The 247,296-nt window shown below is 37.5% G+C and overlaps 3 protein-coding genes and 1 pseudogene across 5 annotated transcripts; 2 read left to right on the top strand and 2 right to left on the bottom strand.

Annotated features, from left to right (window-relative positions):
* The first annotated feature begins 28,917 nt into the window (after nucleotides 1–28,917).
* Nucleotides 28,918–63,758, top strand: mus81 (mus81 structure-specific endonuclease subunit). Its single transcript, XM_083122870.1, has 14 exons — nucleotides 28,918–28,971; nucleotides 31,699–31,872; nucleotides 44,266–44,404; nucleotides 46,117–46,235; nucleotides 49,074–49,182; nucleotides 50,551–50,704; nucleotides 54,308–54,507; nucleotides 55,378–55,524; nucleotides 55,588–55,732; nucleotides 56,475–56,697; nucleotides 57,430–57,639; nucleotides 58,077–58,190; nucleotides 61,940–62,143; nucleotides 63,615–63,758. The coding sequence occupies exons 2-14, from the start codon at nucleotides 31,723–31,725 to the stop codon at nucleotides 63,741–63,743; spliced, it is 2,043 nt and encodes a 680-aa protein (XP_082978996.1). The 5' UTR covers nucleotides 28,918–28,971; nucleotides 31,699–31,722; the 3' UTR covers nucleotides 63,744–63,758.
* Nucleotides 43,100–43,756, bottom strand: LOC145987828 (endothelial differentiation-related factor 1 homolog pseudogene; annotated as a pseudogene).
* Nucleotides 63,759–76,552: 12,794 nt separating the features above from the next.
* Nucleotides 76,553–147,468, bottom strand: TBC1D23 (TBC1 domain family member 23). The gene is made up of 13 exons (XM_083122565.1): nucleotides 147,361–147,468; nucleotides 133,636–133,856; nucleotides 121,022–121,226; nucleotides 117,927–118,050; nucleotides 113,485–113,609; nucleotides 101,692–101,842; nucleotides 95,771–96,010; nucleotides 86,318–86,531; nucleotides 84,543–84,693; nucleotides 83,324–83,490; nucleotides 81,145–81,280; nucleotides 80,317–80,511; nucleotides 76,553–77,610 (listed from the first exon to the last, which is right to left on the bottom strand). The coding sequence occupies exons 1-13, from the start codon at nucleotides 147,387–147,389 to the stop codon at nucleotides 77,529–77,531; spliced, it is 2,040 nt and encodes a 679-aa protein (XP_082978691.1). The 5' UTR covers nucleotides 147,390–147,468; the 3' UTR covers nucleotides 76,553–77,528.
* A 481-nt stretch (nucleotides 147,469–147,949) lies between these two features.
* On the top strand, nucleotides 147,950–203,941 carry LOC145987830 (mitochondrial import receptor subunit TOM70-like). 3 transcript variants are annotated; one of them, XM_083122566.1, is made up of 12 exons: nucleotides 147,950–148,427; nucleotides 160,572–160,745; nucleotides 178,851–179,058; nucleotides 180,559–180,727; nucleotides 187,714–187,827; nucleotides 190,946–191,032; nucleotides 192,550–192,757; nucleotides 195,998–196,132; nucleotides 197,795–198,019; nucleotides 199,336–199,432; nucleotides 201,357–201,480; nucleotides 203,447–203,941. In XM_083122566.1, exons 1-12 carry the CDS (start codon nucleotides 148,119–148,121, stop codon nucleotides 203,607–203,609), a joined length of 2,013 nt encoding a protein of 670 aa, XP_082978692.1. In that variant the 5' UTR covers nucleotides 147,950–148,118; the 3' UTR covers nucleotides 203,610–203,941. The 3 variants fall into 3 exon arrangements, with proteins under 3 accessions (XP_082978692.1, XP_082978693.1, XP_082978694.1); XM_083122567.1 differs by lacking the exon at nucleotides 187,714–187,827 and having other exon boundaries at nucleotides 147,951–148,427; XM_083122568.1 differs by lacking the exons at nucleotides 187,714–187,827; nucleotides 190,946–191,032 and having other exon boundaries at nucleotides 148,093–148,427.
* Nucleotides 203,942–247,296: the final 43,355 nt, after the last annotated feature.

Here is a 247,296-nt window from a genome sequence, read left to right on the forward strand (position 1 = left end):
CCGGACATGTCCTCCTTCTTAGTTGTCTGTCCGGCGTCCGGGCGATTTTTTTTAGAAATCACTAAATGTCCTCCTTTTTTGGAAAGAGTATAGAATTGACCATAGCAAATGTGCTGCATAGAGAATACTTCCACACATAAATCATCATTTAAGGCATATCAATTGGGGCGCGTGAAGTATTCGAACAATGCTCACCTAGCATCTGGGAACTGAACACTATCACTTTCCCGACTGAGTCATTGGTAAGGGCGGATTTCTAGGGACTAAAAACCTCTGAAATAGGCAGTCAAATAGGCACTTAAAACGGCACTATAAAATAAGAAAAGGCACCGTAAAATTTTTAAAAAAGACATTAAAATAGGCACTGAATGTGAACTTATTTCATTTTTCGTCTTACATTGCACAGTTATACTGTATTATCACTTCAATTTATACATAAAAGTGCGCTAACGGTTAACAAATTATTAATACTCTTCTGATCGAAATTCACATTTGCTTGAATGTAATTTATTCTCACAAAGAGAGCTTGTGCTAACGACTGTGCGAATTTGAACAAGTAATGAAAAAAATACCATTTGTACCATTTTAACAAAATAATAATAATAATTAAAACAATGTTCCAATTGAGACCCTCAAATCTGGCGAATACCAGATTTCAGTCAGTACAACATCAACAAAGCCTTACATCTTTCAATATAGGGAAAGCCAAAGGCACGTAAGAATAGATGAAGTATGCGAAAATTGCAGAATAGACATTTTTGACACCGTTAAGCAAAACAGGCATTTATAGGCACTATAAAAATGTGTTTTCGGACTAGAAACACCATGAAACGAACCTTACTACAAAGGCATAAAAAAGGCAAATAGCCAAAATTTCGCATCCTAGTCATTAGTATTATTCTAACTCGTTGCTTCGCATGTAGTCTGTGCAGTTCCTTTCCGATTAATTGATTGATTTGGTTTATTTTACTTCGATTTTCTGCCACTTTTGGCTAATCGTGAAGATGGGTATATGCGATGATATGATGATTTTGATGAATGGACACTCAGAAAGAACATCCATGTCCAGGCCGGGATCGCTGGCGTTATGGCGCGGCATGCTAACCACTCCGCCACGGAAGTCGGCCAGTTCCTTTTCGAGTTATACATAAACGACACAGAAACGCGTAGTGAAAATTTTGATTGTTAAGTAATATTTACTTTCATGAAATAACAAAGGAAAAGTGTAAATTCAACAATGATCTTTTAAGAAAATATCCAGCTATAAAGGATGGAAGAAACGAATATGGGCTATGATATGGGGTAAAGTGTAAGGTGGCTGTCACTTTCCCCTGCTGTTGAAAGAGTAAGAATGTCCGTGGCATTAAAATCATATTTCTCTACCCAATCTAAATTACCTAAAATTTTAATTTGGTTTTTGGAAATAAATTAATGCGAATCTTACTTGTTACATTTGCATTCACTTGTGGGGATATTTCATTTTAATACCCAAGAATTAGAAAAGGAGTAATATTCTGTGTTTCAAAATCAAATTGTAGATATTCTTTGTCGTTTGTTAATAACAGCTTAGGAGATTGCTTTCTTTACTTAAATGAAGTTATTGAAAGAGATCACTTGAAAAGTTTCTATGGCAAAATATTGATAAGATTTTTTTTATATTGATTAAATTATGAGTAATGGCAAACGTGTTGCCATTTTTTGCGGTGTCCAATCTTTCATGACTTTGTCTTCCTTTTTCGCCATGCTATGTCCTCTTTTTTGAATGTGTGTGTCTGGTCACCCTAATTGTGCGTTTTTTGTCCACTTTTGGCTAATCGTGACGATGAGGAATCAGGGGCAAGGCAGCTCTCTTATTTCATTCTCTCCTGCCTATATTTTTCTGAACTCACATACGAACTGGAAAACACGGACATGTATATCGTAATTGTATCTTACACACACACACACACAAACACACACACACACACACACATATATATATATCTGTTATTTTACGTCGGTTCTTAACTTCAAATTAATAGAAACTATGCAGATGGACGGAAAATGTATATAGATGACGCGATTAGCTGAAAGAGGCGATAAAGCGAGGTGAAATAGGTAAATTAACAAGGGCGTTAGGGGGGCTGGAGATTGGAGATGTCATGAAATACAGCTGATTAAGTGCTCTCCGTTCAGTTTCTGTGCATCGTGAAAATGTACAAATTGACAAAGAACTGTACATCAACCAAGTTATAGATGTTTATGGAAAATAAGAAAGTTTATGTTGAAATAGTGAAGTCAAGACTGAACTTGACAACAACGCCATATAGTATAGCTAACATGAGGTAAAGTATGATTTTTTATAACTGATGAGCAAGATATGAAATCTTGCTCCATTGCTCAAAGTGGAAATTCATAGCTTCGTGGAGGTTCTTTGTCCAATTTGGGGAAAGGTGGGGAATGCTCATATAAATCAACATGAAGAAAATGGACTGGGTGGGGGTGCCTATGAAAATTATCCTAGTGAATGGATGGTTTATGAGAATATTCTTAACTTGGGATAACACCCCAGGCGTTCCTCAACCACTTTGAGTACTGCTGCCTCCCCTCAGAAAAAATCCTTCGGGCGCCCTTGTCGGAACTTATGTCCATTTTGCAACTTTCAAACTATACGACGAAAAATCCCCTTATTTTACAATACTTAACTGAAACTTTACAAAAATATTGTAAACAAGGCCGCCTGCAGGAGTTTTTCTCAGGGGGGCAACAGCAGGGGTGTAGTCGAGGGTATACGGCGGTGTACTCCGTATACACTAGTTAACCATACCCATTAGCGTATACCTTCTGCTGCAATGTGTATGCCTTCTACTTTCGTCTTGTTGATTTCATTTGTGTAATTTGTCCATTACTCCAATTCTTATTACGGTCAAGTACTTCTGGCTTCGCGTGATCGGGAACATAATGTTGATAGGGTATGAATACATGATGCGCGGCAGAACTGTTCTAGGTTGACTGGTCTCTTTGCGAAGGTCTTGAGTAGAGTTGTCTTTATTTTCAGAACCAATGTAGAAGTATGATGGTATGACTTAATATAACTTGAGATTTCGATGTATCGAGTAATCTGTATACAATCTTCTAGTTTATCTTTCCCGCAACAATTAGTGACGGATTATTAAGACCTTTTTATGCCAATAATACTAATAATCATCATCATCAGCATTCTACCATCAATTATTCTTTCTTTGTAAATCAAAGAAATTCATCCATGTTTAATGTAAACATACTTCAAAGTTAATGGAGACATGATCTCCGCTTAACTCTTCACGAATCTTATCGTATACCCTGTGGCAGTGTGCGAATTAACGGAGGGATGCCAGGGACCCCCCCCCCCCCAACAAAAAAAATATCGCCGGCAAAAGATCATTATTTTTATCCCTGCCAGGAATGTTTTATCCCCCTCAAGAAAATTAAATTGAAAGCATATAGTATACCATTTTTAAACAATGTAACAAACACAATTGAAAAATCATTCGTGTCCCTTAATGGTTCAGTTATGAAAGATTTTCTTGTTGAAGAGTATACAGCCTTGTGAGTTAAAAGAACACCATATTTTTGCAACCCAACAACTCACCGAGCCAACAGCAGGCTGTTTACCACTAAAGTTTTCATGGCATAGTGATGATGTATTAAAGTTCACATGAAGCTTGTAGGTAGTTTGGCAATAGAAATTTGATCAAGTTTTCGTTGTTACTATAGTGCAGGAGGCCTTAGAAAGAGCGTTTAGCGGGCTAACAGCAGACGTCGCTCGCACACTATTGCCGGTACAGACGGGATCACATAAAATGTACTCCCCTTTTCCTACCAACACAGAAGCGAGTTGGAAACTCTTCATTGTATAGATAAGAAAGTGGGGGAGGGCAGTAGCAGACAAGGCCAGCATGCAAACTTGTTTCCGGCAAGCTTTCTGTTAGAGTCTTGGCAGTTTGTAGAAGGATTTTGTGCTCCTACTCCCAGCCTCTTTCTCTCCCTCTCTCTCCCCTTGCGTTTGTGTGTGTATGCGTGTGTGCGCGCGCACGCCGACACCTGTTTCATTTTAAGTTTGACGTATTTTATTGCATTGACTAATTGCTGTTGTGACTGGGTATGAACCAGGTTAGCAATGGAGACATAATGAAGGATCAAAAATACAAAAATTCCTGTCATGAGTAGTTACTAGTAGTAAAGGTAAGGTAAAGTTCGTTGTCCGTATAGAACCGTGCCATGAAGGCACATTTAGGGGATGTGGCAGTAGGGCGCCGCATATTCTCGAGTTCGGCCATTTTGGAGGTTAATGATCAGCATCACGCTCCAGCCGTTTTTACTCCCCAGGGATGTAGTAGAAACGAGAAAATAAAAATGTTTTACATTTCGCGTATGTGACAGTATTCTTTGGATATTTTCTTGGAAGTGTCTGTTAACAGCCTAACCCGCAATTTTGTTTAAGGATAAAACTGGCTGAATGCCGCAAGTGTTCCTGAGAATTAATGACCATATCACATAATGCGCAATAGTCTGGCTCGCGTTTTTCGAAATAATAATAATAATAATAATAATAAAAACAAAATATACAAATCAATTCTACGAATGCTTACTTCATTGTGATCATGGAGTGCATTTTGAACACCAACGAGGATCTGGCGTCTAGACATAAGGTCAGTATAATGGTCTGTGGGGTTTGGGCTGTGACCTATCCATCTTCGTTTGTAGTTGTCCTTTCACAAATTTCATCTTAACACATTTTTCATCCTTATCTTTGTGATTACCCAAAAGTGGAAAAAAGCGAAATAAAATAAATAAATCGGTTATTGTGTCCCTGCGTTTTTGAGTTTATCACCATGACCGAAGATTAATGTTTCACTGATGTAATGCATCACTATAATCATGGGAATTATTTTCCGTCATCATCGTGTGCTTAATAATTCCTTAAAGCATAGACTCTAACGCTGTTGTCCTTAGTGTAATTGATCTTATTGTGTGGAAGATTTTATGTAGGCAAAAGAATGGTTAAGAATAAATCTCAATTGATTGTTCGAAATTTAAAATATAATAATTCCGAGGTGACGCATATTAACTGTTCTTAGTTCGATGTCAAAGAACGTTTTTTCTATACATTAAAAAGAATTCCGGCCTCCGTGGTAGAGTGGTTAGCACAGCTTGCTTAATGACCGGTGTTAATGTTCATTCGGTGCTCATTGTGAGGGTCGCTTCATTAATTTCATCCTTTCATCGACCATCTTCATCGTCGCGTTTAGCCAAAAGTGGCACCAGAAGCGAATTAAAATAAAGCAAATCAATCAATCAATAGAACATAGGGTCTCTGGTTTCATAGAGCAGTATGCAAAGCACTCAGTCAAGGAGGCCCTCAAAATTGAAATAATAATTGCAACAGAAAACCTGATATTAGAGTATTTTAAGAGTTTAGGCATATTAACAATTCACGTCAACCAACACCAATTTCACCTGTATTGTTTGATATATGGTTCTGCCCTAACAATTGATTGATTGATTTGCTTTTATTTTACTTCGCTTTTTGTGCCACTTTTGGCTAATTTGCGAAGATGGGGAAGAGTGATGATATAATGAAATTGATGAATGGACACTCAGAAACATCCCTGCCCAGGCCGGGATTCAAACCCGGGACACCTGGTCTTGTGTATGGGACCGGTGGCCATCCACAGTCGTGAGGAAATTGGGGAGCTACAAATGAGTAGCGTGACGCGGTGACGGAAACCTACAACTGAAGGCTTGTCTTGCTGACCACGCGTCACCCCATAATGGACATTTCCACTTTGACATGAAAAACGTTTTAAATCCATTCATTTTACAGATAATGACACAAACATGAGACGTGCAAAATATCTCGGCGATATTTGTTTCGGTTCTCGAGAAACACGCCTTCAAACACCGCTGAAATTCACCTCCTACGTCACGGATTTGAAAACGTCCTCTCCACAGACAGGAGGTCCTCTGACGTCATCACTTAGAAATGCGTGCAGGCGGGGCTTCTGCTCGTCCCGTCAACTTAGCATGAGCCACGGAAGCGACGGAAAATTCCCTTGTTACTGTGTAAACAAGTATCTTACAAATTCCAGTGCAAAAATCTGTGCTCCATTTCTTGGAGATGAATTATGCCCTAGCAGTATAGTAGTATTTACTATAATTCAGCCACTCGGTAGAGAGTTTTCCCATTAGGGTGACAAAGCAAACCTTGTAACAGTCAATGGCTGAACACGTGAACAGCCTTGTTCATTGCGAATACATAGGTTAGTTCTGACTGGCAAGAACTTAATGTTATAGGAATGTCTTTTCTGGAATTATAATTATTTTCGTCATAATATTTTCTTCACAAATTTTAAGATAATACTTTTAGAACACACTGGTTTACACGCCAATTTCTGCAATATAAGAGGTGATACGGTATAAAAAGATACGGTGAGCTTTTAAATTTCCTGTAGTAAGTGACAGTTTTCTTCAGTTAATATATATATATATATTGCAAATTTTTGTATTTAGCCTACTTTTACGTCGCTTTTCCGTTCACTTTGTTTAACCGCAACGATGAGAACGCATGGTTAATTTATTATGTAACATCACATTTCTTCCCACTTTTGGCTAATCGCTACAATGAAGATGAATAACTACAAGCAGTATTCAAAGTCGGGGTGCAGGAGTACAGCCCCCCCCCCACACACACACACTACCACCAACTGCACAATCTAAGTATCACCCAAGCTGTGATAAGAGACGAACTTTTTCTTCTGTCCCATCTCATTTCGAAAACATTCACTTGTCTCATCTCCTTTTATGAGACGAGACGGAACATGCCTCGTCTCGTGAGCAACACTAACATTAACAATAGAAGCATCCCCCTAGCTGTCCCCAAAGTCTCGAGCAAACATCCTCCCATGTAACAATTTCCAGTTCAATGAAATGTCACTCACAAGGAAACAGTCATGCCCAGGTCGAGAGTCAAACCTGGAACATGCGACTTCCTCAGATACATCATGAATTTTCTATATAATAACTACAACGCCAGTTCATTCCTGGTAATTCTGAATCTGCAGTTTGGTTTGCATATATAAGCAGGATAATATTTAGTTTTCGAGGGCTGTACCGTCGAAACGAGGAGTCAAAATAAAAATAATAAAAAAAATATTAAGAAAGTTTTTTTTTGTATTTATAATGATAAGCTTTTGCATACGTTGTTAATTCTATATTTTTCTAGACTTGAGACGAGAACGAGAATTGCCCTCCCAAACCGAGACGGATGTTTATAAATTGAGACGAGACTGTCAATGAGACATTTACAAATAAACACGAGACAGACATTTACAACTCTCAACGAGAACGAGACCAAGGCTGCCATGTCTCGTCTCGATAAGATCCTTAGTGGTGAAGTTGTGAACCAAAAAATTAATGAGTTCGGGGTAACGAGATGAGGCGGCTTTTTTCGCAGTACAAAATTCAAAATAATTATATCGTACCATTTCAGTATGGGATATTGTTATACACATGGGCGTATATATAGTTCACGGGTTGAGGGGGGGGGTGGATCAACTTTTGGCATGATTAGGGTTGCTTTATTTCGTAAGTGAAAATCCAGGACACTGCTGGTCGGAAGCTTGTTGGGGAGCATGTGGGGAGGGGATGTTGGACCCGACAAAGTTGTGTGTTTGTAGTCACGCTACTTAGTATTGATACTTTTCTGTTCATCTTGTGTCACTACGTTTTTAAGAACCAAATTTCTTTAACATGATTCGAGGGGGAAAAAATAACTGATTTGACAGTCTCAATGCAGTTTCTTATCGCAGAAATTCCGAAACTATCAGGAAATTGCAGATATTGGTCTGCAGTCCCATCTGGTGTGTGGAATTATGAAATTTCCTTCCCATCCGTATAACGTCCTATACGTCTCTAATTTAAGAGAATGAAATAAGTCCGAAGGAATTTTTTTATGAACAAGCGGATAGAACAAGGAAACTGGTAATTTTAGTGAACCAAAAAAAGAGGGGGTTGGACCCATTGAATCCCCCTTAAATACGCCCATGGTTATACACATTATTTCCTTGTATTGATTATACATAAACTAAGTATAGATATGTACTGTGCAACTAATGTAATCTTCTCAATGTATTTTCTCTTATCTGCACAAAAATATTTGATCATAATTTGCGCAACAAAAATGGAACACACACTGAAATTGCTTTATGGAAAAGAAAGTTAAATAGGCTTTATAAATAAAGTGAAGAATGTGAAAATTCCTATTTTACACTACATAGGTTACGGTAAATATCGATAAATATAAGTTTAAAAAATATTTTTGAGTGTCTGGTCAGCAACCAATTTTATAAGCAATATTTTTCGCATGGCCTGAGAACACACACGCAGCTGAACCCTTTCATTTATCTTGCACGTGAGCAGCACGGATATTTCATAGAAGAATGATCATTACAAAGCATAGCTTTCCTTTCTCCTACAGCTCCTTCTTCCATTATTTAAATCGGTACAAATTTGTAAAACAGCTGCACGTGTTCGCTCACCGTGGGCTACACAATACGCTCGAAGCAGACGACAAACGAGCTCTCCCTAAGGAGTGACGTAGTAACATGGCGGCGGCGTGTTTTCAGCGCAACGCTAGCCTCGCAACTTTGGAAGTCTCGTTTCTGCTTAAACTGGACGCAGAGAAACGCGAGAACTTGCAGAGGTCATTTTTCCAAGGTGTACTTTTTAAAATTGTTGTAAAAAAAATTGAGTGGAAATGTCCATTCCCATCTCGGCAGGTGGAAGTGAGGCCGGCAGTCGGTAGGTAGGACCTGGCCCTCACGGACTGTTGCGCCACGGGTTATTATTATTATTATTACCATCTTCATATAAAGCTTTATCGTTATTACCGTATTTCATCGCATAATCGTTGCACCCTGTTATTCAATCCAGAGGGAGAGAGAGAGAGAGAGAGAGAGAGAGAGAGAGAGAAAGAGAAGCGGGGGGAGGGGTAGGAACACAAAATCCTTCCACAAACTGACAGGACTCCAACAGAAAGCTTGCCGGAAACAAGTTTGCGTGATGGCCTTGTCTGCTACTGCCCTCCCCCACTTTCTTATCTATACAGGAGCAATGAAGAGTTTCCAACTCGCTTCTGAGTTGGTAGGAAAAGGGAAGTACATTTCATTTGATTCCGTCTGTACTCTCGTGTCGTCTGCTCCTCAGCCGAACAAACAGGCCGAGGTAGCAAGAGGCAGAGGTCACTCACCCTTCCAGAAGGGTGCAGCGAGCTGGCTATGGCTGGCAACCGGTCTCGCTCATTCGCGGACCTGATTGGTTCTCGCAGAAATACCCCCATATTGTCGTCTGCTGTAAGCCCGCGCAGCGATCTTTCGAAGGCCTCCTGCACTATACTCTTCTATAGCAGTGTGTATGGGTTTGGGTTTTCCTAGACGAGTGTTTCTAAATTACGTTTAAATTTTATTGACCTAGGTTAGAACTAATGTTCTAAGGTACTTAGAAAAAGGTGTAAAAGTAAAAAGAAACCAGGCAAGATAGAAAATTAATGGTAATTATCTTTTGCAGCCTAAACAATATGGTTTGCCGCCCCCTTTACATCAGCCTACCGAAATAATTAAAATTAACAATAAAGGCACTAATCACATTTTTGTGTGAGGGATCGTTTCCTCCACTGTTTGATTCAGTAGAAGTGCCTAAAGCTCGAGTGGACGCACAATGTTTCCATTGTACTTGTATGTTTTTAATGCTTGTGATTTTAAATAACAATTGCAAACCATTTCGAAATGGAACACATTTTCTTTTCACGGAACCTAGTTGCTCGTACGGCTTTCCAATTAAGGGATCACTCCCAGAGGCATTTAAAACTAAACATAAACCTTCAATTAGCGCTTGACGGATGGAGGCACAGAGGGATGCTATCCCTCCAGTTAAGAAAATTTTCATATAGCATCCTCCAGCTAGGATAATTTGAATAGGCACACCCGACCTAATGAATTGTCTACGTACTGAACCATACAAGCATCCCTCGCCTAATGCCCAAATTTGACAAAGCTGGGAAATTTTACTCCCGAGCACTTCATCCGCCATTATTTATTTATTTAGAACCTTGGACCACAGACTTTATCGTACACCATGCTTCGACTTTCTGAATAATATGAATAGAAACGTGGACCTTCCCGCTGGCGTAGTGATAAGTAACGCTGATGCTTTGCAATTAGAGGGTCCCGAGTTTGATCCTCGGTAGAAATATATTGATCAATGGTTGGAATCTCACTTTAAACTATTGATTCAGTTAGTGCTTGAAGTGAGGGGGATGCGGGAGGATGGCAAAATTTACGCAAAGCATCCCCCTCCCCGCTAGCCTCAAAGGCTCTACCAAACATCCCCCAGTTAAGAATTTCCACTTCAAGCGTTGGATTCAGTCCCGATTAATCTATCTGATAATAAAGTAGATTTAAAACAAACTTAGATGGATAGGAATGTCAGCCATAAGTGAAAAAATTGCCTAAAACAGAAAACTTGCAAAAATAATCATACACACACAGCGAGATAAACAAGACTTCAGATCTATAAGAGCTTCTTTGGTAGCTCTTAAGTGTTGCTAATTTGGCCTGTAAGCGCAAGAAGTGAATCACAATGTGTGCATAAGGAAAGATATACAGTACATGTTCTTCGTTGTTTGCTAATGATATTGCTAACACCTCATAGGATGATGCTAATTCAGGTCTAATTTTACACAACAGGTTGAGTCCACACTCCATAGACATCTAGTATCAAACTGAGAAAGTCTATTCTTTTACCCGCCAGATAATTATTGAGTAGGGGCTAGTAGTGGGTGGTCAATGGTTAAAGTTGGCCCACCCCTCTGCGATCACAAATGACGAGAGATTTTTAAAATACGCATAAAACGATAAATAGCTTTTTAACACAACAATTAATTATAACTATTAATTAATTAACTATAATTATAGTAGTGTAGTAGAGAGAAAAATGGAAAAGAATGTTGGAAGAGAGACAGAGAGTGAGATAGTCTCTATCATCTCTATACAGGGAGGTCACAAAGTTGGCGTAGCCCCCTTTATTTTCGACACTTCGATGGTTATGGGTGAATGCTTGATATGAACACATACCTGATGGTTTAAGTGTCCGGAACATCGGTATGGAGACCGTCTTTTTCGTAGCACGGCCGAACTCTGCGCCATATTGTGGCACACATTGCGATGCAAGTGTGAATAAGACCTTTTTCCGGGCCGTGACGTTCTGAAGGGCCTCCAAGAAGTCCCAGAAGTGGTTAATCAATGACACAGGTATGTGTTCATATCAAGTAATCCAACAATTACCACCGTAGTGTCGAAAATAAAGGGGAGGGGTACGCCCACTTTGTGACTACCCTGTAGCCTGAGATGAAAAATAAAATACAGACAAAGAGAGCAGAAAGAGAGAGAGAAAAAAGTGTAGATAGCGACAGAGAAATAGAGAGAGAGAAATAGGAAAGAAAGAGAAAAATGGAGATAGTGAGAGAGGCAGAGAGAAATATAAGAATAAAAAGAAAATGGAAGAAAGAGAAATTAAGACCTTGAGAGAGAGAGGTAGATAAAGAGAGAGGAAAGATAAAAAGTGTGGGAACAAAGAGAGAGAAATGAAGATAGTGAGAAAGAAAGAAATAGAGAAAAGTGTGAGGAGCGCAGAGAAAGAAATAATGAAAGAGAAAGAAAGGTTGAAGGCAAGAGATAGAGATTGGGGGGGGGGGGACTATCGAACTACCGTAGTAGAGACACAATGAAAATGTCTCGTCTACCAATCCAGGTGACTGCCAAAACAAAATCGTACAGAGATGCCACTTAACCCTTCAAAATAATTATACTTATTACCAAAAGTATGAATTCATACGAGTTAGGAATATCAAAATGAGAAATGTGTTCTTCAAATTCCAAAATATTCAGAAAAATTTGGAAATTTTGTCCTAAATGTCCTTAACTGTGTACTAAAAAATTATTTACTTACAACGATAACCAGATTTTAACAAGGGACTTTTAAAATATCACAGAATGGTTATTTAAGCAAACTTACTGTGTGTTTTGTCCTGTCTGGAAAGCCAGAAAACAGTGGCGATGGGACTCGATGTGCTGACCGCACGTCACCCGATAAAAGTTGTGGTCTGTCTGTGGAGACTTCCATGGTTGGTGGAGATCAGGATATAGCTGCAATGCTATGTGCGAACCAGCGGCGTAGCGCAGTTCTCTGCCCCCCCTGCAAGTATAATATTGTGGCCCCTTTGTGCAGTGGCGTCGCTAGGCCATCTGCTTTGGGGGGGCTGCAACCAGATACATGACTTACTACTATTGTAAATATTTTTAATGTTTGAAAATAGCAAAGTGATTAATAAGTCAATAATATATAACAAGCATAAGGAATTAAAACTAACATAGACTTACTGCATTAATTTTTATGAAAACAGATGGATATTCTTGTCCTGTTTTTCTAATGCTGGTGAACTATGTCTTTTTGTATCAGCTGTACTCTGCGGTTCGAATTTCTTGCAAAATTATCAATAACACAATCCACATACAATTCATGACACTCTTCCTTTTCTATGGCCAGTATTGTAAGTGAGGAAAGTCTGTCTTGGCCCATACTATTACGCAAAAATGTCTTGATTCTCTTCAAACAGCAAAACTCCTCTCACACGATGCTGATGTCACTGCAATTTGCAACATTCTGCATAAGTTCGGAAACATGGCTTTTGGAATGGCGTTCATTAAATGTACTATGGATGTGATGGTGTATGTCAAGTTCTTCAGGTAATTTTTTGTATCTATAGGTATGTTCCTGCATTAACAATTGTTCAAATATGTTTTCTCGAAATACTGTATGTAATAATAGCTAAAGGTTGGGGGGGCTTACCAAGGGATTGGGGGGGCTGAAGCCCCCCCAAAAAGGGCCTAGCGACGCCACTGCCTTTGTGGAAAAAAAATGTATCGAGACCCCCCACCCCTTCGAACCAGTTTAAATAAAAATAAACTTTTACCGTAAATACCCTGCCTTCCAATTTTTTTCATCGACATAGGCTATATATCAGTGTAGTAGTTTCTTGAAACTAAATCAGAATGGTCTGAATCTCTGATCAATAACTGGAAGAAGAAATTAGAAATATTTGCTCTTGCTTCATCGCAGTAGCACAGACAGGTTCTTTTTTTGTGGAGGGGAGAGGCTTCACACAGTCAAATATTTTGTTAGTGATCATTCGTGTTTTTTGCTCGAAATATTATACACATGTATAAATACTGTTTGGGGAAATTTATTAAAGTGTAGTAAACACTCCTCTTTTGGACTTTGAGGTGGATGCGCCTTCAGCCCCCAAAGCCTGGCCATGCCAGGCTAATATTCTAGGTGAGAGCCTCTCACATTACGCTTCTTATACTAATAGTGAGTTATGTACTCAAGCAAACTTATCATTTCAGTTTTGGGGACTGAACCGGACCTCTAGATTGTCTATGGTGACCTAGCATCACAGGGTCAATTGCAGTCTGCTACGAGAAAATAGCAACAGGTTGTTGCCGCAAGGGCACGGTGTTTAATCTCGATGTTAATGGACCTCAATATTATTAACCATAGTTTTAAAGATGCCATTTCTTTTCAATAGACCACTCATATTTCTTTGAGACTTTTTCATGAAACAAGAACCATTTTGTTAATAGATCATCGTTCTATCCCCCTAACTCGAACAAGCAAATTCGCAGCTAGGAATTTTCACTTCGAGCATTGTATACGCTCATGGCAGAATAAGGGCAGCTGGGCCTAAGGGCAAAAGGGATAATTGCTCCTGGGCTCCACTTCCTGAGTTTTTGGACCCCTTTGAAGTAAAACATAAGAAGTGTGGCAATGTGGAATATTTATCTCTGATCTTATTTCAATTTCATATTGAGGCTACGTTTACGATAAACTGCGTAGCTATAAAGGCATGAGATGAGAGAATTTTCCTATCGATTGCCATCTGTGAGTAAGTTAATTCTGTACTTCGGAGGAGGCCCATATGTCAAGTTGCCCGGGCCCCTCTGGCTGAAACAATACGCCACTGCTTATTATCGCAGACGTCGTCATATATTACTGGGAAACAGATTTCTGTTTCGTAAGTCCATTTTCTTTTAAATAAGCGACACTATCTGTTGAATTTCTAGGATTATATAAAATTTCAGAAGCACAGAGAGAGAACATAGCGGGGCCCCTACACCCCCCCCCCCCGCATCGCGGGTTTGCGGGGGCGGCCACTACGCCACTGGTGCGAGCACTGCAACAGGCTTTCCTGCCACAATTCTCTAGTGTTTGCTCAAGAAAATGAACTACATTTCCATCATTAGTTGTAGAACATCATAGACCCCTCTAAATAGCGTACGTATGTGTACAAACGCACATAAAATGAAGAATATTTTCAAACAGGACTAGATATGTTACACTCTGTCCCGGGAAACTCTGGAGCAAGAAAACCAAAAACAAGTCCTTTGCGCAAGTAGGACTCGAGAGCGAGCAATGAGTGTGTGAGTGCATGGAGGGGAAACGCGGTTGCAGCTACCAGCTGTTTCCAGCAGCGTACACTGTTTTTTATGTCCGCTCGCTTTCTCTCCTTCTCTATCGTTGTGCGCGGCGGTGCTTCGCAGATTCCCGCTAGAGAGTGTAACTAGGCTACAAAGAAAGCACTTGAAACAATCATGTGTAGAGTTCAACAATATGAGAATGACAGAAGAATGATATTTTTCTGAGGTAAGTAATGCAATTACATAGCATGCAGGTCATTTTAACATTTTCAAAATAAGACAATTGAAATGGTATATTATATCCATCTACAGCATATGAGCTACTTTAAAATGTTACAAAATATTAAAAACATTGTTTAAATGTAACACATATGAACAAAAAATGTCAAAATGTGTGGATCTTAGTGAAACGCAGCGAGAGTAGGGGAGCGCACAAAGTGAGTGAAAGCGCGCGCGCATTCAAACTTTACTCGCTACAGGGCAAATTTTAGTAGCAAGCTTATTATTATTGGTATCAAATGAAATATATTTTTATACTCTACAACTTTTGTTCGAATAATTTTCCAATATTATCATTCGTAACGATAATACACTTCCAAAAAGAAAATAGTAAGTATCAAAGCTTACATTTTTTTCATTTCGTCTTAAAATTACTCAAAAACCATTGGGAATATTTAAAACATGAAGAGAACCAAATTTGTAGAGAGTAATGTTGGCACTGAAATGAAAGAGAGAACGTCCCGATATGTCGACTAGTTTCAGAGATATGGACGTTTTCCTAAAACACTGCATATTGAATGTTCAGGGGGGGCGTAGGGGGAAAGCTACGGGTGGAGGGGTGGGGACTTTTGGGAAATACATCTCTTATGATGGTCTAACAATACACCAAAATTCAGCTTTCCACTAATTATTTCCGACAACCCCTCATTTTTTGCCTTCGTTTCCTGGACTAAACAGAGAAGTCGCTAACAACACACCTAAATTGTAAAATTGACGGTAAGCTCTGCAGTTTACAATCAAGTAGGCTAATTATCATCATTATGCTTCTTACTGTTTGTTAAAAAGAGAATAGGATGTTAATAAATTTAAGCAAGGAATTTAACACACACAGGACAATCTGAAAAGCTCTTTATTTCGTCGTTATCGCATCAAATCCTTGAACAAAAGGCGGAATTGTTGAATTCTTCTCAGTAACTCATACACGAGGGGGATTCAAATGAAAACCTTAATTATTTATTATGAGGTAAATGAGGAAATACAGAAAAATTATACATCCATCATTTTTCAACGTAGTCCCCATGACGTGCAATGCACCTATTCTAGCGCTTTGGAGGCCTCCCCGATGGCGCAGTGGTAGCGTCGTTGCTTTGTATTCAAGGTGTCCCGGGTTCGATACCCGGTGGAGGCTCATAGTGGTTCGGATCCCACTTTAAACTGTAGGTCCAGTCCCGGTTAGCCTTACTGTGCATAAAGTGGACTTAAAATACCAAATCAATCAATCAATCAATCAATCAAATCCAGCGCTTTGGAAGGGAATGGATACCTTGTGAGTACCTTTGGTTGTGACTGCCCCGTGGTTTTCACCTCTTCATCGCTTCGGAAATGCTTGCCTCCCATCGCCTCTTTGAGCCGTCCGAACACATGAAAGTCACTGGGGGCGAGGTCTGGTAAATAAGGTGTGTGTGTGAGACATTCAAATTTCATATCCTGGATTGTCGCAACCGTTAAACGGGCGTATGCGGTCGGGCATTATCATACAGTAACAATACACCTGAAGTCAGAAGTCCTCGTCGTTTACTGTTGATTCCAGGAGTAAAATTAAGATCTAAAACTGTTACTTTAATTTAAATATTGTATATAAAAAAATCGTTAAAGAACAAGTAAATGACTACTAGGATTGAATAAGCGTTTCTTTAAAATCCACCTTATGCACAGACACAAAGAAAGGTGACCTTTTGTTTGTTTAAGTCCACTTTATGCACAGAAAGGTTAATCTGGACTGGACCTACAGTATAAAGTGGGATCCGAACACAGTGCAATCATTGTGCCTCCATCGGGTATCGAACCCATGACCCCTTGTTTATGAAGCGACAACGTTACCACTGCGCCATCGCGGAGGCCAAATGACTATTAAAAATTGCAAAATGCATTATTAATTCATGAGAAATAATAATAATAATAATAATAAGTAGAAAGAAACCAATAGTGGAACAGATAACTCTCGGTTTAAAATACTTTTTGTAAATAAATTAATGGAGTCACCAGATCAGCGGGAGAGAATAATAATAAATTAATTAATAAGAAATCTTGGTACACATGAATAAGAAACCATCTACTGTTCGATGTTGCAGCCCGTATCCAGGATTTTTTTTAAAGGGGGGAGGATCAGAAATTGTTTAAAAAAATAGAACGGGTATGCTATTGGAATATTACATGTGACCAGGGTGTGAAATCATTCCATATTGGTGGGAGGAAAAAGATCTTCAAGGACAGGGACGGCGACAGGGGTGGGCACGGGTGGTTAAGCGCCCACCCAAAAATACCTGTGCCCACCCAATCAAATTCAATACATATATACAATTAGGGAAATGAAAATGGTTATGTAAATAGGCTATAGGCTGGTCCTCACTCAATACAGATACTAGAAAGTTCACAATTCATCCCATAACAAGCTTTGCTGTCATTTGACGAAGCTTTTCTCTAATAAGCAAGTTTACGAAGATTAGAGCAAATATCTTGTTGAATGAAATTAATTTAAGCTTTTCTTTCTACTTCCTTAATTTTGTCATTGAAAAGCTAAAGGAACTCTTTAAAATGTAATCTAATTAACACTGCTATGATTAGAAGCAATCAACAGGCTTTGTAAGTTTTATGGGATACTCACAATTATGAGGTATGTGCATATGATCAAGAGTTCACCAGGATTTAGGAGGATTTGGAGGGTTGAAACTCCCAGCTTTCAATGGAGAAAAATTGCTTTGAAATCAGCCATATATTGAAGAAAAAATGATATTATAAAAAGTGTAACTAACCATCTCGCATGACTTGGGCTAAAGGTTATAGACTAACTGAAACTGTGCATAGATGGGAGTGAGTTCTTGATGTCAGCACCGGCTCTCCACATAAATCTCGGCCTGATCAAAGTAATAAACAATAAATAAAAAAATCTTCTTTGCCTTAATCGCAATGATGAGTATGAATGATGATGATGATGAAGGGACACTCACAAAAACACTCATGCTCAGACCGGAATTCGAACCCGGAACCCCTGGCGTCATAACGCACTGCGATAACCACTCTGCGGGTAATTTGATGTGTAACTTTCTTTTTTTCTATCACAGCTTTTTTTTTTTTTCAAATAATGCAATGATTCTAAAATTGCAATTTCTAATTTGTTCTAATTAATAACGAGTAATCACAATCACTAGCATACCGAGGTGGACACATTTTAATGTAACAGTTTTGTAGGTTTGGAAAAATCTATAGTATTACTGAACTGATGTAATTAGTAGCTAGCACTATAGTTATACAAGTTCTCTTCCAACATATACATTTTCACTATCAGTTATGCAGTCCTTATGATTAACTTGCATGAATTTCAAAGAAGATGAAGGAAGGGGTGGAAAGAAACCTCGATTCGAGGGTGTCAGAGACCTATAATAAGGCAGCCAAATTAAATAAAAAAATAAATAATCAGGACAAGAATCGAGGAGTGATTTTTGTTAAAGTCCACATGCTCAAATAGGCTAATTGTCACTAGATCATCATTTTAAACTGTAACCCTAACGAGTGTGCATTGGCTTCCAATGGGGATTGAACCCAGGACCCCTTAATTATAAGACGAGAGTGTTATGCGATCGGAGAGACGATATACAGAAAGAACTCCGTCAACCGTATCATTTTATCATAAAAGTAGCTGATTACCCGGCGTCGCCCAGGGGTGTCTTATCCCTACAATATTTATTTCCAGATTGTAAGTCATATGTGTACCAGGTTTGGTTGAAATTGATCCAGACGTTCGAGAGTTATGTCGGAACAAACATACATATATACACACAAACATCAATTTTTATATACAGGGTTATCCATGTGGGTATGGATAAAATAAAACATTAATAGAAACGTAAATGTGATAGTATGAATATTTTCGTGCTGGTGTTTTCGTGCGTGAAACATGGGAGTTTTGCTGTAGTGTGTTGGCAACAATGAAGTTTGAACTAAACTTAATTCGTTATTGTTAAAATGGCGTTTACGAACTAGCAACGGACTAAATGTGTGGCGACAAATTGCTTGTCCTCCCAACTCCCCAGATTTAACCCCTCCAGAATTCTTCGTCTGGGGTTTCGTTAAAGACATTGTCTACACACATACATTGATGATTTGAAACTCAAAATCACACAGGCTTTCGACAGAAACACCCCAGTGATGTTACACCAGACGTGGAATGAATTGAATCACCATTATGAAATTCGCAATGGATGCCATGTAGAAAACTGAATACTATACCAAACTGTTAGTAGTGTATAAAAATAAAAACTCCCACCTTTCAGTCATTTGTATACAACATTTCAGATAATTACATTTGACCAAACAAAAAGCACATCCATTTTGTTTTATCCATAGTCAAACGAATCACCCTGTATATAGAAGATAAGATACGTCCAATTAAGAGGTGGACACTATTACACTATTATTATGATTGGCCCATGGACGTCCGCAGCATTTTTCCAGGAAGGGACAAGCATGGTAACTTGTTCCAGGGGAGGCAAACGAGACATATTCGCCTTGATAATAGTGCTGCCCCCTCAAAATAAAACACTTATTAAAATTGAAGCTATCATGTTCCTGCAGCACTCTTCCAATAATTAACATAAATTACTGTGAATGAAATGAAATATATGTGTGCAATATATAAGTTTATGGTAAGTCCCATTTTCCAGGAGGGCGTGCCTCCCTTGCACCCCTCCTACCGGACACCCATGGATTGGCCTGAGGTTTAAACTATTTCATTCACGTACAGACAAAAATATTTGAGACTTAGATAAAACCACGTCGTTGTTCACGGAGTTATCTGTTTTAATAAAAAATGAAGCCTTGTGGAATTCAAATCACCACATTAAGTGATTGTGCTATAAACTGTTGGTACTCTATTTGTGGAAAGTAATCAAGACTGATTTGACTCATTGTTATATTCCAAGTCGATTTTCTGCTAGTTTTGACAATTGGTGACGGTGAGGTTGAATGGTAATTAGATGAACGTCATGAAGGGACGAACACAATCAAGCACGGAGGCATAAAACACCAAAAGGAATATCTTGACTGCGGTTATAGGTACCAGAGACCAGCGGCGTATACTCTGGGTCATCTAGGTAATCGCAGATGACCCGACTATATTTCTTTTTTAAAAAAATATACATTTCTTCGCAATATTCTTCCAAATAATTTCCATGCATCAGGGTTGGCATGTTTAAAACAAAAGTGTTTAAAACACTTTGTTTTAAACGTTTAAAACACACGGCTTTGTTTTTTTAAAAATTTTTTAAACGTTTAAAACAATGTGTTTTAAACATGTTTTTTTTACAAGTGTTTAAAACACATTTTGGTGGTGGATATTTTATAGTCTGTGATAATTTTTTGTTTGGCAACCCTGTTTTTCATTGAATCTGTGCAACCTTATGTTCTGACGTCACGGGAGAAAGCTTTTTAATTTTAGGCTAAATGCCTATGTTGTTAGGTTAGGCAGGCTAGCTATGTATGCACAAGGTAGCAAAATTGTTGTGCAACAAGAAAGACCCGTGCTTTACTGTAGAAATTGAAACCTCTCAGTTACTTGTTTCGTATCGTCCTGTAAAGCCCCTATCACACGGAACTAGATTTCTAGTTAGAATGCCCTAGTTGGCGATGAACTGACTTTCTGGGTAGTAATCATGGTTGCCTGGCTGACTGCTTGACTGGTTTTGAGGAATAGGACATGTTCTAATTGCTACTAACTTCTTCGAGTAGATTGTGTGGAACAGCCAATCAGAGCAAAGTTTGGCCATGTGAAGATATTCTGTGAGTTTGTAAAGTAGCCCTTTTTTGTCTGTGGCTTCCGAGTGCATACAACACGAAAGGCATGTTTACAATTGAAAAAGCTAAAATATTCTTCCATACGTGTATAGTAAACGTTGTAAAGTATGTATTTTATCAGCGCCGTTCTTCTCTACCTAAAACCATTTAATGCGATGCGATATTCCTCTCGGTTGGATAGTTATCGTATTTTAAAAGTGTGAAGTGATACGTTGTTTACATCTCGCGCGGCCGCCATTATGGGAACGAAAGACTATCGACAAGTACGGTATAACAAGTACCGTGTGAGGCGAAAACTAGCAAGTGGGTAGCCAGTCCAGCGTCAACTAGAGCATTCCAACTAGAAATCCAGTTCCGTGTGATAGGGGCTTAAGTTTGAGACTGGTGGAAGCTGGAAATGGAATCTAATATCTAAATACACAATTCGTGATTTTGATCATGACGTAATTTTTTTTCTTTTGCGATACGATTCATTGGTCTGTATAACTGAATGAAGCGCAGATGCTTACTTTTGGTAACATAATTTTGTACTTTGAAAGATAAATAAATTCATCTGGAGAATCTATTATGACACTAGGTTGTTTTCTGCTATATAAACTGTTCAGGCAGCAGGAGATATTTCACCGTGATTTTTTTCAGGACGAGGATAGTAATTCTATAATATTTAGTTTCTTGAAATTTAGATGAATATAAATCCTAACCTACTTAAGTATTGGCGGAAAAAGGGGGGCTATTACCCACAACTTTTGTCCCTGCAGTCACGGGCGCCGACTTGTCAAAATTATTGGGGGGGCTCTGATCATTGAAATAAATTAATGAATGACTCACTCTCTCTCTTTTTTAAGTTTTGGCCTCAGTGTTTGGAATCTCATAAAAGTTAGGGGTGTGCGGGATCCCGAAAAGTCAGGACCGGGATCGGGAAAAAAATTTCCCGTTCCGATCCGGACTTCGGGAAATGATTTCCCAAATTTTCGGGATCCCGTGCAGTCGGGAAATACCGAATTGTCATTTGAAAATGTCGTTATTTCTCGACGTTTTCTGCATTGTCAATTTCTGGAACTTACCGTAAATTGTTATTTTTTAATCCAGAAATCACTTAAAGTGAAAATGACGTGTATAATTCGAGATTTTCAGAGCTTCGGGAAATTTTGAACATTTCCCGACTCAGTAGGGAAATTGAAAATTTTTCCCGTCCCTATCCCGTCCCGCACACCCCTAATAAAAGCCCATGAATTCCTCAAAAATATCATTTTTTATTCACAATTCGAATGCAGAATATTAATTGTCCACGGATGGATATGTCACAAGTTTCGTCAACCATAATAGCAAAATATTCCCAACTTTTATTATCTGCTACCACGGAGCGCGAAACAGATCTCCCTAATATATCAATGATCTCGTTCTGAATGTGATGGGAGAGCCATTTGTAGCCCGAACGTCCCATCCACTACCCTAGTTCATGCACATCGTCTTTTGAAACTTTTTTTTAGTAAAAATTTTAACAATACTCATAATTACATACGTAGTATATACTAGTAATAAATCATGCGTTTTGCTGTCTCTGGTCATAGCCTCCCCAAAGTTGATGGTTTAGCGGTTTCATGGCCGTGTGCACGAACGAAGATCAAATTTTAAACTCGGATTGGGAAAGGATCACTGGAAAATTCCATTGCACGAAAACGGTTCAACACTTGATCGCGATCTAGGAACATCAAAACGAGTTTATCTTCTGAACGGCCATTCGAGACCGTTTTGGTGGCCGATCCTGGTTCACGATACTGACGCTTCGACTGCAGGCAGTTGTTTTTGAATATAAACAAAGCGGAAAGTGATATCGAGGGCGTGCAAACGCTAGAGATGTTGGATGTACAATGCTGACAATTCGAGAGTTGTGTAAAGTAAACTAAAAACTGCCAAAATAATAATAATAATTTGTGGTTCTGTGGTGCAAAGTCGAAATTTTTCTAAATACTGTACTTTCTATCCCAGAACACAAAACATGTGCAAGTGCAAGGTAAATTAGAACAGAGCAATGTTACGATATTGCTACATGGTGTTGCTACACGACATGACAATATAAATATATAAGAATTAAGAAATGAAAAATTCAAATACTTACCACAATACAGTAATAATAATAATAAAATATCTTTATTGAGCGGGCGAGTTTCAGCGTACGCTGTTCTCTCGCGAATGTATTTCGTAAGGCATTGAAGTCCCGTAGAAGAAGGTTCCATGCTTTCTCCTTATTCTCTTGTCTTATGCCGTCAGTTCTTTTTTAAGATTATTATTTCTTTACACCCTACTACATCCTTGTACTCGTCGACAAGGTTCATCAGTACATTTCTCAAATTCAGATAAGTTTGCAGCCCGAATTACTTTCTTCTCCTACACGTTGATACTTTAACACATCACACTATTCGGTGGGGTTCTTGATTGTCATTTGTTTTAGCCAACCAATCAGGTATAGCCTTACAAATTAATCTCGGATCATTTGAACGGAATCTCTTGAACGTCGTTTTTCGTTGGTGCAATGCAAATCTTTAAACCAAGTTCATTTAGAGTGGATCAAAATTGATCCCGCTCATCTGAACTTCGAAATAATCGGCGTTGGTGCACTCGGCCATCAGTCCCCCAAAGTTGATGGTCTAGAAAATTTTAAGTGTGTATTAAAAGTTAAGTTCATGTGGCACAATTCATGGCCGCGTGCACCAACGCCGATTATTTCGAAGTTCAGATGAACGAGATCAATTTTAATCCATTCTAAATGAACTTGGTTTAAAGATTTGCATTGCACCAACGAAAAACGACGTTCACGAGATTCCGTTCAAATGATCCGAGATTAATTTGTAAGGCTATACCGGATTGGTTGGCTAAAACAAATGACAATCAAGAACTCCACCGAGTAGTGTGATGTGTTAAAGTATCAACGTGTAGGAGAAGAAAGTACTTCGGGCCGCAAATTTATCTGAATTTGAGAAATGTACTGATCAACCTTGTCAACGAGTACAAGGATGTAGTAGGGTGTAAAGAAATAATAATCTTAAAAAAGAACTGACGGCACAAGACAAAAGGATAAGGAGAAAGCATGGAACCTTCTTCTACGGGACTTCAATGCCTTACAAAATGCACTCGCGAGAGAACAGCGTACGCTGAACTTCGCCCGCTCAATAAAGATATTTTATTATTATTATTACTGTATTATGGTAAGTATTTGAATTTTTCATTTCTTAATTCTTATATATTTATATTGTCGTGTCGTGTAAATAGCCAGTAACATGTATTTTCGTAAATTTATACAATCATATTTCCAACACCATGCTATGCACCATGTAGCAATATCGTAACAATGCTCTGTTCTAATTTACCTTGCACTTGCACATGTTTTGTGTCTGTGATAGAAAGTACAGTATTTAGAAACATTTCGACTTTGCACCACAGAACCACAAATTATTATTATTATTTTGGCAGTTTTTAGTTTACTTTAGACATTTCTCGAATTATCAGCATTGTACATCCAACATTACTAGCGTTTGAACGCCCTTGATATCACTTTCCGCTCAAAAACAACTGCCTGCAGTCGAAGCGTCAGTATCGTGAACCAGGATCAGACACCAAAACGGTCGCGAATGGCCGATCAGAAGATAAACTCGTTTTGATGTTCCTAGATCGCGATCAAGTGTTGAACCGTCTTCGTGCAATGGAATTTTCCAGTGATCCTTTCCCGATCCGAGTTTAAAATTTGATCTTCGTTCGTGCACACGGCCATCAGAGTAAACTTTACAAGAGAAGCAAAATAATACATTAGATCCTCTTAAGCAAAATTATTTGGGGGGCTCTGCCCCCACATTGTTAATATTGGAGGGCTCGAGCCCCCCCCCCCCCAAGCCCCATGGAGTCGGCTCCTATGCCTGCAGTAGAGATGTGCGGGATCCCGAAAAGTCGGGACCGGGATCGGGAAAGAAAATTTCCGTCCCGATTCCGACTTCCGGAAATGACTTCCCGACTTTTTGGGATCCCAAGCAGTCTGGAAATTCCGAATGGTCATTTTAAAACGTCGTCAATTGTAGACGTTCTCTGCATTATGGTTTTGTACCACAAGTGCAAAAACAAGCACTTAAGATGGAAATTACGGGTAGAATTCGAGATTTCAAGAGCTTTGGGAAATTTCGAACACATCCCGTCCCGAAAATTTTCCGACTTTTTCGGGAAATTGAGAATTTTCCCCGTCCCGAATGTCGGGATTTCCCGTCCCGACCCAAAAAATTCCGTCCCGCACACCCCTACCCTGCAGTATGGTAAACCTTATCTCCAAAGGTAAATAAACTGTCCTTGTCGCCAATGTACGCATAAAAATGAGTATTTTTTCTCTTTAACAACTTTAACTATAATTTACTGGGAAAAGGTTGAATTTGTTTTTTTTTAAAACATGTTTAAAACATGTTTTTTTTAATTCATGTTTAAAACTATGTTTAAAACAAAAAAAACATGTTTTAAACAAAAAAAAGTTTGTTTTGTTCTTTTTTAAAAAAACACAAATTTTGCCAAACCTGCCATGCATACATTTCTTTACCTCCAGCGCGCGAATGCTTCCAACTGTTTACCGCTGAATGTCCGGGAACCTTTCTCCAGCCGGTGGAATGACGTTAGGGAATCTCACCCTGACGACATTCCACCCGCTTCCTTTACAACCCTTGGCGAGGAGAGAGGAAAGAGGGGGAGGAAACACTGCTTCTCAGGAGCGGTGATTCCTTGGCCAGGGTAACCTCCTTCTGGTGAGAGTCACCGGTCCCAACCCCCAGAGCCTTTACCTTTCCCTCCGCTGGCGACCATTGAGACCTCCTACAACCCTCCTCCACAATTCCCTCCCGAAGGCTTTTGTGAACACAGCTTCTAAACATAGAAGCTGTGTTTTTTATGGCAGGGACATTTCTCAGGAACGGGAATTTTGGGTTCACAAATTGCCTTCTGTAAGGGAAATAGGGAAAACATACCCGGTAGGGTGCGAAGAACAGGAAAATATGAATAACATGGGCAAACAAATTCAATTTACATTTGCTTCTGTCTTGCTGATTTCTGTTACTTGAACATAAATTTATCAAAAGTAAAAAGCTTAAATATTGAAGATGAAGCAAATTAAATTAAAATTCAAAGCTTAAGCAATTAAAGCACCTATATGGTGACACCCCCCATTCTTGTATTTACAAAAATAGTGATTGTTTCTTCTCTCTAATCTTCAAAAGCAGCGAGAGTACTTCTTTCACGGAACTGAATATTTTTTAAAGGGAAAGATATCAGAAATAAATTATATATATATTAGTTAATTTAAGTTGCTATTCCGCCTCTTCAGATTAATAGTGATGAAGATGAACGAATTAAACATATAAGGAACAAAACACATGATGCACGTAGCCAGGTGGAGAACTCGGGGGCTGAAACCCCTTCCCCGAAATCCTACATACATCTAATTTAAAAAGTGTTTAGTGGTAATAATATGAGCCTCCCCGATGGCGCAGTGGTAGCGTCTTCGCCTTGTAATCAAGGGGTCCTGGGTTCGATAACCGGTGGAGGCTCATAGTGGTTCGGTCCTGGAGTAAGTTGAATTTGGCACTTAAATTAATATTGAGGGCTTTCATTTCACTAGTGCACGTCATTCATTTTATATTTCACAGCCTGTTTTTTTATAGCTTTATAATACTGTCTTGTTTTATTATTTGAAATTCTACACGTATATTAAACTGCAATAACGAGAATTAATTGATGGTGGTCGCAGCAATAAGACAAACATTCCTACGCAATATTCATAAATCCGATATGGATCCTGACATAAATTGCACAGAAACGTTTGGGGTTTGAAGATCAAGGGTCGGAGATTACCCACTCGTTAGAACCAGCATACGCCACTGCCAGAGACTCATTTGCCTACAAGAATACAGTTTCCAGGGTGTGCTATTCAGGAGGGAGGTTGACCTTAGAGTGTGTTCGAAAAGGTCACACAGCCCAAGTGATCTGTAAGAAAGATACGATGATTAGGTTTGATGAATTCCTTGTGTCCAAATCGCTTTCTACACAAAGTAAGAGAGTGAGAGAGAGGGGGGGATATGTGTTAATCAAACTCACCTAATACCTTACGTTTGTACTGCCCACCTTAATTTATCAGTATGCAGCTTCTGCCCACCCGGTTGAAAAATTCTGGCGCCGCCCCTGTTCAAGGACAAAAATAGTAATCATGTCATGGGTATGTGCACAGGGGAGCACTTTATTTGTTTACTTTAAAGGGTGCGTTCCGAAAGTCTTAACGAAACAAACGCATTCAACGAAAATAACTGGGCTCGTCAATCTGGTGAAACCAGTTACTTTACAGACTTATGGGACACTCTAGGCGAAAGCGCAGGCGCAGCGTTTTGCTAGAGTCGTTTTCACGTTCAGAAGACACAATGGGCTCTTATGGGCAATGCTTTTCTTATGGGAAATACGAGCGCGCTGTTGTGAAATTTCTGGATTTACAAATTTAGCTTAAGTAAAATCGGTACCTGCAGTTTTGCAGGAAATTTTGTAGAGAATACGATGGTGAACACAAAAAACTGGTAACTTGCTTACATAATTTTAGATAAATTAAAAACGCAAATTTTCTGTGAAAACACAATTTTTACATTGCTTTCATTCCTAACGCTGAAACATGCCGTAAAATTGAAGCATTCATTATTAAGAAAATTGACACTGTTTTTTTTAATTGTTATAGGTGACGGTGGTACTCAGAATTTATCAATACTTTAAAGCATATTTGCATTAAAAAATATTCAAATAAAGTATGTGGTAATTTTTTATATTCGTGCAGTAGAAAATGTCGTCGCTGGCCATTTTTTGTTCTGTAATTCCAAGTAAAAACTTCCAGCGACAAAGTTGTGGAGAAAATAATGAAATTATTTTTTATAACCACTCAAAGGTTCCCAGAAATATTACTTCCATGCATTTGGAGTTTCTTTTTAACCCGAACCGCGCGCGAAGTAAGGAGACGTTGTCTGGCCATGATGAGCTGGCTCACCGCAGCATTCCGGCTAATCACCACCAAGTTTTCGAGTTGTTATTTTATTTCCATTCAGTAAAAATATTAACTTCCTGCAGTTTGTTATAATAGAATTGAAATTACTTAAATTTAATAATTGACAATTATTTCCAATGCAGCTGTTGTGAGCAACATTAGTGCTGTCGCAAATACACGTTGTTTTTGTTTACATTACTGTCGACATTAATAGTGAAATGAAGATCACCTTTCAGTTTCCAACGTACACATAAATTCATAGACACCATATTAACCTTTGAAAGGCTTTCCAACACGTGACAAAATATGGGGCTTCAAGATAGAAATATGACATGCCTTGCTTGAGTCATTCACGTCTTATCAGTTCACGTGGGCCATAACTCATTTGTTTGTTTGGGTTGCAACTTGAATCTAACCCATGTGCCAGGTTCCCCTTACTTGAGTGAGAGATCTGCTTTGGTCTGTTTAGACTTTCTTCCTCTCTCGAAAAAGTGTTTTCAGTTGTGTGAGCGCTCAGTGATTTTTACTTGATTTTTGAAGTGTCATATTCGTGCATTACACTCGCGTGTGTAGTGATCGCAATGGATCATAGTAAAAAGGGTAACTGTAACGTTCACAGTATAATATTAATATTTACATATAATTATCATTATATATACAAAATACGTAACACCTTCATTGTGAAGGAAGGTCATCATTTCCCGGCGACATGAACTAGCGCTGTATTGGCAACACTGTGCGGTTTCTCCATAAGCGCCGTTGTGTCTTCTGAACGTGAAAACGACTTTAGAAAGTTTCCGCATGGCGTCGAGAATGTCCTTATGGCAAAAGAAACTCTACTGTTGACACTGTTACTCATATTAATCACATTCTAAGAACGGTCAAGGCATACTCATCTTGTGCATGTTGCTCATATCGGTCTCTGTTAGAATTATAATACATTTTCCGAACTAGTGCAGTTTGAATCCATCAGCACGCGCTTTGTCTGCAAGGAGCAGACGATTCTCACGGAACAAAACAGCCTCCTCTGGCCCGTGCGTTTGGTGAATCTCGTTCTTGCACGAAACGCATGGAATGCGACTTTTGGGACAGCATAATGAAACTCACGAAACGCACGGAAGCACTTACGGGACAGCCAGTTACCATAACTCGTTTAACACGTTAAACTCGTGCGACTTTCGGAACGGGCCCTTTCTACTGCTTTGGTTCTGCGATGACGTAAGAACGTAAGGTAGATAGGGCGTTGTGCGATAAGTGAGACCCGCGTACAGCAACAGCCAGCAGAGAGGAGTGGCAACAGTAAATATGGTAAATAATCTGTGAGTTTATGTTATGTTGAAGAGTATTCTGTGATTTGCACAGGAGGCATTTATAAAAAAGTGCCTCAAAAATGTGAAATATAAAGAAATTATATATTTATATATATAATCGGAGGTAAAATTTTCGTATCCCCAAAACGTATTTCTTCAATTTTACAGGAGAAAGATCTTACCGAAATGGGTTTATTTATACTTTAGGAAGGTCTTGGAAGTTTGTTTTCGCCTCGTTGAATTTTTTTGCCGGTAAATCATGTAATTTTCGACATTAATGACACTCCGATGTACGAAAGCTGTTCCCTTGATGTCCGTCTACTACGTGAACCAAATATTTGCGAGCATTTCATGACGTAACAAGCGGTCAGTGTTTCCAAATATGCTGTTTTGTAACTGTGTAACAGTTCTAGAACGTAAATGAACGTGAGTTACTGTTCATCATTTCTGACTACGAATTTGCGACAACATGACGTGCACAGGATCAGTGGCGTGCACAATGTGAGGTTGATGGGGGTTATAACCCCCCCTTTTTGCCCAGTATCTCTAAGGCTATTTATGAATGGTTTGTGGGGCTATTTATGAATGGTTTGTGGGGCTATTTATGAATGGTTTGTGGGGCTATTTATGAATGGTTCGTGGGGCTATTCGTGCATGGTTTCTTGGGGTTTTCGAACCCGAAAAAAATTCTAATTTTGAAAAACAAATTTAACTAGGTTTCCTAACCTAACAGAACCTAACCTAACCTTGCCGTGCATGGTTCGTGGGGCTATTTAAGAATGGTTTGTGGGGTTTTCGAACCCGAAAAAAAAATTCTAATTTTGAAAAACAAATTTAACTATATTTCCTAACCTAACCTTGCCGTGCATGGTTCGTGGGGCTATTTATGAATGGTTCGTGGGTCTATCCGTGCATGGTTCGTGGAGTTTTCGAACCTGGAAAAATAATACAAAATCAGTAACACGAAAGTAGGTATTTTTCTATGAAGAAGGTTGCAACACTGCATAACCACTGATCATGGACTACGCTAGTCAAGATTTCTCCGCCATATCGCGTGTAACGCAAGCGAAAGCGAACAAAATAAAAATACTCGATATTTCGAAAATTGAGATTATTTGTGTGCAAAACACGAAACGCGAACTTGAAGAACCCTTAGGAATGCAGAATACGCAAGTATCAATGTGAAAAATACAAAAATAAGGGAATTAGAGACGTTTGGTGGTTACTGAAATTTTAATGTCATATCTACTAGTAAATACTTGTGGGTACTATTATAGTATGGGGGAGACACCTATAAATCATATATTTCGCACTTTTTTACATTGCTAACGTACTATTTTGGAATGCGGAACATTACCTAAGGTGAAATAATGCATTTGTAACTAAGATAATGTCTATTTCTTACATTTATGAGTACTTACTGTTACTTGTTATTTCGATTATGTAACACATTATGGCGGGCGATAGCGTACTGGTTCAGGGCACGTTGTGCGAGCGTTTTGTCGATTTATGCAGTGGTGCAACCTTGTTCACCGGAAAATACCTACCTTCATGCCCGGATTTGAAATTATGCTAATATCTCACAAACTAATGACGTTAGCCTCACAAACCATTGACGTTAGCTCCACAAACCATTGACGTTAGCCCCACAAACCATTGATGTTAGCCCCAAAAACCATTCATGCTCCGGTATAGTAAAGTGTTACCCCATTCACGTTAGCCCCAAAAACCATTTTCCGTAAGGTTAGGTTAGGTTAGGCAAGCATAGTTAAAAAAAAATTAAAAACAATTAAAAATACTCTACACATCATGTTCTAGTGAAAACACTGACTATGGGGTTACGTCATCTTAACACACGGAGCATTGTGCTCTCGTGCAGAAAGCAAATGGCGGCAGCAGAAACAGCGTGTCGGACAGAGATTTTTGCAGAAAACAACATGTATTCGCATTAAAATGGATCAAAACTACATTCACGAACTTCCACAATGCTACAGAAAATGATTTCCGTAAGTACTTTCTCCTGTAAATTTGAAGAACTCTGTCTCCCCTATACTATAATGTTACGTAGAGGTTATTCGTTAAGAAAAATTGGACAAACAGTCAATAAATCACACTCCACGTTCAATACTTAGTAAACAAATTTAGAGAGGAAGGTTCAACACAGAATGAGCCGAGAGAACCAAAAGAGAGACAGTTGAATAAATGTGATGAACGCTTTATTTTAAAACGAGTGCGAGAAAACCCCCGACTTAGTGTTCCTCAGTTACGACAGTTAGTAGAGAATGTTGCTGGCAAGATGATGTTCGATGAAACTGTTGCACGTGCCTTGTGGAAGCATGGATATCATGGCAAAATACCATGAAAGTGGCCGTATGTAAATAAGGTGAATCGCAGGAATAGACTTTCATTCGCGAAAGAGCACATATACAAGGACAAGGAATTTTGGGATAGTGTCATATGGTCAGACGAGTCCAAGCTATCAGTTTTGATGTTTATTTGAAAATTACACCAAATGCATTTTACTGATATATTTGTTGTGGTCTATCACCAATTTAATTAGACGTAAGCGAGTTACTAATTTTTATCAACCACATCTTTTATTCCCAAAACATGAACCAAGTTTTTATTTCTAAGTTTCTGCATGTATTCATAGGATACAATTTGCATTAGACATAGTGAGACATTGCATGAGAGTGTATGTTTGCATTATATCTTTTCATTTTAGATATGAGCATATTATGATAAGGAAATGGGAGATGAACATAGAGTACCAGATCATAATAGAAGAAAGAGGAAACCTATTAAAAAGTGTCCAAACCCCTTGTTTGAATCATGGTTGATTGAATGGAAGAATCAATCTGCGGAAAGGAACTCAAATATGCAATATGTATTTGGAAAGGTACTGTATGAAATTTAACTGATCACAACTGTGAAGCAAAATTCAAGAAATCCTTCTTTTGTTTCAAATCATTATTCATTGAACTAAACACCCAAATAAGCATGTTAACAATAGCTGCCTTGAAGTTTTTGACCCACCACTCTTTTATTCATAATAATTTTTCTCTGAAGATTATGTTCCTCTTCTTTAACCTAATATTTTATGCTCAGGATGAGTGAAAGAAGCCCCCTTCTCACCTTTTTCTGAATTTAATGTAAGTCATGTTGAAATTCTGTACTCCTCAGGAATTTTTTGCAATCAAAAAATTGTAATGTTCTTTGTGTGTTCTTTTCTATGTTCCTAACATTTTGATGCTACAAGCGTGCATCTTTTTGAAAAGTTACATTGGTTATGGATTTAAACAGTATATACAAGGCCTAAAAGAATGGTGATAACAATAACGCTTTTTTGTAATTTCTTAACGAACACAATTCCGTGAATAATTGATTTGATTTATTTTACTTTGCATTTCTGCCACTTTTGGCTAATCATGAAGATTAGGATGAGTGATGATATGATGAAATTGGTGAAGGGGCACTCACAAAGATCACCCATGCCCAGGCTGGCATTTGAACCCTGGACCCCTGGCATCGTAGCATACTGTGCTAACCACTCTGCCATCGTGGCCAGCAAATTTATTTAAAGAACAGCTATGTTGTTTAATTTATTTTTAATTTCATTTTAAATGTCTTTTCCGTAATTTCTTTCCCTCTTTTATTTACCCTATTCTCATATGAATATGGGAAGTCACCAGAATTGTCCGGAAACGGATCGCCTCATAGTAACAGATTTTAACAAGCTTTTGTGCATGTTTAGAGTTAGTAAGGAAATATCATTGTTTGAAATATCTCGTTTCAAAACGTAATACATATTGTACAGGGTGCCTCTAAAGAATGTGATCCTTAAAAAAAAATACAAGACACCGACATTTTCACATAATTGTTAAGAAACAACAAACTAAGATAGAAAGTTTATTTTTGCTTTATTGTACAAAGTAAAGTATACTTAGTTGTAAGGCAATGTAGATTTTGCCTTACCTTTATATGTGTATGCCCAGGTAGTGGTTGAAATTCACTGTCGTTAAGATGTGCGGCTTAAAATTAGACAAGTTTATTGATTTCCCTCATACTGAGGAAATCAGCCAAAGTCTTTATATTCGTCACAGTATGACTTCTATGTATGGTTCATCAGCACACAACCTCATATTGCTGTTTAATGTTTCTGGTTATAAATTACAGACACTTTTTACAGTATGTTTGGAGAAGAAAGTGCAAAATGAGGCTATTTCAAGAGTTAAAATCTTGTAATGGGAAAGGTGGCAACACTATGCAGGTGGTATAATTGGAAACACCTGAACTTTGGTATTATTTACAGGAAATATGAAAATTGCACTCTGCCTCATTTGGTATCTATTGCGGACATACGAAATACGTGCAGTGCAGAATGTCCGTAATACGGAAGTTTCCAATAATCATATCCCAAGTCAACTGGAAGTTGTAAGTGGAAAGTAATCTCAAGGGATCAATCAGAGTTGCAATGTGGAATATAATTTTACATTGACAGTGATGATTGTCAATTTAGTTCACTGAAAACAGCTCATTTGTATGTCGCAAATGCAGTGTGAATACGTTGCACAGTTGCTGAATCCTGAGTGTAGGTTCTCCCAGTAAATGTGCCAGGTGGTGAAATCCTGAGCAAAATGTCAGTGTGTGGAGGCCAACATGAATCTTCCTTGCTCGGCCATTTAAAACTCTGTGCACGTCCATGAGGGTGCATAAATTTGACACGATATTCACTGTTATCATGAGACACTTCTGTAATGATCCCCAACCACCACTCCGAATTGTACACACAAGCAACGTATGATGAACTGTGTAGCATTATTTTACCTTGTGTTACCGGCACGTTGGAAACTTCTTTAGATATCACACTAACTTCAGTTCTTGTAGTCATGCTGGATATGTGAGATGTAAGCATGCGTGTTTTGGTCAGTGGTATGAAACAATGAAGACTTCTTGTTCCTTCAATGCAAGTTGCTTGAGCAAATCGTGGCTTTAACTTGTCTGTTTGCTGTACAATTTCCTTAGAGCTGACATAGAAAACCTGAATGTTCTTGATTGTAGATGCAAATTCACATAGTTGCATAGGAGTTAGAATATGATTGTTGTATGGTCTTTGTATGCTTGCCCTAGTTGCCAACTGTTTCACTGTGGCACCTACACCATCAGAAGGTCCCTTCCCATGACAACTAGCAAAAAAGTGCCACTCTGCTTTCAAACCGAAATCCTCCTCATGATGACAGACATTTATAAAATTTTTCCTGTTCTTGTATTGTGCAGAAGATCCATCACTGAAATACACATTTTTCCGTATAGCTGGGAATCTGTTTCTGAGAATTGAGAGAACTTCTTGTTGAAAGGAATAAAAAGATGCTGTGTCATGAATCAGGTGATCACTTACAGCATACAGAGAAACTGTACTAACAGATAATTCATTCTGCACATAGGCAACAAAAGGATGAAGTGTGGCTTGAGAATTTTCCCAGTGAAATCCTTGCACAGCATCTTGCGCTACAAAAGCATAATTCTCTGAGAAATCTACTAGAAGGATGCACTCATCATCTGCAAGCGATGATTTCCTTGTTGATAGAAAGTGGCTTTGTGCAGAGAAAATAAAATGGTGTCTGGTTAAGGCTGGAATTCTTTCAAGGAAAGTAGCAATTAATTCTTCTATTGTTTGTACGACTGATGTGAGTGTGCTCCTGTCTGTAGTGACCCACTATTTGTATGTTATTTCCTCATGTTCTGCACACACATTTTCTAGGTACTCCTGCACTCCTCCCTGAGCAGTTTGTACATTCACCAAACATACACTCCATATTTGATATATCACAAACACATTTTTCCATTATAGTAAGAAGTTTGACATGGGGTTGAACAGAGTGCAGCATGAGCTTCATATTCTGGTGTATGATGCACACACACACACACTATGAGTTCCACCTGCTCCTGGAAGAACACACCATTTTGGACGTAATTCGGCAAATTTTGAGAACCCCACTTGCAAGTTTGGATGTTCATTTTTAAACAATGCATACAACTCTTTTAAATTGCACATTACCAGACGCTTTTGTTTATGCACCCTGCCTCCGTCAACCTTCACAGAAATGATATCTTTCTTTCCTGCACATATTCGGCTGTTTTCATCATTCTCATAAAACTTGCGGCAAGCATCAATGGTATCCCCATTCAGAGCAATGCCAGTCTTTGGTGAAGGCAGTGCCAGTATTCCTTTCTCAGCTTTCAGTTTTATGGCTGTTCGTACCATGTACTCAGTAGTGTCGAAATATTTGTTAACCTTTGTTGTTTGCCAACTATGAGGGGCAAGTGTGAGTATTTGAAATTGTTCAGCTCTTGAAGCCTTGATGAATTTCTGCTGAAGTTCTGACATGAGAAGGTTTAGGTCGCGTTCAGCATGAGTTTTTGTAGCCTCAGCAGATTCTTCTGACTCTTCAGGGATATGTAAAACTGCTGCAACATGCGTTGTAACACAAGATTGTATTTGTTTCATTTTTGCTTTTCCATACCTTTTCCTCTTCTCTTTGTTCACATGAGTAAGTGTCTTCATGGGAGATACTTGTATTTCATGCAGACTTGAATTCAGTCTCTTCAATGGACTAGCACTGCTGTCTGGGACATAATCACTGTCATTTATCTCATCAACATTACCCAAATCTTCAGGCTGGTATGGTGTTTCTTTCATGCGTGTCTCACATTTTCCACACAATTTTTGCCCAGGAATCAGTTTACCACCATATATCCTTGCTGTTTCTACAGTAATTGTCCTTAGTGACTTCTTACAAGGACCCTTGTGATAGGAAAGTGGGTCGCAGCAATGAGAACCAAATATGTGAGAACATTTTTGCAAGTAAACCTTTGCATGATGGAAACAAATATTATCTACGCTACCTACTCTAAATTTCAACAGTTCTTGATCTAAACCTGGCAGGGTGCTTACCAATACAGTTCCTGTTTTTGGTGTGTAGTGATGTAGGTAACAAGCACTGTCTATGTCTTCAAGCCTACACTGCACTGCACTGAGGGTTCATGTGGCACACAGCCCTGAGGCAATGCCATGTCTGTGTTTATTTCACTTTGAGTTATCACACACAGAATGAATGTCTTCCTGTCTCTAAGTACAGTTTGTTAACAAGTCTTACTGTTATTCACACTAAATAATTGAAAAACACCACTGCTCTCACCAAAATATTACGGTACACCACCAGAAGCCAGCCTCATATCACACAATAGATTTGGCGGGAAAACAAAAGAGTCCTGAAATTCACATGAAACAAATGAGTATCAAAATGCACAATTGTTTCACAATTAACTTTTTTGTTTTGGAATATACTCTTTTTACAGGTGTGAGTGCATGAGTCGAGGTACAGCAACCTGAAATATTTGAAAGGAAAACTCATTTACGCATTATATGTGAAAGCAGATATTAGCAGAACGGCAGTACACATAATTCAGTATTCTATGAAAATGGTTCAGAGTGCAATCATGAAATTTCTCCTGAGGAACATGTTAGAATATTACAATATTTTACTGCCACTCATTTCTTCTTGATATCTTTCCCTCATATGGAACTTTGCACCCAAAAAGAGTGCTTTTTTTTAGCTTTTTCATATTTTTAACATACATGACACACTTTTTAAGCAAGAAGGAAATATATTGCAGTGTTCCTTTTTAGTGTGGAGACCCCACACTTTGGGAACTGTTCTTGTGAGAACTATGAAGATTGCATTTTATTTCCTTCCACTTTAAAATATGACATAGATTTCCACATATATGTGTGGGAAGTTGCTTTTTCAGTTATGAAAAAGACAACCACAAATTAATATAGTTGTCACCAAACTGAACTTTTTTCATTGGATATATTTCCTTTACATGATACAACTAGAAATCATATGTCATTTATTTTAGTTACGCTACAAGCATTTATCTTGTACCTTCGCACTGTACGTTACCACGTCACTACACACTGAGACGGTAACTTTAATCAGTCATGTAGACCAAACTAATGACCGTAGACATAAATAATTTTAGTTTTCCATAATACCCTCAGACATACATTTGTGCAAAATTTTATTAAAATTGGAGATGTAGTGGCGACTACCATTTCGGTGATTTGCCATGGAATGACCACATTTCATGTGTGTGCCTGCCTCCATGGCGGAGTGGTGAGCTCAGCAAGCTATGATGGTCAGGGGTCCTGGGTTCAAATGGGTGTTTTTTGTGACTCTCCCTTTATCAATTCATGATATCATCACTCACCCTCATCTTTGCAATTAAAGTGGCAGAATAGAGAAGTAAAATAAACTAAATCAATCACTCAATTCATGGGACAAAGACTAAGGTAGGTAAAGTTCCCCTGCATATTGGGCAGACTTCTGCACAGAGTGATTAGCACAGCATGCTACGAAGCCATTGTTTCAGGTTTAAATCCCAGCCTGGGCATGGGTGTTCTTTGTGAATGTCCCTTCATCAATGTCATCATGTCATCACTCATCCTTATTTTCGTAATTAGTCAAAAGTGGCAGAAAGAAGCAAATTAAATTAAACCAAGTCATTCAGTGAATCAACTATGGACATTTCACCATGCCTTGAAGTCACTTAGCCTGGATGTGGAGATAGGGCCCCACACAATATTTATTTCCTTATTTCTGGAGGTGATGTGATTGACACCATGCTCCACTACCTTTACCCCCAGTTACCCGTTTATTTGGGGCTGTTGGAACCCCCAGAGCAGGTTTATGCAGGGACAAGGTCAGAAAAGTTCCAATTTTATCACCCACCCCAGGAATCAAGCTGCATCTCCATGTGGCAGATGATGCCATACTGACTGTACCACCACAGTTCCAAGGAACAGAATGTCATATTTGCAACAATGTTTTGAAATTTGGTAACAGTATATGTGTAATCAACACATACCAAACTGTTGGCAACACCAGCTTTGATTGTGATAATTCTGTTTACCAAGATGGTAGCCTAAGAAATATGCCTCCAGAAAAGCTCGTAGTTTTAGCAAAAGTTTTATGTACCTGTGCAATTATTTGTAACTTCTCTGTGTGGATTTTAGCTTACATAACGTAAAATATGTCATACACATGGAATAATCTTTAAAAATAAATAACCGCCAGTAATTGCAGACCTGTCTGCTACTGAGTATTGCACCATTTTATTTGTTCCTTCACACACGTAATGTAAGTGACCAGAAAGTGCAACTGTTACTATCTTTAGCAGGTTTACTATTTTTTTCACATAAGAATTTGCAGTTTCTTACTAGTCAGTTGCATCATAAGCTTGGGATATTTTTGCATTCATATTTTCATTGTGGAAAGTATTGTAATAATGTCCAAAAATGTGTAACGTAACTGACTGTTTAGACAACATTCTTTCCTGTAAGTGTAAAAAATTTAGTTTAAGCTTAGATGTTAACTTTCAAAACTTGTTAACTAGCCTGACAGTCACTGCTAGATCCAGAGAAGGGGGAATGTATAGGTTCACGAGTTCTTCTTACACCACCTCCAGCACTACCAAACTGATATTAATAAATATAAGACAGTGTGGTATTAAATCAAAAAATATGTCATGATGTGATAAGTTTAGGTTAGCAATTTCTTATTTTCCCATATTTAATTAAAGATTGTAGATACTGGTAAATGTTTTGAGACGAAATATTCTGCTAGATAAGATTTTTTAATTTATTTTTTTATTCTTGCCATTTTTACCTAACCATTTTCATGGTATGAGATTCTGAATGCCGAAATATTTTTAGTTACCTTTTGAAAGTTGGTAGATACAGGCTGTGGGACAACCCCCCACCCCCTCCTAGCTGTATTCTGATGTAGTAGCTGCTGTTCAAAATACATATTATCTGGCCACTGTAATGGAGAATGGTGGAAACTATTGGAAGTGGCAGGGTCTTCTGGATGAAATACTTTATGACCTAAATAATGTTCTTCATAATACAGGGTAAGTCAAAATGATGGACCCGATTTCAGACATTTATTCTGTGAAATATAATAAACAAATGTTATTGTGAGATATGTGCTAAGAAAGGTAAACTGTCAAAGTTTTTTTCAAACAAATCACAAGTGTTCTCTGTGAGCACCTCGCGTAACACGGCACACATCAAGACGATAGTCTATCTCCTGCCAAACCTTGTGGAGCATGTTCCGGTCAATATCAGCAATGGCTGCTGTGATACGGTCACGCAGCTCATCCAATGTTGTTGGAAGTGGTGGTACGTAAACATGATCCTTGACAAAACCCCACATGAAGGAATCACATGGGGTCATGTCGGGGAACGAGGTGGCCAATGAAGGAGAGGTCGATCCTCCGGAGATGCACGGCCTATCCAACGTTGTTCCAATGCCCCATTGAGATGGTCCCGAACACTGCCATGGTAATGCGCAGGGGCACCATCCAATTGGAGAATGAAATCTGCGCTATCCTCTGCAAGCTGTGGAAGGAGCCATACTTGCAGCATATCAAGGAAAACAAGTCCTGTCACAGTACGTTCATGGAAGAATAAGGGCCCATAAATCTTTTCATCGAAAATGGCACAAAAGGCATTCACTTCTGTAGTTAAAAAAGACAAAATTGCTAATATTTTAGTATCTCGTAAGTGATATCCTCCAGTGTTCCACAAATTCATGGGGGTTAGCAGTTTCTCAAATCCTTACGTTGTGTCTATTCACTTTCCCTGAAAGGTGAAAAGTTGCTTCATCACTGTAAATTAACCTCTCAGAGAATTCGAGGAAATCAGCACAGAAGGATGCGTGCAAAGCATAATCAGTGTCTTTTAAGGCTTGAACTAGTTGCAAGCGGTAGGGTTTCATTTGTAAACGTTTCCGCAGAACCCGCCAGACAGTTTTCTGTGGAAGTTGAAGTTCTCTTGCTGCCCGGGAGGTGGACTCTGCACGAAATGTGTGCACTCGTTACACTGTCTCTTCCGAATCTCTGAAATGTTCATACCACTTACGAATGGCCTTTCCCGTAGGTGGTTCTCTCCGATTTTTGGTACGGAAATGCCGTTGCACACTAATCACAGACTTGTTCACATGATAATCAAGCACACAAAAAAGATCTCTGTTCTCCAGTCAACGCCATTTTCCTGCTCGCTGCTGACTCCTAGCGGTAGAAAGTGGAAACACTGCATGGAAACTAAACTTTGAAAGTTAACCTTTTGAAGCGCATGTCTCTCAATAACATATGTTTATTAGATTTCACAGAATAAATTTCTGTAATCTGGTCCATCATTTTGACTTACCCTGCATATAAGGTCCCATCAAATGAAAAGGTCCAATGGAAAATATCCCGAAATACGTGGTACCTGTGACAGTGCTTTTGGTTGCTGTGTATACCCATAGGTGTATGTGACATGTCAGTGGCAGGGGATCAGCGCATATGCAATGTTGACTCTGGTAGCGTTGGCTAATCACTTCTCTTTCTCCCCTCCAAGGTGTTTGTCCGAGGAACAACACATGTGCAGAATGGGACTGTCGTTGACCCATTTGTTGCGATACAAGAATGAGGGTGAGGATTTCGTGTCCATGATCATTGCGGGAGATGAATCCTTAAGTCTGCATTACCAACCAGAATCAAAACGTGACAGTATGCAGTGGAAGCACCCAGGGTCACCCAAACATGTTGGGCAACATCAGCCAGCAAGATCATGATGACCATGGTCCCCTGCTAGTGGAGTTCCTTCCAAAAGGACACACCATTAATGCCAACACGTACTGCGAAATACTGCATCGTCTGCAGACAGCAATAAAGCATACACGGCAAGTTCAGCGCAGGCATCATTTTACAGCACGATACTGCTCGTCCCCATTCAAACAGGACCAGTTGAATTCCTTCTGTTGGGAAGTGCTCGACCACCCTGCTTACAGTCCTGACTTCAGTCCATGCGATTTCCACATTTTCAGCCCAATGAAGAAACACCTCAGAGGATGCCGCTATGCTTCAGATGCAGATCTGCAGGCTGCAGTGACAGAATGGTTTGCCTCACAACCCAAGGACTTCTTCTACCAAGGCATTCATCAGTTTGTACCCAAGTGGGATAAGTGCCTTACCTCATGTAGAGAATATGTGTAGTCAGTGTCAGTAATAACCTCTGACACACCATTAATGCCAACACGTACTGCGAAATATTGCATCGTCTGCAGACAGCAATAAAGCATACACGGCAAGTTCAGCACAGGCATCATTTTACTGCACGATACTGCTCGTCCCCATTCAAACAGAACCAGTTGAATTCCTTCGGTTGGGAAGTGCTCGACCACCCTGCTTACAGTCCTGACTTCAGTCCATGCGATTTCCACATTTTCAGCCCAATGAAGAAACATCTCAGAGGACGCCGCTATGCTTCGGATGCAGATCTGCAGGCTGCAGTGACAGAATGGTTTGCCTCACAACCCAAGGACTTCTTCTACCAAGGCATTCATCAGTTGGTACCCAAGTGGGATAAGTGCCTTATCTCATGTAGAGAATATGTGTAGTCAGTGGCAGTAATAACCTCTGTACATGGAAATGGACCTTTTCATTTGATGGCACCTTATACCTTGTAAATTCTATTGATGTTCCATATTGCCCAACCTATGCACACTGGTAATGTATAGACTATCGCTATGTAATGTAAGTGATCAACACTTAATTTTAGGAAAACTAATGAGCTTGCAATCTTAGTGTCTACATTTCTGTATGAGCTATTCCATGTTATTTCTACAACATATAAAATTGCCACTTTGGAAATGGAAAGACAGAACAGAAATTTTTTGCTCTATTGGGGAGCTATCAGACCAAAATATTAGTATGTATATTCTCTATATAATGATAGAATATTTATATCATTATAACAATTAGGGCTGAAACAATTTTGATGCAGATGCTATTGAATGATTCTTGCTGATACCTGAACATTGTAGCCTATCATGCCGAAGGCATGACTCGAATCCGGGACCCCGGGCGCCATAGTCCGATAGTCTAATCATTTCATAAAAAGGGCCCAAGTATGAAAGAAGCTGGAAAGAGCTTCTTTCAAGCAAACGCCACCTGCGATCTTCAGCGGATGTACAAATCCTCTGATACGAATTCTTCCGGAATCGCAGGAAAGATACTGCAAACACAGCTTTACGCTGAAAGCACCGTTATTGAGAGACGCGGTCTCTCAACGGCCGAAGTTCGAATTTCGTTTAAATAGCTTGAGAGAATATTTCCCCGCCCAGTCGGTATCTGAAATCTGTCGTGTACACAGTTAGTGCCTCGGAATTATACAAGTTGTTGAACTAAGAAAGTTATGGCGTGAATAGTTATTACCGAACGTTACAAAAGGAGTTACAGCGAGGAGTAGTACAATATCGGAAAGGAGTTTTATTTCAGGAGAGTTCATCAGAGTTTCATCAACGAACCAGCGAGTCGATCGTCACTTCGAGATCTACAGGTAACGAACGTTCCTCTATCCTTGTCTTTCAATCACTCACACCCTTGCCAGACCAGTCAATTGTAGTGTTTAAAGTTAATCGTGCGTGTAGTTCTTATTTCACAAGGCTAGCCCCCTTGCTTGGTTAAGTTTAGACATAGCTTTTCAGAGCTATACCCCCTCTTACGATACACCTCTCGCAGCCAAATAACTTCGAATATCAGGCTCCCTTAATATAAACGATTGGGTGATTGTACGATAGGTACCCAACATGTGTATCAATTTTCACACAAAGTTTCCAAATGTTCCTCGTTCACATAACCTTTCTACAGCAGAGGAGGCATTAATTTCTGGATTACCTTTGTAGAATAAAACAAAAGGATATAGCTGTGGACAATTTACCCACTTTTCATTGATTGATTTGCTTTATTTTACTTCGCTTTTTGTGCCACTTCTGGCTAATTTGCGAAGATGAGGATAAGTGATGACACTCACAAACATCCATGCCCAGGCTGGGATTCGAACCCGGGACCCCTGGTGTCGTACCCAGATCTGCCCCGCACCTCCACCACGTACAATCACCCGATCGTTTATATTAAGGGATCATAGATAGGCTATGTGAAGCCTGATATATATATATATATATATATATATATATATATATATATATATATATATATATATATATATATATATATTTTTAGCATACTAATCAAGTTTTATTCAGATTTAAAAGATAGCATTTTTGAATAAAAATGCTAATAGCTACAACCAAAAAAAAATAATAATAGTAATAAACAGAGAACCCATGTTCCTATATTTTGGTGTGGATGAAGCAAGTAATCTCGAGTTATTTGCTGTTCACTCTGACGCGTCTCCCGATGGCTCTTTCTATTTTTCCGAGGATATTTTGATTTGGTATGGCTCTGCCTGCTTCGTAGTCATTGATGACCTGTTGCTTCTCATTGACTCTTGTGGCCAGATCCTTCTGACTCCATCCCTTCGAATGCCGTCCCTGCTGAATGAGCTTCCCTACGTCAAGGGGAACCTTGTCGTGCCTCAGCTCCTCCGTCTCACGATCCAACTTAGCCATGTTCTTTGTGGTCTGATGTTGTTTGTTTTGCCCTGCATCCCACTTTTGCTGCGTTTCTACAGCAATTCGTTGGCAACGAGCTGCATTAACTGCCTGCTCAGTCTTCATCGCAGAAGCCTTTGGTGGCTTTTTGCGCAGAATTGTAACAGTTTCCCAGTCTGTTTGAGACATAATTTCGTACGTATGTATGAAATGTGACACAAAATTTCCTTCCGTCTAAGCAAAACAATTTTTTTTTACGCGATTTCGGGAATGGACATGTTTTTATTGTAAAATTGCTAAGAAAAACTAGTTATTGATGAAAAGAATCAAAGTATTACTTGAAAACTACACCATTTTAGTTTACCACAATTTTGCAGTACAAGATTGTGCAATATTTTTGATTGAAATCTTGATCTGGCACACACTGATGGTGGGTATTAGCTTGTACTGATACAGTGGTATTTGCATAGCCTACTAATGCATGTTAGTTAATTCAAATTTTTGTTAATAAACTGGTGTGCTTCATGCGAGATTATGAAGTTAAATAAGGGGGATGTGAAGGTAGAGCTTTGTATCCTTTCTATTGGCTGAAGATGGTTGTGCGATGCACCATGCTCTGGCAACTTTTACTCTCACAGAGTATTTTTTCATGTGTGTGTGTTGTGACATTGTTGAAAATAATATCTGCAAAATACAGTCATAATATTTTAAATATCCGAAGCCCATTCTTTGAGATTCAGAACTAAATTGAATTCAATATTACAGTATTTGTTTATTTTCTCCCATAGGCTTTGGAATCGCTAAGAAAATATCCATTACCGTTGAAGAGTGGAAGAGATTGTAAAATTTTAGAATACTTTGGTGACAGAATATGTTTACTGCTAGATAGGAGGCTAGCTGAGTATAAAGCACAGAATGGAGGTGAAGGTTTGTAGAATATGTATTATTAAATAGGATGGGTCGGGGTAATTTGGGGCAATTTTCATCACTTTTTTTAAAAAAAACTGAAATACCTTTGAGACTGATAGTAACATTTCTCAGTTCTATTTATACATTGGAATATCAGACAGTACATTCTGACTGTTTTTCTTTTTAAACGCCTCATAGTAAATGTTCTGTACACTGTTTTATACCCTGCCCCAAATTACCCCAGGGTTGGGGGAATTTGAGGCACTTCTCACTTTTGTACTTTTCACCTCTGTAGTTCAGTCCCTGCACAAAATTACCCCATCTTGAGGGTATTGTGGGCAAAAAGACAGTAAAAGAGGTCTCATCATACGTTTTATTCACTTTTTTCACATACGTTCGTGGCATGATGACACTGCCCCAAATTACCCCAGTTTTTAACTTTTCTTCACTGCACAAAATGTAATGGGCCTAACACAGGGAAACAAACACTATCTTGAAGGTTAACCCTCAAATGTAAAAAGTGTGTAAGCTAAATTGTTCTGGGTGTTGTCTGTATGGTTGTGAGCACAGTTCAACACTGACCCTTGAAACTGCACTGTCCAGTTTTACCTGAGAAACATTTTTTTTAGGTTCGATGGGTTAGCCTAGAAAATAGTTTACAAATGAGGGTCTTCAAAATATTAGAACCAACAAACTGTAAAAATTTCATTACATTCTGCAAAGTAGGTTTTGTATAATTCAAACTTTTCTAAAAATGCCCCATATTACCCCACTGCCCCAAATTACCCCAACCTACCCTATCTAATCAAGGAATATGAACACAAGCTCTATGTATGTGGATGTGACCAAAAAGTATAAATTTCACAAAGTAAATTTGATTGTCAAGAACCTTTTATGGATTTTACCTTTTCCCACATTTTAAGTTTTTTGTTCACAGACACCTGAAAAATGCAAACTTGAGATTTCATCATATATATGTGATAAAATTAAATTGAAGATATAAGGAGAGTAGATTTTATACTCACTACATTTTAGTTTAAAATTATCGTGAAGTGAAAGTTAAAATGTAACATGACACTCTGGAGTCTTTCACTAAAGACACACACAACATATAAATTTTTCACACTAAAACTGTAAGGGAGCTTTTAGACCAAAGTGACTGGTGACAAATGATGAGTGATACTTGTTACTTGGAACCTACAGGCATAAATGCAACGTTTCATACCAAAGTGACATGAGAAGCTGCACTTGTTACTTATCGTTTCATGTCACTTGAACTGGTGACCTGCAAACAAGTGTGTATTTTGTCACCTTTATCGATTGGTTGTGCATGCACAGTGAAGGCTTCTTTAGAGACTTTAGAGAGCTTTGATACTTCTGTGCGAAATATCCCCCCCCTTCCCCCGTCATATGTCACTTGTTACTTCGGTCTGAAAGCTCCCTAAAGTTCTTCCTGATTCAGTAATATTCTTCCGTAGGGTTCTTGATCGATATAATGCAATTTTGAACATATTTATACCTTTCATGACATGTGAAGCAGTATACATGGTTTATGTAATTTGGAAAGCAATAAATAATTAAGATTCAGTGTGACTTCATAATAATTCAAGCACAGTATTACTATACATGGTTTAAATTTATGTATTCTAGTAATGGAGTGTTTTGTTTTACACACTGTGCATATCACCACTGATGGTTTCATTAAAATAAGTATTGGTTATCTTTATAAGTAGTGCCCTGTGAAGTTCCAGTGGAAAAGAAGACCGCAAGAAAATCCAGAAATTTACAGAATAAGACACCAAAGAAGAAACCGAGGAAAGATGAAGAAAGTGGTTCATCAACTGTGAAGGTAATTAATTATTCACTTCTTTGCATGAAACCATATAATTCCATGTTACAGGCACACAAATATTGCTGATTGCTTGTGGTGATTCCAGGTTCTTTGACTCTCAACAAACATTGACAGTAGGGATGAACCCATATGAAATTTTTGCTGATATTAAATTTACTGACTGTAATAACCAATGTGATATATAATTGCAAATGTTCCTTGAAGAACATGAATGGTTCATTCATTATCCTTCATAATTAATGTATGTAACCAGGTGACTACAATGGGTTTTGGTTTCAAAAACAAACCGTGTATTTAGACATTCACTTTAAAAAGCTGTTGCATATTACGAGGTGTGTCTGGAAAGTAAATATGGATCTAATGTAGGCCAAAGGGAAATTTTGCTATGCACATGTCACTACACTTTGACTTCGATCCTTACACTTTCTTCTCACATTCGGTAGTGCTACACCGAGCTTTCTTTGAGAAACATGTGTGTGAATTGGCAGCACTGATTCATAATCCTGCCAAATACAAGGTGTGTTCTGTCAAATGATGTCTCAATGCAAAAGGTGAATGTTCAGCAGAAATTCACAAATTATTGTTGTGTATGGGTACATTATGAATCAACAAAATGTGACAGGACAAAATAATTGCATTGTAATTAGAGATGAAACGTGAGTATACATGGACGTCCGCAGGATTCTTTCCAGGGAGGGGCAAGGAAGGTATTTTTTTCCAAGGGGGGCAATCAAGGCTCATTCTCTCCAAGAATAGTGTTGTTCCCTAAAAAAACATTGCTTAAATTTGAATGTATGATGTTCATGCAATAATTAACACATATTTTTGTGGCTAAAATGAAATTATATGTGTGAAATACATAATTTATGGTTGACTTTAATTTTCCAGCCCCCCCCCCCCCCTTGCCCCTCCTTCCGGATGCCCATGTGAGTATACCACTACGTGTCTTGAATCCAAGCAATGATACCATATGCATTCACCCAAACTAAAATATTCAAAACTTCAATTTCAGCCAAAACAAAATCATGACTTCAGTTTTCTGGGACAGACACATCATTTGCCTGGTTGAATTCATATTGTCAGACCCTGGAATGGCTTTGATGGGCCATTCAAAACAAAGAGGATGGGGAATGTTGATGCATAGGATCTACCTGATTCATGACAATGCTTAAGTCCACACTGCAAATGTCATCAAATGGGATATTTTTGACTATCCACCATGTAGTCTGGACCTTCCACCCAGTAACTTTAACTTGTTTCTTCACCTAAAGAAATTTCTGTGGGAAACAGTTCATCGATGATTAGAAATATGAAAGAAGTCATGGTGTGGTTCAGCAAGGATTCAGCAGACTATGATTCTAGGATACAGAAATCGGTTCCTAGACTTAACAAATGTTTGGATAATGGTAACAACTATGTTGACAAGTAGAGTATGTAAGTTGTTTGTAGTGGAAGTTTTGTAAAGTAAAATTGTGTTAATGTTTATTGGCCTTTGTATCTGTACTTTCTGGGCATGTCTCATAGTTTAATGTTCATAAACGTAAAACTAATCACAAAATTACAGAATTTTGCACTAAAAATTCAGGCTATTCTTAGATACACCAGATTGGTAAAATTATTTGTAATTTTACAGAGAAATACTGTAGATACACTGACGTACATATTTTGGCTGATGCCGATTAATCTGTCTCATTTCTATGAAATAATTTGAAATTTGCAGTCATTTACTAATTTTCTCTTCAAGTCTCTGAATAGTGTGATGTTTAATAGATTTCAAAGCTATTATTGTACATATTTTTTTGTACATAATTCCCAGGATAACTTGTGATGTGACTGTTTAATTTCCTTAATTACAATCAAAGACCCATCTTAATTTGGTAACAACAGTAAAAAAAAAAAAAAAAAAAAAAAAAAAGGTAAAGTGCTCCCCTGTGCTTAGCACAACACCATGAAGGCGTATAGGGGGTGTGGGGGGTAACGCCCCACACTTTCTTGATCCGGTCGTGAGTGGGGTGATGTGATCAGCATCACGCCCCTGACCGCCTTTACCCCCCAGGGTTTCCCCCAGGTACCCATGTTATTCGATGCTGGGTGGGCGCCGGGGCCGCTTAAAGTACTGATATAAAATTTACCGACACCGATAACCAATATTCTACCGATCCGATATAAAATTCCAAATGGTCCTTGAAGAACCTGAATAGTTCATTGACCAACTTAATAAATATGTGAAATATGTGTTTCCAGGTGACTGAAGTGCAAAGGAAGTTGCATATTTAGACATTTACTTTTTTGGCATGGAAATTAGTCATAAAAATTATAACAGTATGGATGAATTTTTCACTAAATTACAAGATATTTATAGATATATCAGATCAGTAAAATAATCGGTAATTTTACCGATAAACTGATATGCCTATGTCGGCCAATACCGATAGAGTACCGATTAATCTGTCCCATCCCCAGTTTATTGCATATTCTGTGGAATAGTTGGGAGTATGGAAAATCATCAGCTCTGCCTCCTCGTGTCCACTCCAAGGCAGATCAGCATCGAGATTAACTGTTCACTTCTTTACATGTCTCCACCATTATATTTGATTCCACCTTTACCCACTCTGTTGTCTTCTTTCATAATTTGTTCTTCTATTTGTCCATGATCTTCCTCTAAATCTCTTTCCTTCCATTTTCATTTTGTAAACCTTCCCTGTAAACCTCTCTTTCTCTAACCTTCTCATATGCCCATATCACCTCATTCTTGGCTTTGTTGGTATAATTTGCAGTACTATGTATATATTTCTCAGTATATGTAGTGAGATGACATGTAACTTTTTTTTTTAGTCCCCAAAGTCACCAGGAAATAGGAAAGCTTATGTTCCTGGGTGGAGAACTGGCGCCTATGCCCTGCTTGTGACTCTTTTTGATAAGGAGCAAGAAGTTGGATATAAAGGTGATGTATTAAGGTACTTATGCTCACACATACTGTGTTTGCATCTTATGTGCACTTATTACCATGGTACTTTCCATGCATGTTATTCTTGACTGAACTGCAGAACCTGGTGGATACTGATTCCACCACTTTAAAGTGGAAGATGTATATACAGGGTGTCACTACACAATAACCGCAGCATGCAAGGGCTCTAAGTTGAACAAATTATTTTAGTAATGTTTTGCTCATTGCCTTGTTTCAAAAAATGGAATTTTCTATTCTGTGTATGCAGCACAGACTCACAGTTGCCAGTGACATTTATTTTTCTGTCAAGAAACGACAAACTTATTCATATGCTACTGATGAATTGTGTAGCAAATCAATGTAAGGGCCATACACTTGAGTGTGAATATCTTCACACAAAGCATCAAAAATACATATTACATGATATCCAACAGACGTGTGAACTGTGATACTTGTATGCTTTAAGAGGCATTAAACCTTGACACTTCAACATGTCAATATCTTTGTTGACATAATAATGTATCTACAGTGTTCAACTACTTTAGTATGTTTTCTCATAGAAACAATGACACTAGCAACTATGAATCTGTCTTCATGGCTGCATACAAACAGGATTAAAAAAAATGAAATTTGTCATAGCCTTATAGCATCAAAATGAGGCTTCAACAAACACAACATTACAATAAAAGTTTTTCATCTTGGTGCCCTCTACATGCTGTATATTGGTGTTGCATGACAACATCCTGTATATAAAAGTATATCTGATTTGTACTGGAAAATTATTGAAGCTTTTGCTCTTTGCATTTCCATGCACATTGTGAGGTAGCAATTTTAGAGATGATTCGAGAGATAAGTGCCACATGCTGCGCTAAAGTCTGTCAAACATGTAAATGCATCATACAGTATGTCATACCCAAGAAAATGGAAATCTGTTTATACTAATGGATTGTGTTTTGTTTTTATATACATGGAATTTGTTATAAAAGTTCAGTGGCACTTTATGTTGAAGAATAAATAATGTACAATTAATGTGGCACAATTATCTTTTGAAGTAAACTCAACACCTTAGATACAATCTCTGTGTGTTTTGAATACACAACGATAAGTACAAGTGAATCAGATTAATTGGTGCTATATTGATATTGGTCTATATGGGCATTTTATTTATGGTAAATTGCCAATAACTTTACAAGTCTAATATATCTGCAAGTAGCATGTAATTAAGTAAGTAATTATGCTGTTTTATTATTCTTATGAATATAGAAGTATATTCATGGAAGCATCCTTACTTTCTATATTAGCTCAGCCTCAATACTTATTTTTGGCAGTAGTACTAATTTTAGTTGTGTTTGTTTTTTTGTGCAGGTTACATGCTGAAAAGCGAGCTCTTAGTAGAAGCCCAGCCCTTAAGCGATTCATCCTTCGAGCACCCTGATGCTGGGTCATATTATACGGCTTGGTCTTCCATGACTACATTAATAAAGAAAGGGCTTGTGGAAAAACAGGGATGTCCAGCAAAGTAAGTTGTGATTTACAGCGGAAAAATGTAACTGGATGAAGGCAATCAGTCATCATCATTACAATTAATTATATTCGTCACTATAATTAGGCTTGATTAATGTACCCTGTTTTTATAATATATAGTTTTAATAAGCAGCTTTTTTTTAAAAGAAAAGTCCATGTGACTTAAAATTTTTGTTAATATGCCCTAACAATGTAAATTTCAAATTAATAAATATAATTTACTTCATGGGTGAAGTATTGATGTGAAACTAAAAAAAAAGAAAATAAAATTTGAAAATATATAAGCCTATTTTTACTGATCTATCTATAAATATATTACAATTTAGTGGAACATTGTGCAATCTTGTTATAATTTTTATGTATAGAAATTTATATGAGAGTGAATCAAATATGAACGAGCCTTGTGCGGAATAAAAAAAATTAATGAAAGAAACAGAGACATTGCCACATCCTATTTTTCTACATAGTCTCCGCCCTTAGTGATACATTTTTCCCAACGTTGTGGTAGGTTCTTGATGCCGTTCTCGTAGAATGAAGCTGGGCAGCTAGTCAACCAGTTGCGCACAAAGGTTTCCACCTGATCGTTGGTCGCAAATCGCTCGCCCCCAAGTGCTTCTTTGAGGGGCCCGAACAGGTGAAAATCACATGGTGAAAGGTCTGGGCTGTATGGTGGATGCGGAAGCGGTTCCCAGTGCATTTCCACCAGTTTCTGCTGCGTAACACCTGCTGTATGGGGTCTGGCATTGTCGTGGAGGAACAAGACCTGGCGGATGGGGCAGCCTCGTCGTTTGCGTCGATACTGCACCTTAACTTGATCCAGGAGGCTGCAGTAGTAGGGTGCATTGATGGCCCGACGTTCGTGTAAGAAATCCACCAGTAGGATCCCCTCCAGTCCCAAAACACTGTGGCTAACACCTTCCCGCAGACAACCGAACTTTGGCCTTCACGAGTGTGAAGCTGGCAAGCAATGCGAACTCGGTCATCTTTTTGAGCAACATTCAGCAGCTTGGGAACCCACCGAGCTGTAATTTTGCGGAAGCCCAAGTGCTTTGTGATGATTGATTTGACACTTCCATAGCTCACACCAAGTTCTGCCGCAATTTGCTTCACAGTGACTCGGCAATCCTGTTCGACAAGCTCACGAACACGAGCCATGTTGTCATTCGTCACACTGGTGCGAGGATGACGGCGGTGCACTTCATTTGCAACACGTTCACGGCCTTGCTGGAATTCCTTACACCACACCTTCACTCTTGCCCAAGAGAGGGTACCATTCCCAAACTGGGCCTGCAGTCTCCGGTAAATTTCGGCTGGTTTGACGTTTTCCTGGGTGAGGAACTTGATGATTATGCGTTGCGCAACAGACACTGGCACAGTCTGCTCACTCATCGCGAGAGCTACTACACGAAGCATGCGACATGCTGGCTGTTCTGGTTCCTGACTCACGACAGCCCCACCTACCGGCCGCACATGCCCAATCACACCCTGCTACCCATTCCGACGCTTAGCCAATCAAGGTTCGTTCATATTTGATTCACCCTCGTAATTTCCATTCTGTACTTTTTTTTTTTTTAAGTAAATGTCTAAATATGCAGCTTCTATTGCATTGCAAAAGCTTGATTCATCTGGTAACATGCTCTATGTGATCAGAAGTATCCGGACACCCACCTGAAAATGAAGTACAAGTTTGGGCCACCCTCTATCGGGAACACTGGTAGTCAATACGGTGTTGGCCCATCTTTAACCTTGATGACAGCCTTTACTGTCTCAGGCATACTTTCAATCAGGTGGCGGAAGGTTTTTTTGGGAATGGTAGCCCATTCCTTGAAGAGTGCCGAAATGAGAAGAGTGATGTGGGTCGGTGTGGTTTAGCACAAAGTCTGCATTCCAAAACATCCCAGAGATGTACTGTGGGATTCAAATCACGACTTTGTGCAGGCCAGTCCATTAGTGGGACGTTGTTGTCATCAAACCATTCCCCCACAAGTTCTGCAGTATGGACAGGTGCTCGGTCTTGTTGAAAGACACAATGGTCTTCCCTGAACTAGTCTTTGATGGTAAGCAGCATGAAAGCAGTTGAAATGTCAACGTAAGCTTGTGCCGTGACATTGCCACTTAATGCAACAAGGGGGCCAAGCCCCTCCAGGAGAAACATGATAACACTGTAACCCCGCCACCCCCAAATTTCACTGTCGCCGCTATACAGGCTGGTAGATGTCGTTCACCAGGCATTCGCCACACCCACACCCTACCATCGGATCGTCACATTGTGTACCGTGATTCATCACTCCACACAACGGCTTTCCACTGTTCTATGGTCCAGTTTCGACGCTCCTTGCACCACACGAGGTGGCGTTTGGCATTTGCCTGTATGATGTTTGGCTTATGGGTAGTTGCTCGGCCATGGAAACAAAGTTGCTGCACCTCGCACCGAACAGTCATGGTGCTTGGAGTAGATCCTGATGCAGTTCGGAATTCCTGTGTGATGGCGGGGATGGATGATTGACGATTACGCTGTACGGTCCTCTTCAACACTTGACGTCTCTGGAGGTCAACATGGTAGGTTGGCTTGCACGCTTTTGGGTTGAACACATCCCTTCACGTTTCCACTTCACTATAACATCAGAAACAGTGGACCTAGGGATGTTTGGGAGGGTGGAAATCTCGCGCACAGACTTCTTACACAAGTGGCACTCAACCACCTGACCACGTTGAAAGTCGGCGAGTTCCTCAGACCATCTCATACTGTTGTCATGTGCTGTCTGCAGACTACTGAGCTCACTGACCATGTGTTCCGTTCCAAGTGGTAGATGGCAGTACTGTGTCGCCCTTTATGATAAACACACGTTTTGCGGTGTGTCCGGATACTTTTGATCATATAGAATACATTTTAGTCATAAGTCACTTTCATTAACCATGCAGATGAATGAATTATTCATAGTCTTTGTTAAGTGCTTGCCATTTAATTTTCAATCAGAATACTTTTAGTATCAATAAATTTTATATTTGAATTTTATTGTTCATTATTATGCTCCCACTAGGTGAATTGAGTGAAGACTATACTAGCATCTGTGTCTTCTCTGGTCAAATTAGGATAAGAAATGTGATATGAAAGAGAAGATCAGAAAATTTTCAAAGGAAAAAGGGGATTAATTAAAGAGCTTTGTGAGAAAATTAGAATAATTGTAATTTGTGCTTGTGCTATTTTGTATGATAATTATATAGTGACATGCTAGTATTTATTTTTCTTGTTATTTTAAGTTGGTTTCCTGCCACTTTTTGGCTAATCACAATGAGGATGAGCAATGATTAGATGACATTGATGAAAGGAACACTCTCTATGCCCAGGAGGGACTTTAACCTGGAAACGTCAGTGATGAGATCGATCTAAAGTTGATGACTTTAATGTGCTTGGCGATTGAGCTGGCATGAAGAATTATCATAAACACTACTTACATTCAAAGTTCTGGGTTTTGAGTCCCAGCCTTTGTGTATTTTCTTTTATCTATTTCATCTATTCATTCTTACTCATAGAGGTGAACTAGTTAGTGTTAAATAATCAGGAATACAATGTGCATATTGTATTTGTCTTCCATAGGTTCAAATTGACAGAAGAAGGCACTGTCTTAGCTAGAAAGTTGAAGACAATGGATGATGATGATACCTCAGCAGGAACTGTGAGTGTAGCAGACTTTTTCAACAAAGACCATTCCACAAAATTAAATGCAACTTCCAGTACTGAGTATAATAATAGAGTGAAAGATACAGTTCATAAAGATATTTCGTCAAAACAAGGAGGTAACTAATTAATGATATCTTGACATTAACTATAAGAATGAAGTACAGTGATGCCTTGATTTTACGTTTGACATTTAATCTGCATGCCCCCAATAAAGCTATATATTATAAAGTTTTTCCACATTTTAAGTTTTTGCATGATCCCATGAAAATGTACAATTGGGACCCTAGTGCATACTTTCAAATTAGACCAGCTTTGTAAATGTTTTATGATAATTCAAAGTAAATTCACTAACACTTCCAGTAAATGTGTTCAATCAAGTGAACCAAAGTATAGTTTTACCTTCTTCTATGAATAGATCGATTTTTGATTAAGACCTATTTTTCTAGCAAGACAAGTACATTTCCCTAATTTTGCAGTTTGCAAGAGAGTTTCTGGATCAGAAATTCTGCCCAAAAGGGAATCGGTCGCTGAGGTCCAGTTGAGTGGTCTCCCAAGATCCACAAGTTTTGTCTCTATGGACTTCTTGTGTGAGGAGGGAGGGGAGGGAGCATTGTAATGGCGAAAGTACTTTCTTATCAATCTCCGGATATCAGCATTTTGCACTTAACTTTTTGTTGAATCCCTTTCCTGATGAAGAGCTAAGTTTAGCTTGAAATTTGGATTATGAATACACATGTGTTAAGCATTTCATTTATGGTAACAACAAGTGGCATGAAATATTATTTATGTTTTAGTATTATAAAATGAAGTTCATGAATTCATAATGTTTTGAGAAAGAAAAAAATCAATATCTGTTTTGGCTAATGCAATCAGATTTGTATTATGCTTTTAAACAGTAAATGAAATATATCTCTCAGGGCAAGGTGTAAGATAGTAGCTTAAATGTGAATTCTTTATAATTCATGGTTCTTATATTTTTATTATAGACATACCTAGAGATGAGATTAGAGATGTATTTACTTCTGAATTGACAAGTGAAAGTGAAGCTGGGGACAGCCAGAAAGAAGAAATAATCTTTCTTCCAGGAACTTTCCGAGTGAAGCTCGGAAATGAAATATATCTCTCAGGGCAAGGTGTAAGATAGTAGCTTAAATGTGAATTCTTTATAATTCATGGTTCTTATATTTTTATTATAGACATACCTAGAGATGAGATTAGAGATGTATTTACTTCTGAATTGACAAGTGAAAGTGAAGCTGGGGACAGCCAGAAAGAAGAAATAATCTTTCTTCCAGGAACTTTCCGAGTGAAGCTCCTTGTTGATTGTGCTGAAACATCTGGGTATGTGTTATTTCATTGTAATGTATTTAATATCTTTATTTTGTTTTGTACTACAAGTGAACATAGGGAGTAATAATTTCCCCATACATGGTGGTTGATACCCTGTGGCCGAGTAGTTAGCTCATTGTGCTGCAACACCAAGGGTCCCGGGTTCGAATCCCGCTCAGGCTTGGTTGTTTGTAAATGTCCATTCATCAATTTCATCATTTCATCAATCATCCCCATCTTTGCAAATTAGCCAAGAGGCACAAAACGGGAAGGAAAATAAACTAAATCAATCAATCTATGTTGGTTGATAATGACATCAATAAAATTACTTTTTCTGTAAATAGTATGTAACTTCCTTCTACGATTGTAATATTTTTCATTGCTCTTATGAATCTAAAGGCATAATGGATTTTCTAAAATAAATTTGTAATCCACTGCTTCTTTTCTCGGTCACAACCCATGGAAATCATGGCCACAAGCCCAAGCATTATTTAATTGATTGAGTTGGTGTTTTAAGTCCACTTTATGCACAGTAAGATTATTTGGAACTGGACCTACAGTTTAAAGTGGGATCCAAACCACTATGTGCCTCCACCGGGTATCGAACAAGCATTATTTAAGGAGTCAAGTAAGTCATTCAAGTAATGTGTGTCATTTTATATCACATGTTTTTATTATTATCATTATTAGTAATTTTTTACTTCCTTACATTTCTACCAAAATAATAATGGAAATATTTACTTGTTACTTTCAGCCACATGGGAGCACACAACACTGATGATGCAACTTTAAGGGAGTTGACAGCCTGCGGAATACCATTTGAGACCCGGCGCCTCACTATCGGAGACTTCATGTGGGTGTGTGAACACACAGGCAGTGTTACACGGGCGGAGTTAGCACTGCCATACCTTGTGGAGCGGAAAAGAGGTGATGATCTTGCCAAGAGTATCAAAGATGGTCGATTTCACGAACAAAAGGTAGTGTTTTGGTTTTTAAAAATTGACTGAACTAGTTTATAAAATAGCCTTTGCACACATATTAAAACTTATTGAAAAGTTATATGAACCAACCAGGTATTGAACCAACAATTGTAGCTCAACAAAGCTATTGAACCAACACATTTTATCTTGCGACTCTCATTTGTCGCTGTTTAGGTCCAAACAAGGAAATACTTTTGTATGTAGCAGCTTTTGTTTTTGTACATTATAAGTTATCTAACTATACTTTTTAGTAGGATTGGAACAGATTAAGCAGTACTTAGCAGCTATAGGTTTTATTAATATATTCGATTGATTGATTGAATTGCTTTATTTTACTTTGTTTTTGTGCCTTTTGGCTAATTTGTGAAGATGTGGATAAGTGATGAAGTGGTGAAATTGATGAATGGACACTCGCAAACATCCATGCCCTGGCTGGGATTCGAACCCGAGACCTACTAATATATTTGTATATAGCTGTAATTTTGTGTAAAATACCACCATTTTGTTAGTATTTTTATGATTATAAACATATAAATTATATGCCCAAGTTTTGTAAACTATAGATTTTTTCTTAGAAAAACTCTTTGCAGTCGCATTAATTAAGGAGGTTAAGGATGTAAAATACTACATCGCTACTATTTGTCCCCCACTTCCAATTCAATTTTACTTTCAAGTGATGTTTGAATTTTTTTCTTAATAGACTTAAGCATTTTTGTTTTTCTATTACAGTTCCGTATGAAACAGTGTGGGCTTCAGAATTTGATATACTTAATGGAAGGAACTGGCACACAGCATGCTAGCCTTCCTGTTAGTACATTGAACCAAGCAGTAGTTAACACACAAATTGTTGATGGATTTATTGTAAAGGTTGTGAGAAATAACAAGGAATCTGTTGGGTATTTATCTATCATGACAAGGTTGCTGCAAAATATCTATGAGGTAAGAAACATTTTATTTCTTCACATTAATTTTTTTTGTCCAAACCCCTTTTATATAATGACAGAATAGTGTGATTGATTTTTTTTTTTTTGAACAAAGGATGAACATTTATGCTTTAATAATATCTAGTGTATTTTGTGGCTGATACCATCCGTACTATCTATTACATCTCCCACGGCAGTTTCATGTCAGTATGTGCATAATTTTAATCAGTGTATATTATTTTTTCTAAGTTTTTGTGTTAAGTTTCTTACACTAATGACTTTTTAATGAATAGTTAAATTAACTGCTTCCTTGCTGGCTGAGGATAATCTAATCATTATTGTAATTAGCCTAAAGAAGCTCCAAAGTGACATAAAATAAGACAAAATACAAGTAAAAATAAGTAATTAAATTAAAATGTATAAATTGTGGATTGTAAATTTTCTTCATTATAGAAAAGGACACTGGTTGCTTGCAATTCAAGAGATCACATCAGCTACAGAAGTCATGGAGATTGCATTTCACTATTAACTTTCAAAGACTTATATTCATCATCATTCAAAAACAAGGTATGACAACTTTTTAAAATTATAATATAAGGCAGTAATGAAGTCAATTTCAGACTTACAGTTACAAATTATATTTAATAAGCACATTTCATACTGCATGTTTCATGTTATCAACATGGATTGTACCTTAAATACTCAGGTTGTGGAAACAGTCAGTCCTTAAAGACTAAATTGGAAATCCTGGAAAATTGAGGGAAATATGACTTGGTTATGTGGAAAATCATGGAAATGAATACAGGAAAACCTCGTTAATACGGAGTTCAAGGGACCAAAAAATGTCAACTTCGTATTAAACGACTTCGAGTTATCCAAACTTTTCAAGATGGCGCCTGTTTTCAGGTGTAAATAAAGTAGAGTATAAATTACCCCCACAAAGGATGTTTTATACTTGGTGGTAGCTCAGAAAATAAGCTTTATATGTACTATATAATAATATTGTACGTTTTAAAGAAAGTGTAAAAAATGTTACACAAAATGAGAACATGGAGCTTAACGCGGACACAAAGATTCCAAGGAGACTGTTAACACCATTTATCCTGCCTAGTTATACAACCGGTTATGCACGGGATGCATGTCGTGGCAAAAAGTCTTATAAGAACGGTATTTTCTTTTAATTGTGCATAGTCGTTGCTCTTCCAGGAAATTCTTACAATTTTAGTTCATAAGAAACCCGTTTGCACGGAGACCTATGGAAAGGAAAACACTCTCGTTTATTGCAAGAAGTGAAACTCGGAAGAATCTTGACAGTAGTCACACTGGCGCGAGCAAGAGACGGGAGATAATCGGACAGAATGAATATTGGATTTTATGTGCGTTCACTAGAACAATGTCCGTTACTGGATTAACTGGTAAGAGAAGATTCTTTTGGGAGAGAACACAACCTTTCCGTTAACTTCACATTCACCCCCCTCCCACACACAACTTGCGATCTGTTTGCACCGAATGTGTATCCTAGGACACATTAAACAGTGCTGCACTCGATAATGACTCTGGTTTGGATCCCACTTTAAACTGTATATTTAGCCCCGCTTAGCTCATCAGCATAAAATTAACTAAAAACAAGCTTTACGAAACTTGCGTATTTTCAGATTAATCGACAATTTATTGTTATTGTAGGTTTCAGGAGTATTCTGGAGGTCAAACACTCGCTCTGCCAAAACTTTTCCTCTCGTATTCCTACATTGAGCATTGCGTGTTTTTTTTTTTTTTTTTTTAACAGCAGCACGCTAATGGTTCTGGGGGATTATATGGCTTTGCGAGGTTCAAAACAATGAAGCTTATTCCTTCGCACTGGATGAGTCATTGCAGTATCGGCAAGCGAGAGCTTTCCAGACGCTAGACTAAACACTGGCGCCAGCTGCAGCGTAAACACAATGAGACTGGCTGGAAGTTAGAGCAGCAGGTGGCAGAAGGGAAATCATCGGCATTTTAAAGATAACGCAGTTGTGGAAGACCGAACTGTTATCAGCAGTGTGAAAAAAAAATATCCTTGCATTACCTTTTACCATGCAACAGACAATAATACGGGCCATATTTCCTATCCAGACAGCTGCATTCAAACAAGAAAGAGGGACCTGAATTCTACAATTATCACATTACCATGCACACCAGTGGCGGATAATGAGCTGTTGTAGGAGAAGGAAGGGGGTCACTTTTCTTTTACTTATCATGCGGTTATTGTTCGTTTTCAAGAAGGTATTCAGAACTGTTCGATTTTTTTTAGACGCCAAAGGAAAGGAGCCCGTGTGCGCACACGAGCAACGGACCCCCCCCCCCCCCCCCCGTTTGCTGATAGATAAAGGGGAGAAGTCACTCGGACAACAAAACACTGTTTTGGCAAATTTTATGACCAGCACAGTTGGGAAACGTATGAAGCGGGAAACTGGAGTTGCAACATACGTAAGATCGACGTCAACTTTTGCGGGAAACCTAGATGACAACGCATTAAGCGGGTTGACGATCTTTAGTTGGCCTATGCGGCTTTGATTATCTGTAACAGTTTCCCTTTTTTTATGAAGTTCTACAGGGCACAAAAAACATGCTTTTAATTAAAGTGGTTACCGGAAGTTGTGGGCTACCAGGCCAAACGTTGCTCGCTCACGGGAAATTGCTGTATCTCGAGCTCAGAGCTAGACAGATGGGTGAGACTTCCAGGCGCCACGCGTCTTGTATTTTGGAACATTCGTGCGATCTTATTCGCATTTCTCATCTAGCACTGGTGAATATTTCAAGGTGGCGCATTCAACGGGGAAAGAGCTTGACCTCCCATGCACAATGACAAAGAATGTCAATGTCCAGCGGGCATTTCGGGCTGCTTCCCTCGAGTTGTCAGCAGCTTAGAACAAGGAAACATGTCAAGGTAAAGTTAAAATAACGTCCAAGCTCCCTCCACATTCGATCTTCTCTTGTCGACTTACGCAGGTGTCTACTTTGAATTAAGCGAAACCAGTTTTGCGGAAGGGTCTTGTAAACAACTTCGTATTAAAAATTATCCGTATTTCGATTTAACTGTACTGAAATACATTATAAATCCTATGTTATCGGCTGGGGAATGGGAAGAACTTCGGATTAAAGGGTACTTCGTATTAACCAATATCGTATTAACGAGGTTTTCCTGTATGTTACTTTTTATCTGCCAGGACTAGAGATAGGGCTCCTGCATAACCAAATGCGAGAAGTCCCAGATTCAAACCATGGTGGGAGTATCAAAATTTTGGCGTTAATTGATCACAGGGCACACTCTGAAAGAAGTAGTGAGCTCTAGGCTAGAAAGTCTGATAACATCACTGGTGGGCTCAATGTGCTGACCATGTCATTTGGATGAAAAAACTGCTTGGCAGGAGTGTGGCACAGAGTTTAGATTTTAGGATTAGAGACTGACAACAGATTGTACCTTTTCTCCAGCTGGCTTCTTATTAGATATTTCTTACTGGATTGGTTAACTCAGCATGCCAGGAGTCCCAGGTTCAAATCACAGCCTGGGCATGGGTGTTCTTTGTGAGCGTTCCTTCATCAGCTTCATGTCATCATCTCGCCACCATTCCTCATCTCCAAGATTAGCCAAAAGTGGCAGACGTGAAGTAAAACCGAAACAACCAATCAATATTTCTTATTGAAATGTTCTTACATGACAGATTTGTTCTTTTATTTTGAATAGGAATGGAAATAATCAGTACTCTTATCAGAAGGGCCTGGATAGTTATGCACTTAAAAACATATATTTATTCTTTTTTCAGCTCATATGATTTAGCATGCAATAAACGTAAAAGTTGTCATTCTGAATTCTTCCACACACTTTTGTTTACTTTGCACTACTATTATATAAATGAAAGAAAATTTACATTCCTTACAGACCATGAGTGCATTTGATTACAACATGATACCTCAAATTTTCAACCTTAAAACGCCTTCTGTTTTCAGCAGGAATATCTTTGTACTCAGAAAAAAAAATGTTCTAGTTCACAAGATACAATTTTATTTTAATTTTATTTTCCTGTTTTCAGTACTGGTAAGTTAACTCCAGAAGATGATTTCTTAATTTGATTTAAAGTGACTGAGAGAAGAGTTACTTGTGTCATGAACAAATCATGTTTTAAAGGAACATTTACTTGTACAACTTTATATTGGTTGTCGCTACATTTTTACCAGTATGTTCATTACATAGTGATCTCGAAAGTTTAAAAAAAAGTTATATAGTGATCTGAAAACTTATAACTATACATGCTCATTTCTTAACAAATTCTTTACAGAACTTCTCTGTGCAAGAAATGTTTGCCCGTCATCTACTTCAATTGTATGGAATGTCTGTGGAGAAAGTGCAAGCAGTTATTAAAAAATACCCTACACCTGCCACACTGATATCTTCATATCAAAAGTGTGGTTCGGAAAAAGATAAGGAAAACCTCTTGGCAGAATTAACATATGGACAATCTAGTCGCCTTGTGGGCCCTACTGTGAGTAAAGCAGTATACTTATTGTATAATGTGGAATTTTCGTGATATAGTAATTTGTATCAATAATGGTTCAACCACTGGTATCGGCCAATACTGATAAACTTCAGCATCAGTATTAGCTCAGCCCTAGTTTCTTTATAGATTTTATTATTGTATCTAACATGATATTATATTTTTTGTTTACTTCATACAAATATATGTATTTTCCTTCTCATTGAAATACTCAACTTGCAAAACTTGTCCATGTATCTAAGAAAATTTAAGTGCAAAATTTTGGTGGAGTGACCATGTAATTTTACAGTGTAGCATCGGTAATTGTTCATAATAGTTTTAAACTGAAGATATGCCAAGTGCCTAGTATCAATACAAAGAAATTGAAGCTTGTTTTACCATACATATTAGTGATATTATGTAATTAGAGAAGTATGGTAAATAATATATGTATTTGAGACATATACTACTGTTATGCTTTACTTGTGCAGTTATAGAAATTGCATGGAAAATTTAATTGTATGAGAAAATATAAATTTATCAGTAAATGTTATAAATGCCTAATATGAGGGCTATCCGAAAAGTAGTACCGTTTTTGAATTTTAAAAAAACTAACAAATATTTTTTGAAAAAACTTTGTAATTGTTAACAACAAACTTTAAACTACTTGTCTACATAGTCTCCATGTACATTTAAGCATTTGTAATAATGTGTGACGAGATTTTGTAACCCAGCTTCATATTCCTCTGCCGTCAGTCCATTGAGAAAAGTAGTCACCCCTTCTTTCAGTTCCTCATCACTATGAAATGTAAGGAAGCGAGGGACCCACCTTGCACAAATTTTCCCATACTTCAGATGATCTTGGACAATTTCATGAAGAATTGTTCATGGAACATCAGTGAACTGTTCACTGATTTCATCCAGTTTGACGCACCGATTGTTCTTGATGAATTCGTCAACTGCACTCAACAGTTTGTCCGTAATGACAGACGGGCACCCGTTACGTTTGTCATCATGGACGTTCTCCCTCCCCGAGTTAAAGTTTCGACACCAGCGCCGAACAGACGACTCATCAATAACATTTTCTCCATAAACCTCCTTTAATTGACGGCAAATATCACAAGGTCGCACATTCCTGGCGTTGAGAAATCTGATCACAGCCTTAATTTCACAAGTGGTGGAGTTTTCAATTCTTTTGAACATTGTAAACACTTACAGAAACAATAGCTACGACAGCGGTACGAAACTTTGCACACACCGAGCAGACAGTCAACTGAAGTCGTCACTAGCGCTCCACACGGCACGAACGGGTACTACTTTCCGGATGGCCCTCGTAATTTGGAACAAGGTTCTGAATTGAATTTAGTATTTCAGGGATACAGTACACTTCATATCACTTTTGTTAAGTATAAGTAGATTATTCTTGTGAAGCAGCTGTCTTTGCTGACATGTGTGGTTTTTACAATTTTACAATTTTCAGGGAACCAAAGTGAAAAACATGTGGAGAAATGTAAAAATGGGGTTCCACTATGAAGAACAACATTTGCAGTGCAATGACACTCAATGTACCTGTATTCATATTGGTGATGTTTTCAGTATTAAAGTCTGATTTTGTAACAAATTAGTGTAGGTAAGCTGTATTTTCTTGTAACATTTTCATAATTAGATATGGAAGATATTGGCTTCTAAAATTATGGGTAAAAATAAAGTGAAAAGAAAGTGCAGCTTGCAATTCATATTTCTAGAATCTTCATGAATTACCATATTTGCCGGTGTATAAGATGCACATTTTCTCTGAAAAACAGGGTGCATCTTACATGCAGATAGTCAGTTTTTGGTTACATTCATTTCTGGAAATTTTCTCTGTTCTGAGTTAGACGATTCCTTGCGGTGTGTGACGAAGAAGATTAAAATGTATTTTTTCCCTAGTTAGATTTGGTAAGTTATTTGTTGAAAGTATACTTACATATTACATACTTATATTTGAAATACTGTAAATTATTTATAAATTCAGTGATAAAGATTTCTCCTCAAAAATGTGTACAAAAAAGGGAATGTGCATCTTATACACCGGCAAATATGGTGCATCAATGTTGGGATAAATGACCAATGTGAAGAGTTTTTTCAAGTATGCTACAGCTATTGAAAGGAAATATGAGGGCCATTTTTCTTGAAGTGACAACATATCTGGTATATAAAAAATGTGAAAGTGACTGACCTGGAAGTGATTATAATCCCTGGATGTAACCTCCTGCTGCTGAAAGAACATGGTTCCAAACATCAGGCAGGTGGTGTATACCTTGAGTCAATATGCAGAGAGCAAGCACCCTATGGCAGAAATAATGGTGGGGTGTCATGGAAGCATAGTGGTTCTTTCATATTCAGAAACAAAATAGAAGTCATGTGGACTCATGTCTGGTTTATATGTCCATCGGCAGTCATTTTCAGCATTTTCCATGTGTGAAGTGCATCCAGGTAATGTTGATCTGTTGTGGTACAAGAGTGCCCTCTGCCATGTTGTTTGTCGGTTGATTCACAGCCATCTTGCAAATTTGCACTGAATTTTGTCCATGTGAAACCTGAGACTTTACTCGCTGTTCCTAGCATGTAAACATTATCAGGGTGAATGATGAAAAGATTCTATCAGGCTATTGACCAGGTGAGTTTGAAAAGGATTCCAAGCTTTCGAGAGCTAACATCATCTTCAGGGTAGAAGTGCAGTGCTGAGCGTCAACCCAGTGCACATGCGTTCATGGATGTGAAGATCGTAGACCAATCGGGAGGTGTGTCTGCTGCATATGGACTGCTGGTTGGACCAAATTTGGAGGGGGACAAAATAAAATACAATTCTATGAGGATATGTAATGCTTGTGTCGCAACTTTTTTTTTTTTAAAAAAAAACAAATTACGGCGTTTGATAATTTTTGCGTAATTACGGAATTTCGCTTCTAGCGCCGGCCCTACGGACGCTGGGTGGACTAAATTTTGAGGGACACACAATAAAATACCACTCTATGAGGACATATAATGCTCGTGTCGCAATTATGAAGAAAAAAAAATGAAATTACGGCATTCGGAAATTTTGCATAATTAAGGAATTTCAGTTCTAGCGTCGACCCTATGGATGCTGGATGGACTAAATTTTGAGGGACACGCTATAAAATACCACTCTATAAGGATATGTAATGCTCATGTTGCAACTTTGAAAATAAATAATAATAAAATGGAAATCACGGCATTTGGAAATTTTGCATAATTACGGAATTTCGCTTCTAGCATCGGCCTTTTGGACACTGGATGGACCAAATTTTGAGGGAGAGACAATAAAATACCACTCTATGAGGATATGTAATGATTGTGTCGCATCTTTGAAAAAAAACCTGATATTACTGCGTTCAGAAATTTTGCGATTACGGAAAAATTCGAACTTTGGGATTTTGCCCCCACTTAACTCCTGGACTCTTTAATTGTCGGAAGTTACTTAAAATGTTGCTTTTTGTTCATTCTTACATTTAGAATTTAAGTTTTTTTAAAAAGATGCAGTGGCTGAGCAGTTATAGCCTTTTATCTTCAATTTATGCCATAGTAACAAAAGTGCTTATTTCAAATGGCGCTTGCAGAAAGAAAAAGGCACACACTGTATGATTGTTGCTTTACTTCAAAGACATTCACACGTTAAAAATAAGTCGCAGTGTTCAATAATTCATTTATCTGTGATTTTGTTTTGCATAATAAAAAGTACTGCAACTTCTGTCTTCAACAACCGTAAAAAGGTAAAAAAGGTAAAGGGTTCCCCTGTGCTTAGCACCACGCCATGAAGGCGTATAGGGGGTGTGGGGGTAATGCCCCACACTTTCTTGATCTGGTCGTGAGAAGGGGTGATGTGACCAGCATCACGCCCCTGACCACCTTTACCCCCCAAGGTTTCCCCCAGGTATCCATGTTATTCGACGCTGGGTGGGCACCAGGGCCATTTCCAACATTAGAAAAGTTCCCGTATTTGAACCGGCCAGGGATCGAACCCGGGACCTTGAGCATGGTAGTCAGAAAAGTTCCCGGATTTGAACCGGCCGGGGATCGAACCCGGGACCTTGACAGGGTGGCTACAAACAAGCAGAAATGAAATTCCCTGACTTTTCCAGGTTTTCCAGGACAAAATTTACACTTTTCCCTGACAATTACAAACTAAACTAAATCGATGTTTTTGCAAATGGAAATAATAAACTCATACAGATCCACGTATGGTTTTGTTAAGTACCAATATTATCTTCTATGAAATTGACTTAATTTCTCTATTCTCTATGATTTGAATTCAAACTGCAAAATAGTGAATTTGGAAAATTATTACAATTCACAAGCTAGGGAAGGATTACGGAATTTTGTCATACGCAGTAAGTTTAAAATAAAATACTTGATTATTTCTAAAGTTACGACTAAATGAGACAAGAGTGAAGAGTAACTGATTAAGAAATACAATTTGTAATTTATCAGTCTCTTTATACATTCTCGGTATTATATGTTGATATTTCCACTGAGGTTTGGAACCTTCGGCTTGCAAGAATGAGTGCGGACTCATTTTTCAATGCATAAAGCTACTTCTCTTCTCTGTAAAGCAAACAACTTAACTCTTTTATATAAGTGAAACAATTGAATCAAACAAAATAAAGTGTCATATTTCCTTACATTATCAATGGGATTTCTGCTTCAGTACAGTATATCCAAGTGAAGTACTGTGAAACTGACAACATGCAGTTATACCATTAATGCTGACTGAAAGGGTATGTAGGTATTAGAAATTTAACGCAAGGAATTTATAAAAAACTAAATATGCTGACCAAGGCAGTAATTTATTTTATTAAAAAACATAAACTAACGTAACGTTTCAACCTTCTAGCAAGGTCTTCTTCAGACTCTGTATCAAGTACAAAAGTAACCAGATACAACAAGAAGGGTAATATATATACACAAACATTACTCCCTCCAGACTATTTAGAAAGTTGTTTGGAACTTTCTAGCAGATGACTTTCACTTTCCAACTTTACTTTCACCTAAAAGGCTAAACACTTCCATATAGAATGTGGTTGGACTTTTTAATCTCATGCTCTTTTCCCTTCATTTTTCTTCCTTCTCCTCTCCTCTTTTTCTCTTGTCCTTTCCACTCTTTCCAACATCTTCTTCCATTCCTTGTTTAACTTCAGTCCCCCATTCCAGTTCATTGTGTCTTCTTCGCCTTTCTTCTCTATTTCCTTGGCTTCCTTCCATTTTCTCACTAGCATTCTCTTCTCCCTTCCTATCTGCTTAGCCTCATCCCACTCTATGTCATGTCCTGTTTCTCTCGTGTGTTTAAATATTGCATTTCTCTCTCTCTTAAGTCGTACATCATCCCTATGTTGTTTCAACCTGTCTTTCAGCCTTTTTTTCGTTTCTCCTATGTACACACTCTGACATTCTTTACATTTTACTTCGTAGATAATCCCTTCTTCTTCCTCTTCTCTGTTTTCCTTTTTCTTGTTAGCATTCCTCGCTATTCCTAAGACGCTTCTTCCTCCCTTCCTGTAAGTTTTAATTCCTGCTTTCCTAAGCACTTTGCATATCTTTTCTGTGGTCTTCCCCATACTCCTTATTCCAAACCTTCTCTCCTCTTTTTCTTTCTCTTCCAATTCTCCCCTGCCCGTTTTCTTACTTCTTCTGTTTATGTCCAGTCTATCCTGCTTCTCATAGCCATTCTTTTCCAGCTGTTTCCATAGGCTATTTATTTTGCCTTCTTTTTCACATTCTTTCATGCATATTTTCTTGATTCTGTCCTCCATATTCTTTATAAAATTTATTTTTGTCACCTCACTTACATCACTTCTTTTGTGGCAGAATACCCCTGCTGCACACTTCTTCTGATGCCAAGCGGTTTCAATTTCTTGTCCTCTTTTCCTTTTCATCAATATATCTAGATAGCTTAACTTGTCTTCTTCTTCTATTTCAAGTTCCAATAATATCCCTCTTTCTTCATCTTGAATTTCTTTGGCAAAAATGTCAAGCTGCCTCTTCGTTCCCTTCCATATGCCAAAACAGTCGTCCACATATCTGCAAAACAGAATCATTTTGTCACCTCCCTTTTCTATCACTTTCTTTTCCCATTCATTCATAACCAATTCAGCCAATGCTGGGCTTAGACTGGAACCTATATTTAGTCCTTCACTCATTAACATTATTTTATCTCCCATTATACTGTAACCGTTATTCCAAATGGTTTCCAGCGCCTTCACTACCCTTTCACTATCCCATTCTCCTATAATTTCTTGTCCCATTCTCTTTTTAATAATGTCCAAAACGTGTCCCCTCTTGATGCTCGGGAACATACTTTTCACGTCTAAGCTAAACATTGTCGTCTTCATCTCATTTAACTTAAGTCCTTTTATGAGGTCTACTACTTGTTCACTGGAGCAACTACTTGTTCATAAAGGTGGAGCAATTGTGGTGATGGAAAGAGAATGGTACGAGAGGAAGTTTGAAGACCTAAAAGAAAATGGATATGAGGAGATTTGTGGAACAGGTGAAGAACAAACTATAAAAGAAAGAATCATTAAAGACTGTAGGAGGAGTGGATTCAAGAAATGCATAAAGGAGACAGGAAGACTACCAAGTTTGAAAGGCTTTCCAAAGATACACAAAGAGGAGATAAAGTTAAGACCAGTAATGAACTGCAGAAACAATATTTTGGAACCCTTAGAAAAGAAATTAAAGAAAGTTATTGACGTGTTAGTAACACAGCAAGAAAGCAGAGCAGTTAAGAACAGTGAACAAGTAGTAGACCTCATAAAAGGACTTAAGTTAAATGAGATGAAGACGACAATGTTTAGCTTAGACGTGAAAAGTATGTTCCCGAGCATCAAGAGGGGACACGTTTTGGACATTATTAAAAAGAGAATGGGACAAGAAATTATAGGAGAATGGGATAGTGAAAGGGTAGTGAAGGCGCTGGAAACCATTTGGAATAACGGTTACAGTATAATGGGAGATAAAATAATGTTAATGAGTGAAGGACTAAATATAGGTTCCAGTCTAAGCCCAGCATTGGCTGAATTGGTTATGAATGAATGGGAAAAGAAAGTGATAGAAAAGGGAGGTGACAAAATGATTCTGTTTTGCAGATATGTGGACGACTGTTTTGGCATATGGAAGGGAACGAAGAGGCAGCTTGACATTTTTGCCAAAGAAATTCAAGATGAAGAAAGAGGGATATTATTGGAACTTGAAATAGAAGAAGAAGACAAGTTAAGCTATCTAGATATATTGATGAAAAGGAAAAGAGGACAAGAAATTGAAACCGCTTGGCATCAGAAGAAGTGTGCAGCAGGGGTATTCTGCCACAAAAGAAGTGATGTAAGTGAGGTGACAAAAATAAATTTTATAAAGAATATGGAGGACAGAATCAAGAAAATATGCATGAAAGAATGTGAAAAAGAAGGCAAAATAAATAGCCTATGGAAACAGCTGGAAAAGAATGGCTATGAGAAGCAGGATAGACGGGACATAAACAGAAGAAGTAAGAAAACGGGCAGGGGAGAATTGGAAGAGAAAGAAAAAGAGGAGAGAAGGTTTGGAATAAGGAGTATGGGGAAGACCACAGAAAAGATATGCAAAGTGCTTAGGAAAGCAGGAATTAAAACTTACAGGAAGGGAGGAAGAAGCGTCTTAGGAATAGCGAGGAATGCTAACAAGAAAAAGGAAAACAGAGAAGAGGAAGAAGAAGGGATTATCTACGAAGTAAAATGTAAAGAATGTCAGAGTGTGTACATACGAGAAACGAAAAAAAGGCTGAAAGACAGGTTGAAACAACATAGGGATGATGTACGACTTAAGAGAGAGAGAAATGCAATATTTAAACACACGAGAGAAACAGGACATGACATAGAGTGGGATGAGGCTAAGCAGATAGGAAGGGAGAAGAGAATGCTAGTGAGAAAATGGAAGGAAGCCAAGGAAATAGAGAAGAAAGGCGAAGAAGACACAATGAACTGGAATGGGGGACTGAAGTTAAACAAGGAATGGAAGAAGATGTTGGAAAGAGTGGAAAGGACAAGAGAAAAAGAGGAAAGGAGAAGGAAGAAAAATGAAGGGAAAAGAGCGTGAGATTAAAAAGTCCAACCACATTCTATATGGAAGTGTTTAGCCTTTTAGGTGAAAGTAAAGTTGGAAAGTGAAAGTCATCTGCTAGAAAGTTCCAAACAACTTTCTAAATAGTCTGGAGGGAGTAATGTTTGTGTATATATATTACCCTTCTTGTTGTATCTGGTTACTTTTGTACTTGATACAGAGTCTGAAGAAGACCTTGCTAGAAGGTTGAAACGTTACGTTAGTTTATGTTTTTTAATAAAATAAATTACTGCCTTGGTCAGCATATTTAGTTTTTCATAATCATGGAAACAAGGCTTAATGGAGTTATAAAAGGAATTTATAGAATTGCATTGTATAGGTACCTGATTTAGCTAACCACACATTAAAACAGGAAAACACTATTAATAAAAGCATCTGAAAGTTCATATACGAGTGGCATCCTGAAAAAAGCTCCAATGGTGCCTACATGCAGCACTAGTGGTCCGAGAGTGACACACACACAAGCAGGCAGGAAGAAGTGGCATGTAGCTGTAATCTGGTACAGTTGCAATGCAGCCGTTTTAGGACAGTTCTAGGTTAAAGATTGCAGTTCTCATACAGTCTCCCACCGACTGCGATGTAGCCTACATTTCACGCTCAGAATTTGGCACAGAGCCACCAGCAATCGTGTGAGGTTTGCAGACTGGACGTCATGAGTGATAGTATGGTGTGTGGACAGACGATGGTGTAGACAATTCACGGAAGGTCAATTGAATGTGCACAACCCCATACAGCTGAGTACACATGAGATATCTTTGTTTAACTGAAGAGGTTTCTGGCAGGGCAAGGATTTGACAGCTACACTGTGATAGAGGTAGTTCCAGACACATATACCCTGGGCATACAAAATTTAGTGCCATGCTACGACAAATGCCAGAACAACGGTGGTGATTATGCCAAAAATTAGGTTAGGACTCACTGTTACTAATGCAATTAATTACGACTGATATTATTGTTTTATTTATGCCTAATCAGTAGGGACCTTGATATTTTGGTATTTTTTTTTTCAAATTCTTTATTTTTACTATACGGTGTTATTTTTCCCAATATTCACATTTTCATTTTAGCGCATTTTCTGACAAATATCTCAAATTATACCTTCATGGTGTTTATAAACTACTGTTTCAAATTGTAAGTCACATGGCTCACGCCTCTTCGTGAGAGTTTGATATCTTGAAAGTTATTTTGGGAAAGTTATTTTCCATACCCCTTTTTTTAAAATTTTAATGTAAGGATTTTAGATAATGGAATTTTCCCCATATACAGGGTGATTGGTAATTCGACCTATTCCTGGAAAGGGATAATACTAGAGCACATTTGCAACAAATTTAACCTTATGCACCTGGAGTCGGAAATCAATGGGTTTCGAGTCAGTTTGTAGATTTTCATGACATATTCCGACTTACGACCAAAAAACTACTAATTGTGAAAAAACTACTACACCCTGGACACTTAATCGACACATTGCTAACAGCTGACGAATGAGTGACTACTGGGGAAAAAATTCATGCCCAAAATTCCCATACCCACAGAAAGAAACAGTCATTGGTGCACACTTCATGAAGAAATTTGGAAATTATCGTTTAAATCGAAGAGGATTACTCAAAAAATTGGTAACACACTTAGCGTAAAAATTAAGGAAAAAACTTCCTCATTTCATAAGTTCTCCAAAAAGATACAAATGTTGTCAATTGGCACACGGGTTGGAGGAAAAATCTTAGGGCCCCACACTTTCTTGATCACGGCTGAAGGTGGGGGTGATGTGATCAGCACCATGCTCCGGGCTACATTTATCCCTCAAAGTTTCCTCAAGGTACCAGCTTCATATGATGCTGGGTGGGCGCCGGAGCAGTTTGAATAGGTGGAAAAGATATCAGTTCTCCGCCGTAGGGGATCGACCCCGGGTCTCTCGCATAGTAGTCAGATGCCCTAACGACTGAGCTCCATTATTACTCGCTCGACAAACGCTGATGGTGCGCACTTAGCTTGGTTAATTCAAAACATATCTCATGCGACAAATACGAAGATGTGGCTCCCGTGTGACGGTAGATACGCACTCGATCTCCTGTTAGAACCCTACCACTTTGCTCTGTGATGCAAATGGTTTTGATAGAAGTTGAAAAAATCGTGGGAAATACATGTTTTATGTGGCTGTCGGAATTTTTCTATGTACGTATAACTCTATAGTTTACTCTTGAGTAAAATGTTGGAAAACTTGCATGTTCTATGTACACAAACATGGCCTAGAAAATACAAGAATGTTGGATTTCATGAAATTTTTCGTTGTTTCTTTAAAAAAAAAATCGCTAAAAATGCCAACAATTCGCATTTTATGCCAAATTCGCATTATTTCGATATTTAGAACGGCCAAAAATGTGTCCGGACATCACTGCACATTCCTAAACATAACTTCGCAGCAATTACCATTTTTCACGGTTTTCGCGTTTGCGAAAAATCAATGTCCCTACTAATTGGAAATTACTTTCTGGCCACCCCTCGTATAAATCAGATGGAAAGTGAAAATTTAGCAGCGCTGGCAGAGAAAAGTCAATTCTTGAAGAAAGTGATTTGCTTTTATGATTGAATGATTCGAGTAAATATGATATTAAAATATTTACGTATTTATTATTAGTATTTTATTTCATAATATTGGACATTAACCTTACTCGGTGAGATATTAATGACCATCTCTCACGAGTTTAAACAGACAGGACAGAGAGTGGCGTTAATTTCATTGCAATACTAGTGTTGCAGTAAATTTGAGGTTGGGAGCATGCACTTGCCAATTTTTATAACGTTCACCAATGCAGATTTATGTTTCACAATCCCGTTTGGTTGGATTCTTCTTGATATCTAAGAATAGTGCAATGTCATTGTAAACGTATGTTAACTTGTGCGAAACCAGTAATACGTCAGGATAATGAAAGAAGGCCTTTGTAAGCACTGCTACATTATATAAGGTGAAGTGAGCCAGAAGAGTAATAAAATTCCAGCACCATATTTGCAGTCTAAAGCTCTTCTTGTTTATGCATGCGATTTTTGTTGGATGTTGCAGTCCATGCAATTTCTGTCGCATGTTGTAGTGAGATACTTTGTCGGGTGGCGATATTCGACAAAAATCGTATGTATCAATGGAACCTATTTGTTTCCATCATGTTTCTTCAGTTTGCCCAACAAAATGCCTTATTACGACGTCCGACGGCGCTACCCGCTCTAATCCCCTCCATTTGTTGACAAGTCCCCTTACTACTTCCATGCGGACAAGGAAAAATTATAATTAAATGCATTTTCCACGTAATATTTAGAGGTTTAACCTTTACTCCCCCGATGATACCATATGGTATCATCAGAGTAAGGTTGTACTGGCCCGATGATACTATATGGTATTATGGTGCTGATTACGAAATGAATGTGCTTTTTGGACCTTCATACTCTCATGTTTGGGTGGAAACTCTCACACAGGTCTGGAGCAAGCCTGGGAAATTCATATTGATGACCAACCTTCCCCCTCTCCGCAACATATCCATGCCACATTTCCGAACAGAGTTTCACATTTTGGCTCATTATTCAACTTGTATGGCACCCAAGAACATGAAACATGTTTCATTCTCTTGAGAAATGTCCATTCTTTGAAAACAATAATAAAGTTCGTGCCTTCTCTCCAAAATAGCGGGAGAAGAGCGTGCAAACTCCAGATTTTTGTTTTTCTCCATTGAAATTCGGGGGGCGTGCCCCTCCCCCCCCCAAGACCCCTTCCTCGGTCCAGTGTTCTGAATTGTACACGGTTGCATGCGCTGATGTTTTAGCTGCAAAACTTATCCGAAGTAGATTACTCCCATAGTGCCCGAGTTATAACAATTTTCTGAGCAATATGCAAATTACCTATTTTTAGTAAAAAACAGAGTTTCACATTTTGGCTTATTATTCAACTTGTATGGCACCAAAGAACGTGAAACATGTTTCACTCTCTCTGGAAATGTTCATTCTTTGAAGAGAATACTAAGGTTTGCGCCTTGTTCCCAAAATAGCGGGAGAAGAGGGGGCAAACTCCAAATTTTTACGTTTTTTTTCTCATTGAAATTCGGGGCTCGCGCCCCCCTTCCTCGGTCCGGCGTTCTGAATTGTACACGGTTGCATGCTCTGATGTTCTATCTGAAAAACAAAACTTATCCGAAGTAGATTGCTCCCATAGTGCCCGAGTTATAACAACTTACCTCCAAAAATGCAAATTACATATATTTCGTAAAAAATAATAATCACATTTTGGCTTATTATTCAACTTGTATAGCACCCAAGAACATGAAACATGTTACGTTCTCTTGAGAAATGTCCATTCTTTGCAAATAATACTAGAGTTTGCACCCTCTCCCCAAAATAGGGAGGAAGAAGGGGCAAACTCCTAATTTTTGTTTTTCCATTGAAATTCGGGGGTCGTGCCTCCAAGCCCCCTTCCTCGGTTCGGCGTTCTGAATTGTACACGGTTGTATGCTATGATGTTTTAGCTGCAAAACAAAACTTATCCGAAGTAGATTGCTCCCATAGTGCCCGAGTTATAACAATTTTTCTCCAAAAGTGCAAATTTCCTATTTTTCGTAAAAAAATAATAATCACATTTTGGCTTATTATTCAACTTGTATGGCACCCAAGAACATGAAACACGTTTCATTCTCTTGAGAAATGTCCATTCTTTGAAAAGAATACTCACGTTCGCGCCTTCTCCCCGAAATAGCGGGAGAAGAGGGTGCAAACTCCAGATTTTTGTTTTTTTCCATTGAAATTCGGGTACGTGCCTCTCCCCCCAAGCCCCCTTCCTCGGTCCGGTGTTCTGAATTGTACACGGTTGCATGCGCTGATGTTTTAACTGCAAAACAAAAGTTATCCGAAGTAGATTGCTCCCATAGTGCCCGAGATATAACAATTTTCCTCCATAGAATGTTGGAATTTAAAATTCCCGCCGAGAAGCCCGCGCGAGAGGAATTTCTCTCTTTCTCCTCCTGCCATCACTGGTTTCTGGCGCCGTTGTTGTGTTGCGCATAAAAGGGGCCTAAAAGTTGAGGCCGAAACTTACGAACGAGATTTACTGTTCCCGTGCAGAGTTCCATAACGAACGAAAAAAAAATCAAACAATACGAAATTCCCTGACTTTTTTTCACACCTCCAATTCCCTGACTTTTCCCGGTATGTCGCCACCCTGCTTGAGCATGGTAGTCAACAACCATATTATCTTTAAATATGAAGGTAATAAGACCCAACGGAACTCCCCCTCCCTTTCTTGAGCTTGTTTGTAATGTTTAGGACAGGCTGGGAAGTGTGGTGCCAGTGACCTGTCTGACAGCTTGAAAGATATCAATCTCCGATCTGCTTCAAGCAGATATGACTTGCCGAAGGCAATGCAAAGTACAAAAGCATAATTATTAAGCACAGGCCAATCTTGTTGAACAGTGCATATCACCTCCTCTTCTCTCCCATGCAAGGGACAAAAATAGAATTCCAAGTCGAGAGTCTGGTCCCATGGTTGCAGCTGATGAGAAAACCTGTATGAGAACGGGTGGCAGATGTTATCATCATGGAAATCTTGAACTCCAAGAGCAGCAGTCTTTCGAGCAAGTTGAGTTAAAATCGTATAACTGAAGTCTCTTCCTTGTTGGGACTTATAACTCGTCGAAGGTATAAGTGGAAAAATCGTATATCTGAAAATCGCATAACTGAAATATAATAGTACGCAGCCTTATAGGAATTGACAGGGACCACCAGAAAAAATGTATTATCGCGAAATTTGCCTGTTATACGTATATACCTACTAACATTTATTTTGAATTGTATCTAAAGATATCTGTTTGGTGGTTACGTGGAGATAGGTAATTTACTTTGATAAGCTTACTTTTAACTTTTCCATGCAAATTTTCTTTGAAGAATGAAAAATGAAAAGTAAATTTATCAAATTTCTTTTGAAATTTTGTTTTTAACGATTGTAGCTATTTTTCAGGAATTTTGAACCACTAAGTTTTTTGTTACCTACTTGAGGATTTTTAGAGCCTATTTTAGGAACCTAAAAGCACACTTTTTAGGACCTAAAAATCCGGTCTAATAATAATGCAGGTAGTTCCACAAAATTGTGGACTTACCTTTGCATAGAGAATATTCCTTACAGTATTATTTTAACCATGGGCAAGTTTCCAAAACATTACCATGTAAAGAGTGTTCACATACACAGATTAGGAGAATATTTTTATGTTGTATCTCAGTAAAAAAATACAGGTATACATATTATTCATGATGGTAGATTTTTAATAAATCAATGAATGTAATCTACAATAGTGTTTTCAAATAAAAATTGTTCATAGTTGTATCTGGTGTAAGAACAGGTATGCTGATTTTTTGAGCATTACTTTTAATTTCATTGTCAGTTTTTTTTTTTTTGCTCAATCACTTTTACTATTTTTACATTCCACAGACACAGTAAATCATAAAATGACACAAAGTTTTCATCTAATTCATTATCTTGCTCTCATAATAATTACTAACACTAAAAAAAAGATAAATATTCAAAATAAATAAAGATTGTACAATTAAAGTCTTAGTACCTGCAGTATATATTTACATCTACATCTCAGTAAGAAGTTTTTCATAACTGCAAAGTAAGATCAACATAATAAGCTAGAGAAATGGAAGCCAGTTCAAAATGAACTGTAATTAATTACAGAACATGATTGCACATCATCAAGAATATATATTATATACATAACACAATATGCATACCAGAAATATACAATGCTTTTTACAATTATTCACAATGGAGCTGCACACCAGTGATGACGATCATTCAAATGTGAGTAAAATTCTTCAGAAAACCTGCTCACTACTAGAGAGTTGTATAAATCTTAGAAAGGAAACCAATTCTTTCATTGTTTATGCAGAAATTCTCACAGACATCAATTTACCATCACAGGTTCACTAAGCACCACATCCAAATCAAAATTTGTCTGAAAGGTTCCCACGCCAGCTTTGCAACTACGGTAACACAATTCTTTTGGAGTTTTATTTTTCTTATTATTTACATATCAATCTAATCTGTTGTCAAAATCAACTCATTCATTTTTTAATTGTTTGCTCTGGATGACGTCAATAGATATCTTCTTAAGTACAATCACTGAATAGGTAAGTAATGTTCATATGAGTGTTTGTTCTGAATCCACTGATCTTTGAGTCTGGTAGATTATTCAATTTCTGATGACATGCAGCATCATCCTTCTTTGGTCTTTAACTGCTTTAAGATTTGTTGTGAAACCACTTTTGTTGCTTCACTTGCATTTGGTATGAGAAACCTGAAATTCAAAAAAAGTTACAAAAAATTTGCTTTGTCTCCTATGTGTACAGATGGGCTAATTGGGACTAATGGAAAAATGGGGCTTAGCTGATACCAGTAATTATGGGAATCTATTCACTGATATCAGTTCATACTTTTCCCGAATTTGGATATTTCAAGGTATCAGCAAAAATGCAATGTAAAGAGAGTAATTATCCACAAAATTTTGCAAAATTGAAAGTTTTCATTGTATTTTGCGAAAAATGCCTTTTGTAATTAAAGACAACTATTTTAACATTCTGATGTAATTCTTAAATATTTTAAAGTACAATTTGAGTAAAATGATTCATATCCATTGCAGTTCCGACACTTATATGCTAATTTTGAACAATTTTTACTTGTTACAGTTTTCAAGCATCAGTATCGCTTCAAAGTGGTATCAGCTCAGCCCTAGAAAAAAATGAAATTGTTTTATTAACCCCAACTTACCAGGTACCAGGCCCACAACTTCTTTTGTCCAACTGTGAATGTTTTTATAAGAAATTGAAAATTAATTACATTGTTCCCTCGGGTGTTCCCAATGTTTCCATTACTTTTGTTGATAAAATCATAAAGCCCCCCTCCCCAATCTGTCATTTTTTTTAACCTTCTTGGTTAAATCTTTAATGTTTTAATTCCTGGGATTTCCTGATCAGAGGCCAGCATAATGTGCATTTTACCTACCCACTGCCCGCTTGCCGCGAGGACAGGTATACCTGCTCGCCTGCCCACGGCAACGAGTCGACTTGCGTCTTTACCCGGGTTCTTCGTCTTCCAGGCGCTCTGCGCTTACAAGGTAACTGGGCATTCAACAAGACCCGGGCGCCTGCAAAACCTGCTGGAAGGAAACAGCCCTCCGGCAGCGTGTCGCTCCAGGTGTTTCATCACCACGTGGACAGCTTCAGCCAGTGTTGCCTACTTACGTAGGTCGTAAATCCTACGAGGTCCTAGGAAGAGCTCTCTCCTCCAAGGAGAATTTATATACTTAGCGATTTCAGTTCAGCGTAAGCAGTTTTTATCTTATTGCCAGGAAATGCACGCAGTATTACAGCTTCATTTATTTAAATGAATGATCGAGCAAACAAAAATCTCCTCACTGAAAACTAATTGCTTTTCATTGCATGGTGCCTTAACCAGGCACGCAGTGGCGCAACCAGAGGGGGTAGGGTGCATTGCTCACAAGCTTGGACGGAAATTAAGTCTAGCGGAAGGGTCAGGGTGGGGGTCAAACATTAAAGTACAAGAAAAAACAGACTAGCAGAATTTAAGAGTAGCAGGGCTAAAGGGTACTCAAGATGGAATTAATTTTCATATTTTTCTTGCATTTTCCTTCCAGACGGCCAAGGGCACCTGCAGAGGGGGAATGGAGGGGTAATTGCAACCCCTTGATTTCAAATTTTATGAAAGTAGAAATATATTATAAAATATTATCCAGTCTCATCAAGTTCAATGCCGTAGCAAAGGGGTAGCGGGAGTCGGCCCTGAGCGCCGAACGATCTAAGTGAGAAAAGTTTTAAAACAGAGAATGCTATGGCTGCCCGTGATATTATTTGCTATTAATGTTGGTTTGTTACGAGTTGGATGAATTGATTATGTAATACGTCGCTCCATGTGAAAAGAAAATATTGTAGATGGAAATTTTACATGCCATATGTCTGTACATTCGGAATGCATTTATCATGCACTTTCTTTCTTTCAAAAACAGTTTGTGTGCTTGTTTTCCATTATTAGCTAATGTGAAATTGACGTGTTGAAAAAAAATATTTCTAATCCTCTGTTTCAACACAAATGCGCGTGAGAACCGACTTCTACCCCCTTTTTGCGTGATTTATGAGGATTATAATGCCTTTCATGCTACTTTATTACTATTATTGTGATTGTTCTTGTTGGCACGTTTATCCAAGTACTTGGCCCTACCCCCCAAACGAGGGTAACGGCAATGGCCCTGGCTGGCTACGGCCCTGGTGTTCGCAGTAGAACAGTGTGTTGTTCGACTCGCGACCTCAGCGTCGAACGTGACATGTTTCAGTCCTGTCCTATATCACTATATATACGTATATTGGTTGTTTACGACATATACTTATGGATCCTGTGCCACGGAAAACCTATTTCAATGTGTGTGTGTGTGTGGGGGGGGGGGGGGGGTAGCAACATTCGTAAATCTCATTTCATTGGTGATGTGGCTTACGAAGCTTCGAGTTCCCTTTTTTAAGTAGTGAAAATCTATTGCAGTTGGCAACACTGCAGAACGGTGTGGGCCAGGTGCAGTTTCTACTCGAAGCAACTACGTCATGCAGAGGGAGGGGTCTGCAGTTGATGGAAAGAACGAACTGAGACCTACTAGGTATCGTAAGACTGCGGGTACTCGGCGGGTCTACAATGCCTGCCAGGAACGATCTGTGCAGGTGGGCATACAAGCTGCTCAAGCGAGGGTGTTGCGCAGGTTGCATGGCATTTCAGGAGCGATGTCTCGCGAACGGGTCTGCTCCAGGTCTTGTGCAGGCCTTTGTTCCTGATGAAGAATCCAGAAACAGATTGGGGACAATAGACAGCTTCTTATAAGTAGGATACCTTTTTTTTTTTCCTCGTCCACATTTTGAAGTGGTTCCATGCACATTCATGAAAGTGATATCAAACTGGCATTGCTGACATGGGTGTAGAAGATAATGTAACAAATGCAACTCACCTATCCAAATCCTTCATGAGCAAGTTGTCTCCATCTACAATACCATACTTGAAGGTGATAAGCTCTGGATGTCTTTTCTTGGAGGTGATTTTCACAATGGCTGACAAGGGTCTCCGAACAACAATATGAGCAAAGCCTTTCCTGTCTGGTATATCACGTAATACATATATATGGCTATCTGTGATAAGAAGGTGGCTGCAAAAAAAAAAAAAAATTCGAAAGTTACAACTTACATTCCTATGACTTCCTGATATGTGCATAAAAACAAAAAAAAGATTTTATTCCAATTTTTTTATGTAAATAATGATTCAGCATTGCCTTTGATATTAAAACAATAAAAATATTGTTTTTTTCACAAGTAACAAGGAATTAATACAGGGTATCTCATAAGTCTAGTAGACCCATAGGAGAAGGACACATAGAATTACAAATTTTGTTCAGTGTTCCTCATTGTATTGCATACACAGTTGCAGAAATGTACTGACATGCCTCCACCGTGTGTTCTTTAAGGAGAATGCTCTGAATTTTGTCCTTGTGCAACACAGCTTATAGGTGGCCCCACAAAATCAAACAGTGGAGTGAGATCTGGGTTCCTTGCAGACCATTTCATTTATCCTTGGTGTGCAGTCCAACATGTGGAAGCGGTATGTCAAGGTAATGTCACACTGTAAGCAAGTAATGCAGAGGGGTGTCATCCTGCTGAAAACTCCCAACTTACAACAACTTACAGGACAGCCTGTATTATAAATCAAAATATAATAAATTGAACTGAATACAATAACTTCTTTTTAAATCGAACTTTGATAAAGTTATGAAAGGTTCCAATACCTTTGATACATGTAGCCACTAACTTTCACTTCATGGCATTTGAAGGAACTGATGACTTCAGGTTTTTTAAGCCATGTTTGTATTGATACAATCTCTTGCCCTTCATCCTCATCAATGCTCATTATGCTTGGGATATCTGAAATTACATACAAACAATGCATACTGAAAAACACATCTTTTACAGTTTTATTCTCTTAAAAATACCCATTTTATTATGAAAAGTTCACTGTATGAATAAAATCCAAGCTATCTTTGAATCCTTTTCGTATTAATTAACTTTTCTGTAAGAACAAAATAGTGAAACATATTCCCTATTATTTATTTCTATACCAATAAACAAATTGTAGTTAAATAAATTTTTCTAAGTTATTTGACAATTAATTGGTAGGGAACACTGATAGGGTTGCTACGAGGGTCACTATTTATATTTTGAGCCTAACAATGAAAAAACAGGAATTTGGCATTGAAAACTGCTTTATTGTTTTTCGAAGTATTCTCCTTTATGGTCAATACATTTTTGCATTCCTTCGAACCATTTGTCAAAGCAGTTTTTCCAATCTTCTTGAGACACCTCCATAATATGGTTTTTGAACGCATCAACGGCGTCTTCCGCCGACGAAAATCGTTGTCCACGCAATTTATTCTTGACATTCGGGAACAAGAAGAAGTCATTGGGTGCCAAATCAGGACTGTACGGCAGATGACCCATCAATTCGATTTTTTGACTGTTCATAAAGTCGGTTGTTAGACGAGATGTGTGACAGCTGGCATTGTCTTGATGAAGAATGATCCGATGGCGTTTGTTTGTTTTCCGTATATGACCGAAGACCTCTGGCAAACAAATTGTTGTGTACCATTCAGAGTTGACCATTCTACGTTCCTAGGCACAGTTGCCACATGACCAGTTTTCCAGAAAAAACAGGCGACCATTTGTTTCGATGTGTTTCGAGCGCGAACAACTTTTGTTGGATTGGGTTCATCTTGAAACATTCATACAGTCGACTGCTGTTTACGTTCCGGCTCGTATGCATATATCCATGATTCGTCACCTGTTACAATCTTATATATGTCTTTTGAAGCACCACGATTGTATTTATTGAGCATCTGTTTGCACCAATTGACGCGAGCGTCTTTTTGAGTTTTTGTCAAATTGTGTGGGATCCAACGAGAACATACCTTTCTCACAGCTAAATGATCATGTAATATTTTATATATGCTGGTGGAACTAATGCCTATGGTTGCCTCAATCTCACAGTATGTCACATGACGATCTTGCAGTATTAGGTTTCGACAGCATCAATGTTTTCTTGAACAACAACTGATTTTGGACGACCTTCGCGAATCTCGTCGGTGAGCGAATGGCGGCCACGATTAAATTCATTATACCAGCGTTTCACAGTGGCAAAGGATGGGGCTTCATCGCCAAATGTGGAAGTAAGTTGATCGATGCACTCTTGTCTTGATAATCCACGTCGAAAATCGTAAAAAATCATCGCACGAAAATGTTCACGAGTTAATTGCATTTTATTGTTGTTGCGCAATCTCCAAGGCAACATAAACAACACAAATAAAGCTATTGACAAAACATTTGAAGTACGTTATGGTCAATAATGCCAGACGATTCCGTGCAAACGTCAAATCGCGCCTAACTTCAATCAGTGTTGCCAAGGCTCAAAATATAAATAGTGACCGTCGTACGATTTTTTGATTATGAAATTCCCTATTTTTAGTTTTTCCAGTCCAAACATGAATTTTATCCAGAAATGTTTATTATCATGATTTTTGGTTTTGAACCTTGCATTTTTTTCAATTAAGTATACAGGTCCATGAATTGTTATATTCACTTTTTAAAGCAAATTTCATTCTACATGCTTTAAAATATTCATAATGATGTAAAAATTATGACAATCATGCATGCTGCATACATTCCAGAATATTTTGATTCCATGAAAGTGTTGATTGATTGAATTGTTTTAAGTCCACTTTATGCAAAGAAAGGCTAATCGGGACTAGACCTACAGTTTAAAGTGGGATCCGAACCTCTGTGCCATGTGCCTCCACCGGGTATCAAACCTGGGACACTTTGATTACAAGGCAACGATGCCATCGGGGAGGCCCTCCATGAAAATGTTACATGTCATTTTTTTGCAGTGTAACCAAGCCCTCATGATAATATTACCTTCATTTTCTTCATTAATGCTGAACACAGGGGCCATGTTCCGATACCTCTTCCCCACTTTGTCACTACTGCTTACGTGCCGTTCCACTGCCTGACTTCCAGTAGGATTAACAATGTACTCAAAGAGCTTCTCTTTCACTTCCGCAGATTTTGTCTTCATGGCCGCACTAAAAGTTTAAAGCAAAAATATCAAGGAATAAATAAATAAACGAACAGCTATTAGAAATAGCAGCAAAATATAGAGTGAAATTAAAACACAAGTTGTTCAAATACTAGCTTAAATTAGGGATCAAATCCTGGTTCCTGCCAACATGCAGAACCTTTATTAAATGAAGGGCTCGGGTGTAAAACATGGTAAGTGACATTTTGTTCATTTCTGAGTTCATTAAGAAAAAAGGTTACTTGAAGCTATACTGTATATTAATTATTTTCGTGTTGTGCTTACCAATTTTACAAGGTTTCACAGAGTCCAATTCACTCAAAAATTGAAGGATGGCACTTTTTAGTTTGTAACTAAAAAATACCGAAATGTCACTAACCATGTTTTACACCTAAGCCCTTCAAATGATTTAAGCATTTATCACTGCAAATCCTTATATTTTGCAAAATTGTTTCAAATTCAAAAGGAATTCATTCTTACATTGAAGTCACAACATGCACCTGAATATTTTTTTGTTGAAGTTTTCTGACCAATGCTAGTTTACATTATACTAAGATAGGCTAATCAGGATGGACCTACAGTTTAAAGAGGAATCTGCCTCCACCAGGGAGTGAACCTGAGAGTCCTTCATTACAAGATAACAACATTAGCCAATGCTGGTTTCTTGAGGAAAGGAAAGAAATAAAACTTATACTTTGTAGGAAGGAATTATAAGCTTGTTAAAACTCAGAAATTATTACTAAAATTAAGTGTTTAACCCTTTTCAGCAGTTTCCACTCCTTTTCTATGCAGTATAATTCATTCTTTTCTGTTCCCAAGGACTGACAGGTTTGTTTGCAAATATATACACAATACATGTTCAGGTACTTATTGGGAAACCCAGTTATATTTCTTAATCATTATTATTAACATGTGGCATCAACTGAGTTTTTTTTCTTTCTTGATTCAATACATTTAGTTGAAACATGCTCACTTCAGGTCACAGCAACTTAATTAAATATCTGGAGTGTGGTTCTGTAGAACAGCTGCAATAACTTGTTAATACTGAATAAGTCTCACCTGATTTTCCCAAAAATGTCATGAGAGCTAGAATTAGGCCGTAAGCTATCAGATTCCTCACTTGCAGTGTCAGGTGTACACACTAAGCAGCTCATAGAATTATGATCTTCAATATTGCCATTCACTTCATCTCCAAAGAAGTCATGAATAGCTGTAAAGAAAAAATATGCTGGAATAATATGTTTGAATTGACGTTTTAAGTCCACTTTATGCACAGATAGGCTAATCGGGACTGGACCTACAGTTTAAAGTGGGATCCGAACCACTGTGCAATGTGCCTCCACCAGGTCTGGAATAATATGTGGCAATCCTAATTGAAAGCATGAAAAATTCAGACACCACATTCACAAACCTGTTCATAATTTATCATCCAAGAAAAAATATGCAGCACAACAAAAACTTAGAAGTCATGTTTTGCTGATTAGTAGGATGCAGGTTTTTGCCTGTTTTATTCCTTTGTAGTAAAGCAGGTGCTTTAATATTTAAAATAATGTTTGAGATTTTGAGGTCCATTGCCTATAAATTCCTTTTTTGGTATTTTTTGCTTACTTCTTTTTTCTTTCGATACTTTTGCTCTCTCAACAGTACATTGTTTTGCAATTGTCGTTTCAACAAATTCACCTAATCACCATTAGCCACCTAAAAAAATTAATAAGTTCATGTTCACAATCTATTTCATTTTATAGTGCTTTTTAAGTGTCCATTTTCATAATTGTTGGTGCTTATTTTAGAAGTTTTTTATTGTCTATAAATCTGCACCTACTGACTGGTATTGCAAAGATCAGAGTTGGAGGGGGCAGATGGTGTATGTGTGTGTGTATGGAGGGGGGGTATTTAGAACAAAACTCATAAAAAAAAAGTATTTCATCAAGTTATGAGGTATGTCCAAGAATACTTGTTAGTAGGGATGGGACCGATTAATCAGTATTCTATCGGTATCAGCCGATATAGGCATATCGGTGTATCGGTAAAATTACCAATTATTTTACCGATTCGATATATGGATAAATATCTGATAGTTTAGTGCAAAATTCTGCCATTTTTGTTGTAATTTTTATGGATAATCTCCATGCCCTACTTTTTTAAAAAGTAAATGTCTAAATATACAATATCTCTTGCACTGCAGTCACTTTTGAAACACACATTTTTTAAGGAGGTCAATGAACCTTTCAGGTTCTTCCAGGACCATTTCGAATTTTATATCGGATTGGTAGAATATCGGTTATCGGTAAATTTTATATCGGTACTTTATCGGTATCGGCCAAAATTTCATATCGTCCATCCCTACTTGTTAGGCATCAATCAGGTAAATGATTATCTTCACAAATATAATATTTTTCTATTTCTTATTAAAATGATGAATTTTTCTTCTGCTATTAAGCACAGATGTTCTGCACATGTTTCTGTACTTTCTTGTATTTCACACACGTGAATGCTATGAATGTGCTATTAGAATGGAAATATGTTTTTTAAAATCAAATTTGCAATTTTATTCACTACTGTAAAACAAACATGTTGTTTTGAATACTGCTTTTTGGAACTGAAATTATTTTTAAGCATGTTTTATTCTTCTGATGTTCTAGTTCCCCAGAACATTTTCAACTTTACACTTTCAACACACACACAAAACCTTACATAGCTGGTCACCATACACTCATGGAACATCAAAACATCACCATAAGAATAACCACTTAATCAGCTACCAGTATAAATACTTTAAAGACACTCACACAACACAACAGTGCTGAATAAGCAAGTAGAACACTTGTACATACCTTGATACCCTCCTACAACCATACTGACATAATGGGTGTGCTTTTGTAGAAAGCTCGCAACCACCATATGGGTGTACTGGTCTTCCTCTTCTCGCCCCGATCCAAGAAAACACAGATGTTCACCACCAGCAGCTGATCTTGCAGCCAATGCCTGTTTTTGAGCTGAAAGAAGTCCCTGCACAGCTGTGGCAAATGCTGATGGTTCCTGAAGCATCTGTGGAGAAATGTAAAATAATGGTTGTTTTTCTGAACACAGGAATGTTCATGACAATCCTGCAAAGCAAGGATTCCTTCAATATGTATATGATGAGTAGGGAATGGATTTTACGGTGCAGCTCCTTTCATACTGATCGTTTGAGATATGTATTTTAAGACATGATATCACCCACTTTGTTGCACCTTTTCGTGAGATTAGCACATTCATCCTCTTTTTACCCCCTCTTTGATGCTTCAGTACAGACAGAAAAATAAATGATTTTCACTCTTCTTGAGCAGGTACATAAAATCTTATAGTCTCACTTTGTAGAGCAGAACAAGAGCTACAAAATGGAATAATATAATCATTGCAGCACCAATAGTTCCCAAGATAATGTAGCAAAACCTGTAGCAAATTTCAAAGAAAACTATTCGGCAGAACCTCAGTTCTCTATGCAGTCCGTGCACATTATATACAGAAGGCGCACCATTTTTAAAACATTTTCAGAACATTTTTTCCCTTTTCCCAACCATAATTTTGCAACTTAAAAACCTTTCCCTAATGATGAGCAGTCAAAATGTTCCCAGAATTTCCCTTGACTGAGAATTAGAGATAAAATGGCACACACATTGTTGTAGTGCGTAGCTTAGCATGTCTGGATAGGTTTTGGCATGCAGTGTCTTTACTGTTCCATTTCAGCTTTCAGTTAGACATGAGTGTTGGTCATTCTGTGAAATGTCACAATTTGAACAGTGTGCATGTGATAAACAGTGAACCACACATTGCTTGTTGTGCAGAAATACTTCACCGAGAAATGTATTCTTGTTCTTACCCAACCACCATACTCTTTGGATCTCATTCTGAGTGGCTCATGGCTGTTCCCTACTCTGAAAATGGACCTCAAGGGGACACTTTCCACAGCCACTTGAATGTGACAGCCAAACTCGGGAATATTCCAAAAGAAGCCTTCTGCTGGTACTTCCAACAATGGCAGGATTGATGGAGTAAGTGTGTGAGTGTGTGTACGTGTGTGTGCATGTAAGGGTACTACAATGAAGATGAGGAGGTTAGCATTGCCATATGACTTACCTACACCCCAATTCTGGGAACTTTTTGAACCTCTTTTGTATAATTATCTCTATTACATAAGTTTACTGAAATACAGTTTTATGAACTTTACTTCTTTCTAGTTTTTTAAGTAACTCATTCTATTATTAGTATGATTATATTCATGCCATGGTAGGACAATAGAGAAAATTTTCAAAACTTTATATAAAAATTAGGTTTATTGAATAAAGTATCTATATCAGTTGAGACTATTGCCCTCATTGTTAGAAAATATTTGATGGAATTTAATCACCAATACTGGACAATATTTTTCAGAAGTTCAGATGTCTTGCAGAGTACGCAAAAATGCCATTTCACACTTTCATTGAGTTTCAATATCTGGAAATTAAGCAAAATGCATAATTTTCACTATTTTCAACATTGAGGGGAGAGATATATTTTGTGATTAAAATATTACATCATGTGAAATTATAAATGTTTTAATACTTTAAAGCAAAACTTCTATTACTACTATTGTATAGTCCCAATGGTAAACTTATACAATGGGACTTCATTTTCAGTTTTCTGGGGACTGGATAAGAAAGCTTAAAATGTGGGAAAATGTATAAACTCCAAGAAAATTTTCTAAATTGGAATAATGGGGACCAAATGCATAATGTAAGAAAATGTAAAATCAGGGTTCCACTGTATATTAAAATTTATAAATATTCTGAACTATTTTGAAATGCTACAACTTCTAAAGACTGGTATGGGAATTGGTGTAAGTATCAGCTCAGTCCTAGTAAAGATACCCAGTCTGTTACATAAAATGTGACATATATATCTGCAAGGTGAAGATTACCATTGATATTTTTTATGGGTTTCAGTTAAATATATTTGACACATATGATAGAGACTGCTCTTACCGGTTGATATCCCGAATACAGAATAAAAACAATACAATTACACATTAAAACTTTTTGACATTTTGTTGTTTTCCCATCTGCATTGCCAAGGATGAAACGGAAGTGGGACAAAAACAGGTAAAGGTGTTAAAAGAGGTTGTTATACTGAGGGACAGCTACTCAATACTTTCCAGTGAAAAATATTGCACAGAATCATATATGTGAAAGTTTGTAATGTATTGATATGGGCTGATATACTACTGATAATTTTACTGATCTGATATATCTATAAATAGTGCAAAATTCTACCACTTTTGCTAACTAGGTTTGTAGAGCAAAATTCTAAATATATAGATTCTTTTCAAAGGAAAAATCCATTACAGTTACCTAGTTACAAAGATTAATTAAGGAAGTTAATGAATTATTCAGGTTCTTCAATGAACATTTGCAATGTTACATCAATGGAATTCTTATCAATAATGGGTACCTTGGTGCCCATTTATTAGAGATTGGGTAAATCTCAGAACCTCTTCATTGAAGGACACTGCTTGAAAAATTTCCACCTCAAATCACCCACCATAATCGACCAATCAACAAAGGGAATCAAACTTGGCTTGGCAATCAGACACCCTACCGACTGGCAAGCAAGGCCCCAAATGATTAAATGAAGGACCAGAGGAAAAAAACAACAGGAAAGTCAACTTGCCAAACTCCAGAAAAATGAAATTTTACTTGCAAAAACGTTACTTGAATGCAAATGAAAAGGTAGAAAAAACATATGCTTGGATGAATGGAAGTATCAAATGTTATGAAATGAAAGAAAGCACATTGTAAAGTCTAGTACAGCATCCACACAGCAGGATATGACACCACTACTTCGCTTACAACAGAAAATCGACTTACCTGTTTTTCCCCTAGCCCTTCAAATCAGGAAGCATACAAGTTAAATAAAAAAACCAACTGTGATTGGAACGATTAAAGCAGCTACACTGAGATGGGTGGGGCATGTAATCTAATATTCTAAGAGAATATTACTTGATAATCCACGCGAACAGACTTCAGTGTGGAAACTGAAGAATGGTAGCACACAATCAAGAACAATGACAACATACCACAGAGTTGGACATGGTTAAGCAATGGACTTTTAGTGCCATGATAATAATAAAAAAGTAAAAAATGAATATGTAAGAATTAGCGATGTGCCAATGAAAACTGCTCATATTGATATAACACTAATATAACCCAGTACTCTGGTTTTTCTAGATAAACACTACTGATGTGCAGAAACATAGGACCTATGTGGAATACGGGTAATTTCATGTCAAATCAACCAAGTAAAAATAAATTTTAGAATTTGATGTCATGGATTTGACTAATTTTTGGTATACACATTTCTTATCATCTGAAATATAGAATTTCTTTTGTTTTTAAATTTTTCATGTTGCCGGTTTTTTGAGTTATTGAATTTAGAAAATTGACAAAATTGCCCAAAAACTGCTCACTGCTGAAACTTGAAATACAATTTGCAAGAGACCTGTTCCAACCACAGGGCTGCACATGGTCTCATTTTAAAGCTTATGAAGAGGGCTTTCATTTAATATACAACATGCTTGATTTTTTGCGGAAAACAAATTTTGAAAGTTGTTTCAAAATTTTATTTTACAATTTCCAAAAATTTTACACATATTGGTACACATCTACTGAAGGTTGAGTCAAAATTTCAAGGTGGTATCTCTTTGGTATCATATGAAAAGTGAATTCCTTTCAAGACCATACGATGATTTAAGTTAACAAATTTTACATACCTAACCACATTATAAATACAGAAGCATACATACCAACTTCATCACTCCAGCTATCATTAGTTTAACATTTTGATAAGTGGTACAAACACATACAGTGCGGGTACCACTGGCACCTGCTATTATGCAACTCTCTGGTCTCAATTCTACAAATTTTAAAAACCCAATCTTAAGTAGCGGGTATTTAGATTTAAAAAGTCTGAATATTTCTCTCAGATTTCCCAGAATCAATCTTTTTTGAATGTGGATACGTTTACCATCTGTGTCCCTCATGGAAAAATAGTCTTTCTTGCCAGGCATTTGCCTGCTAAAGTTTTTCCAGGTCTGGAGTCAGGTGAGGATAAAATTCCCTTCTCTTCGACAACTTCTTTTTGCTTTCCTTGCTATGTAATTACTAGACCTTGGATTTTTAGGAACAAAAAAATGTATTTTTAGGTTCCTAAAATAGGTTCTAAAAATATTAAATTAGACTAATAAAAGCCTGAAGTAGGTTCCAAAAAACTTAAAATGTTCAAAGATCCTGAAAAATACTAATTAGGTAAAATTGTTAAAAACAAAATTTCAAAGGAACCATGAGAAATTTTAATAACATATATGTAACCATGAAAAATACAAATTTTCTAACACTATGCTTTGGATTCCGACTGTGGGACGGCATGGGTTCGAGTCTGCCTGTGTATAGGACCGGTGGTCACCCACCATCGTGAGGAAATTGGGGAGCTATGAGTGAGTAGCATAATCCGGTCCAGGAAATCTCCTATAACGACTGCGAGTTTGATGTGCTGACCCCACATCATCCCATCTCCACACGTCCTGACTCGACATCACCCCATCTCCACACCTCTAGGTAGGATTATGGGAGGGAGACTGGCAGTCGGGAGATAGGCCAAGGCCCTTCCAGGTGTGTCTTGTCACGGATTGTTATTATTATTATTAACCAAATTTTCATTTCTATGCATCCTCTTCAAAATGATCCACTAATTACACTGAGGAACAATGAAATTTGCCGCGACCGGAAAACAACCTATTTCCATGTTTTTAGACTTGCTGAACACGAAAATGATGTTCTTTTTTCTCCACCACATCTAGTTTTTAAAAAAACACGAAATTGAAGTAAATGTGACAAAGCTTTTTTTCGCCATAAGATATACAAGGATTCTTCAAGAGATCACGTTTGGCTGTTTTTCCTGCGTAATATGAAGAAAGCATTGTAACGACAACAAAAGGGCAAAAATTGTTTTTTTATTTTGTTACCCGATATTATGATACGAGTAAAGAAAAGTCTTTGTTAAAGAGGCAAGGTGACTTATTCTACTGTGTCTTTATCAGTTGCGTTCTGTTCGCTGGAAATGTAAGTTGTGTGCTTCATCGAGATTGTTTTGTGTATTATTTGAAAATAGTGCAGTGATACCTCTTAACTGTGTAAATTCACCCAATCTGTTTTACTATGTGTGCAGCGAGTTCACGACAAAATCCCAACGAAACTCAATTACACCAATAGTGAAGAAAGCTTACTAGCTATATTTCGGATGTAAGATAAAGGGTGGGCGCTTCATGTCTGTTGCAGTAGATGCTCGTGATATTTACGAGGTTGGGTACATGGTACCCATTTATCCATTCCCTTCATTGTTCCCATGGTATGGCGCGAACCTCAAGATCACGTTACTGATTCTTACTTCTGTTTAACTAATGTAACGGGATTTTCAAGAAAATACAAAAAATCCTACAGTATCCAAATTTACATTCTGCGATAAGACCAGTGCAACATGATAAGACATTACCTGTTCAAAAGCCACCATTGGAATGGTCTTTGGAAGAGGAAACAAACTTCCTCACATGAACCGATATCTTCTCTCGGACATGATCCTGACTTTCAAGAGTCACGGAAGACACCGCATCTTATCACCCAGCCAGAATTAAATGATTTAATACGTGATTTGAAACTTACATAGAAGCGGAACTGCTGGGTTCAAGACTGCAAGGGTGGAACCTGCTGGAACCAGGGACAAGTATTACATTCAGAAAACGTCAACTAATATTTTCTTCCTTTTTTGATATGAATGGGTCCCTGGTATACTGCAACAATGTCACTGGATTAATGCAGGAGTTAGGAGAAAACTATAAATCAGGCGAATGGAGGTTGTTCATCGATGCGTCAAAAACTAGCTTGAAGGCGGTCCTTCTGCATAATGGAAATGAGAAACCTTCAGTGCCAGTTGCTCATGCTAGTGAATTGAAGGAACCATGAAAACATTGCTTTGATTCTGACAAGTGTTAGCTACGACAAACACCAGCGGAAAATCTGTGCTGATCTGAAGCTACTGGGAATTATTTTGGGGATGCAATCAGGTTTCACGAAATTCTGTTGTTTCCTCCGCCTATGGGACAGCAGAGGAAAGGACATGCATTACAAAACTAAACACTGGCCTCCCAGAAAGTGTTGCACACCTGGAGGAAAAAGTGTCTCTCACAAACCTCTTATCGACGCCAACAATGTGTTACTCCCCCCCACTACACATCAACTTGGGGTTAATGAAGACCTTTGTGAAGGCCATGAACAAAGACAGAAAGGGTTTGAGTACTTACGAAGCAAATTTCCTGGTGTAAGCGATGCTAAAATAAAGATGGCATATTTGTTGGCCCTCAAATCCGGGAGGTAATGAACGATCCCAATTTTGAAAAACTGTGAAGTGAATGTGAGAAAGCAGCATTGGGTGCGTTCAAGGGTGTGTGTCGCAATTTCCTTAGCAACCACAGGGCTCACAATTACTCTGAACTTGTAGAACGTATTCTGGCAACATACAAAAAATGAGGTGCAATATGTCTCTCAAGATACACTTTCTATGTTCCCATTTACACTTTTCCCCCTCTAATCTGGGGTGCAGTGAGTGACGAGCAGGTCGAACTCTTTCACCAACAAATCGCAGAAATGGAAAAACGTTATAAAGGCAGATGGTCTCCCAGTTTACTACCAGATTACTGCTGGAACACAGTCTCAGATGTTCAACACGCCTGCTACAAGCGGAAATCATACAGAAATACGTTTTGAAGCTGCATTACTTTTACTGTTTTCTTTAATGATTACTATTTTACTGCAACTGCAAATTTGAGTGCATGTCATAACTACATCATTTACAATCATATTTGGTATTCTATGAACCCAATGTATTACTAAAATTCACATTAAGGTTTGGAGCAATATGCTATATTTTACCCTTCTTTTAATGTGCAGTGAAAATTTTTCAAAATGGTTTCTGCCAGAAATGGTACGTGATACAGCATTTTTGTTATGATTTTTGAAATCAGCGCACACGATTTATTAAAGATCACCTATTTTCATGAAGTGGCAAAACAAAAAGTTTTAATTTGTTCCTCAGTGTTATTGTAATCCTAATACTTGTACTGTTAGCAAACGTTACTTACCGACATGATAAATGAATTATGTATAATTTCTTGCACAATACATAACAATATTTTTCATATTATTCTCAGACAAACCCCAGCCTTTTATCTGCGAGGATCATCTTATATGCTGAAAATGATCTTTAAACAGTTGCTTAGTCAATGGTACAAATTTGAATGCTGGAAAGCACCAAAACTAAGTGGATCAGAAGTTTGCACTTTGGTCTGTGTAGGCAACAGTAGCACCCGACATTTTGTTTTGTTTAGAGCTTCAAAAGACATTATGGACTTAGAGGGAGGGAAATCGACAGAGAGTATGTTTCAAACAAGTTAGTCATTCAATTTTTTCATTACCAAACAGAACAAATACCTCGGTGTGATGTAAAAATAATGCAAAACCTTAAAAAACCTAAAAAAATGTTTGATTTAGGGGCAAAAATCTAAAATAGGTTCTAACAATCAGAATAGGTTATTTTAGGCACTATAAAACTTCATCAGTTCTTGAGTTTTGTAATGAAATGCTGATGTAATTTTTTTTTTACTTCATTTACCTGCAAAGGAAAAAAATAGGTTAAAAACCTAAAATGTGAGGTTTAGTAATTACTAACATCATTCCACATGACCAATTTTTGGGCAAAATAGACACAATCATGTACCTTTCACTTTTATTTGCAGTTTTAAATCTCCAAGTTCCTAAAAGATTCCTGATTCTGAATTCCTACAGTGGCATTCTTCATCATCTTTATCACCTTCTACATTAAAAGGGATTGGGTATACGTATTTCTTATTTTCTTTATTTCTCTGCAATACCTTTTCGAACTCTTCAGTTTCTTCTTACTCACTGGAGACTCCCCAAGAGAGATCAAAGAGGCATTCAAGTAGCTGAACCCTGTATCAACATCCATATATTCTGAATCTTGGTTACTGCACCTAGAACCAGCATTATCATCTGGCCCTGAAGGATTTTCTTTTCCTTCCCTAACTGCAGTCTACACAAAGTGCAAATTTTCATGTTTTCTTAAAATTCCGTAATTTAAAGAAATCATCCAAGTTGCCACATTCCTCAGATCTTCACTACACCAGCATCCTGTTTCTTCAAAGGATTACAACAGTAAATGGACCACTTCTTGTCATCCATATCAAGATTTTTTTTTAAAAAAAATGAAGACACTAATAAAGCAAGTTTCAAACAATTCCCAGCACAGAAGTTAACTGAGATGTAAACACACTGACAGGTACACCACAACTGATCCAGTTGGGCAAAGAAGCATAGGAGAGCAGGAATAAACAAGTTACTGCAGGAAAGGGATGACTCACACTTGAGCTTTAACTGTCTCTCACTCATGATAACAGATAGCACCTTGAAATTTTCACTGAACTTTCAGTAGATATGTACCAATATGTGTAAAATTTTTGAAAATTTCATTTTTTTGAAATTGTAAAATAAAATTTTGAAACAACTTTCAAAATTTGTTTGTAACAAAAAACCAAGCATGTTGTATATCAAATGAGAGCCCTCTTCATAAGCTTTAAAATGAAACCAAGCCCAGCCCTGTAGTTGAAACGAAGTATCTTGCAAATTGTATTTAAAGTTTCCGCGGTGAGCAGTTTTTGGGCAATTTTGTCAATTTTCAAATTTGAATAACTCACTAACCAGCAACATGAAAAAAAAAAAAAAATCTATTTCAGATGATAAGAAACATGTATACCAAAATTTAGCCAAATCCATGACATCAAAGGTTTATGCACTGGTTGATTTGACATGAAATTACCCATATGCTAGAAATCTCTCATACTTGCGGTATGCGAAAATATTTCCATGGCATCATCAACAAAATAGCAATAATTTTGGAAACAACTGTAGCAGGTAGCACTATCTTCTTCTATTTCTTTGACACAAACACTATATGATACAACACTTGTCAATTAAGATACAATTCATCAAATCTGAAATTTGTCATCAAGTAAGAAAAAGAAATGTAAAAAATCAGAATTTTCTTATGTGCGATGCTTAGAGATGGGCCAATATAAAACTTCTGCCAATACGAAGTGCTTACTATATACTTACCAAGTATATAGTAAGCACTTATATAGTACTTACCAAGTTGCAATCCAAATGAAATGCTGTTGGCAAGTGGCCAGCATTGTATTGTTCTGCAGGCCTACAATCCACCAGGAAAAACCTAACAGATTCAACATTATTCAAACTTTCACTTGATTCTGCATTTTCAATCAGCTCTTCAGCCAAAACAGGAAGACACAAGGCCTGTGAAATGCTCAATGTATCACTCACTTTGCTGCTGGCACTTCTGCTTATTTCAAACACACTATCTGCCAGCTCCTGAAAGAAGGAAAACAAAGTGTTTATGCATCCATTATGTTCATCTGAAATAAAACAGGTATCTTTTCTACAGGAGAAAAATAGGCTAACAACCTCATGATGTACTCAGGTGTGTTTTGTTTAATAATAATTCAGAATTCAAGGTTAAGTAAAATCACTGAATATTTTCAAAAATTAAGTTTAATTTGCATGTATATTGCTACACGACAATGGTTGATTTATGGTGCCAGTAACCCCACTTCACCTCCATTTCTTGGAACCAGCAACCATCATGATGAAATTTGTGTTTGCATTTCTCCCTCTTTATGGCATGACCCATCCGAGGAAATTTTTCAATTTGCTCAAATGCAACTCTAATATCTAGTTACAACATAGGGTTGTTCATATCTAAAATACTAATATTTGATGCAATAAATGCTAAAAATATAAAAATGAACTTAAAAGTAGGACGACTATGACCCCTAAATACAAGAGGCAATACACAATCAGGATTCCCATTCATCTTGCAAAATTAAATTCCTTAAACTTTCCAGAGTGATTTTAAGACTTTTAACATAGTAATATGAAAGTATTAGACATTCAACTTTGCACACCAAACACAAAATCAAACAGATTAAGATTTAAATGCAGTAGAATCGATTGATCATTACAAGGGAATTTATTGATAGCCTAGTCTCCTGACAAAATGAGGTTGACTTGGAATTTGTAGTGGCAACACTGCATGGTTTTATAGGAAGAAGAAGAGCTTAGACCAAACAACTGTTGATGTCCAAATAAGACTTCTGTAGAGTGAACATTCATATTTTTTATAATAATTTTAAAATCTGCAGTGATATGGTAGAGTCGGCCATATATTAGAATGTATTGTATACTGTGGAACCCTGGTTTTTACATTTTTCTGCATTATACACTATAGTCTCGTTTAACCGAATTTGATGGGACCGATGGTGCTTCGGTTGAACGAAAATTCGGTTCAACCGGAATAAAGGTTTTTTGATATACGTACAGCACGTATATTTTATTACGTACAGTATTTTGATATACAGTACATATGTATTTCAGCATGTAGGCATAAACAAAAAGCTTACAATAATAACTCAAGAACTCCCGCGTAAAACACGGTCGCGCACGAGTAACGGCTTTCTTTTAGCGATTTGGTTAACTCGGAAATTCGGTTAATCGACATTTGGTTAAACGGGACTGTAGTGTATATTCAATCTTCATGGTCCAACTAATTTTCCTGCATTTCAAGTTCTTTCACAATGGTCCCCTGAGAAAATTGAGGTTCCACTGTAGTTATTTATGCTGGTACCAGTAGAGCCATTTTTAAGATCAGAAGGTCACATAAAATCTGCTATTTTAGTAGGATTCATGGCTTTGTTAGACCATATTTGCCTCCCCTCCCACTCTGGCTCCTGAGAAAAGGGGCTGGTGCCTCAATTATTCTGTTTTGTCTCCCCCTGAATATGACACTTCGGTAGATACGCACACCAAACAAGATAAAAGAAAATATGCTTTAAGTATACTTATAAACAAATAGTTTGATGTGGGATATGTAATGTACCACCATAAAAAAAACACGAGAAAAAAAATTGATAATGTACCAAATATGTATTTGAAAGATAGTTTGAACACAGTTTTTGGCACATGAAATGTATATTGTGTTTCTAAAGTAAAATTTTACGCTGAATTCAAATATGTACTATCACCCACAGTTTATGTGCAATGACATTTTTTAAGTATTCAATTTTCGGAATTTTAGGTATTTTTTTGCGATAATACAATATTTTAAATGATTTTGAACAGAAGGTGAGCACAAACAATTTAACCTTTTAAAAAGCACAATTACGCACGCAGGATTTTATTTCGGGGAAGGGATGAATCACATTGAGGGGGGGGGGGGGGGGCAACCTGGATTTGATGCGACTTCAATGGAAATGGAATGGTATGGCTTGAACCACGAGATCATTCATCATTTCTGTATTACAAAGAAAAGAGGAATGACTAATAAATACAAATACACAGTAAAGTACCCAAATTTGTCATCTGCTATGAGGACAGTACCTCACACTGAAGACTTGCCTGTACCACATCAATCCTACATGTAATCTGTAGAAGATGAATGGGAACATGAGGCAGCTATCAAAGTTCAAAACAAGGAGCAAGATCATTCTACTTTCAAAGCCTCTTCCTGTGAACCACATCTGTTGACACAAGGTGAATTAAACAACCTTGTTCAGGATTTGAAATTGGGAAACAGGTAGAACTTTTCAATTTAAAAGAAACTGCGTTGTTAAAGGGTTTGCAGCTCGGCAATACTAAATGTTTCTGTTTCTTGTGCAAATGGAACAGAAGGGACAAGAATAATAACTACATCAAGAATGACCAAAGCACGAATCACATACGCTTGAACAGAAGAAGATATGTATATCCCTCACTAGTCAAGTCATATATGATTCTTCTTCCTTCACTTCATTCAAGTTAGAGCTTTTCAAAAACTTCGTTAAGACGATGGACAAAAAATGGTGCAGGGCTTCATTATTTGAAGGAAAATTATCCTCGTATTAGGACACTAAAATCAAGGAAAGAATTTTTGTGTGCTCCCAAATTAGATCTTTGATAAGAAATTTGAAGGTCTTTTAAGCCAAGTTTGAAAGATCAGCATGGGGTTAATTTAAAAGCGCTGTGTATAAATACTTAAGGAAATCGTAAAGCTCCAAACTAAAATCCATAAAACTCCGATTGTTGTTGAACTGTTACAGTAATGCAAAGACAAGGGGTGTAATATGTCCCTGAAAATACATTTCTTGGACCCTCACCTGGATTTCTTCTCCTACAATCTTGGTGCCGTCAGTGACAAACACTGGGAGCATTTCCACCGAGAAATCTGTCATGGAAAAGAGCTACCAGGGACAGTGGAGTGTAAAAATGCTTGCTGATTATTCTTGGATGATGAAGAGGGATGTTCCAGATGCAAAGCACAGAAGGAAATCAACAACTCTCACATTTTAGTTAACTTGTATAGTGCCATGTATGTAAAGACACACAGAAATATTTCACACTTAACCCGGGCATCACAAAAAAAACTGTGGGTGATGGAGAAAAACTACTTACATATTTGAATTCAGTGCAAAACGTTCTATTACGATCAGCTATTTTCCTTTGTGTGCCAAAAAAAAAAGTTCAATTTTGTTCCCCAGTGTTATCATAGCTATGTTTTAGGGATGATTTTAAAATACACTAAATAAACAATTTTATGCACAAAAATAGTAAAATAAGGTGCTAAATGCCAAAATAAATGTTATATGAAACAAAGGTATTAACATCACTTGTAGTTAACAATGGAAATAAACTAGCCATTTGCCTTAATTTTGAGGTCTACTACAGGGTGTCCCACGAACGGAGCAACTGGAAATTAAGAGTGGCGTTACTTTGTAACCGAAACCTGTACATACATAAGTCATACACCAAATGTTAGCCCTGTCCAAGTAGATATTTTTGAACATAGAAACAACAAACGGGGTGCAGTGTTGTTCATGCAGTGTTGCCAAATGTAAGTGAAAGTGTAAATTTATTTTTCCACAAAGCATGGAAAATTGCATGTCAAACATTCGTACGGAAATTTGGACGTCAATTTCCACCTTGGGTAGGTGGACTATTTCGCCATCTATAGTTCAGAGAAGAAAACCGATCGTTTTCGCGTATAGCCAATCCTGAAATGCCTCGTAAAGGCGTACCGGTCCAAATGGGTGTTTTAAAAAAATGATGAGGTACAGTGGCAACACTGTTGATGTTTGAAGGCAACAAAAGGTGTGTTTAGTGATGGTCTATGACATGGAAATACTGGAAACAGGAAAAAAAGAAAATGAAAATTATGGTGAAAAAAGTGTTACTTACCTACTCCTGGCAACCTTGCAAAGCGATAAGAGCGCCCACCGAACGAGAACAAAAGAATCAGTTAGTTGTGTACTCAGAACTGTTTGAGCCGTGCATTTTGCATTGTTCGTAGGGGAAGATTAGAATTGTTCTGTGAAATGAAGTACTCTTTGGAAGAGAGGGTGTTCATTGTGGAACATTATTTTTGTTCAAAATCGTACGCTAGTGTAAAAACTGTGTTTCGCGAGAAATATCCGAATAACAGTGTTCCAGAAAATTCGACGACATATCGACTTGTTTCCAGATTTCGTGAAACAGGATCAGTTAATGACAAACCCTACCACAGACAACCACCAGTTTTGACACAAGGTGTGCTGCAGGATGTGGAGCAGAGAATATCACAATCTCCCAGGAAACCTGTTCGTAAACTTGCTGTACAGTCAGGTGTATCAAAAACAACAACTCACCGAGCGTTAAAACAATTGCACCTACATGCATATAAGGTACAGGCTGTGCAAGAACTGAAGGAAGCAGACAAAGGTGCACGTGTAAGATACTGCCAGTGGTTTAGAAATTTTATTAGAGACAATGGTGTGAATATTTTGGATAACGTTTTTTTCACGGATGAAGCATGGTTCAACTTAAATGGATATGTCAACAGTCAAAATTCTCGACACTGGTCAAGTAACAATCCCCATTTCTTACATGAACAATCACTTCATCCACAAAAGATCGGTGTGTGGTGTGCGATTTCGTGGAGAAAAATAATCGGTCCATTCTTTTTCAACACAACAGTTGACGGAATAGTTTATCGTGACCTTATCACACAGTTTATTTCTCTGTTGGAACGTGATGAACGTGATTGTTGGTTTCAACAAGACTCCGCAACATGTCACACGTCTAATGAATGAGTTTTTTGGCGATCACATTATAAGCAAAAACTTATGGCCCAGTCGCTCCCCACATCTGACGTCTCCAGATTTCTTTCTGTGGGGTTATTTGAAACAAACAGTTTACATTAATAACCCAAGAACACTTGATGATCTAAAAATAAACATTTGCACAGCCATTAACAATATAAACCAATCAACCTTGCATAAAGTTGCTTCCAAAATGATAAAACGTGTTGATGAATGCCTCAGGGAAAATGGTTGTCATTTTCAAAATCTTTTGTAAAGCTACACTGCCTGTTACGCGCATTGCATGGTTGCCAGGAGTAGGTAAGTAACACTTTTTTCACCATAATTTTCATTTTCTTTTTTTTCCTGTTTCCAGTATTTCCATGTCATAGACCATCACTAAACACACCTTTTGTTGCCTTCCAACATCAACAGTGTTGCCACTGTACCTCATCATTTTTTTAAAACACCCATTTGGACCGGTATGCCTTTACGAGGCATTTCAGGATTGGCTATACGTGAAAACGACCAGTTTTCTTCTCTGAACTATAGATGGCGAAATAGTCCACCTACCCAAGGTGGAAATTGACGTCCAAATTTCCGTACGAATGTTTGACATGCAATTTTCCATGCTTTGTGGAAAAATAAATTTACACTTTCACTTACATTTGGCAACACTGCACCCCGTTTGTTGTTTCTATGTTTAAAAATATCTACTTGGACAGGGCTAACATTTGGTGTATGACTTATGTATGTACAGGTTTCGGTTACAAAGTAACGCCACTCTTAATTTGCAGTTGCGCCGTTCGTGGGACACCCTGTAATTAAGTACGCAAAACTTCACTTAGTCTTATTATCATTTTACACACATGGAGGTAAGAATTTATAGTCATACTGGATACTTACTTTTCTAAATGATACTGATGTTTTAAGTGCGTAATATTGAGCTAATGAACAGAAATCAGAAACATCACCAGCTTCGAGTGCACAAGGCATGGAAGATAAAGTTTCTATTATGCTTTGTTTACTCTCATCTTTCATCTTCAGGATCTGCTCCCTGTAAGTAAATCAACACCTATTTGACTACATACAGTACAACGACAATATTCCACAAAATGAGGAGAATTGCATCTCTTGCAAGAAAAGGCATCAAATGATATACAGTATGTAACATTGTTATTCGTACACACAGAATTTCCGAGGAAAAAATGTCATATCTACTAGTAAATATAATCATTTTCATATGTACCTGGAAATTAATATTCATGAAGGTTTCACCAACAAATGTCAATAAAAATGTATGTTCAAAGTGCATAAACAGAGCATATAATTTGTGTGAAAAGAGAAAAACACACTGTTTCATGCAACATTGTTATTCGTAGAGGCAAGAGTTTCAATCTTCCTCGCATACAGCACCACCGCTATTCGGGCAATTTTGTGGAGTTTGCAACTTCGTAACAAGTTTGAACATGCAGGTGCGCTCCCCGTCAAGTGGAATGCTGGCGTATGTATTGTTGTAGGCCTATCATATATCTATCAGCATGTTCAAAATGGGCAAGGTGAAGGAACTTAGTTCCGATCTGAAGGATGTTATTATAATTTAGGCCTTTAGAGGTTATTCATTATGAAAAATTGGACAAACAGTCAATAAATCGCACTCCACAGTTCAATACATAGTAAACAAATTTAGAGAGAAAGGTTCAACACAGAATGTGCCGATAAAACCAAAAGAGAGACGGTTGAATAAACGTGATGAACGCTTTAATTTAAAAAGAGTGCAAGAAAACCCCCGACTAAGTGTTCCTCAGTTACGACCCTTAGTAGAAAATGTTGCTGGCAAGATGATGTCCGATCAAACTGTCAGACGTTCTTTGTGGAAGCATGGATATCATGGCAGAATACCACGAAAGAGGCCGTATGTAAATAAGGTGAATTGCAGGATGCTACGCCCCTTGGGGGTACGTACTTAAATGTTATTTACCACGGCTACAGATATCTTAATCTCAGGGGGATAGGTTCTTTGTTTGAGAATTCCAAATAAGAAAGCGTTTTATAGACAAGAGGATATAGTAAAATGCGGATCTATATTCTGAGAACTTGACAAAATACAGAGAAAATATATATATATATATGTTTAATCGAAAAGGCTTCTTCTTCTTTTATTATGGAAACAGCTTCTTCTTCTTTTAAAAGGCTTCTTCTTCTTTTAATATGGAAAAAGCTTCTTCTTCTTCTAAAAGGCTTCTTCTTTTAATATGGAAAAAGCTTCTTCTTTTATTATGGAAACGGCTTCTTCTTCTTTTGTTATCAAAAGGCTTCTTCTTCTTTGATAATCGAAAAGGCTTCTTCTTGTTTTCTTCGTTTAATTTATTATCTTCCTTTAAAGCGTAATCTTATTTATGTGCTCGCTTTCCCCCCGCTTCTTTGTCAAACAATACAAGCTATACTTGTAGAAAGAGTAGGGTCGACTAAACTGACAATAGCGCCACCTCCTATTTGACGACCAAAGGGGAATAACCAGGATCGCTAATAACAAGGGCTGCCAATGGCCCAGTGCGACTAATAAAGAGCGCAACCGAAAAGTGCTTCGGGGCGTCTAATTTTACACAGCGCCACCGGGGACAAACAACCAAAACACTGACGATGTTCTCCTCGTCAGGAAAATAAAGAGATAGATTTCTGAATTCGTTCGCTTACTTAATAACTTTCCTAAACGTTTCATATGCGGCCATATTCTTAATTCTTTTAATTTACTATATACAACATTCTACTTATTTCTTTTATAATATTTGAACTCTTCTTTTATATATTTCTCAATTTACTATAATATATATAATCCCTCTTCTCCACTCCAAGTTTGTACAATGAGCTGTGCTCTTCTTTATATGGCGTGCTGCCATCTATCATCGATTCCAAGAAACCATTCCTCCTTGTAACTTTCATTGTGTCATCGAAACTGGCACGTGACACAATATCCCCCTCCTTGAGGATGAAAAATTTATATATTGTAAAGTTCATTTGTAAATTTATAAATTTTTCCCTCGTTCTATGTGACTTCTCCTACTGTTTCTATTATTCATTAACCAAGCTCTTTTTTACTTCCTCCGTGCAGTTGTACCTCCGGATATTCTCCAGGTTCTCCCTTCTCTCTATCTTTGTTTCTGTATGCTTTACTACCGCTGTGTTCCGAAACAAATTCATGACTTCGTATGGACCTTCATATACGAAGAACAATTTCTTGATTGCTTTCTCTGATGCTTTGCTCATTGGGTGTGTTTTGCAAAATACTAAGTCTCCCCTTTTTAATTTTATTTTCGTACCATTCTCTGCTTTCTTGTCCATTTTCTTCATTCTCTTAATGTATATGTCTAGTAATACTTCCTTAGTCTCTTCTTTGGATATTACTTCCCTCGACCAATCAAATTCCTTGAAGATTCCGGGTTCTTCCATATATCCCAGAAACAATTCAGCTGCACTCTTCTTTGTTTCCTCCGATATAGAGTTATTTATCCATCTTATGGCTCTGTTAATTGCTGTAGACCACTTCGTATGATTATCATGACATACCATTCTTAGAATTCTTACTATTTCCCCGTTATATCTCTCTATCGGATTCGAACTTGGATGATACCTAGTAACGTTTATCATCTTAATTCCTTTAAACTTCATGTAATCCTTAAAGTATTCCGATACAAATTGTGTACCATTATCCGTTAGAATTTTTAATGGAACTCCATAGTGTTTGACAAATCCTTCTTCTAAATATTTTACTATTTCCTTTGCTGTAGCCTTCTTGAGGTTATAACATATTACAAACTTACTGCACACGTCGACACATGTGAGAATATATGTAAATTCTCGCGATCTTGAGAGAGGTCCAATCAGATCAATAGATATCATATCTAGAGGATTTTTTGCAGTTACGTGTAACTCTTCTCTTTCCATTTTTAATTTTGAAGGTTTAGTTTTTATACATAACATACAGTTTCTTACATGATCCACCACGTCTCTCTTCATACACTTCCAGAAGAAAAATCTCCGGGCAAGTCTCAATGTTTTATCGATCCCGAAATGTCCAGCACTTCTGCGAGTACTTTTTTAATTAGTGCTCCAGGTACGCAGAGTTGCACTTGATTAGATTTCTCTATGCTTACTCTAAAAATCATTCCTTCCTTAATTACATATTTTCCTTCTATCTTCGCTCTTCTCATTTTCTTTTCGTTTTCATTTCTATCTCCATTCAAAACATTTAGGATGCCGCTTAATTCTTCGTCTTTCTTCATGCTTTCTATCCATTCTGGTCTGGATATGTTCCCGAGTTCTTCATCCATGATGGCGTTTATGGATAACTTCAACACTTCTTCTGGTTCCTGCATCATATGTAAAGGAGATCTACTTAAGGCATCTGCAATTTTATTGTCCTTTCCTTTAATGTCCACTATTTCAAAACTGTATTCCTGGAGAAGTAATGCCCATCTTGTCAAGCGAGGATTCCATTGCCTAGCAGAGTTTAACCATATAAGACTCTTATGGTCGCAAAGAATTTTAAATTTTCTTCCTTTCAAGTAAACCGCAAACTTTTCAATACCGAATATAATGGCCAAACATTCCAGTTCGCTAATGGTATACGCCCTTTCGAACGCCTTCAGTGCACGGCTCGCATATTGAATTACCACATCTTCTCCATCCTCGGTTTTCTGGAAGAGATAGGCCCCTAGACCTATATTCGATGCGTCTGTTCCTATGATGAAAAGTTTTTCAAAATGTGGCTGGCCTATAGCTGGACTAGATGTCAGATCTTCTTTTAGTACATTAAAAGCCGTTTCCTCCTCTTGTGCCCATTTCCATTTCATATCCTTTCTCAAAAGATCGTATAAAGGCTTGGCTTTTGAAGCGAAATTCCTAATAAATTTGCTCCTCCAATTGCATATCCCTAGGAATCTTTGCAATTGCTTCCTGGTTGTAGGCTTTGGAAAACATTTTATAGCCTCATTTTTATCGCTGCAAAGTCTTACGTTTCCTCCAGACACTATATGCCCTCTTTGCAAAAGAACATTTCTCTAACTTAACTGTAAGTCCTGCTTCTTTCAATTTACATAAAACCCAGTCTATTTTGCTTATATGATCCATCCAATCCTTTGAATGTATATACATATCATCTACGTATATTGCTAACCATGACTTTGTTTCTAGACCAAATATTCTGTTTAGTGCCGTTGTAAACGCCGACACCGATGAATTTAGTCCGTAAGGAATAACCTGGACCCATACCTAAATGCTGTGTATTTTCTAGATATTTCTTCAATCTCTACCTGGAAGTATCCTAACGTTAAATCAAAAGATGTGAAGTACTTACTTCCCGCAAATGAATGCAACAGCTCATTGATTTTTTCTACTTGATTTCGTGGTAGTAATACATGCTTATTTAGCTCTCTCAGGTCCAAAACAGGTCTCACACCTCCGTTTCGCTTATCCACTACGTGCATGGGGCTTATGTGAATACTATTTGAATCTTCTATGATATCCCAGTCTAGCCATTTCTATAGTTCTTCTTCAACAGCTTTCCTCTTGGTTAACGGTATAGCATATTGCCTAGATACTATGGGCTGATTTGTGTCGACCTCTATTTCATATGAATACACATTCGTAAGTCCAGGTCGCTGGCTAAATAAATTCCTATGCTTGACAAGTACATTTCTCAATTCTCTTCTCTCGTTTTCCGAGATTTCTATGCATTCGCTCACTTTATCTTGTATTTCTTTAACGGACGCCACATACTCATTTTCTTTATTTCTCTATGTTTATCTCCGTCGTATTCACTTTCTTTATACATAACATCCCTTTTGTTAACCACAAGACCTTGTTTTCGAACACACATTTCTTTTGTTGACTCGTCACACATTGTCTCCATAGGAATATCAAGTCTACACGACTCTTCCAATTCAACATTTAGCCTTCTCTCTTTGATATGAATGTGCCCATCATACTTTTCTAGGAAAGACACTCCTAAAATAATCTCACACCGTAATCCTTTCACCACTAGGAAATTTACTGAGAAATTTTCACCTTGAATATTCATCATGATTTTTATCGATCCCTGTATCTTGTATTCATCCTTGCCGGCTGCCATGACCAATCTAATCCTGTCTTTCTCACATGTATCTAATCTAGCTTGCGGGTACTTCTCTCTTATTTTCTTCCAGCATTCGTAACTCATGACTTCCACAATCTACCAAACATTTAACTTCCAGTTCTATTATTTTAGCGTTAACATAAAACGTCCTTCCAGGTTTTAGTCTTCCAAAGTCTGGTTCTCCTACTAAACATAATTCTAGACTATCGCTGGGTTTCTCTATTGTTTCTCCCCTCATTTCATGTTCCTTTTCATTAGCTCACACACCTGGGGATTGCTGCAAGAGCATTACATGTTTGACGCTCGATTACTTTGGGCGTTCTCCAAATGTTCCCCTCCGTGCGATCTTTCTTGGAACCTTCTTCCATCATTACAATAGCTTCTTGTTAGCTCCATTGCCTCGTTTCTCTCTTCGTCCTGAGATATATTTCTTCTCTCAGTTTCATCATTGGATGCTTATCCATTCTGCTGTCTTTCTTCTTTTTCCTCTCTCCATCTAGGACTTCCCCTTGTGCCATATCTTTGGAACCTATTTCGACCTCTATATGTCCTATCATATCCCTGGTACCGTCCATCTCCAACAAACTCTTGATTCCCTGACGTGATTGTTCCTATTTCTCAAGTTGGTTCCTCTTCCTCTATCCTGGTCCTGGCCTCTCAAATCCAGATTTCTAACCTCGAGCTCTTGTCTTCGGAACTTTTGCCTGTTGCTATTATCTTCGTCATCATAATGCCTCTTTAAATAAGGTCGACCATCCATGTCATTCCTCTCTCTATCCCAAGAGTTTTGAGTTTTCTTCAACATATCTTCTGTCCTTAGGTATTCTATTAAATCATCCACTTTCTTTATTTTCACCGCTGCTATGGCTCTTTGGATTCTTACTGGTAGCGTTTGGATTACTTGTTTCACTAATTCCTCTTCACTGCATCCTTCTTTCAAATTCTTAAAGCTTCTCAAGGTTTCCCACGTACGTTCCTCCAGACATTCAATTTTCGACCAGTCGATATGTTTTCTTTTTAGGGCTTCCAATTGCCTTTCCTTGATGTCCTTGCTACAATAGTAATCTAAAAACTTTCTACTGAATTCTCGAAAGTCTTTGAATTTGTGTTGGTTTAATTGGTACCACCCAGCTGCTGACTGTTCGAAACACGTGTCAATGAGACTAAGAGTCATGTGATATGGGATTCTCATTAAACGTATGTTCGTGGTAAGCTCCTTCAGGAATTTCCTTGGGCATTTCTCTGATATATTTCCATTAAATTTAGGCATACGCTGTAATTCCTGTGGTCTAGGTATCCTTGATTTATATCTTTCACAGCCTTTGTATTCTTCTTCTAGCGTGTCTAAAAATTTCTCATTGTTGCTACTTTCTTCACTACTCTTCCATTTTCTCTTTCTCCTTTGGTGAGATCTTTTTCCATAATCTTTTTCCTTTCTTCTTCTGTTGTAGACTCATCGCTAGAGCTTTCTTCTTTTATCTCTTTTTTGATATAAGTATCTTCCTCGCTGCATCGAAAGCTGGATCTATCGTTCCTTTCTTTTACTGATATATTCCCTAATCTTCTTTCCACTTCTTCCATTCTCTTCTCTGTTTTATCCATCCTGGACACTGTTCCGTTTATTTTTCTATCAATTTCCTTTCCTCTCTTATCTGCTGCATTCATTTTGGCTAGATTTTCCACAATCTCCTTTTCTATACTTAGAGTTTTTTCTTGAGCTTCTTGAAGTCCATGCGAGTTTTCTTCTCTGAGTTTTATAACTTCCCTTTCGATTCTATTATTCACTTCCAAACTTCTATCTTTTATCAGGAGCTTAGCTTCCTCTATCTTGCTTTCGTTTTCTTTTATTCTTGAAACAGCTAATTCTATTTGAGATTTACTTTCAACCAGCTTTCTCTCCAAATTTTCGTTTCTTTGTTTATTTTCCTCTCTGAGATTCGAAACCTCCTCTTCTATTCATATCTAAACTTGTACTCTCGATTAACAACGTTGTTTCTTCTATCTTGCTTTCCAGAGACTTTCTATTTCCTTCACACGTTTCATTCAATCTCAAGAACATCTCATAGGTTTCAGATCTCGAGGCTTCCAATTTCCTGCTGTTTTCCTCGAGCCTTTCTTCCATCTTTTTATTACTTTCTTCTAACTTTCTACTATTCTCTTTTAATTCTCTACTATTTTCATCTATCTTTCTACTATTCTCCTTTAATTCTCTACTATTTCCATCTATCTTTTCTTCGAGTTTTCTATTGTTATCATCAGACTTTCTGTTACTTTCTTCTATCTGCATCGATAACTTCTGGAACATTTCTATCATGTTCACCTCTTCTGTCTTCTTTGGTTTTTTCTTCATTTTCTCTTCTTCTTTTTCCCCTTTCTTCTCTTCTTTTTCTTTTATCCTTTCTTCCTTGCAATTTTTGCATACGTAATCTCCTCTTTCACTTATTCCTATGTACTTTTCTCTTCTTATCTTCTCACATAGCCAATGTTTCATTTCCTTGCATGAGCTGCATAGGGTAGTTTCTTCCTTATTTCCCTCTTTTCCACAGCAGTTTAATATTTCCTTTCTTTCTTCCATTTCCTCCATTATAGTTTCTCTGTTCTCGCCTTCAATTTTAATTTCTTCCTCCATTTTGGCTTTCTTCCTTTTTTGCTTTCTTAGTCACAATTCTGCTAGCTGCAACGTTGGTCGCCACTAATGCTACGCCCCTTGGGGGTACGTACTTAAATGTTATTTACCACGGCTACAGATATCTTAATCTCAGGGGGATAGGTTCTTTGTTTGAGAATTCCAAATAAGAAAGCGTTTTATAGCCAAGAGGATATAGTAAAATGCGGATCTATATTCTGAGAACTTGACAAAATACAGAGAATATATATATATATATATATATATATATATATATATATATATATATATATATATATATATATATATATATATGTTTAATCGAAAAGGCTTCTTCTTCTTTTATTATGGAAACAGCTTCTTCTTCTTTTAAAAGGCTTCTTCTTCTTCTAAAAGGCTTCTTCTTCTTTTAATATGGAAAAAGCTTTTTCTTCTTCTAAAAGGCTTCTTCTTCTTTTAATATGGAAAAAGCTTCTTCTTTTATTATGGAAACGGCTTCTTCTTCTTTTGTTATCAAAAGGCTTCTTCTTCTTTGATAATCGAAAGGCTTCTTCTTGTTTTCTTCGTTTAATTTATTATATTCCTTTAAAGCGTAATCTTATTTATGTGCTCGCTTTCCCCCCGCTTCTTTGTCAAACAATACAAGCTATACTTGTAGAAAGAGTAGGGTCGACTAAACTGACAATAGCGCCACCTCCTATTTGACGACCAAAGGGGAATAACCAGGATCGCTAATAACAAGCGCTGCCAATGGCCCAGTGTGACTAATAAAGAGCGCAACCGAAAAGTGCTTCGGGGCGTCTAATTTTACACAGCGCCACCGGGGACAAACAACCAAAACACTGACGATGTTCTCCTCATCAGGAAAATAAAGAGATAGATTTCTGAATTCGTTCGCTTACTTAATAACTTTCCTAAACATTTCATATGCGGCCATATTCTTAATTCTTTTAGTTTACTATATACAACATTCTACTTATTTCTTTTATAATATTTGAACTCTTCTTTTATATATTTCTCAATTTACTATAATATATATAATCCCTCTTCTCCGCTCCAAGTTTGTACAATGAGCTGTGCTCTTCTTTATATGGCATGCTGCCATCTATCGTCGATTCCGAGAAACCATTCCTCCTTGTAACTTTCATTGTGTCATCGAAACTGGCACGTGACAAGGAATAGACTTAAATTCGCGAAATAGCACATCCACAAGGACCAGGAATTTTGGGATAGTGTCATATGGTCAGACGAGTCGAAGGTTAATATATACGGGTCAGATGGGATAAATAGGGTCTGGATAAAATCAAATAAAGACAATGATGACAACAGTTAAACACGGTGGTGGGTCATTAATTATTTGGGGCTGTATGTCGTCCAAAGGTGTTGGTACCATCCAGTTTATTGATGGTATCATGGATGCATATGTCTATTTGGACATATTGAAGAACAATGTAAAGCAGAGTGCCCAAAAAATGGACATGCCGCCTATCTACAGATTCCAACAAGACAATGACAGTAAACATAAGACGCGAGTTAACATGAATTGGCTAATATGGAATGTGCCCAAACTACTACAAACACCAGCTCAAAGTCCAGACTTAAATCCCATTGAGCATTTATGGGCAATGTTGAAGAAGAGAGTCCATAAAGCAGGTGTCAAGTCCAAACAAGAGTTGAAAACTGTTGTGCAAGCCAAGTGAAATAAAATAAGCTCTGAAACATATTGGAAACTGGTTAATTCTATGAAGAACAGGTGTCAAGCAGTAATTAAAGCCAAAGGATACGCATCAAAGTAGTAGAACTGTCAGTCAATTTGCTCTGACTATACTTTTTTCTTTTATATTATTAGGTGTACGAATAGAAAAGTTGTACAAAAAATGGCATGTTTATCTTTCAGTTTTATTTAATTTATTATTGTCATTGGTTATACAGAATTTGGGTAAGATTGTATGTTCCTAATGATATTAGTTATTGAATTGTAAAGAAACAATTTCAAAAGAGTGTGTTTCCTTTCAGATATTAAAGCATTTTCTTTGAAAATTTCTTTGAAAATCCGTGTGTACGAATAAGAATGTTACATACTGTATACGAGGTTGGATCAAATGAAAATGGAACAGGAGCCACTGAATGAAATCAACAAGGTTTATTTCAAACGTAATGTTACACAAGCACTTGTTCCACTGTTTCACCAAGTGGTGAATACCTTGCTCGTAGAACTCATTTGGCTGAGATCGGAACCAGTTGCGAACATTGTCCATGACTTCATTGTCCGAGTGGAAGCACCGACCGTTCAATAGCCTTTTCAAGGACCAAAGATATGAAAGTCGCATGGCGATAGATCAGGGATATGTGGGTAGTTCAACACTGTCCACCCAAACGTTGCCAACGTGTTCCTTGTAACAGCTGAAATGTGGCCGCACATTGTCATGCAGCAAAACCACTCCAGAGGACAACAAACCAAGCCGTTTGGCCTTGATTGCTGCAAGCAAACAGTGGAGAGTACTGTAGTAACAAGCAGCGTTGATCATTTGACCATGGTCCAGGAACTCAAGGAGAAGGGGTCCTTCATGATCAAAAAAACATGTCAGTATCACTTTGCCACTACTCTGCACCATCTTGGACTTCTTCAGCAGTGGAGAGCTCGGATGCTTCCACTGTTGGCTTTCGGGTTGGAAGTGGTGGCACCAAGATTCATCACCTGCCACAACCTGTTCCAGGAATTTGTTCTCTGCGTGATATCTCAGAATATGCAGCATAGACAATCCCATACGGAGGCTCTTCTGATCATCTGTGAGATGGTATGGCACTCACTGTGCACTCTCTTTCCTGTACTGCAGTCTGTGTGTAATCACGGTACGTATGGAACCGAAATACACTCCCACATGCATGTAGATGTCCATGATTCTCATTCTCATGAGACTCATCTGTTTGCACAGATTATCTGTTCGACTTGTACCAATAGAGTGCCCGTGATGACGACATGAGCTTTACCAAGTCGCTCATCATCCTTCAAAGATTCCCGTCCCTCGTGGAAATGCTTGTGCCAGTTCTGCACACGGGTCAATGACAGAGCATGTTCTCCATAGACTGCCTTTATTTGCTGCTGCACTTCGCTAACCGAACCTCAACTCCCTCTGCCACTAAAAAACGAACAACACCACGTTGCTCTTCTTTGCTGGCAAACATTCTGCCGCCGCAGACTGACTACCTGCCTGCTCGCCTTCTCAGATGATACTGCTGCCTGACAGCCTATGCATATCACGTGTGAGGGCGAGTCCATTATGCAGTAAGGGTTTCGTTCCTTATCTACCACTCTACCTCTACACAAGGTTGTCGACACACACATACATAAATATAACCCAATACATCCACTGTTCAGTTTTCATTTGATCCACCCTAATGAATCTAGAAAAGTTTATGACTATTTATAGCACAGCATTGTTTAGTGTGCTGCCAATCTCCAATGTTCCTATTTTTTAACTTTTTAAAATATTTCACCTTTTCCTTTATTTTTAACCCATTTGTTGAGCCATTTTTAGCATCTGAAAATGGTGGGAAAATTTGAGGAAGGTACAAATTGGGTGAAAATCTTGGGATTTTGGAACAAGAACCACACATTACGTACCCCTTTTCTATTTCCTTGTTGTGGAATGGTGGTTATGCAAACTGTATTTCTAAAAGAAACAGTCTTTCAGTCCAGCTCATACATTCCTGTTCACATGAAGTGGCACTCTTTATCAGACTGAAGTTTGAATTATGTGCCACTTTATCTGAACAGAAGTGTACATGCTTAATATCATGTTAATATGGGGAAACTGAACAGAAAACAACAAACCTGATCTGAATGCTAATTATTCCATTTTTACAGTTACTTTTTTTTAAAGCTCAAATCAGAGTTTATTAAACTGATCTTGTAGTTGCAGACACAATAAATTCTTACCTTGCATTGACTATCATGACTAACCCCAAGAAGAACACGAAGAAAGGGTCTGCTTGCTGGAAATACAGATCCCACATTGCAAAGATTACTTGCAAATTGCATGTTGCAGCAAACAGAGACTGGAACTGGAAAAAAAAAAGTTCATATAAGGACACAGCAAGATGTACAAGGGAGAGTAAAAAAAAACAACCTTAAAATATTTTTTATCTTCTCTAAAAAAATCTTTATCTTCTCTAAAATTTTTCAATGCAATCTCTGTAGTCTGTAAACAAGTATTACAGTGCTTGCAAGTACAGGATACCTTCAGAAAAAAACAAAAAAACAATCTACTTTGGCTGTGGGCGTAGCCACATGTGCACCAGCTGCTTCACCTCTTTATCGGACTTGAAAGATTTGCCTCCCAGTATCTCTGGTCCAAAGACATGAAAATCACTGGGGGCGAGGGCAGGCACAGTAGTTGTGGAAGACACTCAAAAGTGATCTTTGATGGTTGCAACAGTCAAACGCACAGTATGGATTGAGGCATTGCCATGTTGCAACAAAATACCTGTATTCCGAAGTTCACAGCATTTGGACCAGTTTGCATGATGCAAGATCTGCATGTGTTGCACTGGTCACTGTTTCCACTCTGAGTATGTATTGTTCCAAAATGACCCCTCGTTCATCCCAAATGAGACTCAGCATAATCTTTCCTGTCAATAGTTGTGTGCAGAAATTTTTCATTTTGGCAAGGAGATATGGTGCCATTCCTGGCTTGCTTTTTTGGTTTCCGGTCGGTGATAGTTGACCCAGGTTTCAATTCTTCCTAGGAGGTCATTACCTTTAGCTGCAAAGAACCACATAACTTCCTCGCAGGTTTTCCTCGAGCTTTCAATTCTGCAGTCAACTGCCAAGGTACCCATGAAGCAACTTTATGGAACTGCAGAACATCATGAACAATACGGCATGCTGATCCATGACTCATACTCATACAAGCAGCGATTTCATCTGCAACTATGCATTAATTTGCCTTCATCATACCTTCAACTGCTGCAATGGCCTCTGGCATCACTACTTCATGTTCCTGACCCATTCGAGGAGAGTCTGTCACATAAGTAACGAGTTTAGAAACTTCCGAGTCGATTGGTACATTGGTACACTCGTTGCAGTGACAGATATGCAGCACCATATTTCACCTTCATTCTTTGGTGAATTTCAATGGGTTTCATCCCTTCACTACTCAAAAAGCATGTAATGGAATGCTGTTTTGCCTTGGTTCATGTTGCACGAGTAGCTACCATTTTTACACTACTACCGCCTAAGCCTGTCACGTTCAGACATGGTGAATCAACCTGTCAGCCACTCTTCAAACCATGAGTATCACTGTTGCCAAGTTGCAGGACAATCAAGCATGGTTTGGAATTTTTAGAGCACTTGTAAGGTTTTCATTTGAAGGGTCAGGGGGAAAAAACAGGAAAGTCAACTTGCCAAACTCCAGAAAAATGAACATTTAATTGCAAAACGTTACTCAATATGTAAATTAAAAGGTAACAAAACAAAAAAAAAACTGATGAATGGAAGTGTCAAATGTAGGAAAAGAAAGAAATTGCGTCGTAAAGTCCAGCTCGGCATCAACAGGGCATGATTTTGTAGTGCATAATATTGCACTACATTGTTGAATTATTTTCTTATTGTTTCATAAATGTAAATAAATATATTTTAAATTTATTACATTCCATGCATTTTGTTGTAAGAAATGTTGTTTACTGGATCATTATCTTGAAAAAGAATCATACAAGGTTTGCACACCAAGTCATGGCAAATATTTTTTTTTTCGCTATGTGCGACATGCACAAATATTTGAAATATACAAATGGAAGGGGGCGAAAGGAGAAGAAAAAGATGAGACAGCTGTAAATTAAGGGATGAAAGGGGAAACGTTGTAGAAGAGGATGAAGAAATAAGTTGAATGTGGAGAAATCATTTCGAGAAATTGCTGAAAGTGAAAAAAGGAAATGAACATGAAATGAAGGGGAAAAAAAGGAAAAATGAATCTCACATGGAAAAAAGTGGAGGAAGCACCGAAGAGAATGAAGAGAGATAGAGCACCTGAAATAGATGAAGTGCCAGTGGAAATGATATTAGGAGTAGGAGTAATTGGTGTGCAGTGGTTGTACAGAGTGATGAAAACAGTGTGGCAAGAGATTGGACAAAGGGACTGATAGTTCCCATATTCGAGAAGGGGAACAAAAAGGAATATAAAAACTACAGAGGACACTAATGTGCAACTCAGCAAAGGTGTATGAGAAAATATTAGAGTAGAATAAGAGTAGAACTGATATTCACCATACGGCAATTACAGAAAAGGCACTACGAGTATGAAAATGATTTGATTATTACATTCCTAGATATAGAAAAGGCATACAATAGCATGGACAGAACAAAGATTTGGAAGGCTCTAAGATAGAAACGAGTTGAGGAGAGATAGTGTGTAGAGTGCAGAGCACATACAAGGCCAACCAGAGCTGTGCAAAGACACCAGTGGGAAGTGCTCTTTTCCCACTGCTCTTCATAATTACAATGGATGCAATTAATGAAGAGGCGGGGAAGAAGATAGGAGAGGAAGAGATGAAGGCCCTGTGGTTCGCTGATGACTTAGTAATATGGGGAAACAGGGAAGAAGAAGTAGAGACAGCTTGATAGTTGGAATGATGAAATCAGAAGAGCAGGAATGTAATTCACTTCAGAAAAGAGTGAGGTGCTAATAACAACAAGAAAGAGAGTCAGAAATGAACCAAGAATAAAGATGGACATGGAAGAGTTGATGGTAGTGGAGAGCTTCAAATATCTAGGAAGCATAATTGAGAGAAGTGGAAGAATTGATGAGGTAAACAGAAGAGGACAAACGGGTGGTGGACTCTATCAATGGGTTCAAAGATTAATATGGAACAGGGATGTATCTAGGAAATGCAAGAAGGTAATATATAACACATACTATGTGCCAATAATTACGCACAGAGCAGAGACAGTGAAGATGAAATTTTTAAGGAGTATATAGGGGAAGACTAGAACGGATAGAATAAGGAATGATAATATCCATGGGGCTGGTGAAGCTGTCCTGAAGACATATCCATGGGGCTGGTGAAGCTGTCCTGAAGACAGAATAGATCAGGCACAGATAAGATGGTTCAGACACATGAAGAGGATGGATGCAGAAAGACTACCAGTAAGAGCTTACAATGCACAAGGAGTGGGAATAAGGCCAATGGGGAGACCAAGCTGTCCGTGGAAAGAGCAGATAGTGGGGAATGTTAGAAGAGGACAAGATTGGAAAACTGTGGAAACAGAGGAGTGGCAGAAGACCAGAGACAAATGCAGAGGCTTGACTTCTATGCCGACCAAGCCAGAGGCAGGAAACAGCAAAGGAGAATGATGATGATGATGATGATGACAAATGGAAGGGGGCAGTGTATTGCAATGTGGATGTATGAACAATGCACATCATGTACCAGGTGTAGGATAGGGAAGCAAGCAAATCATCCTCAAAGGTAGCACTGTGCCACATGTGAAAGTATACATTAGCATTACAAGAACAAAAGATGCAAATTCTATGGTAGGACACTATTCCACACAATTTCCACCAGCTCCCTGTGACATTCTCTGGAATTTATCTCCCAAAGAACAGCTATTTTGATACACGAATACTGTTCACACCATGGAACAGCAGTTGACTCAAAGAATTAAAACTGCCCTCTGTACAACAACTGTTCACCACACTGATAACTATATATGATCATATTGCAGTACTAACTTTCAACTTTGAGAAAAAATATAGTTGGCATGACTTATGTCCCAGTCCTCATATTACTGTATTTGGTTACTGACATTGCCTTTTTAACCTCTTTTATGTTAATTGCAATAATGAAGATGAATGGTGATTAGGTGGAATAGAACAAACCAATGATGCATACATGAACCTGGTTGAACCTGGTAGGAACTCTAACCCGAATGTTATTGAGAACTAAAAGTGTATTAATTTAATTTCTCTGATTTGACTTACAATCTCACTCTAACGATATGATACTATGTGACAGGTATAACAACCCCCCCCCCCCATTAACTTACAACCAACCCCCTCAGAATTTATCATTCAATCACTGAAATTTCACATAAAAATTCAACTTGAACCCCCACCCCATTGTTCTCTCCGAAAATAACATCTAGTTAGGGGTGAAATTCTGTGACCAAGTAATTGGTCAGAACATAGGCAATGCTTGAGTCTGTTTCATCATCTATTTAGCTAATTGTCACTCAACCAGATTGTTGGTATTAACCTAAAGATAATAAACATAGCACACATAAGAATCTTCAAAAGTAATGTAGAATAACAAAATAAAACAATATACAATCCTCTGCAAAGAATATGGCAAAAAATTATTATCCAGATTAAATAAATGACTTACCCAGTTCAGACAATATAAATCTGGTCCAATCCTTTTTGTATCAAGAAATGAGCAGAGTTCAGGATCATGATATAATAGAAGAAGACGGAAAAGATGGAAAGGGCTGCCATTTTTATGGCACTCTCTGAAATGACAAGCACATAAAATATTTTCATAAAACTTGAAACATGACGTTTTCCATTTCAGAAACGTCCTATTTGTTCTAAAAGGCTATTTGCATAATTGATATTAATAATTTTGTCAATGGCTAAAATTCTTTAACGTGCTATTTTTTCAATATTCTTTCTATTTACCAAGAAATGAACATGTTCCTTTCTTATATGAATTCTTCATTTTCTGTTGATACAAACATTAATGAAACAGAAATACTGTATTTTGTTTCAAAGTTTGTGCTGTACATATTAATATTACACGTGCAAACAAGGTGTTTCATAATGCTCTTTGTGGTCACAAAGATGAATTACATGTATATCAAGGTATAGCCTATAAGTGTAGGATGAAATAAAAACTAGTCCAAAGCCTATAAGTGTAGGATGAAAGAAAAACTAACACTGTTTTACATGCAAGTTTCATTCTGCTGTATTGGGTGGGTGAGAAGTAACTAGGCATTGAAAATTTGCTGTAGTTTTTGTAACATTTAAGCAATCAATCTCAATGAATTTTTCTCTACATATACATTATGGAATCGGATTATACCAGGTGTTTATAATTAAAGTGACGGTGTTCAGAGTGGTACAGCACGGGCTGTAATGAGAGTAGCAGTCTGAAACTTCAAAGATATGCTAATGAAACAATGCGCTCGCGAATTATGAAAAAAAAAAAAAAATAGTTCCAATTCTCGCCACCAGGGTAAAAAATGGCGCTGTAAGCAGTCAAAACGTGGAATTTTCCGTAACTCTGACGTCAAAGTCTGTGACATTGCCTAACCATTGTGTGAGCTCCCTGGTTGTGGTTGGTGACGCTTGTTGCTTTTTCCTTTAGTAATGTTCATGTAATTCAAATAGTGAAATTGTAGCGATATTTTATTACAAAGAATATTGTTTTCTGCGATTTGTAGTGTTTTTCCTGTAACTATATCAAGTTTTGACTGCTTACAGCGCCATTTTTTACCCTGGTGGCGAGAATTGGAACTATTTTTTTTTTTTTGCATAATTCGCGAGCGCATTGCTTCATTAGCATATCTACGAAGTTTCAGACTGCTACTCTCATTACAGCCCGTGCTGTACCACTCTGAACACCGTCACTTTAATTATAACCACCCGATATATGTGCATACGAATTTCACAAAATGATGATGTTTGGGTTGTAGGTCCATATTTTCTGCATGGTACCATGAATGGCGAACTCTACCTGACAATGTTGCAAGGGCATGTTTGGATCATCGTACCTCGCTGGGGAAACATTGGTGAGCTTGTTTTCATGCACTTACTGTACGGGTCTGGTTGAACCACAATTTTCTGGGATGATGAGGACCACACAAATAGTCTGCCAGCAGTCCAGACCTCACGCCCTGTGACTTTGTTTACCTGTAGGGCTGGGAAAAGGAGGATGTGTACGAGACAAAACCTTGCACAGTGGAACAATTGGAGGCATGGATTCGGGATGTTTCCAAAAATTGCTACAGAAGACTGTGGATTCCATGCCCGTTCAGTGGAGGAAGTTGGTGGATGCCACCAGTGCCTGCATTGAATTCTGAGCTGGCACATACACTATGTTGCCATTCGTCACCGGACACCCCTCAAAAAGTGCTCGGGATCCACTGTACACGTCATACAACTTATAAAAGGTGTTGCCGGTTGAGAATACACTCATACCAGCTACAGCAGTCAATATGGACAGACGATGTGAACTGAGTGAGGCAGAAAGAGGGATGATCATTGGAGCCCACAGGTTTGGGCATTCGACCCATGAGATTTCCAACAAATTTCAGATACGCCGGGTGACAGTGAGTAATGTTATCGTGAAGTGGAAGCGAGAGGGGGTCATGACATGCCGACCCAGACCCAGTAAACTGAAAATATTAACAGATTGTGACTGTCGATGCTTGAAACGTGTGGTGAAGTCAAACCGGAAGGTGTCGTTACAGATGGTGGCACAGGAATTTCGATCGGCTTCCAGTAGTGCTGCAAGTGATCGTACTGTACGCCGGGAGATCATCGCACTTGGTTTTCATGGTCGTGCAGCAGTTCACAAGCCACATATCACAGCCTGCAATGCGACCCGTCGGTTACAGTGGTGCAAGAAACGCCGCCATTGGACTCTCGAACAATGGAAATCCAGCCTATAGTGTGATGAATCATGCTACCAGATGTGGCGGTCCGATGGATGTGTGTGGGTGTGGCGTATGCCCGGTGAATGCTGTTTATAGGATTGTATCGTACCCACAGTGAAATTCGGCGGAGGTGGCATTATGGTGTGGTCCTGCTTTTCGTGGGATGGTCTTGGTCCTCTTGTTTTAGTTCAGGGAAACATGAATGCCGATGCATACCAAAAAGTTCTGGATAATTCTGCGCTACCAACATTGTGGGAACAATTCGGTATTGGCCCATACCTGTTTCAGCACGACAATGCTCCATGTCATACAGCAGGCATTATCAACACGTGGTTCGAGGACATGGGTGTGCAAAACCTTGATTGGCCAGCCCGAAGTCCAGATATCAATCCCATTGAACACCTTTGGGACGAGTTGGAGCGCCGCTTGAGAGCCAGGCCATGCCGCCCAAAAAACACCACTGAGCTGTTTGCCGCTTTGCATGAGGAATGAGGCAAGATTCCCGTCAACACGTATCGCAAATTGGTGGAAAGTCTTCCTCGAAGGGTTGCGGACCTCATTGCAGCGAAAGATGGCCCTACACGATACTGATGTGGTGCAGCGACCAGATTAACGTACTGGTATGGGGTGTCAGGTGACGAATGGCAACAAAGTGTATGTAATCCTATTTCATAATGTACATGTACAGAAAATTTCATTGAGATTACTTAAATATTACAAAAACTACAGCAAATTTTTAGTTCCTAGTTACTTCTCACCCACCCTGTAGTTCACAGCCATGCTATAGTTATTGAAAATAATATAGCACAAATGTTGAACTTACCTTGGGATATAATGATTTATAATTCCTTCAAATAAATTATATGTTTCTCCCTTTTGGAGTTTAAGTGCAATTAATGGTAGTAATATTTCTATCCAGCCATTGTTCTTTTGGTATTGCAAACTATTAGATTTACAATAATATGTAAGAATTGACTCAAGATCAGATATCACAGAAACTTTATCTTCTTCTTCATTTCCTAGATTATCTGCAATGTACAAAAGGACAGAGTATAAACATCAATTTTCTAAGAATTAAAGTGTACATACAGGTAACAGGGTGGCTAGAGATATCCCTTAATTTATCCAGGTTTCAAAGTGAATTTGCTTTTAGAATATTTTTTCCAAGATATAATGTGGACTTTCCCCGATCTTCATAAAAATAAATGGGCACTTTCAAGATAATCTTGCGACCATCACAGATAGTTTTCACTTTTATCATAAAATCAATAACAATATAAATTCAATGGAACACCATGCACAATGAGTATTATTATAGTTAAACATGGAATCCACCTTGGCACCATTGGTAATTAACATTGACAAAATACCATAACATTAGGAAGGTTAAAGACTACAATAACAACATTTTGAAGTTGTGAGAACAATCATAAAATTATAAATATTTCCCTGTACACAATGAGAAATGATGGTTTAGGGTGCCATTAAAATGGCATATGTGAACCACAAAAATGTATCGAGGATATCAAATCAAACAGTACAATTTTTATCATTGGTGCATCTTTTGATGCTACAAATGTTAAAAAAAAGCCCACTTTGCTGCCTGTATGGTTGCATCTGTGACATTTCTTTCTGGCATGAAATAGTATATGCCAGTGTTGCAAGCAACACACACATTCGAAAGAAAACGACAAACCACCAACCATATTATGTGTTGTAAAACATAGTGAGGAATACATCCAGTAACCCAACCGCAAGTAAAACCAATAATATGAAAAATGATGGAAAACAAATAACGCATCCAAAAGAAAGTGGTGAAAACAGGCAGAAAGTAAAGAAATGAAATCTTGCCATATCCCTAAAATTTGCAATGTTGGATTTTGTTTCTTTACCTACATTTCATTTATTTGCAAATTAAACTCGCATTTATTAAGGTTTTAGCTTTTTTCCCCAGAAATATGTAAAGTTACTTTTCTTGGGGATGGGGGACCTCCCTGTATCTGTGCCTATGTCAAAAAGCAGGTGCAGACAGGAAATGGATGCTGTGAAAATGCAGATGATGGAGAGGGATGTGAAGGAAGATGATGGAAATGCATGCATTCAGTTGAAGTTGTAGTTCAGTGGTAGAGGGTGGGCAAAGGAATCTAGAGAGACAAGTTCGAGTCCTAGTTGTTGTACCTTTTGTACCAACCTTTCCTAGTGTGTTTGTAGAGTGAGGAAGTTTGTGACAGCGTAGTTCACGAAATAGCAAACTATGCATCACATACCTAGGGACTCTACATAGCTGAATTGTTACGGCTGTTAACTGATCGGCAGAAATATCATGTGGTATTCTAAGAGGTTTATCCAATAAAAGTGTGCCGATTAATGTCTGTGCATAAATTGGACTTTAAACACGTAACATTTCAGTTCTGCTACCGGAAGGCAGAATGACCTGGTGACCTAATCTTCTACCATGAAGCAACAATTTCAACTCAATACATGCATTTCCATAACCTTCCTTCCGGTCTCCACTATTCACACATTTCACAACTTCCAATCCTTCCATTTCCATGGGCTGGCTGTATACACATCACTAACTGGAGATCAAATTTAATCTACGATCCGGAAATGAACTAAGTTTAAGCTTCTACCATGTTGTATAAAGCTAACTAGCCCAGTCAATGAAGGACAAAAAAAGGGGCCAATGTCGGGAATAATTCCGTAAAAGCTGAATTTTGGTCAGTTGTTAGAACACTACAAATAGAGCAAAATCCCCGCCCCTCCTCACGGTGCTTCCCCCAGCACCCCCCCCCCAAACATCAATTTTGCAGACTCTCAGTTATTGACCTATATCTCCGTAACCAATGGTCGTAGGCAGGTAATCTTTTTTATAGTCTTAATCCTCATTAGATGGGCTACAAAAAAGATTCTGTTTAAGTTTTCGATAATGTTGGTGGTTTTGCCGTAATTTAAAAAATAATATTCAAAAAGTGAATTTTTTCTAGTACTTGCTGAAGTTTTTGCCTTGTAACTTTTGAACAAATTAAATGACAAAAAAATTGTTTCCAATAAAAGTTGTAGCCTAATTTATAAGCTTTGAAACAATATCAGTTCAAATATAGTTTAATGAAAGATGCGCCATAAAATGTGTCTCCAAATGGAGGAGAGTACCAAAAAAGTAAGTCTCTCTTTATCACTGTCCGGTGGTTAAGTCCGGAATCATTGACTTTTCGATAAAAGCATAAGACTTGGTAGAATCAATTGTTATACCACTTAAGATATGTTCAGTCGAGTAGCCAATCAGCATCTGCGTGCTGATGGCTGCCATCTTGAAAAGGGTCCACCATATTGGATATTTTTGATTTGATATATCTCGGGAACAGTGGCACCTGTCAACTTCAGGATTTTTCAGAAATGCTCCAAATAATGTAAACTTTCATAACATATCAATAAATCTATTTTTGAAACATGAAAATAGTGGTTTTCTAGAAAAACTCATTATAATACTTTATGTGAATAACTCAGAGTTAAAAAAAAAGTCTTAATAATTCTCGAACCATACAATAGTATTGTATATTTGGTAACGTTACGAAATGTTTGTTAGATGACTTTAGACGAACTTTATTGTATTTATAAATTTACCTCAAATAACATTTTTAAGAGAAATACAAGATATATATAACCCAAATTGATTTCTGAAAGTATGAATGAAAGAAAAACACATTTTTATTGTAACTGATGATATGAAAATAGCGAAAATTATTTAGAAAATATTTTGCTATGAATTTTTCATAAGTTCGTTTCCCTTCTTTGATCAGATCTCAAAATCCTATCCTTCACATTCGCATAATGCAGTGGAGGCAAGATTTTCCATTGAACACTTGGAACGTCCAGTTCATTGTTCAGTTGCTGCGTATTTTATGACTTCTCTCTAATTATCACCAGCAATATTTACATACATTGTCAGCCATTGACATATCCAAGGACCTCTGTCGCTCTGTACTCCTCCATCAGAATTCAGCAGAGCTGGGTTGACAACAATGGCACTTACAAAGATACCAACCCTATGGCTATAAGTGCTGGAGGTTCTTTCATGATACAGAAATTTTATTATTCTAACATTCTCATGTTGACAAAAGTGGATCAGAATATCCCATTCTAACCATATCAAAATGAATAAAAATGACTGGCATATTTTCCAATAACTACAAAACCCATTTCTCTTCGTAAACTTTTATACTCTTCACAAAATATCTATGAAACAAAGTTAAAATTAAAAATAAAACAGTAATTTTGCCTGTAGTATTGTATGGATGTGAAACTTGGCCCATTGCATTAAAAGAGGAACATAAATGAAGAGTATTTGAACATAAAATCCTTAGAAAAATATTTGGACCTAAAAGGGATGAGGAGACAGGTGAGTGGAGATGGTTAGATATTTCAGAATTGTATAATTTGTATTCATGTCCAGATATGTATTATTAGAATAATTAAATCAAAAAGACTTAGGTGGGCAGGCCATGTGGCACAAATGGGAGAGGAAAGAAGAGTTTACAGGATTCTTGTTGTGAAACCTGATGATAAGAGACCTGTAGGAAGACCAAGACGACGATGCAGGGATAACGTTGAGATGGACCTAAAGGAAATCAGTCAGGATGGAAAAGATTGGATTGATTTTGCCCAGGATAGGGACAGATGGAAGGCTTGTGTTGCTGCAGCCATAAATCTTCGGGTTTAGAAATGCTAGAAAGTGAGTGAGTTACTTAAGCTGAGTACCTTTCAGCTTTCAACATCTGATGAATTAAGAACTGGCAAGTAAAGAAACCACCTGTTGCTTACATGTTATGAACTAGATGAGTTCATAGCAATGAGTGGATACCCAAACTTCAACCCATTCACGTGATGTAACAGCACTGTTGTTTTTGTTTCTTAATGACTAAATAAGTCATAATGATGTGATATGGGTTTGACATCACTCAAAAAGCCGTAAATCTTCTGAAAACACTACAGTTCCAACTTTTGCATATTGATATTGAATATACGTACCGTACATATACATGTATTCAAAATATCGAACTGGGTTTAGTGGTTCCCGGCTAGCCACAACTATATATGAAGACGATAAGAGAATCATCATGTTGGGAGGCTTCACCTTAAAATGACTGCCTTAAAATGCATGGCGATGTTCTTACTGGAGGAGCCTAGATATAAACTCTGGAGAAAACCAAGATTCCTTCTTATCAGGTACAAGGGATTCATTTAGTAAAGCTTGACATGTGAGGAAAACAGCACATGCCCATCAGACTACAATGTATGTACTCTACAAACTGCATAAGGATGTATACCTTGTCAATTGTAACACAGAATCTGACTCAAGATATCACAATTTGGAAGACTAGTGCATGCAAGGAACTAAAAAATCCCAAAACTCTCACAGTAACAACTTAAATTGAGAGAGAACTTCACATTGTTCACCTGGGAAAGAGCCTTCATGAAATAAACTTCTTTTTATACATCAAAACTTTGTGCAATCTGCAGTGGGTATTTCATGCTCAAGACCATTACAACCAAGCACAGAGTACTATACTCTGTTCTGGGAATCTATGGAGCAAGAGAACGAAAGGAAGTCTCTGCCCAAGAGGGCTCGAACAATGAAATTTTCCGAGGAAACAGGATTGCGTGAACGGGCAAAAGGGGACTGCAGTTACCAGCTGTTTGCATCAGCATGTACTGCTTTGCTCGCTTTCTCCCCTTCTCTTCCGTTATGCACAGGATTGCTCCAGAGATTCCCAGGATTGAGTATAGGTGTTTGGTGTTGAATGGGAAATCTTGCCTGAATTATATTATCCAAATGTGAAGGATTTGAATTTAAAACAAATGTCAGTATTTTCGTATCATCAATTACAATGAATACTTTTTTCTTTAAAATAATAAAACAATTTAATAAAATTTCAATTATTTCTACTTTCAGAAATAAAATTGGGTTGTACATAAATTGAATTTCTCTTAAAAATGTTATTTATGGTAAATTTATAAATACAAAAAATAGTATTTTAAGGGTTCAGTTCATCTAAAGTCTTCTAACACACATTTCGTAACGTTACCAAATATACAATACTATTGTATGGTTCCAGAAATATTAAGACCTTTTTTTAACTCTGAGTTATTCACATAAAGTATTATCACAGATATTATCACTTTTTCTGTGGTATTATAGTGAGTTTTTCTACAAAACCACTATTCTCATTTTTCAAAAATAGATTTATTGATAGGTTATGAAAGTTTACACTATTTGGAACATTTCTGAAAAATCCTGATCTTGACAGATGCCACCTCTCTCTCTCTCTCTCTCTGGCTCTACAGCCCTTGGTGGGCCTTGGCCTCCTCCACAATCAGCCTCCATTCCAATCTATCATCAATTCTTCTCCTCCATCCTTTAATTTTCATTGTCCGCAAGTTTGCAGCGACGTCGTCTATCCATCGAAGTCGGGGCCTGCCCTTTCTTCTTGCATGGTGAAGCTTTTCTTTCAACATTCTTCTTGGCATCCGGTATTCCATCATTCTCTCCCCATGCCCCAACCACTTTATTCTCTGGGCTTTGACAAATCTCACTATATCTTGGCCTTTTATTAAATCATCTAGCTCTGCATTATATCTTATTCTCCAGTCGTCATCTTCCTTCACAGGTCCATATATCTTTCTTAATATTCTTCTCTCAAATATTCTGAGGGCATTTTCATCTGACAGTTTCAAAGTCCAATTATCTGATCCATAAGTTACAACTGGTCGTACCAGTGTCTTATAAATTTTAAGCTTTGTATTTCTTGTGATCAGTCTATTTCTAAACAACTGCATATTTGCAAAATATGCACGATTGCCTGCCTGTATTCTTTCCTTTATTACTTTACTCATATCATTATCACTATATACCATTGTCCCCAGAAATTTAAAACAAGGAACTCCCTCAAACTTATTATCTCCAATTGTCAGATCTTGAGGTGCTCTTCTGATCTCAGAGTTAGACATTCTCATATACTTTGTCTTTTTTTCATTTACAATGAGTCCTATTTTTTTTTGCTTCTCTCTCCATTTGCTCATAGATTTGTTTAAGTGTTCTTATGTTCTAGAAATGATTGTAACATCGTCTGCATATGCGCATATTTAACTGGACTTTCCAAATATGGTTCCCTTTTGGTCAACTACATTCATTACTTTGTGTAATGCTAGATTAAATAATACTGCCGAAAGGCCATCCCCTTGTTTCACTCCTGTATTGAATTTAAACTCTTCGCTCAGTTTACTACAAACTTTCACTCGTGCCTTAGTACCACTCATAGTCATTCTTATTAGTCTTATTATTTTGAGGGGAATATTATACTCTTCAAGTACCTTAAACAATTCATTTCGATTAACACTGTCAAAAGCCTGCCTGAAGTCAACAAATAAAATTGTAGAAGTAATTGTAGAAGATAATCAGATACTCAATAGATGGGCAGAGCACTTTAAAGAGATTTTGAATAAAGTGGAAGACCAAGAAGAAGAGCAGTATAATAGGAATATACGAAATAGGGATGGTCATGAGGTACAAGTACCTAGTATTGAAGAAGTTGAATCTGTAATGAAGAAAATGAGTAATAATAGAGTTCCAGGCGAGGATGAAGTGATAATTGAACTTATCAAACTTGGTGGTAAGGCATTGTTGGTAGCAATACATAGATTGATTGTAATGATATGGGAAAATGAAACAATGCCCCATAAATGGAAATCTGGAATAATATGTCCAATTTATAAGAAAGGTGATAAATTAATATGTGGAAATTACAGAGGCATCACACTTCTTAGTGTGGTCTATAAGATCCTGTCAGGATTGATCAGTGAGAGAATAAAATGTTACACAGAAGATATACTGGGAGAGTACCAATGTGGATTTTGCACTGGCAGAAGCACTACTGATCAGATATTTATAGACAGATGATGGAAAAGTTTTATGAACATGATGTGGATTTGCATTTTTTATTTGTTGACAGATGCCACCATTCCCGAGATATGTCAAATCAAAAATATCCAATATGGCGAACTCTTTTCAAGATGCATCAGCAAGCAGATGGTGATTGGCTACTCGACTGAACATGTCTTAAGTGGTATAACAATTGATTCTACCAAGTCTCAAGCTTTTATCGAAAAGTCAATGATTCCGGACTTAACCACCGGACTGTGATAAAGCTACACTGATATGTTTGATATGTTTGTTGCATTTATTTTGTGATTGCACGATAACGAGTAACAGGTGGACCATTCGTTCCTGTAAGTAACTTGCAAAATTTTCCTTGCACTTAATTGAATAACTTAAGTTTTCAAATGAAAAATGTGTGTGCACTGCAGTTTCCAAAATGGAAAAAAATATTGAAACAACAATGGCGTTTATCCTCTTGGATGTAAATTACGCCCAAAATGTTATTTCATTATGACACAACAAATAACTATTTTAAATAAAATATGTGTAGTTTACACATCAGAAGGAGAAGAAGCTTTACCAACTAAAATTCATCGGGCTCAGTTCATAAAACAGTAGATACATGCTCTGTTTTAGTCTGCTGACAAAACTGAACTGCAATGACACTAGGCTGAGTATAGTAAAGCGAAATGGTAATATTTTTATACCCCCTCTTCACCCAACGCAAGTTTCACAATAATATCAACAAAAATAAATGTAATCGGCTAATATTTTCTTATCAACACTTGATTGCTCTCAAGTCATCTCTTGCTGATCGTGAAATTTAAAAATATGCTCTAGCAGTCATTTAAGGTAAATTTCAAGGAAAAAAATACACAATTTTTCAAACAGAAAATAACAATGATATATGATATATGGAAAGAAAGAAAAATGGAAGAAATATTTATCATTGTTCATCTCATTGTGCATGCTTGGTGCTTCTTTATTATTATTATTATGGAAACAGGATTTATGAATATGAATTGATTCTCCTGCCTTTGAAACTTCCAGCATACGTTCACTTGCAACACTTTTTTAAAGCAAATATTCGTTAATACAACCATGGTAAAAGAGCTGAACTACAGCCAAAGTCTACTGATCGGAGAAAATTTCCAGATTAACTTTGACCTCAGATCGCTGGGACTTAATCTCAGTTCAACTTTTATACAACACAAAATCAGAGTTCAGCGTGACTGCAGATCAATTTTACTGGCTAATCAAGGATCAACTGCTTTATACAATCGGCCCCATGTGTACTGCCTTGAACACCCTCACACACAGATACAGGGGATGCCCCCATCTGAGAAAAGTAAGTTTACATTGTATGAAATGTACATATCTCAGAATAAAAGCAGAGAATTGAAAGTTTAATACAATTAAATTAAATGTAGGTTAAGAGAATATAACAAATTTTAGGTGTGTGAGAAAAAAACACTAACCAAAATGCACACACCCAACAATTTCTGGTTCTGCTCCTAGACATGCTTGCAGAGAGGTTTAATTTCTTTCCTATCTGCCTGTTTCCACCATTTCCTTTTGGATATATTATTTGTTTTCCACCATTTTTCATACTGTTGGTTTACTTACAGTTGCGTTACCGGACTTGCTCCTTGCTACATTTTACAACACACAATGTGGTTATGTGCAGTGCTCGAAAAATTTTCTTCAAAGCTAGGTGCCAGCTCTGAAAATCAGGCACCAGGAAACCACCTACTAGCAATTGTGCATACTACAGTATGTTTCAAAAGTCGCGCAATCCAAACTTTGAAAATGTACGATCATGAAAATTGTAAGGGATATTTACACCGGGTTTTCTGCACTAAACTAATCCTGTAGGTAGGCTATCACTGGATTCATAAATATATGTTAGCATTTATCTAAATAAATGCAATTACATTATTTAAAAAAAAAAAATGTTCATTTTCTGAAAACTTCTGAGAATTTATTTTCAACAATAAATACCAACTCTTAAACAATTTGTGGGATCATTTGTTGGTGTTTGACTGGTTGTAAAACAGTTGCTTTGTGAGGTACAGCAGAAGCAGGGCATTTTTATTGGAAAACCTCTTGCACATGAGTGTAAGAATGAGTAGTAAAATACTCTTCAGCAATGTACACGCACTGCTCCAATGAATACGCCATGCTGAATCAATTTTAAAAGAAACAAACACGTTAGCAGCAAAAGTGAGATAAGAGAATTCTATGTAACTCAAGAGTCATATTTTGGCACAAAATCTTGATTTACGATTTACACATTTTGCATGCGACTGTTGGGTTGCCATATACGGAGATATGTCCCAAAAATGACACTTTTCACTCAACCCATAAAATCGCCAGTCAAAAAATTAATCAAATGTTGCACGTGACCAATATTTATCGCAAATGACAGACTGACATGGCATCAGTCATCAAATGTCTAATTATGACCCTTCGATCATTTCTTACATATTTTTCTTACTCAGAAGTTCACTTCTGAAAAAAATTGAGTGCTGCTTTCAGTCAGTTATTAATTTATATAATTTTCTGTAAGGAGTGAACTGAATTTTAAGCATTGAAAAATATCTCTCTCAATGGATGAGGCTTTATAATGCAGAAAACCCAGTGTATATATCTCTTACGGTTTTCATATTGGGTTTGGTGTGTATTACTCACAATATTAAATATTATAAAATATTTCTATGTAGAACACAATAAAAATATCATATAAAAGTTATTTTACTTACATATTTGTGAGTCTACTCCTTGAGTTAGCTACGTTTCGGGAAAGCCACTGCACCCTTCTTCAGGCGTTCTTCAAGCATGCAATACTGCCATGCCGCGTCGTTATATCATACAAGGAAAGGTTGGACGGGTAGGATTCGGAAAAATATATCAGATGTTCCACGCGGAACATCAGCTGATAAAATGCAGATGGGAGTGAGCTCAGTCCTTGGATTTTTAACTTGTTTTTACTGCTTTTAATAAATTTTAAGGGAATGTATAGAGAACATGACAAGTTTTAAGGCAATGCAGGATGAAAGGGACGTAGTTTTTCTGATATTTTTCCCCAATCCTACCCGTTCAACCTTTCCATGTATGATATAACGACGTGGCATGGCAGTATTGCATGCTTGAAGAACGCCTGAAGAAGGGTGCAGTCGCTTCCCCGAAACGTAGCTAACTTAAGGAGTAGACTCACAAATACAAAAGTAGAGTAACTTTTATATGATATTTTTATTGTGTTCTACATAGATTTTTTTTTGATACTCTTACGGTTTTCATGATATATATTTCCAAAGTTTGGGTTGTGTGACTTTTGAAACACTCTGTATAAGATGCTGAGCATCACGGTATTCAAAACATTGCTAAATTATTTGAGAGAGCAGGAAATGGAGTGTTGGGGGACAAAGGGTAAGAAATTGTTACTGACTCTATGGAATGTTCACAACGTTGATAAAAGAAAAAAAATCATTTCCTAACTTACGCTCTACTGCAATTTGAACTTAGATTTTGATTTGATTTGCTTTATTTTACTTCGCCTTTTGTGCCACTTTTGGCTAATTTGCGAAGATGGGGATGAGTGATGATATGATGAATCAACACTCACAAACATCCATGTCCAGGCCAGGATTCGAACCCAGGACCCCTCATTTGAACTTAGAATCATCAAAATTTAGTACATATTACAGCAAAAGATCACAGTTGCCAGCCTGAAATTTTTAGTTGCCATGTCGACCGGGATTTTTCGAGCCCTGGTTATGTGGTTGATAGTTTGTCATTTATTGCAGGATATATGTGTTCCTTTCAACACTGGCACATGTCAGTTCATAAGAAGAAACACCACAGATGTGATTAAATGTTATGTTGGGTTGCAAGCATATAGAAAGCAAAATGAAGTCCTTTTAAAAGTTTGTAGTGGCGAAACAACACATCAATGAAGGGTGTAAGGGGTGACCTTCCACGTAGTACACCCTGGACTGCATTTTGCAGACTAACGAGGCTCTGGTGTCTGGCTTCATGGCCAGTATAATTCTGTGTGTTGTCCTGTTTTTTGTCCTTGTGTGTGCTGAGTGCCCCTTTACAGCCTCAGGTTTTAACAAAAGTCAGAATATTTTAGTAACACGACATTACAATTATGCTATTTTAGTTATGGTAAGGGGCTGGGCCCCGTATAATGTGACAACTGCAAAATAGCCTAAATGCTGATGCTCCCAAAAATTTAAATTCAAAATCAAAACACATCACAGTGAAACAAGTCTGTCACTAGGCTTTCCCTTAAACAGTGCTCTCTGTCCCACAGGCTGCCTCAGTTCTATAATAAGCTGCCTGCAAACATTGATATTTTCTCCCCAGAAAATACATTCTGATCATCACTAACAATGAATTCTTGACGTATTTTTGTTAATTTATTACAGTTTTCAGTGTAAAATGGCCATTACAAGTGCTGTATCTGAAACTTGGAATAAATAAACAAAAATAGTATTGAGGCAACTTGCTTCTTTTCATGTCCTCTATATATTTCTGTGGTCCGCAGGTGTCATTTTAATTAGGGCTGAGCCAATACCAAAACTCTTACCGATTCCCACTGATACAGATACTTTGAAAATTGCAATAAATAAAAGTTGTTCAAAATATTGATCAATATTAGTGTCTAAATATTCTTCTTGTATGCATCAATTTACCAAGAAATTTGCTTTAGAATATTCAAGAATTGCATCAAAATATGAAAATAGATGTTATATAACCACATCCAGTTTTTCATGCAAAATTGATGCAAAATAAATAGAAAGTTTAAATTTTGCATAATTTCTAGGATAATTAGACTTTATGGACGGCATTTTTGCAGACCCCGTGAAAGACCAAAATGCCAGGAAAGGGCCCAAGTTTCTTTTGTTTTATTGTGATTTCATCATGCTACGAATGCAATTTTAACATGGTTCGATTTCGATTTACTTCTGTTAACACATACTGCAGAGTTTTAGCGATTACTTAAGATTTTGTTCAAAATATGCTTTCGAAGTTAGGTTAGGCAGGCCAGGTTTGGTTCTCTTAGCATTAAAATAAAGTCCTTAAATGCATTCTAATAAGGTTCCAATTTACTTCTACATTAATTCCCACTAGTCTACGATACTTACAGTTGCTTGTCAACAAAAAATACATTGTCCATGGGAAGTGCGCATACTTGTGTAAGGTAATTTTTAAGTTGATTTTTTCAACATAACTTTTTTCAAAATCCAAACAGTGCTCATTATTCTATGGATGGTTCAAATTTTGTGTGACAATTATTGCCAAAATTTTACGATAATTAGCCTTCCTGCTAGGAGAATTTGAAGAAATTCATAAAACAATCTGAACCGTTAACTGGGAAAGTATTGGCAGGTATTGGAAAATGAATTCCAACTGATATATTGGCATCGGCTCAGCCCTAATTTTAATGCCACCCTATCTGTACATACATGCTTTTGTGTTTGTTTTCTACTTACCTACAAACTGTTGGCAATCATCTCTTAGCACATTTTGCTCAGGTAGATCATATATTTCATTGAACAGAACTAGTTGATTTCCTTTATCTTGAACTCCTAGGCAAACCTGCCACACATCTGCACGCAAAACATCAGGTATGCTCTTTCCCTTACATATGTCGTGGACAGCCGATGCACAACAGTTTTGCTCATCCAGAAGTGCAGTCTCTAGCTCTAATATCCTAAAAATATTGGGAAAAGAAGATATACTCAATACAGGTTAATGTTCAGAATTAACAGATTTGCAAGTTGCAAAATGTCAGACTATACTTTTTTATGCCTCTAGTTAAACTGCAATAACTTTTGTACACAACTGCTTCCTGTGAAAAACACATTCGCTTTTACACAAAACCCCATACATTGTACACTTCTGTTCACACAAACTGGCACACTCGTTTGAGTTAAAGATCAGTTTCGGAGCTGATCATGTGTGGCAGTACAGCCGAAGTAAAGGTTCGGGAAAACAGCACACTGCAGTGTTGCTTACCACTAAAGTTTTTCACAGGATGCAGGGAATTTTCTCACTTGCAACAGCTTTGTTACATAAATGTCACACATTTATATCGAAAAATACATGATTTACCGGCAAAATTCAATGAACGATGTGAGAAAACACTTCTTCGAACTTCCGCAAGTCTAAAGAAACTGCATTTGGTACGTAATTTCTCCTGTAAATTTTAAGAAATCCGTTTTCCGGATACGGAAAGTTTACCAATTATTATTTTATTGCTACAAAGTTGGATCCCATCTCAAATGTGTATACTTAAATAAAAACGGTGGGTATGACTTGAGATGACCGGACCCCTCTCCGATTTTCTTCATATTTGACATACTCACTAATTGAGGCCTCCTAATCACGAATCTAAAGTTAAAATTTGTTGGAAACGTCTAGAAATTGCAAAATAAGCAAATCAATTTTTGCGACCGGATCGCTCTCCGAATTTTATAGTATTGCTCATACTTACTGAACCATTGGCACGTGGTTAGGATATTTTCGGTTAGGTTAGGCAAACATAGTTAAAATTTGGTGTCGTGGTAGTATCAGGATCTAGAAATTGCAAATAATTGCGAACCATTGACGCTTGCCCCACGAACCATTGGCACGTGGTTAGGTTAGGCAAACAGTTAAAATTTGGTGTCGTGGTAGTATCAGGAATATATATACTTGGTTGTGAAACAAAAAATTTCGCGAAAATCGACAGTTTCCATTCCGAAAACTAACGCCTTATTTTCGCAATTTCTAGAAGTTTCCGGCAAATTTTAACTTCAGATTCGTGATTAGGAGGCCTCAATTAGTACGTATGTCAAATATGAAGAAAATCGGAGAGGGGTCCGGTCATCTCAGGTCGTTCCAAACGGTGGTGTATGCTGTTGTTTGGCACAGAGATAAGCACATTGGATAAACTTTATTTCTTAACTCCTTTTTAAATTTAGCTGTCGTTAATTTCAAAATGCAAAAGCAATTTTGAGTTTGGCGCCTATCTGAACTCACCAAGTTTGCCATATTCATTTAATTCAGACCATTAAAACCATGATATAAATTTGCATACCATCTTGCCTCCTTTCTATGCAGCAACATGGGCTATTTCACTTTTTCAGTATTGAACTATGTTTTTTATGTTTCATGAATATATTTAGAGAATCAATTTTATACTTCCCTAGCTGAATCGTGCCTACAAACATTATAGAAGCAAAGGCCTCCCCGATGGCATAGTGGTAAAGTTGTCCTCTTGCAATTGAGTGGTCCGGGTTTCGATACCCAGTGAGGAGTGGTTGTTCGGATTCACATCAAACTTTTTTGTGTATTTTCCTCTAAAAACGAAAAAATATATGTTCCTCTTTGGCACTACTTTTTCACATCTGAATGTTTGCTAATGAATTGAAAGTTGGCGGCCTTCGCAATTATGTCATGCATTAACCATACTTGTAAATGACAAATTGAGCCATAATAATGGAGTCTAATTTCGAAACCTGTCACATGTAACTTTTCACCTTGGAAAAAAAAATAAAGATCTCACCAGGTTTCGAACTCACGTCATGAAGTTTCGGACTTCTAATTTAAAGGGTAAAACGAGACGTGTCAGCCCCACGATACATGCATTCTATGCACTCATTGTGTGTGAAGGGTTCTGCAAGCAATCTCACTCTTGCTTCCTGGTGAGGAGCCAGGTGTGACTGAAACACTGGATTCCTTTCCTTTGTCTAGCCCTGTGGCTAATTACAGTGCGAGAAGAAGGTTCAATTAGATAATTTGTTGGCAGATTTATTTTAGTTTATTATACTTCAACTTTCTGTTACTTTTGGCTAATCGCGAACATGAGGATGAATGACGATAAGGTGAATGATTCAATCACAAACACAAAAGAACAGCATACACATGTTAGTCCGGAAGGGGAGCTAGGGTGGTGTGCCTCCCCTCTTATGTCAACATAAAACATAGGATGCAAGGAAAAATGGGTTGGAAATTAAAAAATGGAGAAGATTAGAAAAAATGTCGATTCATTCTTGTTGGAGCAAGGAGCGGCTACCAAAGGTAAGAGGGATGAGAAAATGTGTCATGAAAAATATGACAAATAATGATAGTAAATTCCTCCTCTCATTCAGGAATTACTGATATAGAATCGAGCGTGAAACCAGTCTGTCAGTGTTTTTGTGTGTGCAATGTGTGTGTGTATGTGTGTGAGGGGTGGGGAAGCGGCAAATGAATGATCGAAAACATTAATATTTAATTACCGATGTAACAAAGTTTTGAACATAAATTCTGTGATTTCCTTTCACAGTGGAATAACGTTTGATCTTCTGGTGGGATTTGTTACCAGAAAAAAACATCAGAAGTGGTTGTTATATGCAAGGAGTTTCAGTAACAACACAATAAAGAAAAATACGTTCCAAACTCAAAATTATGCCACATGCATAGTCCTTTCAATAATTATTTTCTCCTTGCCACATGAACAACAACAAAGTATAAAGCTGTGACTCGGTGAAATACTTTTCGTGGCACTCGTTTGGCAGAAAAAGAAAAGCTTTGACCACACAAGGAATCGAACCTAGGATTTCAGCTTACAAAGCTCGCATTTTACCGACATGGACACAAGCCGCAGCGTGAACAAGCATGCTATTAAGGTGAATTCTCATGAAGATTGCACTTTTACCTGTCTGGTTCCAAACTTTCAATGTCCCTTCTCTCTAATTACATTAATTTGAAAGCAATACCCTTCATGGTATAGTGTCTCTATGGTGTGGTCACATTGCTCTTAGACTATAAGTTAATGTTGTGTGTGTATATTAAGACTATCCAAGACTTGCTTTTGTGCAAGATTAGTGTTTCCAACCCTTAATAATCTCCGTGCTCTAGCTTCTGTCAACATAGCAGATTCTGATATGTGGTGATGAATCTTATAAGTTTATGGCACATACATAATTACATTTTTAAATTAGCTCTTTGACGAAGAGGGATTTTTCAGGAAAATATGAAGACATTCATCCAGTCTGTACTGATTTTCGGAGTTCCATTATCCTACTTTCGTGTTTAAATTACAAGGTAGAAAAGCAGTTTGCATGTAAGAGAAAGTAACGAAAGTGATCCTGAAGTCACATCATTCGGGCTGTGATAGATATTCTTATTGCCTTGGATTGTTTATTTTCTCCCATCCGCATCTTGAATGTCAATGTGATTTATTTTTTGTTAGCGTCGCTTTTCTTCCACTTTTAGTTCATCACAACGAAGAAGATAAATGATGATATGGAAAAATTGATGAAGGGACACTCACAAAGAACACCCATGCTCAGGTCGGAATTCGAACCCGGGTACTCTTGGTGAACCTCGACGTTGCTGTTACGTTAAGCTAGGTAAAAAGGTAATAAAACCATCATCCACTCCCCTCTGGGATACTGAGTATCCCAAACATATTTTCCTGAATTTTTTTCTGCCATTCTCTAGTAATAAGCAACACTGCAGAGTGCTGTTTTCCCAAACCTTTACTTCGGCTGTACTGCCACACTCAATCGGCTCCAAAGCTGATCTTTAACTCAAATGAGTGTGCCAGTTTCTGTGAACAGAAGTGTACTATGCCATGAAGCCATACAAGAGCTGCCTCGATCTTCGTGATAGATCAGCAAAATGCTCAAGCGATCTTTACCCCCCCCACCCACGGTTTGCCCCAGCTACTTTATGCAGGAACATTTTCAGAAAAAAATTCACCTGAGATCTTGGGGCTCCTGCATGGTAGTCAGATGGCCTACTGACTGGACCACTGTAGCTCATTTTAAGATTTCAATTAATTCACAGTGATCTCCACACTTTCAAACATTTTTCATATTCTTCTGTTGGCAGTGAGAAAATCATCCAGCATACAGAGGTCAGATTCATTATGTCCCTGTAGCATGGAAATTTAGAGATGTAACAAATTCATATAATGTGAAAATGTAATAGTATGTATAATAACAAGATTAGATTCCAGCAATTGGAATTTGGGTAGTTAAAACATACCCATTTATTTTATATAAGAATGGTTCAATTATATTGTAATCATCCAATAAGATGGTACAGGGAGTGCCGGATCTACAAATCTTGCCCCTCCCCTCGCAAAATATTACCAAAAGGCCCCCATCTACATGTAACACATATACCAGGTGGTTATAATTAAAGTGACGGTGTTCAGAGTGGTACAGCATGGGCTGTAATGAGAGTAGCAGTCTGAAACTTCGTAGATATACTAATGAAGCAATGTGCTCGCGAATTATGGAAAAAAAAAAAAAGTTCCAATTCTCGCCATTAGGGTAAAAAATGGTGCTGTAAGCAGTCAAAACGTGGAATTTTCCGTAACTCTGACATCAAAGTCGGTGACATTACCTACCTATTGTGTGATCTCCCTGGTTGTTGTTGGTGACGCTTGTTGCTTTGTTTCCTTTAGTGATGTGAATGTTCGCCGAACATTAAAAGTTTGAATTTTTCCGTGTAAAAAGCAATGGCTATTGCAAAGAAAGACCGTGCACTGCTAGTGAAGTTGTTTTACCAGAATGGGAGCAATAGCAACGTTGCACTGCAGAAATATCGCCAACAGAAAGGGCTGAGAAGAGGGGCCATGTCAATTAATGGGCTGAAGAAGATGAAGAAATTCGAGGAAACAGGTGAATTGGGTGTTGCACCAGGGAGAGGAAGGTGGTCCATCCCCGTGGAAGTTGTGGACGAAGTTGCTGTAGCTGTAGCTGACCGTGCAGCACATGCCTCAACTTCTGCAACCAGTGCTAGAGCTGTGGCACGTGAATTGTCACTCCCCTGGTCAACAGTTCGCAAGGTTTTGCGGTGCATTTTACACTGGTATCCCTACGAGATTCAAACTGTGCACCAATTGAAACCCCAAGATATTCCACAACGGCGTGAGTTTGCCCATCGGTTTTTGGCACGCATGGAAGTGGATGACATGTGGCCAGGGCATATTCTGTGGACTGACAAGGTGCATTTTACTCTGGACGGTGCAGTGAATACTCAGAACTGTCACATATGGGGTTCCACTCATCCACATGTTGTGCAGGAACAACCATTGCACTCAGTTTACGTGACTGCTTGGTGTGGGTTCAATAGCTCCTTCATTCTTGGTCCATTTTTCTTTGAGGAGATGACACCTCCAGGGGCTGTTAGGTGTACATCTGCATGTTATAGGGACCTCCTTGTGCAACACGTGATTCCAGCTTTGCAAGAACGGAACTGTGAACACACCACCATTTTCATGCAAGATGGGGCAACACCACATGTCGCTTGCCACGTGAAAGATTTGCTGCGAGAAACCTTCACTAATGACCGCATCATCTCTAGGCAGTTTCCAGATGCATGGCCTTCCAGATCCCCCCCACCTTAATTCATGTGACTTCTGGCTGTGGGAATATTTAAAAGATCGTGTCTATCAGGGACATGTGCGGTCTCTGCCTGATCTGAAGGCTAGCGTACAACGACATGTTGCTCAGATTTCACCAGACATGCTGCGAGCAACCGTTGACCAAGCAGTGTTACGAATGCAGCATGTTGCTGAATTGAGAGGCCATATTGAGCAGTTCTTGTAACCATAGTTCCTAATAAACATGCCAGAACCATTGTTCTCATGCGTTTGATCTTTCCTGCCTTTTTCCTGTAACTATACCACGTTTTGACTCCTTACAGTGCCATTTTTTACCATGGTGGCGAGAATTGGAACATTTTTTTTTTTTTTTTTTTGCATAATTCACGAGCGCATTGCTTCATTAGCATATCAACGAAGTTTCAGACTGCTACTCTCATTACAGTCCGTGCTGTACCACTCTGAACACCGTCACTTTAATTATAACCACCTGGTATAATGTGTGTGTGTGTGTAATTTTTGATCTCATGTTGACAAAGTCACATACAAGGGCATACAGGGTGATTCAAAAGTCCCTTTACACCCCTATAAAAAGTCAAGGAGTTAGACTGGGTACAATTGGTCATGGTAGAAACAGGTTGGGCTTACAGGGAACCACATTGGTGTGTTCCAAGCGGAAGTCTGCCATGTGCAAACTTTATTAGCTGGACAAAAAATTCACTGTACTACTGTGATTATGTAATTATACAACATACTACTTTACATGGAATTTTTAACTGAGAATTTTATTATCATATTCGGTTTATAATACTTATTCCTACAATCCTTTATAGAAGTTTAATATCTTCACACATATTTACATAAAAAAGGAAGGCCGAGATAAAATTTTCAGAATATAGAAAAGGAAAGTTAAAAATTGTACTTACGTATGTGAGTATAGTGCTCTTATTGTAGAACGACGTTTCAGAGATTGACTATCTCTTTCCTCAGGTTCGTATAAAAACTAAGTACTTGGCATAGTACTGCGTCAAAAATGTAATATGAGGATTGTGGTTAAGGGTTGGTTAGGGTACATTTAAAATATTAAGTTTTTGCTATTAGAAGTACGTAAAAACCAAGCCGTTCCCCAATAAAACTTGTACAGTAGACCTATTCACCGGTAAAAAAGTTAAAATTCTAAAAAACCTGCATAAATATCGAATAGAATGCCAATGCGGGAAGGAGTACATAGGACAGACGGGCCGAAATATGGGTAAAAGATGGAGCGAGCATGAAAAGGACATAAGGGAAAAAGTTCCCAAAACGGGTCTCTCAGAACATATTTTGGAAAGTGGGCATAGAATCGCAAAAAAAGAGGTAATCAGAAAAGAGGGGAGGAAATTAGGAAGAAACGTGTATGAAACAGCGAGTATTTGTAGAGGGGGGAAGAGTAATCTTAATAGGGACGAAGGAAATTTGGAAGAAGGGTGGATCAATTTCCTCAAAAAATGGGATAAAGCCTGGAAGATTGAACCCAATATCGGTTTCCACGTCACTCCGGAAGTTATGCAAGCTGCAAGAGAGGAACGTGAATTCACGTTGGATTTGTGACGTAATAAGGGGAAACGAGAAAATTAAGGGGAGGGGAAATATTCGTTGAGAATTGACCTTCAGGTGGATAGATAAGCACAGTTGGGTAGGAAAGGCCAAACCTGCAGGTTGCATTGTGATTTATGCAGGTTTTTTAGAATTTTAACTTTTTTACCGGTGAATAGGTCTACTGTACAAGTTTTATTGGGGAACGGCTTGGTTTTTACGTACTTCTAATAGCAAAAACTTAATATTTTAAATGTACCCTAACCAACCCTTAACCACAATCCTCATATTACATTTTTGACGCAGTACTATGCCAAGTACTTAGTTTTTATACGAACCTGAGGAAAGAGATAGTCAATCTCTGAAACGTCGTTCTACAATAAGAGCACTATACTCACATACGTAAGTACAATTTTTAACTTTCCTTTTCTATATTCTGGATTTGTGAGTAACACGCGACAAACCTATAAAATGCTATAAAATTTTCATCCAGACGAGGTCAATTTTTGGCATCCCAACTGTCCACCCTGTCAACCCCTTGCATCGACTTTCTACCTTGATCCCACTACTCTCCACCTTCCGCCAATAAGAAACATGACCGTGTTGTATATTTATGGTTTTAACAACAATAAATAATAGCCTTGTTTTTTCAGTGCCTTAATGTTGATATCAAAGTAACAGTAATCTCTCAGTTTAAATTGCTACATGATTTTGCAATGTACATTTGTCATTGAGAAATAACTTTAATTTTTCTTTGCACAAATCAAACTCTTTATAAAACACATATCCACATTTATGTAATCAGAAGTAAGGATTTGTCTCTACTAATTTGGGATGCCCCGGTCTGGCACCATCAAGAGCGGTGCCCCTGGGTCACCCAGCCCTTAAGTCACCCACACAAACACATATGAACGTTTGTTAACACGTTCATTGCTGGTGGTCCTTTTTGCATTGCATATGCCACAGGCCATTATCTGGATGTATTAAGCACGTCAAAATCCGTTAGCTTAATTTTGTTTATATCACAAGTATTTGTTACATTTTGTCAATATACAATTATTTTTTGTAATTTTGGAGGATATTTTGGACGGAGTCACCGGCCTTTCCCATAATTTTTCTTGTGAGAAGCTATATTATATCACTTCTAACTGCAAAACGTATACAAAGAAGGTACAGCTTATGATAAACAAGAAACTTTATTATTCCTACAACAAATACCATACAGTCAAAACTGAAAAATAATGTATCTTTTTAAGAAATGAACTTGCTCTTGAAATCAACAAATTAAGACAAAACTTTCTTGTCTTGCAAACATAAGAGTGCAAAGAGAGTGAAGAAAACTCCCAGAGCAATGATACTCACACACTGCACAGGCAGTAACACAACTATTCAATTGTTGTGGAATTGTGCAGGACAGATTTCAAAACACATTCTAGGTTGATCTTCAGAGTCGGCGCAGTAATATTGTGTTGTCTTCCGAATTGTTTTTGGTTGCAAACCCCGCATCATCTTCTATGTGTTCTGTAAAGCTTAGATGGAAGCTGATCCATAAGCCTCGTCATTGCTACAGTAGGTAATGCTTTCTTCGATAATACCATCATCACTAGAAACATTTCCAGTATAACCGACCCTACCATTATGTTGAACATCTGAGTCATTTGTCATATCCAATACATCATACGTTCTATGCTAAGAGTCTTCTGAATCAACCTTGCATGTAGCCGGGGGGAGGGTTCTGGGAGCTGAAGCCACCCTCCCCCCCCCCCGAAATCCTACAAATATCAAATTTAAATTCTGTAAAGCGGTAATTCATTTTACTTCATTAGCAGAATCTTGTACAATAAGTTGTAAGTATACTGTGAAATACATGTTCAATGCTTCTATACCTACAATATTTCGGCTGTAGGTGGCAGCTACTGATAAGGGATGAGACCCCCCCCCAAAAAAAATCCTGTCTACAGGCCCGGAATCAACACATTTTTCACTAAAGATGTAGAATGATGGCATGGCAATTTTATGTAACTCTGCCCCTTTCCTGTCCTGTTTGTCTTTTTGCTCTAGACGGCCTGCATCATTATGGTTGCATAGAAAACACAAAAAAACTGTAACCAAAAAACCAATGGTGTAAACAATTGCAGTAGTATGTCCATCAGAGTCCGGAACGAATACAACCTCTTGTGCCAATAATCGACTCAAAACTGGCGAACTCTAATTAACAATGCCAGTGTCATACACCATGTGACGTTGGCTTCTCTCGGTAAAAGTCGATGGCACACTGTGTGTGTCACTGTCACTGAACGTGCTCCACCAACGACACACTGTGTGTGTCACCAGCAGTGAACGTGTTAAGCATTGGTAAAATATGCAACACTGCAACTTTTAGCCACATCAATGCAGTATGAAGTAGCACATACAGGTACATGTAAAAGAAAAAAAATACTAATCCTGATTATATAAAACAGTAGCATATTGAAAACAGAATATTTTCAACTTCTGCTTGACCTTTCCGAAGGGGAAACAAAGGTTTCCATTTTGAAATTTACTGGCTCATTCAAGAGCATGAAGACTACAGTATCCCCATTCTTCTTCCTTGATTCTCGCACATATTCGTTCATAATATAACATGCATTTTCCTTATTTCATTATCGGTTTGAAAAAGGAAAGACTGAAATAGTAAACGCACAAGAAAGACACTCAAACTGAGTGATATTGATTCTGCCCATTTCAGAGCAGAATCCAGCATATTTCCCCACCTGTTGTGTGCAAAAGTTATGTAATATGTTGAAAGATATACAGGGGAGGAGGGGGTAAACGAGAACTGAAGGGGCCCAAGCCACCCTGGTCCCCTCGAATTCAGTGCCCGTGGTGATGTGAAAATGATAGATTTGTTACAATCATGCAGTCAAACTTTTTCCTGATTAAAGATAGGGTAAATTTTCCGTATCCGGAAAACAGCTGAAACTAGCTAGTTGTGTCAATTTCAATACTCATACTTACATATTCTGCATTGAGAAACATTGTTGAAGGTGGCATTTCGCTTATTTGACAGAAATAAGCTCTATTTGCGACATATCGAATAAGTTTTCTTCGTTGTTTCTTCCCTTCCGTAACACGCGAAATGGCGGTCACAGTTTCACCACCGTAGTCATTATGCAATGTTTCCAACACACCACGCGTAGAAAGTGCAAGATAAGTGAAATTGACTGGTCCGCGTTCGGCACAATTGCTCATTATTTACCAGTGAAGACGAATGTCGGCAATATGAAATTTGTTACTTACTAATTTTTGTCTCCTAATAGTGAATGTGCAGTTGAAGTTTAGGGCTCATTTGGGGCCAGGTGACTCCGGCCAATTTCTAACTTGCCTTTAACACGGACTCTATAGAGAAAGCTGGGTAGCTGGAGCAGAGGCGAGGCCAAGGTAGCGGGCAGTAGGTAAATTTCTCGTATCAGACAAATGGCTGAAATTTGCTAATTCATTTAATTTGAATATTCATACTTACGTATTCTGGATTGAGAAACATTGCTGAAGGTGGCATTTCGCTGATTTCACGGAAATAAGCTCTATTTGCGACATATCGAGTAAATTTTCTTAGTTTCTTCTTGCCTTCGGTAACACACAAATGGCGGTCACAGTATCACTATCGTACTCGACATGCAATGATTCCACCCCACTGCAGCCAAAAATACCTACGTAGCCCCACAAACCATTTACACATGGCTCCACGAACCATTTCCGGTAAGGTTAGGTTAGGTTAGGTAGGGTCATGTATAGGTTACAATAGTTAAAAATTGGTTTCGAAAAAAATATGCGTAGCCCCACACACCATTCTTGCATAGCTCCACAAACCATTTGCGGAAACGTAACTTCTTCAGTTACAAAAACACGTGTTTGGAAACACTGACTGGGATTACGTCATCACACACAGGCTACATCCACCTGGAAGTAAATGGATGCAAGAGCTTTCGTGCATCGGTCACACATTTATATCGAGAAATAGATGATTTACCGGCAAAATTCAATGAACGATGCGAGAAAACACTTCCCCGAACTTCCTCAAGTATAAAGAAACTGCATTCGGTAAGTAATTTCTCCTGTACATTTGAAGAAATCCATTTGTCTGATACGAGAAATTTACCGGTCAATTACCCCAGGGGTGGAGCCTGGAATCGGTGGGAAATTTGAACTCAAAAATTATTTTAGTTTGAAATTTTTGGGTCCAAATTTCCCACAGATTCCGGGCTCCACTCCTGGGGTAATTGACCTACCGCCTCCCTACCGCTACCGTGGCCCCGACTCCACTCCAGCTACCCTGCTTTCTCTATAGAGTCCCTGTTAAAGGCATGTTAGAAATGCAAAATCACAATCATGATACATCATCATGAAACATGCAATACCATGCTCTACTACGAAATCGGTACTTGTTTACTATCCTTCGGACACATTTATTTATTTTTACAGAAGAAACTACTTACCGTAATAAGTTCCTGTATCATTGTCGAACATAGGGAAGGTGTTTTGTGTGATGTGGGAATGTTTCATAGCTGAAATTCATGTTGTTTGTTGCATGAACAATTGGCACGTGGATAGGTTAGTTCTGTTAGGTTAGGAAACATAGTTAAAATTTGGTGTCGTGATAGTATCAGGATCTAGAAATTGGAAATAATTGCGAACCATTGGCACGTGGTTAGGTTAGTTTGTCTCAGGCTAGCGAAAAGGCCTATCAGAAAGACTTACTGGTAATGTGAAAAAATGCAATTAATTTCATCAAAACAACGTTGATACACCATCAGGAATGTTCCGCGAAGCAGATACGTAAGTACGAATGTCAAAAATTGACGAAACGAAAATATTAGAGGTGTCCGAAAGATAGTAAATTTTTACCACGAAATCTACTACATCTTCAACGCCTTTCAACTGTTCCACGCATCCTGCACACGTCATTTTAAATATGTTCAGCACGTTCAAATGAACATACATATTGAAACGTGTGACCAGTAACCTAAACGCGTGTTTGGAAACACTGACCCGGATTACGTCATCACACACAGGCTAAATCCACCTGGAAGTAAATGGATGCAAGAGCTTTCGTGCATCGGTCACACATTTATATCGAGAAATAGATGATTTACCGGCAAAATTCAATGAACGATGCGAGAAAACACTTCCCGAACTTCCACAAGTCTAAAGAAACTGCATTCGGTAAGTAATTTCTCCTGTAAATTTTAAGAAATCAGTTTTCCGGATACGGAAAATTTACCAAAGAGGGGTCGAGGAAACCTTCACCACTGCATTTCTCGCGAAATTCTAGCCTGATTTGATTCTAGTCTGACTGCCATGCGGGAGACACGGGGTGGGTGATCTAAGGTCGGAATTTTTCCAGCTTTGTCCCTACATAAAGCGGCTGCAGGGCCCACCCAGCCTCAAATCAAATAGGTAGTACCCAGTAGGGAATGAAGATGGCCGGAGCAGGGTGCTGATCACATAACCTCCAAGATGTCGGACATCGAAAATATGTCGGGCCCACATATCCTAAATGTTCCTTCATGGCACGGTGCTACATGCACAGGGAACTTTACCTGTATTTATTGTATTCGTTTCTGTACCCCTGAGTAACTGTGTTTATTTTTTTACATACGTGAACCGTCTACATGTCAATGGCTGAGGGCCCCCTAAAGGCTTACTAGTCTCCGCCCCCCGCAAATACTGCGGGGTTTTACAGGTTGTAGATCCGGCACTGGGTACAGGATACACAACATTGATTCTTGTAGCTCTACTATGATGAACAGACATCTAATCTTCTACTTTCACCGAGGCATCCCAAAACTCAATACTCTTACGGTGATGCCCGAAACTTCTAAGATAGTGCACAAAGCGAAAGCAAAAAAAAAACAAACAAACGCAAGGGTGAGGTCGGATCTACTACACTAGCATGTTGCCTCTAAAAATTAATGTACATGGAAACAGTCCATTTACAAGACGTAATCCAAGTTATTTAAAATGTCGAGTTGAAACGGTAATATGTATCATAATCCAACATGGCGAAATCGTGAAATTTAAGTCATTTTTTTACTACATATCCTTGTTGGCCAAGTGGCCCACATCTCATCAGCTGACAAGCCTTTAAAATCTTGGGCGCACGACTCCATACTTATGGGAGCTGTAGTTATTTCTTACAGAGAGGATATTTTTCTATGGTCTCCGCGCCACTGCATAAGGATTAAACGTTGTTTTCATGTTTGAAAATAACCCTCTGTTATATTTAGTATGAATTTACCATGTACTATCGTCCTCTTCTATTGCCATTTTGCCATCTTGAAACTACGTACGTGTACTTGTTTTTCGTAGAGGCCAGCACTGCAGCCACAACGCCTGTAGCATTTCTAGTCTGTGGTAGCCCGCGAGTTGTTCACTTGAGAATTTCGTTTCTCATTTGGTCGCCCTAAGCTTTGCATTGGGGCGCGAGCGATACAATGTGCGGCGTTCAAACTTTCTTGTCAAGATCGATAATTAAATATACATGCATCCCAGACCTTCTAACAAATAGTAAATCATAAGTATCCGAAAAAGACAGTCTTGTGAAGCTAAGCTAAGAATATATTAAAAGGCAGGATAGCTCGAAAGGACCGAATAGCATGTGTTTTGCTTTATGCAGAAAGAGAACTAAATTTGGTGTCATTAAGCACATAGAAATAATGTTTTTAAGTCGTTTCCATCGCTTGAAGGGGTTAGGGATTCTTTGTCTTGAATTCGAGATTTTTAATGTCGAGAAGAATCGAATTCCCGATTCCAGAAGGCCTGGATTCTAGTCTGTGGTGTGGATTCCCAAAATTGTCCTTCTTGATAGAAAAAAATCCGTGCCGCACGTCCCTACATAGAAATAATTAATACAAAGAAATTTAGATATCCAGAGAATATATTTGTACATCTACCATGTCGGTTGTTTAGTTTTGCTGTAAATCATAAGATTGTTGATTTCCTGCTACATATAAAGTCTTTGTTGCGTCCATTAATCTGTGATTTGTGATTGTGAACATGGCTGCTCCCAGTCGGGCTGCTGCAGGCAGCAGCTCTTCCTGGTCAAAATGGCAAATTGCACTCGCGGTAGGAGCTCCTGTGGTACTTGGTTTCGGTTATTGGTACCTTAGAAGTAATGAACCATCAACTGGCATAGACAGGCGTAAATCATCAGATGGTATGAAAGAGACAACACCTTCTCTTGGAACAGCTAGCCAGGGCTCGTCCATGGATGCCGGTGAATCTGGCGATGCTGTAATTGGTGCTGAAAATCCAGCAGATGTTGGAAAGGATCTCGCAAAAGCAGAGTCCCAATTAAATATCGCAGTAAGTGTTTATATATATTAGACAGCTATATCGATCCAGTTTAGGGTGACCAGATCCTTACCAGCAAAAAACAGTACACACAAATACCATGGCAAACTTTCTTCAAAAAAGGAAAGACATAAAGGACAAAAGTTTTAAAAATAATTATTACTTTATTTGATAAATTCCCCAAAGTATATGAGTGGCGTAAAACAAAAATGAAAACTAAATGTATTTAAAATTTGACATATTAAATAAACAAACTACAGTTGTGAGCAAAATTTTGTTGAGAACATGTCACTTACACTTTAAGTCTTTAGAACAATTCCAATAACTTCAAATTAACAAATATTTCATAATCAAATGTACCAATATTTAAGTATCATCCTTAATGGTTCTCTACTTTTGCTTCGAGTGAATAGCATGTAATAACTTTGTATTTTCCATAACCATATCATGGAATTCACTACAGGTACAACTGAAATTATATTTAGTTATTATTAGGTGTTTCAGAGTTTCAGTTTTCAATTGAGATTTCTCAGCAGTCCACATGTTATTCATTAATGAGAAAACTCTCTCAGTGGGTGCATTTGTGGCTGGAAGGCACAAACTGAACTCTACAATATCAAATACCTGATAAAAGGAAATACATTTTTCCTGAAAATATTTGAATATCTCAACCCATCCTAAATCTACTCTCATTTGAGCAGTGTTCCATGCTTTCAGTTTTTCAAGAGTAGCATACGCTCTTACATTTGAAATTTCATCAAAGAGATAAGAATCATTAAGTTGCTTTCCTGACAATTTGTTGAAAAATTGTACACTATTTTGCACCCTGTCCCATTCGATCATCGAATCCAGTTTTACCCAATCCAACACAGTCATTTCATAAAAGGGAGAGGACCACTGATTAATATATTCAATACAATTTGAATAAAATGAACGCACATGTTCCTTAAAACTTGACATACAAACAAACCCATTTTCCTCCAGACTTTTCAGTTTCGACTGCACTATAAGAGGCAAAAAAAGGCAGTTATATGACAACTAATTTTTGTTTAAGTTCTGCAATCAATGCAGAACCTTCTATCATAGAAACATATTGACAGTGAACAAAGTTATTAAAAATTGCTGCATTGGAATGGATAAAATAAAGCCATATTTCAGATAGGGGGTCCTCAAAGAACATTTTAATGATTGTGGGACACTTGTGCTGTGATAGAAAGTAGAAAGTATGATTTCAATGCTGGATAGAGTTTAAGTATGCGCTCTACGGCTGGCAACAAAGAGAGCCACCTAGTTTTTCTATAAGAAAGAAGCTTTGAGAACTCTTATCTCCACGAAGTCACAAAATTCACGTAAAGTATGTTCACGTACTGTAAAGTGTAAGTGTAAAGTGCTCCCCTGTGCATAGCACTATGCCATGAGGGCGTATAGGGGGTGTGGGGGTAACGCCCCACACTTTCTTGATCCGGTTGGGAGTGGGGGGTGATGTGATCACGTACTGTATACATGTAAAAATATGAGTATATTTTGTGCACCACACTTTCTATGCAAATCGGTAAACAGTCCATCGCAGTTTGTACACAATTATTCACTAAATGTGCAGAACAACCTACACCTACAATTGGTTTGTTTAAGCATTGCTGAACAATACTGTAAACATTGTTTTTACCTTTTCTTGCTGCTCCTCCAAAGTTGCAGTTGGTGATGTCAGCACATAATCGAACAACTTTAGTTTCAATGTTGTATTCATTTAATGTTTTCACGATATACGAAGACACAATATCGGACGTTTCACCACACTGATCTTGAAAATCCAGAACTTTAATGTGCACTACGCTCAAAGGAAGAAAGTAGCGCACCAACAATGGAAACAATTTCGTAGCTTTATGGTTCGACGAATCTGTGTAAACTGTAATGTCATTTACCTGATCCAACTCTTTCTGAAGCTCTGCAATTGCATAGGGGCTTATCATATTTGTCACGATCGCTTCACATTTTGTTCTTGCACAAGCATATTGTGGTTCGAGACACTTCTTAACAAGTTTCGAACTACAGTCTGTAGAACGAAACGATTGATTATGTTGCACTGTATGAAATGCAAAACACACTTCTGCTGCTGCCAATTTTTGTTCTTTAGGCCCAAAATTTCTCGTTTTGAAAAAATGTAGAAAGAGTAGCACTAGATGCAGCAGCAGCATCGGCAGATTTGTGTTTTGCCGTTTGCAGATGTCGTGTTATTTCACACCTTCCACTGTTTGCAATTGAAAACTCACCTGAACATTTTTCACAGTGAACATCACTATCGCTTTTGCCTCTCTTAAGAAATGGATAAAGAGATTTCAGTTCTGAATTAAATGCACATTTCCTCCTAGGAGGCATCTTCACCCGACAATGTTGAAATACGAGACGTGCACTTCAGGAACGAGACTTCCACTCTACGCACCCCGCAACAACTGAACAGATCGGCGCCACCTGACCCTTTTGTTCGCAACTGTCTACAACCTGCTCTCTGCCGTGGTAACTACGCATTGTTCTAACCGGATGTTCATTCTCTCCAGCCCGACCACAACAGAAAAGTATGTACTGCATAAACTGTTGACATGGAAAAAACAAAAGAAAATATAAATAGAAAATAAATATTTGGACTTCGGAGACCGGAGTAGAAATCAGGACATTTCGCAGGACATATGTGAAAGAAAGGACATATCTTAATTTTATACATGGCTTCGTATTCTGCAGGACAGCCCATCAAAAAAAGGACTGTACTGCGAAAATCAGTACGGATGGTCACCCTAATCCAGTTATATGCACGAAAGCGATATCAAATAGGAACCAATGGAACAACCTATTTCAAAGAGCAGTAAACAAACGTGTTGCTAGTATTTTCGTATCTTATTATTTTTTTTTTTGGTACTAGTTTACTATCCTTCGGACACATTTATTTATTTGTACAGAAGAGAATACTTACCGTAATAAGTTCCTGTAGCATTGTCGAACATCGGGAAGGTGTTTTGTGTGATGTTGCAATGTTTCATAGCTGAAATTCATGTTGTTCGTTGAAAATTAATTCTCCGACGGAGATAGCGTTTGGCGCGTACATCTGCGTATACCATGAAGTTCGTACACCTTCATACACCATCACCTTCATACACCGTCGTGACTATCATGACGTGTCGTGATTGTGTTTTGTTGGTATCCAGTGTTTCGAACTCCCTGCGTTTGCGACGAGAGTTAGAACTGTGGATCGAGGGTTTGGAGAATGACTTGTGATGGGTGTGTTGTAAAGTTTGTGCCGGGTGTAGACAAACCATTGGCGCTAGCCCCACGAACCATTGGCGCGTGGATAGGTTAGTAGGGCAACGCAAATGTTTCAATTGTTAAAAACCATTGGCACGTGGATAGGTTAGTAGGCCACGCAAAGGTTTCAATAGTGAAAAAGATAGCCCCACGAACCATTGGCGCTAGCCCCACGAACCATTGGCGCTAGCCCCACGAACCATTGGCGCTAGCCCCACAAACCATTGGCACGTGGATAGGTTAGTAGGCCACGCAAAGGTTTCAATAGTGAAAAAGATAGCCCCACGAACCATTGGCGCTAGCCCCACAAACCATTGGCGCGTGGATAGGTTAGTAGGCCACGCAAAGGTTTCAATAGTGAAAAAGATAGCCCCACGAACCATTGGCGCTAGCCCCACGAACCATTGGCGCGTGGATAGGTTAGTAGGCCACGCAAAGGTTTCAATAGTGAAAAAGATAGCCCCACGAACCATTGGTGCGTGGATAGGTTAGTTGATTAGGTTGGGATACATAGTTAAAATTTGGTGTCAGAACGCGAAAAATAAATTTAAAAAGAAATAGATCTGATTAAGTTTGTCGACGGGCTTTTCTTGGGTTCCGAAGGTTGAAACACTGCATAACAATTGAAAATCGAGAAAAAACAAGGCCGATGCATCATTCCTACGTGTTATTATTTACGAAGGTGTGCGCGCCATGTATTGTGTGAGGCAAACGGAAAGGTAGGAGGAAGAAGTAGTCGTAAGGTGAAAAATTGCTCTTACTTTCATCAAACCAACGTCAATACACGTTCAGGAATGTTCCGCGAAGCAGATACGTAAGTTTGAATGTAAAAAATTTGGCAAAAGAGAAGCCGGACGCGCAATTATGTAGGAAGGTGTACTCGCGATATTGTGTCTCAGGCAAGGGAAAACACCTACCAGAAAGATGTTCTGGTAATGTGAAAAATTGCAATTAATTTCATCAAAACAAAGTTAATACACCTTCAGGAATGTTCCGCGAAGCAGATACGTAAGTATCAATGTCAAAAATTGACGAAACCAAAAAAATAGAGGTGTCCGAAGGATAGTAAATTTTTACCGTATGATTAAATATTTCCCGATAAAGGGATTAATGGCACTAATTGAAATTGATTTCTCCACAACAGTATCTAGTACAACACAAACCTATAGTATATGAAAAGGTGTCGAACTAATGAATTTTCTGATTTTTTTTTTTATTTTAATAAAGCTAGTATTTTCTCACATGAAAATCTTTCCTGGTAGGCTTAACTCGTATACAAAGTTACGGTAACAGTAGTATAAGCCGGAGACACATTAAACTCGATGTTTTCAAATAAAAATCATTGCTACTTACCTCATATGCATAGCGGAAGATTTTTCAAGCTGGGGATCACTTTTTTTCCATGAAAAAAGCGTTATTTTTAACATTATAATCATTTATTGGTCGTTGCTAATTCGGCGGGCAAATTTTGACTCGCGTTGTCTATCGTCAGCTGATATGCAGTATCGTCAGCTGATGTGCAGTGTTTCAAAACTTATGAACCGATAAATGCTGCACAAACTATTCACAAAAGGTTTTTAAGCCAAAATTGAGGCTAGACTCTACTTTACGTCCTCATCTGCATGGTGATTGCTTCTTTGCGTTCGCAGTGCGTGATCGTGGTGCGGCACCCGGCATCTCTTCAGGTAAGTACCTTTTTCTTTTTACACTTTCTGTTCACGATAGCCCTACTCACTTGCTTTGGGATTTACGTTGTTGAATTCCTTATAAAATAAGCTTTCCAACGATATATATGACACGTATTCCTTATGAAAAGGACGTAAACTAGAGTCTTACCTTACATTGGAAAAAAAAAAACTGCTCACACGTCATCTTGTCAAACTTCCACGTGGTTGCTAGAGTAGTCACAAGAAAAGCTTGCCACAAAAATCTGCGCGGACTTTCGCCAACATTTGGGTCAACTCTGTAGCTCTGCCCTTCGTCTGAACGAAGGTTGACTCGTAGACGAATTTTTGCAAGGCGACAGCCGATCTAGGGGTCTCGACCGACTGAATGTTAACACACAAATTGAAAACTGTAAGAGGCGCAGCGAATTTAGTACTTTATTACAATTATGAATAATAGTAAAAATTGTAATAATAATACTTACATAATGTGTTCATAGTCTGCATCTTCTTGAAGTAGATGAATCCAACTCATTTCATCTTCACTGCCATCATAATCCATGGTGCTATCATTATCGCTATCAGTGTCGCTGTCGGCTCCCAGGTTGATGACAATCCGTTCGGATGCTTTATCCAATATGTGATCACTCTCAATGTTCTCGTACTTGTTTTCAATGCTGTTTACATGGCTACAGCAAGCTGCCCAATCCTCTGCTCCAATTGACTCTATCTTTTCCATGAGCAACGTTCTTGCATCATCGAGGTTGAAAGTGATATTCTTTTGAGCTACGTAATTTTTAATTTCAGCCCAAATCATTTCCACCGGGTTTAAGTCCGGATGATACGGAGGGAGGCGGAGGACAGTGTGGCCATAGCTGGCTAGCAGTCTGTCAATTTGATATTTCTTGTATGAGGGTTCGTGGGTCTTAACCAAGGCGTACAACTCAGGTTTCAACATCTCACCAGAATTTTCACTTGAATTTCTTTTACATTGCGAGTAGCACCTGTTTCATTTCTCATGAATTTGTAGACGTTATAAATAACTTCCCTTGTTTGACTATGTAATGTTTTGGCACTTCCTAATTTAGACTTATGTAGGGCCATTGTTACGCTTTACAGCACATACACAGTGACGTAGCGCTGATATTTAAATATTTAAACACAGAACGCCACGAGCCTCCACAATAACACTAATTCGCTCTTGCTGTGCGTGCACCGTGGGACGATACATACCGCTCGAGCCGATGATGAAGACTGTGCCCTGCAACGAGCGTATTATCAAGCAGAGCAGCCCCGTGATGAGCATTGGGTCACACAGGCGAAATTGCGTTCTCTGCGCTTTGGTGATTGTGGCAAGCTTTTCTTGAGACTACACTGTGAGGGGGTTACATAACCGAACGCACGGAACATTTGATTCACGTAGTCGACAGTAATGGCGGCACGAGCTATCGTACAACGGAGATGCATGATTGACGAAAAATACCTTATTTACAGGCAAAATACGTTGCACGATTCTAAAAAACAATTTCCCCGGCTTCAGAAAGTCCTCAAGAACGCAATTCCGTAAGTACTTTCTCGTCTTTTCTCCTGTAAATTTTAAGAAATCCATCTCCAGCTTATACTATCGTTACCAAGGTTACAGTGGCCTGATGCCAGTACCAGTTTTTAGAATATTTTATTATATTTTTAGAATTGCACAATACATTTTCAACAGTTAAACATTTGAAAAGCATTATCGGTAACTTTAAAAGCTTAAAAAAATCGTGAATCCAGAGTAGATTGATTTTATGGTAACAGTTTCATACATCGGAGACACATTTCTTCAATTTTACACAAGAAACTACTTACGGAAATTAGTTTCTCCAAGGTTTACAACGTTCGTTGAGGTATTTTCTTTCATCGTGGAATATATTTGACCTAGAAATCATGTATTTTTCAAGAGAAATAGCTCACCGACTCACAATTGTCATTGCTTTCATTTGCTTGCCCTAAGACAACCGCATGCTGCGTACGTTTGATGACGTAAGCCCCTGTCAGTGTTTCAAACCCTTTCATTTTTTTTTACTATGCTTGCCTAACGTAACCAAACTTAACCTAACCTTATCAGAAATGGTTCGTGGGGCTATGCGTCAGCTACCTGTGCATAATGTATAATTTCCACCGGTGACGAACACGATAGCACGTATTTTTCGGTGAAGAAGGTTGAAACACTGCATACCCACAACTTGAGTCAAGATGTGCCCGCCATATTGAGTGTTTCGGAAGCGAAGAAAGGAATAAAAAAAAGCACTCAGAATGTGAAAAATTGTGTTTGTTTTCGTGTAAAATACCATAATGGCACCTTGAACTATGTTCTTGAATACAATTGGTAAGTACGAACCATGCGAAACACAAAATATCCGATTTTAATGTGTCTTTGATCTATGAAACTGGTACAAATTTTATATCATAGTACCATTATATTTCATTCAAATTAAAAATAACAATAGTATGTATACATAACAATAATAGAAATACACCAATAAAAATAACAAAAAGTTTGAAATCTTCAGCTGATTGATGGATGCCATACTGGAAGTTTGTTTGAAGATGCAGAAGTTTGGATCACAAAGAGTTATGGCAAGTTTGAATCCTATTAAGAAATTACCTAGGTTCAAGGTATAGTCTCAGAGTTTTTGTGTAGAAGCTGTTCAAACCTGGGATGTGGGCATTGAAAACTGCCAAGAGTTGATAGTTAATAATTGACCACTCCTGAAAAGGAATCTCAAATTTGAAATTTGATTTTAAAGAGAAAGTATCAGTATTTGAGAAAGGGACAAAATTATGTGTTTAAAAAAAATTGCAAGTGTGAGGCATCTATGCTAATGTAGTACTTTGTTTGTTCATATTGCTACCTCAAGCCATGGACAAAATACAAAATAATAGATACGGCATATGTTGTAAAGTAAGTTTTGAGGGCAGGAAAACTGGTGATATCAGTAAATCTCTAAAGCAGGACCGCCATTACGAAATGCAAGGTCCTGTGGGATGTGTACCTGGGATGAAAGGACATATGATCGATGGTTATTTTTTTTTTCCGCCAAACTTATTGGAAAGCAAGGATTTGGGATCATACAGCTTTGAAGGACAGTTCGAAAGAATTATGCACACTACTTCTTACGATAATATGCATAAAATATTAATCAAGAACTTTGCTTTTCATCTATTTTATCTAACTCCTTTTTTGTTATTCATTATTTATTCAATTCTTTATCTACTTGACATTTATTTCCTTCCCAGGACAGTTTACATACAAATTTTGGCAATCTTACCTACACCATGTAAGAATACATGCTGTTGTGTCTATCTCTATACTTTTGTCATCTTTTTCTGTTCATGTAATAATAACAATACAATATTAATTTACATATTTAATTAAATAGGCCTATAATAATAATTATTATTATTATTGAGGCACTTGGTGAGACCAACCCCCCCCCCACCTCCATCTGAAATGTATTTCTAGATATGTTCCTGCTGGGATATCCTTATATTTTGAAAGAGTGTAAATATTAACACCTTCCATACTTTGAAAAATTCTACATTTAAAGCAACATGGTTATTATTACAGTATTGAGCCGATTTTGAGCAAAATGCAGAGTTTCAATTAAATGAGTGTAGATCGGAGACTAATTGCCCTAGAGAGATGAGTGATATACCGTTGTACGCGGAATGAACCAGAGATTCAGACTATATGAAATTTATGCAAATTCGGCGTGTATATGGAGGGGGAAAGGGGGGAAATCCCCTGAAAATACTTTTTTAAAAAATGGGGTTTCGCCCCCCTGCCCCCCCCGAAAAAAGTACATGACAGTGTCGACATGCACATGTAAGGAACACAAAAATATTTGCATTATTATCATATGACCAATGTAACTTGAGTTGTACCCCCCAAAAAGAATGGTGGGCACGCCACTGTTTCAAGCTTCAAAATGCAGCGGTACCTTGAAATGACTTTAGCTCAGAGACTATTTGCCCTGGAGATATGAACTATATACCGTTGTACGCAGAATGAATCACAGATTCAGACGATATATAATTTATGCACATTCGGCGTACATATGGAGGGTGAAAGGGGGGAAATCCCCTAAAAAATACTTTTCTTAAAAAAGTGGTGTTTGCCCCCGCCCCCCCGAAAAAAATGTCAAAATGCACAAAATGTAAAATTTATGCAAATTAGTTGTATATATGGAGGGGGAAGGGAGAAAACCCCCAAAAATTATTTTAAAAAATTGTTGAAATGTTTGAAATTTATCTTTTCCCTTGAAAAGAGACGCAAAAGAGAAGTGCCTTTTCACCTCCATTTTCATGAAGAAAAAAAAAGGTGCAAGAAACATTTCTGTTAAATACATGTGTTAGGAACAATATATATAAAAAAATCGAAATTCTAGCCAAAAATAGAAAAGTTATAACGTAAAAACTACAACCTTGACACAGCGTCTCGATCGAGACGCTTGGGATCCAAAAGGTTAAAACCTTTCCACACTGGTATTGTGAAAGTGCAGTGAGTTTGTTTGAAGACGTTTAATTCTTAAATACATTTTTATTAATTTGAAACAAGAGAAGCTCCTTTTGGCACTTGGGACTGTTATCTGCTGTTAGCAGATTGTTATGTACACTACATATATAATACTTGGATGGAAGCTGCATGCACTATTGTGTTTTGAGGAAGTAAGAATAATAGTATCTCCAGATCTCTATTTGTATTTCAGCTGCGGATTTGTTTCATGCAAAATGAAATATCCTGACCAGGACAATTTTTCTGCCACGATCTATCCCCCTCTTCTCTTTCCTAAAGTGGGTGTAGATGGGACATTTTCAAATTTGGTGTCTACGAGCTTCTGTATGAATAATCTTGGTATCTCTGCCTATGCACCTACCACAGGAATTCAGTATAAGGTTGGGGTCACAAACAAGATATTAAACTGTGTTCCTGGAAAAAAAAATCACAAGATCTTTTCACAGCAAATTTGTGGTCCATGTTTGAAGTTCACTTTTCTTTTTTTATGTGCTACGTAAACTATATCAGCTATGTTTCTGATTTATGTTTTTATTTTCTTCTTCTATTTTAATGGAATCACGTTTTCACAAGAAATCAATGTGAATATAAGATTTGTAATATATATATATATTTCTGAAGCACAAGGCCTTTTATGGTGGCAGGCATTGCGCACCCCTAGTAGTGGCCCAGCTGTAAAATAAACCAGGTTTTTCACTGGTTTTGATATCATCATCATCATCCTTTGTCGTTTCCTGCCTCTGGCTGCGTCGACATAGAAGTCAAGCCTCTCCATTTTTTTCCTGGTCTTCCACCACTCCTCTCTTTCCATGGTGTTCCAATCTTTTCATCTTCTCCTAACACTGTCCGCTATCTGCTCTTTCCACTGACATCTTGGTCTCCCCCATGGCCTTATTCCCACTCCTTGTGTGTCATGGAGATGACTTGGATGCTACCTGCAAAATTCCAGATATTGTGACATCTTGACATCCACCTCACAGATCTTCCTAGGATGGTCAGTAGGAGTAGTTGCATTTGAAAATTCTTCAGTTAATCCTTTTCACTTGGAATAAAAGTGCCATATCCCCCAAAGTTCAGAAAAGTTCACATCACCTTCAATATATTTTATATTTTAACAAGATATGGTATCTTTGAAACTGTTCAACAGGATGTAGCCCAGGACAAGTTTTACAAAAAATAAGAGTGTGCATTTATGTTACTACAAACAGCAAATTCTTAATTTTCACAACACTTAGATTGAAGCAACAACCCGAAAACTAGCCAAAACAATACAAACAAGGGCAGTATAGAAATTATTCTGACCATGGCTGTGATTTCAATGCAGCAGGTGGGAGCGGACTGTCATTTGGAGAAACCAAATGTTCATGTAGCCATGAGATGGTGCCATAGTATCGTGTACTTTGTCGCAGGCAGCAGTTAGTTTAGTTTCATAGTACAATAACCAATCTGACAAGCAATGGAAAGCAACTATCCTAGGCAGAGATGGATCACATGGTTCTTATGGAAGGAGGGAGTGAAGGCCTTGTGTATTCACAGGCATTTAGTGATGCTGCTGCTCCTTCACGTGCAACAGTCTGCAGAGAAACAGATGGGAACAGTGTTTCGGGATGAGCAGGACATCATCATGATAGACTGACTGCCACAAAGGATTGACCATGAACAATGTTACAAAGCAAGTTGTCTTGTAATGTGTTGAAGTTGCATGACAATGCACAGCCACACACCAGGAAACAAAATCAAAGAGAACTACAGTCACTGTCAACATTCTCCCACATCCACCCTATTCATCTGACCTGGCAGCAAGTGACCATGCTTTCTTCTACCCAAATGAAAAATTCTTTTAGGTACACTAAAACCTTCCTTTTATTGAAGCACATAATAAAACAAGATAATAGTGTATAATATGCTTCTGTATTATTGTGATGGGAGCATAAAATATAATTTGCACAAGGAATGTTTAAAATTATATACAAAGGGATCTTGTAAAATTTGTAACTCATGTTCCACTCCAATTTCAATTTATATTTCGAACACCTTTTCATTATAGTTATCTGGTCAGATGAACTGAGAACGATGTCACTTTTACATAACTCAAAATACAAAACACAAACTGATGGGCTCCTACCAAATTTCAACACATGTAGCAGTATGGCTTATGCAATAAACGTCTCGATGATAGAACTAGAGACCTATAGTTGACATAACCAGAATGTACTATGAGTAACAGTACAGTACGTTGAGAACCATATCAGAGATTTAGAGAACCAATACCACTTGGGTTCCATAGACCCAGGCTGTCTGTTCTAGAGTTAAAACAAGAGGATTACATTTTGGAAGCTTTGTAGGTAACAATAGCTATCCATAGGAAGGTTAACATGGTTGTAAGACATTTAAAAGATGGAGTTAAAACACCATTAAGCCTTGTTTCCATGAAATAATTTTTTCTGCCTTGGTCAGCATATTGAGTTTTTCAAAAGATGGAGGTTAAAAAGTGTTGTTTCTGTGGAAATGTGGCTTGTACAGGGTAAATACACTGTATAATATTATGATGATGGCATGTGGTGTGCGCCAAGGTTTGATTGAGATAATACATATGGTTAAATATTTAAATTATTACAGCAAGTTTTCTTCTTTTGTTAGCCATCTTTGGACCGGGCCCAGCATCTTAAGAACAAAGGCAACAAATACTTTAAATCTGGCAAATATAATGAAGCTGTGGATTGTTACAATGAGGCAATACAAGCTTGCCCATATGAAAATGTGCAAGATCTTTCCACCTTCTACCAAAATCGAGCAGCCGCCTACGAGCACTTGGTAAGTTTTGCTTGAGATAATTTAAGAGAGAATGATGTAGATGCAGGGTTGGCATATTTAAAACAAAAGTGTTTAAAACACTTTGTTTTAAATGTTTAAAACACACGGCTTTGTTTTTTTACAAATGTTTTAAACATGTTTTTTTAGAAGTGTTTAAAACACATTTTGGTACTTGATATTTTATAGTCTCTGTTAATTTTTTTGTTTGGCAACCCTGTATTTTCATTGAATCTGTGTCAATTAATCCGTGCTGTACGGGTTTCACTTATCGCACAACACTTGAGCAACCTTATGTTCTGACGTCACAGGAGAAGGCTTCTTAATATTAGGCTAAGCTCCTACGTTGTTAGGCTAGGGTTACCAGATCGCTATAAGGGAAATGTAGGACATGCTGTCCCAAAATGTAGGACACAAAATATTTTCAATAAATAATACATATGTCTATAGAACATGTTAGAAAGTAATTGAAAAATCACACTTTTCAGTTTTAAAAAATGAATTCTTAAAAGCAAAATTTCAAAACTTGCAATCATACTAAACAATGCACCTCTTACTACAACATTTAAATAATACTTCCCAGAGGAGCCAATTTTTCTCAAAATTTCAGGTTTTATCAAAATATATTTAGGTTAGAGTGGACAGTCAAACTCTTGAAATTATAGAGACCAGTACCAAACATTTTACAGACTTTATGAAAGAAAGAATTTCTCTTGTGAGTCTGTTGTGCTGATGGTAATGAAAGTACACTCTCAAGACCTGTAATGGCAAACAAATATTCATCAATTACCGTAATTTGAAATGGTCCCAAATGTTTCATCTTGGATAGTTTTTAGTTCAATAACAGGGTGTCTACCAAAATAACACATCCAGAATTCTTGACATTTTCTGGACTTTTCTAGACTTTTTCCGTTTTTCTTAACGTTTATTTACTCGACCCCTACTTAGGTAAAGTTGAAAATTCGTAATTAAGAAAATAAATATTTAATGAAAACCCCTAGATGAAAACTGAAGCTGTAACTATTTAAGAAGAGAATTAGATCTGCTTTATCTATTAATGCATCCTGGACTGTTTTTGGCAGACTAGCGATGCTTTGTCATCTGGATTGATTGATCGAGTTGGTGTTTTAAGTCCACTTTGTGCACAATAAGGCTAATCAGGACTGGACCTACAGTTTCAAGTGGGATCTGAACCACTATGATTCTCCACCGGGTATTGAACCCAGGACCCTTTGGCATCTGGACTCATCCAGTTTAATCTTATGTGGGGTTTGTGTCTGTTGTCCCTATATGTTTGTGACTGTCCCTTCATCCATCTTTGCTTACCACCATTTATCCTCACCTTCGCGATTAACCAAAGGGGCAGAAAAAGTGAAGAAATAAACTAAATCAACGAATCAGTCATTGTGATAACAAAAATTCTTGACCACAAGAATAATTTATTGCTTTTTTATTGATTTCTTTACTTTTTCTTGACTTCCATTACTCTCTTGACTGGCAGGCACCCTGAATAACTTTGTTCTCTATACCCCTGCTTTACAATCAAAATATTGAATCAGAATGGGAAGCACCTTATTTCATCAGTATAAACCCAAAGGCAAGAAATTCCGCTTAGGCATTGAATAGTAACATCATAGAATGGTAACATCATCAGAAAGTGGTCCGAAAACTTTGTTCATTAATTGCTTCCATTTTATCATTTGTTTTCTAGCAGGACAAACTTTTCTTTTCTTTTTGGGCAATGACGGAATCAAAATAAATTTCACTAATGAGTTTGGAAGCGCAGTCCATAGACATGTAATTTGCATAATTTTTTTTATGTATTTCCCTAATTTAATTATTATTATGTGATGCTCAAAATGTAGGACATTTATGATATTTTTCAAATTCCTCCCGGACACCGGACATAAGGCTACAAAATAGGACATGTCCGGGAAAAACCGGACATCTGGTAACCCTAGGTTAGGCAGGCTAGCTATGTATGCACAAGGTAGAAAAACTTTTGCGCGACATGAAAGACCCGTGCTTTACTGTAGAATTCGAAACTTCTCAGTTCTTTGTTTCGTACTGTCCTATAAATTTCAGACTCGTGGTAGCTGGAAACTAATATCTGAATACACAATGCGTGATTTTGATCATGACGTGAATTTTTTTCTCTTGCGATATGATTCATTGGTTTGTATAACTGAATGAAGCGCAGATGCTTACTTTTGGTAACATAATTTTGTACTTGGAAAGATAAATTGATCTGGAGAATCTATTATGACACTGCAGATTGTTTTCTGCTATATAAACTGTTCAGGCAGAGGGTAATATTTCAGTCTGATTTTTCCAGGACGAGGATAGTAATTCTATAATATTTAGTTTCTTGAAATTTAGATGAATATGAATCCTAACCTACTTCAGCAGTGGCAGAAAAAGGGGGGCTATTACCCCCAACTTTTGTCCCTGCAGTAGAGGTGTGCGGGATCTCGAAAAGTTGGGATTGGGGAAAAAATGACTTCCCGATTTTTCGGGATCCCAAGCAGTCGGGGAAATGCCGAATGGTCATTTTAAAAAGTCGTCAATTTTTGATGTTTTCTGCATTGTAAATGTCTGGAACTTATCGGAAATTGTTAGTATTTGTACCAGAAGTGCAAAAACAAGCACTTAAGTTGGAAATTACGTGTAGAATTCGAGATTTCAAGAGCTTTGGGAAATTTCGAACATATCCCGACTTTGTCGTGAAATTGAGAATTTTCCCCATCCTGAATGTCGGGATTTAAAGAATTTACTGCCCCGCAGTATGGTAAACCTTATCTCCAAAGGGAAATAAACTGTCCTTGCCGCCACTGTACTCATAAAAATGAGTATTTTATCTTTTCCGACTTTAACTATAATTTACTGGGAAATGGTTGACTTTCTTTTGTTTAAAACATGTTTTTTTTAAACTCATGTTTAAAACTATGTTTAAAACAAAAAAAAACAGTTTGTTTTGTTCTTTTTTTTAAAAAAAAAACACATCTTGTCAACCCTGTGTAGATGTAATTAGATTGTCCTTCCCATTTTAACACAGCAAAGTTATGTCAGTGAATTAAAATGCAACCAGAGTAACTTCAGTTTTAATAGTACAACATTTCATGCTACCAGCCAATACCAGTGGCCTTTCTATCAGAAAACATCAGTTCAAATTTAATTGCAGACATTTTTCCAGAGTCTTGGAATCTCACCTGGTCTGCAAATATCACACTATACTTTCATGGAGTATAAATAGCCTGGACATTACGAAAAATGCATAATTTTGATTCTTGTGCTGACACCATTGTAGGGAGAAATGGTATTGTGATTAAATAATTTTATCATGTGAAATTATGAACATTTTGTAGCAAAACTTTGGTGGATTGATAAGCTACAGTAATATAAGTATGTAAATATCTCAAAATATTCTAAACTATGTCAATGTCAAAGTGTCATTATTGATGGGAATTTGCAAGAGTATCAGTGTTGGTATGAGTATTAGTTCAAAGTAGTATCGGCTCAGTCCTAATAACAGTACATCTTGTGATGAAGATTCATATCTCACAGCACAGCATAAACTTTAACATGAAGTTGACCTGCTGGTTTTAAGACATTGTGAACCGAGCTGTTATTGTGAACCGAGCTGTTATTCTGAAAGGTAGAACTATGTTGCACTGCAATATTCATTGTGGTGAAGGGGCCTTGTTTCTGGATTCTTGTACTTGCCAATTGTGTAACCAGTGAATTTGTTTGAGACTGTCATTTCTTTATATTGCAGTTTGGTAATGTAACTGCTATTCTTTCACCATTTAGTGTAGGTAGTTTGTGGTCTCCTCTCTACTTTGAGATCCTGTAGTGAGGAGAACTTACTACTTTACAGTCGTCCAGTTTGTAGGGTGTCTCTCGATCACACTGGAGACCTGTATTTGATTCCCTGGTTGGATGATTTCAGGTGGGAATTATTCCAACATAGCTCACCCTGCTTCTAATCAATTGGAAAGGGTGGATGAGCATGGTGCTGATCACATCATATTCATTCTGGCTTTTCAGTGCCCAGCCTCCACACTTCCTGGCATGGCATAGTACAGTGAACAAGCGATAGCTTTATGTCAAGGTAAAGGGAGAAATGTTTCAAGGATCGAAACTGGGACCAATGTCGAGACTGTGTTTTGGCTATGAGGGAGCATTAGAAGCTGAAGTAATCTCCACTTATTCTCTGATTTTTTTTAAACCATGGAACTCTTTAACAGGGGTTACCGATAACCCCAATGAGAAAATAAATTCCATGTAATTTCAGAGTTATTAGTTTTGGAACATTAAACCATTTTGTATTCCTCTCCCACTATTTGTACTTTTATATGTTTGAGTCATTGTCGCAGTTGATTCCTATCGTTCACGTCAGTAAGACCTGTTTTTGTAACAGTTGCATTCTTGGGGGTGATGAATAATCCCATGTTAGGGTTACCTCCATCTCGAAAGTTTGGTCTTCAGTAACAGGGGCGCCGACTTGTCAAAATTATTGGGGGGGGGGCTCTTATCACTGACATAAATTAATGAATGACTCACTCTCTCTCAAAGTTTTGTCCTCAGTGTTTGAAATCTCATAAAAGCTAGGGGTGTGCGGGATAACAAAATGTCGGGACCAGGACCTGGATCGGGAAAAAAAATTCCCATCACGATCCTGACTTCGGGAAATGATTTCCCGACTTTTCGGGATCACGAGCAGTCGGGAAATACCGAATGCTCATTTTAAAACGTTGTTATTTCTCGACGTTTTCTGCTTTGTAAATTTCTGGAACTTATCGTAAATTGTTAGTTTTAAATCCAGAAATCACTTAAAATGAAAATGACGTGTAGAATTCGAGATTTTCAGAGCTTTGGGAAATTTCGAACATTTCCCGTCTTGATACCGTCCCGACCAAGAAAATTCTTTCCCGCACACCCCTAATAAAAGCCCATGAATTCCTCAAAGATATCAATTTTTTTATTCACAGTTCGAATGCAGAATATTAATGTCACAAGTTTCGTCAACCATAATATCAAAATATTCCCGACTTTTAATATCTGCTACCACGGAGTGCAAAACAGATCTCCCTAATATATCAATGATCTCGTTCTGAATGTCATGTGAGAGCTATTTGTAGCCCGAACGTCCCATCCACTGCCCTAGCTCATGCACATCGTTTTTTGAAACTCTTTTTAGTAAAAAAAATTAACAATACTCATAATTACATACTTAGTATATAGTAATAGTCAATTGTTTTGCTGTCTCTGGTCATAGTCCCCCCCCCCCCCAAGTTGATGGTCTAGAACATTTCAAATGTGTATTTAAAGTTAAGTTCATGTGGCACAATTCAGAGTAAACTTTACAAGAGAAGCAAAATATTACATTAGATCCTCTTAACCCTTAGTCCCCCGCCGTTGCACCTGTGCAACGAAAAAAGTATGTCCCTTGTAGCCGCTGTGGCACATATGCAACTAACAGCTTTAGATAAAATTATCGAGGGTTTGCCACACTTATATTTGTATATTGAGGTTGAAACACTGGCAGTTCGGCCGGGAACAGGTTCTGCAATCGTGTTTACGAAAATTCCAAATCCCCCCCCTCCTTTCTTGGAATATGTCACGTGTTTGGGCTTTGGGCTCACCTGTTCGCTGGTCAGTTGACAGACACAATGAATGCTTGGTATTTACGATGCTGTTTTCCTCCAAGCTTCCAACACTGTGATTTAGTACTGATAAGGCACACATTCTTCTTTGTGTTTAGACCTGGTGATCCAGCTGAAGTAGTGGCGGGGGGGGGGGAGGGGGAGAGGGGATATGATGAGGTTTGGCGGTGTCAGCTTTCTGTCGCCTCTATGTTAGAAATGCAATGAAGCTTGATGATAGCCAGAGGCGCCAGAAGTAGAGACAAAAAAAAACGATTGCAAATGCTCCCTTCCCTCGTCTGTTAGGAAAAACAGTTCGTATCATATAACAGCTCATCGATTTCCCTAACGCACAATCTTTGCGCAATCGTTTCCTTCTGGACATATTTCCACAAGGACATATTTCCACAAAGAGCCGAGTCAACAGGGAAGTAATATATTTACAGTAGCTACACAAGATGCAAGTGTGAACGAAAAAAAGCAAAAGTTCGGGTTTTCTCCCCAAAGTAGCTGGAGAAGAGGGGGCAAACTCCACATTTTCATGCTTTTTTTTATTGAAATTCGGGGGATGCAGCCCCCGCCCGTAAGCCCCCCGCAGTTGGGGCATCCAAATTTTACTTGGTTGCATGCACTGATGTTCTAGCTGCAAAACAAAAGTTATCCGAAGTAGATTGGTCCCATAGTGTCAGTTATATAACAATTTTATGAATAATATGCAAATTGGCTAAAATTCGCTAGAGATTTACGTTTTGCCATATTATTCAAATTGTATTGCACCCACGAACATGAATCAAGTTTCATTCTGTTGCGGAAGGTCCATTCTTTGAAAAAAATAGCAAAAGTTCCGGTTTTCTCCCCAAAGTAGCTGGAGAAGAGGGGGCAAACTCCACATTTTTATGTTTTTTCATTGAAATTCGGGGGATGCAGCCCCCGCCTGTAACCCCCCCGCGGTTGGGGCATCCACATTTTACTTTGTTGCATGCACTGATGTTCTACCTGCAAAACAAAAGTTATCCGAAGTAGATTGGTCCCATAGTGTCAGAGTTATAACAATTTTATGAATAATATGCAAATTCGCTGTTTTGAGGAAAAAAACAGAGTTTTACATTTTGCCTTATTATTCAAATTGTATTGCACCCACGAACATGAATCAAGTTTTATTCTGTTGCGGAAGGTCCATTCTTTGAAAAAAAAAAGCAAAAGTTCCGGTTTTCTCCCCAAAGTAGCTGGAGAAGAGGGGGCAAACTCCAAAGTTTTATGTTTTTTTCATTGAAATTCTGGGGATGCAGCCCCCGCCCTTAACCCCCCCGTGGTTGGGGCATCCAAATTTTACATGGTTGCATGCACCGATGTATTACCTGCAAAGCAAAAGTTATCCGAAGTAGATTGGTCCCATAGTGCCAGAGTTATTACGATTTTTCTCCATTATGTATACGAATTCAAATTTTGCGCTCAAAGCCTCGGCGACACTGGGCTTACTTTCGTCAGACCGTGCGGCGTACTAAGGGTTAAGCAAAATTATTTGGGGGGCTCTGCCCCACATCATTAACATTGGGGGCTCGAGCCCCCCCCCCCCCCAAGCCCCATGGAGTCGGCGCCTATGTTCAGTAATGTCTAATAAACCTCTCATCCACTGTGCTGGCTCTTCTAAGTGCAGCAAAACAACTGTGAATGTGCTTGATAGATAGAAAAAGTAAAGCGAGATGGGTAAACTGCTATGTCACATGTTAAAAACTGCATATAAACTATACACTGACTTTTCATTATATTATTTTATATTGTATTATATTATTTTTTATTATATTAAATTATGTTATATTTTCTTGTATCATATTATTGCGTTGGTTATTACTGATCATGCCCTGAGCAAAGTAAGACTGAAAAGTGGGAAACAAAATAAATTACGACATTCTGTAATGTGAGAAATACCTTGATATTTCATAAAAATGCTTGCCATCTGACCGTTTATTGTATTGTGCTGTATTATATTGTATTGTTTATTGTATATCTAGTAATAAAGGCATGATGGGTTAAAAGTAGATACATGGAAACAGTAAGCCACGCTTGAGCAATTGAATTTGCTAAAATACATAACACTTCATTGTATTATGATTTACATTTTTTGTATTGCATTTGTGTATTACTACTATTTTATTAGTCATAAAAATGCTTAACACATGTAGGAGCTATTTTTGTGTATATTGTGACTGTCATCTTTTTTATAACATTCACAATTAAGTTGTATTAATGATAAAAATCTTTGATAAGAAGAAAGACATTTCATTATCACTGTTACTGTTCTAACTATGTATTATGGGATATAGTGTAATATACCAATTCGTAAGTAGATTTCAGTATTTTCTTTCTTAAAAAAAATAATATATTTTTACTAATTGCTAATACAAAAATAACAGCAACAATTATGGCGACCTTCAGCCAGGATTCGTGAATATGTAGTATGGAAGTTATCTTCTGATTACTTTAAATAATGGATCGGAAGCAACATTCTTACAACTTAAGAACGGGAGTTTTCTTAAGATCCGATGTCGTCGATAGTTTCAGGGAAAATGAAACTATTGAAGAAAATGCTGACCCAATGAAGAATATTATTTGTTGCAGTAACATTGAAGCAGATTCCCGTCTTGTGAAGTGCAATAGCTGCAATAAATGGGAACATTTGGAGTGCAGAGGTTTGACTGTAATGCACTGGGTAATATTTAGCTCTTCTAATGAAAGCTATTTTTGTAAATCTTGTAAACCAGATTTTGATCCATTTTTGTTAAAATCTTATACAAGTACAGTGAATCCCAACTTGGACAAGATTATTGCTGCATTTCAAGTTACGGTTACCCAAAGTTTGCAGCAAAATAATGAAAATCTTCAAGAAAAGTTGCAACAGAACATTCGCTGTGAATTGCAACAAAATAATGAAATGTTGCAAAAGGATATGCAACAAAATAATGAAATGTTACAAAAGGAGTTGCAAAAGGATATGCAACAAAATAATGAAATATTACAAAGGGAATTGCAACAAAATAATGAAAATCTGGAAGAGAAGTTTCAAGCCATTCGAAATGAATTACAGCAGCATAATGTTAGGTTTAACGGCCGGCTTGATCATATTGAACATTCGTTACAAGATGTTGCCCAAACTTGTCAAAATGTTAGCAGTGAGTTGAGGTGTAAATTGGATGAAGGTATTAGTACAATGCATGTCGAAGTTTCAGTTATTCAAGAACAAATGAAGAGTCATGACGGAAAGTTGGCAAGGTTGGAAGTCTGCAATGATGAAATTATGGAGAAATTTACTCAACATGAGGTTAGGATTGAAACATTAAATGCGGAATTAGATAGAATGAAGGTAGTTCAGACTGCTACATGTAGCTCTGAAACCTTGGTAAATGACCTTAGAGATAGGGTTATTTCTTTGGAGCAAGGCAATGCCATCAGCAACAGTGTTGCTAACGAAACTTTCAATGGAGGACGAGAACTGAGCGAAGAGGATGGAAATAGTAAACGAACTGAGCATGTGGCTTGTCAAACAAATAATGCAAATTCAAATCGAAGATCACGAAATGTTAAATTTCGGGCTAGTGACAAACGTGGTGTTGGTTCTTCGGGTTATGATTCATCTGATATTGATGTACCTGTAATTACTAAACGTAAATCAGGTCAGAACGCTACTTCTTTTGGAACTGATTTTACCTACAGGCTTTCCAATACATCTTATTTGTGGGATCCTCCATCACGTAACGAATCACCTGCTCATTTCACTACACATCCGTTGGCCAATAGGGACCTCGCACTTTCGGAGAATGCATATAGAGTGCATTACAATGAACCTTGTTCTACTAACCATTATGGTTATGGAAGTCCTCTGAATGCCAGTTTTCATAATGAAACTCAGTGTTGTACAACGAAAGCTTATTCAAATAATCCAATTTCACAAATGTATTTTCAGCATATACCTTCATGTGAGAAGCCATTATATACTGTAGCTGGTAATACAAATACTACAACTTCAATGAGTCCGATGTTTTGTAATCAAAATTACATTCCCAGAAATGACATTTTGAATAATCCAATTAACATTGCTTCTAAGAATTCTGAGTCTCCAAATTTTGAATCAAACCAGTTTTGTAAACCCGCGCGTGCAGAATGTAATACAAATATTTCTGCAAGAAACCCATTTGGAGAATGCCCGGGTAAAGTTATTTGTGTAAATGAGCTAAGCCAGTTACCACGTTTTGGAGGTGACGTCTCGAAACAATCAGCTAGGGAGTTTATAGACCAGCTGACAACAATGTTAAATTTGATTGGTGTATCTTCTCAATATCGCCTGCAAGTTATTCACAAATGTTTCTACAATACTGCAGCGTATTGGTTCAATAGTGAAAGACGGAATTTCTCATCATATGATGATTTTGTGTGCAAGTTTCTTGAACAATTTGCTTCGAATGATTTGTTAGAAAGCCAACTGGCAGTTTTGCGTTCTCGTAAATACAATACATCTTCTGGTTTATCATTAGAAGCGTACGCATTGAAGGTATATTCATCATATTGCAACCTTGTAGAAAAGCCTAAACAAGCTGAGATAATAAGAGTAATTCTGAAGCAATTGCCAGAAACAGTTTCTAAGAATGTGGGTTGTCACGAAATTTCCAACCTTAAACAATTAACACAAAAACTCAGGACAATAGACTTATATTCTAGTGATAAAACCAAATCTTTGTCACTACCTGGTGATTATATAAGTGGGGAGTACAACTCGAATAGGTTCGAAAAATCTAGGCATTTTGTAAGGCAAGTGTCTATGGAAAATAAGTCATGCAGTGATTCATCTACCCAAACAGTAGCTTCAGAGAGACTTATGGGCCAACCAGCTGCTAGGAATCCCAGAAACAACTATAGGCAATCTGGAGCTAACCAAGAGAGCTATAGGCGACAAGGTAACGATCGAAGTTTGTACTTTCATAATAACAATCGAAGAACAAACACTCAAGGGAACGCTAGTAATGGCAATAATACAGATGCACCTAGATACAACAGGAATAGAAGATTTCAAAGTCCGACCAATACAGAATTGCGAGGTGACTCCATTAACACTAACTCAGAGATTTCAGCAAGGAACAATGGAAATTTCCGAAATGGAATGAATTGCAATGACATTAGTTTAAATCAAGAATGTTCCTCAGTAACTAATGCTACTAGTGGGAGCCCTCAGAGAACATTAAACAACTAAGGCGGGGAAATGCGCTCCAATTCGCCCTGCCAAAGGATGACCACATGGAGCTTACTTGTAATTATGATCCTTACCTTTTGCATGTTAAGTCTTGTCTCGGTGACTTTAATAGAGTTAAATATTTAGGCGTTGATAAAGAAGATGTTTTACCTGTTGCATTTTTGCTGGAGTGGTTTGATTCAGAGCCTGAGTGGACTGTTACAGATAAAGGAACTCCTACACCTTTACTTGAAGCACCAGAAATACAGGGAAGAATTTGTGATTTGTTTCTTAATTGTTTAATTGACACTGGTAGTCAATGTAATTTGTTGGATTACAAGGTTTGGATCACTCTAAGTTCTTTATTGCCAAGTATAAAGCTGGAACCAATAGAAGGAATTCAGTTGGCTTGTTTCGCCGGTGAGCAACGTATAAAAGTTGTAGGTTTTAAATATGTCATTATGCAGTTAGGAGATGAATTTTTCCACGTGGGTTTATATGTAGTTAAACAATTACATGCCGATTTGATCTTGGGAGCACCATTTTTGTGGCAGTACAAGGCTATAATTAATTATCGTATGTCTACTGTTGAACTAATTCATTCAAGTGGTAAGGAAGTATCAGCTCCTTTTGTTCCGAGTTCTACAAATAATACTTGCTCGCAAAATTCCGTAATTGAATCTTGTAAAACTTTGACATTTGAATCTTCTCATGTTAATGATTCTGCTTATCTAGCTTCTGAAGAAGATATCCATAAGAAAGTTTATGGCAACGAATATTGTGAAGCTGGAGTTGCTGATAATTTATATAATTTATTACTGAAGTATCAAGATGTGTTTTCGGACAAACCAAAGGCAGCCAAGGTGGAATCTTATGACATAGAGCTAGATACGAATGAACCTATAGTGGCATCTACGTATCCTATTCCATTCGCTAGGCGAGATGATATGGAGAAAGAATTAAAGAAATGGAAAACGTGGGGAGTAATTCATGAAAGTACTTCTCCATACCGGAACCCTCTCCACATAGTTCCAAAGGCAGGTGGATTGTGGCGTCCTGTTGTTGATTTTAGGAAGCTGAATGAACATGTAATTTCACCCATGACACAGGTTGAACCTATATCTGAACTTTTGCCTAGGTTGAGAGGCGCAAAATTCTTTTCGACGATTGACCTAACTTGTGGATATTTTCAAATACCACTGACACCTAGATCTTATAAGTTCACATCTTTCTCATATCGTGGTATTTTAATGGAATTTCATTTTTTGCCTTTTGGTATTAAGAGTGCTGTTAGTGTTTTTGTCGACAGAATGCATAAAGTGTTTGGCAATGATACTAGTTCATTTCTTATAGTGTATGTGGATGATATTCTTATATTTTCATCATCACTGGAAAGTCATTTAAAACATTTGGACTACGTGTTGAAAACTTTGAGAGAAGTAAATATGTCCATCAAATTATCGAAGTGCACATTTTGTAAAACTGAAGTGAAGTTTCTTGGTCACATAGTATCAGGTGAAACCATCGCTGTAGATCCAGAAAGAAATCTAGCAATAACTGAATATCCTACTCCAACAAATAGAAAAGCCTTAAGAAAATTTTTAGGAATGGTAAATTGGAGGAGAAAATTTGTGGATAAGTTTGCAATGATTGCGGCTCCTTTATACGATTTACTTAGAACGAATAAGAAATGGGAATGGAATGAAGCACATCTCCAGGCATTTAAACGTCTGAAGGAATTGGCTTTGTCTCCGGAGATGTTAGCTCAACCTAACTTGAACAACACTTTCCATGTAAATACTGATGGCAGTAAAATAGGAATCGGTGGAGTCTTATGGCAATATTCTGACGATGGTGAAACTTTGATTATCCAGTATGCGAGCAGAGTTTTACGAGGTTCAGAATTAACATATTCTGTGCATGAAATAGAATGTCTTGCCATCCTTTTTTCCGTGGAAAAATTTTCAATATATCTATTGGGCAGACCATTTGTAATACACTGTGACCATCAATCACTTTCTTGGTTAAATTCAGCAAGATCGTTAAATCCAAGGCTTAACAGATGGGCTTTGAAATTGCAAAATTATGATTATACAATTCAGCATGTTAGTGGTTCTGCAAATACGGCCGCGGACGCGTTAAGTAGATATCCCATTAAGTCACAAAACAATTTGTTTCCTTCCACTTTACATGTAAACTGCACAGATATTGGTTTACTTGAAGAAGAATACTTTTTGTATTGGATGAAAGTGCAACAAAACGATGAATTATGTCAACGTATAATTTCTATGTTAGGCAAGGGTGATGACCATTTCGAAATTAAGGGAATATTTAAACTACATAAAAATATACTGTTTTATAGATCTATGAACTCGAACCATTGGAGAGTTTTTGTACCTGAAGCAGCTGTCAAGAAAGTTTTGTATGAACAACATGATTTGGCTGGCCATTTTGGGTTTTCTAAGCTTTATAAGAAGTGTTCTAAATTCTATTTCTGGCCTAAGATGAGAGGAAGTGTCAAGTCATATTTAAGTGATTGTGTGGAATGTGCAAGGACGAAACAGAAAACACAACATATTACCAAAGAGGAGCTTCACGTGATTTCTTACAAATTACATCAGTTCTTATCTATAGACTTGATTGGTCCATTGCCATTATCTCAAGGATATCAACATATTCTGACTATTGTAGAATTAACCAGCAAATATGTTATGGCTTATCCTCTCAGGAAGGCAACAACTCGAGAAATTATCAACAGAATTAACTTAGGTTATTTCCATCATTATCCTATGTGTACAGTTATATTAACGGATAATGGATCACAATTTAAATCCGGTGAATGGGAAAAATTTTTGAAGTCAATTGGTGTAAAGCATATTCTCACTTCACCATATTCACCTCATGCGAATCCAATTGAGAGATATAATAAAGAGATCATTCGTTTGCTTAGACTCTTTTGTAAAACCAACCACAGATCTTGGTCCAAAGTTTTAACAAATGTTATAAAATTATTAAATTACTCATATAACGAGGTTGTTGGTTTCACTCCGGCTGAAATTTTTCTACACGAGGAAGTTCGAGATAAAATAACTTCTGTTATTGACTGGCCAGAAGAGATGAACGAATTGTCTTGGACAGCTAAATATATTCAGTTAATTGAAACAACTAAACGTTCAAAAAGAAAGAAGACTCATTCAAACACAGAAACCCCTACAATTGTTCAAGGTGATTTGGTTATGGTTAGGAATCATGCAAGAAGTTCTGCCTTGAACAAAACTATCCATAAATTTTATGACTTATATGTGGGACCATTTTTGGTGGACAAAGTGAAGAACAATTTCGTGAACTTGGTGTCTTTAGATGGACAACAGATAAAGTGTAGACACAATTTACAAAATATCAAACCCTTCCACTGTTCATTGGAGAAGAAACACGAGCTGTTGTTGAATGTTAACAAATAGGTGCTTAAGTTTCGAATTGATTGTCATTCTTTGAAAGATTTGTTATAGTATTAAATGTTCTTTTGAATGTTGAATATCTTAAAGTTATGTATCTGTTCGATGTGTATATTTAAGATCTTGTATCTTTTTAAGCCACCAAAGTATGATGTCTATATTTTCTTCACCCCAGGAGGGGAGGTTATTGTGACTGTCATCTTTTTTATAACATTCACAATTAAGTTGTATTAATGATAAAAATCTTTGATAAGAAGAAAGACATTTCATTATCACTGTTACTGTTCTAACTATGTATTATGGGATATAGTGTAATATACCAATTCGTAAGTAGATTTCAGTATTTTCTTTCTTAAAAAAAATAATATATTTTTACTAATTGCTAATACAAAAATAACAGCAACAATATTTGAGGCAATCCTGCTAAAAAATAAAGTAGATATTAGTATATATTTAAGTGGGGTTACAGGCAACCCCATGTTAGTGTTAAAGAGTGCTAATTTGACGTTAGGGTTCCAGGGTTAATCTTTTGCCTTCAGTAATCTTGTATTCAGACTACCAAATGTAATCGTTCTTGGTGGTAACTTTCCTGTAGTCAACCAAAAAAATGTCTGTATTTTGCTAAGTTGGTTGAGCATCTGTCTACCATGCGGAAGACTCGGGTTTGAATCCCAGGCCAGGTGATCTGGACCAGGAATTTCTCCAGTCATGTCTCTGTTTCTGTGCGGCTCCGAGTCTCAACCAGCCTTGTATAAATGGTTGTCTGGGAACAACCTGGGGGTAAAGGCAACTGGGCATGATGATCACATCATCCTAACAAAAACTCTATTTTTCGTGGAATTTGTGTCTCCACATCACCCCATATGCCTTCATGACATGTGTGCAGTTGGACAGGGGTTCCTTTACCTTCCTCAATAGTTTAGGAGCTAATAATATTGCCAAGTGTGATTCCCTTACAATAGCGTACAATGAATAAATACTGTTGTCCAATTTTAAAAGTAGGTAGTGATCAAAATATGCCTTTTCAGTCCCTTACAATGCCCAAACAAATCTTTGTTTGATTATTTCACTCCTTCATGCTTCACGTATGCAACCATGCACAAGAGAACACTTGCGACTTATTCTGCTGTTGTACACATATTCTGGTGGCATGTGTGGGGTTGAACGCTTGCAATGTATAAGGACAGAGTGTAGTGAGCTATCAATATCTTCAAACATCACTTATATCTTTCCTCTTCCAAATAAATTTGTTGAAAAAGATGCATGTTAAAATCACTACTTACACCTATGTTTCCTCTAAGAAATGGTTAGTTAACACATTGAAATGAGACAACTGTTCATGAACAATTTACCATGCATCAAATAACCAACACATGAAGATAATGAACATAGTGGACTACCAAGTAAAAAATAAATGTCATTAACTGTAACATGTATGTTTATTCTCAACAAATTTGAGAATAAAGCGTGAAACATGAAACAGTATTAATCTTTTACTTTGACAGTATCTTATGCGAGCATACTCCAGCATATTTCCAGTATCAAACACCATTCTGAACAATTAGTCTAAGGTGAATGTCATTACGTTGATTCATTGGCCACTTGAGTGTACAAGTCTCTGAAACATTACACCTTGTTATTTAGTTAACAATCATACCTCAATGCCTGAATACTTCTAGACATTGTAGCATTTATTCTAGTTACATACTTACAGAAAATAGATTATTTTATCATCTAGATAAAGTGGTTTTCATTGCAGGATACTCTGACCCCTGTAACATATAATAATAGGCCTGTTCACTACTGGACTCTTGTAGCCAAGGACTTGGATGACTAAAAAAATATATGTTTAGTACGATAGGTCACACTAAAAGTTTTTAGACACGCGCAAGTAAAACACTGGAGACCAAAAGTATGAATGCTATAATTTTTCAAAGTATTCTCCATGACAGTTGATACACTTGTTCGTCCGCTCAAACCAAGTGTGAAAGCACTGGGATCACACTTCTGCAGGCACCTCTTGAATGCACTGAACGAAGGCGGTGACTGCCTCCTCGGGAGTAGGAAATGAAGAACCTCGTAATGTATCCTTGATTTTAGGGAACAGGAAGAAATCACAAGAGGCGAGGTCGGGACTGTAAGGAGGATGAGTCATTTCTTCGATGTTGGAGGCTTTGAAGAATTCAATTGTTCGTACTGCTGTATGGCTGCGCGCATTGTCTTGATGCACAATAATGCGACTTCGTGGGCGTTTTTCACGAACTTTCCGTACGATCTCCGGTAAACAAACCGTAGTGTACCATTCAGCATTAACGGTCCGACGTCCCTGTAGCGGCACTGTTGCAATATGGCCCGTCCGACTGAAGAAAGTGGCAACCATTTGTTTGCCAACACTTCGTCCCTTCCTGACTTTTGTTGGTGGGTCTTCATCCGGGAAGATCCACTGCGTCGACTGTCGTTTGCTCTCGGGTTCATAACAGTACACCCAAGTTTCGTTACCTGTTACCATGTCATACACTGTATTTGATTGTCCTTGGTTAAATTTGTCCAGCATTTTCATGCACCATGTGACCCGTGCCTGCTTTAGCTCCTGAGTAAGATGGTGTGGGATCCATCTGGCACAGAGCTTCCTGGCACCAAGGCGGTCATGCAGGATCGTTTGAACCTGACTCATACCAATACCCAGTGTTGCACTAATAACTGCATATGTCACCCGGTTATCCTCCTCTATCATGCGACGCACTCTGTCGACGTTTTCTTGAGAAGTTGCTGTCACAGGACGACCATCACGTAATTCATCACTGAGTTTCTGACGTCCACTTCGAAATTCTAAAAACCAATTAAACACAGTCGCACGGCATGGGGCTTCCTCCTGAAATGCATTTCGGAGCCTTTCATAACATTGCTGCAGTGTTAAACCTGCTCGAAAATCGTAAAAAATCATTGCTCTGAAGTGCTCCCGTGTTAAATCCATTTTACTCTACACACACGACAATAATTGACTAATTTCTGGCACACAACAATTAACAACTATAAATTCTGCAGCATTATCACACTTCACAGACTACTAACTTCACACTCTGTCGACGTTTTCTTGAGAAGTTGCTGTCACAGGACGACCATCACGTAATTCATCACTGAGTTTCTGACGTCCACTTCGAAATTCTAAAAACCAATTAAACACAGTCGCACGGCATGGGGCTTCCTACTGAAATGCATTTCGGAGCCTTTCATAACATTGCTGCAGTGTTAAACCTGCTCGAAAATCGTAAAAAATCATTGCTCTGAAGTGCTCCCGTGTTAAATCCATTTTACTCTACACACACGACAATAATTGACTAATTTCTGGCACACAACAATTAACAACTATAAATTCTGCAGCATTATCACACTTCACAGACTACTAACTTCAACATATCCTAGAGACAATGTATTGCTGCAATCAGTGTTGCCGCATCTAAAAACTTTTAGTGTCACCCACGTAGCAAAGAATGCATGTACTTGTGTACATCCTGTTTCCCTTATGAATTAGCTGAATGAAACAATATGAAAAATAAGTGGGTATAGTAAGGATGAAATCAGTAACCCTGCTGACTCGTTGTTACAGCTTATGGTATTATCTGTCCTGGAAAAGGTTGCAGAGAAACCATCCTTGCCTCTCCACTCCTCGCTATTATTTGTATGCATGTTCTATTACTGCAGTATTTTTGAGATTGTGATTCTCTGAATGTCTGTATCTTAACACAGTGTGAAATCATTGACTTCATATATTTTTTTTCACTTGCAGAAAAATTATGAAAATGTGAAAAAGGACTGTTCTAAAGCACTGGAGCTAAATCCAAAGTACGTAAAGGCTCTTCTGAGACGAGCAAAAGCTTGCGAGTACACCAAGGATCTCCAGCAGAGCTTGGAGGATATAACAGCAGCCTGTATTTTGGAGTGTTTTCAGAACCAATCATCCTTACTGTTGGCAGATAAGGTTTTAAAGGAGCTAGGTATGTATTTTGTAAATAGGGTGCACATTTCTTAAAAACATCAAAAGCCAGCCACTGTGGCAGAGTGGTTACGATTCCAGGGGTACCAGGTCTGAATCCCACCCTGGGCATGAGTGTTCTTTGTGAGTGTCCCTTCATCAATTTCATCACATCATCACTCATCTTCACGACCAGCCAAAAGTGGCAATAAAATAAACCAAATCCAAGAACATCAAAAATATTGTAATTTTATAAATAATATGATCAGACATGAGGACTGAATGTTTGTAATTTAGTAGGGGCTAAGCCTCTTCCCCTTCACCCAGAACCAGGCATTAGCTTCCTAAATGCCTGCGACATGTGCACAAAATAATTAAGGAAAGAGAAAGTGCACAAAACATTAGAAAGTTCATCATGAAACTTTCATGAGTTATTCTTGTTATGTACCAGTCACACTTAAGGAAGGAAGTTCATGATGATAAAAACACTTGGCACCAAGGTGGATTGATTTAAATGACTTTAAATAATTTATAGAATAATGTATATAAGGATTTTGTAGGTATCGGAATCACTTTTGGTGAAAGTACATTAATCTCGTAATCATTGAATGGTGTCGTTTATTAGGCTCTAAGGAAAATAAAGGATACAAAATATATGTACTGATGGGGTGAAGCTCATAGGAAAGGAAATGTAAACACACTTACATTTCTCTTGATTTAAAATTCAATAATTTTTATAGGCACAAATAGCAAACATTTTGTGTAGAAAAATTTACAATATCCTAATAGTGTAATTTTCATTAGTCTCTAAATTAACATGGCAGCTCATATTTTTCAAACTATTATTAAATAATTGCCAAAATCCAGCTACAAAGACTATAGAAATATTTGAGTTAATATTTTAAGTTACAATTGCAGAGTACATCCAGAATGTTTTATTTTCACTGGAAGAAAAGTTACTGAAATTATGTATTATAGTTTCTTTAACACACTCAACAAACATTTCGATAGTAAGTTCATATGTACAGTACCAGAAACACAAAAATGTATATTTATCGTACTGTTTTATTTGCTTTGATGAAACTGTTCAAATATTGTACAGGGCCGTTTACTAGAAAAAGCCTTCCATAAAAAAACATATGTATTGTGCCAAAAAACATACAAGCAATTTGAAAAGTTTTTTTTTAAAAATAAGAATCATGATTTTTATCCACCCTGCTTGGCACTGAATAGAAGTAAGTGGTGGTGATGTGATGAAACTCACAACAAATTTGACCACAATGCCAGAGAGTTTTTCTCTTCTTGGTAGAGCCATGCTTTGAAGGGTATAAACCTGATAAACAAGTAAATAATAATAATTTTGAAAAAAGTCTTGGTTTCTTTTTAATATTTATTATTTTATTACAGTAATTAGAAATGTTTTCTTTACTTTTTTACTTATGAACTATACGTAAGTAGAGATTTATGCTTTGTTTAGTAAATAGAAATTTTAAACAAGATGTGCAATATTCTTTCTATGCAGGAAGGTTACATGCTAAAGAGGCAATGGCAAAACGGCAACCTATAATGCCATCTAAACATTTCATCAAAACCTACTTTTCATCGTTTATAGAGGATCCCATTACAAAGAGTCTGGCTAAGGAAAGAGAATCTGATATGGATGAATCCGGGAGGTCAGGAAATTCAAACAGGTAAGATAAGACAAAGTAGCTACAATATAAAAATGTTTATTCAAATAACCCATCGATGAGCTGAATCGTTAAAATTGAACAATATATAGGTGAAACTGAAAGTACTGTTGTTGTTTCTGGTACAATAAGATGAGAGTGCATAGTGTGTATATTTCTTCTGTACAGGATTATTTTATGGTTTTCTGTGCATTTTAATTTAAGGCATGTAGAAGTAACATGAGAAAGCTACAAATATCTGTTGTTGTATGAAGCTTCATTTGACCATTAAACAACCTTTCAATGCTTCATTATAAGTTGGGTGTCAGTAAATTCCTTGCAGTTTTCAAATGTTCATTGTATTATCCCAACAACAAAAAGAGTGGAATATTATGTATTTAATATCTTAAAATACAGTATGATGTAAAATATGTGGAAATTGTACAACATTGGGTCCACAAAGTTAAAGTGTATTATGGTGGAAATGCAAAATTTGTGGAAGGTAAAATCGAGATTCCACTGTATTCGCCAACCAATCGGACTTCAGTTTTTACATTAATTTATTTTCCAACAACAATAATAAAAATGTGAATTTGTTTTCACATGGCAACTAGCTGTAATTTTTATGATGAATAATATAAATATCTTGCTAATTAGGTTTTATGAGTGCCAGAAATAACAATGATATAAAGCAAGTGCAATATACTTACATTACTTATCACTAGAGGCGCACATTTTTGGTAAATAAAAGAGCAAAATTTCGGTACAAAAACAGAGTCAATTCGGGTTTAAAAGCGGTAAATAAAATGAAATTTCTCTGTTACAGAAGGTTGTTCGCTTTATATCCGACCATTTTTTTGACGGGTACTCACCTTAAGAGATACTGCGCCGCCACCACCGATCATGTTCTATTGGACACCCAGCATTGTGGACTATCGCCCAGCATTGCAGTTTCCATTGCAGCAAGCTCCGGTGCAGGACAGGCATGGGAATTCTGTCCCACTCCTCCCTGCAAGCTTTCCATAGACCATCCAGGGTGCGTGGGCGGCGATGTTGAAGACGTCGTTTCAACAGTCCAAATGCGCAAAAATACATTGGACTGGCATCTGGGCTTTTCACAGGAATGTCTTCAAACGGAATGACAAGCCTAATTCCTCTGCCATTTCCTGATAAAACGTAGTGATGTTCTGGCAGTATGACTCGAAGCCTTGTCCATATGGATCATCACCTGGTTCGCGTCCAGTCCATACAATTGTGGGATGTCTCTCCGATAGATAGGTGTCAGAATGGAGTCTTGGAAGTATCTGGCATTCACCTTCACGTTTTTGTCCACCTTGCGTATCATCAACTTACCCTCATATCCGAATCCCGTCACAACCATAAAGCCACGAGGGAAACTTTCCCTGCACTGACGAACAAAGTTGCTGCGCCCCTTGCTGTCAATGTCACGGTATGTGATCGCCCGAATATGACCACCAGCAGTGAGATGGACATATGATTCACCCATTTTTACAACTCTCTTCCATTTGGAACCCGCCAGATACTTTTCATACAGTTTCCTACAGTTCGTCTTACGTTCAGCAATGTGACGTGGTAGAAGGTGGTGTACATGGGCCTTGCGCACACACTTCAACCTGAGGTGCTTGCGAATTGTTTTGTTCACAGTTGACGGTGCGAGGTGAAATCTGTGAGCCATATCACGTTAACTTGGGGGATTTTCTTGGCACGCCAATCGACGGATCCCCCTTCGCACTATAGGTGACACTTTTCTTGCAGCCTTTCTCCTGGTGGTTTTCGTGGGTGAATGTTTTGCAAGGAGAGCCTGTTGTGTGTAACGGGCCACAATATATTTTGCAGTAGTCACCCTGAGTGTTAACTCATTCTCCTGACACTGTTTCACACTGAGTATGTATGAAAACTTAGCATGGAAAAGGGCCATTACGTAACCCTCCCAATACCGGTTGATTTTCGGCGCCATTTGATAACATTCGCTACCAACACTCACACACCTACAAGGTCAGACACAACACTGCTCTCGCCAGCAGACCCATAGTTCTAGCATGATACACCAGGTGGCAGCACCGAATCAAAAATGGTAGGATATAAAGCGAACAACCTCTGTATAGCAGTGAAAAAGCGGCATATAAACTGATTTAAAAACTGCACTATTACACAAAATAAACATATCCCTTCTAATAGCACATTAAATCATTACCAGAATATTAAGTTTATTCCTGTATAAAGGAGTCCATCCATCTTTGCTTCTGAAATGTTTGCAGCAGAATTACACAATTTTCCGTGAATTTCATAACTCGCAGGATAATTCAAACTTCAGAAAGTGTCGCATCGGTATATAAACGGTAAATTTCATGTTTAAGAGCCTATTTTGCATTTTGCAGTTAATTTCGCATCATTTCGTGACAAAACAGGGTAGGAAAATGCATCTCACACCTTTCAGAAACATGAGAAATTAACATTAGAATGTGTTATTTCACATTTCGTGTTTTCGTCAAAAACAAAATATGCGTGCCTCTACTTATCACAAATCATGTAGGCACAAAGTTTGGTTCTAATTTTTATTCCTTACAATTTTTACATTTCTTGGTTCAGATTTAACTTCTCTATTGTAATTGCCAAGATACAAATCAAACCTTAATAGAAAATAATAATAATAATAAGAATAAAAATGACAGATTTTCAGACATGTTGTTTAGTTGTATTTTCATATATATACACCCAAATTCTGCCAAAAGGTCTTGAATGAAGATTTTTTTGAGATTCTGTGATATCTTATGGATGTGTTTTACATGGATGTATGGTGTACACAAAGCACTAATTTTTGTTCAAAATGACTACCTTTGACCTGCACACATGACCTCAGTCTCTGTGGCCACTCATCAATTGCATTATGCAATGTATCGAGGGGGAAATGTGTCACTGCTTTCAGAACAGTCTAAAGGCTTGCTAAAGGCAGTCTATTTTCTTGCATGCAGTGTCTTGAGGCACAAACCACAGAGGTGTGGACTGCCAGATGACCAATATGAAGGGAAAATTAAGTCAGGCACATTCATCTCAAGCCACTGCTGTGTTGTTGAAGCCTCAAGAGCTGGACTTAAAAAATTAAACTAAATATGTTAAAACGTTTGTCTTACTGTGTACAGTTCAGAAATTTTTTATTCTAATAGCTATTTTAAAATATCTATCCAACGTTCATTTTAAGCACATATATTTTTTTTAAATCTACAAAACATCCTCTGGTGCAGAATCCTATTGAAAGCTTGTAGAGAATTACATGAAACTTTTCTTGTTGCGTAAGTCCTAGGAAATGCACAATAATACATGCTCTTGTATAGTTTGGTATCATATTGGGTGTACAAATAAAGCAAAATATTTTAATTTCTTTTCCCATTAAAGAGAGAATTTTTCCTTGTCATGTTTGTAAGTTGTTATTTACCAAACTTTTTTTTTAAAAAAATATGTACATTTTCTCACATTAGGAATGTTTTCCTGTAACATTTTTTTGAGAGAAGAAATATGACATTGTAATAAATGGTACTGAAAACATACAAGGGTGATTCAAATGAAAACCTTAATTTTTTATTATGAGGTGAATGAGGAAATACAGAAAAATTATACTTACATAATTTTTTTGACGTAGTCCCCATGATGTGCAATGCACGTATTCCAGCACTTCGGAAGTGCATGGATACCTCATGAGAATTCTTTTGGGTGTGACTGTAGCCACTCATACACCGTGGTTTTCACCTCTTCATCACTTTGGAAATGCTTGCCTCCCATCACCTCTTTGAGCCGTCCGAACACATGAAAGTCACTGGGGGCGAGGTCTGGTAAATTAGGTGGGTGTGTGAGACATTCAAATTTCATATCCTGGATTGTCGGAACCGTTAAATGGGCAGTATGCAGTTGGGCATTACCATGCAGTAACAATACACCTGAAGTCAGAAGTTCTCGTCGTTTACTCCCGATTGCAGGCCAAATGTGATTTTGGAGCAGATCTGCATAAGAAGTACTGGTCACTGTTACTCTGTTTTCCATGTAATGTTAAAAAATTACCCCATTTGCATCCCAGAAGAGATGCATCCTGCTGATGGTTGGGTGTGGGATTTTTAGGGTTTTGGCGATGCGCTATGGTGCCATTCCTTGCTCGATCTTTTTTGTTTCAGTTTGGTGATAGTGCGCCCAGTTTTCATCTCCTGTAACAATTCTTTCCAGAAATCCATCATCTTTGACCTGGAGACAACACAAAAGTTCCTCATGGGCATCGACGTGACGGTCTCTCAATTCAGCAGTCTACTGACGTGGCACCCATCTTGCCGACACTTTATTGAATTGCAGCACATCATGGACAATATTGTGTGCTGAATGAACACTAATATCCTAAATGACAGCTCTTTCCTTTACATTAATACACCTATTTTCCTTCACAAGCTCTTCCACTGCGGCAATGTTTTCGTTCGTCACTACGCGGCGTACCTGGCCCGGTCATGGGGCATCATCGACAGAAGTTATGCTGCTTTTAAACTTTCTACACCACTCGTACACTTGCCGCAGGGACACACATGAATCACCATACTGCACTTTCATCCTGCGATGAATTTCAACTGGTTTAACACCTTCACTACTAAAAAAATGCATCACAGATCGCTGCTCTAACGCGGTGCATGTCTACAATGGGGCGGCCATCTTTGCACTGATGCTGCTTCCTTCTTCAGTGTTGCAGCTGTTGCCAGCTGTTGGTCATTCTTTCAACCACAAGGATAACTCCTGCCAACATACAAATCAATTGTACAACTTTTCGGAATTTTATTGCACTTTTAAGGTTTTTATTTGAATCACCCTCATATTTTCAATACATAATATGGAAATAATGGAAAATAACCTCAATACTAAGTACACCATTTCCTGTTCAGAATAAAAATCTGAAGTGGAATCTTCATGAAGAATTTCTACAATGTGATCTGCATCTATTTGTTCGATTCCTTTCTCAAGAGCATAAACAAAAGTGGAACATACTTTGAATCAAATAGAAGTAAAACTCAGCATCGACAAAAAGCAATACACATGTATCATCTAGTCAGTGTTTCTCAATCACTGCCTGCTACTGGACCCTGTCATCAATATACTGGGTCGTGATAGGTTCTGAAATTGGTCAGTTTAGTATGTGCAGTAGTTTTCATCAACAGATAGTTTGTAGTGGAAATATTGTGGTTGATTGGAAGTTTTTGGTGTTCAATATGTAGCATGCCAATTACCTATTTCTCATATTTTACATAATTTGAGCAGTAAAAATAACAGGCTGACTTCTTATCAACAACATGTGATGAGAAAAGAGAAGATAAGGATTGAGTGGCAGACTCAAAGTTAATGATGTTGGCCTGAAAAAAGTACAAGATTTCATAAGATCCAGTGATTGACAACAAATTTAAATCTAATTTTATATTTCTCAACAACCCTATGCATAATCAAACTTTTACTCTTTTTGATTATGGTCTAATTTATTTATTAATATTTTATTTCAAGGGTATATATTAATTAATGTAAAAAGTTAAAAAAAATACAAAAATATTGAGTACAATTGTTGGGAGTAGGATGTCAAATTTTAAAAATAGAAATTACCAGGCTGTGATCTTATGACGTTTGAGAACCACTGATCTAGCGGTTGAAATTTGAAATAAGTGGTTACCACACACATGTAAAGGCGGCATTGTGAATATAGCTTGGTGTTCATTCACAATTCAAATGCATACTGAAGTGTAGGCTATGTCTTATTGGACAGTAGTTGTATGATGGGCAACAGGTACACTTGTTGGTGTAGCACGGAGCACAGTGTCAACTGTTCTGACAGCCTACATACAACATGGAAAGACAACGTCTGCAAAGGAGAATAGTGGGCGAAAAACAAAGTTATCCAACAGGGATCAACGTGTGTTGAAGCGAATAGTGACTCGAAAGCACAAGACAACACTGTCCCAGATAACCGCAGAGATGAACAATCACCTCCAGGACCCTGTATCAACGAAAACCATTCAAAGGGAGCTGCATTCTGTGAACATTCATGGCAGAGTTGCCATCCCCAAACCGTTGGTGACTCCACGTAATACAGTGACACGAAGAAGGTGGTGCCAAGAGCACAAGAATTGGACACAGCAGCAATGGGAACATGTGATATGGTCAGACGAATCGTCTTTCACATTATTTCAGACCACAGGACGTGTTTATGTGTGGAGAACTCCTGCTGAAGCATTTGATATTGACTGCTTAGTGCCTACCGTGAAACATGGTGGGGGTCTGTGATGGTTTGGGGGGCTATATCTTGGAATGGTGTTGGCCCACTTGTCGTCCTGCATGGGAGAATCAACGCAGAGAAGTACTGCACCATCCTGGGTGACCACCCCCATCCCATGGTTCAGACTTTGTTTCCCGATGCATGCCCCATCTTCCAAGATGATAATGCCCCTATTCACACTGCTAGGTGCGTTGATGCATGGTTTGATGAGCACAGTGATGAGGTAGAACATCTCATCTGGTGTCCACAGTCCCCCGATCTTAACATCATTGAGCCTTTGTGGGGTATTTTGGAGGCCAAAGTGCGTAATCAGTTTCCACCTCCAATGACACTTTCGGAACTTGAGACTGTTTTGTGCGAGGAGTGGCTACGTATTCCAGTTCACACTGTACAGGACCTTTATTTGTCTATCCCACGTAGGATACAAGCTGTTATTCAGGCAAGGGGGGGCCCAACCCCCTACTAATACAAGTTTTCTGCAATTGCATTGGTGTTCATATTATTTTGTCCATTACCTGTATGTGTGTGTCTTTAAATGCACTTTGGTGATTCAAGGTTAAAGAGAAAAACTTTGCTTTCACCAGTACAACCATTAGCTATTCCATTTTCCTGCACTTATAAAATACCAATCCTTAAACCTCTTCTCTTATAAAATATCAATCCTTATACCTCTTCTCTTTTCCGGTTACCTTGAACCTATTAGTCCTGCTGGGGGAAATAAAATATTGATATGTCAACGGCTTGGAATAGATGATGATTACATGAAACCTTATCTCCCTCCCGAAGCTTTTGAGTGTAAAACAGCAACGGATTCAAGGTAAGATTTGTTATGTAAGTTGTACTATTGCAAGTAGCGTGAATGGGTTATTGTCTCCATGATATTGTAAACAGAGTAAACTTGGACATATTCACACATATTTCTGCAGCAACCATTTTTTCCTGCATTTGACCTTGTTATTAAGGGAAGTTGAGCCAAAGAGTGGAGGGGTTATGACCCCTTCCTGGTCATGCTATTGCTTGGAAAGGTGATGTAGAAATGTTTACTTCTTACTCAAGTATATTATAATTCTGTGTGTCTTTTGTTTAAAAAAAAATCCTTGATAAATAATTTTCTTTATATGTTTTTAAAATCCATTTCAACTTTCCACCATAAATCTTCAACACCACACTCAATGTAAAATAACCTCAATTTCCAAGCAGACTGTCATAGTTATTCGAAATTCATATTTATATTTATGTAGTATTGTTTCCTGTAATTTTTACATTAAATGTGGTGGCCATTAGACGGGATTATTAAATCATGTCATTGATGAGAGAACAAGAGATGTTCATGCCTAATGTGGGATTCAAAACAGGACTCTTGTTTTTGAAGCATGAAGAATTATGCAGCAAAATATTCACAAACTGGGCGTTGAAATGGAAATTGAGTATAGAAATGACAAGATATGTACCGAATTTGTGTCTCATATTGCTCAAATACTTAGAAAATAATTATTCAGCGAATCGCAAGAACAAAAGCATGTAAGTTGGATGCATCGACAGATAAATTCTCTATGTGCTATTGACTATGCACAGGAATTGTAGCTTTCCTGGCGACGTGATTCGAACAAGTGTTCTTGGGTTACCAGCCAGGTTAAGTCTATGTTGGCTTCCAACGTTTCGAGCGCACACATTGCTCTCATCATAAGGGAATATAGAAATGGAGACCAGTGTGGGGTTAAATATATGACAATTATGGTGCGAAATTTGGATTTTCTCTTCTTATTGTCTCTCTCTGGTTTCTGGTGTTCTCATTGGCTCGTGTCGTGATTTACGGAGGAGTTGGTTCCAGGCGTGACTGAGCTGGAGTCCCACGTCCCTGTTGAGATTGGTGCTTTCCTGTGATATGGCTATGGCTTCTTTTACTCGTCGGTCCCAGTAACCGGCACATTTGGCTATTATTTTGATGTCAGAAAATAAAACCCTGTGTTCTGCAAGTCCTGACTTTTCAGGTTGGAATAATCTGATGTTACGTTGATGTTCATTGCGTCGTCGTTCAATTGTGCATCCTGTTTGGCCTATGTAGGTGTCCCACACTTGCAAGGAATACGGTATACTCCTGGAATCCGTAGCTCCAGGTTATCCTTGACTGAGTGCAGAAGAGCCTTGGTCTTGAGTGGTCTGTGGATGGTCTTAATCTGTGTCTTGTGAGAATTCTACTTAATTTCCCAGAAGTGTGCCCAATAAAGGACCACACTGTTGTCCAGGGTTGGTTTCTGCTGAAATATCACTGCCTTCTTGATTGCCCTGTTGATGTCACTGATGTAGAATCCATTCTGTTGTAGCGTGGTTCTAAGATGGTTGAGTTCTGAATGTAGGTTATCCTTGTACAAAATGGTTACTGCTCTGTGGGCTAGTGTGTAGAGAACCGCAAGACGTTGACCCTTTTGGTGGAAACTATGGGCATTAAGGTAGAGGTCAGTGTGCATGGGCTTTCTGTATACACTATGAATATATCAGTGTGACTCCATATGCACCCAACAAAAGAAATGTGGTAAGTTGGGAATATTTCTTCAACAAACTACAGTTAATACGTCAGTAGATAACCTCTCAACACTAAGTAAGTTACTAAGTAAGTAAGCACATTTTAATTTCAATTTAAAGCTCCAAAAAATTTATACATGTATATGATATATTTGTATTTTCATTAGCCATTGATTTTTCCTGGCTCCTGATTTTCAGAGCTGACACCTGGCTCTGACGAAGATTTTTCTAGCACTGTACATATGTTGTTAGTAGGGCTGAGCCGATACCGATGCTGATACTCTTACCAATACTGATATTTGAAAATTGCAATAATTTAAATTTGTTCAAGATATTGATCAATATTGTTGTGTAAATATTCTTCTCCAATTTTATATGATTCAATTTACCAAGAAATTTGCTTTAGAATATTCAAAAATTACATCAGAATATTAAAATAGATGTTATGTAATAAAAAATACAGTTTTCGTGCAAATTTTTTGCAATATAAAGAGGAAGTTGAATTTTTTGTAACTTTGCAGGATAATAGGCTCCGTGAAAACGTCATGCAACATTTTTGCTGACCCCGGGAAAGACCAATATGCCGGAAAAGTATTGGCTGGTATCATTAGATGAATTCAAACTGATACTTTCCGATACCGATACTGATACATCGGCATTGGTATCTGCTCAGCGCTAGTTATTAGTTTGTTTTTATTATACTTTGAGACAGAACACATAGTATTTACTGATTGAAACTATAAAAATCATATCTAAACACTTAAACTAGCGCTGGGCTGATACTACTTCAAACCAATATTCTTGTCAATTCTCACTGAAGCCAATCTCGATAATTGGAAATTGTAACAATTTACATTTTAATATGCTAGTTTTCCATTGTAATTGCTACATCAATCTACCAGAGTTTTTCTTGAAAATATTCATAATTTGTCATGAGATAATAATTTTGCCTAGGTAACTCAGTATCACCTCTCATAATTACATAACTACAACGTTGTTGCAAAAATAATGAAAATTATTCATTTTGCAAAATTTTCAGGATATTAGGCTCTGCAAAAGTATTGCATTGGTATTGGCTCAGCCCTAACTGCAACTATTCTATGACTCTTTACTGTAGGTTAAACATTGGTGGGAATCTTGCAATACTAAATTCATATTCTTCCACCCTGTTTATTTAGTTTCAATTATGATAGGCAGTGTGTCCGTAGGCTAATAATATTTTTGTAATTGCCATATAATTAGGTTTACCTGCTCCTTTTTTCTTATAATATTGGCATAACTTGATAAATGTTTGGTTATATCAAAAGCAAGGTATTTTCCTTTCCACATAATAATCCTCCTTCTTTCCTATAGCATTTTAAAGTACCTATCCTTAAACCTCTTTTCTTTCCCGGTTACCTCCACTTTAACAGAACCACAAAGCAAACCAAAGAGAATGAGTCAAAAGAACAACCTTCAGTTGCAGATGAAGCTGGTAGCAGCAGTGAGGACAACTCAAGGTAAGATGTGTCCATCATGCAAAGTGATGTGTGCTTTACAAATATCTGTAACCTTATTCTTGCATGTAGAGTAATAATCTTAACTGAGTCATACAAGATACTGTGCTTTCCTGGATGTTTACCGAAAGGGATGGTTCACATATGCCTCTATTTTCCTCATAGCTGACCTCCATGGCAGAGTGATTATCAAGGCACGCTATGATTCCAAGCCTGTGCAAGGGTGTTCTTTGTGAGTGTTCCTACATCAATAATTTCATCATATTATCACTTATCCTTGCAATTAGCCGAAAGTGGCACAAAAGCAAAGTATAATAAATGAATCAATGAAAAATTTATTTTCTTCACATTTATACAGAGAGTCTTGCTGGAAGCAACCATGCTTTAAGTCTCAGCCTTCAACTCTCAAATAAAGCGCACATTATACCATAACACCCCATAGAGAAAGTATCCATAAACATGGATGTTTTGGGTTACATTAGATATAACTGAGTCAGTACAGTGGAACTTTGATTATGGCATATACAAGGATAATGGCTAAAGAAGTTCCAATGCAGAAGAACGCAGTATTGGGTAATGCTTAAAATGTATCACTTTCCTACAATTTCCTACAGATATCTTTCACACTGGAGTAACAAGATCTGGCACCCAAAAGCAAATACATACTTCAAAATATATGCATCATTTCGTACCAGAGTGACAATACAAGCTGCATATGTCACATGTGACTAGACTGTTTTCTTAATAACGTGCATCATGTCAGCTCGGTGTTCATCGTGCATGTGCGGTGTGGAGGCAAAAAATGCCTATTTTGCAGTTTGTAGCAAATTGTTGCTTATCACTCGTCCCTTTAGGGTGAAACTCCTGTGTTACATGCCACTAGTTACTTTGGACCGAAAGCTTCCTGAAATGTAAGAACTATTTTGAATACTTCACATTCACAGTGCAATCCAAGTAGTGTTTGATCGTGGAACTTAGCCATCCCTTGCCACTGCTGCAACTAATTGAGCTAAATGCAGAACTAGAATGATAATGTATATCATCACAACATTTACATAGTTTATTCTTAAAAGAAATTGCATATTTGTAACTATAGTTTCAACATGTGTTTGTTTATATACTGTTGTACACAGGCATTCAACCATGTATTGAACTTCATCTTTGTCATTCTCTGCAAATACTTTTCCAAAGAACTACCAACCCAGCCTCTGTTCTCCCTACAATTTCCTCAAATTAGATCTCTGGAAGGTTTTTTCTTCATTCATATTTAATAAGCACAAAAATATACTACACTCTGTCTTTGGAATGTACAAAGTGAGGCTGAGAATAACGGAAGAGAATGGGAGAAAGCAACTGGATGGAGCAAAGCAGTGTCGGCTGCTGCAAACAGCTGGTAGCTGCAGTCTCATTTTCCCATCCATGCATTCACTTCCATGCTCCAGAGATTCCCAGGAAACAGTGTAGGTAAAAGGAGAAAAATTTTGTATTGTGTGTAACATAATTGTATTTCGTCTTTTCAGAGGTTATCTGTATGCCAAAGAAGCCCTTAGAAATCAAAATTATGATGACATTATCCCCAGCTGTACCGAAGAGATTGAAATGGAAGACGGCAAATATAAGAGGGAGGCATATTTGTTAAGGGCTACTTTTTACCTTCTCTTGGGCGAGCATAGCAAAGCTATGGGTGATTTTAAAGCTGTGATTCAGGATGACACTGCTGATGTTAAGGTATTTTTAATTACAGCAACGTTTCATTTTTCAGATTGCATGTAGTTTTTATTTTGTTGTTGATGTTGTTTTTAAATTTATCAAGGCTATTTTAGTCTAGTATTGAATATTTACTCTATTAGTGTATGAACTTTGGCTTATTCATAAATATGAAAGAGGGTTCCTTATAGAGTTGGATGGTTTTCAATAAGGATGGGGCAGATTATTTGGTACTTTCATCAGCATCAACTGATGTAGGCATATCGATGTGTAAGATTATCAGTAAAATACAGGGTGGCGCATGAAATGATCCTCCCTTGTTTTTTATTTTTTTCGGATCTGAGATGAGGAATCATCTCATGTATGTCAACAGCAGTTGCAGTAGTCATTGGAAAAGTCACGTGATGAAATGTGAAGCGTAATTCATGATGCTGTCAATGGGGGGATAACATGGTGGACAAAGGTAGACTTAAGATGCAACAGCAACTGTGCTATTTTTTGCTGAACAAAAGTATTATTGTGACCCGGAGACATTTTCCTGCAGATTTCCATACTTGGTGCCCCCCCCCTCCAGAAAAATGCTACACAGTGCATAAAAAGTTTCGAATGGAAGGAGCAGTATTGAAATTGAAGGGTGATTGTCCCAAACTTATGCATTCGCCTGCGAATATTGAAGCTGTTCAAGTCGCTATGCAGAGAAGTCCCAGCAAATCAGCTAGAAAAGCAGCAATACAATTAGGAATTTCAAGACACACTGTTCAATAGATTTTTAAAAATGATCTCGATATGTATCCATACAAGATTAACATGGTGCAAACAAACAGCAGAGTATGGCCTTCGTTCATTACGTTGAGGATAACAATGCAACACTGAACAATGTTTGGTTTTCTGACGAAGCACACTTTCATTTGGATGGTGTGGTTAACAAACAAAATGTGCACTTTTGGGCAACTGAGTATCCCCGAGTGCTTCAATGAAAAGTTAGCCAAGCTTGCAGCGAAATTATGGAACTCATGTCCCGTAGGGTAATTGATAACATTGGTGTTCACTTGACTGAGGTTACCAATATCAACGGTAGTCATATTGAGCCTGTATTGCAGTAGGCCATTTTTCCACACTGTAAACTTTTTTGTGATATATGTGTCATTGAAAGATTCTTTATAATATAGTTTTTATCCAAGAACAAAATAGGGGATCACCCTGTAGTTGATAATTTTACAGATCTGATATTTCTGTAAATAGTCTTTAACTTACTGCAAAAGTTCTGCCATTTTATTATTTTTATGAATATAAAGGTAAAATTCACATATAATTGTTTACTAGAATTTTTTTGCCTTTAAATGTTTCCAATCTTATTGTTTATTTCTTTATTTTGTTGGAAAAGATGTGTGTGTGTGTGTGTGTGTGTGTGTTGAACATAAGTAGTTTTAGAAGTAAGACTTATAATATGATTATTTATTCCAAAATATTTCTGACTGCATGGACATCTGCAAACAATAAGGACATGAAGTTGATTAATATTGTTGAAATATTCATGTTGTAAAGAGATTAGCCATGCTATGCTCATTCTCTGACATGGTTTCTGTCGTTTTGATAATATGTTAAATACATCTGAATTTTTTCTGGCCATGAATGAAGAAAAGAGTGTCTTGAAATTTTTACCATGTAAAATTGGTTTATATCTCAAGAAACTATTCATGTAAGCTACATTTCCTAGATGATTCTGATATTTGCTATTTAATAGAAATCCAGTGCATTATGACATTTACGTGGGTTGGAGACTATTTATTTACAAATGATACAAAAGAGATACCTCTGTGAAACTTTACAGTCCTTTGATGTAGTTACCAGCATTGTGTACAACCTGTTGCCAGCAATGTGGAAATCATAGTATACCTGTAGCAGCACCTGTTCTGTTGATGGTTGGAATAGAGCGGTCTATTGCCTAAAGAATCTCTGGAACAGTTGAGAAGGGAATGCCCTTCACAGGGATCGAATGAAAGTCACAGGGGCTTACATCCAGGGACTAAGGGGGATGGTAGAGCACCTGCCAGCCCCATCGAGCTAACAAATCAGCCACATGTTACACTACATGCACCCGAGCATCATCCTGCAAAATGATAGGAGGATTCAGCAAAAAGTGTCGCCTCTTCTTTCGCAACGCAGCTTGCAGGGAACACAGATTCCCCACATGGCTCACGAAGACCTTGATGACACTACATTCTAATGAGTTCACATTTCATTTTTTCTGTGCAGTTTTTATTCGTTATGAATTTTGCCACCTGTCTGGTGTTTTTGTCAGGCATGTACGAAGTGAATCACCCTCCTAACCTGGGGGCCTCCCCGATGGGGCAGTGGTTGTGTCGTCGCCTTGTAATCAAGGGGTCCCAGGTTCGATTCCCGGTGGAGGCACATAGTGGTTCAGATCCCACTTTAAACTGTAGGTCTAGTCCCAATTAGCCTTACTGTGCATAAAGTGGACTTAAAACAACAAATCAATCCAATCCAAATCCTAACCTGGGGGAATGGTGGAAATGCGAAAGTATAAAGCTCAAACGGAAAAATTAAACTTGAACTCATTAGAATGAATTATCTATTTCTGCATAACCACCAAACAGATATCTTTAGATACTTGATGACAGTCTCATGCTGCCTGGACACATTCAATTTTTATCCAACTGTACTGTTCCTGTTTCAAAAAGAATGTTGTGACTACACAACTTTAGACTGCCAACTACAACAATACTCTATTTCTCTCGTCACTGTGCATGCACCTAGTGTTGGAAGGGAGAGTCCATTCACTGGGAGGTAGGCTATGTATCAAACTAACATGTGGTATAAGTGAGAAGCACCTGTTCAATTTCATGGCTTATGTACAGCAGCGTTGCGACTATTAAATCTCTAACCCACACATATATATAAGAAAGGAGTAAAGTAAATGAGATTTGCTCCCAAACCACATGTTAAAAAATATTGTTCTTACAAGAGGAGAATATCTTAGTTGCAAGCAGTACCAGGTTCAATCTTCAGTCCCAAGTTGATCCAGGGTTATGAAGACAATTGGGGAGCTACTTGAAAGGAAGAAGTAGCAGACTTCAGACCAGAAAGCCAGAATGGTAATGGGACTCAATTGCTGACCACATGTCACCCAACAAAAATTGCTTGAGCCCCTGAAATGGCTGTTCCACAATTTTCGGGGGAAAGGGTGTTGAGTAATTCTGTTTGTGTTGAACTTAGAGCTTATATTTTTAATATTTGCAGCTGAGAGTTAATGGGTTGATAAAACGTGCTTCTCTGTATATGCAACGTGAAGAACCTGGGAAGAGCATCGAGGATTTCAACTGGGCAGCTCGATTGGATTCATCGAACTCGGATGTCTATCATCACAGGGGTCAGGTATGTATTGACTTTTAATGTAATAATTAGGGCTGAGCCAATTCCGATGCTGATGTATTTATACAAAAATTAACCACTAATATGGGCTGATACTTTTCATGAATTTGGGTCTACATTCCATGGCAGAGCAGACAGCTTAACATGCTATGAAGGCAAAGGTTCCAGGTTCGAAGTAGAAAAAGCAGTGTAAATAACTGGACATTCCTGGGTCTGCAAAATTAAATGCAACGTTTCCATGGAGTCTAAATATTCTGGCAGTTATGCAAAATGAATATTTTTCATTTCCTTTGCATGTCTATTGTGTGGGATAATAGGAATTTGTTATTAAATGACAGCTATTTCAATATTATGATCGCTAAAGGGATCCCAGGTTTGATACCCATTGGATGCAAATAGAGGTTCGGATCCCACTTTAAACTGTAGGCTCAATCCTGATGCCTTTCTGTGCATAAAGTAGACTTAAAAGAACAAAAAAATCAAACAATATTGTGATTGTCATTTGTGAAATTATGAATATATTAAAATGAAACTGGATTGATATGGTATAGTTCCAGTGGAATACTTATATATTGTGAACCTCTGTAAATTGCTTAAAAATTCGTCCTGTATGCTTTTGAATTTGAAAAAAAAAATAGGAGGCTTTTTTTCATACAGTCTAGTATACAGGGTTAGCCTAAAAGAAATAAACAGTTTAAATGCTTTATAAATTGAAATTTGTTGGTTACATCAGAAAGCATTTAGTACTGTTGTACAAAGAAAAGTCTTCAATTTTACGACCTCCGTTTTTCGTTTGTGTGACATCAACGTGAGCACCCTTGACGTAAGTTGAGCAGAATGGCCGCTAGCCAGGTGGAGAAGGCTTTCTGTGTGCTTGAATTTCCAAAAACAAATTCTGTTACTGTCGTACAGCGTCGTTTTAGAACACGGTATGGCAAACAGCGACCCACAAGACAGTCTACGATTGGAGCAAGAAATTTGATTAAACTGGTTGTCTGTGCAAGGGGAAAAGTCGTGTTTGGGGAGAACTGGACTATCACATTGATATCTGGGTGTTACAAAAGGGTCAGACTTACCAATGTAAACTTCAGGACGTACTCTTCAAACCATGTATTTCAGCCCTATTATTAAAACTCTTCTTTCTGTAAAACTGAAAGTGTATATTTCTTTTAGGATAACCCTGTATAGTAACTGCAACCAGAGAGGGAAATTCTCTTTCAACTTCCCTCTCATCCCCTGACGTGCATAGACAGTTCAGAAGCATGTAGGGGAGGCAAGGATGAGGGTTTCCGATCTTTCCCAGGAGATAAGAGCATTTCCTGTTTTTTTGTTATTTTACATCACCCTTCTGTCACTTTTGGCTAATCTCTATGAATGAGATTGGCTATTGATGAGATGAAGTTGAAGTGAACACTCACAAAGAACTCGCTGGGAACTTTGGTTGCGAGACCACTCAATGCTCTTGCTGACCGAGTCAGCTCAACTTTTTTCATACTAGTCTAGTATTATTCATCTTTCTTAAAAAAAAGGGACCTGTCAAAGTATATATGCACTCATTGTTCTATATCTCTAAGAAGAAAATGAGATCATGTAATATTTTTTGTAACATTATTTACAAATGTCTACTCACAACAATTTCATGATAATTTCTTAATTTCTTTACAGGTTCATTTGTTAATGGAGAAAGTTCAAGAAGCCATGGAGGACTTCAATAAAGCAGTTAGTTTGAATCCCAACTTCCCTATAGCCTACGTACAGAAATGCTACACAGATTATCGGTATGCATTCTCAGTTCGGGACATGGAGAGGATGCAGAAAGTTATGCAGTCATTCCAGGATGCCGTTCAGAGGTTTCCAAAGTGTGCGGAGTGTTACTCATTATTCGCACAGGTAAGCATCATCTTTCTCAAAAGTCTATCTCTCTTTGTCACCTGTTTACAATGTGTAATATAAGTTCCATAGGATGGCATGTACATTTTTCCCTCTTATTTTGTCAAAAATTGATTTTTTTTGTGAAATGGTGCCCCCCCCCCCTAAAAAAAAAAGTACAGTGGAACCTCAAACATCTATTTTTCACAGAACTTAGGTCTGTTTGTTACAGGCACTTACAATGTGGCAGTTCTGAACAAGTCTGTGGAAGCTTCAACACCAGGAGCTAAAAAACACGTAATGTTCTTGGTTATCAGGATACACAGGGTTTTTTCATGGCAGAACTCCCAAATCGTTACTCCATAAATAGATATTGTGCATATGTGATAATGCATTGTAGTAAATACTCTTTTGCAATGGGTAATAAATGTTCTGAAAAAGGGGGGGGGGGGATATATTTTTGAACATTTGATTTCAGGAGAACTTGAAGGGATTACAGCCAGCAAAAATGGAGTTGAAGTACAGGAGGAATGGGAATGTTTTGTGGGCCTACCTCTTTAACGGGAAGTAGGTTCATTTGATTAAAGCTTTTTCGTATTTGTTGGATGAGAAGTGAGTATCCAGATTTTTCCTGGCACATTTGAATCATCACTAAGAGATTGTAATTAGTAAGAATATCACCGTTTGTGAAAAGAGTTGCTCTACAGGAAAGGTCAAGTGTAAATAGGTACACAAACACTTGCTCTGTCCTGCATAATCGAGGGACTTCACATGGGAGCACAATCAGGCCCATGGATCACTGTTAAGAATGTCCGATGCTTGTGTAATAGCATCCAGAGAGATGCTCAAAGAGCCCTTATACATGCATAACTGGCCATTGGCTTCTTCATTTATGGAATCAGAACTGTTGTGTTTTATGCACCCAGATAGAAGTGCAAATCCAGGAAAATTGTACAACATAACTTCACTGGGACAATGAAGTGTGTGTTATGTGGGGAAAAGTATAATCTGAGGACATATAAACATGTAACCATAAACTATTTATTATATCTGTTTCACTTTAGAAAAGAAAATGTTTTGCTCACTTTTGATACCTTTTTTCCATGGTTAGTGAATTTTCACCATCTTGGGTCACTTGTTAGAAGACTGTTGCAGAATTATTGATTAGGACAGAACTATAATATGTCATGGGCCTTTTTTCTGTCCTTCATAATTGACTTGTCTTTTAAATAACAATGAAATTTTGATGTAGAAAAACTGGTTAATAATACTATGCATTAGTATTTGTGAAGTTCTTTTGTCACTAAAATGAATTTTTAACCAAAATTTATTTTTAGGTCCTGAGTGATCAACAAGAGTTTGAAAAGGCTGATAAATACTTCCAAAAGGCTTTAGAAATAGATCCTGAGAATTCCACAACCTACGTACATAGAGGTATGTGTTGGATAGAAATATAATTTTATGATTTTGTCATGAATTGCGTAAGTCGGCAAATAATTGTTTGTAGACATTGTTTTTGTTTGGGGTGTCTTTTACATCCACAGGGACATCTCTGCATAAATATATGTAATGTAGTAGATTCACTTCACTGTTTCAAATGAAATTTGCAAAACAAGTTCTGTATTTTCATGATACTAACATTATTTTATAGCAAAACTGTGCTATTGATATGGCAGTTACTGTTATATATCTATATTCTAATCCTTTTAAATATTGGTAACAAGTTGCAAATCCTACAATGTTCAAGTATTGATATGGATATAGACAGGAATTGGTAATGAAATGAGTATTGATTATGGCTGAGCTGATACCACTTTAAATTAATACCTATACAATCCCCTTAGTCTTACCGATATTGATAACAATTCTTGAAAATTGGTACTATTGAAAGTTGTTTAAAGTAATAATATTAATGTGTAAGTATTCCATGTTATGTTTTTACCAGAGTTTTGCTTCGAATTATTCTTATTCAAGTTTTATTATTTATATTCAAAAACTTGTTATGTAATCACTAGGGGCATGCATATTTCGTTTTTGACGAAAAAACGAAATTTGAAAAAACACATTGTAGTGTTAATTTTTCATGTTTTTGAAAGATGTGAGATGCATTTTGTGACCATGTTTTGTCACGAAATAATGCGAAATGAACTGCAAAAAGAGAAATTAACTCTTAAACACGAAATTTAGGGTTTATACACCGATGAGACACCTTCTGAGGTCTGAATTATCCTGAGAGTTATGCAATTCCCGGAAAATTGATTAATTCTGCTATTAATATTGGAGAAACAATAATTGACTCCTTTACACAGAAATAAACTTAATACTCGGATAACTACATAAATGGGCTATTAGAAGTGAATTGTTAATTCTATGGAATAAGTGTTGTTTTTAAATCAAATTTAGGATTATATTCACAATTTTAAAACCAAAATGTCTTTTTATATACCACTTTTGATCCAATTTTTCACCGCTATAACACCGATATTTTATTTTATTTACCGCTTTTGAACCCGAAATTGACTCAGTTTTTATACCAAAATTTTGCTTTTCTATTTACCAAAAATATGTGCCTCTAGTAATCACAAAATGCAGTTTTTTCACACAATACTGGGTCAAAATAAATAGAGACTTCCGAATTTTGCATAAGTTTCACTTTAATTAGGATGCAAATGTGTTGGGCAGAATTTTTACAGCCCCTTGAAAATTATCGACCGGCATCGGCAAATAAATTCCAACCGATACTTTCAGATGCTGGCACCATTGATATTTTCCAACATCCATACATCAGCATTGATATCAACTCAATCCTAGTATTAATTCAAAGTGGTAACAGTGTCAAGCTTCAACCCTAGCGTGTTTACCATTGGTTCAACATGAATCCTGGATGTTAAACTTTGCAATACAAAAATACAATACTATGAAAAAGTAAGAACGAGAATACAATATTGAATACAGTAGAAAGTGTGTTATTTGTAGAAATATCAGGTTGGTAAAATAATCAGCAGAGCAAATACCACTTCAGTACTGAAGATACACTACCTCCTTATATACAGAGGGAAGGTAATAGGATGCATCCCCAAAATGCAATATCAAAATAAATGTTCGATATTTCAGAGCATTACTGCAAACCCCAGTGCATAGGGTGCATTGCAAGATTACCAAAATCAAAATGAATGACAGTGATTGCACAGAAAACTCATTGTTGGTGAGGGTGAATCTGATTAAGCATGAAAGGCCACAAATAGTACAAGCATATTGAAACCCACAGAATACATTCGTACTTTTGAACCATACGTAGACCTTTTCTCAGTATAATGATGCAACAAATTTATTTAACCATGATTTCATATTCTTTTAGGGTTGTTAACATTGCAGTGGACTGGAGAAGTGGATAGAGCTACCGAGTTAATAACCAAAGCTGTAGAAATGGATGATAAATGTGAATTTGGATATGAGACACTGGGGACAATTGAAGTCCAAAGGTATGCTTTCTCTCATGAAAATTGTGCACAGTAAAATTGTATCTCTGATCTGGAAATCTTTGGAAAGTGAAGGAAATCAGTTCAGGAGTGAGAGGGTCATAGAAAAGTCAAGAGAATTTTGTAAAAACATTTTTAAAATTCTTGATAAATCATTGAAATTCCATGGCTTTTGTATGCACCTGAATTAGACTAAAAACACATTTCACAGTTGTCCACAATAGGCTTCTTGATTGTAGATATTTTGTGTGAAACTATATTTATATTCTATTTTTCTTTCTTCATTTTCAGTGATGTTAAATAAACGTAATTTATTTTGTTAGCATGTAAAGTTGAAGCATGCATTTTAAAAGCATGTAAAATAGGCTGGAAACTTAATTTGAATATACTTCGGAAAGTTAAGAAATTTTCATGATGGATGCAGTAAATGCGGTTTAAGTATTAACTGTGAGAAATTTCGTGTATCCACGTTGCACAGTTGGATAGTTATTTCCAATTAATTTCGAAGGCTCACTGCCTTCATCCACTAAGAGTACGGCATCTGGAGGCAGTGAGCCTTCAAAATTAATCAGAAATAACTATCCAATTGTGCAATGCGAAACATGAAATTTCTCGCAGGTAATTAAGAAATTTTATTTGACAAAATTGAGGTGGAACTCTGATCAAGGCAAGTATGAGTAATCATTGGGAGGAAAGTTATTCTTTAACTTCCAGAGTAAAATGTAAAGTTACCTATATTTATGGGATAAAATTCGAGAAAATTTTGGTGAACAACAATGCAAGAATATCTCTCTTTGGGCATATTGATGCATGCTCTATTCTAGGGATGGGACTATTGGTATCCGTGATATTAGTAAAAGTTGCTGACCTAATACTTCTCTTAATAGTCTGTAACTTAAATGAAAAATTGTGCCATTTGGTTATTTTTGTTAACTGAACCATTCAGGGTCTTAATGGAACATTTCAAATTTTGTATTGTATCAGTACAACATTGGTTGTGAACCATGAATTTTTGCAGTCACTGTAATACTGAGATATTACTTGCTCCAAGTAAGAATTATAAACAGTGATAATACATCTTTACAAACATAATTTTTGCATTATTAGCATCTCGGAATACTAAAATTAATTTAATGCAAAATGCAAGTTTTAGATATAATGAACTAATTTCATTTCAGCATAATAAATAAGAAATCCTATGTAAGGAAATCTTGGTTACTGTAAATTTTTCTACTTGAAATTTGGACAGTTTATCTTGGGAAAGTGAAATTGTGTAATCTTTGTTTTTTCTGTAGAGTAGAAAATTATATAGAGTATGCCACAATGATAGCACGATGGCAACTGTCACTTGTTATCACGGGGTTCCGGATTCGATTCAAGGTACATTGCACAATAATTTAGGTCCCATTTTAAACAGTAGGTCCAGTTCTGATTGGGAAATAGAACTTAAATGAAAAACAAATAGAAATTTAGGGTATGTTGTAAGGATTCCATAACTATGGCAATTTTCTCCTTGCTATACATCCCTGTAGTATATACAGGGTAGCCAAAAAGTCCTTCACCATAGTCTGGAATACAATATTTGTTCAATGTGTTGGCCACCATTGTCAAAACACAACTATAGACCATCACCCATTACTCGCAGGATGTGGATCACCAAGTCTGGCGAAATAGCATGGCACTCACACAGACTCCGTTTGTCTGTGATTATAACACTACACCTTGTCCGTGATTTTCACACTACACCTTTGCTTTTAGGTAGCCCCATACAGAAAAATCCATTGGATTCAAATTTTGGGATCACAGAGCCCATTACCCAGATCCGCTACTTCGAATCCATTGATGGAGTGTGGTCATCCAACCACCGATGTACCTGCCTATGGTGTGGGACTTTTGGGCCACCCTGTAGTACAAGAATAAAATTTACAGCCCACGGTGTTAAAGTATTAAATTATTTTATATCTTGCAGGGGTAATCTGAAGCGTGCCATTGAGCTTTTCGACAAAGCCATTCCTTTAGCAAAGACAGAGTTGGAAATGTCCCACCTGTTTTCCCTCAAAGATGCTGCAGTGGCTCAGGCAAAGGTTGCCGAGAAAATGGGAATCCCAATGCTCAATGTTGGCATCAAATAGCCAATATAGCCAAGTGCGCCGTCAGTAACCATAGAAAGTTGTTCCTAGACTTCATAAAGCAGTGATGATTGATTTGGCCAATAGAATACATTTATATTGTCTTTCAAATTTTTTGTGTATGTTAACATTATCAGTTAAGAAGAGTCATGTAATTTGTCTGAAAATATTCCAGTATGAATCATGTAACTTTTTTGTAGATATATTTTTGCCATGTTAAGTTGTGGACAAGCTACAACAGTGCAGATATTGGTTGTTGATATACATTGTTAATATTTTTTCATTTTTTGAATATGTACTTATTATTACAGATAAGAAATTTCTTTTGAAATTAATAGTCTGTGTGCTGTTTTTGGTTTATTTTCAAGATATACAACTAATAAAAGTTAAGTATAGCTTAGTATGATATTAGTAAAGCAAAGTCATAGATTTTGTTCTGATCTGAGAGTAATGAAGGCATGGAAAAAGGGATGAAAATTTAGCTAAATTGTATTTTTTTCCCAAAGTTATAGTTTACTTTTAATATATTATCAGAATTTTGAAGGATGAATAGAACATTCAGATCCATTCATTAGATAAAATTGACATTGACAATCACTAAATACTGTCTGCGTTTAATTTTTTTTTGGATACAAAGAAATGATAAGAGCATATGCTTTCATATTATGGAATCGTTCAATAATCTGTAAAAATAAAGTAAGGAGAGGCTTATGCAGAAGTAAGCTGTTAGGGTTGGTTCGCTTGTTTGTTTATTTCAGAAAATCATTTACATGGCTGAAGTGTTTTTCGTGTTTAAACATATGTGGTGAACCAGATTGTAATATATTCTGGTTATTTTTTTTTATGTAGTATCTCAAATATTTATACATTTTAATGGTAACATATAGCAGCTATGTTATTTTTTAAAATTATAACTGAATCACCCCATTATTTACTTTTAGAACACTTCTTAATGAATTTAACACGGGGTTTGTTTATTGTAGATGAACAGAATTCTATGAGATAGAATGTAGTAAGAAGTAAGGAAGGAAAATGATAAATATTTTACTTAATCATTGTTGTTTAGCCAATTGGGTGATTAAGAATTGTCTAAGTTATATGTTAATATCACATTTTATTGCATTAACAATTCTTTAAATGATGTTATTTCAATTAACTCAATGTGCAAATCACATTTTATTGCATCTAATACTCATACAATTTGATAATTTGCTCAATATGTGGATCACATTTTGTTGCACATAATGCTCGATTATCTGATGAGCATTTTAAATGGAACCCTAATTTTACATTTTCCTGCATTTTTTTTACAATACTTCCTATTATTGAAAAGCTGTTTAGCCACAAAGTAATACATACATTCAAGATTTCATTTTACTTATTATCAAAGCAAGAATCATGTGAAAAGCTGCTCTCATAATTTTGCAGGTGAAAAGGTAAGGCAGAATTCACAATTGAATAAAGAAAGCCATAAAATTGATGTAAAACTAAATTTGGTTTAGGTTAAAATAGTTATAAAATATACATTTAGGTGAAAAGTGATTGGCAATTTGGACATCAACATGAACGATCTAGAAAACAGTAGTAATTTAGATAATAAAATGGTTTACTTTCATACAGAATATTTGGTTTCAGTTGTGGAGGAGATTGCAGCGTTTTCCTTGCATTGATAATGAGGCAAAGTTGGGAAGTCATGTCCCCACTTATATCAGTTCTGTTCATATCAAGATTTATAGTAATAATGTGTTAATGTAATTTTTGTATATTCACATAAAAGAACAGCAAGTTCTTAAAAGAGCAATTGAAAGAGGAATAAGGTGAAGATAATGACTTGAAATCTGAACAACTTGTAACTGAAGCTTTCTCCACAATATGTCACTACTTCAAACCAGTAATTTACATCTTTCACACAGAAAGGCAGAAGCAGGCTGAAATCTAACTGTGCGTGCAATATGAAATTAACAGAGGAATCACACAGATTTAGTACCACAATATGGAAAACAAGATTATATCTTGCAAAATATACAGACTTTTCAACATTTTGATTGGATCCATTCCAATTTTATTTATGTAGCAGTATACTGCATGAAGTGCAGTAATTAAAAGGGCTCGGTGTAATGAATAGGTGAATCACCCCCACCTCCAATCTTGCAAATCTTAGTAGGTTATTGGGCTTGTAGACCATGGCTTTCTCTTAACACCAGAACGATGAAGAATCTGGTATTTTGAAAACTGCCGAAAGGGGTAATTTTGAAACACATTTTGTACTTTTCACACTCCACAAACTGTGGCAATTCTGACAAAAATCGCTAGTCTTGTTGCCTTTGCACAATCTGATTGGGCATTTCTAGGGTGGGCTGTTATGCTGAGTTAATATTATTTGTACATATTGCTTGTTAAAAAGCAAACTGTTACTCGATATGTGATTTTCATTCTTAAAGGTAAAGAAGAAAGTCAGGGTTCCATTTTTATGGTTACATTTGTAATATCCTTTTGAAATTCAAAATGGCTGTTGTTCAAAATTATATACATATAATATGTTATGTAAGTCATGTTTCAAGTATATTACCATATACCTTTTAGGTGTCAAATTGTGCAGAATGTTATTTCCAAACTTATTTTTTAATTTATTAAGTTAGAATAGCCATCTTGAAGTTTAAAAATTCCTGTTACAAAGTGGTAAATTATATGTACAATCCATTTTCAAGCATCCTATAACAAAAATTTAGTGTCGTTTCAAGCTATTCCGAGCTTGGAAGGTATGAAGTTACTTATCAAATTGGAAAAGTTTGAAAAAAAATGGCAATAAGGTTCAGAAATTTGTCGTGATGTACTTGAGACAGTTTGAAACCATATGGCAGTTTATTAGAGTGGCACTATAGCAGATCTGAAACTTCACAACCTGTCAATAGAAGTGCTAACAAAGTACTTTTTTGTCCATGATTCACTTTAACTTAGTACGTTTGCTTCATCTTTATAATTTTACAACGCAGGATATAGAAAAACATCATCCTGATATTTGGCAATATTTCTGTGTTACTAAAGCAACTGGATGTTTCATATCAATAGTTTCCAGATCATTGTATAGAACACGAGAATTTAAAATTAAAAGATCTTGCTGGAATAATAGGTATTACACAGAACATGAAGATCCACCAATACAACCAGAAAGGATCAAGTCGCAACACTTCATTGAGAATATAGATGGAATGGCTGTTATCAATTCATTGGTCAAAACTAAACTCATAACATGCAAACATACACAGATTTTACGGAAGTATTTCTGCACAATGCTATCACTATTGCAGCAAATTATGACTAAATAAGATTAGTCTTTGATATATAGAAGTTAGTCTGAAGGAACGAACAAGATAATGGACTAAAGGAATTTCAACATACTTTCATATCAAGTATATAAGTTATACAGAATTCTTTAAAGGAATTTCTTTCAGATAAAGTCTGCATATGAAAAACTGAACTCTCAGAGAGCTAATGCTACATTGGGATTCCATGCATTCACAGGATGTGATGTGTCTGGAAGATATTTGGGTAGAAGTAAGAACTTTTGTTTTAAAGTATTCATATGAGGATGACATTCTGACAGGATCTGCAGCGATCCAGAATTTGAGTCTGTGTTTGTTGGCCGTGAATTGAGTGAACCTGCACCTTGTTTTGCTTGGTCAGCAACAGTTATAGTTTGAATTGAATAAGCTAAATTTTGATGCAACTCATTTTTTATGTAGGTCTACTGGTTAAACTTTAGTATCTACGAGGGTGGATTGAAAAGTTCGTGGCCTGACCTAGAAAATGAGAAGATATTTGGATAAGTTATGTTTTATTTTTCCACGTAATCCTCATCGAGGGAGATACATTTACGCCACCTCTCCGGTAACGCTGCTATACCACTTTTAAAAAATGATTCCTCAAGGTCTGCAAAATACCCCAGTACAGCACTTTTCACCTCTTCATCCGAAGAAAATTGCTGACCCCCAAACACTTTTTCAGGTTTCCAAACAGGTGAAAGTCCGAGGGGGCCAGATCAGGCGAATATGATGGGTGCGGCAACAGTTCGAACCCACAGGAATGAATTTCTGCCATGGATGCAAGGGACGTGTGAACGCGCGCATTATCCTGGTGAAACAACACCTTTCTTCGCAGCATTCTTGGCCTCTTAATTTTAATTTCCTCGCGTAAACGTCGCAGCAGGGTGCAGTAGTATTCAGAATTGATAGCATTTCCTTTTTCCAAGAAATTGATTAAGATAACGCCCCTAGCATCCCAGAACATTGATGCCATAACCTTGTTTGCCGACAAAACCTGTTTGGCTTTCTTTGGGGTAGGAGATCCTTGTCGTTTCCATTGCTTTGATTGTTGTTTTGATTCCGGTGTATGATGGTGCACCCATGTCTCGTCCATAGTCACAAATCTGCCAATAAACTCCTCCGGATCACTTTCAAACAGTTCCAAACAATCACGGGAAAGGGTGAGTCAAGTGTGTTTGTGTTCAACTGAAAGCAACTTGGGTACCCATCTCGCAGACACCTTAGAAAACCCTAAATCGTTCACGATAATGTTTTGAGCTCACTCATAGGAAATACCCACAGTCTCAGCTATCTCACGGATTTTGATTCTGCGGTCACTCAAAATCAGGTCACAAATTATATTGACATTTTCTGTTGTGGTCGACGTTGCAGGCCTGCCACTGCGGGGGTCATCTTCAATGCTGTTTCTTCCACGTTTAAATTCAGCCACCCACTTTTTCACCATGGAATACGAGGGCGCGGAGTCTCCAAGCACGTCTACCATGTCCGTATGAATTTGCTGTGGTGTTAAGCCCTTTTTATGCAGGTACTTAATGACAGCGCGATGCTCTATTTTCTCCATGTCACAAATTTCCGTCACTTCTGCCCACTAAAAGTCCTCACCTGAAACAATAGAGCAATGAAATGAAATGAAATTTTACACAGTGACTACCAAAGGATATATCTATGCAACTAATGTATGAAACTTAAAATTAAAAGCTTCCTTCCTACTCAGGCCACGAACTTTTCAATCCGCCCTCGTATAATTTTTAATCCGACAGTAGTTCTGTAACACAAATATGGATCACACCTACACAGAATGAATAGTATCAGCATCAAATCTAATAAAAACATAAAATTATTATCAGCATCAAACCAAATGCTCCTAACAAAAATATTAAACATTACCATCATCACACCTAACAAAAAAGTCTAGACTTATATTCATCATGAATCCAAACATTCCTAACCTAACAAAAATGTCTGCGTCAAACATAACACTCCTAACCTAGCAAAAAGATTCAAAAATTACTATCAGCATCAAATCAAATCATCCTAACCTACCTAACAAAACAAATAACTGAGCGAATATCAGCATTCTGTAAAATTCAAGATATGGCACTCCATGTAACCATCGAACAATCGCGATATAGAAAATGGGCACATTTGATTCCTTGATGACATCACAGGTTGCATGTTCTCCCTGCCTAAGTGTCATTTCTTCTTATTTCTCTTCAAGTAATTTTAAGAAGAAAAAAATGAAACACTGTGAAGATTTCATTTTAGAATAAATGCAAGTGCTTGCTTCCCCCCCTCCCCCCCCCCCCCCTGTTGTAATCATTACCACGATCAGGTAAACTAGGATAATATGGCTTAGCGGAGAAATATAACAAAAACACACAAGATTTATAATCAGAAACAATAGCTTGAAATTAGGGCACGCCATACAGACAGTACCCAGTATTCAGAACCAAATGATGACTACATGCTGTGTTCAGTGACGGTCAAGTTTCACATAACCTTTGAATTCTGTGCCTTAACATAGAAAACCAGCATGTAAAATCATATGTAAAGAATTATCACTCTTCAGAATGGCTCCTAATAAAACTCAAAATTAAGCTGTTTTAGAGCTTGTATCAGTTTTGCCTTGGTTTACTGGGAAAGTCATGTTAGTTCATAGAAACTATGCAGGCTAGTGTAGTACAATACTCTGAAATCGACCTAGATTGCAAGAGTTTGTAGAAGTGTATTATCTTATGGTACATGCATGTAGTTTGATTTTTATTATATACTTACCGTAGTGTAGGGATACAAAAAGTAATACTGTTTCTATCAGTAGAATAGCTTAACACTGGCAAGATGCTTGCAAGTCCTCTTGTGTATTCTGTAGTTTAACTGTGCTACTGAAAACATTAAGCAGTAGCCTCTATGTCACTCATTGTATTTTTTTTAACTGACGTTAATTGTGACAATAAAAAAGAAAATTGCGTATGCAAAGATGAACAAGTATGAGGTAAAAGTTATTTTTTGTAATATTTTAAGAATGACCAACTTCTGTTAGGGCATTCTTTAAGCAGGAAAGTGTTTGAAATAATAGTATCATCGTTATTTTTTCAGTTTTTATCCTGCACAGTGCTATAAAATGGGCATAAAAAATTTACTATGTCCACGTACTTGAATTACTCTTGGATTCAGTGTTAATTTTCTCACTGTTACAGCATTTGGTGAATGTACAATGGCAAAAAAACTAACATTAGTGAGTAAAGCTGTAATTTCTTCATCTTTTGCTAATTAAATTTACACTGTACCCCAAAAATGTTCACAGGATAAAAGATATTGAATTGCATTTATGCACTGACTTAATAGAACTCAAATGATCCAAGAAGATTTGTCAGTGCCTTACATTGTATCGCTCCTTTGCAATTATTGTTTATGAAAGTGCACTAAATTTGACTAGTGTAAACCAACCTTCTTTATTCGTTTTTATATACATGTAATTGTGTTGGTTGTTCACCAGAGAAATTTATCTATTAATCTGTCATATTGAAAATCTGCAAGAAATTTGGTGAGACATGTTAAAACTATCAGCAGACAGGAAGAATCAAAGAAAAATTGTAACACGTACTCTTACAGTTCATAAATAATTTGCATTTATTGCAAGGTTATTAGAAATGTAGAGGTTAGACACATGGATTGTTTTCTTTATGTTGACGTAAAGATGGCAGTAGGTGAATTTATCCATGAAATGAATATGAAATCTATGTACTAGTGTTGCACTATGCAGGTAGGTAAAAAGAAGATGTCAGACAACTGAACTACTTTTTGGAGTACCAAATATGCATTTCCTGGTGTCAGTTGCTTTCCTCTTCATAAGCAATAAACCCATTTACAGTTTCTGGGTTCAGATAAATTGAATATGCTGATTGGTACTTCTTATACATAACATGAAATAAAAATATGACAGTAGAAAACTTCTTACGTCACGTGCCGGCAACATATTTTTAAAAAACACTAAATAACACACAAACAGCACGATAAAAGGCACTTTAGCGGTCGGAATTGAAAGCTCTGAAGAACTGCTAAAATGTTTTTTATCGTGCTGTTTGTGTTTTTTTTAGTGTTTTTAACAAAAATGAAATAAAAACTATTACCTGGTGTTGAAAATAAGCAATAGGATTATGTTTATTTCAATATTTTACAATATAAACACAAAATATAATTCAAATAATGCACTCTACAATGTAATTTGATGAAATTTAGTGAATCATTTCATTAGTTTCGTTTCAGCTCTGGACTAATCGCAAAAGTCAGTTGCTTCATACATGGTTTTGTAACTTAAGTTGCGATCCAGAGTAGGATGGTGCTAGTGGGATCCACATTCATTTTCCATAGGCTGTGGGAAACATCCTTACCTAGAGATTGTTCTTTTTCTGCAACACTATACTTTCATTGTTTTACGTTCTGGTGATACTTTAACCTTGCCGTCAATACATCCTTACGCATAACAAAATTAGTGTGTGTAGAGACAAGCCAGGGTTAATTGCACAAATGTACTGATGCAACAAATATAAACTGTTTCATGCACACACATGAACACATGAATCAATTAACAGGAATAAATAAAGCAATCATGTTAAAATGTTTACCTATTAAAGCACCAACTTGTGGTAGGTAAGAAAGAACGAATAGAATGAAAACCTGGAACATAACATACATTTTTGAACACACATTTCTATTGATAATATAATCAGAAGTACAGCGTGGTAATTCAGTCTGTTGCACACTACTTGCCTTTTGTGCATTTATATTTTTTTTTGTAGGTGGTAGGTTTTGAATGCCAGATTCCATGAAATTAAAGGCTCGTTTAGTAGAGCTTCTTTACTATATGATTTGTGTACGATACATATATGTTTATGGTGTATATATTTTTAGTGAATGGGTGTTATGTATGTATATTTCATAATACTGTTGTTGCTGATATATTGTAAATAATGTAGTTATCATTTTATGACATTTCCAATCCTAGTATCAAGTTTGTCCACAGGTAATATATATGAATTAGTACCATGTATTAACGTGGCTGATTGAATAAAACTGTACTTTATTCCTTTCCTGCTGACGTTGCTATGTTAGTTACGAAGGCAGGTGCAGTGAAATTTATATTTTGGCAAATGGTAGTAATGCTTTAGCATGGCCAGAAGTAATGAATTGTTACAGTACAGAGATTATTGCGCACTAGTCACTTTGTTGTTGATTTTCTTTTACCTCCTACTTTTGCTCAAAAAATTAATATGAAAGGTCATGCTTTTAGTCATTGTAGATGCAAGCTTGTATGTAACTAGTAATAACTTTTGAATAAAAATACAGTTATACCTTATGTATGACATTATTTCAAACATATACCCAAAACTACATGAGAAAATATTAGTATCAATGTGATCCATTGTGAAATCCATGTGAATAGGCAGCACAGGAAATTGCAAGCAGCCCTTGTTCAAGGGTTTATACCCTGAATTTTCAAGTTAATAGTAATAACAATATTAATTTCCATTTCCAGTAACTTTGTGTATGAAGGTATTCACCAGATGTTTACAGATTTGATAACTTTGGTAGTACAAGGTAGTTGCAGTGCTCGAAATGAACTGGAACGACATTGTGGTTTGTGAATGCTTGAAACCTACCCATTCCATCTAGTCATAAATGGCAATGGACTGTTCCAATTAGTGTAATTTTTTTTATGTATTTCACTACATTTTCATTTTCAGTGTTAACTAAATTGTCCTGACAGAGGTATTTTCCTACACAAGAACTTTACACAAAATCGGTTTCTCTTTTTATGGTCATTCTTCTTTCTTTCATACTTTTGTATTTTATATATTTCCCTGATTAACCTAACAGTAAAAGTGGGCATACTTAATCAAACTCTCATCAAATCATTATTGTGACTTGCTGTTTATATTTCTGATATTATGCTGAACAAATATATTCTTGACATTCTGAAGAACAATGCATCTTAAGAACTAGAAAAGACCAGCAAATAATGTTACTCGATTCCACTTTCATATGAATTGATGAATAGGTGTCACATGCCATCTCTATCTGCTTAGCTGACATCAGTTTCTTAACTGCTTAATCTGCGGTTGGTGTTGATTGCCAAAATTTCTGCCCGTTTAAATTTTAAAAAGGGAAGTAAATTCCATACGACATGTGTCCAATGTATTTTATATTTGATGTTTATGTAAATGTGTCAATATTAACTATTATTAATTGTAATACAGCACATCATTTCACTAATTGTTAATTTTGTCACTAGTAGTCGAGGACAAAATTAAAAAGAAAGACGACACCATGTTAACGAAAGTCAAGCATTCAGTTTCATAATAATTTCCATTTCGAGCACTGCATCCTACATTTTGCACATTGCATAATTTGCATTAAGAAAGTGCAAATTACTTTGGAGAAACAGAAAATGAAAGAAAAACTGAAGACAGTTTTGCCAAAGAAAACCAGCTCCCCGAAGAAGTATGCGGGTCAATCCATGTCAAGTTGTCCAGGATATGAGTTGCTCGACAATTTTTTAAAAAATCTAATTTTCTCTGTGCAGTTACTGTACCATGTTGTTAGTTGAAAACAATCACTATTTTAATTTTAGTGGCTGTAGGTTTCGAGTGGCAGCCATATTTGTTTTCAAAGATACGCCATTTGGTCGTTTCGTAAGGGGTTACCGAATCTGAAATATCTCAGCCCCTAATTATCCTATCGATGTGGAACAAAAACCAAAATGATCAGCAAACTGTAAGCTACAAGACTGTGTATTAGCCATTGTTATGTATGAATTATATAAGGGTGAAATTTATGTTTGAAAAAGTAGGTCATTGATGCTAAAAGTCCTGATTTTAGCAGATAATATTTGCAAGAAGGGAAATGGTCAGGAAGTTGAGCTTTACTGTATAAAGAGCTCTGGTATAGATGTGCTCATTCACCAAGTTTCAACCCTTATATACGCCCCCTTTTTTTCTAGAAATGAGTAAAAAGTGAAAAAAGTGCACCTTTCACAAGCATATCTCTGGTGGGGGACCTGATAAAAATATACAATCTATACAATCCCTCCCCATAACAGTTCGGTATGAATATATTTTGTACCAAAAATTAGGATTTTCAGATTTCATTATAAGTACATTTAATATTAACACAAAGTTATACCTACAAATAAGCATATGCAGAAGAACGGATAAATGAGAGTTTACTGTATATACATCATAAATCAATTGACAGTGAACGAATAACTCTCAAAGGGGTTTATCAAAGCATACAAGAAAAAGGTATATGAGGTAAATAGAATAGATATACATGAAAGCCAGTGGTGCAGACTTCTCAAAATTATTAGGGGGCTCTGATCACTGAAATAAATGCATGAATGACTCACTCCCTCCGTTTTAAAAAAATAAAAATTACGTCTTTGTATAGCAATTTTTAAGCAGCTATTATATTCCTCATGCAAATGAAATGTAACATGAAAAAGTTTAGAAAATGTTTCAAAGTTTTATTATGTCTTTTGAGTCTGCTCATTTGTTTTTTTTTTTTTAAATAACAACATTTTTATTGAAAAGTAGGCTATGTATTTACATTAAGAGGCCAACCTAACAGTTTTATGCCGGCCTTGGTAGCCGAGCATGTTGGGTGGTCGACTCAACTCTCTCTGATCCGGAGGTCTCGGGTTCGAGTCCCGGCGAGGGCATGGGTGTGTTTTAACCCTCCGTCATCCTCGCCTTCATAGTAGCACAAATGTCCCACGTGCGGCACCCAGTGCCGCCCTATCAAAACCAACTTTATTTAGATGAACTATTGATGCAAATTTATGTTGAATTACCCTAGCGCTTACTGGAAATCAGATGATATATACACTATCTGGCCATTCGTCACCGGACACCTGGAACGAGTACTTTAATCCGGTTTCAGGCATCCGTCAGTATCGTGTGGGGCCACCTTTTGCAGCAAGTACAACCGCAACCCTCTGAGGAAGACTGTCCACCAAATTGCGATAGGTTTCGATGGGAATCCTGCTCCAATCCTCTTGCAAAGCGGCGAACAACTCTTTATTGTTTTTTGGGCGGTGTGGCCTGGCTCTCAACCGGCGCTCCAACTCGTCCCAAAGATGCTCAATCGGGTTGAGATCAGGACTTTGGGCAGGCCAATCAAGTTTTTGCACACCCATATCCTCGAACCACGTGTTGATCACACCTGCCGTATGACATGGGGCATTGTCGTGCTGAAACAGATAAGGACCACTACTGAATTGTGCCCACAATGTCGGTAGTGCAGAATTGTCCAGGATCGTTAGGTATGCATCTGCATTCATGTTTCCATGCACTAACACAAGAGGACCAAGACCATACCAGGAGAAGCACGACCACACCATGATGCCACCTCTGCCAAATTTCACCGTGGGTACGAGACACTCAGCTAGAAATTTTTCTCCGGGCATACGCCACACCCACACACATCCATCGGACCGCCACAGCTGGTAGCGCGATTCATCACTCCATAGGATGGATTTCCATTGCTCAGGGGTCCAATTACGGCGTTGGTTGCACCACTTGACACACCGGCTCGCATTGCGGGATGTGATAAACGGCTTGTGAACAGCTGCACGACCATGGAAACCAAGTGCACTGATTTCCCGGCGGACAGTACGATCACTTGCTACACTACTGGTAGCCGCATGAAACTCTTGTGCCACCGTCTGGAGCGAGGCCATCCGATTTGACTTCACCACATGTTTCAAGCTTCGACGGTCCCGATCTGTTAATATTTTCGGTTTAGGTGGTCTGGGTGGGCATTTGACAACCCCCTCCTGCTTCCACTTCCCGATAACATCACTCACAGTCGATCGGGGTATCGCAAATTTGTTGGCAATCTCCGTGTTGAATGCCCAAACCTGTGGGCTCCGATAATAATTCCTCGTTCCGCATCGCCAAGTTCGCGTCGTCTGTCCATAGTGGCTGCTCTACCTACTGTGCGGCTGTTCTCCACCTGCCATGCCTTTTATAGCTCGTGGTCACGTGCCCAGGCGCTTCCACATGCCTTTGGTGGGGTGTCCGGTGACGAATGGCCAGATAGTGTATATGAATGCAAACAGTCCATTTCGGACATTTTTATTAGCTAAACTGCAACTAAAACTATATAAGCTAAAAACATTACAGGAAATGACACAGAAGTACACACTTAGAGTCTTGAAGCAAATGCACAGAGATATTCCCAAAATACACGTAATTAAAATTTTGCCATATAATAAAGAAACTAAAAAATGAACTCATCATTCAGAAAATTTTCAACGTAGTTTTCAAAAAGGTTCAACATATTTTTCAAAACGAATTGAAATCATATAACTTACATGGGCTTAGAAAGGAACAATTTGTTCCAAAATTCTGAGTCAAAATCTTGCTGACTCGCTGAAAAAGCAATCAAATGAGTAAAATACAACTCAAAGATACTTACAAGATATTAAAATTTTTAAATCTCAATATGTTTCTTCTTGTTTTACAAGATATACATGAAAAGAGATATACAAACTCAAATAAAACGGACCCAATATTGTCACTTTTCCATACATTTTGATAACTCTGACATTTCGTATGGGCACTGCAGTGGTTTCTGCATACAATTAATTTGTATTCCGGACAATGTACCATCGTTTTATTTTTCTTATATCTGGCAAATTCATGGCTGGAGTGCTATGATGTAAGACAGGAAACGTTCCAGCATGTGGTGCCGCCTAAGGGGGACCGGTCACTTTTGAGGCATATAAACAACTGAAAAACGCCAGAAAAAAGGTTGGAACGCCTCTATGTTTTCGTGGGAATAGTGTAGATAAGTTTCCTAGTGCTTTCCAAACCATTCTTGCACTGATAAGGAGAATAATTCAAAATTTTAGAAAAGGCGGCAGAGTGCCGCCCCCCGGGTTACGGAGGGTTAATGTCCACAACAGACTTGTAAAGAATGGACGTGACAGGGGCAAATAGTGTTGATGTACCCATAAAAATACGAATATTTGCAATATTTAACAATTATTTACATAAATGCTAACACAAATTGCAGGAAAATAGTTTTACTTTTTTTGTTCTTGCTTATTTTACTTTTTAAATTTAATTTTGCAATAATTAAAAAAACAGATAGCATGCCGTGCTTTAGCAATAATACAGTTGATATAGCTGTTCCCAGACTTTTCATAAGCTTTCCTTGTGTACTTTACTGCAAGCCAGTGTAAAATAAACTCAAAGACTTTAGAATTATTTTCCCCTTATTCTTTGGACTAGAGGAAGAGATTTCGAGGATAACTATGTAAATATCGTACCTTATATTGTTCAGAACTCACTAAACAACATACTGGTATAATTGTCATATCACCTCGTTATTTTGAAACTCTTTTTAGTGAAAATGTTAACAATACTCATAATTATATAGGCTACTTAGTATATAGTAATAAGTCATAGGTTTTGCCCCCCCCCCCCTCCCAAAATTGATGGTTTAGCGGTCTCAGCCTCCCAAAGTTGATTCATATTTTTCTTCTTCTTCTTTCCTACTTTTGTTTTTTCCTTACATTTCCATTTTGTATATATTCTCATTTGTTCATATACTTGCCCAGCTTGATTAGACAAATTCTGAAACTGTTTCTCTGGTGCTGTCACTTGTTTGTTCAGTTCTATTGCAGATCTTACATTTTCATTGCACTCTTCGATCACTTGTCTTAGACTAACTTTCATACTATTGGAATCTCCTCTATCTTCCCATTCGATTGACTTCCGCATTTCTCTCTTCACTTCTACTCTTTCTACGAAATGTATGAAATATTGTATGGATACCTTTGATCTATCAGTATCTTCCTTGGTTTCATCCACATATTCGTCGGTTAACCCTGGCCGTTGACGAGATGTCTCTACACTGTTCTATGATACACACTGACCCTTCGATTTCCTCTTCCGAGATATCTTGGTATTCGTTGGATTTTGACTGTATTTCTTCCACTGATACGTTATATTCTTCGTCATTTATTTTCACTTTATTTCTTCTTCGGGATTTTCATCTATGCTATCTTCTTCGCAGTTTTCTTTTATTTCAATTTTCTTTGTTTCACCTATATAATTTATTTTTACACTCTTCGTCATATACCGCATCACTTTCATTAATAACAATGTTTTGCTTTTTAACACCAACTTTCTCTTCAGATTCATCTTCTTTGGTCTTCGTGTGAACATCTATTGTATCCTTTCCTAACTGCTCCAGTTTCAACCTTCTACCAGATGCTTTCTTATTTTGTTTACAAATTTCCACCACCGCTTCTAGTTTTTCTTCTAACCTTCTATTATTTTCTTCCATTTCTCCTAATTTTTTATTGGTTTCTTTCATCTCTCTACTCTTATCTTCCATCTTTATCATCATTTCTCTGTTGTTATCTTCTATCTTATCCTCCATCCTTCTGCTGTTATCTTCCATCTTTATCATCATTTCTCTGTTGTTATCTTCCAACCTTTTGCTTTGATCTTCCATCATTTTTTGCAACATCTCCATCATGCTACTTTCTTCTTTCTTTGCTTCCTTTTCCTTTGATTTTGCTTTCCTGCATTCCTATCCTTCTCCCCTTTCACATATTTCTCCCTTCCGATTCGTTCACATGCCCAGTGTTTCGTTCCTTCACATATCCTACACTGGATTATCTCTTCCTTATTTCCTTCCTCTTCACAACATTTATATTTTCCTTCTTCCATTTTGGTATCCTTTCGACCTTCAAATTCTCAATGTTATCTCAGATTTTAGCTTTTGTCGAGCGCCATATATTAATGTTAGAGTCCTGTAGAGGGTGACACCAGTCTGGTTTAGGCCAGAGTAAAACATGAGATTCTCAGGGCAACTAAAACTGATTGATAGGGGCATGCATATTTCGTTTTTGACGAAAAAACGAAATTTGAAAAAAACACATTCTAGTGTTAATTTTTCATGTTTTTGAAAGGTGTGAGATGCATTTTGTGACCATGTTTTGTCACGAAATAATGCGAAATGAACTGCAAAAAGCTAAATTAACTCTTAAACACGAAATTTAGGGTTTATTCACTGACGCGGCACCTTCTGAGGTCTGAATTATCCTGAGAGTTATGCAATTCCCGGGAAATTGATTCATTCTGCTGTTATTATTGGAGAAACAAAAATTGACTCCTTTACACAGAAATTAACTTAATACTCTGATAATTACATAAATGTGCTATTAGAAGTGAAATGTTAATTCTGTGGAATAAGTGTAGTTTTTAAATCAAATTTAGGATTATATTCACAATTTTAAAACCAATATGTCTTTTTATATACCACTTTTGATCCATTTTTTTCACCGCTATAACACCGATATTTTATTTTATTTACCGCTCTTGAACCCGAAATTGATTTAGTTTTTGTACCGAAATTTTGCTTTTTTATTTACCAAAAATATGTGCCTCTACTGATTGATAACATATTTTAGAAGGAAGAAAAACAAAGGGAACAACTTGTTTAATCTACTACGGAAGGTACAAACAATGCACCATATATTCTTAATTTTTATATTACATTAAATTTATATACAGGATTGTATTTAGAGTTGTCTCTTTGTTTCTTGGTCACATATATCTCCATTAAATATATTTCATGTACTGCGAGGCTTCTTCTTCTTCTTTATGGATACGTGATGGACTTCTTCTTCTATTTAGCTAACAAGCTTCTGCTTACTCTGCTAATAGGCTCCCTCTTTTTCTTTATGGATATGTGATAATTAATATTATGTGATAATTTCTGTCGGCTAATAGGCTTCTTCTTCTATTAGTTGATAAACTAATTTTTCTATTGGTTAATGGACTTCTTCTTCTATTGTTGATTGGTTAATAGACTTCTTCATCTATCAATTGGTTAATCAACTTCTTCTTCTATCAATTAGTTAATGGACTTCTTCTTCTATCAATTAGTTAATAGGCTTCTTCTTCTATTCACCAATCAATCAATATACTTATTCCCCTATTTGTTAGTAGACTACTTCTACTAATCAATATATTTATTCTAGAAACTCCCTGCTAGATTTCCCTTCTTTTAGGGCTTTATCAAAGATACAAAAATAATTCAAATCAATATTATGCTGCACAATAGCCTAACACAAGCAGAAAAAAGGGGTTAATCGAAGGGCACCGCCTGTCCCGCGCTCGACCTCAATCCGGGTTAGCAATATATGCGTCGCAACGGAAGTGCTTGGGGGGCCGCCACTGAGTTTGCCCCGCACCGGGGAAAACAACCAAGAAATGTATAGTAGAAAAGCTTGTTCCTACTAAGACGATAGAGATATAAAATTGTAATCGCTTTTTAACTTCATTTATCTTTACATATAATCACATACGCCGCACGTGTCGATCATTTCTTTATCTCACCTTTATCCATCTCCATTGTTTATCTCAGTTCATAAATTTATGTAAGCACAATTAATTTCAGTTCACCAAACACTTTCATTCAATTTGCGTGCGAATTGTTACTATAATCTGCGATCCTAATATTTCTTCTGCGTGCTGCCATCTATGATTCCTTATTTCAATCATTGGCCATATGGTTTACATGTGTGGGTACGTAACAACCTACTAAAGGAAAATATTATGTTGCAGATCTGATTCCTGGAAAATCATTATATGCTACATGCTACACAAGACTATTTGTTGTGAAGGAAAAGTGCAATAACAAAAACAATGATGATGAATCAGGACATGACCTTGATTTTGTTCCTCCCTCACACTATCTCTCTTCAATTGTGATGAAATCTCGCAACATTTTGTGGAACACTCTGTTTAAGTGGTAATAAGTAACCCAGTGTTGTTCTTGTATGCTTTGATAAACCCCTTTGAGAGTTATTTGTCCACTGTCAATTGATTTACGATAGTAAACTCTCATTTATCCATACTTCTGCATATGCTTATTTGTAGGTATAACTTTGTGTTAATATTAAATGTACTTATAATGAAATCTGAAAATCCTAATTTTTGGTACATAATATATTCATACCGAACTGTTATGGGAAGGGATTGTATATTTTTATCAGGTCCCCCATTTTTTTCACTTTTCTAACTTTTTACTCATTTCTAGAAAAAGGGGGGGGGCATATATAAGGGTTGAAACTTGGTGAATGAGCACATTTATATCAGAGCTCTTTATACAGTAAAGCTCAACTTCCTGACCATTTCCCTTCTTGCAAATATTATCTGCTAAAATCAGGACTTTTAGCGTCAATGACCTACTTTTTCAAACGTAAATTTCACCCACAATGGCTAATACATATTCTTGTAGCTTACAGTTTGCTGATCATTTTGTTTTTTGTTCCACATCGATAGGATAATTAGGGGCTGATATATTTCAGATTCGGTAACCCCTTACGAAACGACCAAATGGCGTATCTTTGAAAACAAATATGGCTGCCACTCGAAACCTACAGCCACTAAAATTAAAATAATGACTGTTTTCAACTAACAACTTGGTAAAATAACCGCACAGAAAAAAATAATTTCTTAAAAATTATCGAGCAGCATGGATTGGACCACTTGACATGGATTGTCCCATGCTTGATACTGGGGTGTGTGGGATCAATATCCTGAAATGGGGAAAATTTCCTGGCCTGACTCTGACTGGAAAATTACTCTCTGAATTTTGGGTTACCGAGCTGTTGGGAATTTTTGAATGGTCGCATATTAAAAGTGCTCAATTCTTGAAACTAAGTATGGGAATTTTTTTGGAAATGACACCTTTAATTCTAGAAATAGGAAAAGCAATCATTACAGGGGAAGATAATGTAGAGATTTTTAAAAATTTTCCTTCTATAAACCTTGAATTTCCTGTATCCAAAACTTCCCATCTCAATCTTTTTATATTTTCTGTCCTGACCAAAAATGTTCTCTCCATCATCCCTAGTTGAAATACACATGACAGTGCTATTGATTAGATGGGAATTTTGAATTCAGGTATTCATTAAAAAAATTAATTTTAACTGAAAATGCGCCATTTTCACATGAAATCACAAACTCTGTGATGCAACATCCCTTCGAGTGCCAATGCCTGACAAGGGTTTTTCATTGGCTGACACGTGGTCAGGATGCCAAATCATATTGCCTGTTTTCTGTTTTTCAGTAAGACTTTTTCTCAACTTTCTGGTATTTCCTAGCAATATGTTTATTTTAAATTGTGTCCTACTTTTCTGCTTATAGAGATCTGGTAGTTCTAGGTAATCTCAACTTGCATTTTTATAGCAAAATACATGGGGAGCAAGAGAGCAATTACAATTATCATGTAAATAAGGGGGAAAATTTTGTTACCTAGATGTTCCTTGTCACCTGGCATAATCTTGTTACCGAGATGTTCCTTGTCACCTGGAGGTTGTTTTACTAGTGAATGTGCTAGTGCATGGTGTTGAATGAGGAGGAGAGAGAGATAAATAGGGGAGTGTGGGATTGGATCCATAGATTCTGCAGAGGTGGTAACGTGCAGTTTCTGTCTTGTTTGCTGCATGTAATATGGGGTATGGGTGATGCCAGCCAAAGGTCATCAACAGTGGTCCGTGGAGGACTGGAAACATGTCTAGTTCGACAAATCAAGTTTTTGTCTGTATGTGAATGAAGCTCGGCATGGTGTTCATCGTTGACCTCAGGAAGCATTCCAGGATGACTGTGTGCAAGGTGTTGTGCAAGCTGGGGGAGGCCCTGTGATCTTTTAATTATGCGGAAATGGGTCCTTTGGTTAAGGTGACAGCCAAGTTAAACCAGCATGCTTACATTATGCTGCTGGATAACCAGGTTTTGCCGTTTACCTTTGATCTTAATGAGGAATGGAATATTCCCATTCCTGTATTCCAGGCAGACAATTGCCACGTTCGCCAGTCTGCGACAGCGACTGATTGGCATGATGAACATTAAGGAGCAATCACACATCTGGACTGGTCTCCAAAATCCAAATTTGAACCAAATTGAAAATCTGTGGGACAAACTTGAATAATGCATCACACGTCGTGGATTGACTAACTGAACTGCACAATTCTTTGATGCAAGTGTGGTTGAACACGGTTTTCTCCTACGCACAGAACCTTTTCCAGTCCATGCAACAGCAAATCACAGCTGTTATTCAGGCTCCTGGAGGTGTTACACAATATTAGATAAAAGCAACATTTTTTGTCTGTTGAGGGATGTTTAATAGGGATGGAACTTAATCCGTACTCAGAATTGACTGATAATAGGCATATTGGTATAAATAATTTTACCAACACATCTGTAAAGAACATGTAATTCATCACCAATACTTTTCCTGAGTTCAAAGTATCATGTGGGATCCACAAAAATGCTACATAATACTTTTGTGGTAATGACAACAAATTTGCCACATTAAAACCATAACTTAAGTTGACTGGTTGATGCTGAAGTCTTCATATGTCTATTTTATAATTTTTGGACCAGTATAGGTATATAAACCTCCGGGGGGGGGGGGGGGATAATGTAAATTCACTATACTGTAAAAAAAAGTAGCAAACATTCTTCATTGGTAGACACCCTGCTGCAGAGTTCTACCACATTGGGATCCAAGGCCATCTTGAACATTAGACAGTGCTGTTTGACCTGCGAAGTTCATTTCACATCAATTTTTGGAGTTTGAAGGTGTTGGGCAAAAATATAACAGAACTTTCTTGATTCCCTTTATAACTTTCAGTTTAATAAATTATAATTGTAGTACAGAATTATTGTCAATTCCACTTTTGGAATGCTTCATGGGATATACCGGATGGTCCAAAAGTCCCGGAACGGACAAATATTGTGAGAAATACACAATTGGAAAACGAAAAAATACGTGTTTAATAAGTGAAAGAAAGCTATTCAATGATATCACACTTGATTCCCCACCCCCACCGTGGGGGAACTGTGAAATTTTAAATGGAAACCCCCATTTTTTATTGTAGAATTGGATTCTATGTAAGAAAATAACCGGGTTACTGTACATCATTTCGCGTAACCTAGGAACGTGGACATAGTAGTATTTTGTTCCCATCGGGGTGCTTGTTGTAGGCGAGTACCCTTGCCTCTCACCATTCGGTGTTCTCTCAAACCTCAATTCATTTCCTGCTCAAATTGGTATCCCACTTTTCTTGGCACAGTCCCAACCGAAGATACACACCATTGGAAACATTCTGTAACATCTCCAGACTAATTGCATTTGAATTGTCTTTAAATTCCTCGATATCATTGGGTTTGGTTTCAAAAACTTTGCTTTTCAAGTATCCCCAGTAGAAGAAATCAAGAGGTGTCAAATCGGGTGACCTCAGTGGCCGCTCTATGGTGCCCTTTCTACCAATCCACCTGTCAGGGAAAATGTTGTTCAGCAAATTGCAAACAATTAAAGCAAAATGAACTTGAGCTCCATCTTGTTGATAGCAAACATTCGCGAATGCATCCCTAACGATAGTTTGTATTTCAAGTATTATCTCGTTGGTCAACAAATTTGCGTACTTTTCAGATGTCAAATTGGCATCAATGAAGTATGGCCCGATAATATGATTACACAATATTCCACCCAAACGTTAACTGTTTGCGGGTACTGTGTATGATGCTCCCTCATCCAGTGGGGATTCTCAGTGGCCCAATACCTCATGTTAAGCCGGTTGACAGATCCGCTCAACTCAAAGGTAGCTTCATTGGAGAAACAAGCCCACCACAGAAATCTATTATTTCTGTCAAATCGTAGCATCATTTCCTCACAGTATTCAAGTCTATGATCATAGTCGTCTCCAATGAGTTCTTGCACTAGTTTTATTTTGTACGGATGATACCAATGCGACTTCACAATTCTAAGGATAGATGTTTTACTTACTTCGGTTTGTTAAGCTACTTTTCGATTCGAGTATGGGCGTTTTCTTGGAAATGCATTAGAACTTCCAAACATTTCTCGTAGTTTGTAGCAGTTTTAGGTCTTCCACATCGTGGTTCATCCCTGACTGCTCCAACGGTTTGATAAACAGTAGATTTTGAAATAGGTGCACAATTCGGGAACATATCGTTGAATAAATACGCAACGTCTCCATATGATCGTTCCCTGTCACCAACCCCCCCCCCCCCCCCATCATAAGAACTGTTATCCTTTCCCTCTCTGACAATGCAATCGTTGACAGAATACGAACAGTAATGGATTTTCTATTCTTTCGTAGACCTATAATACTCCAGTACGATTCCCCCCTCCACCCTTGTGAGTTGCAAACAATGGACACAGGGTTACCGAAACTAAATTTGACCGCCCACTTTCACATTCTGTCAGATCTCACCTCTTACACAACGCCTTAAGTATGCGACCTTCACCGTGGTAGATTACAGGCAAGATGAGTAAGCCCACTGTGTGTGTATCGTTGTTGGTTGGGAACTGCTCACGCAGCGAATTGCCAATGCACATCAAGGTAATCACATGCCCGCATAGAGTTGATAGATGGCAGACCAGTCACCTTCGAGCGGCCCCAATGGGAGCACGGATGAAAAACAAATCGGGCCATGATGTAAACAATGAACAATTCAGACGTTTATGCTTTTCAACGTTGGGAACGGAGAAACGGCGGTGGTGAGTGGGTAATCAAGTTCCGCTCACCACAGAGGGACTCACCTAAAACAAGCACCCCGATGGGAACAAAATACTAATACGTCCACATCGTTGTTCCTGGGTTACACGAAATGTAGTACAGAAACCCAGTTATTTTCTTACGTAGAATCCGATTCTACAATACAAAATGGGGGTTTCCATTTCAAATTTCACAGTGTGATATCATTGAATTTTTCGTTTTCCGATTTGATGTGTATTTCTCATGATATTTGTCCATTCCGGGACTTTTGGACCACCTGGTATGAACAGTATTAACATGTTCGCTGCCAGTAACGCATATATGCATCATGTGGGGTTGTAGGTGTGTGCCTTTGATGCACATGTGCATCATACGTATTACCTTTGTTGAATGACTGCTCATCAGCCGCACTGCACAGCAGGCTTTAAGTCTTTCATGGCACATTGCTGAAGAATTGGTTTCTTATTTGCACCTCTCTCTTAGCATTGTTGCATCGAATGGCATTATAGTTCTTTTTGTCATGTATCAAGGCATTGTTTGATGCATTATAGTTCTTTTTGTCATGCATCAAGGCATTGTTTGACAGCAAAAAAAAATGTGTTTTTTTTTTAGAGCTGAGCAGATATCGATACCAATGCCAATACAGATACTTGTATAATTCCAGTATAAAATAACAAAGGATAGTTACCAAGTCATAATAACTCGTCAGATCACTAGGCACGTATCTAGAAATATAATTTGGAGAGAGAGTCCGAGCTGTCTCAGAAATATAATAATATAAAAGTGTTTCTATGTAATACGTTAATATAATTATAGGTCGATTCGTAATAATATGTAAATTAATTAATTAGTACTTAATAATTTCTCCGATGCATATGGAATATTGTTGTATGTAACAGGGTGGCTACAAACAAGCTGAAATGAAATTCCCTGACTTTTCCAGGTTTTCCAGGACAAAATTTACATTTTTCCCTGACAATTACAAACTAAACTAAATCGATGTTTTTGCAAATGGAAATAATAAACTCATACAGATCCACGTATGGATATGTTAAGTACCAATATTATTTTCTATGAAATTGACTCAATTTCTCTATTCTCTATGATTTGAATTCGAACTGCAAAATAGTGAATTTGGAAAATTATTACAATTCACAAGCTAGGGAAGGATTACGGAATTTTGTCATACGTAGTAAGTTTAAAATAAAATACTTGATTATTTTTTAAAGTTACGACTAAATGAGATAAGACTGAAGAGTGATTGATTAAAAGAAATACAATTTGTAATTTATCAGTCTCCTTATACATTCTCGGTATTATAAGTTGATATTTCCACTGAGGTTTGGAACCCTCTGCTTGCAAGAACCATGAGTGCAGACTCATTTTTCAATGCATCAAACTCTCTTCTCTGTAAAGCAAACAACTTAACTCTTGCATATAAGTGAAACAATTGAATCGAACAAAATAAAGTGTCATATTTCCGTACATTATCAATGGGATTTCTGCTTCAGTACAGTATATCCAAGTGAAGTACTGTGAAACTGACAACATGCAGTTCGAAAAGGGTATAGCTCGACCACAAGGGAAAAAACCTTCCGTCCAAAGCGTTCGCGCAACTTCCCTGCCGTTATCGGAGTTCGGGGCAGTGTTGCCAGGTCAGATTTGAAAAATTCGGGAGATTGTTCCTTGGAAACCAGAAGTTCTGCTACAAAATCCGATGATCTAATAGAAGAGGATGAACGACGTTCTTGGGGGGGAAGGGCGGCATAGTTGTGCGCACTGGGGGGGGGGGGGCAGCAAGGCGGAGTGGCACGCATTGTTTACGGTGTAAACGTCACAGATGCTTTTGTAACAATGGTGCTAAACCCAGCACCCTGTGTTTGGCAAAGATATACCGAAGATCTCCATTTCAGGAGTGGACATGTTTCAAACAAAAGAAAGTAAACCGCCCGAAGGAACCGACCAACATCTTTCATCTCTTCCGCATTTTCCAGTTAGAGGGTGCGTGGAAAACACCCTCAAATTTGCCCTTTCTCAGCATCGACACAAGGGGTTGGGATGCCTCTATTATCGCGAGGAATTTTTATGACAGGAAATGGTAGAAAGTTGTGTTCACAGATGAAGCTAACGTGCCACCTTTCGTTGTCAGCGATTTTCCACAATCTTTCAAGTCGAATGCTAACAATAACAAATCAATTTGCCTTCTGATGGTGTTCGTGTGCAGCTATCGATAGGGGTGGGCACGCGTCCTGCACCATAATGAAAAAATGCATTACGTATGTGAAATATATTTGGTGAATTAGACAGCATGTCTTCCTCAATAATTCAAGATAGCAACGCTTATGCTAGGGTGCCACCCATCCTCCCCATCTGCTAGAAATACACACACACACCCACAAACACATACATGTATAACATAATTTGCCCACGCTACAAAGTCAGTGTTTCTACCTCGTAAGGCAAGGACGTTTCACTGTGTTTGTGTCACTTCATCCATTTCATCAGTTTTTCATTCATCCATATTGTCGTACTTACCCGTAGAGGCACAAAAGCGACGTAAAATAACTAAAATAAAAATAGACTTTAGGGTGGGATAAAATACAGCCATCTAAAAATAGTAATGTAGTAAAAGTAATAAAATAATGTCCTAGCACAATTGAGTAGCGTTTGACATAATTTCACAGTTCAAACAGCACTTTTCAGGGTTGAGTGGAGTTCCACTCCACATCTCCCCTCCATGTTCAAGTAAGATGAGCAGGAAATGTGTTTTTGAACTGGCCGTCGGAGGTGCCATAGCAATAGTTTATTATGGAATCCTACCGAGAAATCAATAGGTCTGGCAACACTGACGTTGGCGACTCTGAAGGCTTCTTCCTCCTGTCTTTTTCCCCCACCCGCCAGCGCGATGGGGTCTGCGCAGGTTTCTTTCCTTGTGGTTCCACTATATGTAGGTATTAGAAATTTAACACACAGAATTTACAGAATTGCATTGTATAGGTACCTGATTTAGCTAACCATACATTAAAACAGGAACACTCTAATAATAAAAGCTTCTGAAAGTTCATATACGAGGGGCATCCTGAAAAAAGCTCCAATGGTGCCTATACACAGCACTGGTGGTCAGAGATACACACACACACCCATGCAGGCAGGAAGAAGTGGCATGTAGCAGTAATCTGGTACAGTTGCAATGCAGCCGTTTTAGGACAGTTCTAGGTTAAAGATTGCAGCTGTCATACAGTCTCCCACCGAGCCTAGCTTACAATGCACAATCAGAATTTGGCACAGAGCCACCAGCAATTGTGTGAGGTGTGCAGACCGGACGTCGTGTATGGTCAGACGATGGTGCAGACAATTCACGGATGGCCAATCGAATGTGCACAACACCATACAGCTGAGTACACACAGGCCCTTTGCATCACTTCAAGTGAGAGATCTTGGACCACTCCCTGTACAGCCCTGGCCTTGAATGTACCGACTTTCATATTTTTGTTTAACTGAAGAGGTTTCTGGCAGGGCAAGGATTTGACAGCTACAATGCGGTAGAGATAGTTCCAGTCTTTGCTGTCCAACACATATACCATGGGTATACAAAATTTAGTGCCATGCTACGACAAATGCCAGAACAACGGTGGTGATTATGCCGAAAATGAGGTTAAGACTCACTGTTACTAATGGAATAACTTACCACTGATATTCATGTTTTATTTATGCCTAATCGGTAGGGACCTTGATATTTTGTTATTTGTTTTCAAATTGGTGTATTTTCTTATTTTTTATTTTTTACTATACGGTGTTATTTTTCTCAAAATTCACATTTTCATTTTAGGGCATTTTCTGGCAAATATCTGAAATTATTCCTTCATGGTGTTTTTAAACTACTGTTTCAAATTGTAAGTCACATGGCTTACGCCTCTTCGTGAGAGTTCTTTTGGGAAAGTTATTTTCCATACCCCCTTTTCTTAATTTTAAGGTAAGGATTTTAGATAATGGAATTTCCCCCGTATATACTGAAGGGTGCATAATAACCATAAGTGGCGACGCACCCAAAAAATTAAAATCAATCAATCTCATGTGACAGATATTGATATATATAATGGCACCAAAAAATTGGCATTATCTTTTTTTGACTTGTCAGTATTAAGTTTCCCAAAATTCGCTTTCTTGTTTTAGAACATTTATCTGCCAAATATACCGAAACGTAATACTCCATTGTGCTTTTAAACGATTATTTTACATTGTAGATCACATGGTCTACATATTTTCGTGACAGTTTGATATGTTGGAACAGATTTTTGAGGAAGTAAAAGTAAAGTGCTCCCCTGCACGTTTCCATGAAGGTGTATAAGGGTGTGGAGTTAGGAGCCCACACTTTCTTGATCACGGCACAAAGTTTCCTCAAGGTGCCAGCTTCATATGATGCTGGGTGGGTGCCGGAGCAGTTTGAATAGGTGGAAAACATCCCGGTTCTCCACCACAGGGGATCGACCCCGGGGCTCTTGCATAGTAGCCAGATGCCCTAACAACTGAGCTCCATTATTACTCGCTTGACAAATGCCGATGGAGCGCACTTAACTTGGTAATTCAAAACATATCTCGTGCGACAAATACGAGGATGTGGATCCCGTGTGACAGTAGATACGCACTCGATCTCCTGTTGGAACCCTGCCACTTTTCTCTGTGATGCTAATGGTTTTGATAGAAGTTGAAAAAATCGTGGGAAATACATGATTTAATGTGGCTGTCGGAATTATTCCATTTACGTATAAGTCTATAGTTTACTCTTGAGTAAAATGTTGGAAAACTTGCATGTTCTATGTACACAAACAGGCCTAGAAAAGACAAGAATGTTGGATTTCATGGAAATTTTAGTTGTTTTATGATATCTCTTTAAAAAAACGCTAAAAACGGCAACAATTCACATTTTATGACAAATTCGCATTATTTCGATATTTAGAAAGGGCGAAAAATGTGTCCAGACATCACTGCATATTCCTAAACATAACTTCGCAGCAATTAACATTTTTCACGGTTTTGGCGTTTGCGAAAAATTAATCGGAAATTACTTTCTGGCCACCCCTCGTATAAATCAGTAGATGGAAAGTGAAAATTTAGCAGGGCCAGCAGGAAAAAGTCAATTCTTGAAGAAAGTGATTTGCTTTTATGATTGAATGATTCGAGTAAATATGATATTAACATATTTACGTATTTATTATTAGTATTTTATTTCATAATATTGGACATTAACCTTACTCAGTGAGAGATTAATGACCATCTCTCACGAGTTTAAACAGACAGGACAGAGAATGGTGTTAATGTCATTGCAATACTAGTGTTGCAGTAAATTTGATGTTGGGAGCATGCACTTGCCAATTTTTTATAACGTTCATCAATACAGATTTATGTTTCACTTTTTCGTGATAGTATTCAATATATATTCAGTTTTGTTGGATTCTTCTTGATATCTACGAATAGTGCAATGTCATTGTAAACGTATGTTAACTTGTGCGAAACCAGTAATACGTCAGGATGAAATAAAACCTTCGTAAGCACTGCTACATTCAATAAGGTGAAGTGAGCCAGAAGAGCAATAAAATTCCAGCAGCATATTTGCAGTCTAAAGCTCTTCTTGTTTATGCATGCGATTTTTGTTGGATGTTGCAGTTCATGCAATTTCTGTCGCATGTTGTAGTGAGATACTTTGTCGGGTGACGATATTCGACAAAAATCGTATGTATCAATGGAACCTACTTGTTTCCATGTTCCTTCAGTTTTCCCAACAAAATGCCTTACTACGACGTCCGACAACTATTGGACGGTGCCACCTGCTCCCATCCCCTCCATCTGTTGACAGTTCTGTCTCCTTACTACTCTCCCATACGGACAAGAAAAAATGATAACTCAATGCATTTTCCACGTAATATTTAGAGGCTTAACCTTTACTCCCCCGATGATATTATATGGTATCATCAGAGTGAGGTCGTTCTGACCCGATGAAACCATATGGTATCATGGTGCAGATTACGATATGAATGTGCTTTTTGGACCCTCATACATTCTGTTTGGGTTGAAACTCTGACACAGGTCTGGAGCAAGGCTGGGTAAATTCATATTGATGATCAACCTCCCCCCTCTCCGCAACATATCCATGAAACATTTCCAAATAGTTTCACATTTTGGCTCATTATTCAACTTGTATGGCACCCAGAAACATGAAACAAGTTTCAATCTCTTTGGAATCGTCCATTCTTTGAAGAGAATACTAAGGTTTGCGCCTTCTCCCAAAAATAGCGAGAGAAGAGGGGGCAAACTCCAGATTTTTATGTTTTTTTCATAGAAATTCGGTAGTCACGCCCCCAAACCCCCCTTCCTCGGTTCGTCGTTCTGAATTGTACACGTTTGCATGTTCTGATGCTTTATCTGCAAAACAAAACTTATCCGAAGTAGATTGCTCCCATAGTGCCCGAGTTATAACAATTTTCCTCCAAAAATGCTAATTACCTATTTTTCGTAAAAAAAAAAAAGAGAAGAAATCACATTTTGGCTTATTTTTCAACTTGTATGACACCCAAGAACATGAAACATGTTTCATTCTCTTGAGAAATGTCCATTCTTTAAAAAGGATACTCAAGTTCGCACCTTCTTCCCAAATAGCGGGAGAAGATTTTTATGTTTTTCCATTGAAATTCGGGGGTCGCGCCCCCAAACCCTCCCTTCCTCGGTTCGGCGTTCTGAATTGTACACGGTTGCATGCGCTGATGTTTTAGCTGCAAAACAAAAGTTATCCGAAGTAGATTGCTCCCATAGTGCCCGAGTTATAACAATTTTCGTCAAAAGAGTGTTCGAAGTAAATGAAGACGATATTCCCTGACATTTCCCTGACTTTTTTTGACACCTCAAATTCCCTGACTTTTCCCGGTTTTCCAGGTCTGTTGCCACCCTGATGTAACCACATACTAAGAAACGGAGGACAATGTTAGTAGTGTAATTGATGATACTACTGGGTCGATAAAGTATGAACCCCCCTCAGGCAGATTTGGCTACACTTAAAACAAGCTCAACATGCCCATATGAGTTTTTTGCTCAAGTGTGGAACCCTGTCTAATCCAAGATTTTTGTAAAAATGCCCTCGGGAATTTCCTGTGAAAGTATGACCCCCCTCAGATTGATTTGCCTACACTTACAAAAGGCACTTCTGTGAGATTGTTGTCCATAAATTTGTTAAAAATATGCCCCTCTTGATATTTTTTTTTGGCTACACTTAAAACTAGGCCAAACGTATTAACACACACACACATACACACACACACACACACACACACACACACACACACACATATTTACTTCTGGTTTAAGTTCAATTGGGCACCAGGCTCAACTTGTATATCTAGTATTAAGATAATGTAATTCTTCTAGAATTGCTCTGTGACTCTCTCATTTCTTACATCATAAACATATGATTTTTCACCTATGAGAATAACACTACATATGGTGTCATCAGGGAGTGTATCGTGGAATTCACAGATAATTTTAATGTTTGTCCTGTCATTAACCACAACTTGTTTCCTTTTTGAAGTGTTGATGACAAACATGGGTCTCTGTGCTTTGAATTCATCTGGTGTGTAATACATGTCAGTACTGCCAGTAGTTACCCTTTTGTATGCTGTAAATGCTTCATATAATTTAAGAAAATCATCCTTGGACATGTCTAAATTATCATTTTCTCTAGGGAATACCTCATTTCTGCCATTTTTAAGATATATGTTCTTGATGTTGCAGTTATCAAATCTACTTGAATTTTTTTCCTGATTATTGTGTCTTCCAGTCTGAAACAGTACCACCACAAAATCCGGCATGTCATATTGTATACTGGAGAATGAATTTGTAGCATCAAACTCATAATAAGTACCAGCGGCAGGCTTCTGTACACATTGATATGTATAAAATTTTAAAGGAATCTGTGGATTTTTTATTATATCTGCTTTGTATTTAAGAGCATAACTGGCTTCATATTCAACAACTGGGATTCTTAGCTCCATAGTCTGAATAATGCATTTGCCCTCATCAGGAAGGGTATTAGGCAGAGCTTCCCCTGTAGAGTTTAATGTACTGTACCTCATCAAAGCATTATTGTCATTGGCAGCTCTTCTAAATGTGATTCTTAAACCACCCTTCCACATAATATCTTTGTAATCTGAGAAGAATCCTGGCAACAGGCGCATTGGGAACAGCACTGTGTGGCTCTTGGATAATATTTTATCACCAGCCTCAAATCCACCTATTTTGTAGTAAGAAGCCTCGGTTTTGGATAATTTTAGTGTGGCCAAAGCTGTGGAGGTAATGCCGGGATAATCCACTCTGTTTATAACAACACCATGCTTTCTGATCTCAATTTCAGAGAACAGATGCGGCACAAAATTGTCCACCAATCTTATATTTGAATTTGCCGGATAATCTGCACCATCGAGCTTTACAACATCAAATTTGATGTATAGATCTGCTCTGTGGGGGTGTATAAAGCCATCCCCTACATCAAGATCAACCTCAATTTCTGTGTTGGGTTGATTTAAATTTGCAAATGTCCTCCTGTTTGGAGGGAATGATTGTAGCTCATAACTCTCAATATTTTCCATTTTTTTTGTATGTATTTTTATTTAAATATTAATCTCTATGATTGCAGTTGTTGTGGCTCCAGCAAAATCAACTAATTCTTCTTTTTCATTAGTGACCATCAACTCAATGTAATCTATTCTATTATGGCACACAGGAAAATATAATGTTGGGGATGGAGTGTAGATGATGGGCTCCATAAATTCAGAGTTAGGTTTGAATGTTGCAATGATGCCAGTTTGTTTGTGAGTGCCTATGCCATTTGATTTGGTGATCATACCCTCAGCCACATTACAGTGAATATTCAGAGTCTCTATGGCTAAGAATTTAGGTATATTAATAGCAGTGTGTTTGATGGCCAGTTCAAGTTTTGTGTTGTTCTCAAAGCCTAACAGCTCTTCTATAGTACCCAGATCCACTGCTTCTGTAGCAGATACAATCTCTACTCTGTGAGTGACAGAATTTTGAGTTAATACTATACCTCTGGGTAATTGAGCATTTAGAGTGGACAGATTATATTGCCCTGGAGTGATGACAATTTTTTGATCCCCTACTGCAATTTTGTTGTTGTGGTGTGTAATATTAGGGATCAAGTACATGCCATAAAATGCTCTGAGAGCTATTGTTTTGGGATACACTATATCATCATGTAATTTGAGTTTCAATATTGAATTTTGGCTGGTGAGATGGAATACCCCCATGATGTTTTAAATACCACAGGGCCTTTTGAAAATTTTCAATTGATGGTTTATTTATTTGAGACATATATCTAAGAACAGATAAACACAAATGTCCACAATTAACATCTTTGAAGTTTTGAACACGGGCATTATTGTAATAAAGATTAGCTGATTTTAGATATTTTACTAAATTTTCAGGTGGAACACCTCCAAATGAATCAAACACAAATGCCTCATTTTTTAAATATTTAAGATAACAAATCCAGTGAGTGCCCTGATTTTTGTACTTATCCAAATTAACAATGCCACACTCTTTGTTGAGTGGTTGCTCTGGCAAAGAATCAGACATGTACACACCTCTAAAATTTTTGATGCCCAGTGGCTTGATTAAAGCTTCAATATCTTGGTTTGTAAGCGGCTCTTGTTTTTTTTAAACTTATTTATGGCTCTCTTAACACCTTTGCCTTGTTTCTCCATGGCCAGGTTATGGCGCTTCAATTCATCTAATTCTGCCCTATTTTTCTTGGCATCTATTACTGTTTTTGCTATGGCAGCTGATCCCCCAGCCAAGCTCCCAACAGCCCCAAGTGCTGCTAAGATGGCCGGGATAGTAAATATGAAACCCCCTGTATGCAATTTTTTTTCTAGATTGTTGTAATTTTTTTAATTGGGGGGTACTAAGCAACAATTTCATACCATGGCCCTTGGCAATACAAGAGCTTTTTTTCTTGCGCTGCTTTTTGGTTAAAAGACTATCAATAGTTTTAAGAGATTTAAGACCTGCATAAGGTATTTGATACATAACACCCTTGGCCTTCATTGTAGGTTTATTATATACATATTCACAGCCCCCACCCCAGTTTTTGTTTGGTGTTCATAGCTATGGTGGCTCCCAATGCTGCTATTCTTTCACTTAAAGAAGCATCTTTGCTTACAAATCTACCAAATGCAGCCTCTTCTAATTTCTTGTCTGCAACATGTCTCTTGTCAAGATCAGTATGTGTGTTGTATGCTATGTCATGGTCTCTGCAAGCAGCATCTAGGGGATTAACACCAGGATCACCTCTGTTTAATCTATGGTCCAATTTTGTACCGGGACCACAATACTGATAGCCTGGAATATGTAGTTCAAATGGCAGCTTGTTTATAATGTCATTAACCAAGCCCCGACCCTCAGAAATATTCCAAAATTTAGGTGGTAGAGTATTAATAATTTTTATAAGATATCCAATCCCCTTAGTGTCATTCACTATAAAATTAGACAATTTTGTGCTTATCATGTCCATAATTCCAACCTTCTCATTGTAAAAATTGTGGTTGCCAGCATTTTCCTCCCCAGCTATCACCAATAACCTGTCTACAAGTTTCCTGACATGTGCAGCATGACTTATTATTAGCCAAACTTAAATATTACAAGTTTTCTCCTCCAACATTAAACTGGTTTCAAACATATCTATTTAACAGACGTCAAAGGGTCGTATTACATAATTCACCATCTCACGTGTCTCAACCTATAACGCTGAAAGCAGGCGTGCCGCAAGGATCGATATTAGGCCCCCTCCTCTTCACCCTTTACACTGCAGATTTGCAGCAAGTTATAAAATTCTTCACTCCACATTTTTACGCAGACGATACCCAGTTATATTTCTCAGATCATTACGCTTCGTTGGAACATAAGCTTCAGTCACTAAATTCTGACTTGAACAGCGTCAGTAACTGGTGTGTATCTAACGGTCTTAAAATAAATCCAGAAAAATCCACTTTCATGATCATTGGTTCTAATTATTCAAGGTCGCTAATTAAAAATATTAAGTTCGAGCTCAAAATAAACAATTTGCCCATTGTCAGGAATAACACTGCTAAAAATCTTGGTCTGATTTTTGACGAAATTTTTGATTGGACAGAACATGTAAAGACGCAATGTAAGAAAGCTTATGGAACACTTAGGAATCTGAATCGTTTCCGTGACTTCCTCCCTGCGGAATGCAAGCTAAGACTCATCCAAGCGTTAATCTACCCATTGTTCGACTATTGTGATAATGTTTACGGCCCTCAACTCTCGCAAAAGCTTAGTAAAAAAATACAAATGGTGCAAAATTCCTGCTTCCGATACATTTTTGAAGCAAAAAGATCCGATCATATTCTTCCATTCTTAAATAATAATCAGGTTCTTACCATGGCAAACAGAAGGAAGTTGCACTATCTCTGTTTCATACGCCGCATACTGACAGAAGGTAAACCGCAGTACCTGTTTGAGAAGATGCATTCCCGTAGGGAAATCCATCAGTATGTTACACGTAAGCGGAACAACTTCGATTTACCCCATCACTCTACCACGGCCTACAAATCCTCTTTCTCCTTTTCGGCTCCCAAAGCATGGAATGCATTGCCTGCAAATATCGCTAGTGTAAAAAACCCATTATATTTTAAAGGTAAAATAAAAGATCTGCTGTTAATAGAACAATGGCAGAGTCGGGGCACATACTGAAGGTATCAAGTCACTCACTATAAGGAATTGTATTATTGTATTATTATTACTATTGTCTTTTTTTATTTCTAGTTACACTTTTTTTTGCAACTAATTCCTATGTATTTTTTTCTTTCTTCATTTTTTTTATTTTTATTTTTATTATTATTATTATTATTATTATTACTTTACGTTTAGCTTACTGCTCCATAAGTTTATAATCATCTCATATGTATTCTCATATTGACAAGGGTTAGGTGGCAGAGCAGCCCTTGGCTGAACCTCGCCCGCTGAATAAAGAAAATTTATTATTATTATTATTATTATTATTATCAACCCAGACAAATTCTTTAGGCAGGGTGTTGTATTGTTTGATTCCACTGCCTGTCTTAATTTGTGACCATATGGGCTTGATTAAATTGTTGTATTTTGCTCCACTGCTAGACTTGACTCTTTTTTGTGTGGGATCATTGTTCTGGTATAGAGCATCTGATTTTATTAATATTTCTTTGTAGTGCTCATAATCTTGATCTGTATAGTTGCCTGGCCTTTTCCTAGTCATCAGTTCCCACAACCCAGGTGTGCCGGGATATTTAACAAAACCACCTTTTTCTCCAAGATGAGATTCTGAATATACAATGAGATCATCTCCCATAAATGTTACTCTGAAATTGCCAATTCTATGTATGATGCTACCATCACGCTCTGTGTCGGCATATAAGCCAAAGACCTCATCTTTGTTGTCTTTAGGTGTGCTTAAATATTTTTGAGCAAGAAGACCCAATTCAATAGGATCCAGAGTAGCTTCAATTCTTCGAGGAGCAACAGGACTAGGTGTATGAATACTGGAAAGTGGGGTGATTGGATAATCTAATATGTTCCTTGCAGCTACAGGTACAAGCTCTGTGATCAAATTTTGATTTTGCTCTGTAACAGTTTTAATATTTTTACCTAATTCACTAATAGCATCAATAATAGGCTGTTCTGTTTGTGTGTGTTGTTCATAAATTCCTCGGTTCTCTGATTTCCATCCCTTAAATCTTTTTACAAGATAATCTCTTAATTTAAGATCATCAATGATTGGCCTTTTCATGGTTATTTATATATGTTTCAATGTCTAGAAAATTGTTGATTTTATTTCTGTATTTGCCACTATTGGGTTTTCTTGTCATATCAATTGTGACAAACCCATAACTGTCCTGGTTCCAGCACCTACTGCAAAACTTGGAAAAATCATTGTAGCTCAAGTCCCCACCTACATATTCATCATGTATGTGTTTGATGTTGGTATGATCTTGATGAAACACACATATAAAATTGCTGTTGTCTCGGATCAGCTGCTTCGGTATTTTTGAAAAAGTCTGTGCCAGGTAGAAGCAATCAATGTTTTTGTGTCGGCCCTGTGTAAAGAAATTTCTAACCTTGTTTTGATTATCCAGTATAATGTCATCAAACACAACAAGAGAATTATCGAGACATTCATGGAGTGGCTTAACATCTGATTCAAAAGTGGCAATATCCAATCCATCATATAGCTTCATCAGCTGCTGATATTTTAATTGTTCCAAGCTCTTAGAGAAAACATACAAGTGCCTGTTTTTCCAGTCTAACCAGTTGGGTGCCAATAAAAAATTATCAATCATTAGTGTAGTTTTACCACAAGCCGATGGCCCAACAATAAGACATCTAATATTATCAGGCAGCAACTTGCCATTTCTCTGAATCTGCTGTTCAGGTTCTGGCAGCCTCTTTATAACATCCCAGGTGCTCATATTATCACTTTGTCTGCATCGATCCAGCTGTGTTCTGGAAGTCCTAGCCATTTGACAAATAACTTGTTGCCTTTTCTGCGGATGATTTTTTCTATGAGATATGTGTCAGGCTGTTTAGTTTTGTTGAGTTCTTCTTTATAGAACCGGCCTTTGAGAATTTCTCCTCGGTGGTCTTTTATTATATATGTGTTAAGGGTCCCAGGTTTAATTTGAACCACTGTAAATAATTCAGTGCTCCAGTTTCTTGTAAAGCCTCTTTTGAATAAGTGCTTATATTTGCTGATTCTTACTTGATCACCCACCTTGTATTTGGCCTTTCTTGTTGTTGGCTGGTATCTAGGATAATAAACAGTCCTGATCAATTTTTGCTCATCAGATGAAGTTACTTCAGAGGGTTTCATGTTGATTGTGGAATGAACCGAGTTGTTATATTTATGTAGAAGTTCTGGAAGAATAATAAGCCATTTATAATTACCTTGAAGTGTAAATTGTTTATACATAAGATTTTTTAGGGTTTTGTTGAATCTCTCTACAATTGAGGCCTTGAGATCACTGTAACTCGAATAATGTTGTATTGACTGGCTTTTAATAAATTGTTGGAACACAGAATTATAAAATTCTTTGCCATTATCTGTTTGCAAATAGCACGGTGATCTTCCACTCTGATTGATGATTGTCCTGATGGCTTCTGTAACACATTTTCCAGTCTTGGATTTGAGTGGCACAGCCCAGGCAAATTTTGAAAATGTGTCTATTACAGTAAGTAGATACTTGAAGCCCTTGTTGATTTTGTCTAAGTTTTTCAGCTGTCCACTTGCCATCTCAATCAAGTCGCTCTGCCATAAATCATCTATGCCTTTTGTGACTACTGGCAGTCTCTTATAATTATGTCTGGCTTGTCTGTGTAATTCATCAACAATAATTTGTCTAGACATAATATGAAAACAAGAATATTGCAACTATAGGGTGTTCAGCAGCTGATACTACAGGATTTTCTAAATATAATTTGTCTCCTATTTGTATATGAAATTCCAGAGAGCCTTCATCTTCAGCATAAGATGTTTCTAATGTATTGGGATCTGTAAAATCCTCTAACTCTACACTGGTGATTTTTGGTTTGTTCTCAGCATTTGTTATTGATAAGGTAGGGTAGTGGTGTGCCTGTGGTTGAAGCCAATATTTGATCTTGATTGGTCTCAGTGTGCCCCCAACAAAAAACTGGTAATAAAATTGAGCAGGGGACAGCATATATATTTTGCCACCTGGTGTAAATGGTGAATCATATTCTTTGTTGGGGATGCTGTACAATTCAAGAATTACTGTATGTTTTGGATTCTCGATTATGCCAGTTATTTCTTTTTCTGCTGTAAGCAATCTGCTTGTTACAGATTCAAGGTGCTCGTTGATGGTCCTAACAACATCATCATGGCCTGGCTAGATTTTTGTCCACAACAAGTTTCTTGTATTGTTGCACAATCTCTTGAAGCTGGGTGGCAAAAACAGACAGAGCATTTGCTTGATTGGATTCCATGGTCCCTAGCTGTATCTTGATATTAGCTACAATTTGTTGCAAATTTTCAATAACTGCCAATTTTGAATTTTGAGCAGTAAGATCATGGACCTGTCTTCTGATATCCTCAAACAGGGCATGCAGTTTATTAATATGTTGATTAGTTGGTAGAGTGGCCACTGTCTGAGTGAGTTGTTTGATCTCTGTCTGGATATTCTTGATATCTTCTGATTTCAATATGCGATTCACTGCCCTCTTTATATTTTTAAGTTCCTGTGATGTAGGCAGATTTGATACAGTATTCTGCAAAGATTCAAGTGCCAATTTCACATTATTTAATTCAGAAGCATCAGCCACATTTTGCATAGCATCTTGGAGCAGGGCTATATCTGCCTGAGTGGGTGTTGATTGTTGTAAAATTTCAAGTTTTGTTTGGATATCATCGATCAAGTGATGAAAATGAGATAGCTCAGATTCAGTGTTGAGGTTTTCAAGCTTTGTGATCTGTTGCTGGACACTGACAAGTGTGTCTACAATACCAGGCAGGCGGGATTCTAGAGATTCTCGTACATTTGTCAAATCACTTTGCACTGCTGCTATTGTACCCTCAAGATGGGTTATGGTACTTTGAATTTTTCCAAAATCTTCATATGTTTCAAGTTGCAGCTTAATGTTGGCAACACTCCGAGTTATTGCACTCAAAGCATCAGAAGATGGCAAGTTGTTCATAAAATTTTCAAGTGTCTCAATTTTTTCTTTAACCTCGGCTATGGCATTGTTCAGAGGGTCCAGATTAGGTATCTGGAGTGATTGAATCTGTTCCTTTAGAGTGGAAATCACTAGATCAAAATCTTCTTGTGATTTTATGCTTTTGACAATTGTTTGGAGCTGTGTCTGGACATTATTTATCTGCTCTTCCAATTGCTCAGAGTTGGTGGCCTGGGTCTTAAATTTGGCTTGAAGAGCTGCTACAGCTTCTTCTAAACTTTGAAAATTATCCAATGTGGCCAAGTCAGTATATTTCTGAAGCAGCAATTTGAGTTCAGAATCAATTTTAAGAAGAGGGTCCATGCATTGTGATTGTAAATTTGTAATTTCTAGTTGAAGACTGGCATTGAGTGTGGTTTGTAAAGCTTGTAAATCACTTCTTAATTTCTTGACTCTGACATCAAGCATCAGAATCTCATCACTGTGATCTTCATGTCTTGTATGGCCAAATATATCATTAGGCATTTTGATTTAGTGGTTATTTATTATTGAATATCTGATTCTTAATTCTATAAAAAAAGGTATAAGCTTGTCATAGGATCCAGGGACCTCAATATATAAGCAGTCACCAGCAGAAACAGTATAAACAGTGCCAGAAATCATGTTTGAGTGCTTAATTCTATAAATATTTCTCCCTACTGAAATCTTGACATTACCCTCAGGGGTTGTAATAAATTGTAATTGCCCACCTACAGGTAATTGGTAATGATTTAAATTATTGTTAAATATGTACAATGTTTTACCTGTTTCATCATCAACATCTGTAAGTATGCTGTTCAGATGAATAATTAACAAAGCACTTAGTTTAGATATCATATCAGAAGAGGGTTGTGGTGTTGGCAGGTCCATAATAGCCTGTTTTTTGAACCCAAATAAGTTCATAGGCATGTTTATTTATTTCAAATCATGCTCTGTAATTGGGCATTGATTCCCACTTTTCAAATCACAATGACCCCATGGTAGAGTATGTATGCCACATGATAAAATGCATCTCTTTTCATCATGTGGGTCCAGAGCCACTTTTCTTACAATATTTGTAGTCAACAAGTGATCCACACTCTGAATTCTGGATTCTGATGTTCTGATTGTGCTACATAATTTGAGGCAATTTTTGTAATCTTCAAATTCAAGCTCTTTGTCTACAGTCACTCTGCCAATGCCCTTGGCCTTTTTGGCAACAGCGCCACTACATGTTTCAAAACTGTACATCTTGGCCCTTAACCCAGCAAATGCCACAATAACATCACCAAGTGTCTCATCTTTTAACTTGCCAGGCACCTTTTTGTTGTGGGGTTTAATTTTTGAATGTTCAGTGGTATCAAAATATTTAAACAATTCAGGCTGTGCTATATCTTGATAAACATCTTCTGTTTGAATATCAAGAACAAAACTATCTGTGTCCATGTACATCAGTTTTACACGATCCTTATAAAAAGGCTTCAACACATTATAAAACAATTTTAACATGTGTAATTTGGCCAATTCCAATATCACAGCCCCTACATAAATAGGCTTATCAAACTTAATCTTTGTTTTTTTCATGTTGAAAAGTGCCATATTTTCATCATAAATTCTTCTGTAATTGAAGTTGGGCTTTGCTATCAATTTTTTGCTCCGGCTGGGGTCAGTAATTATTTTAACATCAATATGTTTTCTGACATTTTCAATTGTTTTGCCATACACTGAATTGACCATCAATTTAAACAAGGTCTTATCAAATTGGCTCATTGCAGATGTTCGAAGCTCTGTGTTTGTATCAATATATGGCTTCAACCATCTTGAGTGCCTGAACCTCAAAACTTTTCCAACTTTGGTCACTTGAACACCATGATTCATCAGGAACTGGAGGTTTTTGTAATATATGACATAATCCTGTTTTGGCTCCAGAGTCATCATCAATTTCTTCTGTTTAGAGCCAGGTGAACACTTAACCTCAGGAATTGGGGGCAGATCAGAAAATGTGTTGTGTAAATCATCAGGAATTGTCAGATCAACCTCTAAGAACAGGCCATAGTGACTGTCATCAAAATCCTTAAGATCTTCAATGTTGAAATCTTCAACCCACTCAAGCCCTGCATATGGCAGTTTTTTCATCATAGCATAACCATAGAGGCTATTGGCATCTACATACAGTATATAATTTGATGGCAGTGCTGGATCATAATCAGGAATATATTTGTTATTTGCTCTGGCATATCTCTGAGAACATTGCACCATGCCTCCTCTTATACATTGTTCCATAAACAGATACATGTCCTGATCCTGGATCAGATCCAATTGCATTTTAGTGTTTAAAAACATTGCAGACCATGCTAGGCCCGGAGCACTGTAAAAATACATTGGATCCAGCTTATAATTTTGCATGGAAGATTTTCTAAATGCCTGAAGTATATCAGCTAAGAGGGGTCACATCAAGTTTTAAATATGCCTTGTGATAATCACCAAATGTCTGGCATTTTAAATTGTTCCACATCAACTGGGCATGGTGATAATCATCATCAGTAATTCCAGATGCTCTGATTTTGCTGTAAAACTCTTGTTGTGGTGGCAGAGAACACTCATCAAATTTAGAAAAATCTGTAACGTAGTCATATGGATATACACCCTTCCGCCTAATTAATTTCAGGTCCTGATTTGGAAACAAAGCACATGTGATTTTGAATTGATCATCAGATAATTGAGTGGCCAGTGTAGCCAGGCTAGCAGACAGAATTCTGTATGAATCAAGAAATCTTAAGTGAATAGGAACACCATTAACTTTAATTATTTTGCTAATGGCAATATATTTTTCATTTTTTTCAGCTAAAATATTTAAATTCTGCTTGTCAAACCCCTCGTACCTGATCAAATGATGAAAATCATAATTGGATGGACCATGGCAAAATATAGGGACAAATTTTGGTCTCTGGATCTTAATATTACAGCTATTACACAGGGCCATTTTGAATTTATCATCTGTATGAGAATGGTGTTTCACCTTGATATTTGTATCTGAAAATTCAGAATCACATACCGGGCATTTTTCTGCATTGTTGAAATCTTCAATCTGTTTCTCTGTTAAAGGCAACATGGGTTTTGATTTTAATAAGACATTAGATGCTATGTTATGGCACTCATTTTCTATTCTATCTGCAAATTTTTTGATGGCATCTGCTCCCATGTATAAATCTTCTTTACTAACAACCCCATCCTGTACAACCACATAATAAAAACTAGAAGGTTCATGTAACTGGTATGATGTAATTGAAGGTTCATCAGGATCTGGGCTACAGAATGCAAGAGGTTTGAGATTTGATTCAAAATCACAGACTATATATGCTGGGTGTTCCAACAAGGCTTCAAATTTTTTGAATTTGGCATTTTCACTTGGATTAGGCATCACCATATGAACAGGTTTATGGTTGCCACAGTATTTCAGATGCTCAATTAACTTGTTTTTAGCAATTTCTGCATTCTCTTCCCGAACCCCATTCACCATTTTTTGACCATCAAATACAGACAAACATCTTCTGCACAACTTGAATATTCTATGAGTTTTGTCTAGTTGTGTTCTGACTAAAGCTTCAAGATTATGTATCAGAGTATAATGGCGTGTATCATCCCCTTCAATTAAGAGCAGATCAATCGGAACAGCAGAATCATCATCAAGTGTACTGATTCTGAGAGGTGCTATCAAGCAATTGCCACGGCCAGTAGAACAAATAAATACATTAATAGATAATTGTTTACCATTAATATCCCTGGCCTTTTTTTCAAATTTATCAATATTCTGAACAGACATTGGATATTCTAAACCCTCCATTGCTTCATCAAAATCATTTTCATGTTGTTTATAATAAGTTATTCTCTTTGGATTATCTGAAACTGGATACAAAGCAGCTAAAATACACCACAGAAAGCATTTCTGATCATTATTTTCTATGTTAAGCACAGCTTTTTTGTTTTTAATATGAGCAGGTAAAGGCACATATGTGGAACCTTGTAATGGGCTGAATTCAGAAATATTAACATAGAGCTTGTGTGGAGATCCGCATAGGCTCCATCCAGACTCTCTTGCCGCAAATTCAGAGTGTTTAATATTCAATTGATCTATCAAACTGCTTATTATTTTGTCTGAATTTGCATTTGAATATATAGGTACAGTTTCTGTTATGTGGGGCTGTGTAAATTTTGTGCCATTTGGCTTCTTATATTGTGTAAACAATTTGAGGGACAGCTTATAAGAGCCATTTTGTGCATTTAGAATTGCCTGCACATCAGGATTTATACTGTTCAAAAAATTCTTAATGTCACATCTTGGCTCTGATACAAACCGGTAATCCCTTAATTGGCCATTAAAACTGCTATGGATAGGTGGTGCATAGCGTGGCTGCTTTGCTGCTCTAGCATTAACAGGTGCTTCATGCTTCCTTTTCAGACCAGATGTAGATGGTTGTGGGGGCAATGTTGATGACTGTGCAGAGCAAGTACCTTTATGTTTATAAGTGAAGTATTCCATGCTATATTTTCTATGGCATTTAGGGCATATTTTTGTGGGAGTTCTGCATTTGTCTGGATTACAATTCCTTTGATGCTTAGCCCAATTGGGGCTAGATATATTCTTTTTGCATTGATTACAATATTTTTGATTTGGCATTTTTGTTGTTGTTTATTATATAAGATTTCCTGGGGTCCAAATCAAAACTTTATGCTTAATAAAAAATATCAGTTGGGTTCAGTAGAGAGAGAGAGAGAGAGAGAGAGAGAGAGAGAGAGAGAGAGAGAGAGAGAGAGAGAGAGAGAGAGAGTGTGTGTGAGTGAGTGAGTGAGTGAGTGTTAATATTTTTGGCTTTGCTATTTATATAAAATTTCTTGGGGTCCAAATCAAAACTTTATACTTAATAAACCTATGACAGGTTGTTAAAAATTCTGTATATTAAATCAAATAGATTTGTAATTCAATTTATACAAATCTGCAATATTTTTGTGTTTAAAAAATATGAGCAGCACTGCAACAACACACCCTTACTCTTCAACAACTCTCACAATACTGGCTGATATGCAATGCAAAATCTCTTTATATAGCCTAAGCACAGACCGCATTGAAAACATCTGAAACAATAAGCCAATCAGAATATAACACATCATCACATTATGTCATAACCAACCAATCAGAAAACAACACATGTCTAATAATTTTTTGCATAATATTAGGTAATAATTTGTTGCAAAACATGAAGCAATATAAATAAACCAGAAATAGGCCACAAGTGGGCCGGAAGTAAATATGTGTGGGTGCGTGTGGGTGTGGTCAAGGTCATCTTAAGGTCAGAGGGGAGGGGAGGGGAGGGGAGGGGGTGGTGTGTGTGTGTTTGTTTGTTTGTGTGTTTGTTTGTTTGTTTGTTTTAATACGTTTGGCTTAGTTTTAAGTGTATCCAAAAAAATATCAAGAGGGGCATATTTTTAACAAGCTTATGGACAACAATCTCACAGAAGTGCCTTTTATAAGTGTAGGCAAATCAATCTGAGGGGGGTCATACTTTCACGGGAAATTCCCGAGGGCATTTTTACAAAAATCTTGGATTAGACAGGGTTCCACACTTGAGCAAAAAACTCATATGGGCATGTTGAGCTTGTTTTAAGTGTAGCCAAATCTGCCTGAGGGGGGTTCATACTTTATCGACCCAGTAGTATCATCAATTACACTACTAACGTTAATACCTATTTTGTTCTTTGTTTCTTGACTAAAAAAATATTGTTATTACAAAAATAGTAAACAGACGCTTTAAAATCAGAGATAAAACAGCAAATATTCATCATGCTTACGTGTAGTTAAGACCACTAACATTTGTGTAAAAACAAATGTCATGGCAAGGAAATTAATGTCAAAGAAGTAAAAAATTGAATACATATTGAATAACAAAGAATGATGGTATGTCCATTTGATGAAAAGTTCCTGATAAAAATTTTA

This window comes from Lepisma saccharinum, chromosome 5 (assembly GCF_977018435.1).
Source record: "Lepisma saccharinum chromosome 5, izLepSacc3.1, whole genome shotgun sequence".
NCBI classification, from domain to species: Eukaryota; Metazoa; Arthropoda; class Insecta; order Zygentoma; family Lepismatidae; genus Lepisma; species Lepisma saccharinum.

Bases quoted from the DNA above. Each gene is read 5' to 3' on its own strand.
- mus81 (XM_083122870.1), top strand. From the start codon at position 31,723: ATGGGAGATGAACATAGAGTACCAGATCATAATAGAAGAAAGAGGAAA. The intron at 49,183-50,550 runs GTGATGTATTAA...TTTTTTGTGCAG, and splicing joins GCAAGAAGTTGGATATAAAG to GTTACATGCTGAAAAGCGAG. The intron at 62,144-63,614 runs GTGAGTAAAGCA...TACAATTTTCAG, and splicing joins GTCGCCTTGTGGGCCCTACT to GGAACCAAAGTGAAAAACAT.
- TBC1D23 (XM_083122565.1), bottom strand. From the start codon at position 147,389: ATGGCAATAGAAGAGGACGATAGTACATG. The intron at 133,857-147,360 runs GTAAATTCATAC...CAATATTTTTAG, and splicing joins GAAGAGGACGATAGTACATG to GATATTAGAGCTAGAGACTG. The intron at 80,512-81,144 runs GTATTGGAACCT...TTTTTTTTGCAG, and splicing joins AGTGGCTACATGTATCAAAG to CCACCTTCTTATCACAGATA.
- LOC145987830 (XM_083122566.1), top strand. From the start codon at position 148,119: ATGGCTGCTCCCAGTCGGGCTGCTGCAGGCAGCAGCTCTTCCTGGTCA. The intron at 180,728-187,713 runs GTAAGATAAGAC...TGAACCTATTAG, and splicing joins AGGTCAGGAAATTCAAACAG to TCCTGCTGGGGGAAATAAAA. The intron at 196,133-197,794 runs GTATGTATTGAC...ATTTCTTTACAG, and splicing joins TCTATCATCACAGGGGTCAG to GTTCATTTGTTAATGGAGAA.